The sequence below is a fragment of the Rhinopithecus roxellana genome, chromosome 4, assembly GCF_007565055.1.
Source record: "Rhinopithecus roxellana isolate Shanxi Qingling chromosome 4, ASM756505v1, whole genome shotgun sequence".
Classification (NCBI taxonomy): domain Eukaryota; kingdom Metazoa; phylum Chordata; class Mammalia; order Primates; family Cercopithecidae; genus Rhinopithecus; species Rhinopithecus roxellana.
In genome coordinates, this window is record NC_044552.1 from 118,663,263 (window position 1) to 118,951,620 (window position 288,358).

At 39.8% G+C, this 288,358-nt stretch overlaps 1 protein-coding gene and 1 pseudogene across 1 annotated transcript; both read left to right on the forward strand.

Moving 5' to 3' along the window:
- The first annotated feature begins 19,094 nt into the window (after nucleotides 1–19,094).
- LOC104675023 lies at nucleotides 19,095–19,723 on the forward strand (annotated as a pseudogene).
- Nucleotides 19,724–78,058: 58,335 nt separating this feature from the next.
- OLIG3 (oligodendrocyte transcription factor 3) lies at nucleotides 78,059–80,245 on the forward strand. The gene is made up of 2 exons (XM_030928201.1): nucleotides 78,059–78,121; nucleotides 78,317–80,245. Exon 2 carries the CDS (start codon nucleotides 78,333–78,335, stop codon nucleotides 79,104–79,106), a length of 774 nt encoding a protein of 257 aa, XP_030784061.1. The 5' UTR covers nucleotides 78,059–78,121; nucleotides 78,317–78,332; the 3' UTR covers nucleotides 79,107–80,245.
- The last annotated feature ends 208,113 nt before the right edge of the window (nucleotides 80,246–288,358 follow it).

A 288,358-nucleotide genomic window follows, 5' to 3' on the forward strand; every position in this document is an offset into this window, starting at 1 on the left:
GTGTGGTATTATTTCTGAGGACTCTGTTCTGTTTCATTGGTCTATATCTCTGTTTTGGTACCAGTACCATGCTGTTTTGGTTACTGTAGCCTTGTAGTATAGTTTGAAGTCAGGTAGCGTGATGCCTCCAGCTTTGTCCTTTTGACTTAGGATTGTCTTGGCAATGCGGGCTCTTTTTTGGTTCCATATGAACTTTAAAGCAGTTTTTTCCAATTCTGTGAAGAAACTCATTGGTAGCTTGATGGGGATGGCATTGAATCTATAAATAACCTTGGGCAGTATGGCCATTTTCACGATATTGATTCTTCCTATCCATGAGCATGGTATGTTCTTCCATTTGTTTGTGTCCTCTTTGATTTCACTGAGCAGTGGTTTGTAGTTCTCCTTGAAGAGGTCCTTGACATCCCTTGTAAGTTGGATTCCTAGGTATTTTATTCTCTTTGAAGCAATTGTGAATGGAAGTTCATTCCTGATTTGGCTCTCTGCTTGTCTGTTACTGGTGTATAAGAATGCTTGTGATTTTTGCACATTAATTTTGTATCCTGAGACTTTGCTGAAGTTGCTTATCAGCTTAAGGAGCTTTTGGGCTGAGACGATGGGGTTTTCTAAATATACAATCATGTCATCTGCAAACAGGGACAATTTGACTTCTTCTTTTCCTAACTGGATACCCTTTATTTCTTTCTCTTGCCTGATTGCCCTAGCCAGAACTTCCAACACTATGTTGAATAGGAGTGGTGAGAGAGGGCATCCCTGTCTTGTACCAGTTTTCAAAGGGAATTTTTCCAGTTTTTGCCCATTCAGTATGATATTAGCTGTGGGTTTGTCATAAATAGCTCTTATCATTTTGAGGTACGTTCCATCAATACCGAATTTATTGAGCGTTTTTAGCATGAAGGGCTGTTGAATTTTGTCAAAAGCCTTTTCTGCATCTATTGAGATAATCATGTGGTTCTTGACTTTGGTTCTGTTTATATGCTGGATTATGTTTATTGATTTGCGAATGAAGTCTCATTCACTGTTTTGCCCAAACTGGAGTGCAATGGTGCGATCTTGACTCACTGCAACCTCTGCCTCTCGTGTTCAAGAGATTCTCCTGCCTCAGCCTCCTGAGCAGTTGGGACTACAGGCGTGTGCCACTATGCCCAGCTAATTTTTGTATTTTTGTAAAGATGAGGTTTCACCATGTTGGCCAGGTTTCTCTCAAACATCTGACCTCAAGTGATCTGCCCGCCTCGGCATCCAAAAGTGCTGGGATTACAGGTGTGAGCCACTGCACCCTGGTTGATAAAAATTTACCTGCACACTATTGTCTCCACTTCATGTTAGCTGTGAGTCCTTGAGAGAATTACTCACTCCCCATCATGGTACTATTGTAGGAAAGAACCCTAAGTAATAACACATATTTAGTGGTTAGTTCAGGTTTGGCCCCATGATGAGCTTTTCATGTATATACTAGTTATCTCCTCCTGCCCAGCAACAATACTGCTGCCACTCTTTCTTTCTTAAATTTGCACTCAATTTTTGGAACAGATTATACATGCATATTGGGAAAATGCAAAAGGTAAAATATGGTACAGAGTGAGAAATCAAATCTTGCCACCAAATTGTCCCCAGATATCCAGTTCCCTTCTCTAAAGGAAAACACTGTTACATTTTGTTGTTTATCCTTCCAGAGACAGTCTATGAATTTAGAAAACATACATGCATGAATATATATTCTCTTTAAAACATACAGGATGGTATACTATATATACTATTTCCTATCTCGCTTTATTCATTTAATAAAGTATCTTGCCGAGCTTTCCAGAGCAATGTGGATAGTTCCATGCAGACTGGGCACAGTATGCTAATGAATAGACAGTGTCTGTGTAACTAGTTCCCTATTGTTGGACGTTTAGGTTGTTTCTAATCTTTTTCTTTAACAGTGCTGCACAAAGTACTCTTGTATGTGTCATTTTGCACTTATCTTTATTGGTTTTCTGATATTTTGTTTTAAAAAATATTTGTTGAAGGAGATAAGCTCACTGTGATACTTGCACATGATCACAGCTAGCTCAAAAAACTCACTAAAATATTTACTGAGTATTCTATTAACAACATCATTATTTTTTCTAGAAGTGTTAATATTAATCAAAGGCGTCACCATTTTATCTAGAACTGGTGAATATTAATTAAAGGTATTTATTGAGGGAGGGAAGAAGAGTGTTGATTTTACTTAAAAAGAGCATAAATAATCTGAGAGAGAAGATTTTTTTTTTAACTCTCATGGAACAAGAAAAAGAGACTACATGACAAAGTAAAATTAAGAAGCAGAAATAAGGAAATAAAAATTTCACTTGGACAATGACATGTGACATGGCTGGCTAGTATCTGCCTCTTAAAATTATCTTCCCTGGAACAGAGCAGCATGCGGAGGCTCGCATCACGAATTTTAGCTTCAGAAAGACTGCAGGCATCAGTTAGGAATCCCAAGAGGACCCACAGACCCTCTGAAGGAAGTGGACTGCTCCTGCAGGACCCAGGAGACACCCCAAATACTATGAGTGCTCAAATTGCAGAAGTGGGAAAGGGAGTTCCTCCCCATCACCGCCCCACGCGGAACACACACCCCCACTGGGGAAAATGAAGGTTTAGTTTGCGGGAGAAGACTCCGACCTTACCTGAAGCTGAGTCACTTTAGAGAGCCTCGTGAAACACAGAGGTAGAGGAAGCAACGGGAAAGGCCCTGGGAGCCCGCTGGGTCCCGAGGCAGGCCATTCCTGCCTGGCCTCACAGGGATCTTTCAGGAGGGCAGCCAGTGGTGGGAAGAAACACCACAGGGAGAAGGAAGTCTCCAGCTGAGCTTTGTAACAATTTGAACCCATGGAGGAGCCTCCTGGCCAGAACTCAGGGTGGAGGGTGTGAATCCTACCTACAGACTCCACAGGTGGGGGAAGAACTAAAGCCCTTTTCTTTTGCAGCTGGGAGGTGGGTAGTCTAGGGCAAGATCTCAGCCCTGATTGCCCACTGCCTGGACACAGACTCTGGGCTGTTAGGTGGGGCACAGTGGGAGTGAGATCAGCCCTTTGGATTGCATGGGAGCTGGGTGAGGCCTGTGACTGCTGGCTTTCTCCTGCTTCCCTGACAATCTGCGTTATTCAGCAGAGGCAGCCATAATCCTCCTAGGTACACAACTCCACTGACCTGGGAATCTCACCCCCATTCCCCACAGCAACAACAGCAAGACCTGCCCAAGGAGAGTCTAAGTTCAGACATGCCTACCTGCCACCACCTGATGTTCCTTCCCTACCCACCCTGGTAGCTGAAGACAAAGGGCATATACTCTTGGGAGTTCTAGGGCCCCGCGCACTGCCGGTTCCTCCCCATACTACCACAGCTGATGCTCTCTGAAAAGCGCCACCTCCTGGCAGGAGGTCAACCAGGGCATTAAATCCCCAAAACTAAGAACCCTCACAGAGTCCATTTCACCTCCTGCCACCTCCACTGGAATATGTGCTGGTATCAATGGCTGAGTGGCCCATAGACAGTTTACATCACAGGACTCTGTGCAGACAAACACCAGTACTAGCCTGGAGCCTGATAGACTTGCCGGGTGGCTAGACCCAGAAGAGAGATAACAATCTCTACAGCTTGGCTCTCAGGAAACCACACCCATAGGAAGAGGAGGAGAGGACTATATCAAGGGAACACCTTGTGGGACATAAGAACCTGAACAACAGCCTTCAGCCCTAGACCTTCCCTCTGACGGAGCCTACCCAAATGAAAAGGAACCAGAAAACCAACTCTGCTAATGTGACAAAACAAGACTCTTGAACACCCTCCAAAATCACACTACTTCACCAGCAGTGGATCCAAACCAAAAAGTAATCCCCGATTTACCTGAAAAAGAATTTAGGAGGTTAGTTATGAAGCTAATCAGGGAGGCAACAGAGAAAGGCGAAGCCCAATGCAAGCAAATCCAAAAAACAACACAAGAAGTGAAGAGAGAAATATTCAAGGAAACAGATAGCATAAAGAGAAAACAATCAAAACTTCAGGAAACATTGGACACACTTACAGAAATGCAAAATGCTCTGGGAAGTCTCAGGAATAGAATTGAACAAGTGGAAGAAAGAAACTCAGAGCTCAAAGATAAGATCTTCTAATTAAGCCAGTCTAACAAAGACAAACAAAACGAATAAGACAACATGAACAAAGCCTCCAAGAAGTCTGAGATTATGTTAAATGACCAAACCTAAGAATAATTGGTGTTCCTGAGGAAGAAGAGAAATCCAAAAGCTTGGAAAACGTATTTGGGAGAATAATTGAAAAAAATTTTCCTGGTCTTGCTAAAGACCTAAACTTCCAAATACAAGAAACACAAAGAACACCTGGAAAATTCATTGCAAAAAGATCATCACCTAGGCACATTGTCATCAGGTTATCTAAAGTTAAGATGAAGGAAAGAATCTTAAGAGCTGTAAGACAAAAGCACCAAGTAACCTATAAAGGAAAACCTATCAGATTAACAGCAAATTTCTCAGCAGAAACCCTACAATCTAGAAGGGATTGGGTCCCATCTTCAGCCTCCTCAAAAAGACAATTATCAGCCAAGAATTTTGTATCCAGTGAAACTAAACATCATGTATGAAGAAAAGATACAGTCTTTTTCAAACAAATGCTGAGAGAAATCGCCATTAGCAAGCTACCACTGTAAGAAATGCTAAAAGGAGCTCTAAATCTTGAAATAAATTGTGGAAACACATTAAAATAGATCCCCTTTAGAGCATAAATCTCACAGGACCTATAAAACAAAAATACAATTTAAAAGCAAAAACAAAAAACCAAGGTATACAGGCAACAAATAGCACAATGAGCGGAATGGTACCTCACATCTCAATACTAACATTGAATGTAAATGGTCTAAATGCTCCACTTAAAAGATACAGAACTGAAGAATGGATAAGAGTTCACCAACCAACTACCTCCTGCCTTCAAGAGACACACCTAATATATAAGGACTCACATAAAGGGGTGGAAAAAAAGGTACTCCATGCAAATGGACACGTAAGGCAAGCAGGGGTAGCTATTCTTATATCAAACAAAACAAACTTTAAAGCAACGGCAGTGAAAAAAGACAAAGATGGACATTATACAATAGTAAAAGGCCTTGTCCAACAGGAAAATATCACAATTCTCAACATATATGCACCTAACACTGGAGCCTTCAGATTTATAAAACAATTGCTAATGAACCTAAGAAATGAGATAGACAGTAACACAATAATAGTGGGGGACTTCAATACTCCACTAACAGCATTAAACAAATCATCAAGACAGAAAGTCAACAAAGAAACAATGGATTTAAACTACACCTTTGGAGCAAATGGACTTAACAGATATATATGGAACATTCCATCCATACAACAACCATAGAATACACATTCTATTCAACAGTGCATGGAACTTTCTCCAAGATAGACCATACAATAGGCCACAAAATGAGCCTCAATACATTTTGAGAAATTGAAATTACATCAAGCACTCTATCAGACCACAGTGGAATAAAACTGGAAATTGGCTGGGCGTGGTGATTCACGTCTGTAATCCCAGCATTTTGAGAGGTCGAGGCGGTTGGATCACCTGAGGTCAGGAGTTTGAGACCAACCTGGCCAAAACGGTGAAACCCCGTCTCTACTAAAAATACAAAATTTAGCCAGGTGTGGTGGCACATGCTTGTAATCTCAGCTACTCAGGAGGCTGAGGCAGGAGAATCACTTGAACCAGGGAGGCAGAGGTTGCAGTGAGCTGACATTGTGCCATTGCACTCCAGACTGGGCAACAAGAGAAAAACTCCATCTCAAAACAAAACAAAACAAAACAACTGGAAATCAACTCCAAAAGGAACCTTCAAAACCATGCAAATACATGGAAATTAAGTAACCTGCTCCTGAATGATCATTGGGTTAAAAACAAAATCAAGATGGAAATTAAAAAATTATTCTGAACAACAATAGTGACACAACTTATTAAAACCTCTGGGATACAGCAGAGGTGGTGCTAAGAGGAAAGTTCATAGCCCTAAACGCCTACATCAAAAAGATTGAAAGAGCACAAACTGACACTCTAAGGTCACACCTCAAAGAACTAGAGAAACAAGGACAAACCAAACCCAAACCCAGCAGAAGTAAGGAAATAACCAAGATCAGAGCAGAACTAAATGGAATTGAAACAAACAAACAAACACAAAAGATAAATGAAACAAAAACCTGGTTCTTTGAAAAGATAAATAAAATTGATAGACCGTTAGTAAGACTAACGAAGGAAAAAAGAGAAAATCCAAATAACCTCAATAGGAAATGAAATGGGAGATATTATAACTGACATCACAGAAATACACAAGATCATTCAAGGCTACTATAACACACCTTTATGCACATAAACTTGAAAACCTAGAAGAGGTGGATACATTCCTGGAAAAATACAGCCCTCCTAGCTTAAATCAGGAAGAATTAGATACCATAAACAGACCAATAACAAGCAACGAGATTGAAATGGTAATTTAAAAATTGCCAACAAGAAAGAAGTCCAGGACCAGAAGGAGTCACAGCAGAATTCTAGCAGACATTCAAAGAAGAATTGGTACCAATCCTATTGACACTATTCCACAAGACAGAGAAAGAGGGAATACTCCCTAATTCATTCTGTGAAGCCAGTATCACCCTAACACCAAAACCAGGAAAGGACATAACCAAAAAAGAAAACTACAGACTGATATTCCTGATGAACATAGATGCTAAAATCCTTAACAAAATACTAGCTAACCAAATCTAATGACATATCAAAAAGATAACCCACCATGATCAAGTGTGTTTCATATCCGGGATGCAGGGATGGCTTAACATATGCAAGTCAATAAATGTGATATACCACAGGAACATAATTAAAAATAAAAATCATATGATCATCTCAGTAGATGCAGAAAAAGCATTTGACAAAATTCAGCATCCCTTTATGATTAAAACTCTCAGAAAAATCAGCATCTAAGGACATACCTCAATGTAATAAAAGGCATCTAGGACAAACCCACAGTCCACATAATACTGAATGGGGAAATGTTGAAAGCATTCCCTCTGAGAGCTGGAACAAGACAAGGATGCCCACTCTCACTACTCCTCTTCAACATAGTACTGGAAGTCCTAGCCAGAGCTATCAGAAAAGAGAAAGAAATAAAGGGCATTGAAATCAGTAAAGAAGAAGTCAAACTATCAATTTTTGCTGATGATATAATCGTTTATCTCGAAAACCCTAAAAGCTCCTCCAAAAAGCTCCTAGAACTGATAAAAGAATCAGCAAAGTTTCTGGATACAAGATTAATGTACACAAATCAGTAACTCTCCTACTCTACACCAACAGCAACCAAGCAGAGAATCAAATCAAACTCAACCCTTTTTACAATAGCTGCAAAAAAATAAAGTACTTAGGAATATACCTAACCAAGGAATTGAAAGACCTCTACAAGGAAAACTACAAAACACTGCTAAAAGAAATCATAGATGACACAAACAAATGGAAACACATCCCATGCTCATGGGTAGAATCAATAGTGTGAAAATGTCCATACTGCCAAAAGCAATCTACAGATTCAATGTAATCCCCATCAAAATACCACCATCATTCTTCAAAGAATTAGAAAAAACAATTCTAAAATTCATATGGAAGCAAAAAAGAGCCCACATAGCCAAAGCAAGACTAACCAAAAAGAACGAATCTGGAGGCATCACACTACCTGATTTTAAACTATACTATAGGGCCATAGTCACCAAAAGAGCATGGTACTGGTACAAAAATAGGCACACAGACTAACGGAACAGCATAGAGAACTTAGGGCCGGGCACGACAGCTCATGCCTGTAATCCCAGCACCATGGGAGGCCGAGGCAGACAGATTACCTGAGGTCAGGGGTTCGAGACCTGCCTGTCCAATATGGCAAAAGCCTGTCTCTACTAAAAATACAAAAATTAGCCAGTCATCGTGGCACGTGCCTGTAATTCCAGCTACTTGGGAGGCTGAGGTAGGAGAACCACTTGAACCCAGGAGGCGGAGGTTGCAGTGAGCCGAGATTGTGCCACGGCACTCCAGCCTGGATGACAGAACAAGACTCCGTCTCAAAAAAAAAAAAAGAGAACCCAGAAGTAAACTCAAATACTTACAACCAACTGATCTTTGATAAAGCAAACAAAAACATAAAGTGGTGAAAGGACACCCTTTTCAACAAACAGTGCTGGGATAATTGGCAAGCCACATGTAGGAGAATGAAAGTGGATCCTCATCTCTCACCTTATATGAAAATCAACTCAAGAACAATTAAGGACTTACATCTAAGACCTGAAACTGCAAAAATTCTAGAAGGCAACATGGGAAAAACCCTTCTAGTCATTGGCTTAGGCATGGATTTCATGACCAAGAACCCAAAAGCAAACACAACAAAAACAAAGATAAATAGCTGGGACTTAATTATACTAAAGAGCTTTTGCACCTCAAAGGAACAGTCAGCAGATTAAACAGACAACCCAAAGAGTGGGAGAAAATCTTCACAATCTATACATCTGACAAAGGACTAATACCCAGAATCTACAACAAACTCAAACAAATCAGCAATATAAAACAAAAAAGACTCATGAAAAAGTGGACTAAGGACATGAATAGACAATTCTCAAAAGAAGATATGCAAATGGACAACAAATATGAAAAATTGCTCAACATCGCTAATGATCAGGGAAATGCCAATCAAAACCACGATGCAACACCATCTTATTCCGCAAGAGTGGCCATAATCAAAAAATCAAAAAACAGATGTTGGCGTGGATGCGGTGATCAGGGAAGACTTCTACACTGCTGGAGGGAATGTAAACTAGTACAGCCACTGTGGAAAACAATGTGGAGATTCCTCAAAGAGCTAAAAGTTGAACTATCATTTGATTCAGCAACCCCACTACTGGGTATCTACCCAGAGGAAAAGAAGTCATTATACGAAAAAGATACTTGCACACGCATGTTTATAGCAGCACAATTCGCAATTGCAAAAATGTGGAACCAACCCAAATACCCATCAATCATGAGTGGATAAAGAAGTATATATATATAAAGAAATATATATATTTATATGGAAATATATATATGATGGAATACTACTCAGTCATAAAAAGGAATGAATTAATGGTATTTGCAGTGACCTGGATGAGATTAGAGGCTATTATTCCAAGTGAAGTAACACTGATATGTGGGAGCTAAGCTATAAGGATGCAAAGGCATAAGAATGATACAATGGACTTTGGGGACTTGCGGGGAAGGGTGAAATGGGGTCATGGGATAAAAGACTACAAATAGGGTGCAGTGTATACTGCCTGGGTAATCAGTGCACCAAAATCTCACAAATCACCACTAAAGAACTTACTCATGTAACCAAACACCACCTCTACCCCAATAACCTACGGAAAAATTTAAAAAATACAAATAAAAAATTAAAATAAATAAATTTTCTGGTAGTCAAAAATTAAAATAAAATAAAATAAAATTATCTTCCCCACTTTGCTTCCAGGAAACCCCTCTTTCCAGACTTTCCTGGGGTTGTTCTCACTGTTCCTTCCGATTTTCTTTGTAGTCTCCTTCTTCACCTCTTACTCCTTCATCACCCATGTTGGACAGAGCTGTCCTCAGCCCTCGGTGCACCTCAGGCCACACACTTGCCTTCAGTGTCCCCATCCACTATGGCTTCCATCACCAGCATCCCAGACCAGGTCACTCTGCTCATATAGCAATTGATTTGCCGAATGGATTCACTTCCCTGTCCTTCATTGTCAGTATGGGCCAAAGGGAAGTAAGCGTCTTTCCTTTAAAATTTGTTCTGCTTCTTATAGTCTGGAGGCCTCCATCCATCTGCCCAGTTGCCCAAGACACTAACTTGGCAGTCACTTTAATGCTCTTTCTACCTTCTTCCTCCAGCATCCAGTCACCAAGGCCTGACAATTCCACAACTTTATATTGCTTTTTTTCTGTCCTCTTCTCCCACTTTTTTCAAAACTTGTCATCTGGAACTGGTACAAGGACTCAGCCTACAAATATGGCCTTGTTTCCTCCTCACCCTGCACACTGCTACCACTTCATTTCCCTCCAGGTCGCCATGTAGCTTACAAGGTCAAATTCCAGTGTGTGACTGGAACTTCCAATTCATTGCAGGAAGCCTTTCATGACTGACCCCTGGCAGCCTCTCTAGCCTCTACTGTCCTATGCGGGCTTCCCTTTCTACCACAGAATCCAAATGCATGCAGATCCTACAAAAGGTTAAATCTTTTCATTCGTGCTATATCGTCTGCTTGAAATTGTCTTCCCTTCTTTTTTTGTCCACATCAAATCCAGAACTTGACCCAAATTTTGCATTCTCCAGGAAGTCTTCCTTGACCTTCTGTCTGATCACATATTCCTCTCCTGTTTTCCTACAATGCCAGGTGTGGCATTGCTAATAGGCTTATATGTCTTTCCTGCCAATTTTTGAGAGACAATGATTTATCAAACCTGTATTTTCTCAAGTGTATTATTATCTGCCCTTAAGTTGATATATCCTATGTGCACACTCATGTATGCTCATGTGTATGCATGAATATGTGTGTGTGAGAGAGAGAGAGAAGGAGAAAAAGAGAGAGAGAAGAGAGGGAAGGGAGGAAAGAGAAGGGAGGAGAGAGGTGAGAAGGGAAGGGGAAGGGAGGGAAGAAGGGAAGGGAAGGGAGGGGAAGAGAAGGGAAGGGAAGGGGGAGGAGAAGGACAAGGAAAAAAGTCACCCTCTTTGCTAAGATGGAAGACCTAACATAAAGCTGGCTGTGGATATAGATAAGCTTGTTGATGTAGCTTGCAGCCAAAGGTTTGTAGAATTTATCTTTGGCACCCCATTTCCTCTATGAAATGCAAAATGAAGTTGTCTTCTGAGTAGGGTGCTAGAAGAAAGTGATAAAAGCTTGAAATCATTATGGTGAGGAATGGGGGAAGGTGTCAATTCAGAACATGAAGATAGACCTTCGGGCAGCATCAATGGCCTGGCTGAGGTTGCAGATCCTGAATTCAGAGTAGCTACAGCCACCAAGCTTTTCTATGGAATCTATGTTGGGTCTCCCCTGTGACCAAAATGCCCTTCTTCTTTATTGCTGTGAGAAACTCTATGGCACGTTGGGAAATCCAGACCTAACAGAAATCAGTCAGGAAACTTATCTGTAGGATTTTCTATAGCCTTTGCCCTTAAAGGCAGAGATACTCATAAAACTCAGTAGCCTCCAATGCCTGGCTTCCTTGCCTCCCTTAGGGCTTTCCCAGAAGGCAGTGCACCTGCACATACCCTAGAGAGAATGCCACAGCTTAGGACATTCCATTTGCTGGGTGACCAGAATATTACCTGCCTCACTTTGAGCCTCCTTTCCAAATGACTGTGACATCCATTCTAAAATTTATGTTGATACAAGAATAGAGATCGCCTAGCCTAAAAAAAATCATCCATTCAACAAAAATTGGCCATTAAAAAATGTAAGCAGCCTGGCCCATGTGTTCTCCATCTCTCTAAGAGCAGTCAGTGCTGGAGCATTTGGCACTTAGCCCCAAGTCCCTTTATGGTGGCTGTGTAAGGTCACAGAAAGCCATATACAAAAGGATCCCAGAGAAACCGAATCTGGTAATTTTGTACATCCACAGGGTTAAGAGCTGGAAAGAAATAACTCTCAATTTTATTGGCTTCCCTCATTGAGGGGATAGCCTCCTCTCTCAAATTGCATCCCATAGTTTCCCACTAAAATATTCATAAATCTTCTGGCAAGACATCGATTCCTCAACTGTGCCTAAAATTCCAACAATTTATAAAATGTACCGCTGGAAGAAGTACTGCTGGAGTATGATTCTTTATAGTCAGGAGTTAAGGTTGTTTTTGATCATTTAGGAGACAGAACTAGAAATATTATTCAGAGCTCTAAAATGGACCTCCGCTTCATAAATGAGGGTGGTTCCTGCAGGTTCTCCTAAAAATACATAGTGATTCCAACAGGCAAAGAAGTTGGGAAAAATGCTTATGAAAAATAACACTAACTACTACAGTGAAATAATGTACAGAGGGTGTTCTTAAAGGAGAAGGTATCAGGGATTTCAGCCATCTCTCTCTCTCTTCCCTAGTGTGGGATGGGTTGGCTATACAGAAGATTATTCAGAGAAAACTCTGAAGTCCAAAGGCTGCCTTTCCCAGCAGGTTCACCATGGACTTGGTGCTTACCCCAGAGCAGCATTTATGGCATCCCCACATTTACTGCAAATCTAGTTTGGAGCTGCCAGTAGGGGGTTAATATAAGCCCCAGTCGACACAATACCAGAGGCATTCACATATGAAGCCTACAGTTGCTGCATGGGCACATTTGGCCCACGTTTCCAAAGAGGCAGTAGCTGTTACTGCAGAGAGCACACTGCCTGCCACTGCTGGACCATTAGTATGGAAATGAGGCATGTGTGTGACAGGTGGCCTTACAACCAACACAATTAACTTTCTCCATTAGCTGACGCTCTGACAAAACAGATGCAGCATCAATAAGTACCCCCCTTCCCTACAGAAAAGGAACGACACATTGCAAACCCCTTATTTATAAGGAGGAGCAAGATAATTTCTTCTGTACACACAAAGTGGACGGCACTGGAGTTTGCTTTTGTCTTCTTGAGGTGGTTGTTTATTTTTTATATTTGCCTTATATTAATATTGCAGTGCCTCCATGGGTTAATTAGGGTTCCTGAAGTTTTCAAAAAGGAAGTCGTCATAGAAAAAGGAAGAGGAAAGTTGGAAAAGCCAAACTGGAATTCTTTGCTTTGGAAAGGAAATACACAGATGATTATCTGACGTAGCTGCCAAGGGAATGGAGCAGATTTCAGAGTTTTGCACTAGTTCTTACCAGACGCATCAATACTAATTAGCAGAATCTTAGAACCTAGAATGTTGAAGAACCATGTGGCTTAACAGGAAATGTTGAAAGTAAAATGGAGTACTATTATCTGGGTAGAGAAATTGCCTTCAGAAATTTTCTCTGTATTTTACAAAGGACAACAAAGAGAAATTTAAGACTTGGGACTTCTTGGATTCTTGACTCATGAAAATTACTTAGCAGTGATGTATATTTTTCTAATTTTGTTCCCATCTTTTATTTTATTTTATTTTATTTTATTTTATTTTATTTTATTTTATTTTATTTCATTTGAGATAGAGTCTCACTGTGTTGCCCAGGCTGGAGTGCAGTGGCACAATCTCAGTTCACTACAACCTTTGCCTCCCAGGTTCAAGCGATTCTCCTGCCTCAGACTCCCGAGTAGCTGGGATAATAGTCGCCCACCACCACGCCCGGGTACCATTTTTGTATTTTTTTAGTAGATACGGGGTTTCACCATGTTGGTCAGGCTGGTCTCGAACTCCTGACCTCAGGTTATCCGCCCACCTTGGCCTCGTCTAGTGTTTTGAAGTACCTTTGGATACAAAACTACATTTCAGCAGAAGCAATGAAACTCTAATAACTTTGTTGTCATTTCAAAAATAGAAATGTGAATATTTAATATTCATGGACCATTGCATATTACAAGGGAGAAATTCTTTCTCCAAAAAATAGCCCATAAAAGAGTTAAAATTTTCATTATAACATTCTTTTAGAATCTATAATATTTATTATCTCTCTCGTGTTACTGATGTCACATGTACTAGAGCAATCATCTAGAAAAAATCTTTTTTACCCACCTCAATGGAAGGTCATTAATGTTTTCTGCTGTGTGGTCTGAGGCTTCTTTGTCGAAGCTTGAATATGAAAAATGTATCAAATGTCTCCTGGTAGATGAGGAGCTCGGTCCTGCCCCTTGTTCTGATGTTGAGAAAGGTCAAAAAGTGAACTTTCCCTTCCTTTGTGAACTGCCGTAGGCTCTCAGAACAAACAGACATTGATGGTTAAAGGGAGAGTGATGGGGGTTGATTCAGGCTCTTAACCTCACTCAGTGAGTCTCTTCAAGCCTCAGTTCCATCACTTGTAAGATGAGAATAAAATCACACCTTATGGGATGGTTAAGAGGAGAAATTCTATGTGACGATGCATATAAACTGATTGGTTCATTTCAAATGTTCAATGACTAGATAATTTTGAAGGAGGGGTGGGAGAGTCTCAGACCCTAGACATTTCAAATAGCCACTCTTAGGCCAGGCTCCGTGGCTCATGCCTGTAATCCCAGCACTTTGGGAGGACGAGGCGGGCAGATCACCTGAGGTCAGGAGTTCCAGACCAGCCTGACCAACATGGAAAAACCCCGTCTCTACTAAAAATACAAAATTAGCAGGGTGTGGTGGCTCATACCTGTAATCCCAGCTACTCGGGAGGCTGAGGCAGGAGAATCTCTTGAACTCAGGAGGCAGAGGTTGTGGTGAGCCAAGATCACACCATTGTACTCCAGTCTGGTGACAGAGCAAGACTTCATCTCAAAAAAAAAAAAAAAAAAGCCACTCTTCCTCCACAGTTGAATCACCTGGGGAGCATTTTTAAATTGCCCTTATCTGGGTCCCTACAAATGGATGAAATCATGATGATCTTAGGAAGAGGGCTCAGATATCAGCATTAAAAACAAAGTCTTTCCCAGATGATTCTAATCTGCATTTAGTCTCGAGAAGCACTGCCTTAGGTGGTCGAAATTTCTCCCTCTCCTATCCTCAGTCCAACAGCAACCATTTCCTACTTGTTTTTCTCCTGCATCTCTTCATCTGCCTTATCCCAGCCAGCATCCCCACTTCAGGTCTCTCTCTCGTAGCTGAACTGCTGCAATCCATAGCCTCCTCACTGGTTTTGTTGATCCTAAGCATTCTCATAATAATTGCACACATTGTAAGATAAATATTCCTAAAAGACATCTTTGATCTTGTTACAACCCTGTTAACAAATGTCAGTGGCTCACTGTTGACTAACAACTATCGTCCAAACTAGAGATCCAAAAATATGATGGAAATATGCATGATACATAGAAATTAGACACTGATCAGCGGTCATGCTGTGTGGGCTGAGGAAATGCAGAGCTTAATGTCCTTTTTCTGATCTCTCCTTGACTTTAGAAATGCAGTCCATCCTTTACTGCCTCGCTCCTCCATGATGCCTTCCCTGCCATCATTGCTCTTGGCTGGAACAGGACCAGCCTTCCTGGTTTGCTCCAAACTGAAGGTTTTCGAAGGACATGAAACTTCCAATGCTAAAACCAAGAAAATTCCAGGCAAAGTGGCATGAGTTGGCTACTCCAGGCTAACACTCTATCAAACTAGTGCAATAACTTGTGAGTTGTGAACTCCTTGTCACAGAAGCATATAAGCATTTGCAAAATGGTCAACTGTCCTTATTAGAGCACATTCCTATATGAGAGACTAACAGGTCAGCCTGGTTGACTTCTAAGTGTTTTCCCATTCCAATGTTTCATATATTTAAAAGGTCTGAAATTGGAATTGAGAAATTATTCTGCAATACCCACTTAAATGACAAAGCTTAGAGTGAAAGGATTCAGTTATAATTTTTTTCAGAATTGTTCTGGACTTCCACATTTCCTTATCTATGACAGAAATTCCTTTTTCTGGGCCCTCCATGGTTTGCTAGGTGGGATCTACATAATGGCGCTATTTTTCCAATCTACTATGTTACATACAAGGTGGTGAAACCAGGAAATGGCATTGGTACCAAGGGAAGAAGGGGCCCTTGGCTTAGACAGTTTCACAAGCTACTGAGATTCACAATAAAATAACAAAAGTGCGTTGCTCATGACAAATATCTGCAAGTTAATGGCAAAAGTCACTCAAGGCAAAACTGAATTCTCCAAATCTGCCCCTTCTCCCGCAGTGTGTATTGTTACGGTGATAAGAAAGGCTCAGACTGGAAAAGGATTAGGACATGTTGCTTAGGGAAAGGGTATTCTTCTCATCCTTCATAAGTCCTGTTTAGAATGTCCACTTCTGAAATAGGCTGGAGGTCTCCTTTACTTTAGCTCCTGTGGTGTTCAGCAAGAAAAGTTTTACTTTCAATTTTTCAGTTTTTGCCTATGAAATACTTCAACATAGTTCACTTTTCAAAAATACAAAAAAAAAAAAAAAACTAAATAGTCTCAAAAATATGCTAAGTGAAAGAAACCAGATACAAATGGTCACATATAATAGTATTTATTTATATTAATTGTCTCGAACTGATACATCCGTAGAGACAGAATAAGAATGGGTGATGGCCAGAAGCTGGGGGAGAGGCAAATGGGTAGAAACCAATTAATGAATAAGGAGATTTATTTTGGTGTGATGAAAATGTTTTGGAACTAGATAGAGGTGGTGGTTGCACCTACCGTGAACATACTAAATGCCCCTGAATTGTTCACTTTAAAATGGTTAATTCTACATTATGTGGATTCCACTTCAATACATTACTTTTTAAATTAATAGAGTAAATGTCTCTTTCCTTCATCTATTTACTAGCCACTCAGCCTCTCCTCTCCAGAGGTAGTCAATGCACCCAATGTCTTGTGTTTTCTTTCAGAAATATTTTATGCGTAATCAAACAAATTCTGATACGTCTTCTCTGTCTTTCTTTTTACTCAAATAGTAGCATACAATGCATACTACTCTGCACTTGGTGATTTTATTTGTTTGCTTGCTTAACAATAAAACTTGGAGCTCAATATTTAATACAGTCCTCATTTTTTTAAGAGTTGCGGGATATTCTAGCATACATGCATATTAACTGATCCCCCACTGCTGAACATTTAGACTATTTCCAACATTTGCTATTCAAAATAACAAAGCAATGAGGAGCTTTGTGTATGTTGTTCTGCACGTGAGTGAGTATATCTGTAGGATAAGTTCTTAGAAACAAACATACTGTTTGAGGGGGATATGCACTTGTAATTTTGATATATAAAATAAAATTGCCTGGCTTAAAGTTTGTACCATTTGTTCTCCCAGCAGTAATTTATAAGAATGTCTGTTTTCTCACAATTACTGGTAAAACTGGCAATTCTCTTTAGGACCAGAAATTTGCTATAGCAATATAGAAGACTGTGCATCCTTTAGTTTTCACAAATCCAGGCTTAGCTTAGCTTCTCTTTGCTTTGCTTTACTTTGCTTTGCTCATAGACACACCCTAGGCTGGAACCTTCCTCTCTCTCTCTCTTTTATTTTTTTAAATGAATCCACTTCCTAAATGGTTATTGCTTTGCAATCCAGATGGTTTGGCCAACCTTCCTGAATATTAAATTTGTGAACAGTTTTTGCATGACTTTATTTTCTGGAAACAAAATTTTTAAGTACTGTTAGCCCTCTCTATAGATCGATTTCAGATATCCAAATTCAACCAACCTTGGATCAAAAACATTTCAAAAAATAAAAATAAAATAAAGAAGATGATATAATTTTTAAAAACAAGTATTTACATAGCATTCACATTATATTAAGTATTATAAGTTATCTAGAAATGACTTAAAGTACATGGGAGGATGTGTGTAGGTTTTACATAAATACCACACCATTTTCTATCAGGGACTTGAGCATCCATAGATTTTGGTATCCATGGGAGGTCCTGGAACCAGTTTCCCACGGACACCAAGTGACAACTGTAATTGTCAATAAAAATAATCACAGATGTGTTTTCAGTCTAGCAATGGGTTATGTAGTCTTATTAGTACAGCAAACAGTCAAAAATTTCAGTTCTACACACAAACTGAATCCAATAAATATATTTTAAGCATCTTATTTGCAAGTTTTTTGTCGTGTCCTATGGATGATACATGAGGAACATAAGACAGTACAAAGCAGGAATATGAAACAGAACATGGCAAACAATCTAGGAGGAAAAATGGTCTCAGAGGAAAATTGTTCCACATTCATGACAGGGAAAGATATCTGGGTGGAGTATTGAGTGTCATGACTCATGACACCCTCGGTGGGTGAAGATGGGGAATGAGTGAACGAGTGAATGACTTATCCCTAGAAAACATTTTATTGCCTTTTTGTTGACTTTATTTGTGGTGATGAATTTTACAATTTTTGTTTCTGATTATAATATCTAGGTTTTACCCAACATTCCTACTTGCTTCCTTCTCCTACCTGAGGGACTCTCAATATGTAGGTATTGATGAGATGACTTTAATTGAGCCTAGAAAAATTGATCTAGCCTTCCATTTATTACATTTATTAACGCGTGATTAGGTAGACTCTTTTTTTTTTAAGGTAGAATACTTATAATTTATTAATTTATAATTTATATACTAAATTTATTGATTTATCACAGTTGTGATAAAATAGTTGGATAAAATATTGTTATAAAATAATTGGATAAAGTATTGTGATAAAATAATTGAATATGTAAGTGAATTTTAAATATTCTGTGATAAAATAATTGAATACATGAAATGAATTATAAAATTATAGGTAGACTCTTAAAATCTAACAGTCAGCTGTGACATTAGAACATTTCTGCCAAGCATGATATGAAGGTCAACGTCTTAAAAACAGCCTTTAAAAATATTTTAGTTTAAAATATTTTAATCCTTGTGTTTCATGAAATCATTACATGCTTTCAGAAAATGTGCTAAAAAGCCTAATTAATTATTGTGTCAAACTTTTGAATGGACTAAAAATGAGTACAAAAGTTAAATAGCAAAGTTAATGGTGTTCTACAGGAAATTTTTGGAAATATAGAGTCATGACAGGAATTTAGTTAAAAATAAATGTAATTCTGGTTGGATTTAAGTAAAGTTTATTGAGTTTTAAAGCAAAATGCCAGTGTGCTCAGCATTGTGTTAGTTTCATTGTGTTAATTCAAAGCCATTCATATTAGAAGTTATGATAGTCTCTAAATTCAAGAAAACCCCTCTAAATTAAAAAAAAAAAACTAGAGACTTAATCTAAACTTATCAGACACCTTGTATAGATAGAAAAATTAATATTGCAGAAAATCACTCAAATGATTGTATGTGTTGTTCATAGTTTAAAAGAAAAGATGAGGCAGCCATCTTGCTCTTGCCATGTGCTGGTATTGGAGGACCCTCCCTGCTTCAGATTTACCAACAGCATGAATCAAGAAAAGTTAGCCAAACTTCAGGTTCAGGTCCGGATACGGGGCAAGGGTACAGCTCGCAAAAAGAAGGTGGTACATAGAACAGCTATAGCTAATGACAAAAAGCTTCAGAATTCTCTTAAAAAAAAAAAAAAAAAACCTGGCTGTGAATAATATAGCTCGTATTGAAGAAGTGAACATGATTAAAGATGATAGGACAGTTATTCATTTCAACAATCCCAAAGTCCAAGCTTCCCTTTCTGCTAACACCTTTGCAATTACTGGTCATGCAGAAGCCAAACCAATCACAGAAATACTTCCTGGAATATTAAGTCAGCTTGGTGCTGACAGCTTAACAATCCTTAGGAAGTTAGCTGAACAGTTCCCATGGCAAGTCTTGGACAGTAAAGCACCAAAACCAGAAGACATTGATGAGGAGGAGGAGGATGTTCTAGATCTTGTAGAAAATTTTGATGAGGCATCAAAGAATGAAGCTAACTAAAATTTTGGTTTTTGGAAGCTGGCATGGACTAGATTTAACAAATCAGCTATGTGATTCCAAAGTTTTACAAACACGGAGAACATCACCTGTTACTAGCTCAGTAATATAACTATTTTGTATATTAATAATGCTGTTTGTTCAGCATTTTTCAGTCATTTAATTTTGCATTTTGCACTTCCTCCCAGGATATTTTTTTGTTCAAAATATGAAATATTGGTGCAGTTTGAGGATATTTTGGGTTTTGATTATTGGTGTTTTTGTTTTTTGTTTGGGATATTTTTGGTGTATGTATGCTTATGTATGTGTGTGGGTATGTGTGTATACAGTGTGAGAGTAAACTGGAAAGCGGTTCTATTTATCTTCCTCCCTCCCCAGTAGAAATAAAAAAATCTTTACCAAAAAAAAGAAGAAAGAAAAAAAAGGGCACAAATGTTTTATCTGACCAAAGCTTTTTCAAAAACAATGATTAACTAGAGGATTAAGTCTCCTGCCTCCAGAACATGTGTGGGATTATATTTTAAATGTTCGTTTTTGCAGATGTGCAGGTGGTACGGCAGGGCAGCGACAGCAGGGGACCCGGGTTTGGTGCTTCCACCAGCAGGGTGTCCTCACCTGACAACAGGAAAAGCTAGCATTTTGCCAGACCTATTCTGCTTCCTTTCACATTTAGCAAATCTGGTCTATTTCTCTTTGGAGGTTGTATGCATGAATACCTTTCTTTTATTTTCTTCAAAGGGGGGCTATGCCTACCTTTCCTCTAAGTCTACCAGTTTTTTAAGTTGTGTTAAAATATACATAACAAAATTTACTATCTTAACAATTTTACATGTATGGTTTAATACTGTTCAGTACATCTACATTGGTATGCAACCAATCTGCAGTGTGTTTTATCTTGTAAAACTGAAACTCTATGCCCATTAAACAACTTCTCATCCCCTCCTCCTCCCAGCCTGTGACAGTCACTATACTACTTTTTGTTACTATGAATCTGCTACTTTTGATTTCTATCAGCTGGACTGCTTTAGGTACCTCATGTAGGTGAAATCATAAGGTATTAATCTTTGTGCGACTGGTTTATTTCACTCAACATAATGTCCTCAAGGTTCATCTATGTTGTAGCATGTTAGAATTTCCTTCCTTTTTAATGTTGAAAAATACTCCATTATATGTCTATACCACATTTTGTTTACCTGTCCATCCAATAATGAACACTTGGGTTGCATCCATCCTTAGGCTATTGTGACTAATGCTTCAGTGAACATGGGTATGTTGAATCTATTCTTGACTTCAGGTTTGGTTATCCTCTTGAACATATGTGTGTTTTGTCTTTTGGCTATAGTAAACTTAGGAGCTCCTCTCCTTTAGAAGGGGTAATGTTTTAGGGACTGGTGAGGACTAAACTCATATATCCATTTGGTCTCCTTTTGGCCCTGATCTGATCTGCCAGACTGTACTGGCAGCACAAGATGGCAGTCAGTGTCTTCTCTGTTTCAGGACAAGTTGCCTGGGAGTCTGTAGTCCCTTCCCTTTTGTCTCTGTCTTCTTTCTGCATTAAGGGAACATGGGTTTACACCTCCGAAAACAAACAGCTCTTCAGGAAAAATGTTCATCTTCATATTGCTATTACGCATTGTCCAAGTCTACAAAACATTTTGCATTTTGGCAACATTAACTTCTTTGGCCTCACAACCATGCTAATGAGGGATTCCTCTCAATGGGTTGGTTGGCATAACTCAACTCTACCATTTTAACATGCATGACTCAATTACATAAGAGTTAGCTAATGAGCAATGGGGAATAAGTTACAGGTTAAAACAAATGGTGCCTAAATGAATCAAGTACCGCCTTTCAGATGCCCACCACTCAACAAAGACCTGGCAAGACATTTTCTCCACTGGGCATGAATCATCCAGATAAAAAGGGCAAACCAGGGCCACCTACGTTCAGAGCTTGTACAGTATGACCTTGAGGCCCAACATCTACCAGAAGCTTCCTAGCAAAAGGCCAAGCTCCAAAGAATAAAAGGGCTTACACATCAGCATTAAATAATTCTCTTAGAGATGCAAATTTCTAATTAGTTACTGTGGCAACTGTAGAGGCCTAGAAGTAAGCCCCTTACACAATGAACCTGAGAGTTTACTTTTTTGATTTACTACAGGCCTGCAAGAAGCAAGGAGAAGGAAAATAAATATTGCTTTAACTGTGACAAGAGAATAAAGTGCAACAAGTGAAGGGATTTCATCCTTTTGTTGAAATTCCTACAGGTCTAAGAGGGACATTATACTTGACACACAATCTTGCTGCAAAGAGAAGCCAAATTATCGAAGGCTTTATAAAATCATCACTATTATAAACCTGACCCAGACCCAGACTATGTGTTAACTTACACTGACATTTTTACTTCTTTAAAGTGAATGCAGTTTAAGACTGTTTCAAAACAGCATGTTTTGATAGAATGTTTTTGGTTTGTTTGTTTTATTTTGTGTGATTGGTCCTTGTTCTTTTTAAATTTATATACGGTTCTTTAAATTTTTTATTTAATATGGAGAAAGCAAAATCTATATGTTGCTGGGATACTTATTGGAGACTAATTATTTCCTGCTTGTTAGAGGATAATCTATTCTCCAACTTTGAGTAATACATGAAAGAAAGGACAAAAGTGCCCACAAGACAGTATGAGAATCTGAATTCTATGAAGAGAGCTTATCTTCAGTTTGGAAAGAGAAAGTTTGTCCCAATACAATTGTTTTCTTAATTTTAGGACTAATTATTTAAATGAAAATTCACAGATAAACATGTAAATGTTTCCTCCATCTTTCCAGAAGCAAAAAAGAAAAGGATTATAGTTAACAAACTTGAGTAATATTTTCTGTGTGGAATATGTTACTTTCATCTATTTTCTTTCCTAAATATTGTAAATCAAATTTAGAGTCCTAATAATTGCTCAATAATTTAAATAAAATCCTGCAATCTTCTGGTTATGTTTGTTTAGATTGTGAACTCCTGCATTCAGTCAATAAGTAACTAACTGAAATGCTAAATGCACTGAGAGAGGGTCAGGTTTAGATCGGAAACAAAGGCAAGGGATCCTGCATGGCTTTTAAAAATCTCACTAACACTCGATGCTCCCCTCCTCTCCTTTCCTATACACAAAAGTTCACCCCTTCACCTTCTTAAGGGATCTTCCCAAGCTCCGAACCTGTCTCAGCCTCGAGAGTAGCTGGGACTACAGATGTGCGCCACCATGCCTGGTTAATTTTTGTATTTTTAGTAGAGATTTGTATTTTTAGTAGAGATGAGGTTTCACCATGTTGGCCAGCCAGGCTGGTCTCGTGATCCGCCCGCCTTGGCCTCCCAAGTGTTGGGATTACAGGCGTAAGCCACCGCTCTTGGCAGATGTATCTGATTTTTGAAGGGGACGGAGTGACTACCAGTATTCCTTGACTCGTAGCTGCCTCATTCCAATCTCTGCCTTTGTAATCACATTGCCTCTTCCTTTTATGTGTGTAATCTGAAGTGCTACCTAAAAGTGACTGGTAAACTGGAAAATACTAAGTACTATATAAATGAAAGTTTACTAGTATTACAAATATTTGATGCTCAGAATATAGCAGTTAAGCAGGCAGTCAAAAAGATCAGCCCTCTTGTTCACATTCTAGTAGGATAATGAGCAGATAAATAAGGAAATCTATACTGTAAAAGATTGGCTGGGGGCGGTGTCTCATGCCTGTAATCCCAGCACTTTGGGAGGCCGAGGCAGGTAGATCACTTGAGGTTAGGAGTTTGAGACTAGCCTGGCCAACATGGTGAAAGTCCATCTCTACTAAAAATATAAAAATTAGTTGGGGATGGTGGCGGATGCCTGTAATCTCAGCTACTCAGGAGGCTGAGGCATGAGAATTGCCTTGAATCTGAGAGGGCAAGGTTGCAGTGAGCCAAGACTGTGCCACTGTACTCCAGCCTGGGTGACAGAGTGAGGGAAAAAGTCAGAGACAGAGGGAAAAAGTCAGAGAAGGAAAATACAAAAATGTCCAAGAGGAATGTGTTAAAATGATAGATTTGATAGCCAGAGAAGCCCTCATAGACAAGACGAGTTTTGAATAAAAATCTGAAGGAAGTAAAGAAATCAACCATGCAGACATATGGGAGAAAAGAGCTCTGGGAGGAGAAACAGCAAGTACAATGGCCCTGATGCAGAAGTGTGCCTGATACAACTTAGGAATAGCAAGGAGGACAATGTGACTGGAGTTGAGTGAATAAGGGCACAGATAGGAAGAGGAGAGTTCAGAGATGTCATGTGGTAGAGTAGAGATAGGTCAGTTGTAGAGAAATTGTTTTTAATTCTGAATCAGATGGGAAGCTACTAAAAGGTTTTAAGAAATCTCTTTTTATTAAAATATAATCTATATAAAGAGAAACACACAAATCATGGTATGAGTTTTGGATGGAGAAAACTCATTACTTATGTTTTAACAGGTTCACTGTGATTGGTATGTTGACAATAACTAGTCCAGGGGGAAATGGTGTCTTGCACCAGGGCAGTAAGAGGGTAACAGTACAAAGGGGTCGCATTCTGGATGGACTGAAGCAGAGCTTACATGATTTGCTAATAAATTGGATGTGGGAGGAGAGAAATCAGAGACAATTCCAATTTATGACTTAAGTAACTAGAGGAATAAAATTTCTATTATTTACAAAATAGAAGTTTTTCCTTATTGAGAAGGGGACAAATGACAAGGAGCAGGATTTGAGTTGAAGTCAAGGGTTGCATTTGGGGCGTATTAAATTTGCAATGTCTATGACATATCCAGGGGAGATCTAAAATAGGCAGATGTACTTTCAGCTCTGCAGCTAAAGAACCTTGAAGCAGCTGAGGTGATGAAGGGAACAAGCTTGCTGGCCTAAACAAGTAATCCAAGAAATGCCTCCAGGATATTTGAAATTTTAGAGGGAGGAATGGTGAACAGGAACCAGGGAAATGATCTGAGAAGAACTAATGAGGTTGGAGAAAAACCCAGGAGAGGGTGGTATCCTGAAGCCAACTTTGAAATGCATTTCAGTGAAAGAGGGTGATCAGCTTGGTTAAAGGTTGGTTATGAGATCAGGAAAGGTTAAGATTAAGAATAGACCATGGATGTAGCAATGTAAAAGGCATTGTGATATTGATAACAGTACTTTTAGTGAAGTTGAAGGACAAAAACTTGACTGCAGTGTATTAAAGAGAAAAACTGATGTTGGGGAGAGAGGAGACAACAACGATACACCAATCTTTCAAGTATTTTTGCTGTAAGGAAAAGAAAAAATCAACAGGCAGTAACTGAAAGAGGGAATGGATCAAAGAGGGTTTTTTTCCTGAAAGAAAAGAGAAATAATAATGTGTTTGCTCCTCATGGAGCAATTCAGTAGAGAGAAAAACAAGGATGAAGAGGAAGGGGAGAAGATTGCAGGAGTAATATTCCAAGCAGATAAGAGCAGATGAGATCTTGTGCCCCTGTGGAAGGGTTAGTCTAAGACAGGAGGGAGCAGACAGAATCTATCTACCCTTAGTAACAGGAGGGATGGGAGGGCATGTGGGCCCACAGACATACGAATGAGTAGAGGTTATGGTGGGGGCTTTGCAGCCTTCTTTTCTGAATGTTTCGTTTTAGCTCAGTGAAGAAAGCTGGGAGTGAAGATGAGAAAAATGAAGATGTTGGAGATCTGAGGACAGTTGTGAAAATATGTGATAAAGGTCTAGGAAAGCTGAATAGACTAAAGAAAAATAGATTTATCAGGCTACATTAAAGGCTCCTGTGAGAATCACCATTACTTACTGCCTGAAAGAGTCCTCATTATGGCTGAGGCATCTTCGCCAGCCACTCTGAGCTTCATTGGTTCATTGCCAGAGATCAGGCAACACATTTTAGTCACTGCATAATATTTCTGATATTCATTCACAGTTTCTTTCCCAGTTAGGGGAAGTTAAAGGTTTTAACAGGCTGGGCACAATGGCTCATGCTTATAATCCCAGCACTTTGTGAGGCCAAGGTGGGAGGATAGCTTGAGCGCAGGAGATCAAGACCAGCCTGGGTAACATAGTGAGACCCATCTCTACTTAAAAAATATATATATTTTAACAGTCAGGTGTGGTGGTGTGTACCTGTAGTCCCAGCTATCTGGGAGACTGAGGTGGGAGGATATCTTGAGTTCAGGAGTTCAAGGCTGCAGTGAGCTATGATTATTGCACCACTGCACTCCAGCATGGGAGACAGAGCGAGACTCAGAAAAAGTCTCAACAAAAGCCCAAAACCAAAAATCCCTTTTAGCCAATTCTGTAAGCATTAGTTGGTCAGAATTTCTCTCTCATTCTCATTTCTGAAGTTCTCCTGACTGTCCTAAGTGTGTCTCTACAATTTTATCCCACTCTGACCTTCCTCAGCGTTGCATCTTCAGGTGATCCACAGACGGTAATGTACTAAGAAGGAAGACAGGAGAGGGACTCAGGGGAAAATGGCATAGTAAGTTTTGGAAATGGTAAATTTGAGATGCCTATGAAATATCCAGCTGGAGATGCCAATGAGATAACAGGATAGACGAATTCAAAATTCAGGAGAAACTACTGGGGTGGAGAGAAAAGTTAATAATATTTCCCTGGTACCTATTTGCAGTAGTTGAATCCATGAGCCTATACTCACAGTCACTGATGGCAATGTGTCTATGAGAAAAATAAAGAAGCCATGGCTGGGGATTTCCCTGTGGGGGTACTACTATGATAGGAGGAGATAAGCAAGCAGAAGAGCTTAAGGAGAAGAGATGAAATAATTAGAGCACAATGAGAAGAGTGGGGAAGGGTTTTGCAAAAGTGGGTGAAGTAAAGAGTTTCAAAGGGAGGGAGAAATCAACAGGTCAAGCATAGCAGAAGACCCATGCAAAAAGTAGAGAAATGTTCACAGCATTCAGCTTGATTTCTGCTTATAAGAGTAGCTTTCAGATTGGCCTGAGCTCAAAATGGCATCTTCTACTCAGGAGGCTAAAGTGGGAGGATCCTTTAAGCCCAGTAGTTCAAATCAAGTCTTTGCAATATAGTGAGTCCCTGTCTCTAAAAAACATTTAAAAATTTTTAAAAAGTAACCTCAGTTCTATGAAATATATCCGTTTTTTCATTCACTCATTCAACAAATATGTATTAAGTAATTAAGTGCATACTAAGTACCAAGCACTGGTCTAGATGTGTGTTTAATTATAATGAAACTTTATGTTCCATGAGAAGGGAACGCATCAGGGGTGTCATGGGAGTAGGGCCAGCACGCAAGGGTGGACTCCAGGGAAAAGCTGTGATTCGGAACGTGGAGCAGGTGAGAAGGGCTCTATGAGAGCAAGACCCTGGCGCAGAAGCAGACCCTGACGGTTTAAAGAGCAGCAGGAAGGGAGAGAGGGCCAGGTCACTTAGGATTGCATAGGCCTTTTCAAGGATGTAGACTTTTATTCCAAGTGGTGATTGCAAGCTTTTATATAGAAATTTTCTGGTTTTAGAAATGTCAGCTGGTGTGTTGAACATTCATCATTTTGCCCCTTTACAAGCTAGAAAAATGATCTTTCCTGATGGGCAATTTCCTCATGTACACCACTCTTTATTCCAAGTCTATTCTCACACATTTCCTAGTTTCTTTTGGGCATCTTCTTCCAGAGCCTGGTTGGCCCTGATGTCTCACTGCTCTGGAACTTGGTTCTTAGGCTCACCTTACTTAAACTTAGTGTCTCCCTTTTTGGCTCAGCGCAATGACAGCTCTACTTTTGCTCAGTCTTAAGACAGATGGGAAAACTATAAAATATTCAGATTCTCCAGAGTCTCTTGAGTGTTTAGTTTCTATAGACCTGTGTCACACAGAGATGCTATAGTAGCACATATTAGGTGAATGGCTTTCTTTCAGAAGTGCTTATGTTAATTTCCACATATAAAAATGTGCATTGTATGGTCATATAGCTCACATTTTATTACAACAATCTTATAGCAGTTTGCAAATATTGGCGCACCAAAGTTTCATTTGACTTACAACCTGTGCAAAGTTATGTACTGATTAAATACTCTCCCCTACATAAATATCCTCAGTAACTTCTCTATTTTTCATAAATATATAAATAGAATGCCCTATTCCCACATTTCTGGTGAACATTATTTAGACTTTCGGGAACTAAAATGGCAGAAAATATTGCTGATAACCTGTTTCTACCATGGCAGAAGACTGAAGTATGTTTTACTGGAAATACTCAGCTTGCAGGTCTGAAGCCTCACTTTTACATTCGTTCTCCTATATTTAAAAGTTACATTTAAGCAGTATTAGTAAAATGTAAAATAAAGTGTGAGTCAGTTAGGAAAAGAAGAAGTCAAATTGTCCCTGTTTGCAGATGACATGATTGTATATTTAGAAAACTCTATTGTCTCAGTCCAAAATCTCCTTAAGCTGATAAGCAACTTCGGCAAAGTCTCAGGATACAAAATCAATGTGCAAAAATCACAAGCATTCTTATACACCAGTAACAGACAGAGAGCCAAATCATGAATGACTCCCATTCACAATAGCTTCAAAGAGAATCAAATACCTAGGAATCCAACTTACAAGGGATGTAAAGGACCTCTTGAAGGAGAACTACAAACCACTGCTCAGTGAAATAAAAGAGGACACAAACAAACGGAAGAACATACCATGCTCACGGATAGGAAGAATCAATATTGTGAAAATGGCCATACTGCCCAAGGTAATTTATAGATTCAATGCCATCCCCATTAAGCTACCAATGACTTTCTTCACAGAATTGGAGAAAAACTGCTTTAAAGTTCATATGGAACCAAAAGAGACACCACATTGCAAAGACAATCCCAAGCCAAAAGAACAAAGCTGGAGGCATCACGCTACCTGACTTCAAACTATACTACAAGGCTACAGTAACCAAAACAGCATCATACTGGTACCAAAACAGAGATATAGACCAATGGAACAGAACAGAGCCCTCAGAAATAATACCACACATCTACAGTCATCTGATCTTTGACAAACCTGAGAAAAACAAGAAATGGGGAAAGGAGTCCCTATTTTAAAAATGGTGCTGGGAAAATTGGCTAGCCATAAGTAGAAAGCTGAAACTGGATCCTTTCCTTACTCTTTATATGAAAATTAATTCAAGATGGATTAGAGACTTAAGTGTTAGACCTAAAACCATAAAAACCCTAGAAGAAAACCTAGGTAATACCATTCAGGACATAGGCATGGGCAAGGACTTCATGTCTAAAACACCAAAAGCAACAGCAGCAGAAGCCAAATTGACAAATGGGATCTAATTAAACTAAAGAGCTTCTGCACAGCAAAAGAAACTACCATCAGAGTGGACAGGCAACCTACAGAATGGGAGAAAATTTTTGCTATCTACTCATCTGACAAAGGGCTAATTCCAGAACTCAATCAAATTTACAAGAAAAAAACAAACAACCCCATCAAAAAGTGGGCAGAGGATATGAACAGACACTTCTCAAAAGAAGACATTCATACAGCCAGCAGACACATGAGAAAATGCTCATCATCACTCGTCATCAGAGAAATGCAAATCAAAACCACAATGAGATACCATCTCACACCAGTTAGAATGGCAATCACTAAAAAATCAGGAAACCACAGGTGCTAGAGAGGATGTGGAGAAATAGGAACACTTTTACACTGTTAGTGGGACTGTAAACTAGTTCAACCATTGTGGAAAACAGTGTGGTGATTCCTCAAGGATCTAGAACTAGAAATACCATTCAACCCAGCCATCCCATTACTGGGGATATACCCAAAGGATTATAAGTCATGCTGCTATAAAGACACATGCACACATATGTTTATTGCGGCACTATTCACGATAGCAAAGACTTGGAATCAACCCAAATGTCCATCACTGACAGACTGGATTAAGAAAATGTGGCATATACACACCATGGAATACTATGCGGCCATAAAAAAGGATAAGTTCATGTCCTTTGTAGGGACATGGATGCAGCTGGAAACCATGATTCTCAGCAAGCTATCGCAAGAACAGAAAACCAAATACCACATGTTCTCACTCATAGGTGGGAATTGAACAATGAGATCACTTGGACACAGGAAAGGGAACATTACACACTGGGTCTTATTGTGGGGAGATAGTAGGGGGGAGGGATAGCATTAGGAGATATACCTAATGTAAATGACAAGTTAATGGGTGCAGCACACCAACATGGCACATGTATATGTATATAACAAACCTGTACACTGTGCACATGTACCCTAGAACTTAAAGTATAGTAAAATAAATAAATAAAAATAAAGTGTAGGTAATGTTATTCTTTTCTTTAAAGCAAAACACATGATAAGTTATAGCATCTTTCAACTATAAAATATTGGGACCCCACTATAGGTATATCTGTTTTTACATTAAATTGAAGACACAAATATTTGAACTATTGATTTATTCAGTAATTTTTTTTTTTTTTTTTTTTTTTTGAGACGGAGTCTGGCTCTGTCTCCCAGGCTGGAGTGCAGTGGCGTGGTCTTGGCTCACTGCAACCTCTGCCTCCCGGGTTCAAACGATTATCCTGCCTCAGCCTCCTGAGTAGCTGGGATTACAGGCACCTGCCATCACACCTGGCTAATTTTTTGTACTTTTAGTAGAGACGGGGTTTCACCATGTTGGCCAGGCTGCTCTCAAACTCCTGACCTCGTGATCAGCCCGCCTCGGCCTCCCAAAGTGCTGGGATTACAAGCGTGAGCCACCACACCTGGCCTCAATAAACTTTTTTTTTTTTTTTGAGGCGGAGTCTCGCTCTGTCGCCCGGACTGGAGTGCAGTGGCCAGATCTCAGCTCACTGCAAGCTCCGCCTCCCGGGTTTATGCCATTCTCCTGCCTCAGCCTCCCAAGTAGCTGGGATTACAGGCGCCCGCCACCTCGCCCAGCTAGTTTTTGTATTTTTAGTAGAGACAGGGTTTCACAGTGTTAGCCAGGATGGTCTCGATCTCCTGACCTCGTGATCTGCCCGTCTCGGCCTCCCAAAGCGCTGGGATTACAGGCTTGAGCCACCGCGCCCGGCCAATAAACATTTTCAAAGTAGCAACATGTCTAAAGCAATGTCTTGGATATCACAAGGGACATAAAGATAGATAAGATATAAGATTTTTCCCTCAGGAGCTTATAATACAGTAGATTCATGTACAAACACAAATAACATGCAAAAGTAAAAACAAAATAGACACATTGTAAATACTCAATTCAAGAAAACGCCCTAACTTGGGTTTAGGAAGTCAGTCAGATATCTCTCTCACACACACAATGTAATGATATGAACAACCACCACCACAACAAAAAATAGGTAAAGTCCATAGAAAAGTAGACCATCAGAGATCAAACCCTCGGAGAAGGTCCTGGTAACCAGCAAAATTGTGAGATAGAAGTTTCCAGAAATGCACCCTGCTAGGCTTGTTACTGTCTCATTAGCAACAAACTTCATCAATCACAGGATTGGGATTACAAGCTCTGATTTGTTGAAATCTAGAAAAATGTTACTAATAATGTACAACTTAGAGAAAGCTAGGAAAGAGGAAGTAGGCCACCAAAGAAGAAGGTTTAGAAACTGCTAGTAGATGTATAGGACCCTCTACCCAGCCACCTTTATAATTGCTCGGAGAGAGAAAAGAAAAGGAAAAACAAACAACACTGCAGCTTAACATTTTGTTACTTTTATGGAAGGAAGGCAGAGGGTTAATATTATTCACTGTTTGGGGCAATGAGTAGCAATTTAGTTTAAAAAAAAACAAAATTTGAGGGAACAGATGTCAGGAAAACTGTCCCTATCCTATCAAGTTCCTATTTATAGGATAACATCCATAGGATTGCTCCCCAATTGCGCAAATGGATAACATCACCATTATAAAACCTAAGGTTGGTGTTCGAGATATATTTTTCAGACTCTGCTTTCTGATAGACCAGCTAGTGCCACCCAGACCAGTAGATGAGCTCAGCTAGTTCTGTGATCCCACTCAGGAACTGAAGACAGCAAGAACTCACTTTCGCCCCCTGTGATTTCATCCCAGACAGAATCAATCCTCATTCCCCACTCCCTAGTCCCCTGTCCACCAAACTATCCTTGAAAAACTCTTAACCTCTGAGCCTTTAGGGAGATTGATTTCAGTGACAACCTCAGTTCTCCCACAGGGCCAGCCTTTTTCTTTACTGAAATACCACTTTCTCAGTGAATTGATTTTGCCTCTGCAGCAAGCGGGAAGAACCTGATCAAAGAAAGATCAAAGAAAACCCAGGCCTACCAACCAGATAAGGTGAAAAGAAATTCAAGCAGAAGTTCAGAACCGTGCTGTCAATATTAAGAACTGGCAAGTAAAGAAAAAAGACAGACGTGGCATCCTTGTATCCACGTATTCACTTTTTGCTTCTAGTAGCAGGAGACAGAGAATACACTGACAGATAAATATAATTCAAGTCAACCGGGAATAAATGAGATGGAGAAAAGTGAAGCAGACCCCCAGGAATATAAATCATTCCATTATAAAGATACATGCACACATATGTTCATTGCAGCACTAGTCACAATAGTAAAGACATGGAATCAACTCACATGCCCATCAGTGATAGACTGGATAAACAAAATGTGGTACATATACATTATGGAATACCATGCAGCCATAAAAAGGAATGGGACCATGTCCTTTGCAGGGGCATGGACAGAGCTAGAAGCCATTATCCTCGGGAAACTAACACAGGAACAGAAAACGAAACACCACATGTTCTCACTTATAAGTGGGAGCTGAATGATGAGAACGCATGGACACAGAGAGGGGGACAATACACACTGGACCCTGTCAGGGGACTGGGGGGTGGGAGAGCATCAGAATAAATTGCTAATGCATGCTGGGCTTAATATCTAGGTAATGGATTGATAGCAAACCACCATGGTGCAGGTTTACCTATGAAACAAACCTACATGTCCTGCACATGTACCCGGAACTTAAAATAAAATTAAATTTAATTGAAAAAAAAAAAAACAAGTGAAGCAGAGCAGATGGATAGAGAAGATGGAGGAAAGTGCTGCTTTGTGAAGAGTTTTCAGGGAAGGCCTCTCTGCAAGGTGACTTTGGAAGAGACTGGGCCATGCAGCCACCGGGAGGAAGAGCACTTCTGGTGGAGGAAACAGCAGGTGAAGAGGGAACATGCTAGACATGTTTCCAAGAACTGCCGTGGGGAGCAGAGTTAGCAAGAGGAGAGCGGGAGAGAATGAGCTGGGACGTATCAGGCAATCAGCTCTACTAGTGATGGGAGGGATGCTGGTTAAAGACCTTGCCTTTTACTCTGAGAAGCCACTGAGGGTTGCACAGAGGAATATCATGACCTGATTCCAGCTGCTCTATTAAAGGAGCAGGAGTGGAAGCAAGAAGACAAATTTATGAAGCCACTGCAATAGTCTAGGTCAGAGGTCAGCAAACCTTTTCTTTAAAGAGCCAGCTAGTAAATATTTTTGGCTTTGCAAACCATGTGGTTCCTGTGGCAAATACTCAACTCTTCCATTGTAGCATGAAAGCAGCCACAGACAATAAGTAAACAAATGGGTGTCACCAGACTTGTCTCTCCTATGGCCCTGGCTGTAGTTTGCAGGCTCCCAATCCAAATGATCGGGGATTAAAACAGAATGGTAGCTACACAGGTGTTAAGTTGTAGTTGGATCCTGGGTATTTTTGAAATAACAACAAACAGGATGTAACAATAGGTCCCATTTAGGACATGAAAGAATGAAAAATGTCATAGATGACTCCAAGATTTTTGCCCTAAGACAACAAACAAAGAATAGAACTGTCTTGGTACAGTTGTTCAGGTTGTACACTGCACAGAGCAACACATTAAAGAGGACCCTGATTGCATTATAGACATACTCATTTGTATATTTATTATTATATTTTTCTATTAAATAGCACTAAAGTGTTTTTTCTAACAAAATATGTATCACAATAATTTTCTAAAAGATGGAAATAAAGTACCTTAAGGTACACTACTACGGTGGCCAGAAAGTGTCAATACTCACTTTAGAAATGAGGATACTAAAAAGCGCATGTGCCATGGACTAATGTGGAACCAAACTTTTCACTTTAATACATTTTCTTTTCAAATTAAAATTTTAAAAAATGAGTTGTATCATTCTATAATTATGGAACTTAATTTCTGGGCGACCAGAGAAACCAAACCCTTTCTCTGCTTCTGTTTGCTGAGTTTTCTTTGTGTGTTTTTGTTTTTTGTTTCCTTTGTAGTATCAAGTCAACAAGGTTGTATCTTTAGGATAATGTACATCTTTTTTGAGTTTTATAAAATTATTTAGTACGTAGTACTACTAAAATCTGTTTCTATAGCCTCTTTTAAAGAAGAACACTTGTAAAAAAAATTTTTAAAGAAAGCATGTTATCTCATAAAAGGGAAAATGTGAGAGTGTAAACATATAAAGCATTATCAATAAACCAACAACAAAAATGCTTGACTGATTCATTTTTCATCTAATATTTAAATTTAGCAAGAGTTGGTATGACTAGGTTATGTCACTATCTACAAAACAGAAGAAAATGTCTTTCTGCAAAACACAGACACATCACACACAGCCTCTTATTCTGCATGTCATGAAATGCTCTGGTTTTCTTAAGAAGGGGAAATTGTTGCTTCAATGTGGTGTATGAAATCTATATAAATTATATGACACCCTCCCCCTAAAAAATCTAGAAAAAAGATGCCATTTATGTTACTAATAGCTTTCAAATGGAAGTATGACATCGGTGAGCTACTTATAATTATACTTACTTGCAAGTTATATTAGCATTCATTGAAATATTTGTATAGGTAAATTAGTTTTCTTCTAAAACATTACTTGGAAACTTCCTGACTTCAGAATGTTTCATTTTCAAGATTAATGGTGGATTTCTAACATATTAAATACTGTAAATAAAAACTGCTTTCTGACATAACAATGATATCTTAGTATTGCCATACTTGAAAATAATTCCAGGGCAAGGCACAGTGAGTGGCTCACACCTGTAACGGAGGCCAAGGTGGGTGAATCACTTAAGTCCAGCCTGGCCAACGTGGCAAAACCCTGTCTCTATGAAAAATACAAAAATTACCTGGACATGTGGTGCACACATGCCCGTAGTCTCAGCTACTTGGGAAAGTGGCTTAAACCTGGGAGGCAGAGGTTGCAGTAATCTGAGATTATGTGACTGCACTCCAGCCTGGGAGATAGCATGAAGCTCTGTTGAGAGAAAGAGAAGAGGAGAGAAGAGGAGAGGAGAGGAGAGCAGAGGAGAGGAGAGCAGAGGAGAGGAGAGGGAAAGAAAGAAAGAAAGAAAGAAAGAAAGAAAGAAAGAAAGAAAGAAAGAGAAAGAAAGAAAGAAAGAAGAAAGAAAGAAAGAAAGAAGAAGAAAGGAGAAGGAAGGAAGGAAGGAAGGAAGGAAGGAAGGAAGGAAGGAAAGGAAGGAAGGATAGGAAGGAAGGAAGGAAGGAAGGAAGGAAGGAAGGAAGAGGAGCGTAGCGGAGAGAGAGAGAGAGGGAGGGAAGGGGAGGGAGGGGGGAGGGAGGGAGGGAGGGAGAAAGAGAGAGAGAAAGAAGAAGGAAAGAGAAGAGAGGAGAAGGAGGAAGGAAGGAAGGAAGGAAGGAAGGAAGGAAGGAAGGAAGAAGGAAGGGAGGGAGGGGAGGGAGGGGGAAGAGAGAGAGAAGAAAGAAAGAAAGCGAGAGAGAGAAGGAAGGAAGGAAGGAGAAGGAAGGAAGGAAGGAAGGAAGGAAGGGAGGGAGGGAGGGAGGGAGGGAGGGAGGGAGGAAGGAAGGAAGGAAGGAAGGAAGGAAGGAAGGAAGGAAGGAAGGAAGGTGAGAAAGAAAGAAAGAAGATTCCATTGGACTTTATATTTCCACTAGTGGCTTCCTGCCAGGAAGAGCAGGGCATGACCTGAAATGCAGATAGCAGGATCTGCATTTCTAAGCTGGGAAAGCAGGAGTTGGGAAGTAGTTTCTGGTCAGCCTCTACACACTTTATTGTACCGATTGCTTTGGGATGAGATTCAGGTGGGAATTTGGTAAAAGTTCTATATTTTTCCTGATTAAAAACTAAATTAGATGAATATCCTAAAAGAGAGATTAAGAAAATTCCATTTATGTTAGTATAAAAAGAATTAAAAACTTAGGAATAAATTTAACAAAGAGGTGAGACTTGTGCAACTACAAAATACTGCTGAAAGAAAATAAAGATACTAATAAATGGAAAGACATTACCTGTTCACGGATTGGAAGAAATATTGTTGTTACTACTACCCAAAATGATCTACAGATTCAATGCAATCCTTATCAAAATCCCAATTATGTTTTCTGTAAAAGATGGAAAAATCAATCTAAAATTCATGTAGATGCACACGTATGTTTATTGCGGCACTATTCACAATAGCAAAGACTTGGAATCAACCCAAATGTCCATCTGTGACAGACTGGATTAAGAAAATGTGGCACATATACACCATGGAATACTACGCAGCCATAAAAAAGGATGAGTTTGCGTCCTTTGTAGGGACATGGATGCAGCTGGAAACCATCATTCTTAGCAAACTATCACAAGAAGAGAAAACCAAACACCGCATGTTCTCACTCATAGGTGGGAACTGAACAATGAGATCACTTGGACTCGGGAAGGGGAACATCACACACTGGGGCCTATCATGGGGAGGGGGGAGGAGGGAGGGATTGCATTGGGGAGTTATACATGATATAAATGATGAATTGATGGGTGCTGACGAGTTGATGGGTGCAGCACACCAACATGGCATAGGTATACATATGTAACAAACCTGCACGTTATGCACATGTACCCTAGAACTTAAAGTATAATAAAATAAATAAATAAATAAATAAATAAATAAATAAAATTCATGTAGAATCTCAAGGGACCTCAAATAGTCAAAACTAGAAAAAAAAATTCAGGGATTTCACACTTCCTGAGTTCAAAACTTACTACAAAGCTCTGATTATCAAAACAATGTGGTACTGGCATAAAGACAGGCATATAGAACAATGTAATATGATAGAAAACCCAGAAATAAACCCTTGTGTATATGGCTGAATAATTTTTGACAAGGGTGCCAAGGCCATTCAATAGAAAAAGAATAGTCTTCAAAACTGGTGTTGGGAAAACTGGATATCTACATGCCCCTATCCCCCTGCCAAAAAAAAAAAAAAAAAAAGAAGTTAGACTCTTACCTTATACCACATAGAAAAATTAACTCAAAATAAATCAAAGATCTAAATGTAAGAGCTAACACTATAAAACTCTTAAAAGAAAATATAGGGAGAAAGCTTTGTGACAGTGAATTTGGTAATTATTTCTTGGATATGACACGAAAAACAGAGACAATAAAATAAAACTAGATAAATTGGACTTCATCAAAATCAAAATATTTTGTGTATCAAAAGACAATATCAATAGAATGAAAAGGAAACCCATGAAATGGGAGAAGTCATTTGCAAATTATGTATCTAAGAAGGGGTTAATATTCAGAATATATAAGGAAACTCCTATAACTTAACAAAAGAAAAACAACCCAATTCAAAAATGGGCAAAGGACGTGAATAGATATTTCTCCAAAGAAGATACACAGATGGCCAATAAATACATGAAAAGATGCTCACCATCACAAATTATCTGGGAAACACATTTTTTTTTCTTTTTTTAATTTTACTTTAAGTTCTGGGATACATGCGCAGAACGTGCAGGTTTGTTACATTACATACATGTGCCATGGTGGTTTGCTGCACCTATCAACCAGTCATCTAGGTTTTTAAGCCCCACATGCATTAGGTATTTGACCTAATGCTCTTGCTCCCCTTGCCCCCCACCTCCCAACAGTCCCTGGTGTGTGATGTTCCCCTCCCTGTGTCCATGTGTTCTCATTGTTCAGCTCCCACTTATGAGTGAGAACATGTGGTGTTTGGTTTTCTGTTCCTGTATTAGTTTGCTGAGCATGATGGCTTCCAGCTTCATCCATGTCCCTGCAAAGGACATGCTTTTTTATGACTGCATAGTATTCCATAGCATGTATGTGCCACATTTTCTTTACGGGAAACGCATATTAAAATCACAATGAGATACCATTCACACCTATTAGGATGGCTAGCTTCAAAAAAGTGTCGGCAAGAATAAGGAGAAATGGGAATGCTTGTACATTGCTGGTCGGAACGTGAGACCACTGTGAAAAACAGTACTTTGGTACCACAAAAGATTAAACATAGAATTATTGTGTGATCTAGCAATGCCCCTCTGGAAATATACCCAAAAGAATAGAAAGTATGAACTCAAAGAGGTATTTGTGCATCCTTGTGTATAGCAGCATAATTCACAAGGATCAAAAGATGGAAGCAACCCTATTGTCCATTAACAAATCAATGAATAAACAAAATCTCGTACATAACTACTGTATTAGTCCATTATAATGCTGCTATAAAGAACTATCTGAGGCTGGGTAATTTATAAAGAAAAGAGGTTTAATTGGCTCACAGTTCTGCAGGCTGCACAGGAAGCATGACTGGGGAGGCCTCAGGAAATTTACAGTCAAGGTGTAATGTGAAGGGGAAGCAAGCATATCTTTAAATGACCAGTAGGAGAGAGAGAGCGAAGAAGGAGGTGCTACACACTTTTAAACAACCAGAACTTACACTCAAGAGGTCAGTAAGGGGAACTCAGCCCCCATGATCCAATCACCTTTCACCAGCTCCCTCCCACCAGGTCCTTCCCACAACATTAAAGATTACAATTCAATTTGAGATTTGGTGGGAGACACAGAGCCAAGCCATATCACATATAAGTAAATACTTTTGAACCTTAAAAGGGAAGGAAATTCTGTCATATACTACAACATGGATAAACCTTGAGGACATTGTGCTAAGTGAAATAAGTCAGTCAGAAAAGGATAAATATTGTATAATTCTACTTATTTAAGGTATCTAGAGCAGTCAAATTTATAATGTTGGGACTAGAGCATGATACCCCAAAGCATAGCACCTTGGCATGCTGAGTACTTTGAACTAAAGGAGATTGAAAGGTCTCAGAAGCAAGGTCTCTCTGACCCTCTGCCATCCTCCTGTTTCTCACCCCTCTTTCTCTCATAAATCGAGTCATAGAAATCAGAATTCCTCTTTCCCAAGGTGGGTCATAGAAACTAGAACCTCTTTTCCCCCAAGCAAGCCATAAACCTAGAACAGTCACTCTCTTAAAGACCTTCATTCCACAGGGGTCCTACCCAAGCCCAGGAGGAAGGAAGGCTACACAGAGAGACCAAGAAGAATCTGAACAGTCAGGCCTTGCTGGATTTCCCCCGCAGTCTGTCACTACTAGATCATACCCTTTAGTCCAATGACATTTCTACATGGCTGTCCATTCTTCATTGATCCTAAGCATAAAAATAGACAATTTTTCCTGGATCTTTGGGTCTTCATTTCTGCTGTTTCTCATGTCACATAAAACTTTGATTAAATAAATTTGTTGTACTTTTCTCTTGTTAACCTATCTTTTGTTACAGGAGTGTTGACTGTGACCCTTATGATGGGTAAGGAAAGGTACCACACTTTTCTGCCCCTTCAATAGATACAGAAGGTAGAACGGTGGTTGCCAGGAGCTGGAGGAAGGGGTGAACAAGATTTTTTTTTTTTTTTTTTAGATGGAGTTTTGCTCTTGTTGCCCAGGCTGGAGTATAATGGCATGATCTCAGCTCACTGCAACTTCCGCCTCCCTGGTTCAAGCAATTCTCCTGCCTCAGGCTCCCAAGTAGCTGGGGTTACAGGTGGCTGCCACCACACCCAGCTAATTTTTTGTATTTTTAGTAGAGATGGGTTTCACCATGTTGGCCAGGCTGGTCTTGAACTCCTGACCTCAGGTAATCCACTGGCCTTGGCCTTCCAGAGTGCTGGGATTACAGCGTGAGCCACCATGCCCAGCCAATAAATTGTTTAATGGAGATAGAGTTTCAGCTGAGGAAGATGAAAAAGTTCTGGAGATAAATAGTGGTGACAGTTCTACAATGATATGAATGTACTTAATGCTACTGAACTGCACATTTAAAAATGGCTAAAGTAGTAAGTTTCATGCCATGTAAATATGCCACTTAAAAATGGCTAAAATGGCTAAAATGCCCTGGCACGGTGGCTCATGCCTATAATCCCAGCACTTTGGGAGGCCAAGGTGGGTGGATCACCTGAGATCAGGAGGTAGAGACCAGCCTGATCAACATGGATAAACCCCGTCTCTACTAAAAGTTCAAAATTAGCCAGGTTTGGTGGCACATGCCTGTAATCCCAGCTACTCGGGAGGCTGAGACAGGAGAATCGCTTGGACCCAGGAGGCAGAAGTTGCGGTGAGCCGAGATTGCACCATTGCACTCCAGCCTGGGCAAGAGAGCAAGATGGTCTCAAAACAAAAGGCTAAAATGTAGATGGGCAGAAGGGCTCACACCTGTAATCCCAGCACTTTGAGACAGAAGTATCACCTGAGCCCAGGAGTTCAACCCATTCAGGCAACATGGTGAGACCTTGTCTCCACAAAATTTAAAAATTTAGCTGGGCATGGAGGTGTGCGCTTGTCCCCAGGAGTCAGAGGCTGTAGTAAGCCGTGATCACACCACTGCACTCCAGCCTGGATGACAGAGTGAGATCTTGTCTCTAAGAAAAAAATTAAAAATAAAAATAAGAAAATGGCAAAAGTTTCATGCCAATGTATATTTTACTACAATAAAAAGAAAATGAAAAAAGCTGTATTAAAAGATCGAGTGTTTCTCTTTCTTAACTGAAAACTGTAGGAGAAAAGAATGGTGGAACGTAGAAGTCACAGGAAATGTTCAGGAAAAAAATATGACTAAAAGCCTATGATTTTGAAGCCAGCCAAAATGCAGGCTCCTTTCCAAGACTGGAATTAGAGGTAATTTCTTCCATAACTCTTGCTTCCTGGCATAGACTGCATAGTTGGACCAAGGGCAGGAGATGGGGGCGGAGGGATGCAACTTCTTTCTTCTGCCAATGCTAATGGCTCTCCCACAGCTGTAGAAAAGTGATTAAGAATATAATACCATTTCCAATCAGCTTTCCTAAGTAACCTGCACTTAAAGAACAGTAAAAATTAAACGGAGCCAGTAAAACACTGGCTGAAAACAAAAGAGGGGAGCCAGCCGTCTGTAAAACACTAATGTTCATTCTGCCAGGACGTGTTTGGCTGGTAAGAAAGTGTTGCAGCCAAAAGCAATTGGAACAAACTAACCTGAGCCAGTCTTTTCTTTGGGATGCACTTTTGTTGTTACCTTCTGAATTCCACAGAGCTGTGAACCTGTCCCCTTCTTTCATTGCGCTGTCCCCATATAGCAAAGCCCTCCCTTTTTGCCAGGTTGGATGGCCTCATTGGTGTGGCCATGACAATGGATGTTCATTTCACCACTATAAAAGGGTTTAATGATTAAAAGGCTACACCATAGCACTGGACCACAAAACTCTCTGGATCCCATGAAACCCCTTTGATTCAAAATGTTCTTTTGACAGGATCAAGAGCAGTTCTCATTCTACTGGGCTGCAGAAACATCTGCATTTTTTATCTGCTACCTTCTACTCAGTGCACATAGTTAATGTGTAATTAATGAAACACCCTTTCTCCGAGTGACATACAATCAAGCCCGAGCTCCCACCAACCTCGCGCTGGCTCCAATAGAGCGGGCTGCTTTTGTATCCTTGTACCTTCATTCAGAGCTGGTAAGAAAACCGGTCACAGGCTTATCGAGCCAGCTTATGTCTTAATCTTTTTTTTTTTTTTTTTTTTTGTCTCTTTCTCCTTCCTCTTCTGTCTCCTGGTGGTGGTAAGGTGGGGGAGCGGGGGGTGGCACGGGAATGACCAAAAAAAGTGAGGTTGGGGGAACAGAAGAAAAATAACTCACACAAGAACAACTACTGACCTTTTCTTTCTCTGACATTATTGGGAGGGGGTGAACCAAAGGTACAAAAATATAAAAGTTGGATGAGGAGAGAGCTGAAACACAGCAGAGGAAAGACAGAAGGAGGAAGAGAAGGAGGGATGAAAGGTGGGAGGGGGAAAGAAGGAAGGAAGGAAAGAAGGAAGGAAGGAAAGAAGGAGGGAAGGAAGGAAGAAAGGAGGGAAGGAAGGAAGGAAGGAAGGAAGGAAGGAAGGAAGGAAGGAAGGAAGGAAGGAAGGAAGGAAGGAAGGAAGGGAGGATGGCAGGGAAGAAGGGAGGGAGGAGATAAGAAAGGAAGGAAGGGAAAGATGAAAAAGAAAAGGAAACCCATTCTTACATGTATTTGAAAAATAACCCATTCTTACATGTATTTGAAAAGAGTAGAATGAATTTTAAGTCGACATAGGCAGACAGCTAGTACAGGCAGCTAGTGTGGCTCAGGGTTATGCAACCACTGCAATATTTCTATTGTATTACCAAACCAGGGGTTCTAGCAGTGACTGGTGACTCAAGAGATATGATGATGTAATTATTTTAGAGCCTGTTTAAGCATTTGCACAGACTCGACAGTAGGCAGAATTGGAAAGGAGGTATTCCACTGAACGTCCTGAGAATACACCTGAATTAGTGCTTCCCTTGAGTGTGAGAGGTCTGTTACCTTAGCCCATGTGCACTGTGTCTCTTTTAAGCATCTTTAAATTTGGATTATTTGACAATATTCACAATTATCTCCTAGAAATTGTTAAATAACAGCCTTTGAAAGTTAAACGCTTTTCTAGATACATTCTGTAACCCTGTTTTGTGACAGGCTAGTCAAATGAACATGTTTTCATTTGGAAATGCTGAGGGAATTGTATGTGAAAATAAATGAGTTTATCTTTATTTCTAGGTCACATAGCAATTTAAAACCCAGCCCTTGCAACTGTAAAGAACTTTCTTTTTGACTCTTCTGACCTAGACTGAGACAATCTCATTAAGCACTGAGTATTTAGAATATTCAGTTGAACTAGAAAGAGTTGCAGTGTCTTGATATTCCATTTAATATTTAAATATTTCCTCCACTTAAATATTTTTATTTTGAAGTGAACCAACAATCAGAAAATAACATAAATGACCCATGTATATATTTGACTCTGCAGTAGGACTTAAGGGCTAACCATGCCTTCATTTTTTCTATAACTTAGCTGAGACTGTTTACTTGGGTGCCATTTGCTATTCCGTTGTCTGAGAAGCTTCCAGCAAGTCCCTATGCCAAGGGGCAACTGGGAATCCCTTAAGTTCTACGGTCCTTAAGTGGCTTTACAATACCAGCAAATGCCTCTACTAGAAACTGAAACTTAAAAAAAAAAAAAATCAGCAATCTCCCTTTAATCATAACTAAATATGATGGCAGATGCTGTGTTTGTTCTCTTTACCAGTTAAGAAAACTCGGTAAATATCTTTCTGAAATAAGGCTGTTTCACCTGCAAAGTGAGACAAATAGCATTCGTAAAGGATTTAGGGGGTATTATACAAATGCAAAATATTGTTGAGTCTTTTCCTTAGTAAAGAAAAGCTCCAAATAATACCCTGGAAGAATGGAGCGTTATCGCCATTTGATCTGAATATTTTTTAACACCGGGGCTCAGCAAAGGTTTATAAGAGTCTGGATTTAAGGGTCAGCGCTCTATTTGACTCTGGAATAGCGCTTAGTCTAAATTTCTTTTGTGACCAGGTGGGCACTTTTCTTTCTTTGAATCAAGTAACTTGCCTACATTTCCTGGGCTAGCGTTTCCTCATCTGAAACCTAGTTCATAAAAATTGGTTGACATCCATCGGAATATATCCACTGTGTTTTAACAATGGGTTCAAATTACTGCAATGGGGCTATGAAGACGTCAAAATCTACACACATTTATCCTACAGCTCAGACAATAAATGATTCTTTACTCCACAAATATACTTTACATATCCAGAGCCACAAAAGTTATTGTCAACTTCCTGTTTATGACTTGCAAAGAAAAAATGAATTGCTGGGGACCTTATATTATATTAATCCCTGAGCAATGTCATAAGTAAATTGTATTGATATATTGAAAAGCAAATTGCTTTGGGGATAAGGTACTTTTTTTTTAGTTGAAAGTGTGACTAGCTTTGGAAATCAGCAGAATTTATTGGTGTGCTTTAAGATAATTGATGACGGTCACTCCACAAGTAACAGGATTTCTTAAAATCCTGGGAAGCTTTTACTCCCATGGTTATAATCTAAGCACTGCCTGTGAGAAAATAAAAATAGACTCACTAATTTAATATTCTAGTATGCTTGACATGGAGAAACTCTGTCTCCACAAGTCACCTGTCAGACTATTATTTGTTTATTTAATATGTTAATTAATATAATTTGATATTATTTAGGCCTGATGTCAACCTTGTTTAAACCAGCCTTTTTTTTTTTCCAACCAAAACAAAAAAAAAAAAAAAAAAAGAAAAGAAAGGGAAAGAGTGGGGCGGGGATATACAATCCCAGATTTCAGGCTCTTGTAAACTCACACACAACTGACACCCTCATATTGTCTGGGGAGAGCCGATACTGAAACCTTCTTGAATCACAGAGCAACTTCCCAGTTGGCCAAACTGAAACTCCTCATTGCCAAGCCGAGGTTAGCCTACATTCTGAGGTGCACAAATAAAGAAGGAAAGGAAAGCTTCAAAAGAAATTTCTTACCCTTGATTCCAATGCATAGGAAGGTCAGGAGAGGATACAATGTTTGTAGAGGGGATTAACCCCCTGCTGGTTTCTCCACATCTGAGAACACTGAGCCCCATACCCCCACTCCCACCATGGCAGGGGCGGGGGATGGCGGGGGGCTGGGGTGAGCAGGACCCTTCCAGAGCTGAAATTTTGCCAGAATAATTCAGAATAATTTCCTGGCAGCAAATGCTGAAAGCACAAAAGTACCGTTGAGGTGTAATGTCTGTAAGCTCTACGTTCCTCCAAAGGTTTCTTCTCAGACAGAAAAATAAAAGCAGAGGTTGGGGTGGAGAGGGCAGGGGTGTTTCTCTGAGACAGTAAAAAGGTTGGGACCGTGCAGCCTTTAAAACAAAACTAATGACAAAACAATTTCACCCTTATATAAACCTTACAGTCATTGACTTATGGGTTCTTCTAGATAAAATGATAAAACAACTTCATCCTTATATAAATCTTACAGTCATTGACTTATGGGTTTGTTTAGATAAAACTGTGATTTCAGAGCCTAGGATCCCTGGAATTAACTAAATACCTGAATTCTTCAATTCTTCCTCTAGAAAAGGGGGTAGGGGTGCAGAAATATGCTTCTTTTTTTGTCTTTTTTTAAAAAACAAACCAAAAAACCCAACCAAACAAACAACAAAAAACAGAGGTAGAAACTGGCTTCAGGTGCTTACTGAATATTAAAAGTGCTTCTCCTGTATCTCTGTCTGCGAAGCACTGGAACTACAGTGAGCTAGTTTAACTCACTATATATACAGTTTAACTAGTAATATGTTTATCTCTGCTGCCCCTTCCTTTTAGGTTATAAAACCTCAGAAGGTCAAAGACTGTGTCTGTTTATCATGCCTGGTGTATTAAACACAGCACTATACACAGATGAATTCCTGGTAAGTGCTTGCACACAGTTGAGATGTGGCACTGATGGAGGTGGCTGAAGTTTGTTTTGTTCCAGTTGGCCACTCTTATGTTGAGGAGGCCATGCCTAAGCAACCACCAGCTTAAACCTCAAGCTGATCAACTTACAAGTTTCCCCTAAGGTGAGATAGTTACTTGCTTTTCAGGCCCCCAACGACATCATAGGTTTGGCTCTGGCATACAAAAGCCGGAGAGAGTCAATCATTAGCAAGTGTGAATGATGCCCAAATAACACCACCAGATTGTGTTTATCTAAAGTGCCAAAGTGAATTGTTCATTAGCATTTCTGAGAAATACCCGAATAACACCAACAAGAGGTGTTAAACCATTCCAGATTGCTGGTGAGTTTTTGCTTAAGGAGAAAAAAAAAGATTTCTTGTTCACTCTGATAGTAGTTTCTTTTGCTGTGCAGAAGCTCTTTAGTTTAATTAGATCCCATTTGTCAATTTTGGCTTCTGCTGCCGTTGCTTTTGGTGTTTTAGACATGAAGTCCTTGCCCTTGCCTATGTCCTGAATGGTACTACCTAGGTTTTCTTCTAGGGTTTTTATGGTATTAGGTCTAACATTTAAGTCTCTAATCCATCTTGAATTAATCTTCGTATAAGGAGTAAGGAAAGGATCCAGTTTCAGCTTTCTACTTATGGCTAGCCAATTTTCCCAGCACCATTTATTAAATAGGGAATCCTTTCCCCATTTCTTGTTTCTCTCAGGTTTGTCAAAGATCAGATGGCTGTAGATGTGTGGTATTATTTCTGAGGACTCTGTTCTGTTCCATTGGTCTATATCTCTGTTTTGGTACCAGTACAGAATGGGAGAAAATTTTTGCAATCTACTCATCTGACAAAGGGCTATTATCCAGAATCTACAAAGAACTCAAACAAATTTACAAGAAAAAAACAAACAACCCCATCAAAAAGTGGGCAAAGGATATGAACAGACATTTCTCAAAAGAAGACATTCATACAGCCAACAGACACATGAAAAAATGCTCATCATCACTCGCCATCAGAGAAATGCAAATCAAAACCACAATGAGATACCATCTCACACCAGTTAGAATGGCAATCATTAAAAAGTCAGGAAACAACAGGTGTTGGAGAGGATGTGGAGAAATAGGAACACTTTTACACTGTTGGTGGGAATGTAAACTAATTCAACAATTATGGAAAACAGTATGGCAATTCCTCAAGGATCTAGAACTAGATGTACCATATGACCCAGCCATCCCACTACTGGGTATATACCCAAAGGATTATAAATCATGCTGCTATAAAGACACATGCACACGTATGTTTATTGCAGCACTATTCACAATAGCAAATACTTGGAATCAACCCAAATGTCCATCTGTGACAGACTGGATTAAGAAAATGTGGTACATATACACCATGGAATACTATGCAGCCATAAAAAAGGATGGGTTTGCGTCCTTTGTAGGGACATGGATGCAGCTGGAAACCATCATTCTTAGCAAACTATCACAAGAAGAGAAAACCAAACACCGCATGTTCTCACTCATAGGTGGGAACTGAACAATGAGATCACTTGGACTCGGGAAGGGGAACATCACACACCGGGGCCTATCATGGGGAGGGGGGAGGGGGGAGGGATTGCATTGGGAGTTATACCTGATATAAATGATGAATTGATGGGTGCTGACGAGTTGATGGGTGCAGCACACCAACATGGCACAAGTATACATATGTAACAAACCTGCACGTTATGCACATGTACCCTAGAACTTAAAGTATAATAAAAAAAAAAAAAGATTTCTTGGATGATGGTAAATGTTTCCTCCATTCCTACAGGCACGACCACAAGAAAATGTTGGAAAGAGAGCAATGGGATTAGGAGAGCCTCAACTTCCCCGTGAGCTCATTTTCCTCTGTCTACATGTACGGAGCTTGGAGGAGGGAGAATGAATGCCCAGTGGCTTTTAATTTCATTTCCTTCTTTTTTTTTTTTTTTGAGAGGGAGTCTCGCTGTGTCGCCCGGGCTGGAGTGCAGTGGCGCCATCTCTGCTCACTGCAAGCTCCGCCTCCCAGGTTCACGCCATTCTCCTGCCTCAGCCTCCGAGTAGCTGGGACTACAGGCGCCCGCCACCACGCCCGGCTAGTTTTTTTTTTTTTTTTTGTAGTTTTAATAGAGACGGGGTTTCACCGTGTTAGCCAGGATGGTCTCGATCTCCTGACCTCGTGATCCGCCCGTCTCGGCCTCCCAAAGTGCTGGGATTACAGGCTTGAGCCGCCGCGCCCGGCCCTTCCTTCATTAAATGTGATACTTTTCTTCCTTTAGATGTATTTTTACGTAGGCAATGATGAGCTGAGTTTTCTGCTTTACGTTATTTGTAATAAGTCTCTTAATTTGCCAAAGAATTATGTTATCTAAATTGTACATTATTAATAATGTAAAACACAAAAAATGTACTTCCTTGATACATTCTGAAGGAAAAAAAGGCCAAGTATGTAGTATTAGAGCCACAAATTGGTACCTTATTTTGCTTCAAGATGCTTTGAAACATGTAATTATGAACATAACTCTGCTTGTGAACTTGTCCTCATTAATTCAGTAATTAGCAAGATCTTGTTTGATCTTGGAATTTATTAGCATTGCAGCTGGAAAACTGCTTCACTTTTAACACAACAACAATCACTTTTAACACAGCAGAATCAACAATTAAGGTGGTAACAAACAAATCAATATAACTTTCCTGCTTATTACATCTTTCCAAGGCTGCACTGTGCCCAGTTGAAGTGTTTTATATTAGAAATGCTTTTATTTTTAAGGTAGCGTTATTACATTTATTTTAACATAAAGGCGGAGTAAACTTCAGCTTAGAAAAAGGCTGTCACCACTTAAGTTATAGGGAGGGTTCCAGAGCTAAGGCCCTTTCCTCATCTACTCAACATGCAGTGCTGCTTGCAAAGTGCAAGGATGAGAAAAAGTTGGGAGCCAGCAGGTGGATTTCAGAGAGCTCCTTCCCGCTTTAAACTCTCAAAGCAACTTCTCCATATTCTAGAATTCCATTCAAAACACCATGTGCAGTCGGGTGCGTCTCAGTTCTAGTCTAGTACTCGGCAAATAACTTCAAGTCCAAAACTCCTCTCATTAATGGAACAACTTTGACGATTCCTGCCGCTTCCACTGTTTGTTGCAAGAGTGAATTTAGCTCATTCAGAAATTCATTTTCTCATTTTGTTTCATTTTAGAGAAAAAAACTCATTTTTTTCTCATTTTACCTCATTTTTGTTTGTCCGTTTCTGGCATTGTTAAAAATCTCATGTATGTTCTGTGAAAGAATGTTAGAACTCAGTCCAGATTTCCATCAGGAAAGCCGAGTTTTGAGTTAAAGCTACAATGTACTTTCTTCTGAAAGTCAAGTTCAGCCCATCAAAGGGTTCCCTCTGTGAGCTCACTGCCAAGAATTCTTTAGTTCTTTCTGATTGAGAAAACATGCTACCTGCCAACGCAATTTTCCTTTTTATTTTTTTAAGTTTTGAACTGTTAAATATTTCTTATAAAATTGACTTGATAAAGTTGTTTTTTTCCACCCATTGTACATAGAAAGATTATTCTAATATTTAATGATGTAAATATTAGATCTCTGATGAATATTAGATCACTCTCTGATGAATACTATTCTGCAGAATAATATCTGCTGGGTTCCATGATATAGCTTTCAGTTTTTCCAAATTCTGGAGGCTTCCTCCTGGGCCAGTTCTGCGTCTCAATGCCTTCTTCAGATGCGGTGGCAATGCTAAGTGTAGAGTTTTACCCTGGGGCTGACCAGCTTATGAAGGAAGTTACTATCCCCTCCCTAATTCTGAACACCATACATCTATTGACAGAGTCTGACCGCACTGTTTTAAGGAATGTCTTAGCCAAGATTGTCCTAGGAAACAGATCTGAGATAAGAGCTTGTATACAGATAAGAGATTGTGTGCAGATGGTGTATTTGGGGGAAGTAGAACCAAAACAAAATGGGAATAAGCAATGAAAAGAATAAAACAGAATAAAGAAAAGTCAATACAGGTGTAGGAGAGGAAAAAAATTGTTTCTTTCTACAATTCTAGGTTGTTTGGCTGATTCATGATTAAATTAATATGAGACAAGTTAACAGGAGAAAAACTCAAAATTAAGAGGCTGAAAGAAGTAGTTGGATGATAGAGGCTCAAATATTAACCTGAGCTACTGAAAGGAATTGGGGCTTGGGCTTCTAAGACGTGGTGGGGGCAATTTATGGGAGGATGAGGGAGGAAATACAGGATAAATAAAGGTTGTCTGATTTTAAAGATAAAATCTCTCAGATGATAAAAGTTGTCTTGGAGCAGCTCTCTTCCTGGTAGATATTTTTACTAACAAAAGTTTCCTTTATAGATGTGTTAAATCAAATTTAGCCTAAAGCTGCCTCCTTATATATTTTAAGCTTGACATAAAGGTTTCTCTGTACATCGTGAACTATAACAAGTGGAGGTGTAAACAGACCTTAGCCTACACTTGTGCCAATCACCAAATTTTGGCCAGTCAAATGTAGCCAACTGTTCTAACCATGTTCAAATAAGGCAAATGCTAAGCTATAACCAGCTGTTTCTGTACCTCACTTCCGTTTTCCGTTTGTCGTTTTCCTCTTTATGTTCATAAATCTTCTTCCACCACATGGCTGCACTGGAGTCTCTGAGCCTACTTGGGCTTGGTAGCTGCCCAATTCACGAATTGTTCATTGCTCAATTAAACTCTTTTGAACATAGTTCAGCTGAAGTTTTCTTTCATCAGATGTAAATTTCTCTTACACAAGGGTAACTTTTCAGTCACTCCTGTGTCTGCAGTTCCTCCAAATAGCCAGCTCAAAATAATCAATATGCCTAAGAGGTATCTTTTGGGGTAGCCTATTCTGGTCTTCTACAGTCATATTTTGGGGTGGTAAGTCCTGAGCTCCAACACAAGGATGCAAAGTCCAGCTGGCTACTACTGTGGATCCCTGGGGTTCTGTCTGGCCAGGATCCTCTGAAGAGTTGTATAGAATGTACCTCAAAATCCTGTGCCAGGGAACAGAAGAGGAGCACAGGTATCCACTGGCTCCCACATCTCATTGATCCAGAGTTAGCCCAGGGGGTGTCAAGTCCCTTCCATGTCCATGCATGAGCAAAACCATTTCTGCCATTACAGAAGCTTTGGTGCAAAACACAAGATATGAGAGGTATGGGATACCCCAGGTGTGAAGCTGCTTACCAACAGCAACAGCTTAAGGAAAAGATGGACCCAGAGGAGGTGAAGAAGGACAAAAGGTGTCAGGCTGAGGTAACTGAACCCCGAGGATAAGTCATATTTAATTTGTTGTATACACTAACCCCATGAACTCTTTATTTATGGACTACTTGGTTGATTGTTGCTGTTGTCTGAAATTACACAAGTTCTAGAATCACAAATATTTTTGGGATAGACTGGACCTTCACGATTATTTTAGACATCAGGAAACTGAGGCACAGACTGAGGAAACAGCTCTCCTAAGGTCACAAATCTATTCTAAATAACCACCTCAATTTTCTACTCTGCTTTGTGGAAATCTTTCATAATACTCATTGAGAAATATTCCTTAGGTCTCTCCGACATACAGCATTAAACGGGATTTGAATTTCATCAATCTTATTAGAAATTTCTTCTTAAGAGTTTTGCTCTGCCAAATCATGTAGAAAGTTTTCTAGCTCACTGAGTTTCATATTTGTGCTGGAATTTGCTGCCAGGAGATAGATGCAAGCCAATCATTGTCTTGATTCTGCTTTTCTTTATCTCACAACAAACTACCTTAAAAATGCATTTTATGTTTGTTTGGGTTTTTTTTTATTGCTGTAAATTTGAGATCTAGCAACCTAGAGAGCCATGTCTCCAGAGTAGGTGTGTCAAAAACAGAGGTAGCTGGGAGGGAGGCCAGGAGTGAGGCCTGGAGACGCTAGGATGCCTTCCAGTGTGGCTCAGGGGCCACGTGCCCGGGGCAAGTTACCAAGTCCCTTCCAGCCCCATTTTCCTCATCTGTAAATGGAGGCAATGACAGCACCCACCCTATAGGGCTATTATGATGCTTCAATATTTGTAAGTTCCTTACAATAGTGTCTGATACATAACTAGTTTCATTAAGTAAAATAATTAGGATCCTTAATATCTGTCTTTTTGAGGGAGGGTTGTTTGCTTGTTTTACATCATCAAAACAACTTTTTTCATTCAAAACTATTTCAACTTTGTTCTCTCAGGTGTGGAAGGAAGATACTTTTGTGGTTGCTTACTTATATATATTTAGATTGTATTATATTGCATACTCTATTTCATTTACATTTATGGCACCACTAACCTTCTATTTCAATATTAAGTACAGTCAGACTATTTTCCTAAGATGACCTGGGTTTTGAAAATAATGTTTGCCTAAAATTTTTTGCATAGTTTTAAATAGCAATTAATATTTTAAAAAAATAACAAATGAACAACGAACATGAGTTGAACAAAACAGAAGAAATAAATATGTTTGAATTGTATCACTTGATACAACTTTACGTTGTACTAACTACCTGGATGGGGTATTGTGTTGATGGTTCTTTTAAAATATGTCAGGCATATGTGGCTTGAAAAATGTATGCTTTCAGCTCAATGAACTTTATTTAATATAATTATGATATCTTTTCCATCCAATGGAGATTGAAGTATCTACGCATCTTTTTCACAGGGCTTGTAAAACTGGAAATGCTTTTTGAAAAATGCAACCCTTATATCGTTAATCAGCACTCAGTCCTTGTAACATGATTCAAAAACCAGTATTAAATATTCCACAAACTTTAAAATGCTCTGTTTGCAAAAGTTATTATTTGTGAATGGATGGATTCACGCATTCTTTACGAGGAGGAGAATGCGGCCACATTTCCTTTAGAAAGTTCAAAAGCTGCGGTGCCTCCTTACGGACAATTGCAACCAGGATGGTCAGAGTCTCACAAGTTGCCTCAGCAAAACGGAGTAATTTAGAAACTCACTGTGTATCTCCTCCTTCTATTTGAAAAGTCTTGACAAGGTAGAGTCTGTAGGATTATTTTATGTCTTGATTTTTCTACTGAAATTTCCGCCACTCTTCCCCTTCCCGTTTGAGAGGGAGCAATGGCTCAGAAATCTGTAAACAGGCCGGCTGTCTTAAAGGAAATTCTGTAGCATAATGAAGCCCTCACGTCGTCAGGCCCTGGCCTGCTGGGCTCAGGCCGCTGAAAGCAGCCGCTGGGTGAATTTCCCAGCCTTTGGAAACTGTCTCAGTTCTGTGAGTTTGCTTGAGTGTATCAAGGCTGTTTGCACGGGAGGACTCCAGCTGGGTGGGTTTGTTCTCCTCCCAGGAGCTCAGAAAAGGTGAGAGGGCTCCTTCATATGTTCCCTTGAGCCTCGGTCCCCCCTCTTTTTTCCTTGAACTGACACAATAGCTTCTTCAGCAGGTCCCTCTGCCAGGGAGCTCTCCCTCTCGCATCTCTCACACTGGGACATTTTTCCACATTTCCAGGATTATGGTCACTTTTACTTAGATCTATGTGTGCTGCCTCCACATACAAAGAAGCACTTGGGGACAGGATTAGTAGGATTAGAAGAGATTCACATATGTCCAGTTCAAGCAATTGGTATTCAAAGCTTTACACGTTCAAATGCCACCAAGAGAGAGAAAAGGAGCAGGGAGCTTGCTTTGCATTTCAGCACCTTCAAGAGAGGAACAGTGCTTTTTATTGGTGTTTAAAGCGGAGGGGATAAACAGATTCCTCTTCTGGTTTAATCCAGTCCAACATACCACGGCCTGTAATCTGGGTAACCAAATAGCAGTGCTCCCAAGCTCTAAAATCACAAACTTCTGCATTTTGGAGATTGCTATTGTTCCGAATGACATAAAACAGAGCACACGTCTCCAGCAAGTTTCTTTCCCAGTTGTGATTTACTATTTTGTATAAAGACATTCTTTCAGGATCTCCCTTGCAAAATATTCACAACTTGATTTGCATGGGTGTAACAATGAAACTCAGCTTCTTGGCATTGACTTAGAACAGAGGTTTGATTTGGTAGTGGTGGAGGGGGCGTGTTAAGGGGCTTAATGGGTAATAAAAAGTGAAGGAAAATATAGTAGCATTACACTTGAAATCTGAAAAACAGTTGCTAAAATAGTGAAATTGCTTTTTACACTTGATGTAGAGGCATAAATGTACACCTTCTCCTTACTCATGCAACATAATTATTTTTCTTATGAATCACTCTGTTCTCAGGTTATGAAGCAATCCATTTCTTTCTCCCTTAATCTCTCATTTCTATAAAGACCTATTTTCCTTCATCAAGCAACAGAGCTTCTATGGAAAACAATGACTGTATTTTTAGGTCATATTGTATTACCACTGATTCCATAACTCCCATTACCTAATACATAAGAAAAGTTTTGCTAGAGATGATAACAAATTTTTATTTTATTAGTATTTAGCAGTAGGAAACCTTGATTATAAAGTTATATTTTGATGTATTTTGATTGTTCTTTGTCATCTTTCCCAATGCTGTGGATTGTTTTGAAGTTAACTTCTCGTAAACTCCAGAATATTACCTTCAGTAAAAAGACGGTGCTCAAAATTTTATCCTGTTTCTTATGGTTAAGTGTCTCTTTTAAAATTCTTTTGATTAATGAAAAAATATTTACATGAGTTGTTATTGGACTGGAGGCCCAGTCCCAAGTCTATCATTAACTAGGTGTTAACCTTAAGTGAGTCACTTGTTTTCTCTTGGCCTGAAATTCCTCATGTATGAAATAAAGGGGTTGGACTAAAATATTAATAGCTTCCATTCCTAGCACTGTGCAATTTACAAACTGCTTTTACATACTTTTTAGAAGTATTTTAGAATCTAAACATTCTGTTTCACTTTGTAATCATTTTGAAAGAAAGACATGTATATTATGTCTTCCATAGAACAGTTACACCTTTACAAGAAAAAAAATTGTTACCTTTAAACATTGAACTGCAACAGCTCTGGAACAGGAATTATTTAGGAAGCGACATTTTATGATGAGGCACCATCCCTATAAGATGTGATCTCAAGTGTTTCGTGCCAAATTACATTTCACCCAGTGTAATCATTGTTTGCTCAGTCTGTTTCTCTCTTCGGTTCAGAGTGGGTAAATTCTATTGTTTTATCTTTAGGTTCACTGCTTCTTCCTTCTGTCTCCTCCGTTCTTCCATTGAGCCCCTCTAGTGAGATTTTTTATTTTCCATTCTTCTATTGAGCCCCTCTAGTGAGATTTTTATTTTGGTTACTGTATTTTTCATTTCTGAAATTTCCATTTGGCTGGGCATGATGGCTCATGCCTATAATCTCAGCATTTTGAGAGGCTGAGATGGGAGGATCGCTTGAGCCATGGAGTTTGAGGCCAGCCTGGGCAACCTAGGGAGACATTATCTCTACAATAAAACAAAAATGAGGCTGGAGGATTGTTTGAGTCCAGGAGGTCGAGGTTGCAGTGAGCCATAACTGTGCCACTGCACTCCCACCTGGGTGACAGAGTGAGATCCTGCCTCAAAAAAATAAAATACAAAATTAAAATTCCCATTTGGTTCTTTGGTTCTTTGCTGAGGTTTTCTATTTTTCTCATAAGCTTCAAATGTGTTCATAACTGCTCATTGAAAAACTTTTTAAAAATATTTTTAGAGATGGTATCTCACCCTGTTCTCCAGGTCAGAGTGCAGTAGAGTGATCAGAGCTCACTGCAGCCTCAAACTCCTGGGCTGAAGCAATCCATTCTCCTCAAACTCCCGAGTAGCTGGGACTACAGGCATGAGCCACCACACCCAGCCAATCGCTGTAGCATTTGTTTGATGGTTGCTTTAAAGTCCTTATCAGTTAATTCCAACATCTGTGACATGTTGGTGGTGTTGTCTATGGATTGCATTTTCTCATTCGAATTGAGGTTTTCCGGTTGTTGTTATGAAGAATCTTTTCTCATGTGTTCTGGGCATTTGAGGTATTATGTCATGAGACTCTGGATCTTACATAAATCTCCTGTATTAGCAGGTCTCTGTAGAAATCACTCTGGTAGGGGGAAGAAAGCCACTATCTCGGGGGCGGAGCAAGATGGCCGAATAGGAACAACTCCAGTCTCCAACTCCCAGCGCGAGCGACACAGAAGACCGGTGATTTCTGCATTTTCAACTGAGGTACTGGGGTCATCTCACTAGGGAGTGCCGGACAATCGGTGCTGGTCAGCTGCTGCAGCCTGACCAGCGAGAGCTGAAGCAGGGCGAGGCATCGCCTCACCTGGAAGCGCAAGGGGGAAGGGGATCCGTTTTCCTAGCCAGGGGAACTGAGACACACAACACCTGGAAAATCGGGTAACTCCCACCCCAATACTGCGCTGTAAGCATACAGGCATTCCAGGAGAATATATCCCACACCTGGCCGGGAGGGTCCCACGCCCACGGAGCCTCCCTCACTGCTAACACAGCAGTCTGCCGCGATCTATCCGCAAGGCAGCAGCGAGGCTGGGGGAGGGGCGCCCGCCATTGCTGAGGCTTAAGTAGGTAAACAAAGCCGCTGGGAAGCTCGAACTGGGTGGAGCTCACAGCAGCTCAAGGAAGCCTGCCTGTCTCTGTAGTCTCCACCTCTGGGGACAGCGCACAGCTGAAGACCAACAGGGGAAGTAGCGGGAGCCGGTGCAGACGCGAACGACTCTGTCTGACAGCTTTGGGGAGAGCCGCGGATCTCCCAACGCAGAGGTTGAGATCTGAGAACGGACAGACTGCCTGCTCAGGTGTGTCCCTGACCCCTGAGTAGCCTAGCTGGGAGAAATCCCCCACTAGGGGCAGTCTGACACCCCACACCTCACAGGGTGGAGTACACCCCTGAGAGGACACTTCCAAAGGAAGAATCAGACAGGTACACTCGCTGTTCAGCAATATTCTATCTTCGGCAACCTCTGCTGCTGATACCCAGGCAAACAGGGTCTGGAGTGGACCTTAAGCAATCTCCAACAGACCAACAGAGAGTCCTTCTGACTGTCAGAAGGAAAACTATCAAACAGGAAGGACACCTATACCAAAACCCCATCAGTTCGTCACCACCATCAAAGACCAGAGACAGATAAAACCACAAAGATGGGGAAGAAGCAGGGCAGAAAAGCTGGAAATTCAAAAAATAAGAGCGCATCTCCCCCTGCAAAGGAGCGCAGCCCATCACCAGCAACGGATCAAAGCTGGTCAGAGAATGACTTGGACGAGAGGAGAGAAGAAGGCTTCAGTCCATCAAACTTATCAGAGCTAAAGGAGGAATTACGTACCCAGCGCAAAGAAACTAAAAATCTTGAAAAAAGAGTGGAAGAATTGACAGCTAGACTCATTAATGCAGAGAAGATCATAAACGAAATGACAGAGATGAAAACCATGACACGAGAAATACGTGACAAATGCACAAGCTTCAGTAACCGACTCGATCAACTGGAAGAAAGAGTATCAGCGATTGAAGATCAAATGAATGAAATGAAGCGAGAAGAGAAACCAAAAGAAAAAAGAAGAAAAAGAAATGAGCAAAGCCTGCAAGAAGTATGGGATTACGTAAAAAGACCAAATCTACGTCTGATTGGGGTGCCTGAAAGTGAGGGGGAAAATGGAACCAAGTTGGAAAACACTCTTCAGGATATCATCCAGGAGAACTTCCCCAACCTAGTAGGGCAGGCCAACATTCAAATTCAGGAAATACAGAGAACGCCACAAAGATACTCCTCCAGAAGAGCAACTCCAAGACACATAATTGCCAGATTCACCAAAGTTGAAATGAAGGAAAAAATCTTAAGGGCAGCCAGAGAGAAAGGTCGGGTCACCCACAAAGGAAAGCCCATCAGACTAACAGCAGATCTCTCGGCAGAAACTCTACAAGCCAGAAGAGAGTGGGGGCCAATATTCAACGTTCTTAAAGAAAAGAATTTTAAACCCAGAATTTCATATCCAGCCAAACTAAGTTTCATAAGTGAAGGAGAAATAAAATCCTTTACAGATAAGCAAATGCTTAGAGATTTTGTCACCACCAGGCCTGCCTTACAAGAGACCCTGAAGGAAGCCCTAAACATGGAAAGGAACAACCGGTACCAGCCATCGCAAAAACTTGGCAAAATGTAAAGACCATCGAGGCTAGGAAGAAACTGCATCAACTAACGAGCAAAATAACCAGTTAATATCATAATGGCAGGATCAAGTTCACACATAACAATATTAACCTTAAATGTTAATGGACTAAATGCTCCAATTAAAAGACACAGACTGGCAAACTGGATAAAGAGTCAAGACCCATCAGTCTGCTGTATTCAGGAGACCCATCTCACATGCAGAGACATACATAGGCTCAAAATAAAGGGATGGAGGAAGATCTACCAAGCAAATGGAGAACAAAAAAAAGCAGGGGTTGCAATCCTAGTCTCTGATAAAACAGACTTTAAACCATCAAAGATCAAAAGAGACAAAGAAGGCCATTACATAATGGTAAAGGGATCAATTCAACAGGAAGAGCTAACTCTCCTAAATATATATGCACCCAATACAGGAGCACCCAGATTCATAAAGCAAGTCCTTAGAGACTTACAAAGAGACTTAGACTCCCATACAATAATAATGGGAGACTTCAACACTCCGCTGTCAACATTAGACAGATCAACGAGACAGAAAGTTAACAAGGATATCCAGGAATTGAACTCATCTCTGCACCAAGCGGACCTAATAGACATCTATAGAACTCTCCACCCCAAATCAACAGAATATACATTCTTCTCAGCACCACATAGCACTTATTCCAAAATTGACCACATAATTGGAAGTAAAGTACTCCTCAGCAAATGTAAAAGAACAGAAATTATAACAAACTGTCTCTCAGACCACAGTGCAATCAAACTAGAACTCAGGACTAAGAAACTCAATCAAAACCGCTCAACTACATGGAAACTGAACAACCTGCTCCTGAATGACTACTGGGTACATAACGAAATGAAAGCGGAAATAAAGATGTTCTTTGAAACCAATGAGAACAAAGATACAACATACCAGAATCTCTGGGACACATTTAAAGCAGTGTGTAGAGGGAAATTTATAGCACTAAATGCCCACAAGAGAAAGCAGGAAAGATCTAAAATTGACACTCTAACATCACAATTAAAAGAACTAGAGAGGCAAGAGCAATCACATTCAAAAGCTAGCAGAAGGCAAGAAATAACTAAGATCAGAGCAGAACTGAAGGAGATAGAGACACAAAAAACCCTCCAAAAAATCAATGAATCCAGGAGTTGGTTTTTTGAAAAGATCAACAAAATTGACAGACCGCTAGCAAGGCTAATAAAGAAAAAAAGAGAGAGGAATCAAATAGATGCAATAAAAAATGATAAAGGGGATATCACCACTGACCCCACAGAAATACAAACTACCATCAGAGAATACTATAAACGCCTCTACGCAAATCAACTAGAAAATCTAGAAGAAATGGATAATTTCCTGGACACTTACACTCTCCCAAGGCTAAACCAGGAAGAAGTTGAATCCCTGAATAGACCAATAGCAGGCTCTGAAATTGAGGCAACAATTAATAGCCTACCCACCAAAAAAAGTCCAGGACCAGATGGATTCACAGCTGAATTCTACCAGAGGTACAAGGAGGAGCTGGTACCATTCCTTCTGAAACTATTCCAATCAATAGAAAAAGAGGGAATCCTCCCTAACTCATTTTATGAGGCCAACATCATCCTGATACCAAAGCCTGGCAGAGACACAACAAAAAAAGAGAATTTTAGACCAATATCCCTGATGAACATCGATGCAAAAATCCTCAATAAAATATTGGCAAACCGGATTCAGCAGCACATCAAAAAGCTTATCCACCATGATCAAGTGGGCTTCATCCCTGGGATGCAAGGCTGGTTCAACATTCGCAAATCAATAAACGTAATCCAGCATATAAACAGAACCAAAGACAAGAACCACATGATTGTCTCAATAGATGCAGAAAAGGCTTTTGACAAAATTCAACAGCCCTTCATGCTAAAAACGCTCAATAAATTCGGTATTGATGGAACGTACCTCAAAATAATAAGAGCTATTTATGACAAACCCACAGCTAATATCATACTGAATGGGCAAAAACTGGAAAAATTCCCTTTGAAAACTGGCACAAGACAGGGATGCCCTCTCTCACCACTCCTATTCAACATAGTGTTGGAAGTTCTGGCTAGGGCAATCAGGCAAGAGAAAGAAATCAAGGGTATCCAGTTAGGAAAAGAAGAAGTCAAATTGTCCCTGTTTGCAGATGACATGATTGTATATTTAGAAAACCCCATCGTCTCAGCCCAAAATCTCCTTAAGCTGATAAGCAACTTCAGCAAAGTCTCAGGATACAAAATTAATGTGCAAAAATCACAAGCATTCTTATACACCAGCAACAGACAAGCAGAGAGCCAAATCAGGAATGAACTTCCATTCACAATTGCCTCAAAGAGAATAAAATACCTAGGAATCCAGCTTACAAGGGATGTAAAGGACCTCTTCAAGGAGAACTACAAACCACTGCTCAGTGAAATCAAAGAGGACACAAACAAATGGAAGAACATACCATGCTCATGGATAGGAAGAATCAATATCGTGAAAATGGCCATACTCCCCAAGGTTATTTATAGATTCAATGCCATCCCCATCAAGCTACCAATGACTTTCTTCACAGAATTGGAAAAAACTGCTTTAAAGTTCATATGGAACCAAAAAAGAGCCCGCATTGCCAAGACAATCCTAAGTCAAAAGGACAAAGCTGGAGGCGTCACGCTACCTGACTTCAAACTATACTACAAGGCTACAGTAACCAAAACAGCATGGTACTGGTACCAAAACAGAGATATAGACCAATGGAACAGAACAGAGTCCTCAGAAATAATACCGCACATCTACAGCCATCTGATCTTTGACAAACCTGAGAGAAACAAGAAATGGGGAAAGGATTCCCTATTTAATAAATGGTGCTGGGAAAATTGGCTAGCCATAAGTAGAAAGCTGAAACTGGATCCTTTCCTTACCCCTTATACGAAGATTAATTCAAGATGGATTAGAGACTTAAATGTTAGACCTAATACCATAAAAACCCTAGAAGAAAATCTAGGTAGTACCATTCAGGACATAGGCATGGGCAAGGACTTCATGTCTAAAACACCAAAAGCAACGGCAGCAAAAGCCAAAATTGACAAATGGGATCTAATTAAACTAAAGAGCTTTTGCACAGCAAAAGAAACTACCATCAGAGTGAACAGGCAACCTACAGAATGGGAGAAAATTTTTGCAACCTACTCATCTGACAAAGGGCTAATATCCAGAATCTACAAAGAACTCAAACAAATATACGAGAAAAAAAACAAACAACCCCATCAAAAAGTGGGGAAAGGATATGAACAGACATTTCTCAAAAGAAGATATTCATACAGCCAACAGACACATGAAAAAATGCTCATCATCACTGGCCATCAGAGAAATGCAAATCAAAACCACAATGAGATACCATCTCACACCAGTTAGAATGGCAATCATTAAGAAGTCAGGAAACAACAGGTGTTGGAGAGGATGTGGAGAAATAGGAACACTTTTACACTGTTGGTGGGATTGTAAACTAGTTCAACCATTATGGAAAACAGTATGGCAATTCCTCAAGGATCTAGAACTAGATGTACCATATGACCCAGCCATCCCACTACTGGGTATATACCCAAAGGATTATAAATTAGTCTACTACAAAGACACATGCACACGTATGTTTATTGCGGCACTATTCACAATAGCAAAGACTTGGAATCAACCCAAATGTCCATCTGTGACAGACTGGATTAAGAAAATGTGGCACATATACACCATGGAATACTATGCAGCCATAAAAAAGGATGAGTTTGCGTCCTTTGTAGGGACATGGATGCAGCTGGAAACCATCATTCTTAGCAAACTATCACAAGAAGAGAAAACCAAACACCGCATGTTCTCACTCATAGGTGGGAACTGAACAATGAGATCACTTGGACTCGGGAAGGGGAACATCACACACTGGGGTCTATCATGGGGAGGGGGGAGGAGGGAGGGATTGCATTGGGGAGTTATACATGATATAAATGATGAATTGATGGGTGCTGACGAGTTGATGGGTGCAGCACACCAACATGGCATAAGTATACATATGTAACAAACCTGCACGTTATGCACATGTACCCTAGAACTTAAAGTATAATTAAAAAAAAAAAAAAAAAAAAAAAAAAAAAAAAAAAAAAAAAAAAAAAAGAAAGCCACTATCTCTTTACTCCTGGGTGGGGGTATAAGTCCATGATCCTGGTTCCCATAATCATACTTTGATGACAATTATTCAGAATGGTGTGGGAGATAAGACATAGGTTTTGGAGTCACACAATGCCAAATTGAATCCTGGCTCCCATTTACTTACTGTGTGTCCTAGGATATGCTACATAAACTTGCTGAGCCTCAGTTTCCCCATCTCTAAAGTAGGGATAATAATACATTGGCAGGCTGTTTCTGGGATTAGCAGTACTACTTGTGAAGTACCTAGCACACAGTAGGTGTTCAACAAATATAAAGTGCCTCCAGTTATAAAGTAAGGATCAGTGTATTGAAAGTGGACAACCTGAAGAGACACCGCTCTGTGAGCCTCCTAATAGATAAAAATCTCAAAGCTCTATCTTCTCTCTCTCTTTTTTCCCAAGCAATCCTGTTTTCTAAAAATTGTGGGGTTATTTTGTTTGGTTTTGTTTCGTTTTTCGAGACAGGATCTTGCTCTGTCACCCATGTTGGAGTGCAGTGGCATCATCATGGTTCACTACAGCCTTGACCTCCTGAGCTCAAGTGATCCTCCTACCTTAGCAACAGGGATCACCAGCATATCCCACTATGACTGACTTTTTTATTTTTTCTAGAGATGAGGTCTTGCTAAGTAACCCAGGCTGGTCTCAAACTCCTGAGCTCAAACAATCCTCCCACTTTGGCCTCTCATAATGCTGGAATTACAGGTATGAGCCACTGTGCCCAGCCCTAAAAATGGTATTACATGTGGTACTAATATGATATTTGTAAAAACCTCCTCCTTGGCCGGGCGCGGTGGCTCAAGCCTGTAATCCCAGCACTTTGGGAGGCCGAGACGGGCGGATCACGAGGTCAGGAGATCGAGACCATCCTGGCTAACACGGTGAAACCCCGTCTCTACTAAAGAAATACAAAAACTTAGCCGGGCGATGTGGCGGGCGCCTGTAGTCCCAGCTACTTGGGAGGCTGAGGCGAGAGAATGGCGTAAACCCGGGAGGAGGAACTTGCAGTGAGCTGAGATCCGGCCACTGCACTCCAGCCTGGGAGACAGAGCAAGACTCCGTCTCAAAAAAAAAAAAAAAAAAAAAAAAAAAAAAAAAAAAAAAAAACCTCCTCCTTGTGTCAGTGGCAACACTCTGCAGGTCAATAGGCTTTCAGATTGACTTGTTCTTCCCTTTGCTTCCTTCTTGAAGTTCTCCAACTGTTTCACACAAATGAGTGATTGGAAGAAGGAAAAGACTTCCAATGAAAACTAGCCATAGTAAAAATCTCCCTATAGTGTGTTTGATTTTCATGGATGCTGTATTTCTTCGTAAGACTTATGGTTTTGTTTGTGAGTTAGACTTATCTTGTTTCTCAGTAGTATTTCTATTGTTACATTAATTGTACTAAAATACACATAACAAAAATTTCCCCTCTTAAGTGTACAGTTCATTAGTATTAAGTATATTCACATTGCTGTGCAACTAATATTCGGTACTTCTTTGTCGGGCAAAACTGAAACTCTTTAACCATTTAACAACTCCCCATTTCTCCCTCCTCTGAACTCCCAGCAGCCACCAGTCTACTTTCTATGAGTTTGAAAAGTCTAGATACCTGATTGATTGATTGATTGATTGATTTAGACAGTCTCTCACTTTGTCACCCAGGCTGGAGTGCAGTGGCAGGAACATGGCTCACTGCAGCCTCAACCTCCTGGCTCAAGTGATCTTCCCACCTCAGCCCCCTAAATAGCTGGGATTATGGGTGTACGCCACCACACCTGGCTAATTTTTGTGTTTTTTGTAGAGATGGTCTCAAACTCTCGAGTTCAAGCAATCCACCCACCTTGGTCTCCCAAACTACTGTGATTATAGGCATGAACCACTGTGACCAGCCTCTCTGAACACCTTATATAAGCAGAGTCATATAGCATCTGTCCTTTTGTGACTGGCTTATTTCACTTCTTTTGTGTCTTTCCCTGAATGGCTGATATGTATAGAAAAATGTTTATATTTTAATTTGGAGAGACATCTCAAACTTACCCTATGCAAAATATCTCCTCACTCAGTTTTTTCCCATCTCAGTTGATAAAAGATATGTGCAAAAATTAAAAAACAATGAAAACCATGACTCCAATACAGATATAAAATAAAATAAAATAAAAGATTTTATTTAGCTCATTAATTTATGAGAGAAACAAGTAGGATGTTACAACCAATTCAAAGAAGCACTCAAAGAGTAGAAACACACATAGAGAATGAAAAATTCTGAAACAAATTTACAAATAACATGCACAATGGTCTACCAATAAACTTTCATTAATTAAATTCTACTAAACACATTCAGTATGCTCTTCTATGGACAAGAGTAATTTTCTACAGTTTACAGAGCTGCAAAACACCTTCCAGACAATGAAAGCAAGATAATCTGAATGAGTGAGTTAGATAGGACACTCATTCATCTTTTAATCACTTCTTTTCCCATTTCAAAGTCCTCTACTATTTTTCTTGACACCGTTGATTGCATCTATATCCTTCTAGATATCAAGTCAAAAACTTTGAGGTCATCTTTAACCTCTTTTTCTCATACTCATATCCAATCTCAGCAAATCCTGTTGGCTCATCCTTCAAATTACATTCAGAATGTGACCATCTCTCACCACCTCCACCAAACAAGTGGTACAAGCCACCATCACTTATTTCCTGCCCTGTTGCTTGCAATAGCTTCCTAATTGATCTCCCTGACTTTAACCTTGCCCCTTTCTGTCTCTTCTCAATAAAACAGAATTATTTTTCTAAAGTATAAGTATGCTGAAGTCACTCTTCCGCTCTAAACCCTCTCAGAGGTGCCATACTTACTCAGAGAGGAAGCCAACGTGCTCACTGAAGAGCAGAACTTAAAATTTCCTGCAAAGCACTATACATTCTGCGCCTTCAGCTGCTGTCTCCAACCCAAGAGCAGTTTCTCTCTGACATTTTTTCCTCTTTCTTTCACTCTACTTCAGCCACATTGTCCTCGCTATTTCTCTAACATGTAGGATTGCACCTACTTCAGAGCCGCTTTGTATCCATTGACCTCTCTGCCAGGAACATTTTTTCTCTAGGTCTCTAAATTACTTGGTCTTTTGCCTCTGCAGGTTTTAATGAAAAATCGATTTCCTGGAGATCTTCCTCTACGTTATTTACTGTAGCCACTACCAGCATCCCATTTCTCCTCCCTCAGTACCCTCTACTTCCTTCCTTCCTTATTTTTTTCTGTAACAGTTGTCACCATCTGATATAATGTGCGTTTTGCTCATTTATGTGTTTCCCTTATAATTCAAGGGAAGGAATGTGAAGTTATTTTGTTCATTTTAAAACTCTCTGTGCCTATAATAATACCTGGCATGATGCAGTTGCCTGATAAATACTTTTTAGTAAATGAGTTATTTCTAGTCCTTATGAAATAATCTGTGAACAGTGTATCAAGATGATACTGGTAGTCCAGTAAGAAACTGGATCCAAAACCCTGATATTAGGTGCAAGATGAAACAATGCACATCACATCAATATCTTGAAGTTTCAAGGTGCTGTGGTCAAATGTATGAGACTAAGTAAACCTCTGCTTGGGGCTTAAAGACAAGACAAGGGCCCTTCCCTGTACAAGCTGAATATCATCACCACCAATCTTAGCATGTCACCTGTGAAGAAAAGAGGAGACAAAAGAAGCCATGTTCACCAAACATTCCTCAGCCTGCCTCTTTCTGCTAAGGTTTGTTGACAATATGTCACAAACTACTCATAGTAGGGTATATGTGCTACTCACATTTTATTCAGAGTGCTTATTGGTGCCAAGCCTTAAACCCAGTCATCTGCAGACTACTTCACACTCAGGACTAGAATGACCTTGCCAAACTTCTTGAAAGTATAACCATTTCCACATGTTATATCTTATAGTAGCACAACAGTGTGGCCTTTCTGCTGGCCTTAATAATGGTTATCAATTTTGTAATTTTTTTTTTTTTTTTTTTTTTTTTTGAGACGGAGTCTCGCTCTGTCGCCCGGGCTGGAGTGCAGTGGCTGGTTCTCAGCTCACTGCAAGCTCCGCCTCCTGGGTTTACACCATTCTCCTGCCTCAGCCTCCCAAGTAGCTGGGACTACAGGCGCCAGCCACCTCTCCCGGCTAGCTTTTTGTATTTTTTAGTAGAGACGGGGTTTCACCATGTTAGCCAGGATGGTCTCGAACTCCTGACCTCATGATCCACCCATCTCGGCCTCCCAAAGTGCTGGGATTACAGGCTTGAGCCACCGTGCCTAGCCAATTCTGTAATTTTTTTAATCCAACTAAGCAGAGAACACAGTTTACTTTCACCTGAAAAAGGCAGAAGTCCACATTTGTGGAAAAGGCGGAAGTTCACATTTGCCTAGATTCTTTAGCTCTCTGACATGATTTAGTCCATCTAGCATGTCTCATTATTATATTTAGTGACCCACTTGAAAAGGTTTGATGTATATCTACATAAGGTAAGATTACTTTTAAAAAAGCAAAAGAAAACAAGAAATAAAGTAGGATAAGATTGTTACATAGGCAAGGTTGCTGTAATGAAGAAAGGCAAAAATAAAATGACTTACAGAACAAAGAAATTTCATTCTTGTCTATGTGATAGTTTCAACAGTAAAAGTCCAAGTCTTTAAGACTCTACACTGTAAGTGGGGAGACTAGAATCTAAGTTATTGTTTTCCAAAGACCTAGAGTGTCTTCATTATCTTCATGGTTCAAGTGTGATCAGAAAGTAGACAGAAGGAAGAAAATGTGAAAGAGGCATGTCCTATGTCTTAACTCCTAGACTGCTTAGAACTTCCACTCACATCCATCACCAATAACTTAGTCACATGGCTACTTCTAAGAGTAAGAACATCTGGAAGCTAGGCAGGGGTGATAAGGTTTTGGTAGCCTGCTATCAGTCTCTGTCACACCATCCTCATTGCTAGTCTTCAGTACTAGTTTCCATTACTAGTTAACAGTCCTAGTTACCAAGGAAGAAATGCTTCCACAGGAAGACACACATTTACTTTTAATAAACTGGAAGTTGAGACTACCACCTGGCCATTTTGGGTTTTTCACACCATTCAACCAAAAGGAGAAAATAAAGTATATTATTACGCTGGCTGAAGTTATTTTTATACTGATTATCAAGAAAAAATAGTTTTTGCTACAGAAAAATGGGTAAAGAAGAGTACGCCTGCAATGCAGGAGCTCATCTGGGGACATGCTATTACTTTCATAATCTCTAGTAAAAGTTCCTGGACGATCATAGCAACATTTTACATGCAGGACTACCAAGCAATGTTAGCTTGACTCACCTCACCAAGAAGCCTGGTCAGTTGAGATGTTAGCAAAAGACAAAGGGAATAGGAAACAGTAAAACAAAAACATTTAAAACTATAATTCGTTAACAGTTGCCCACGATTTTTCATGCTCTGTTAAATATATATGATATATATGAATATATATTAATCCATTTCCTTTTTTCTCTTTTGTAGTTCATCCACTATTTCGCATAAGTTGTCTTTGTGTGCGTGTGTGTATTTTTAAAATTTCTTTTAGAGATGAAATCTGGCTTTGTGACTCAGGCTGGAGTGCCCTGTTGTGATCATACATAGTTCACTGCAGCCTCAAACTCCTGGACTCAAGGGATCCTCCCACCTTAGCTTCCCGACTAGCTGGGACTACAGGTGTGCGCTGCCATTCCTGGTTGTATTTAAATGAATAACTTAATCTACAGAATGCCTTATATGAAGTAGAATTGACTAAATTGGAAGAAGAATAAAAATTACCCAGTGATAGACTTAGTGAGTGGTAGAATATTAAGTTTCCCTGTAAGCAAATTTTTGTTACTGTTGTTTGTTTATTTTTATGAGTGGTAATTGAGTTATGTTGGATGCAAGTGTGTTTTTATTGTAATAATTGCTATTCAGAAGTTCAGCTATGGATAGGAGGTGTACACAGATATCAGATAACCAAAGGAGTAAACTGTGGTGGGTATGATGGATTAGCTTTTTCAACTTCTATCCTCTATCTAATTAGAGAGAATAAAGAGTTGTCTTCATTTCATTGATTATTTTACAAGTGGACACATATTAGACCCCCCCTCCTTTTTTTATTCATTCTGAGATGGAGTTTCGCTCTGTTGCCCAGGCTGGAGTGCAGTGATGCGATCTTGGCTCACTGCAACCTCCACCTCCCAGGTTCAAGCAATTCTCTTGCCTCAGACTCCTGAGCAGCTGAGATTACAGAAGGGCACCACCATGCTGGGCTAATTTTTGTATTTTTAATAGAGACGGGGTTTCACCATGTTGGCCAGACTGGTCTCGAACTCCTGACCTCGTGATCCGCCCACCTTGTCCTCCCAAAGTGCTGGAATTACAGGCATGAGTCAATGCACTTGGCCCTAGAAAGTACTTTTATCATTGGTCCATTCATGTTTGTGTCTATTTTGAATAATATAATGAACACCTGTGAACGCCCATCCCAATCCAGAAACTGAAGCACTGATTTTAACTTTTATAACTCTGTGTGGTTCTCTCCCATCCTATACCCCTCCTCCTTTACTTGAAGTAGCTCCTATCCTGAATCTGTGCCGATTCTTCTCTTCCTTGCTTGCCTTTTCCCTTTTTTAAATGTAGCTTTTCCACTTCTCTGTGTAATCTTAATGATTATGTTAAGTATATGCTTAATATGCATTATACAGTTTAACTGTGTGTCCCCACCCAAATCTCACCTTGAATTGTAATTCTCTCATAATCCTCATGTGTCAAGGGCGGGACCAGGTGGAGGCACTTGAATCATGGAGCCGGTTTCCCCCATGCTGTTCTTGTGATAATTAGTGAATCTCACAAGATCTGATCGTTTTATATGCGTCTGGCATTTCTCCTGCTTGCGCTCGTTCTCTCTCCTGCAGCCCTGTGAAGACATACCTTCCGCCATGATTGCAAGTTTCTTGAGGCCTCCCCAGCAGAACTGTGAATCAATTAAATCTCTTTATAAATTATCCAGCCTCAGTATATCTTCATAGCAGCATGAGAATGGGTTAATACAGTAAAATATTAATAAGTGTATTGCTTTGTTTTAGTTGCTTTTAACCTTACAAAATTTGTTATCATTCTCCATGTAACCTTTTGGGACTCTCATTATTTCTCTTAATTTTTTCTTAATAGGATTTATTCATATTTTTGCATGGAGCTATGGTTCATTCACTTAATCTGCTGAATAATTCTGTGCATGTACTTTAATTTACTTATGTGTTTCCCTGTCAACAACTATTTGTTATTGTGGATAGTGATACTATGAACATTCTATTGCAGTATATGTCTTTAGGCATATAGATTCAAGAGTTTGAGGTGGAGGCGTACAACCTAGGAGTAGAATTACTGGGTCATATAGTACATGAATGTTAAATTTTACAAGATAATATCAAGCTGTTTTCCAAACTGGCTATGACAGTTTATATTCCTACTGGAAAGGCATATGGAATACTGTTGTGCTACAAAGATCTTTTCCCGGTTTAAAAATAGCTATTCACTATTCACAGTCTTTCAGTGTGTTTTGATAAAGTATCATTATTTTATGTAGTCACACTCATCAATCTTTTTCTCTTATAGATAGTTCTGGTTTTGCCTAATTGAAGAAATCCATCTCTATTTCAAGATTACAAATAAATTTATTTTTTATTAAGTGTTTTAAAATTTTGCTCTTGAAATTTATGTCTGATCCCTCTAGGTGAATAGCTTACAAATACCTTGCAAAACTCTTTTATTTAATCCTCACAATGGTATATGTCACAAGTGTCGTTACTTTCATTGTGCAGATGACAAAGCAAAGATTCAGAAATGGCAAGAAACTCGTGAAAGTGTGCATATCTAGTAACTAGCAAATCCTATCTGGAAATTCTGATGCCTTGTGAAGTCTTTCTTTCTCTAATATCTGCCTCTGCCCTTCATACCATAGGGAGGGTACTCCTCCAGTGCGGAATTGACATCTTTATGTTTACAACATAGGAGTTATCAAAAAAAAATAGTTTATATCTCTCCAAGAGCTCATCTTTTCTATGATCCTAGGGTATTTGTAAGCTTTAGCCAGCAGACAACTTATTAAATAAACATATGCAATATTTTGGTGCTGATGTTAATTTTGTTCTCATTATTATTGGTGTCTTTCCCAAACAGGGACATGTGGGGCACCACAACCAGAGAGAGGAACTGTACCCTTGTTCCTATAGACCTATCTTTAAAAGGTTTACAACTCCAAGTTACATATGCCTATGCTCACTAGTTTTTAGTTTCTACAGCTACTTAAACTTTTTTTTTTTTTTTTTTTTTTTTTTTTTTTTGAGACAGAGTCTCGCTTTGCCGCCCAGGCTGGAGTGCAGTGGCCAGATCTCAGCTCACTGCAAGCTCCGCCTCCCGGGTTTACGCCATTCTCCTGTCTCAGCCTCCCAAGTAGCTGGGACTACAGGCGCCACCACCTCGCCCGGCTAGTTTTTTGTATTTTTAGTAGAGACGGGGTTTCACCGTGTTAGCCAGGATGGTCTCGATCTCCTGACCTCGTGATCCACCCATCTCGGCCTCCCAAAGTGCTGGGATTACAGGCTTGAGCCACCGCGCCCGGCCTACTTAAACTTTTGAGTTGAGTTGGTTATATGCTCTTGGCCCATAGCTTTCCTCCCATACATACCTTTGGCAACACTTTGCTATTGGGTGTCTGTTCTTGGTATTACCTTCCCAAAAGGCATTATTTCTCATTTAATGCAATTACTTCAATTAATAAGTCTAATGGGAGCAAAAGAGCTATTATCCCCTGCTTTACTTTCATGAGAGGTAAAATTTTGATGCAGATGAAGAGATAGAACAATTGTAGCGAGTATACTTGAAATTATACACATAACAGCATCTGATTTCCTCTCATGCAAATAAATCACATGTAAAAGCTTTCCCCAGAGAAAACAAGTTTTTCTCTGGAAATAATTAATAATAGGCTTAGAAATCTCTGTCAGTCAAATGAGAGTTGTCTTTTTCTGAATACAGATTTCTAGTATTGCATTCTTATTTAAGTAGATGCATTGTTACATGATGAACAACTATGGGGCCACTTGAATTGTCCCGCAATATAGAGGTGAAGCTTTCTTTTTTCTTTTTAGCAACAGAGGAAATTAAGAACTTATTTGAGAACACTGTTCAACAACACTAGGCTATCCACAGTATTCACTTTTAAAATTCTACTTCTATTCCATTCTATTTCTTCGATTTTATTTCTTTTATTCTGATTCTATTTCTAGCAGGGTTTCAGTCTGATGGTATTCTCAGTTTTTCACTTTGCCTCTGCAGCACAGTTTCTGAGTCATCCTTATACTCAGGAGTACCATCCCTGAAGGATTATTCAGTGTTTTCATTCTTCTCACAGCTTTATCTCAGGCAATTTGACTAGTTCAACATGTTGGAGAGTGTATGAATGGTGAATGACAGTGCCACAGAGTCCATAGAGTATTTAAACATGATTGACAAACTTGCTATACATTTATCTTTGGAAAACAGCCATAAATGGGTTCTTTATTAAAATGTTAGAATCAACATTACAATTTCCATGCATCTACAAAGTAAACATATATTTTGCAAGTACTTTCGCACAAACAACTCCATAAAACACACTTAAGGGTAGGATTAAGTTTATATAATACAAACTAAGGATACGTGCATAGTGTTTTCTATTCCCCCTTCTTTCTTTTCACCTTCATTATAAAGTTTTATATTTCTAAAAGTCTACTCAAATGTATTACACTTACCATAATAAAATGAAGAAAAAAACAAAGTTCTTTTAAGGTTATCTAATTGAAATATTCACTTCTGTGGACAAATGCTCCAGTATTCTGCTATTTATATTTCTTTATTATCAAGCATTATAGGGTAGAATGATCACAATTACTAGAAAAAAAAGACCTGGAAAATTATCAACTTTCTTTCATTAATACCTTAAATGATATCATGTTATGTATTAATTTCCATTATTATTTTGTTCTAAAAATGGACATATCTCAAACTTATAAGAAGCTTTTACTAACAGTTCTTGATACTACTGTTGAGAATATATTTCAATTGTTAAACAGGAGACTCAGCCTGGTCTGCAAGTAAAATATAAAATGATAAATATCTAGAAATGCTAAGTGACAATTTGTTTCCAGTCTGCTTCCTCTCTCCCTACCTTCCTCCTCCCCTTTGCCCTGCAAAATAAAAGAAAAACAGGACCTAAGACTTAAATTACCTGGGCAATTATTTAATTTTAGTTTATATTATAATATGATGTAAAAATGAAAATGAAAATTTAGCCAATATTGTAAACAGTGATAACTGGGTTTTACATCATTTACGTTCCGACTGTTGGTGTTATGCAAACAAAAACCATATCTATAGATGGAAAAATACAATGGACTAATGAGAGAGTACAATTTATTACATTTTCGTTTTCAGAAATGATGAAGCAAAATCCACCTGGTTCATACCACAGATGGTGATAAAATGAATCAGCCATTGAAAGACTGATTTTAGAAAATTGCCATTTTTATTTTTCAAGATTCAGCAGCAGAATCCTATCCATAATTTTCTCAAAATAACATTTGTAAATCTGTATTTGTTAGAAGTCAAGCCAATGTGAGAAGATTTTAAATCCAATGTTACTTATAAAAGGTATTTAACATGTTTTTCATTGTCTTCATTAGACAGCATCTGAAAATAATTTATTTTTATTTAGAACCCAAAGACTTCGAAGAAATATTTTAATGTATTTGACTCTATGCTAATAGACATATCAATTTCAGAACTTGCATGTATTGGTACCTATAATAAAAAGGCAGTGTAATAAATTGTTGTCAGAAGTGTAAACATTTCTTTAACCTGCTGTTCCTTTATAGTTAGATTCTATACCTATATTCTAATCTCTTTGTGGTATCTATTTACTTATATACTTTGTGTGTGTATAAATCTGAATATAACTGAAGTCAAAATGAGGATACATACGCTACATAAGGTAACTATCTCTAAAATAAAACTAAATTCCTTAAGCACTTCAGCAAATAATACAGCAATATGTGCTTAACTAGTTAATAGAATATAGCCAGGAGATGATCCAATAACCATAAGCAAAAAGTAGAATTAGCATTCTGTGCTTTTATGTTGAGAAATCAAATTGTATACGGTGACTGTAACTATCAATTCATAAAAGAAGTAAGTTAATAACAATAAAATACTGTTAAGAAATCATCTGCTTAGTAGTTCTTAAAGTGTTGGTATTAATGGAGCCACAAATCCAGACTGTCAGGGCACATGCCAAGAATGTGCGTATAAGTATGCAAATTTTAATATAACTCATCAGTTTATGTAATTGATCACCAGTGATATTTAAATCAACCCAAACATTTCAATCTTGAGGAAAAATAATGTTTTCCATTTATTGGCTTTCTACAGAAGGAAAACTCAGTTGAGGTTTTGGCAATTGAGCAGATGTTACCAGAAAGGAAAAAAAAAAAAAAAAAAAAAGAGTACTGAAGGATGCTCACTAATTGAGTAAAATCCTGTAAATGAAGCCCAGAACTTCATATCTCCTTTGACTTTCATGAGTCTTTAAATAATTATAATGAATTTGTAAGTTCTAGCCAGCCTTGCTGCTTATGCATCATTAAAATCAAACTTCTAGTTCTGCCAGTGTATTAACTTGTCTATATATTCACATAATTAGCACCTCATCATTTTGTGCTATTCTGGGACTGCCTGGCATCTTCCAGTCTCATATCCAATATTGTGAAAAGCAGTTACTACCAGCTCATAAAATTCCACTGCCCTTCCACTTCTGCTATTTTCCCTGTATGAAAACTGGATTTTAAAAAGATGAGGAGGAAGACTGGACAGATCAGTAAGTTTTTAAGATGTCATTTAAAATATAGGGAAACCCGGAAAATGGAATCGCTTTAGTCAATCTGTCCAGATCCATCTTCTCTGGCCCTTGTGTCACCTATTTAATTGTTGGAATTTTGATTTTGGCATCTCCCAATGCAGGGGCACAGGATTCTGTACCCTAAGCTATCACTCGGGATGCGCTGCTGCAGGAAGAGATTATTCCTGCTTGACTGTGATTTATGTTGATATTTAATTTATTTTTGGTCTTTTTTATGTATTTATTTTCCTTTTGGGTACCGGCTTCTTTGATCAACCTAACAGCCCTGGTGACCGGACCCCCACTTCTATTGTTGTGAAGTTATTGTTTTACTCTGCTAAAGAATGCACTTTTTGAGAAGTTTCTCCGCAGTCAACTAATTTTTAGGCTATTCCTTGCTTGCACATGAGGGATATAGTTAGAAATGTTTAGGCTTCCTTTTTGTGTTCTGTTTTGTCTTGGAGGGTGGTTGGGTTGAAAGGTGAAGCCCACAGGGCAGCCTCCCGCCTTTCGGTCTCGGCCAAAGTTTCTGCTGGTCAAGTTTGCGGCTTGATGAGCGAGAGAATCCCCTGGACGTTGCTGATTGACCTGCCTCTCATAGTAGCTCTTCGGCAGGTCAGCCGGCGACATTTGCTACTGGACTATTGCGGGGGTGGGGGTGGGGGTTCGCTCCTGAGCCAAAATCGCCGCGGCCTCAGGCAGAGTCCGCAGCTGCTGGAGAGGAACTCGGTGGCTAAGGCTGCAGAGCAGTGGGCGTCGGGCACCGAGCGGCGCTCACTGGGTGTCAGGTAAGAGACGATTCCTGGTGATCTGGGAGGCACAGCGGGGTGTTGAGCACAGCCGAACAACTTCCCAAGTGCGCGGTCCCCACGGAGCGCCCCGGACGCGCGGGGACAGCAGGACGGCTCTTCTGACCCGGTCCACGCGCCGACCCGCTGTTTTCATATGTTGTAGGAAGGCTGAGAAACTCCAGGCTCTTCTCAGAGCCAAGACAGGCTTAGAGGGAAGTAGCCTGCCTGCCTTGGGATGCACCTGTTGCCGGAGAACGACCCCCCCCCCCCGCCCACCTCCGCCGCGCAGCCCTCCCCAGCCGCAAGGGCGCGGGGTGTGGCCCGGGAGAGCGCAGCCCGCGCCGCCGTAGGGTCGCTCGCTCCGGCTCCCCGCCGGTCTGAGCCCTCTGAAAGGGGTCCCGGCCAGGGCCAAGGTCACGGTTGTCTCTGGCTGCAGCCTTGGCCGGGCGGCGACTCCTTTCCTCTCCCGTTCCGCAAAAGTTTCGGGTGGGCGATGGTACTCAGCCCTCAGAAAGAAATCTGTGTGCTCGCCCGCCTGAGCTCCGGGCCTGCTCCTTCTCGGGTTCAGGGCTCAATCCGAGGAACTGAGCTGCGGTGGCGGGGGTCGAAAAGAGACTCCACAAGGCAAGGCGCGCCGAGCGCCTCAGCCTTTTGGGCCCCGGCGAGTATTAACCCATTTTATGGGAAACAACGTTGTGGCACCTTTACTCACTCCCCTCGTCTAGTTGTCAATCCCCGCAACGGATGGGAAGTGGGGGAACTAGCCTCTAAAAGTACTTACTGGGCCGAGGCCCTGAACATTGAACCATCCCACACTCACACATTACGGACCTTCGGGAAAAAGAGGGTGACCGAGGAGCGGAGGGCGCGCCGTGTCCGGGCCTGGGAGAGAGGGAGTCCCGGCCTGGTCCCTGCAGATCTCCCATTTCAGGCACCTCTGTTCCTGGAGCTGAAAACCCTTAGGGAAGAAAGAAGGGAGGGTCTTGGTCTGTTCGGGCGAAGGCCCAGTCTCCCCTTCCCGGCCCAGCGCAGCCCTCGGAACCGGCTGCGGCCGGCGTCGGCCCCCTCTTGCTGAAAGGCTGTGCTGAAGGAGAGTGGCTTCTGGTTTGGACTCCCGGAACCCTGGCCCCAGTCTTCCAGCCCCGCAAGCTTGTATTTCGAGGGCGGCTCTACCCTCCTTTTTTTTTTTTTTTTTTCCCCCTTGCCACCTTCTTTGCCAATTTGGGGGAGATTTAAAACTGTATTTTACATTGTCCACTGAGAAAATTAAGACGTTTTCAAAAAGGTAAATTATCTTGTAGCAAGATGATTTTCCACTTCTTCATTTGCAACCCTTCTGCTCTGACCAGACTTTGCTAATTCCCCTAATCAAAACTCAGGTGCAGCGTTTTCAGTTTGGGTGTGAGAAAAACAGACGCCGACGGTGACCTAGGGTCAGGGAGGTGGCTCAGGAGGACTGCGGGGGGTCGGATCTGTCCACCGTCCGCAGGGCAGGGAAGTTGCCCTTCGTCCAGTCCAGTGCTCCCTCCCATTGTCCTCCCCCGTCCGCCTCTCTCTCCTCACCCCATTTGATCAGCAGGGGAGTCGCAGAAGGTTGGCGTTAGAACTAGCTACTAGCTCCCTCCCAGCACCTGGGACTGCAAAAGTTCTGGAACACTTCCCCCACCCCCAACCTTTTTTTAAATAACCAGGAAGACTTAGTGTATGGTGTATGTCACTATCTTACTGGCGAGTCTGTTGAATTAAGAAACATTCTTTATGCTTGGTATTAGGATTGCTTTTGGACATCAGTCTTTCTATATCCAATCTAATCCGTTTGAATTAAGAAACTTTCCTTCCACCGAGGTGGAGTGGTAGGAGAAGAGGCTCTTGTCCAATCTTCAAGAGCACTAACGTCCTGGCCTTGACGAAGCGCTATTGGCCATTTTTTCCCCATTACAGAAAAGCAAAATTCGGTGTAGCAAAAGCATCGATGCCAATGTTGCGTCTGCCCATCCTGCTGGTATTGCCAGAGCTGCCTTCGCAGCGTGACTGTCAGTGGGGCACAGCCTCAGAGCGTGCAAACTCCGGATCTGGGCGCGCATCCCTTTCCCACTAACCGCTCGGTTAGAGTCAAGGGAAAGGGGGGACTCCTGTTCTTCGAAGTGACTCAGCGGCTCAAGAGGCCCCAGGTGCCCGAGGTTCCGGGATTGATTCGATTTCACACTTCCACCGAGACTCTCAGTCACTAGCTAGCGTTTGTCTCTCATTTCTCCAAGCCCGGAGAGGGGCGGTGTCCGGGTTCTTCTAGAGACCACTCCTGGGGCGCTCTCCCTTCCCCGGATTTCTGCCTTCCCGCCCCTCGTGCTGCTGAGCTAAAGTCTTGATCGACAAAAACACAGCAAGGGGGAAGAAATATCTACGCCCACGTCCGCACTCGCACCGAAAGCTCCAAACTCCGGGCTCCTCTTTATTCCCAGAGACGACTCCGCACTGAACCACAGTGCCCAGGCAAGCACAAGGGGCTCTCTAGGTCCCTTCGTTGTTTCCTTTCCCCCGTGCTTCTTTGCCCACAGCCCCCTCACCCGGACATCAGTTTGTTTATTACGAGCTTCTGATTTCCCTGTCCGACGCCGTACGGCAGCCCCAGCCTGGTGGACCCACCAGCGCAGGCCGGGGTGCAGCTGAGTTCCTGGAGCTCGGGGAACGTCAGCACAGCGGCCAGAGGAGGCCCGGCGGAGCTTCTGGCCCGGACGGTCCCACCATTTTCCGCCAGCGCCAAGGTCCAGGAAGCCTGGAGCGGGAAAAATCTCTCTGGAGCTCTCAGGAACCTTTACAAGTCCTAACAATCTCTCTCTCTGCCTCCTTGGCTCCTTTTCCTTCCCATCCTCCCAAGTTGCTTTTCTTGTGACATTAACATTCTTTTTTTTCTCACTTTTTGGTCTAGGAAGTTAAAGAACTGTGCAAAACTGAAATTCTTTTAGTAATCCATGTTTTAAAACTAAAGAGAGGACAAAGTAAATAAGAGAACTCTCCGCCACAATACTGTCAGGGGGAAAGCCATCATCAAACATGGACATCCCGTTGAAACCACACCAGAAGGGCTCAATAAACAAAATTGACAGAATGGAAGTGTTTAGGAAAAGAGATCTAATGAAAAAAAAATCTTGAGACAGAGAACGTCGGCATGCAGTCTTCCCACCACCCCCAGGCCCCGCTGACAGCACCTGCCCTCCGACAGCACCTCTGTCCCTCAAACCTTTCCAACGGGACCTATTTTTGCGCATATTTCTCTAAACTTGGGAGCAGCTAGGAAAGGAAGGAGAGCGAATGTTTCAATTCCTCTCTCCAAACCCAGAGGAACCTCCACCAACCGCCTGGCCACGTTCTCTTCCCTTCCTTCCGTTCCCGATGTGTGATTTGGTTAGAGAAATTGGGAAAGGGGGTGGGGTGGAAGAAAGTTTAAAAAAAAAATCAGGAAGGCGTGAGCTGGAGCGGTAAGTGTGTCAATCAGAGGGTTTTGTGCCTGGGGGCTCCTAGCGGTTCGAAGCAGAGGTGTCCCAGGGCGGCCCTGCAATGAATATGAATAGGAATCCTTGCTAAATGGGACAGCAAAGCGCACCGCCCTGAATGATGGCACGTCATCCTAACCAGACCAGGATAGATAGGAGGGTTTCTTTTGTCTCTTTTCTCCGCCGCAGCTCTATAAAAGCCCCTCTTTTTCAGCGTGAGGTTAGTTCAAGCATACACCAACTAGCTGTCCAGGAAGCAGCCTAACCAGAGTGGGGCGTGGGAGGGAGAGAGGTGGGGAAAAGCAGCATCTCAGCTTTTCTTCTTACGTCTTGCTGCTGAGAAGTGGGTTCCTGGGCTGTGCAGATTTTTTTTTTTTTTTTTTTTTTAATTCAGGATTTTCTTTAATTTCCCGCCTAAAGCCTCCCCAAGGTAGGGCCGCATCCCCTCCAATAAAATGAATTCTGATTCGAGCTCTGTCTCTAGCAGAGCTTCATCTCCGGACATGGACGAGATGTACCTGAGGGACCACCACCACCGCCACCACCACCACCACCAGGAGAGCCGTCTCAACTCGGTCTCGTCCACGCAGGGCGATATGATGCAGAAGATGTCCGGGGAAAGCCTCTCGCGGGCTGGCGCCAAGGCCGCGGGAGAAAGCAGCAAGTACAAAATCAAGAAGCAGCTGTCGGAGCAGGACCTACAGCAGTTGCGGCTGAAGATCAACGGACGCGAACGCAAGCGGATGCACGACCTGAACCTCGCCATGGACGGGCTGCGCGAAGTCATGCCCTACGCACACGGGCCCTCGGTGCGCAAGCTCTCCAAGATCGCCACCCTCCTGCTTGCCAGAAACTACATTCTCATGCTCACCAGCTCCCTGGAGGAGATGAAGAGGCTGGTTGGCGAGATCTATGGGGGCCACCACTCGGCCTTTCACTGCGGGACCGTGGGCCACTCGGCCGGCCACCCCGCGCACGCGGCCAACACCGTGCACCCTGTGCACCCCATCCTGGGCGGCGCGCTCTCATCCGGCAACGCCTCGTCACCGCTGTCCGCCGCCTCACTTCCCGCCATCGGCACCATCCGGCCTCCCCACTCGCTGCTCAAGGCACCCTCCACGCCGCCCGCGCTGCAGCTGGGCAGCGGCTTCCAGCACTGGGCTGGTCTGCCTTGCCCCTGCACCATCTGCCAGATGCCGCCGCCTCCGCACCTGTCCGCTCTCTCCACAGCCAACATGGCCCGGCTGTCGGCCGAGTCCAAGGACTTGCTCAAGTGAGCAGCGGGCGGGCCCGGCTGCCGAGGAGAAGGGAAAGCAGCGGGAGGGGCCGCGGTGCCGGGCCGGGAGGGAAGAGGAAAGCTGCGAGCTTGGCCCACGGGAGGGCAGGCGCCGGGGCCCGCAGCCTCCCACGCTGTCTGAGAGATCTCAGACTCCACTTGACCCCGGGAGGGAAAGGACCAAAATCAAACTGCAATTTCCAGGTGGTAGCAAAGGGGGACTCGAACCGGACGTCGTGTGTTTTGCATGCATGCTTCTTTTCCCCATGCCGCGCCAGTATTTCTCACTGCCATACGCTCTTGTCAAAACTGCATTTGTTGTATAAAGATGGGATCGGTGTAGTTAAAAACTTGCGAAGGGACTTTTGAGTCGGCTTCCTCTGACTCTGTGTTCTCGCTTAGGAAAAAGACGGCCATCCCTTTTGTGCAAAACAAATGTAAATATTTTCTTGAGATTGATGCTATTATGATTGTCTCTGTCCTCGCCATAGTTTTTCTAGAGACAATGGAGAGAGAGAGAGAGAGAGAGAGAGATCAAGACCCAAGTTTTGAATCTCAACTCCAGTCCAGGGCATGACACCTCCTATGTGGGTTTTCCTTTGGACGCAGTGTAGGTCAAAAGAATGCATGCACGCTTCTAAATGAATCTTGTCTAAACATGTTGTGCAGGCCGTGGTGCCGTTTTCCTTGTAACAAGGATTTATTAGTGAATTATCCCAAGTACTCCATATATCTGTCTGTGGTCGTATGAAATGAAAAAAGGGGCAGAGTGCAAAGACCCACACTCACGCACACACGCTTCTTCTCCCATATGCACCCCTTCAAACTTTATTCGGAACCTTCCTCTGCTGTTCTGGGGCGGCCATTGTAAAAGCTTGGGCTCCCTTTAGTAGCTTGCCCCACCCACTCCCCCTCGCTCAGTTATTCTGCATGCGGGGTTGGCTCTCTCTATTACCAGCTTTGAAAACTTATCCTGGTTTTGGGAGGGTTGCCGTTTTTATTTTCCTGAACATTTGCTTGAAATATTTTGTTAGGGCCTCAAAGACGATACCTGTCTTTATTTTTTATATATTCTTGATAACTATGATATATTTATTAATAACCAGTGTTTCTGGATGAGATTTCAAATAAAAAAGAACCTTTAAATCGTGACTTTGCCTTTGCCTAAAATCTTAGCAGATGGGGGTAGTGGTATTGGAAACATGTGGACCAGGTAAGCTGTAACTGGGTGTGGGTGAGGGATTTGGATGGTGGGCAGATGTGAAGGTTTTCCCTGATTATGCACAAGTAAACAGGATGGGTAAATTGGTGCTAATTTTTGGAACTAAATGTCCTTCAAGCAGGGCATTGCCCACATTCATAGTCTTATGCTATTTGAGCTCCTTATTTCTCTGCAGTAATCGGACCCTCATAAACTCAAGAACTGAATTTTAAAAAGTAATCTAGAAACTTAAAGTGGCAGGAAATGAGAGGTGGAGTGTCACTATGAAGACTGTGTTGGCAACAAACAAGGATGAAGCACTTTAAATTGAATTCTTTTCACTTTAAATTGAACTTGTGTTTTTCCCCCCATGTTAAACTCTAGTATACATTTTAAAAGTCAACAAAGAGTGGTCCTAGAAAATAATAAAATACTCACCCTGCTTGCCTGCCCCCTCGGAAGCATGGCCTGCAGAGAAAGGGAAGGCTTCTCTGCTTTGTAAGGTGAGCTCCGAGTGAGTCAAACCATGGCCCAAGTCTCAGCAACCTGCAGATTTATAGCAAGAATCCTCCCTTCTTTCTTCCCTTAGAAGATCGCTGGTCTGGTTAGCCATATATATTGGGCATCTTCTACATAAAAGTCAGCCAAAACAGGAGTCATTTTAATAAACTACTTTTCTTTTCACCTCCGACCATAACACTTTTAAATGGTTTATATAAGCAGGAGTAATCCAGCAAGAAAGTTTTGTGTATTTGTTAAAAGAGAACAATAAATCGAGCTGTAGTGAGGATAGCCCCAACAACACAGGCCTCCATTTCCCTCTGAGGAAAACAGAACTCTGAAATGCAACACCCCAGAATTTGCTTCTGAATAAGTTGTAACATCCCCTGGATGCTGGTTGAAGCCCAAGCTCCTCTCCAATGGGGGGAGGCCCATGGTCTGTTTCCAGAATCCAGCAAGGAGAGCAAGTCTGAGAAGCATTTGCATTTGCCCTGTCTTTCCTGGGTCCCCGATGTCTGCCCAGTACTGCCTTTGCCAGGGAGAGCATCTCTGTGGGTTTCTCTTCTATCCAAATTGTGTCCCTCCATCCCTTTTTACCTTCTCATCGCTACCCCACTCTCAGCCCCGAGAAAGACCTAAGTTAGGGTCTACAGTGGAGGGTGCTTGTTTCCACTGGTTTTAGGCAGACAAATGGGGGAATAATCATCCGTTTCCCAAGGGTGATTCATTTCTCTGGGTGAGGAAAGAACCTATTGAAGATTTATTTGAAACCAACACAAGGCAGCCCTCCAGCCTTTCCCCAGAGTTTATTATTTAGAAAGGGGAGGGGAGGGAGAAGTTTCATCAATCAGGAAAACGACTTTCTCCTTAGCCGCGTTCTTTTGAGTCCTGTTTCCAAAGTCTTAGTTCTTTTGAGTCCTGTTTCCAAAGGCCTGGTTCTGGGGAAAGACTCAGGTGCTTACGGTTGGCCTAGTGGTGGGCCTCATGCCTTCTCTAAAGCTGAGGCTTAAATTGGGTTATGTAAAGGAATAAAGCCACACTCTTTACACTAGGACAGTAGTGGATTTTGTGATTGTCCTGCTGAGATAGAAAATCCTTGAGTTACAGCAGTGGTCAGTTTAAAGAGCTGTGACGTCCACTCACAAAAGCTAAAAGGAAGCTTGAGCACAGGGAACTCTATTGCAAAATTTGCAACTAAAATGGAAAATAGACACCACTTCCAACATTGAGAAGATCTCTTAAGTGAGCAGAGCTCTTTTCTGGGTTACAAAAATTCTTTTGGCTTCAAGACCAGAAGAGAGGATTTCTTTAAGAACAGGACAGGAACCCAGTGAAGAAGGTGATTTGGGAGCCAGGTCATCTGAGGTTTCTGGATTTATTGGGAAGAAACAATCTCCATTCACCCTCCAGGAAGGCCCTTCCCTTGATGCCTAGGCGGGTCTGCTGGGCGTGTGAGTTTGCAGGACGACTTTTACTGTCATTGCGCTTCCCTTTAAATACTCGAATTATCGACTCCAGAAACAAGATTTCATGACCGCAAAGGTGAAAATGGGTTTTGGCCGGATTTTTTTTCGTCGTAAATTTTCCACTTTCTCGAAATTTCGCAAGTTTACTTTTTCATTCAATCTGGAAACACCACGACGATCCTTTTATTCCAGATTAAACACCGCCTTACGTTTAAAAGGATGGCGAAATCCTCCTGGGCGGAGACACTTTGAGAAGCCCACACTGGAAACCTCTCGGCGCTTTCCCAGGCGATGATCTAATTTAGAGGGCGGAAGAAAGTGACCCTTAGAAAGGGAAAATGACAATGACACCTGCGTCGGCTGGGCACACCAGATCTTTGTTTCTGGGGCCGCTGAGGCTGACAGCCCGCAAACCGGCAAGGAGAAGCGGCCTGAGCTGGCCAAGCCCAGGGTTTCCTCGCTCCAGCAGTAGGGGGCCTTGTGTCCCCTCGAACTTCTTTCTTTCCCCAGCTGCTAGGTCAACCAAGGTTTTGTGCCTCCACTGACGCATTCAGCAGAAACTGCCAATGCCTCCTCCCTCCGGGAGGACGCTGGAACCCCCTCTGTCCCACGAGCACCTCGCTCAGACACCAACATTTAACTTCGCGCTTCAGTACCTTCCAGAGACTCCGGGGCCCTCTGTTCCCCTTTTCCCACCCGCCACTGGAGAGCGGGAGTGACTGCTAAGGGTGGGCTCCCAACTCCCCTCACCCAGACTAGAAATCTCCGAGACCTCTCTGTGATGCTTGCTCCCCCTCTGTGATGAAGATCCCCCTCGCGGCTCGGCCTCAGCCCGGGGAGGGGGGCTTTTCTGGGACTGACCTGCCCCAGGGAGTCCGTCTCTGGTTTGCAGGGGCCTCCCCTGGGCAACTCTCCCGAGCAGCCCCTCCGCGCCCGCAGGCCCGAGGCCACCCCAGGACCACCCCTCCTCGCACCGCTCTAGGCCGAAGCCGAGAAGGGGGAGCTGTGAAGAGAGGACACCGGGGCCAGGCGCCCTCCCGGCCGTGCGGCATCTGGGCCTGTCCTCCCAAATGCGGCCCCGCGGAGTCCAGGCTCCTCAGGTGTAGGAAGGAAGTGAGTGGAGGAGCAGCCGCCCGAGGGCTGGGAAGTGTCTTGGGAAAGAACTAGGCCAAGGGAGGGGCCGTGCGGGAAGGAGGTGGCCTGCATCTTCAGCTTGCCTCTAGGAAAACTTGCGAGACTTCCCGCCCCTGCAGAGAGTTGGGAGCGCCCTTCCCTCCCCGCCCCTGCAGACAGTTGGGGCCTCTCATGTACCCAGTGCCCGTTTAAGGGGCCCACAGAAATCAAACTGCGAAGGCTCGGGCGGTCGAGCGTGCGTTTTCAGTGAAACCTTCCCTGGGACTGCGGTCGCGGGGCTGCGAGGGGGCGGGAGAGAATGGGGGTGCATTGGGCGCCAAGGGAGTCCGCCAGCAGCCGGAGTCCACGCTCGCGATGGCCCCGGAGCCCCTGGGAGCGATCTCCGCCGAGCCGCGGGGTGCGCGACCCCTCCCGCCCTCCTGCATCCAGCTGCGGAGAGCGGAGAGCCGGAAGCCCAGACTCCAGCTCCGCGACGGGCTAGGGGTCCTCGGGTTGCCGATGGGTCCGGTGGCAAGCGTCAGTCTCCGCGCCCTGACCCCGAACTGTCTCGGGGTCCCCGCAGGACACAGTCAGATAAGCTGGGGCGCAGATGACAAAAGGATGTGTTGGGGGGCAGATTCCACCGAGGCCCATCATCGGCTGCGCCAACACCTGCAAAGTGCCTCCAAATACCTAAGCGTTTATGGAAACTGGGAGGGAAAACAAAAACGGTAACAACAAACAAATTCAAAGTCTGGCTGAGAGCGGAGGGCGCTCTTTCCTCTCCGGTCCCAGCGCCCCCACACGCAGCGCGGGGCTGACACTCTCAGGAGTTTGTTAACTTTGCTAACGAGAGGCCGGGTTAGGATGGCGCCGGGGGTCCGGGGGCGGCGCCTTCCCCAGCTGCGCCTCTTCCCTGGGGACCTCACAGACGACCCCGGCGCCTCGCTCTCCCTGGCCAAACCGGATCACAGCCCCTGGAAGGGAGTCGTTGCTTCTAATGCAAGCCGTTGCTTCTAATGCAAGCCCCTGGACTGCACGTGGCTCCCTAATCAAAGTACGGATATTTGTCCTCGCAGCCAGGCACCGGCAAAAGGAATTTAACTCGCCTCGGTAGTGGGTCCCTCGAGGGGTTGGTCCTGGACCTGCTAGGGCCAAGACCCCAGGGAGCCAGGAGGGAGGGGTGCACAGACCTGGGAGTTCAATGACGGGCCTTGATATTACTGCTGTGTCCTGGGATTTGAGTGGAAGCAGAGTGGTCGGGTTTCTCGCACCCCAGGAGGAGAGGGGCAAAGAGGGGGCAGCGCCTAAGGGTCTGTGAGGCAGCGTCTGATAGCTGCCCTCGAAAGTTTTGGATTGGTCGGGCGCGGTGGCTCATGCCTGTAATCCCAGCACTCTGGGAGGCCGAGGCGGGTGGATCATGAGGTCAGGAGTTCGAGACCAGCCTGGCCAAGATGGTGAAACTCCGTCTCTAATAAAAAAATACAAAAATTAGCCGGGCTCGGTGGTGGGTGTCTGTAATCCCAGCTACTCGGGAGGCTGAGGCAGGAGAATCGCTTGAATCCGGGAGACAGAGTCTGCAGTGAGCCGAGATCACTCCACTGCACTCTAGCCTGGGCGACAGAGCGAGACTCCGTCTCAAAAAAAAAAAAAAAAAAAAAAGGAAAAGAAAAGAAAAAGAAAGTTTTGGGGTTCTGTCCGGCCCTGACTTGAGTAAGACCCCTCTTTTCCTCGTGGTCTGCAACGGACATCTCCGAAAGTGCAGGAGCCAGGGCCTGATTCTGGGGGTTGCCACAGTTTACACACAAGCATCCCTCACCTCCATGCTTGGAAAATTGGGGAAGCCGGATACTGAGGGGGGCCCCCTCAGTGCGTGCTGCGGGACTGTGGTGCCAAGAACGCACTTTTGCCTCAGCAAGGTCCTTAATTCCACTGGGGAACATAGAGGGTGGCGCGGGCGCATTTTATGGCGACTCCTTTCTCCTCCTGGTTATTCAGTCCCCCCACCATCCCGCCTCCCTTCCGTCTACCCCGGGAAAGGACAAGGAAATTCACACCATCGTTTGAAACCAAATGTAAACATATGGCGCTCTAGTGCACTCCCAGAAACGCAAGCCTTATCATTACTTCCTTTGGAGTTTCTCTCAATCTTCCCCCACTTCAGCAAGAACATTTTCTGAATGCTTCCGATGTGCCAGGTGCTGGGAGCGGCAACAGAGGGAAAAAAAAAAAAAAGTAAAACAGCAAGAGAAATAAGGCATTCACATGCATAAGAAATAGCTCCTGTCGTCTGTGCCCTCAGAGCCTAGTGGGAAAACATCGGTCACCTAAGTCACCTAAGTCCGAGGGTAAAAATTCCACTGGCCTCACAAAACACAAGTGCTGCAAACACGTCCTTCCAGACGCTTTTTCAGATGCTAGAAAACTCACTGCCCATTCTCTCCACTGGAGAGGACAGGAGCAGATGCTTTTGATTAATATGGAAATAAAAAGAAGCAATGGTGGCAGTACTTCGTTTCGTGGCAGTTGTTTAGAGATTTATTGACACAGAGATAAACTTCAGTCTGGGGCATCTCGTATTTCATGTCCCCATTAGTTATTAGCAAATGAGCAAATCGTTTTTCTTTTAACTGTTTTTTAAAGAAAAAAATAAAAGATTGGGAGTTGGTGGAGATATTTTTTAATGGGATTACTGTCATTATCCTCCTGTCTCTGTAGCTCCCCCAGCTACAGAAATTTGCCTCTGGACTACAGAGTTCACCAGGCTGTGGTTCTAAACATAAAACAATCCTGTAATTTCCTTCAAGAACAAAAGTTTTCAAAGAAACGACCTGCACAGTATCCCCCTTCAATAAAGCAGAAGTGACTTAATGGTCTGTTAATTACTCCATCCCTGCAGGGGGGAGGGAAGCTTCCCAATGGATCGCTACAAACCCTCTGTTGACTGAAGCTGTGGTCTGTCCCCAAATGTACAGCTGGGGCCGGGCCATTGAAAACCCAGACAAAACAAAATCCCTGATAAATAATCCCACCTAGAACACAAAGATTCAGCACTCAATTGTTAGATCTGTGCTGGATCCTCAGAGAAGACCGGAGGGAGCTCCTTTGGGGCTTCCGGTAATCTTTAAAGCTTGAGGCCAGGGGTTCTTGCACAAAAGTTAAAAAAAGAGCTTGTTTGACTTCTCTGTCCCCTTATCCTTCTGTGTTGAATTTCTTTCTCTTTAATTTGAGGCTTTGGCTATAATTTTTTAATCCAATCTTCTTTTGTATTAATTAGTTTGTTCCATCATGTAATAAATTTTTGGTTTGGTTATTCTCCAGTTATTTCTCTATTAATAATTTTAATCTAAGAAGACAGGATTTGAGTGTCATAAGAAAGAACAAAGAAGAATAAACATATAGAAGGCAGGTTTGGATTGTGAGTCTCTGTGTCTTTTCACATCTGTAAGGTAAAAACTGCAAGTTGTAATTAAATATATTTCTAAAATAGAACAGTTAACCAGCTATATTGGAGCCCAAGCAAAACTAGCAGTCATTCAGTTAACTTTGCATCAGAGATGGTTAACTGGAAAAATTGAATCTTCAAAGCATCTCTTTAAGAAAAAAAAAGAAAAAAATATATATATATGTATGTGTATATATATATATATATATATATATATATATATATATATACATGTCCCATACTAATTAAAAAGATAATAGTTTCAATTTGGTATCCGTTTGGTCATTGTGGGTCCATTTAAACAAAACATTGCAGAGAGGTGAAATCTACCATCTATAGAGATGAGTATTATTAAAGTGATCAAGATGTGGATATTAACTGTTTTGGAAATTAGTTGTTTGCTTGAACTAGGTAATAGGAAGAGTCTATGGAGCCACACATCCACTGTCACTTCTTAAGGAAGTGATGCTGAAGGGTCAAGCACTGGTTAAAGCCATCCTTTGCCTTTCTTGACACAGCTGACTGGACCAGATAGTGGTATATGAGCTAGTCAATATAAGGTACAGACATGAGGGAGGCCAGTTCAAAGGCAATTGGCATTAAATGATGCTTCATGAAGAATGGTGGCACTTTTCTCTCACTGGGAAAATATAAAAATCTAGTGAATCGAAAGGGACTCATCATTTAAACTAAGTTTGACCCTAGTCAATGCTCGACTTTTGTTCTGGTTTTCTGTACAGCTAACTGTTCATTCCAGTCATGTGAAAAATGCGATCCAGACGGACAGACAGACATTGTGATCTGTGTAACGCAAATAGAGTTGCCCTTTTTGATACTAAAGGCTATTGTTGCAAATCTATGCAATGATGTTCTCAAAATCCGACTTCCCTACAGTGCTATACAGACACAAACATGAAAAATTAGAAGCCATTCCCTCTTGCTAAATAGTCCATGGAGGAAATAGAAGCAGAGGAAGCAATTTGTTTCCCATTTTTACTAAATTAGATTGTTAATAAATCAGAGTGAATTAAGTACAGTTTTAGAAATTCTACTGTCTGACCAGGTAAAGGTGGGTTAGTTTCTTTCTTTCTCCTTTGCAGAGAATAATGTGCTCAGTATCAATGTCTCTTCCCAAAGAGCATTTTGATATAGACATTTTTTTCATTTTTTACCCTTAGGTACTTGGTTCTCCAGCATTTCCTTCAACCTGTGGAGTGTTTGCCAGGCTCTTAATTGAAACATGTGATCTCTTCAGGGCCAGAGAGTATATTGACTTGACTAGTAACTTTACTTTTTTTTTTTTTCTATTTTTATTTTAGTTTCAGATGGTACATGTGCAGCCTTGTTGCATGGGTAAATTGCATGTTGCTGAGCTTTGGTGTACGAATGATCTTGTCACCCAGGTAGTGAGCATAGTACTTAATAGGTAGCTTTTTAACCCTCACCCCACTCCCACCCTCCTCTCACTGGTAATCCCCAATGTCTAATATTCCCATCTTTATTTGACTAGTAACTTTTTATCATTATTGCTATTGGCAGGTTTTTAAGTAGAAAATACTAACAAACATTTAGTGTACTTTTCACAGTAAATCCTAGATCTCAATACAAGAAATTACATTAAAAATGGAGAGACCTAATAATTTTTTAGAAACTATTTTATGTAAACCTCAGCCTAATGCTAATTTGGCCCTGAAGTGGCTGGTGCTGACAGTGCTGGAATAGCTGGAGGAAGGGGTAGAAGAGATCAGCAGGACAGTGTTAACTTTTCTAAATTTTGGTTCCTATGAACTCTCACAGCAGAGAACCTAGACTGCATCTAAGAGTACAGTGAGAGGTGAGATATTTTTCTTATAATTATTTACTTCGCCATTATAGATTATTTTCTTTTTCTAGAATTAACTTCCTTTGAAATTTTATAGAAAGGTTGCTCATCTAAAATATATACCATTATGGTATACAAGGATGTTTTAGTTTGTTGACTCTAGAATATTCAAAGAAACATTCCATGTTGCCCTACACTTTAGGCTTGAAAGAAAGAGGTCAGAAGTAAACAATGGCAAGGCAGAATCTGCAGGGCAGGGTTGAAAAGGATTAAGTGGGGCAGGTAAGGCAACGAACATGGTGGCCACTTTTTAAAAACGGAAAACATTTCTGGTGGTAACATGGCATCAAGAATTACTCTTATTGGTTTATTCCTCACCTATATAGGCTTTAGGTCATTATGATAGTACTTAGAAAAAGGACCATGCCTACATACTTCCAAGAGATGAAAGATTTATGGGAGATTTTCTCTTTCTCCTTGTTCTTCCTCCTCAATTTTCCTTTCTTCCTCTCTTCCTCTATCTTGCTTCTCAATTATCTAGTCATCTTTTGGCCATCTTCTCTACCTCTCTGCTTCCAGCCTTTATTTTCATTCCATGTGATCATGCCCTTCTATTTGCACACTTCCACTGGCTACTTCATTGCTTTCAGGAAACATAGGGTTTACATTCTCCTGGCCTTCTTGCCACGTCCTTGCACACGCAATCTGCCTGCTCTTCCAACTAGTTTTGGTTTCTAGGAAGCTCCCAACCCTCTTTTCATATCTTCATTTCCAGCCTGTATTGTTACAAAAAAACGAGCTACGCAGAAGTGTGTTCCAGAACCAAAGCCATTCAGAGGTGCTTTAACTTTCAAAAGCAGCATTGTCATAAGAGTGCTTTCCTAGGTGATAGGGGTATTGTGGTAGAGGCTATTTATGCTTTACCAGTTTGTGTCAACTTAAGGAACGTATTTATATAGATAGCCATAGAAAACACAAAGTGTTTAATATGTGCCAGTCATGGTTTTAAACACTTGACACATATTAGCTCATTTAATTCTCACTGCAAGCCTGATAAGTTGGTATCATTATTATTCTCATTTTTTCAGATGAAGAAACTGAGGCACAGAAAGTTAAGTAACTTCCCCAGGCCATACAGTTGGTATGACTGGACCGGTGGTTATCATGTTCTCTGGCCTAACAGCATCAATATCATTTGAGACCTTGTTAGAAATACAGATTCTGAGATTTTACCTTACTTGCAGGTTCAAAAGACGACTGCTATAGTTTCACAGATGCTGACAGAAGACATGAGACTCCTGGGTCAGAAATAAAGGACTTGATTTCTCATGGCACAGAACGTATCATGAGCTTCATGTTCACACTCTTCTTGTCCCTTAATTCCCAGGAAGGCAATGCAGAGGGAGATGCTGCACATGCAGTGGATTGAGTTACATTTGAGAAAGCTTGAGCTTAGAAAACCCCAAGCTTTATAATGGGCTTCCAACAAATCTGCCCAACTTTTGCTTTGGAATGAGACATTATCTTTATTATCCCATGTAGCAAACAAACATGCCTTCTAATCCAGAGGGAGACACTGTCTGCATCTTCTAAGGCTATTTTCTATACAAACACCTATGAGTAGACAGTCCAGAATGAAACTTGTCAGTGTCGCTGATCACAATATGCACAGAAATGCAAGAGACCTTTGGGAGGTTGTCTCCTGACAGAGGGCTAAGATAAGTGCATTCATCTCAGTGTTTGGCACACTGTCATCATCATTTAGGACAAGGCCACTGTCTTGTCCCATTGCCCTCTCCCCCACAGACATGCTTCAAATATGTTTAATATATATCCTTGAATATGTATGAAATGTAGGAACCTTTATAAAATCAGCAGTGTTGTTTTGTGTATGTACCATTTTCTTTTTTTCTTTCTTTCTTTCTTTCTTTCTTTCTTTCTTTCTTTCTTTCTTTTTTTTTTTTTTTTTTTTTTTTTTTTTTTGAGATGGAGTCTCACTCTCTCACCCAGGCTGGAGTGCAATGGCGCAATTTCGGCTCACTGCAACCTCTGTCCTGGGTGTAAGCCATTCTCCTACCTCAGCCTCCTGAGTAGCTGGGACTACAGGTGCCGCCACCATGCCTGGCTAATTTTTTGTATTTTTAGTAGAGACGGGGTTTCACTACATTGGCCAGGCTGGTCTCAAACTCTTGACCTCGTGATCTGCCCACCTCGGCCTTCCAAAGTGCTGGGATTACAGGCATGAGCCACTCCGCCTGGCATGTGTGTATCTATTTTTAATTTATACATGAGTTTTGCTATAGCCCTTTTTCTGTTTAATACTTTTTTTTCCACTCAGCATTATGTTTTAAGATCCATCCACTTTGCCATTCGTTAATCTTGTTCCTAACTCTTGACTTCTACTGAATGCTTCATACTGTGTGTCCATCACATTTCATTTACTATTTCCATAGGGATTAAACTTACCTTCCCTCTAGCATCCTGTAATGATAACACTGCAATGAACATCTTTATATATATATGCCTCCTCTTGTATCTGCCCAAGTTGCTCGTTTTTCTATCAGGTCACCCATCTTTATCTGTTGTTTTTTTCTCAGGAGTTTATTGTATAGTTCATATATTGAAAGTTTTAGATGTAACAACTGTTTTCTCCCAGCCTAATATCTGTACACCAATTTTCCCAACTATTGACTGCTACACAATATGTCACTTCCCTATTAATTTATGATGGCATCTTTATCCTATATCAAGTTCCTGTATTCATGGGTCATTTCTGAACTCTCTGTTCTGTATCACTGGTATATTAATCTATTTCTATGCCCCTATCAGCATATTTTATTGCTATGCCTTAGTATTATATCTTAATATCTGGTAAAGTGGGTCCAAGGAGGATACATCTTTACTTTTTAAAAATATGATTATATTTGTCTTCTAAGTGAATACATTCTAAGTTAACTAGAATAATTTTTTTAAATTGCATACTAATATTATTATAAGATTTTATTTTTCTTCTTCTTTTTTTTTGAAACGGAATCTTGCTGTGTCGTCCAGGCTGGAGTGCAGTGTCAAGATCTCGGCTCACGGCAAGCTCTGCCTCCCGGGTTCACGCCATTCTCCTGCCTCAGCCTCCTAAGTAGCTGGGACTATAGGCGCCGCCACCACACCCGGCTAATTTTTTGTATTTTTAGTAGAGATGGGGTTTCACCATGTTAGCCAGGATGGTCTCGATCTCCTGACCGCGTGATAGATGGCGTCTTGCTCTCTCATCCAGGTTGGAGTGCAGTGGCGCAATCTTGGCTCACCGCAGCGTCCACCTCCCAAGTTCAAGCAATTCTCCTGCTTCAGCCTTCTAAGTAGCTGAGATTACACGTGCCTGCCATCATGACTGGCTAATTTTTATATTTTTAGTAGAGACAGGGTTTCACCATTTTAGCCAGGCTGGTCTCAAACTCCTGACCTCAAGCAATTCACCCACCTTAGCCTCCCAAAGTGTCAGAATTACAGGTGTGAGCCACTGTGCCCGGCCTATTACAAATTTTCATCACCTTTCTCTTAGGTGGTAGAGTGTTCGTAGAAGAAGAGATACATGTATATGCAGGCCTCTTGGAGTTGCTATAATATTATTTTATCACTCTATTTCTTCAACCTTGAAGTTATTAACCATGAGTGGGAATTCCCATGCTTTCTGACTCCTGACTTGAAGCAATTTAGTGCTTCATTACTCTGGGCTTAGAAGCAAGTTACCCCCAATCATAATGCCCCAGAGATAGTGCTCATCATTACATTCTGTATTATATATTCTATAACATATATTACATTATATATTCTACAACATTGCATACCTACTGTTTAGAGTCTTAAACAATAGGTAGTAGGAAATTTCTTCAAGAAGCTTTCTGATCATCCTGAAAGAACATTTTGCAGATGGATTCAAATTTAAATGGAAGCCTTTCTGGCATCAGTACACTCTTCCAAACCTTCAGGCCTGTGCACATGCCATGCCCATGATGGAAAGTGTTTGTTCCCACCCCATGCCTCTCCCTTGCCCAGCCTATTCTTAGTCAGACTTCACTTCCCAGCTTACTCTCACTTCACTGGGAGGCCTGGGCCAGTGGCAGTTTCCCATCCTGTGTGTTCCCCTAGAATGATGTGCTTCCCCTCACAGCACTCACCACCTGGACCAATTTACGTGCTGCCCCTCTCCCACTGGAATGTAAATCCCTTAGAGCAGGACCAAGGTGGTAGAGTCTGGAACATGATAGGTGCATAAAGAGTATTTTGCAAATCAATGAATGAGAAGTGCTCTAGAGAAGAGTCAAACTCTGGATGGGTGGTTGCATAAGATGACCTGTAGTTAGCCTTCCAACTATGAGATTTCATAATCATGTAATACAAAAATCACAAAGTCTGTATACATTTATTTCTGTTTTTTTTTTTTTTTTTTTTTTTTTTTTAAATCCATAGCTACATTGAATAGGGACTTTTTACCACATATGACTCTAGACACTTTTTGGAGTGGAAAGTAACTTTGTAACTTAATCACATCATTAAGAGGAGTCACCTTATTATCCTGAATGCTCTATTTCCATGTGTTATGTTGTTTGAGAGTAGCTGCCATTAATGAGAAACACCCATTGTTATATCATTGGTTTCTTGCAATAGTTTGGCAAGATAGCATAAGTAGGTCCCTTCCATAGGTCATGAGGGTGAGGAGTAGGGAGGTTAAGTAACTTGGAAAGGATGTACAGCCAGTAAATGGTAGAGCTGAATTTGAACCCCGTGCTGTCTCACTCCAAATTTGTTGTTCCTAACAGATGTCCTAAATCTTCATGAATAGCCTTTTAATCTTTTTCCTTGACTTCTCCTTCTCCTTTCTCTAGCTGGCCATGTCCTGTTGCTGGTCACTTTCATAATGTTGTCCATCCTTCCCTGGCAGTGTCCACTGCCTCCATGGTGAGCTCTTGTTTCCAGAGGGTCATCAGATGTCCTAACAATTTTTTTCCTACAGTTGTTCATCCATTTGATGAACCTTGCCCTGCTCTGAGCACTGCATTAGATCCTGAGGGTGCAGTTGGGAATGAGGAAGACGTGATGTCAACACTCATAAAGCTAAGGTCCCACGGAGGGAAATAACCAAGCAAATGGCAAAGCAGTGTACTAAACTCTATGATGGAGGTTACAACATCAGCATCCATGGGTATTTAACTCTGTCTAGAGGGATTTCAGTGGAGCCATTAGTCAGGTGAGGAAGCAGGGGACCAGATAACAATACAGAAAAAGGCCAGAGGCAGAGAGAGCAGAGGGGATTCAAAAGGTGATTTAGTGCAATGGGAGTGTAGAATTCTCATGTGTGAGTGGAGTTCGAGTGGAGCAAAGCAAGATATGGTGATGCACTGGTTAGCCAGTTGCCAAGAGGCATTGCAATCCATTCACTTACCTTTTTCAACATATATTTATTAAGGTCCTACTATCATAGTAAGTAGATTGCTCATGTAGCACTCAACCTCAAGCCATGCCCTCTTCTATATCCCTCAATTCATTTAATCATTGCAACAACCCTCTGTGTTAAATACCATTATTATTCCAGGCTTTTTTTTTTGTTTTTGACAGGTTCTCACTCCTTCACCCAGGTTCAGATATAGTGGTGCAATCATGGCTCACTGCAGCCTCAACTTCTGGGGTTCAGGTGATCCTCCCACCTCAGCCTCCCAAGTAGCTGGGACTACAGTCATGCACCACCATGCCCAGCTAATTTTTTGTATTTTTTGTAGAGTTGGCATTTCACTATGTTGCCCAAGCTGGTCTCAAACTCCTGGGCTCAAACAATCCTCCCACCTTGACCTCCTAAAGTCCATGGATTATAGGAATGAGCCACCACACCTGGCACCCTATTCCAATTTTAAGGATGAGAACGCCAAAGCCCAGAGGTTGAGTAACTTTTGCAAAGTCTCATAGCTATTTTAAGGGGCAAGGCTAAGATTCACACTCATGCAGCCCATCTTCACCATCCATGCTGTTAACCACTAGAGTAAACTGCCTCTGGGGATAAAGTGATGAGTGAGACAAATAAGGCTCCCTGTCCTCATTCTAGGGAGGAGATAAGAAAGTGAGCAAGTGAACAATAAATAAACTGTAGAGGCAGCAGTAAGAGGTATGAACAAAGCCAAACAGCAAGACAACTTGAGTTTGACTTGGTTGACTAAATTTAGTGATGGAAGTCAGGGAGGGCTCCACTGAGGGGTGGCACTGAGCTATGACAAATGGAGGTCAGAGAAATCCAGGTTGTGGGAACCAGCATAGATGGGCTTGGATGCTGGAGATGTGTGATAGTTAATTTCATAGTGCTTAAACACTATATTGAGGTCGCTGTGAAAATATTTTGCAGAAGTGATTAACATTTGCAATCAGCTGACTTTAAGGAGATGATTACGCCCAACAACACAGGTGTATCCCATCCAATCAGTTGAAGGCCTTCAGAGCAAAATCTGATGGTTCCTAGAGAAGAAGGAATTCTACCTCAAGACTGTAACATAGAAATCCAGTCAGTTGGCCCTGCAGATTTCAGACCTACCAGTCCCCACAATCGCATGAGCCAATTTCTTAAAATAAATGTCTCTCTCTTGTTCTTTCTCCTTATATATACTGACTGATATGGGGTGATCAGTCAAGAAAGACTCAACCCCTGCCCTCACAAAGCTTCATTATAGGGAAGGTAATAAGTGTTGAAACAACTGATTACATAACACAGAATTTAATTCCAAAGGCAGAGACTGTCTCTTTATTCTTCTTATATGTCCTTAAGTGCTGGGATCAGAGCCCTAAGTAATAGAGACACAAGGAAAACGTTCGCTGACTGAGGGAATGATATTTGCTGTCAGGAGAACAAGTTTCCTGTGCTAGTTCTGCCCCAACACAGCTATGTGACCTGGGTTGACACATTTAATTCTTCTGAACCTGTTTCCTTCTCTGTGCAATGACGGCATTGAAATAAATGTTCTTAAGGTTCTGCTTTCTAATCGCCTGTGATTCTTTGAAAGTAAGCTGAAGACAGATAAGGATAAATGGGTAGCTACTGAACTACTGATGAAAGCAGCAAATGTCAGAAATACAACTCCAGAAGATGATTTTTGTTAGTCACGCAGCACGTGAAAGATTGCTAGGATTTGTTTCTTGCCCCCATTCCCTTGAGACCCACTGCGCTAATTTCTGTACTAGTACTAGTACTAGCTGTTGTAACAAAGTGTCACACACTGGGTGGCTTTACAAATCCATACATTTATTTTCTCATGGCTCTGGAAACTAGAAATCTGAAACCAAGATACGGGCAGGGCAGTGCTTCCTCCCAAGGCTTCAGGGAGGAATCGGAATCCTTGCTTGTTTTGTCCGGTTTGTGGTGGACCCAGGTATTCCATGCTTAATGGCAGGGCGACTTCAATCTCTGTCTCCATCTTCACATGGCTTTCTTGTCTCTGTGTGTCTCTGTGTGCAAATTTCCCTCTTGTTTTAAGGACACCAGTCACTGATTTAGGGCTCACTCTAATGCAGTGTGACCTCATCTTAACTTGATTACATCTGCAAATACCCTATTTCCAAATAAAATCACATTCACAGGATCTAGGTGGAAATAAATTCCGAAGGACACTGTTTGTCTAATCCTTTTGTACTGTTACAACAAATATTTGAGTCTAGTTAGTTTATAAAGAACGGAAATTTATTTCTCAATTCTGGAGGATGGGAAGTCCAAGATCAAGGTATCAGTATTTGGTGTATGGAGAGGGCCCGGTCTCTGCTTTCAAGATGGTGCCTTGTTGTTGTGTTCTGTAGAGGAGATTAACACTGTGTCTTCACATGGCAGAAAGGACGAGAGGGCAAAAAGGTACCTAAGCCAGTTCCCTCCAGTCCTTTTATAAGGCACTAATCCATTCACAACGGACAGCCCTCATACCTTAATCACTTCCCAAAAGGCCCCATTCATAATACTACCACAATGGGGATCAAATTTAAACACCAGTTTTGGAGGGGACCCTTTAAACCATAGCACTACTCAACTCAGTACACCTACACTGCCATCATTTCGCCTTCTGGGCAGGCCCAGGCTTGCTCCACTAACTGCTCAGGAAGGAAGGATCTGGAAGAGAGCTTGAATGGAGAACCATTGCTGCGTGAGAACACAGAACATCATTCCATTCTGTCCTGGTCATAAGTCCTTTAATATTTTTATGGACCAGTCTGCCTCATTTTCTGTGAACTGATTTCTATATACTCTTGCTTGTTCCAGATAAAAACTTGCTTACTTGCTTATTTATTTGTTGTGGGGAGTATTGGGTGAGTGGGAAAGAGTGATGGAAAAGATGAGGAGGGAGGTAAACAAGGGAGGGAAAAATGTTAATACTCCTTAGGATTATAAAAAAAAAAGTTGACTATTAAGTGCCTGACTGACATCTCTTTAGTTTCACTCTAAATCTAATTCTTATGAAAATAGCCAAGCTGCACAATATAGAGTGTTTTACACCTTTAGGTTTATAAAAGTTCAAACAGAATGTGTAAAATTATATTTTTTGGATCTCTCTTTAAAATAAATGTTAGGTGGCTCACACCTATAATCCCAGCATTATGAGAGGAGGTCAGGAGATCGAGACCATCCTGGCTAACACAGTGAAACCCCGTCTCTACTAAAAATACAAAAAAATCCCCCAAAAATTAGCTGGGCATGGTGGCGGGTGCCTGTAGTCCCAGCTACTCGGGAGGCTGAGGCAGGAGAATAGCGTGAACCTGGGAGGCAGAGGTTGCAGTGAGCTGAGATCGCACCACTGCACTCCAGCCTGGGCGACAGAGCGAGACTCCGACTCAAAAATAATACATAAATTAATTAATAAATTAAATAAATAAATAAATGTTAGAGAAAAATTCTAATGTTTCTTCCCATAACAAGATGAAAACTTGCCATTTGTCTATATTTGTATATTTTAATCTTTCTCAGAGTTTCACTATTATAAATCAGCTAGAATAAACAATTGTGTGTATGTAGATTTTTAAAAATAACTATTTATTAAATAACTATTAAATAACTAGTTACTTATTAAATAACTATTTTCTTATCTACTTTTTTACAACTGTATTCCTTTCACAGCAAAGAGGAATGATTTTGAGGGGTATGTTGCTATGCAATAGATCTTGTCCTAGATTCCACAGTAAAAAATATTGACAGAATTCCTGTGCCATGTAGAAGTTAGACTCTGGTGTTATGATGATCAAAAACAGATATTTCCTTTTGTGGGAATTACAGATTTATGTTTTTATTGGATTATTGGTTGGAACCTTAGTATTTTACTAATTAATTTGTAAGATGTCCATGTAAAAAGTGGCAAATCTTAAAAATATCTTTTTAAGTTTGTTCTTGTCTTTTAATTTTGGTTACTTTGTTTAATGCATAGAGGACTTACAGTTATATATAGTTATATAAGTTATATATAGTTATAGTTATATGTACTTATATCCGTAAATTCCTTTCATTCTGATTACTTTCATGCTTTTAGCGAGGGTTCCTATATCCAGATAAATGATATTCATTAATCTTCTATATTAGTAATTATAGAATGTGACTCCATTATAAATACTATTAGTAACCAAGGGCCAAACTTACTTTAAAAAAATTATATTTCAACTTTAAAACACTCTCTTTCTGTAACTAAAGCACTCGTCCCCATTTTTGTGAATGAGGAACAGAACAAATGATGCTTAGAAGAAGCAAATCATCTTGCCCAAATTTAAACAGCGTCAGATCAGATTCAAGCTACAGCGCCTCCACCTGGGGAATTATTAAAGAGGATGGTGCAGGATGGGAATCGAAACTGACTTTTTCCCTACATAGCTCACTGCATTCCCCAAAATGATGTATTGATTTTCCCTTCCCACTCCCATTGATTGAGGATGTCTCTATAACCTATTAAACACTTACATGTAGTAAGAACTTTCTTGTATGTAGTTAAGGGTATTTTACTTCTAAGCACAATGTGTGCCTTCTGTTTTGTTTTGTTTTGCTTTGTTTGGGGGTGTGGGTAATAAATATATTTAAAAATGTAAATTTCCTACTTTCTTGGTTAACCCCCTCTTTTAGGGAGCGTTAAACTTATTTTAGGTCTAGTAGGTGCATTCAGACTTAACGTTTTAGGAAGAAAACAAATAAACATTTACATTAATTTTGTTGCCTCCTTCCTTCAGAGATGGTTTCTGACTAAAAAGATACTGTTGGGCTCTTTAATTTTAATCCGATTTCTGACCTAACCTAGAAAAATCTAGAAAGTTTGGTGTTTGATGGAAGGCATTTTGCCAGGGTCTGAGACAAGAGTTAAGACTCACTCTGATTTCTGCCCTTTCTCAAAGAGACTTTGGTGAACTTGAGGCAGCTTTATGCAGATGAATAGTGTAAATGACTCAATTGTGTCCCCTGGTTCAAGCCCCACCTTTTTTTTAGCCCCATTAATCTTCAGCCAAAACAAAATGACTGCCACAGAGGAGGGGGGAGACCGCTTGTGATAGATTTGAAAAGAGGCAGCTGAGAGTGCATTTTCCCCCCAGATAAACATAACGGTGTTTCTGAAACTAATAGAAAGAAATAATCTGGCTCCCAAGGAGAACTTCTGTAATGTCTTAGTTTTTCTGGTACTGGAGTTTGGAAAAGGAGAACGTTTTCAACTGCATGTATGCCTATCACCTTCTGCTGGCATGTTGCCGTTTCCGGAAGTTAGAAACCTTTCAGAGTTTCAGGTGTAACTGGTTGGCTATTGGCAGACCATGGGCTTTTCTGTGCACGTGCAGTGGCCTCTCACACCTCTGGTGTGCACTGAACTTTGACCCTAATTCCATACGAACCTGCATACAAATATATTTAACACTTGATTTGATTAAAAACAAAACAAAGCAAAAACAAACATGTCTCTTAAATCTCTCACTCAAAAAGGTTGCTTGTTGGAGTAAACCCAAGGAAGTCAAGACATTAAATCTCACTTTCTTGTTTTAAAAGTGCTTTACATGTATCACCACCAACCAGCTTGTAAATTTTGGTCAATCCTCAAACCAGTCTTTTAAAGGAGCTGAAAAATGTTCCTGTGCCCTCAAAGGATACACCTGTTATCTGAAACAGTTTTTAACCAGCTTGTTAAGCAGCTTTGACAGATCAAAGACCCTAGACAATGGACACAAACTTTAACAATAGTGTAGCCTTGAGCAAAAGGTCCTATCAAAGCCAGGCTTGTGCCCATGGCATTATGGCCGGCAATTGAAAATAAATTTTACTTGAATAAGTACCTCAGCCTGATCAGAGGCACTGCCGCTGCTGAAACAAAAGCAGTTGGGGATAAGTTATTGACTCCACTGACAGTTTGAATGAACTTCATTATGCCAGCCCACTCTTGGTAAATGTGTCAGGTTTTAAACTGAATTAGGTGGCAGGTGCATGGACTATTTCCCTGCTCCCCCTGAGACAGCCGACAACCAATCATCACCTGATTCTACAGACAAATGTTTAGATTTGTTTTTCATATTGCACGGCCATAAGTGAAAGCACATTTAAATCTTTTTTCCTTATCCTCCATCACTGATGTGTTATGTTCCCATGAGCAGGTCCTACCCACGCTTCGGTGTAATGGGATTCATAGAGGCCTGGCCTGCCACCTCTGCCCCTCCCCTCCCTGCCAGGCACAGATTTCAGGGACAATCTGGGATCTTCACTGGAAGGTTATTGGATTTTAGCTTTAGAACAGCAGCTCCTCTTCTGTTGTAGGAAATTGAAATGCAAGGACAGACATTCACCATCTCTTTCATCTTAAAAACTTCGAAAAGACCTAAGAATGAACATTACAATAGGTTTTAACCTATTACATTTTTAGCTGGGACTGAATTTTTAGTTGGGAACCAGGTTACAGAAAGCAGATATTTTAATCTGTGTTAAGTATTTCCCTCCAACAAACCTTGTAACCCCCACCAGGTCCCCTGAGTTCAAGTAAAGAGTCAGGGCCGGGTGCAGTGGCTCAAGCCTGTAATCCCAGAACTTTGGGAGGCCGAGACGGGCGGATCACGAGGTCAGGAGATCGAGACTATCCTGGCTAACACGGTGAAACCTCGTCTCTACTAAAAATACAAAAAAACTAGCCGGGCAAGGAGGCAGGCGCCTGTAGTCCCAGCTACTCGGGAGGCTGAGGCAGGAGAATGGCGTAAATCCGGGAGGCAGAGCTTGCAGTGAGCTGAGATCCGGCCACTGCACTCCAGCCCGGGCGACAGAGTGAGACTCCGCCTCAAAAAAAAAAAAAAAAAAAAAAAAAAAGAGTCGGTAACTCTGGCATTTTTCTGCTGTGAAAACATGTATATATGTATGTATGTATGTATCTATCCAATCATCTATCTACCATCTATCTAATTTGCTTGTATATTTGACTTTAAAACATTTGTTTTATGATCTTCCCTAGGCCTATAAGGATAAATGCAAGAGCAGCTAAACTTCAGATACATTGATGCCAGCTCTCATTACTTAATCATGAGACAGGACTATTAAGACTCCTAAAAGTGAAAGTCCGGACTTCCACCCAGAGAGAGAGAGGGTTGGCATACACTTTTGGCTGTATGCCTTATTAAAGTTAATGAGCAAGAAGATTATTTTTTCCTAAGCATCTTGAAGACCTTAAACCCTTCCAGCAAAGTGTCTTTTTGCTTCTGAATAATGTTTCCATTGTTCGTGATGAAGCACCATACATTTCTTGACATATATCTTGAATTGTAAAGTAGAACTCTTTCCAGCTCCATCCCCAGTGAGGGAATAATATAATTTTTTAAAATCCCACATTGAAACATCAAAGACCTATCAATCCAGCCTTTGTTGTTCTTTTAATGATGTCTAAGCACAGTTTTGTTCAAATCTCCGATGGAACTTTATTCAGTTCTGGACTGTATTTACTTCCAGATAATATTGTTTTACTGGATGCAGTGGATTCATGTGTGCCTTTTAATGTAAAGATGGACTTGAATCTTTGCACTTCTAGAAACAAGTCAACATTCTAAAATTTATATATGTACAAATCTGGATGATCTATGCTATTGAGGAGTACAAAATTGCTTTTCATTTAGGACTACCTAAAGTCTGCCCTGATTTAACACAGGAAAAAGGCTCTACAATGCCTTTCACTTGCTGGAGCTGTTCCTCCCCCCAGCCACAGCAGATGGTGTTTCATAGTTGGTCACAAATGGCTGTCAGTGAGTGTTTGTCTGCCTGCCAGTAACCTGTGGCTCAGGGACTCCCTCAGAGAGTGTACCAGCTCTGACTCTGCTGATAACAGCATCTGAGAAAATGATCCGTCCTTTCTTGTCATGAGCAAAATTAGCCATCTCACTTTCAAACTGTTGACAAGGGGGATATGAAAGAAATCAGAACTGTGCCAGCCCAGCTGATGTTTCCTCAGGTCTGGTTCTACAGGCCTCATGCAGACGAATCCAGAAGCAGACTTGATGAGAATGGTGTTGTCACCAAATAGATGGTCTTGGAGCAACCCCAGTTCTGGTACCAGCATTTCCTGCAGGGACTTGCTTGAACTCTCCATTGGACTAGTACTGATCTTTAGAGCGACAGCTATTTTCTCACCCCAGGACCTCAATCACACTTCATGCTGAAATGACCTTTAGCGGCATTGCCTTGGATGAAGGAAGCAATGGGAAAGAGCTGAGTGTGGCAAAGACTGAGCACTGTTCTCGCAGTTCTTGGCACCACCCCCAGCTGGAAGGCAGGGTGCCAGCCCTGATGCTTTTGTGGATGCAAATGGCCCCAGAGCTCATGAGGCAGCCACTAATGAACCAGAGCGGGGTAGGATGAGAGAAGAGAAAGCAAGAATGACAGAGAAAGGACAGGGAGAAACAAGAGGGGAAACAGCAAGGAATTTGGAAGGAACTGGCATTTGCTGAGAACCCATTATGGGGGAGGCAGAAATAGCTGTAATTCTTGCAGCAATTTCATAAGTTTTGTATCATCATCCCTGTCTTACAGATTAGAAAAATATGGCTCTGAAAAAGTAAGTAATGTCTTTTGGGTCACGAAATTAGAAAGTGGCAGAAACAGGATTCCAACTCTGGCCAATACATCCAAGATGAAGGGGCTGGGCTCTCATGCTAGGCTCCTGGCTTTAAGTCTGGCTTCACGACCTACTGGCTGGGTAAACTTAGGCACATTGCTTCACCCCTCAATGCCTCAGTGTCCCTATTTGTAAGATGGGTCTATTAATAATACCTCTCTCATGGAGTCATTGAGAAGGATGAAATAAGTTAACATATAAGTACTTTAAAGAGTCCTGGACAATAGTTAACATTCTACTAGAGTACTTTTTTATTCTTTATCATTCTTGTGTTTTTCAAGTATTTATTTCACTGTTAGATCACTATCTCCTTACTGGTAAATAACCCTTTAAGAACTCTTATTATAGCAAAATATTTTTCCTCCAGAACTCTTACATTTCTATTTTATTGTTTATTTCCTTGTTTGACTTTTCAAAGCAGGTGACATCTATTCCTATATTATCAATTTAGTGTATAGATGTGAACAAGGTAGCAACTTTGGCATCATGAAGTGGTTGAATCCTATCTACACTGTTTCCTAACTGTGTCATCCTGGTCAGCCTGCTAAATCTTTCTCAGCCTCAGTTTTCCCATCTATATAATAAAAAATATTTAACAATTTATAGAACTACTCCAATGATTAAATGAAAAAAAGTATACAGAGTGCCTATCACACGATAGACATTCTGTCATTTGTAGTTGTTCTCTAGTTTCCTAAACAACTAAAACTGGTTTGCATTTTGCAGCTACACGTGTCAACTCAAATATGGGTCACAGATGTTGTACCGGAATGTCTGGGTATGTGCGTAGATAGATGAAGCTGATGACTGAAGCTGACCTAAACATATCTCTTTCTCCTTCTATGACATTGCTCACATTTAATTCCCCTGAAGCAATATTCTGGGTAATAATCACCAACTGCCAAAACTGTTTTATCTGGCAAAAGAATTTCATTTCTCCACCATAGACTACACTCCTGCTGCTCAGAGCAAAGGGGTGCTTGGGCATCAGGGAGCTAAGGGGGCTTCCTTCCAGATAGCATGAGCCTGTCAGGTGAGGTCAGCATGACAATTAAAGGAAACATCTTTCAAACCCTTCTCTCCAGGAGAAATGAGAGGAGGCTCCTGCCAATTGTTAATGATAATGGTCTTATAATTCGAACACCACATTTTACCCAGGAGGATCTCAAATGCTTTATAGATCTACAAACAGCTTCACCCACTCTGCCCAGTAAGCATTAGGTGGACTAAGCTTGGAATGCAGCCACTGTGGGGAGGATTCCCCTCATATTAAAAAAAATCTGCAAAACCAAAATGCATCATAGTACCTATAAAGCATATGCATGTAAATGCTGTTTTACTTGGTAGATAAAATGAGTGAGGACAAGAGAGAAGAAGATTTGTATATTACTTTTAATAAAAAAAATTCATTTTGTTGCTTTTTTAGAGTGAAACTCCCAAATGATCATAAGCTTATGTTTCCAGCTCATCAGTTCCTTAACAGAGGGGCTTAAGGGACAGCAATTCTTAAGGTTAAAGTACTCACCAAAAAGAACAGAAGGCAGCTCTAAAATCATGAAGCAAATTAAGGAGAAATTACGACAGACTTATAAAATTAGTATTTATCGTCAGCTTTTTAGCCATACTTCTTATTCTGATGATCTATGGCTGTGTAACAAACTATCCTAAAATTTGGTGGCTTAAAACTACAACTATATAATTATAGTCTTGCATCACTTAACAATGGGGATATGTTCTGAAAAATACGTCATTAGCTGATTTCATTGTTGTGCAGAGATCATGGAGTGTACTTACATACACCTAGATTGTGTAGCCTACCACACACCTAGGCTCTCACTTATAGCCTATTGCTCCTAGGCTACTTACCTGCCCAGCAAGCACAGAATACTGTAGGCAGTTGTAATGCAATGGTAAGTATTTGTGTATCTAAATGGAGAAAACGTACGATAAGAATATGGTATAAAAGATTTAAAATGATATACCTCTAGAGAGTACTTATCATGAATGAAGTTTGCAGGACTGGAAGTTGCTCTGGGTGAGTGACTGAGTGAGTGAATGGTGAGTGAGGGAGAAGGCCTAGGACTTTACTATACACTACTGCAGACTTTATAAGCACTGCATGCTTTAGCTATACTACATTTATTTTTTAAATTTTTCTTTCTTAATAATAAATTAACCTTAGCTTACTGTAACTTTTTTATTTTATACACTTTTCAACTTTTTAAACTATTTGACTTTTGTAGTAACGCTTAGCTTACCACACAAACACAGTGTACAGCTGCACAAAAAATATTTTTTCTTTTTATCCTTGTTCTATAAGTTTCTTCCATTTTTAAAATGACTTGTTTATTTATTTATTTTTGAGACGGAGCCTCACTCTGTCACCCAGGCTGGAGTGCAGTGGTGCGATCTCAGCTCACCGCAACCTTCACCTCCCGGGTTCAAGGGATTCTCCTGCCTCAGTCTCCCGAGCAGCTGGGACTACAGCACGTGCCATCATGCCCAGCTAATTTTCGTATTTTTAGTAGAGATGGGGTTCACCATATTGACCAGGCTAGTCTCAAACTCCTGACTTTGTGATCCACCCACCTTGGCCTCCCAAAGTACTGGGGTAACAGGCATGAGCTACCGAGCCTGGCCTAAAATGATTTCTTTATTTCACTTTATAAGGTTTTTTGTGAAAAACCAAGACACAAACACACACATTAGCTTAGGCCTACCCAGGATCAGGATCATCAAGGTCACTGTCTTCCACTCCCATATACTGTCCCACTGGAAAGTCCTCGGGGGCAATAACACTCACCCTCTGCTATGATAGCAATGCCTTCTTCTGGATACCTCCTGCAGGACCTGCCTGAGATTCTTCTTCAGAAGATGTCATTCCTTCCAGAAATATGTCCATGTGGTTTGTTTGGTTTGTTCCATTTTTTAGATTGGTGTGAGTAACGCCTTGTGCTGTATTATGACAGCTACAGTATCACTAGGTGATAGGAATTTTTCAGCTCCATTATAATTTTATGAGACCACCATTGTATACGTGGTCTGTCATTGAAGCACCGATGTGGTGCGTGATAGCATATCCATAATTTTGTGTTTCAGGCATTTGAGCAGAACATGGTTGGTTAGTCATTTGCTTGTGGCACTAACTGGGGGTCATTCAGTGGTACTCAGCTAATGGCTTGGTCTGGTCTGGAGAGTCAAAGACAGCCTCATATATATACCTGGAGTCTTGGAAGGAAAGGCTGGGAAACTGGGCCCACCTGGGCCTCCCTCCTTGTAGTGGCAGTGCAGAGTAGTTCTCCGGGGGGCTTTAGATGGACCCGGTTCTCCCCCATTCTTGCTTGCAGTGCTAGAGAATAACTGCAGAATGTGCTGGGAATGCAGCATCCTAGGATGGGGAGGAACTGCCTGAAACAGCCCAGTTCCTGTTCGTGTCCCTCCTAAAACAGGTAACATCTTGAGTTAGCAAGGATCTGCCTGGGCAAGCCTGGGCTTTGTTCCTCTTTCCCCTGAAAGCCGAATGTTCTTCCCAACTTTAGCCCAGTGAGTGACATTGCCCCCGAGGGAGATAACCTGGGCTGGGCTGCCTTTCCCGAGGGTCCCTCAGCTGTGATGCAAGTTGGGTGCTCACAGTTGAGACTTTATCTATTTTGGGGAGCTTTCTTGAGCACTGCCTCACAATGAATCCTAAGCTTCTACGTTTCTTGCTACCTGTCTGTCCATTAAAAACCTGCTTTATGTAACTTGTTGCATGTGAGTGTGTTCTGATTCACCAAACTCAGATAAGTAGGTAAGCAGAGCACAGTAAGTCTGCCTCATGGTCAGGGCCTCACCATGTGGTTTCTCTAGTAGAATATTTGAACTTCTTATACGGAGTTTCAGGTGGCCAAGAGCAGCCAAGACCAAGTGATCCAAGAAAGAGGAATGGAAGCTTCTTAAGGCCTGGACCTAGAACTGCCACTTTCACTGTATTCTATTGGTCAAAGCAGTGACACAACTCACTTAGATATCCTAGCTCTCCTTGGGAAAAGTGTCTTTAAAAAAATTGGCCACGTTTTTGTTGAATTAAAGCAGTTTGGGGAAGAAATAAATTAAGACAATCTTTGTACTTTGCTCTGATCTTATTCTAGGATGGCATTCTGTTAACCTAAACACCATTGTGCTTCAACCGTTATACAATGCCATGCTCCATGTGAACTGCACACAAACTGGGAGCATGAATTCTCAGGGGCTTTTCTAGGAATCCACTAGCTGAAGCCAGCTACTGCAAAGGACATGTCCTCTCTCTGCAGTCTTTGGTCAATTTAAATTTCAATGTGTAAAAGGAGGAGAAAACGATGGGCAAAAGTTTCCCTCAGAAATGATAAAAGAGATAGTTTCAAAATGAGAAAGGAAAAGGAACATTTTGCCATTGAATTTCTTTTCATTCCCAGGGCTGACCTGGCCCTGAGTGTGTGACTTTCGGGTCCCATTGGCCATAAGAGCAAAGAAGTGGACAAGAGATGGTAGGTTAATCATCAAAACTGGGGTGTCATCAAAACAAACTTTGTGCAGCATTTGTATTTCTGTGTATGTGTGTCTCTTGTTTTATATTTTTTCCCTCTCACGGTGTTTGCTTATCTTTCTAAGCTTTCTTTTAGCCCTCTCCATTCCATTTCTTTCTAGACCATAGGTTTATCTTATAACCTGTAAATAAATAATTTAAATTGCTTTGTTAGAGCCCTAGACTTATTTTCTTACTGACTTTCTGCCATGTCTATCTCATTAATCTGCAGCTTAGAGTAATCCCCATCGTATGAATCAATAGTGTGAATTTCAAACAAGGGATCACTGAGATGATTCTACATCCAAAGAAATGGGGTTTCATTCTTTAGCATGGCTCTGACAATTATATCAGTTTTACTGATATGGACAGGCAGCAAGGAAATACCGGGTAGAAGAGAGTGTTTCCCAGGGAAAGGCCCTACTCTCAAGCCTGGAAACCTGAAGTCTAAATGGGAACGGGCATTCCTGTTTTTCCACCCAAATGTTGCCTTTTGGCCTGCCATGTCCCGCTATCTTGTAACCATATAAATCCCAAATCCCAGGCTCCGTGAGCAGAAGAGCAGAGGAGCAAAAGACCAGCATAGCAGAGAAAGAGAGAAGAGGAGTGTCTGAACATTGAGAGGAGTTCGGCTGGGGACGGTCAGAGAGGAGATCGCTGCAGGATGACTGAGCTCCAGGGAAAGATCATCTTCTCACTCTATCCCCTTTCCAGCTCCCCATCCATCTTGCTGAGAGCCATCTCTATCCAGCAATAAAATTCCCTGAATTCACCACCCTTCAATCTGTCCATGTGACCTGATTCTTTCTGGATGCCGGACAAGGACTTGGGTACAAAGAGGGCAATGAGCTGGTTAACACTTAAGCTGTCTGTGGATGGCAGAGCAAAAAGAGCACTGTAACAAAAAGAGCACTGTAGCAAAAAGAGCACTGGGGCTTCAGGAGTCACAGGCACCCACCGCTAGATGCTACTGTGGAGCAGGAACCCAGAAGCACTCACCCTGGTTCCCACACCTGCCAGTCTGAGTACTCCCAGTCCCATAAGGGGTTTGAGTGTGTGGTGGCTGAATAGACGAGCCACACCCCTGTCACACATCCTGCAAGGGGAGTCAGGGAAATCTCCTGTTTCATTACTGCTTGTAATTTACAGTATTTTCCCTTACCACATAAGTTGTTTGAATTTTGTTTTCTCTCCTCTAACCTCCTTGTTTCTTGATGCATCATCACCTTCTCGGTGGAAGCCAGTCACCTGTCTACTCTCAAGTGCTTGGAAAGTGTCATTTTAGTGTATCACCTGAAAAAGGCAGGATTTACAATAACTGGAAAAGCAAATGATTTTTAGACATATATATATATACACACACACACACACACACACACACACACACACACACATATATATATATATATATATATACACACACACATATATGTATGACTGATGTCCAGGGTAGTCCACTTATGGACTGTCCAACATTTACTCTTCTTCCATATTCAGTCTTCCAAGTTTAACAGCATCAACTCCACACACCAGTATAACATAACACAACTATGCCTCCTAAATGAGAACACCTCACATTCTCTCCAAATGGACAGACTTGGTCTCTTCTACTGGCTGAGTCAAGTATTTCTGGATAATGTTTATTCCTTCTCCATTACAGTAACAATTCCATCTTGATTTTCGGTAATTTTTTTATACTACATTATAAATGTAACCACTGCCAATACACTTTATTTATTGAATTTGAAAAAATGTAAGACTCCATCATTTGTAAGATGCATCATTATCAATGCTATTACACATAAAAAAATAAAAAACACTATCTCTAAACCATAACATGCTGTTAGTTGTAAGATGCATTTACAACTGTGAGATCCAATTTCTGAGAGGTCAATGTGAAAAAAAATACATACACATGTTTCATGGATGTTAACATGTGAAGCATTAATATATAGTAAAAAGTGAACAAAAAGGAAAAATAAAAGCAAATGAATATAAAAATATATTCTTGAATAATGGGTTCCTTAAATTAATGAATATACATACATAACATAGCAAGAAAGAAAGCAAATACTGTTGGATGTCACCGTCCTCATTTCTGTAAAAGATCAAAGGCCATGGTTAGTATCTATAGTTACTTCTTCTGTTTCTCATTCCATGATTTTTGTACATAGTAAATACCTTACCTGGGAAAGATTTTTTACCTAGTGTGATGATGCAAATCTTCATTCTTGAGGCGTCTTAACTCAGAATGGTTCTACCTGTATGGCATTAGAGTTTTCTATTAATTTTTATCACTGGGAGCATCTATCAGTTGCAGATATTCTCCTCCCTGCATGCACTATTGAGCACCGATTTTATTTACTCCTGAGGGCCTGAATTATTACCATAACCAACTTAGAATCTTCTTTTTTTTCCTATTTGTCCTAAGGTGTGAAGATTCAAAAGGCCCAACTTCTAATTTAATGGGACTGTTGCAAGTGAAAATACTCTTTCTTTAGAAACTAAGATTTATTAACATGAAGTGCCCAGAGATGGAGGAAGGGTTGCAAGAAGGGAATCACTGGGTGTCATGGTGAGGAAGTTAGTCCTATTTTCACATTTTGGTGAATTTTTCGCCATCCACAATTGAGGAATTCTGGTAGTTGAGAAACAGCACTGTATATTGTTCATTCATTCGGAGCATACATTGTACCCTGTAAGTGAGTACCTCAACTTTGCTAAATGCTGTCTCACAGATGATGCTAATACTGAATCTTCAATAGGACATTCCATTGTTACATAAAGCTAGCTACTTCTAAGAAACGGGTACATGTTATTATTAGTAAATTTCATGGGAATTAACCCATTCCCCCTTATTTTTTTCTTTAAGAGTATTTTCTTTTTCAGAGCAATATTGAGTGAGACACAGTTGTAGTTTTAAATGGGCAATTTATTAATTCCCACAGATGGTGTTTTTGGGAAGGAAATTGGATATTCATACTAAGTATTCCAGGAAGAAAAACATCATTGACCTCTCCATGCTGGAAGGGGTCCAATATATTCAGTCTGTCCTCAGATTGAGGCTATTATGTCTGAAGCATGGTGCTATGTATGGGGCTCAGTGTAGGCTTCTGCTGGCCATTTAGGTACACAGCATAGTCTTATCCAGGTCAGCCTTCATGAGGCAAAGTCTTTGTATTGAGTAGATGTGTGGTCTCCATCCCTGACACCATAAGAATTTTATTCAGGAGCCCATTGAGTCCATTCTGGAATAGCTGAAGAAGAGACTGATTGATAGCCACAGAACAGGTCATCTGTTTATTATTGAGAGCCTTTCTCAATAAGTAGTTTGGGTGAGCATTCCAATGGCGAATAAACATAGTTGCACACTGGTCGAATTCTGAGAGGCTCATACTCTACCCCTTCCTCAAATGTTGTCATAAATGATCTAATCTTTTCTTTCCAAGTTCCAAGAGATTGGCCAAATCATAAGCCAGGAGTCAAACAAATGAGTATTATTGCTTATTTTTAGTGGTCTTCTAGAGAAACAGTTTCAATTCCTTCCAGTGAGGATTTTCCTCCCCACCGTCCTTAAAGAACAACTCTTAAAAAAATTGTGGTGCCCTGGCAGCCTACTTTGAGTAGCAGTCAGTAAAAGTTGCAGATCCTTCTGTAATCTACTCTAAAACCATTTTCTCTTTAGTCAGTTCATCTAAACAGAACTTCTCCATGAAGTTACACATATGTTTTATGGTTCAGAATATGCTCCATGGTGAATGTTCTGTGTACACTTGAAAAGATAGTGAATTTTGCTGTTAGTGGGTGGAAAGTTCTATAAAATTTAATTAGGTCAAATTGGTTGATAATGTTGTCCAAGTATTTTAAACTTTCATTTGTTTTCTATTTGTTCTATTAATTATTGAAAGGTGATGTCCAACCACAGCTGTGTATTTGTCCTTTTATTTTTGTAGTCCTATAAAAGTTTTTTTTTTTTTTTGTATTTTGAAATTTTGTTTTTAGGAGCATAAATATTTGGGTTTGTTATGCCTTCTTCATTAAATGGTCCCTTTGTCATGAAATGAACCTCTTTAACCTTGAACGTTTTGTTTGCTCTGAAATATATTTTTATATTTATATAATCACACTAGGTTTCTTTTGATTAGTATTATCGTGGTATATATTCTTCAACTGTCTACTATCAACCTACTTATGATGTGTTATTAAAAGTGAGCTTTTTATAAGCAGCATAAAGTGGGGTCTTGCCTGTTTTGAACAATAGCAGTTGACAATTTCTGCCTCTTAATAGGGGTGTGTAGGCCATTCATATTTAATGTCATTTCTAATATGGTTTGATTTATGTGTACCACCTTGCTTGTTTTATTTATTTATTTATTTATTTATTTATTTATTCATTCATTCATTTATTTATTTTGAGATGGAGTCTTGCTCTGTCACCCAGGCTGGAGTACAGTGGTGCAATCTTGGCTCACTGCAAACTCTGTCTCCTGGGTTCAAGCAATTCTCCTGCCTCAGTCTCTTGAGTAGCTGGGACTACAGGCATGTGCCACCATGTCTGATTAATTTTTGTATTTTTAGTAGAGGTGGAGTTTCACCATGTTGGCCAAGCTGGTCTTGAATCCCTGATCTCAAGTGATCCACCCACCTTGGTCTCCCAAAGTACTAGGATTACAGGCATGAGCCACTGTGCCCAACCTCGCTTAGCTATTTGTTTTTATTTGTACTATGTGTTCTTTGTTCCATTTGTGTGTGTGCCTTCTTTGGATTGAATTTTTTAATGATTATTTTTTATCTTCTTTCTTTTCTTGTTAGTTACAACTTTGCTGTGTTCTTTTAGTGGTTGTTTTAGAGTTTACGGCATTTTTTTCTTATTATTTAAATCTATTAAATCGTGCTGTGATTTGGATATTTGACCCCTCCCAATCTCATGTTGAAGTTTTGATCTCCAATGTTAGAGGTGGGGCCTAACGGGAGGTGTTTGGGTCATGCAGGCAGATCCCTCATGAACGGTTTGATCTTGCTACCCTGTTTTCAGGGTAAGGAGTGAGTTTTTGCTCTATTAGTTCCAAGGAAAGCTGGTTGTTAAAAAGAACCTGGTACCTCCTTTCCCTCTGTCTCTTGCTTCCTCTCTCACCACCATGTGATCTCAGCTCAGACTGCTCCCCTTCATTTTGTGCTATGAATGAAGTAGCCTGAAGCCCTCCCCAGAATCAGACGTTGGTGCCATGTCTCTTGTACAGCCTGCAGAACTGTCACCCAAAACAAATCTCTTTTTGTTATAAGTCACCCTGCCTTAGGTATTACTTTATAGCAACAAGAATAGACTAAGACAAATAATTAAATATTTAAAGTAAAAATAATAACAGTGAATTGCAAATATTTAAACAGAAATAAAATATGAAACAATAACATGATAGCCGAGGGAAAAGAAATAGAACTACTAGAAGTGAAGTAGCGTATTATCACTGACTGGGGTTGCTGGCCACTTCAATCGGCAACTTAGTTGAATCAAGACTGAATTTCAGCTCTAGAAAGGCTCAGTTTATATCTGGTTCACCCCTATCCTTCCTAAGTTCCAATTAGAAGACTGGTGTATTCTATGTGGCCCCTTATCCTGGTGAACCAAATTCTAATCTTTGTCTTATAAGATACAGAATAATCTTGTTTTGAATTTAGTAAGTTTGTTACTAAAGCTTTTAGAACCCTTCGGATGTGTTTTTGTTTTGTTTTGTTTTGTTTTGTTTTTTGAGACAGAGTCTTGCTCTGTCCCCAGACTGGAGTGCAGTGGTGCGATCTCAGTTCACTGCAACCTACCTCCAGGTTCTAGCAATTCTCCTGCCTCAGCTTCCTGAGTAGCTGGGATTACAGGCATGCACCACCATGCCAAGCTAATTTTTATATTTTTGGTAGAGACAGGGTTTCACCATGTTGGCCAGACTGGTCTTGAACTCCTGACCTCGAGTGATCCAACTGCCTCGGCCTCCCAAAGTGCTGGAATTACAGGCGTGAATCACCACACCTGCCCAGAACCCTTCTTAATGCAGCTTCGGTATTCAGCAAATGTCTTCAGGAAAAAACAAAAAACAAACAAACAAAAAAACAACCATGGGCCTGGGGCCTTATTATGAATCTGTGTTAAGGCCCTGGCATAAGGCCCCCAAAATTCATATGTTGGAGTGCTATTCCACAGTACTTTTTAATATGACCCTATTTGGAAATAAGAATATTGCAGATGTAGTTAGTTAAAGTGAGACCACACTACAGTCACGTGGGCCCCTAATCCAGTATGACTTGTGTCCATGTAAAAAGTAGAAATTTGGAGACAGACATGCACACATGGAGAAAGCCATGTGAATATGAAGGCAGGAATTTGGGCGAAGCCTTCTACAAAGCAAGAAATGCTACAGATAATAAGCAAATCACCAAAAGCTAAAGGAGAGGCATGAAATGGTTTCTCCCTAAAAGCCATCAGAAGGACCCAATTCTGCTAACACTTTGATCTTGGACTTTAGTCTCCAGAACCTTTAGACAACAAATTTCTGCCTTAAAGCCATGCAGTTTGTAGTACTTTGTTGCAGTAGCTCTAGCAAACTAATACAGGCCTTAATATGGTTTGGCTGTGTCCTCACCCAAATCTCATCATGAATTGTAGCTCCCATAATCCCCATGTGTCATGGGAGCAGCCTGGTGGGGGCTAATTGAATCATGAGGGCAGTTACCTCCATGCTATCCCCATGACAGTGAATTCTCATAAGATCTGATGCTTTTACAAGGAGCTTTCCCCCTCTTTTGCTCCACACTTCTCCTTGCTGCCACTATGTGAAGAAAAACATGTTTGCTTCTCCTTCTGTCGTGATTGTAAGTTTCCTGAGGCCTCCCCAACTATGCTGAACTGTGAGTCAATTAAACCTCTTTCCTTTATAAATTACCCAGTGTTGGGTATGTCTTTATTAGCAGCATGAGGATGAACAGGCCCTCAATCTCTAAAATCTCAATTTGTTTTTTTGATCCCCTCAGGTGGATACCCATCAGGTTTTTCTTTTGATTCTTATTCTTCTGCATGTGCCCAGAATCACCAAATGGTCCAAGGACAGGAGCAGCTCCAGAGGCCCAGCTTACCACCCTGATTCTTCTCCCACTGGAATCTTAACCTCTTCATTTCTTTTGGCTTCAGAAGGTCTTAGCTTTCTCAAGAAAGTTGATTGTTATATTTTCTTTGGTTTTTCTACTTGTTCTAAATCAGAGTGCTTCCCTACTTACAGTTACTCCATCAGACCCACAGAAGTAGTTCTCCTGCCTTCATTTTATAAAACACAATTTCCCCATATCTTTCTCAGTCCTTGAGATTGTGAACCGCTGATCTAAATTATAGCAACAGATTTCTGGCATCTCAAATCATTTTAGCATACACTACAATAATCTTAAGTTTCAAACAACTGAGCATATACTTAGAATCACTTCCAGCTACCTTGAGCCAGTTTTCTGAATATAAATCACTGGTAAATACATTCAGGCAATGTGTACTATGTGCAACGATCTGTGATAGGAACTGTTGGTGGGAAATTTTAAACTCTTCTTTCAGTAATTGTTATAACATGGGAAAACAAATTATTGAAAAACCGAATTAACAACTTCTGAACATGGCACAATTAAATTGGAAAATAATGACTAAAAATAGCTAAAAATGCCCCCTAAACACTTTGGATTATAAGATATTCCTTTATATATTTCAAGGAACAAAAAAAATCATGATGTAAATTTTTAAAAATGAACACTAAATTTTTATAAAAATAACATATATCTTAAAATGCTGCCAAAGCAGTATATTTATAGCAAAATTATAGACTTTAGTGCCCAAATTGAAAAAAGAGACATAAACCGAGAAGAATAAAAAGTGAATTCCAAGAAGGAAAAAAATGCAAAAATTAATGAATTAGAAAACATATAAACAATAGGAGATCAAGAACAAAAACAAAAACTCTGGTTCTTTAAAAATACTAATTAAACAGGCAATTTTTTATGAAGACTGCAGAAAAAGAGAGAATGCAAAAAATTATTTTAAAATGTTCTAAAAGAGAATATAATAGAGTATGAGATTAAAACATAATATGAGGGGGGCGGAGCAAGATGGCCGAATAGGAACAGCTCCAGGCTCTAACTCCCAGCGCGAGCGACACAGAAGACCGGTGATTTCTGCATTTTCAACTGAGGTACTGGGGTCATCTCACTAGGGAGTGCCGGACAATTGGTGCTGGTCAGCTGCTGCAGCCTGACCAGCGAGAGCTGAAGCAGGGCGAGGCATCGCCTCACCTGGAAGCCAAGGGGGAAGGGAATCCGTTTTCCTAGCCAGGGGAACTGAGACACACAACACCTGGAAAATCGGGTAACTCCCACCCCAATACTGCGCTTTAAGCAGACAGGCACACCAGGAGAATATATCCCACACCTGGTCGGGAGGGTCCCACGCCCACGGAGCCTCCCTCACTGCTAACACAGCAGTCTGCCGCGATCTATCCACAAGGCAGCAGCGAGGCTGGGGGAGGGGCGCCCGCCATTGCTGAGGCTTAAGTAGGTAAACAAAGCCGCTGGGAAGCTCGAACTGGGTGGAGCTCACAGCAGCTCAAGGAAACCTGCCTGTCTCTGTAGTCTCCACCTCTGGGGACAGCGCACAGCTGAAGACCAACAAGGGAAGCAGCGGGGGCCGGTGCAGATGCGAACGACTCTGTCTGACAGCTTTGGGGAGAGCCGTGGATCTCCCAACGCGGAGGTTGAGATCTGAGAATGGACAGACTGCCTGCTCACGTGGGTCCCTGACCCCTGAGTAGCCTAGCTGGGAGACATCCCTCACTAGGGGCAGTCTGACACCCCACACCTCACAGGGTGGAGTACACCCCTGAGAGGAAACTTCCAAAGGAAGAATCAGACAGGTACACTCGCTGTGCAACAATATTCTATCTTCGGCAACCTCTGCTGCTGATACCCAGGCAAACAGGGTCTGGAGTGGACCTTAAGCAATCTCCAACAGACCAACAGACAGTCCTTCTGACTGTCAGAAGGAAAACTATCAAACAGGAAGGACACCTATACCAAAACCCCATCAATACGTCACCATCATCAAAGACCAGAGACAGATAAAACCACAAAGATGGGGAAGAAGCAGGGCAGAAAAGCTGGAAATTCAAAAAATAAGAGCGCATCTCCCCCTGCAAAGGAGCACAGCCCATCGCCAGCAACGGATCAAAGCTGGTCAGAGAATGACTTGACGAGGTGAGAGAAGAGGGCTTCAGTCCATCAAACTTCTCAGAGCTAAAGGAGGAATTACATACCCAGCACAAAGAAACTAAAAATCTTGAAAAAAGAGTGGAAGAATTGACAGCTAGACTAATTAATGCAGAGAAGATCATAAACGAAATGACAGAGATGAAAACCATGACACGAGAAATACGTGACAAATGCACAAGCTTCAGTAACCGACTCGATCAACTCGAAGAAAGAGTATCAGCGATTGAGGATCAAATGAATGAAATGAAGCGAGAAGAGAAACCAAAAGAAAAAAGAAGAAAAAGAAATGAACAAAGCCTGCAAGAAGTATGGGATTATGTAAAAAGACCAAATATACGTCTGATTGGGGTGCCTGAAAGTGAGGGGGAAAATGGAACCAAGTTGGAAAACACTCTTCAGGATATCATCCAGGAGAACTTCCCTAACCTAGTAGGGCAGGCCAACATTCAAATTCAGGAAATACAGAGAACGCCACAAAGATACTCCTCCAGAAGAGCAACTCCAAGACACATAATTGCCAGATTCACCAAAGTTGAAATGAAGGAAAAAATCTTAAGGGCAGCCAGAGAGAAAGGTCGGGTTACCCACAAAGGGAAGCCCATCAGACTAACAGCAGATCTCTCGGCAGAAACTCTACAAGCCAGAAGAGAGTGGGGGCCAATATTCAACGTTCTTAAAGAAAAGAATTTTCAACCCAGAATTTCATATCCAGCCAAACTAAGTTTCATCAGTGAAGGAGAAATAAAATCCTTTACAGATAAGCAAATGCTTAGAGATTTTGTCACCACCAGGCCTGCCTTACAAGAGACCCTGAAGGAAGCCCTAAACATGGAAAGGAACAACCGGTACCAGCCATTGCAAAAACATGCCAAAATGTAAAAAGTCCATCGAGGCTAGGAAGAAACTGCATCAACTAACGAGCAAAATAACCAGTTAATATCATAATGACAGGATCAAGTTCACACATAACAATATCAACCTTAAATGTAAATGGACTAAATGCTCCAATTAAAAGACACAGACTGGCAAATTGGATAAAGAGTCAAGACCCATCAGTCTGCTGTATTCAGGAGACCCATCTCACATGCAGAGACACAGATAGGCTCAAAATAAAGGGATGGAGGAAGATCTACCAAGCAAATGGAGAACAAAAAAAAGCAGGGGTTGAAATCCTAGTCTCTGATAAAACAGACTTTAAACCATCAAAGATCAAAAGAGACAAAGAAGGCCATTACATAATGGTAAAGGGATCAATTCAACAGGAAGAGCTAACCCTCCTAAATATATATGCACCCAATACAGGAGCGCCCAGATTCATAAAGCAAGTCCTTAGAGACTTACAAAGAGACTTAGACTCCCATACAATAATAATGGGAGACTTCAACACTCCACTGTCAACATTAGACGGATCAACGAGACAGAAAGTTAACAAGGATATCCAGGAATTGAACTCATCTCTGCACCAAGCGGACCTAATAGACATCTATAGAACTCTCCACCCCAAATCAACAGAATATACATTCTTCTCAGCACCACATCGCACTTATTCCAAAATTGACCACATAATTGGAAGTAAAGCACTCCTCAGCAAATGTAAAAGAACAGAAATTATAACAAACTGTCTCTCAGACCACAGTGCAATCAAACTAGAACTCAGGACTAAGAAACTCAATCAAAACCGCTCAACTACATGGAAACTGAACAACCTGCTCCTGAATGACTACTGGGTACATAACGAAATGAAAGCAGAAATAAAGATGTTCTTTGAAACCAATGAGAACAAAGATACAACATACCAGAATCTCTGGGACACATTTAAAGCAGTGTGTAGAGGGAAATTTATAGCACTAAATGCCCACAAGAGAAAGCAGGAAAGATCTAAAATGGACACTCTAACATCACAATTAAAAGAACTAGAGAGGCAAGAGCAAACACATTCAAAAGCTAGCAGAAGGCAAGAAATACCTAAGATCAGAGCAGAACTGAAGGAGATAGAGACACAAAAAACCCTCCAAAAAATCAATGAATCCAGGAGTTGGTTTTTTGAAAAGATCAACAAAATTGACAGACCGCTAGCAAGACTAATAAAGAAGAAAAGAGAGAGGAATCAAATAGACGTAATAAAAAATGATAAAGGGTATATCACCACCGACCCCACAGAAATACAAACTACCATCAGAGAATACTATAAACGCCTTTACGCAAATCAACTAGAAAATCTAGAAGAAATGGATAATTTCCTGGACACTTACACTCTCCCAAGACTAAACCAGGAAGAAGTGGAATCCCTGAATAGACCAATAGCAGGCTCTGAAATTGAGGCAACAATTAATAGCCTACCCACCAAAAAAAGTCCAGGACCAGATGGATTCACAGCTGAATTCTACCAGAGGTACAAGGAGGAGCTGGTACCATTCCTTCTGAAACTATTCCAATCAATTGAAAAAGAGGGAATCCTCCCTAACTCATTTTATGAGGCCAACATCATCCTGATACCAAAGCCTGGCAGAGACACAACAAAAAAAGAGAATTTTAGACCAATATCCCTGATGAACATCGATGCAAAAATCCTCAATAAAATACTGGCAAACTGGATTCAGCAGCACATCAAAAAGCTTATCCACCATGATCAAGTGGGCTTCATCCCTGGGATGCAAGGCTGGTTCAACATTCGCAAATCAATAAACGTAATCCAGCATATAAACAGGACTAAAGACAAGAACCACATGATTATCTCAATAGATGCAGAAAAGGCTTTTGACAAAATTCAACAGCTCTTCATGCTAAAAACGCTCAATAAATTCGGTATTGATGGAATGTACCTCAAAATAATAAGAGCTATTTATGACAAACCCACAGCTAATATCATTCTGAATGGGCAAAAACTGGAAAAATTCCCTTTGAAAACTGGCACAAGACAGGGATGCCCTCTCTCACCACTCCTATTCAACATAGTGTTGGAAGTTCTGGCTAGGGCAATCAGGCAAGAGAAAGAAATAAAGGGTATCCAGTTAGGAAAAGAAGAAGTCAAATTGTCCCTGTTTGCACATGACATGATTGTATATTTAGAAAACCCCATTGTCTCAGCCCAAAATCTCCTTAAGCTGATTAGCAACTTCAGCAAAGTCTCAGGATACAAAATTAATGTGCAAAAATCACAAGCATTCTTATACACCAGTAACAGACAAGCAGAGAGCCAAATCAGGAATGAACTTCCATTCACAATTGCTTCCAAGAGAATAAAATACCTAGGAATCCAGCTTACAAGGGATGTAAAGGACCTCTTCAAGGAGAACTACAAACCACTGCTCAGTGAAATCAAAGAGGACACAAACAAATGGAAGAACATACCATGCTCATGGATAGGAAGAATCAATATCGTGAAAATGGCCATACTGCCCAAGGTTATTTATAGATTCAATGCCATCCCCATCAAGCTACCAATGAGTTTCTTCACAGAATTGGAAAAAACTGCTTTAAAGTTCATATGGAACCAAAAAAGAGCCCGCATTGCCAAGACAATCCTAAGTCAAAAGGACAAAGCTGGAGGCATCACGCTACCTGACTTCAAACTATACTACAAGGCTACAGTAACCAAAACAGCATGGTACTGGTACCAAAACAGAGATATAGACCAATGGAACAGAACAGAGTCCTCAGAAATAATACCGCACATCTACAGCCATCTGATCTTTGACAAACCTGAGAGAAACAAGAAATGGGGAAAGGATTCCCTATTTAATAAATGGTGCTGGGAAAATTGGCTAGCCATAAGTAGAAAGCTGAAACTGGATCCTTTCCTTACCCCTTATACGAAGATTAATTCAAGATGGATTAGAGACTTAAATGTTAGACCTAATACCATAAAAACCCTAGAAGAAAATCTAGGTAGTACCATTCAGGACATAGGCATGGGCAAGGACTTCATGTCTAAAACACCAAAAGCAACGGCAGCAAAAGCCAAAATTGACAAATGGGATCTAATTAAACTAAAGAGCTTCTGCACAGCAAAAGAAACTACCATCAGAGTGAACAGGCAACCTACAGAATGGGAGAAAATTTTGCAACCTACTCATCTGACAAAGGGCTAATATCCAGAATCCACAAAGAACTCAAACAAATATACAAGAAAAAAACAAACAACCCCATCAAAAAGTGGGCAAAGGATATGAACAGACATTTCTCAAAAGAAGACATTCATACAGCCAACAGACACATGAAAAAATGCTCATCATCACTCGCCATCAGAGAAATGCAAATCAAAACCACAATGAGATACCATCTCACACCAGTTAGAATGGTAATCATTAAGAAGTCAGGAAACAACAGGTGTTGGAGAGGATGTGGAGAAATAGGAACACTTTTACACTGTTGGTGGGATTGTAAACTAGTTCAACCATTCTGGAAAACAGTATGGCAATTCCTCAAGGATCTAGAACTAGATGTACCATATGACCCAGCCATCCCACTACTGGGTATATACCCAAAGGATTATAAATTATTCTACTACAAAGACACATGCACACGTATGTTTATTGCGGCACTATTCACAATAGCAAAGACTTGGAATCAACCCAAATGTCCATCTGTGACAGACTGGATTAAGAAAATGTGGCACATATACACCATGGAATACTATGCAGCCATAAAAAAGGATGAGTTTGAGTCCTTTGTAGGGACATGAATGCAGCTGGAAACCATCATTCTTAGCAAACTATCACAAGAAGAGAAAACCAAACACCGCATGTTCTCACTCATAGGTGGGAACTGAACAATGAGATCACTTGGACTCGGGAAGGGGAACATCACACACTGAGGCCTATCATGGGGAGGGGGGAGGAGGGAGGGATTGCACTGGGGAGTTATACATGATATAAATGATGAATTGATGGGTGCTGACGAGTTGATGGGTGCAGCACACCAACATGGCATAAGTATGCATATGTAACAAACCTGCACGTTATGCACATGTACCCTAGAACTTAAAGTATAATAAAAAAAATAAATAATAATATGAGATTAATATAAAAATTTCATGGCAATAAACCTGACAACTTGGGCAAATGGTTAATTTTGTAGAAAATATAATTTACCAAAGCTTATTCAGAAAGTATAAATGACTAGCCTTATAATCACTATTTCAATCAATAGTTAAAATATACTCATAAAATAATTCAATCATAATGCTTTTACTGGAAAATTGCTCCAAATATTCAAATAACATATATTTTTAGTTGTACAATTCTTTCACAAACTAAAGTAAAATGTAATGCTCCCCCATTAATTCTATGATGGAGATAAGTCTTGATGGCAAAGCTAGATAATAACAGTCTTAGAAAGAAAAAGTGTAGATTTATTTCACTTATGAATTTAGATGTAAAATACCAAATAAAATACTAGCAAGCTGAATTTACTGATAAATATACATATATATCTATTATATGTAAAACACATATTTGTTATACATGTATTTTATATATATATATTTATGGATACATATACATACATATATTTATATATAAGACTGGTGTATTCTGTGGCTTCATATCCTGGTGAGGGCCAAATTCTAATCTTTGTCTTACAAGATACAGAAGAATCTTGTTTTGAATTTAATAAGTGTGTTACTAAAGTTTTTAGAACACTTCTTAATGCAACCTCAGTATTCAGCAAATGTTTTGAGGAAAAAAAAAATACAACCATGGGCTTGAGGCCCAGTTATGAATCCATGTTAAGGCCCTGGCATAAGGCCCCCAAAATTCACATGTCGGAGTGCTTGTCCACGGTACCTTTGAATGTGACCCTATTTGGAAATAAGGATATTGCAGATGTAGTTAGTTAACATGAGGCCATACTGGAGTCATGTGGGCCCCTAATCTAGTACGACTTGTGTCATGTAAAAAGTAGAAATTTGTAGACAGACATGCACACATGGAGAACGCCATGTGAATATGAAGGCAGGATACATATGTATATGTATCAGTAAATATAGATTATATATAAATATCACTGAACTGGCTAGCTTCCTAGATTCTCATGCTCTCTTTCAATTCAGTCACAGATATATAAATTCTGGAAATAAATAAATATTTATTTATATTTAATCTAAAACAAAACAATTCAAGTTCTTCCCAGGCATACAAGAATGGTTTAACCTAGTAAGTACTCAGTTGACTGACAGCAGCTCTACCTCTCCCTTGGAACCAGTGAAAGGCCAGATATTAACCAATCTTGCCCTGTAAACCTTGCTTAAAAGAGGGTTGTGACAGCTCTGATCTGGGGTATTTGGGGTGATTTTTTTGCTTGACCCGCCTCTACCTGGCTCTCTTGGTCACTCAGCAAAAGCTGATTTGGCAATCACAGTCAGCCAGTCCTGTCTCCCTCCTTTGGGAGCCACTCTTGTTCTCCCCTTATTTGTCCTCTAGCTCTTTCCTGATGAACTACTGCATCATATGCTATTTCACGTTATTTTCACTGCCTTCAAATCTGGTGATTTAGTTATTAACATTTTAATCAGCTCAAATATGAATATTCTCAGTTTGTGATATTGAACATCAAAAGCCATATCAATTATAGTATTCAAAATCTTCTAGATTATATCTACATGTTGTATGTCATTTTAATAAAATGATGCATAAATGAAGCTTGTTTCCTAAGACTTCATTTTTACTTCACTGCCAATGTTCAAAAAAGATGAAGAATTTCAAGTGTTTATCTTCGTATATCCTATTGACATACCAATTTAGCAAGTCTAAATCTCAGGCTTCTCTCCCTCTTGCTGTCAGCCTTACCTCTTCTGCATTTCTGCATAAATGGGTAACACACCATTTAACCAGTCCAGAATGCCACAACTCATCCTAGGCCATCCCCTCTTCCTCAGCCTCCGATATCAAATTAGTCACCAAATCCTATACATTCTATCTACTAAATATCACTGAAATTCCTTTCTCTCTTCTTTAGTACCACTGCCACTATTTCAGATAGGGGCAACTGTAGTCATAAGCCAAATCTGGCCTACTGCTCATTTTTATATGGCCTGAAAGCTTAAATTTTACATTTTAAGTGGTTGAAAACAAATTTTTTGAATAAATTTTGTGACACATAAAATTACATAAAATTCAAATTTCAGGGTCTGTAAATACAGTTTTATTGAAACATATCCATGCTCATTCATTTATGTGTTTCTGTGGCTATGTTCACATTACAGTGGTAGAATTGGCAGCAGAGACTCTATGATCTGCAAAATCTAGAATATTTACTATCTGCCTCTTTACGGAAAAGTACGCCAACTCTGCTTTTGGGTGATGATCCAAGCATTTCTTGTCCGGGCAGTCTTTAAGAATCACCTAATTGCTTTCTTTCTCTCTAGAACTGGCCTTTCAATGCTCCATCTCCCACTTTGAAGAGCAATTTTCTTAAGGTATATATTTGGAGAGACTATTCCCTTTTATATAATTCTTCAATCACTTTCCAACATCTGTGTGAGAATTAATCTAATTAAATGATAATTTACTCTATCTTTTCCATCAGGTTATTATGAAAAATAAGATGTACTCAGTGTCCGATGTCCTTCTAAACAGCTTTCTATTGGAAAGCTTAGATATTTGCTAATGTCAAGGTACTATTGTACCTTGATAGATAACTATTGTTATCTATCTGTCATGGTTAATTTTATGTGTCGACTTGACTGAGCCATGCGGTGCCTAGCTATTTGGCTAAACATTATTTCTGGGTGTCTCTAGATGAGATTAACATTCAAATTGGTAGACAGTAAAGCAGCTTACCCTCCTCAGTGTGGGTAGGCGCTATCCAATCCCTTAAGGGCTAGAACACAACAAAAAGGCAGAGGAAGGCACAATTTGCTCTCTCTGCTTGATAGTGTAAGCTGGGACATTGAGCTTCTTCTGCCATTGAACTGGGACTTTTATCATCTGTGCCCCTTGTTCTCGGGCCTTTGGGCTTGGACTGGAACTATACCACTGGCTTTCCTGGGTCTTCATCTTACATATGGTAGACTTCTCAACCTTCATAATTGTATGAACCAATACCTTAAAATAAATCCCTTTCCTTCTCTCTCTCCACACACACACACACGCACACACGTGCATGCACATATTTAGATAGATAGATAGATAGATAGATAGATAGATAGATAGATAGATAGATAGATAGACAGATAGATAGATAGATATCCTATTGGTTCTGTCTCTCTGGAGAACGTTGACCAATACATTACTGATCTTAAACTATTCTTCAGAAAGTAAAACTCTTCAGTCAGCCAAATCTGACGGCATGTTTATTAGTTGGCTGAATGTTTGAGACAGAACCATGGAGTACCTCCATGAAGATAGTAATGAATACCTCAGCATGATGGCCATGGTTATTCATGATTTCTCTACCAATATTTTAATATGAAAATTGGGAAGGTTCACGCAGACTGACTCTACAGTATAACTCACTAGCTAGCAAGACCCTTGACAAATATGACTACATTTTAGAAATATAACATGAATGATGAGTGGAACAAACTATTGTAGTATCAGTCTTGTATTAGTTGGCTCTTTAGAATGTTCCTGAATTATTGTCTTTGGTTTACTCTATGGTTCGAAGTACACCACTGGGTGTCCAATTGAGTGACATAGATTTTCTTAGGCTTATTTTCAAATTAAGAAGTATTTATCAAAATGGAATGCCCTTGATGCCAAATATACTAAAAATTGATCTCGACGTTTCAAAATCATAGCAAAAGAAAAAAGGAAATGAGAGAGAACAAAGCCAGAGATGGCAACAATAATGTTCTTGGATGATGTTTTTGAATACTTTATTGGATCATGGCTGGATTACTCTCCTGCTAAAAGAACTGTCAATGTAGTCTTCCAATTAATATTCCAGCATACCATTTATATGTTTTGTCATAGCCTGAAATGTAATAAATTATGCACAGAAGCAGGCACATATAATACAGCAATACAAACCTGTTGTGACATGGTTACCCTTAAGGTAAGGGATATCCCTTCTGCCTCCTCACACCTGTACCGTGACGAAGAAGTTCCACTCTTTAAAGAAAATGTGGTCCATATACACCATGGAATATTATGCAGCCATAAAAAAAGAACAAAATAAAATCATGTCCTTCCCAGGGACATGGATGGAGCTGGAGGCCATTATCCTTAGCAAACTAACACAGGAACAGAAAATCAAATACCACATGTTCTCACTTATAAGTGGAAGCTAAAGGATGAGAACACATGGACACACAGAGGGGAGCAGCACACACTGGGGCTTTTTGGAGGGTGGCTGGTGGGAGGAGGGAGGGGATCAAGAAAAGTAACCAATGGGTACTAGGCTTAATAGCTGAGTGATTAAAGAACCTGTCCAACAAACCCCCATGACACAAGTTTATCTATGTAACAAACTTGCATTTGTACCTCTGAACTTAATATAAAAATTAAAAAAAAAAAAAAGAAATTCCACTCTATCAGGAAGCCAAAACCTTCAATAGCTTAAGCTTGTTCCCTGGCAAATAATTTTTTATTTGCTCATTTAAATCATAGAGAGGATTGAGGCACTTACCTCATTAACTCAAGAATAAAGAAATTAAAGAAATACACAACTCAGTAGAAAAAAGGTGATGAAAAATTCTCACATAAAACACATCCATGCATATTGGTAAACACAGAGATGAATTCATGTGGGAAATACAACATGAGAATGATTAATAATTACAGTGAAATATTGATAAAGCTTACAATGTAGAGAGAAGATTAAAAATAGCTTTGAAAGTTTGAATTACTCTTTTACTGAATACTAAGCTCTATGTCAGTCTACATTACTTAACACATGTCATTATTGCTAATATTTATTAAGCACTTACAACGTGACAGACTGACACTGACAGGCTATGGCAGACTAAGCACTTAACATTATGAACTCATGGATAATGTACTATTATTTCCCCATTATTAATTTTCAAGCCATCCTCACTCTACAGATGAGGACATCGAGACACAACGCTATTAAGTGGTAGAGGCAGAATGTAAACCCAGATTGTCTGATTCAATGGTGCATGTTCTTAGCCATTTGAAAATACTATATATCTAGTAAATATTCATTATATATTTATTCAACAAATGAATGAATGAATCAATCTCTGTCCTTTTTGTAAGATTACTGCCCTTACAAAAGGACAGAGAAACTAGCTGCCTCCCAATGCTTGCTTCTGTTTGCAAGATGAATTTGTAGTCTTACAGTTATTCATAATTATTTGTCATTCTTGAGCCAAATGCTATAAAGGGGAATAATATTTTTGTCTTTGAGACTTGATACCCTTTATAATTAACATGACTACATATAGGAATACTAATTAGATTGCTATAAAACTGACAGCAATGCCAATAAACGTAAGTATTGATACTTAATAGCATGGAATGACAGAAACTAATGAGTCAGAATGATTCCCAATGCAGAGAATATAGAGCTATTACAAAACTTAATCAAGTAAATGACGAACTGATTAAGCCATTGTTATAAAGTTTGGAATGATTCGTTTACATTAACGTAACTTCTCATTTTCTTGTAATACATTTGTGTTTAGTTTTTTAAAAATAATTTTCTTTTTTACCTGTGATTTTTTCATTGTTTACAAGTGGGGTGGAAAGAAGACCCTTGTGAAAATAAATTTTCTTGGGCATTCAATAAAAAAACTGTAAAACTTAAGGTTTATTTTGTTAAGACTGGGAGCCAGATGTTCTTGGTTGCTCATGAGCGTTCCAAGTTATGTTTATTCACAGAAGTTTAATACCAGGAAGAGCAATCAAGTAACTCATGAGGTGGGAATTTTGAGTTAGCAATATTCTTAAATGTAAATTAGGCAGTTTATTTATTGGAAAATAAGAAATCTTAAAATACTTAAATTAAAAATTAAAACATAGGCCAGGTGCAGTGGCTCACGCCTATAATCCTAGCACTTTGGGAGGCTGAGGTGGACAGATCACTTGAGGTCAGGAGTTCGAGACCAGCCTGGCCAACATGTTGAATCCCTGTCCCTACTAAAAATACAAAAATTAGCCAGGTGGTGGCACACACCTATAATCCTAGCGACTCTGGAGGCTGAGGCAGGAGAATTGCTTGAGCCTGTGAGGCAGAAGTTAGAGTGAACCGAGATTGCGCTACTGCACTCCAGCCTGGGCAACAGAGCAAGAGTTTGTTTAAAAAAAAAAAATTATACAAGTAGACATTAGGCAAACACTGAAAGTAAAGTAAATATGGAAATAACATTTCACTTGGTGCTTTTATCTCAAAGTATACCTTTGAAATAACTACTAGCTTAAATCCTTTACTGAACTTGTCTTTTCTTTAATCATTTCCACCAATAAATAAAAAGTCTACTTTTATTTAAGTTATTTAGATTTTCAACAAATGATTTTTGAGTAATTGGATGATTCTGTAATCTTCAAAAAGTTTCAAAAGCTACTCAAAATTAAATATTAATGAATGAAACAGTAGTTTGAGTTTATAACATCTAGTAATTATCCTGACAGATTTTTTTTTTTTGTCACTAATTAGAAGCTTGTGTAGTAGACACTAACATTAACTTGTAGGTACATGTTTGTATTTTACTCTCTGTCCGCTTTAAACAGTTTAAGTAAAAGTATAATTTTTTAAAAAGATCATATAAAGTGTTTTTAAAGTTCTGAATTTAAAATTAATCTATATATTTAGAAAAGTAAATGATACAGAAATATTTTTATTTATTCAATTTTGTTTTAGAGACAAGGTCTCACTCTTTCACCCACGCTGGAGTGCAGTGGTACAAACACAGCTCCCTGCAGCCTCAACCTCCTGGGCTCAAACGATCCTCCCACCTCAGCCTCCCAAGTACCTGGGACTACAGGTGCACACCACAACATCCAGCTAATTTTTGTATCTTTGTGGAGATGGGGTTTTGCCGTGTTGGTCTTGAACTCCTGGGCCTCAGCCTCACAAAGTGCTGGGATTACAGGTGAGAATGACAGTCTCACTGTGTGAAAGAAACAAGAGCAGAATTCAGGGTTGCCAAGGCTGTTAGGATTTAAGGCAGAGTCCCTTATAGAAAGGAGCTGCACATAAGGAGTCTCAAGTACGCATTCAGCTGCATGTGCCCAGAGTTAGATTCTGGCAGAACTAGCAGGGTATAGCTACAGGAGGTTGGAGTGCTTGACAGAGATTTCAGGAGCCTCAAAGTTGCAGGAGATTTTGGAGTTTGGGCTCAGTTAGAAGGGAGAGATCTAGGTAAACACCTTGTATAAGAGTAATACTCCTAAGAAAGACAGCAAAACTAAAATAGAAGCTTCCTAGTAAAGGCTGATAACAATATAACAATATCTGACAGATGAAGATAATAAAACAATAATTTCATTGCCTGTCAAATTTTAAAAATTCTAATACTCCTTATAGGATGGTGAAAGAATCTAGAATCTCTACAATGTATCATTCAAATTCCCTAGTGTACAATTTTAAAAATAGAAAAATTCAAAGAAACAGGAAAATTTACTAATAATGAAGACATAAAATAGAAGTAGACACAGAGATGACCAAGATATTGGAGTTAACAGAGAAGGACTGGAAAATATTTGTGATTAATACGTTAAAGAAAATAGAGTAAAGTATGCACAAAGTGAATAAATTGGAGGATTTCAAGATAAAATTAGAATATATTAAAAACTAGGCTGGGTGTTGTGGCTCACACCTGTGATCCCAGCACTTTGGGAGGCCAAAGCAGGCAGATTGCCTGAGGTCAGGAGCTTGAGACCAGCCTGACCAAAATGGCAAAATCTCATTTCTACTAAAAATACAAAAATTAGGCCGGCAAGGTAGCGGGCACCTGCAATCCCAGCTACTAGGGAGGCTGAGGCAGGAGAATTGCTTGAACCCAGGAGGCGGAGGTTGTAGTGAGCCACGACCGGGCCATTGTACTCCGGTCTGGGCAACAAGAGCAAAACTCCATCTCCAAAAAACAAACAAACAATTTTTTTTGTTTGTTTTAAATATCCCAAAACTTAAAATGCAGTATCTTTAATTAAGACCTTATTATTTGGGTTTTAACAGTAGACTGGAGAAAGCTGAGGACAGAAAGAATGAGAAGGTATCAACAGAAATTATTTAACTAAAGTATTGAAAGGAGAAAGGAAAGAAACTGACAAAACACAACAAACAGAATGTAAGAAACATGAGAGATGCTAAAAATGTCTAACATGTCATTAGAGTCCCAATAGAAAAGAAGACAGAAAAGGGAATCAAAGCAATAGTTGAAAAATGAGAATGGTGAAATAATTGAATGGACAGATGTAAAAAAAATGTTTAACAACTGCCAAGTAGGATGAATTCAAAGAGAACCATACCCAGGCATATTATAGCCAAAGAAAAACCCTTAAAATAGCTACAGAATAAAAATGATGTATTACCTTCAAAACTACAAGATAAGATTGATAGCAGACTCCTCATCAGGAACTCTGGAAGCCATAAGACAAAGGAAAGACTTCTTCAAAGTGCTGAAAGAGAAAAACCTCCAATCCTAGAAAAGGATTTTTTCTTCCAAGAAAGAAAGATCTTTTTAGATCACTTGCTTAGGGGAAAGCTATGTGCCATATCATGAGTATGCTCCAACTTTCTTATGAAGAGGCCCATGTGGAAAAGAATGGAAGCCTCTGGCCAACAGCCAGTAAGGAACTGAGGCCTTTTTGCTGCAGTCACGTAGAATGAGCTTAGAAGATCCTCCAGCTCCAGCAAAGGATTCAGATGACGACTGCTTTGGCTGAAAGCTTGGTTGCAACGTATAAGAGACCCTGAGCCAGATCACTGAAATTTCAAATTTCTTACTCACAGAAAATGTGAGATAATAAATGCTCATAATTTTTAAACCAAAAAGCATAATACACACATGCACAAAATCAATGTTTTTTAGAAAAAAAGTGATAAAATTGCTCATCAGTAGACCTGTACTTCAAGAAATATTCAAAGAGTTTTTCTGGGTGAAGAAAAATGAGCATTATATATTCTTGACCTAAAAATGCCTCTATACTTTATTTGGGAAGATTAAATTTATAAATTAAGCCTAAAGTTTCAAGATGTTGGTATGTCTAGGCAGAAAATTCCAAATCAATACTACTGGCCAGTGAAGTGACAGATATTACAGTCACATCAATCTTGTTTTCCATCTGAATACTGTATCCCTAACATCTGGACTGCTGTCTTTGTCATAACTATTTTTTATGTGCCCTGCAATTAAGCACATATATCCGACTAGAAGGTTATAGTCAACTCTTGATTACTCTCATGTTAATTGACCTAATTTGATTTACTCATGTTAAATCTTTCTTTAACATTCTTTGACACAGAAATGTGTCATGATTGTAACCTACAGTCCTTGAGTAGGGGATATGTTTACTTACTTTAAAAAAATTGTGAGTGTTCATGAGAATGTGAGCCAGAGGGAAATAAGTTTTACAGGAAGATAGCTCTCTAGTCTTTTGCCTGCAGCAAGTATCCAGGAAAAAGAGAGCAAAATACATTGCTGAAAACTATACAACACGTTGTTATCTAAGATCTCACCATGTTACTTCATTATTTGGTATTAAATATTAATCCCAAGAACAGTAAAACTATTCACAATTTTAATTTAATATTATAAATGTTTCTGTTTTTCCACATGTTGATGAATAACTGAATGTGATCATGTACACACATCACCTTTCTTTGTCTCTTCGTATTTCTGGTCTCCAGATATTCAGGGATCAAAGAAATAACCTACAATTTAATGAGCTGAGTCTATTCCAATAATAAGAATCAATAAGACAATTTTACATTTATTTTGTAGATGTGTCCATGCAGAAAAGCCAGAGTTATCCTTTCCTCCTCTTTCCCCTCAGCTGCCTACTTTGTTTATTTGTTCCTCCATCAAGCACTCAGAACAGATTTACTGTGCTGATTTCTCAAGATTCTTCACTGTGGTGTCTCACTTGGGTCTGTTCCTCCCTCATAAGTTCCCCTATACTATACTTATCCTTCAATCATCTGATTGAAGAACTATTTCTGTTATCTATAGACTAATTTGGCCCTGAAAAAAAAAATCACTTATGTGTTGCTTCTCCCAACTAAAATATAAATTAGCAAAGACTTTCTTTAGATAATTTATTAGCCCTCAGTAATAGAGGGACTTTCCAAAGATAATATAGTAATGAGAAAGGTATTAGGGAACAAATGAGTGTTTGGGGGCTTTGAATCACACAGGTTAATGACATTTTTTCTAAGTGAATGGAATGTCTGGAAATTTTTGTATTACCAGTAACAAATAGAAATTAAAATTAAGAAAATAATATTTTACATCCAAAAATATGAAATATATGTAAGTAAACTAAACAAAATATGTTCAAGAGCTGCACCTAAAACTATATAATTATAAAATATCACTGAAAACAAATAAAATAAATGGAGAGCTATGTAAAGTTTATGAATTAGAAGACTCATTGTTATGATGTCAGTTCTATCCAAATGGATTTACAGGTTCAATGTCATCCTAATCAATATCTGTACAGAATTTCTTTGTAAAAATTGACAAGCTCGTTCTAAAATGTATATGGAAATGCAAAGGACTTAGAATAACCAAAACAAATTTGAAAGAGAATGAAGCGCGAGGCTAATACTATCTGATTTCAAGAATTATTCTAAACCTAGAGTAATAAGAACAGTTTGAAGTGCCAAGGCAATTTGTTGGTAAAAGGATGGACTTTTTCTACATGAAAAAAATAAATTTCAACGGTCACCTCACATCATACACAAAAACGAACTCTAATGTATTATATACCTGAATGTAAGAGCTAAAACCAAAGAACTGCTTGAAGAAAACACAGGAGAAAATCTTTGTGCCCTTGAATTAAATATCAATTTTTATTTTTGAAAAATCAGCTGACATTTCAAATTGGACTGCACTGAATCTGTAGATCAATTAGGCAGAATTGGCATCTTAATAATGTTTACTCTTCTATGATCTCACTATATGTCTTCACTTCACTTCTTCGTTAGGACACAGAAATTACAGATCATTTAGATAAATGGATAAATTAAACTGCATCAAAATTTAGAACATCTGTTATTCTAAAAACACAATTAAGAACATGCAAAGACAAACCAAATACTAGGAGAAAATATTGGCAGAATACATACATGCTAAAGAACTTCTCTCCATAATATATAAAGAATTATTACTACTCAATTATGAGAAGACAAACAACTGAAATTTTTAAATGGGCAAAAATTTGAATAGACATTTCACCAAAAAAGATATATAGTTGACCACATGAAAAAATGTTCCACATAAGTAGTCTTCAGGCAAATTTAAATTAAAACCATCATGAGACACTAATACACACATACACTACAATGGCTGAAATAAAAAATCCTGACAATAAGTAACAAGTGTTGGCGAGGATGTGAAACAACTGGAACTCTGATAACATTTCTTGTGGAAAGGTACAATAGTACAACCAATGGAAAACAGTCTGACACTTTCTTATCATGTTGAATATATGCTTGTCATATGACCTAGCAATTCTACTCCTAGATATTTACCCAATCTAAACAGGAACACACGTCCACACAAAGATTAGTATGCACATGCTCATAGTAGCTTTATTCATAATATCTCCAAACTGGAAACACCAAGTGTCCATCATGTGGTGATTGTATAAATTGTGATATATCCAAATAATGGAGTATTATTCTGTAGTAAAAGAAATCTGAAGAGCATTATGTTAAATAAAAGAAGTAAGACATAAAGACTACATGCTCTATTATTCATTTGTGTGAATTTCTAGAACAGACAAAACTATAAAAAATAGAAAACAGATCAGTGGCTGACAGGGAGTGGGGGTGAAAAGATGGGATACACTGAAAAGGGGTATGAAGAAATGTTCGGGGGGATGGGAGTGTTCTAGATCTTGATAACTATTTGCAAAAAGACATTAAGTGACATTAAATGTAAAAGACATTTGATGTTTGTTTGTTTTGACACAGAATCTCACTGCTACCCAGGCTGGAGTGCAGTAGTGCCATCTTGGCTCACAGCAACCTCCGCCTCCTGGGTTAAAGTGATTCTCTTGCCTCAGCCTACCAAGTATATGGGATTACAGGTGTAAGCCACCACACCTAGCTAATTGTTGTATTTTTAGTAGAGATGGCTGGTCTCGACCTCCTGACCTCAGGTGATCCACTAGCCTCAGCCTCCCAAAGGGCTGAGATTATAGGCATGAGCCACTGCATAGGGCCATAAAAGACATTAAATATTAGAAGACATTAAATACCCACTTAAATGGAGGTAAATTTTACTGTATATAAATTATCTCAATAAACAAAAGACTTTACAGACAGAATAAACTATTGGGAAAAGTATGTATAACTGAAGCATCTTTGAGGACTAGAGAGTGTGTTTAAGGTGTGGAATGTAATGGCTAGGATGGCCTGGAGAGGATGGTTAGGGTCAGGTTGCAAAGATGTTTGAACTTTTCTCTGTAGTAGCCGGTGAGAAACCAATGGTAATTATGAAAGAGTATTATAAGCCTAAGAATGACATGATCATATATATTTGATTGTGGTTAGACTATATCTAATGTAAAATTTATCATTTCAACCCTTTTTAAGTGACAGTAAATAAATTCACATTATTCTGCAACCATCACCACCATCTATCTCCAGAACTTATTCATCTTCCCCATGTGAAACTTCTATACCTGTTTTGTTTGCTGTTTGTTTGTTTTTGTTTTTGTAATGAAGTTTGATGGTAGTATAGGGATTGTGTGAAGTAGGGGAATCATAGATACAGATCAGTTTGGAGGCTTATATGAGAGCTGGGACGATGAATAATAAGCATTGGTACAGGGTAACAAATAATCAGATAAGAAGAAGAGCATGAGACATATTTGTGAGGTAGAATTGACATGATGTTGCTACTGACAGTGGTGAATAAAGAAGCAGCAGTGGTCAAAGATATCTATGATATTTTTAATCATAGGTTGGACAACTGGGTAGAAGGCAGAGTCGTTAAGTCAGATACTCAAAGTGCAAAAAGATAGGTAATAGGATAAAAATAATGAGTATAGGATACACTGAATTTCTGGGGCCTTAAGGCCATCAAGGTAGAGAGGTAAAGGATGATGATGGATTTAAGAGTCATTACCATAAATACGATGGATTGGATCTTCTGGAGGATTTTATCATTATTAAAATATGGAAATGGATATAAATTAAGAAAAATAACAACAAAATAAGAAATATAACAAGGGAGGGGCTTTAAGGTGGCTGACTAGATGCATATAGTCCTCACCTCTTTCACAAACAAGAACCAAAATAGTCAGTAGATAATCACACTTCAAATAGATCATCTAAGAGAAAGCATGTAATTCAACAGGAAAGTGACAGGAAATACCAAAATCAGGGAAGGACAGAGATGTAAGGCAGTCTCCTCAGCCTGGAGCAGTTGGGAGCTTGGAAAGGCTCCCTAATGTGAGGGAAAGGTAAGTGGGTGACTCCCAGTAGTCCACATTTCCACCATAGACTCCTGAGATTCTAGCCATGGGAGAGCCTCTTGACTCACATTGACCCTAAGGCTAACACAGCCACCACCACAACCAGTGAAAACTGCTTAGGTCCCAGGGAGTTGTTCAGCCACTGCTACTGCCATTACTCATGCCACAGCTGCTGAACAGGGACCTGAGAACCTGCCCATCTTCCCAGCCCACCACTGCCATTCCCAGCACACAAGTCAGCCACTTGGAGGCCCAAGAATTGGCCTATCTAGACCAGCTAACACTGGTGCCAGCATATGGGACCCTGGGGCCCAAGAACAGACATTCTCAGCCTGCTGCTGCCACCACTGAGGCCCAAAGACTGGGCCACCTGGCATTCCAGTCACTAGCAAAATATTATCACAGCCTCCACTAACAACAACACCCCAAAACACCAAGGAAATCATAGACATCACTGATGCAGTTTATGGCTGAATAAATTATGCAGAGACTACAATACTACAGGCAACCAGAATAAAAGCCAAAGTGCCCTACCCAGCCATACCATAGATACATCTTCAGGGAAAAGTCCTCCCCTGTAAAAGCAAATTCAAAAAATTAGAAACAACTGTTACACCAGATATGCAGATATCAACATCAGAACACAGGAAACATGAAAAAGCAAGAAAATATGATACCTCCAAAGAAACAAAATAATTCTCCAGTAACAGATATCTATCAAAAAGAAATTTATAAAATTCCAGAAAGAATTCAAAATAATATTAAAGAAGCTCAGTGAGATACAAGAGAATTCCAAAAAACAGTACAAAGAAATCAGAAAAACAATTCAGGGTATGAATGAGAAATTTATCTAAGAGATAAATATCATTAACAAACAAACAAAGAGAAATTCTGGACCTGACGAATTCATTGAATGAAATACAAAATACATTCTGTAGTTACAACAATGGACTAGATCAAGTGAAGAAAGACTCTCAGAACTTGAAGATGGGTCTTTTGAAATAAACCGTTCAGACAAAAAAAATTTGAAGAACAAAAAACAATGAGCAAAGCCTATGTGACATAGGGGTACCACAAAGTGACCCAATTTTCAAATTCTCTGTGTCTCAGAAGATAAAGAGAAAACAAAAGAGTTGGAAAACTTATTTAATGAAATAATAGATGAAAATGTCCCCAAGTCTAGCAAGATATTTATACATTCAGATACAGGAGGCTCAGAGATCCCCAGATAGATACAATTAAAAAATATCTTTTCTATGGCACATTACAGTAAAACTGTTAAAAACAAAAAACAAAAAGAATTATCAAAACAGCTAGAAAAAAAAGGTCTAGTCACTTGTAAAGAAACCTCCATCAGACTAACAGTAAATTTCTCAGCAGAAAACTCACTCACTAGGACAAGAGAGAATGGGATGATATATTTAAAGTGTTAAAAGGAAAATCTGTCAGCCAAGGATACCATACACAGTAAAATGAAGAATTAATAAAGTCTTTCCCAGACAAGGAAAAGCTGAGGCAATTTATCATTTCTAGAATGGCCCTAATGGTATCTATCATCATGAAAATGCATGAAAATATAAAAACCACTGGTGGAGCAGACACAGAAACAAGGAATAGATTCAAATGTTACCACTACGAAAAGCCACCAAACCACAATAATGAACAATCAGAGAGTAAAAAATGAACAATACAAACCCAAAATCAAATAATAGAATGACAGGATAAGCCCTCACATATCAATAATACCTTGAATATAACTGGATTAAACTTTTCACTTAAAAGATATAGACTGGTTGAGTGGACTTTAAACTATGTGCTACCTACAAGCTAGTCATCTCACCTGCAAAGACACACATAGACTGAAAGTAAAGAGATGGAAAAAGATATTCCATTCCACGCAAATAAAAACCAAAAGTTAGCAGGAGTATCTATACCCATATCAGACAAAGCAAACTTTATGTCAAAAACAGTAAAAAGAGACAAGGTTATTTTATAATGATAAAGGGATCAATTCAACAAGAGTTGAACATACATGCACCCAACACCAGAGCACCCAGATATATAAAGCAAATATTATTAGATCTAAAGACAGAGATCAACTCCAATACAATAATAATTGGACTTTAACACCCCACTCTCAGTATTATACAGATCATTTAGGCAGAAAATCAACAAAGAAACATTGAATTTAAACTGTGCACTACACCAAATGGACCTAACAGACATTTACATAACACATTGTCCAGTAGCTACAGAGTAGGCATTCTTCTAATCAGTACATGAAACATTCTCCAGAATCGATCATGTGTTACAACACAAAGTTAGTCTCAATAAATATTTTAAAAATCAAAATCCTATTAAGTATCTTCTCAGACCACAATAGAATAAAACTAGAAATCAGTAACAAGAGGAACATTGAAAAGTGTACAAATGCATAAAAATTAAGCAACATGCCTCTGAATGAATGAACACTGGACCAAGGAAGAAATTAAGCAGGAAATAAAAAAATTTACTGAAATGAGAAAATTGAAGCACCATATACCAAAACCTAAGCAATGCAGCCAAAACAGTGCTAAAGGGAAATTTATAGCAATAAATGCCTACATCAAAAATGTGAAAAGATTTCAAATAAACAATCTAACAATGCACCTCAGGGCACTAGAAAGGCAAGAACGTACCAAATCCAAAATTAGTAGAAATAAAAAAATAATAAAGATCAGAGCAGAACTAAATGATATAAAGACTGAAAAACTATAAACATTCAACAAAAGAAACAGTTGATTTTTAGAAAAGATTAACAAAATCAATAAACCACTTACTGGATTAACCAAGAAACAAGAAAATAGACCAAAATAAATAAAATCAGAAATGAAAAAGAAGACATTACAGTTGATAGCACAGACATATGAAAGATAATCAGACTATTAAGAAGAACTATACACTAAATGCATTGAAAATCCTAGAGGAAGTGGATAAATTCTTGAATATCTACAGCCTACCAAGATTGAATCAAGAAGAAAGAGAAATAGAAAACTTGAACAGACAAATAATGAGTAATGAGATTGAATTATTACTAAAAAGTATCCCAAGGAAAAGAGTCCAAATTATTTCACTGCCAAATTCTACCAGGGTTACAAACAAGCACTAACACCAATTCTCCTCAAACTATTCCAAAAAACTGAAGAAGGAGGAATGTTCCATAGCTCATTCTATGAGGCCAGCATTACTCTGATGCCAAAACCAGATAGAGACACAACAAACAACAAAACTAGAGATCAATGTCCCTGATGAACATAGATGCAAAAATTCTCAACAAAATGCTAACAAAACAAATCCAGCAGCACATCAAAATATTGATGTCATGTTCAAGTGGGATTTATTCCAGGGTCACAAGGATGGTTTAACATATTGAAATCAATAGACCGGGTGCAATGGCTCACACCTGTAATCCCAATACTTTGGGAGGCCAAGGTGGGTGGATCATCTGAGGTCAGGAGTTTGAGACCAGCCTGGTCAACATGGTGAAACCCCATCTCTACTAAAAGTACAAAATTAGCAGGGTGTGGAGGCTCACGCCTGTAGTCTCAGCTACTCAGGAGGCTGAGGCAGAAGAATTGCTTGAAGCCTGGGAGGCAGAGGCTGCAGTAAGCCAAGATCACACCACTGCACTCCATCCTGGGCAAGACAGAATGAGACTCCATCTAACAACAACAACAAAAAAATCAATAAATAAGATATATTGCATCAACAGAATGAAGGACAAAAATCATGTAATCATCTCAATAGACACCTGAAAAGCTTTGATAAAATTCAATATCTTCATGATAAAAACTCTTAACAAACTAGACACAGAAGGAACATACATCAAAATAATAAAGTCCAAATATGGCCTTTATATGACAAACCCACAGGCAGCATCATACCATATGGGGAAAAACTGAAAGCCTTTCCTTTAAAAACTGGAACAAGACAAGGATGCCCACATTTACCACTCCTATTCAGCATAGTAATGGAAGCCCTAGCCTAAGCAATCAGGCAAGAAAAAGAAATAAAAGGCATCTAAAGTGGAAAAGAGAAAGTCAAATTATCCTTCTTTGCTATATGATCTTATAACTACAAAAACCTAAAGATTCTCTCAAAAAACTCTTAGATCCCATAAATAAATTCAGTAAATTTATAGGATACACAATCAACATACAAAAATAGTACACTGTTATTGGTGTACTTTTTCTATGCATCGATAATGAACTAGCTGAGGAAGAAATCAAGAAGGCAATCCCACTTACAATAGCTACAAAAAATACTTAGGAATAAATTTCACCAAGGAAGTAAAAGATCTATACAATAAAAACTATTAAACACTGAAGAGAGAAATAGGAGAGGACACATACAAAATGGAAAGATGAGAGGATGTTGTAAGGCTGTGACCCCTAGTTCAGGACACAATAAAGAGAAGAGAAGAGTGAGGTGTATGGGGGGTTGTGGAAAGGAATGCGTGGAGATGCGAAGCTGCTGGAAGGCAAGGTAGGCCTAGGGCAGGGCAGGGTGGGTAAGGCTGTGAAAGTTGCTTTCTGAGAGCAAATAACCAGAGTAGAATGCCAGCTTCTGAGCGGGCACCTGGGGAAAGTGCACTGACACACACACTGCATTTGGGAGGCAGCCTTTCCTTAGGCCTGATCCCTATGGCCTGTGCCCAGTGAAATTTTGGCACAAAGACAGGATGGGCTACCCCAGTGATTGCCTGTGGGAGGCATAAGAGATGACTTGAGTTTGGAGGCCAGGTGACTGAAATTTAAGTTGCATTCCACTAGAAGTAGGACAGTGAGATCTAGGGGAGAGATGATGACGAATTTTGTCTTGTATCTATTGGTTTTAGGTACAAAATCGAGGCATTATTGCAGTGCAGTAAAGATTAAGTGCAGCAGTTCTGGGCAAAAATGCCTAGGCTCAAGCGTTGGTTCCCTTTCTGACTAAATGTGTGACTTTGGGCTACTTTTTTAACTTTCATATATAAGATGGAGATAATAGTAGTGCCATCCTCAGAGGTTTAAGATAGAATGAGTTAATACACAAAATTAAAGTGCTTAGAACTGTTGGGCTCAGTAAAACTTAAGTTGGATTATTTGTAGATAGTAGAACATCAGATGGCATTATCCAGTCAACAGCTGGCAATATGGCACTGGAGTTTAGTGTAGAAATTAATGATGGAAATATGAACTGTTTTCATATAGCAGTAGTAGTAGCCACACATTAGAAGAAATGACCAGTAAAATCAAAATGACAAAAAGGAGAAGCAAACCAAGGCTAGAACTTGGAAGAGAGAACTTAAGTTTCCATTTTCAGTGTCATCTCAGTTTAATACTATTTTTTTCTTCACAAATCAATAGGTCCATCAATTGCCATGTTTGTCTCTAAAAAGTGATTTAATTATGAGTTATTTTGTATCATAAAAGATGTTTACCTTGTCCAATAATTCAATTTTACCTTTTACCTTTTACAACGTCATGTATTTTTATTTCAATGTGAAAATTTATCCTGTATGTATTTTATATAAGCCAATAATTAAGAAATTTGACTGGGTAGAAACTTGGGTTGGTTGGTGATTGTGATAACAAGAGAGTCTGTTATGTAACACTAGAGCTGACTTTTTCCATTTTAGGCTGTTCATAGGAGAAAACACACAAAGGAAAGACATTCCATGTTCACTGACTGGAATAATTTGTATTGTTAAAATGACCCTACTACTCAAAGTGATCTACACATCCAATGAAATTTCTATCAAAATTCCAATAACATTCTTCACAGAAATAGAAAAAAAAATCCTAAAATTTGCATGAAACCACAAAAGATAACAAAAAATAGCCAATCAATCCTGAGCAAAAAAGAACAAAGCTGGAGGCATCACACTACCTGACTTCAAAATATACCACAAAGCTATAATAACCAGAACAGCATAGCACTGGAATAAAAAACAGACATATTAACCAATGAAACAACATAGAAAACCCAGAAACAAATCCATGTATTTACAACAAACTGATTTTTGACAAAGGCATTGAGAACATACATTGGGAAAGAACAGTCTCTTCAGTAAATGGTGCTGGGAAAACTGGATGTTCATATGCAGAAGAATAAAACTAGACCCCTGTGAAACACTTCAAGACATTGGCCTGAGCACAGATTTTTTGAATAAGTCCTCAAAAACATAGACAACAAAAGCAGAAATAGACAAATGGGATTATATCAAGCTAAAAGGCTTCTGCATAGCAAAGGAAATAATCAACCAAGTGAAAAGACCACCTGCAGAATTTGGGAAAATATGTGCAAACTATTCATTTGATAAGGGATTAATATCTAGAATATATAAGGAACTCAACAACAGCGAAAAAAATTTTTAAATGGGCAAAAGATTTGAATAGACATTTATCAAAAGAAGACATATGAATGATCAACAGGTATATGAAAAAGAAGTTCAACATCACTATCAGGGAAATGAAAATCAAAACCAGAGTGAGATATCACCTTACTTTAGTTAGAATGGCTATTATCAAAAAGATAGAAATAACAAATGTTCACAAGGATGCAGTGAAAGGGGAATTCTTATGAACTGTTGGTAGGAATGTGAATTAGTCTAGCCATTATGAAAAACAGTATGGAGTTTCCTCAGAAAACTAAAAACAGAACTACCATATGATCCAGCAATCCTATTACTGGGTATATACCCAAAGGAAAGAAAATCAGTATGTGGAAAGACATCTGCACCCCCATATTTATTGCAACACTGTTCATAATCACCAGGTTATGGAACCAACCTAAGTGCCCATCAAAAAATGAATGGATAAAGAAAATGTAGTTTACATACACAAGGGAATGCTATTCAGCCACACAAAGAATGAAATCCTGTCATTCACAGCAACGTGAATGAGCCTCGAGGACATTATGTTAAATGAAATAAGACAGGCACAGAAAGCTAAATGCCGTATGTTCTCTTATGTGGGAGCTAAAAAAGGTGATCGCATGAAAGTAGAGAGTATAGTGGTTATTAGAAACTGGAAAGGGGAGAAGGGGGTGGGGTATAGAAAGAGGCAGGGTATAGAAAGAGGCTGGTTAATGGATACAAAATTACACTGAGATCAGAGGAATAAGCTCTAGTATTCTATAGCAATGTGCAGTGACTATAGTTACCAATAATTTTTTGCTGCATGTTCCAATAGCTAGAAGACAGGATTGTAAATGTTCTCAACACAAAGAAATGATAAATGTTTGAGATAATGGATATGCTAAACACCTTGATTTGATTATTATATATTATATACATGTATTGAAATGTCACACTCTACCCTATAAATATGTACAATTATTATGTGTCAATTAAAAATAATAACAAAAATTTATTCTCTTGGCAGTTTTCAAATATATAATATGCTATTATTAACTATACTCACCCTGCTGCGCAATAGATCTCAAAAATTATTCTTTCTAAGTGGAACTTTGTACACTTTGAGTAGAAGAAACCAAATAGAAAAATGCACAAAGAAGTGAAATGGCATTTTACAGAATAGGAAACTAAAATGGTTAACAAGTATTTGAACAGATGCTCAAATTCACTAATAACGAGGTAAGTTCATGTTGCTACAGTAATGAGAAGTGACATCACATTCATTAAAAGTTTTTAAGTGCCAAATGGAGTACACAGAAAAACAGAAATCTTGTCTTGCTAGTGGGACCACTGAGTAATCATCTATGTCCTAGAACCTTCACTCCCAGTCTAAAACCCAGAGAAATTCTCATTCGAGATGAATAGGCTCATGTACTAGAATGTTTTAGGGCCTTCCTGTTTCTTTTTTTAACATTTAAAAAATCTCATTAAAGAACTATTATTATACAACATGAAAATATTTAAAATACACAAAAACATATTATTAACATTTTGGGTTATCTCCTTTTAGAGTTCTCTGGTTACTTTCATACTATTTTAATTTTTAAAAGCAAATTTGCTATCAAAATTTGAAGACTGTTCTATATTCTACTATTTTTACTTTACTTTTCCTATAGTAAAGTATATTTGGTATCTATATTTCTAGAATGAGATTTTTAATCACTACATATATCTTCATATTTTATTTTAATCATTAGATTATATTTCCATACATTGTAATTATATTTCTTCTTTTTATTTTTTCCAGCTTTACTGAAGTATAATTGACAAATAAAAATTACATATATTTAAAGCATACAATGTGAATTTTTTTTCTTTTTTGAGATGGAGTCTCGCTCTGTCATCCAGGCTGGAGTGCAGTGGCGCAATCTCGGCTCACTGCAACCTCCACCTCCGGGTTCATGTGATTCTCCTGTCTCAGCCTTCCAACTCGCTGGGACTACATGTGCCCACCACCACGCCTGGCTAATTTTTGTGTTTTTAGTAGAGACAGGGCTTCACCATGTTATGTTGGTCAGGCTGGCCTCGAACTCCTGACCTCAAGTGATCTGCCCGCCTTGGCATCCCAAAGTTCGGGAATTACTGGCCTGAGTCACAGCGCCAGGCCACAGTGTGATGTTTTGATGTGTGTGTACATTGTGAGATGATCACCACACTCAAGCTAATTAACATGTTCATCCCCTCTTATAGTCACCTTTTTGTGTGTATATGAGTGTGTATGGTGAGAACTCTTATACCTACTTTGCAAATTTCAAGTATACAATACGGTATTATTAACTACAGTCATAGTCACCTGGTTGTCTATTAGATCTGCAGAAATTATCATCCTTCCCCCAAAAAAATCTTTGTACGCTTCAACCAACATCTTCCCATTTTTCCCACCCCCAGTTGCTGGCAACCACCATTCTACTCTCTGATTCTATGAATTCAACTTTTTTAGATTCCACATATGAGTGAGATCAGGCACTATGTCTTTCTATCTGTTTTGTTTCACTTAGCGTAATGACCTATAAGTTCACCTTGGCATTGTTCGTGATAGCAGAGAGGAGGAGGTAATCGAGCTCTCCATCACTGGAGGAATGGACAAAATAAGATGTGGTGGATGTACATCAGAGACTACCATGCAGCCATTAGAGGCAATGAGCTAGATGTAAGCAGGACTAAGGTTTTTACCTTAGTACTCTGGAAAAAGAAGAAAACACAGAAAGAAGCCCATAGCCCAATCAATTTTATACAAATAAATACATCCAAATCAATAACACTACACATTTCCCAAGGATATATACAAATCCAAGGTTGCAGACCACACACATTAGAAAAATTTTCTGTGATGGGAGAAGAATGGAAATGGAAAGGATGATCAAAAGAATAAATAAATAAATCATGAAAGGAACCCAACAATGGTGATAGTGTGACTTTCATAGAGGGATGTGGTTAATTCAACCTTTATCACCCTAGGGGGATGTGTCGTATGCTAACAAACATGAGTGAGATGATGAAGGTTCAGGAAATCTTACTCTACATTTCTGTCATTGTTGTTGCCTATGGTCTGATCCCTTTTTCTTAGTGATGCAGTAAAGAGGTAGAAAATACAGCAAAGTGCTTCATAAGTCAAGCTTAGGCCTTAGTCAGTCCTTGGTTAAAATTCTAACTCTGATAATTATTAACTATCTTATTCCGGGCAGTTATTTTCTTAGGCACCTATCCCCAGTTGTCTCATTTATAATCTGGTGTTAATGATACTGAGTGAGAGTTTTGTGAGTACTGAATGGAAGAAGACATATAAAGCATTCATTCACTGTAGTCTCTGGCATCAATAATTGTCCAACACGTGTTGGTACTAGTTGTTTTTTCATTCTAGAAACCTCGGTGACTTCTGGTTACCCATTTTTATTCTTCTCTCTTTTAGCATTTTGATCAATGACTGATAAAGACGGTCATGCCATCCCTGTCGAATTGGGAGACAACACAAAATTGAAATGGCAGAATTAGATTTCAAGCCACAAACTAAAATGACTGAACTGACATCAATAAGATAATACATAATAGGGATTAGCATAAAGTTGAGTATTAGGTCTAATCCAGAGTGACGAGACCTGAATAAACGCAACATGCAAAAAAATAAGTACTCAAGGGTTTTAGAACAACATGAATCCACAGAGCAATGAGGTTGTTGTTGAAAGAGTCCACATGTGCTTAGATTGCATCCATAGGGTCACGTAGAGTCCTGCTTTAATTTCCACATGTGAGGAATTTGTTTCAGGGATCACACTTTGAGAGGAATGGTAACCAACCAAAGAATATTTGGAAGAAAGGGAGAAGGGAGGGTGGGAGGACTGGAAACCCCGACATGAAGAACTGCTGAAAGAATTAAGGGTGCTGTGCTTGGTGAAGGAAAGCTGAGGTTGAGCACCAGAGGCATCTTCAAAATTACTAAGACGGGATCAGACTTACTGCATGGATCCACTTACTGGAGTCCGCAAATGGAGTTTTACAGGGGCAGATTTCAGCTCAGCATAACGATTACATTTTCACTTGCCAGCACTGACAGACTTGAGGGGGCAACTCAGCAGAACAGTGAAACCATTCACGAAGGCACCCATACAGAATCTGAAAATTCCCTTACCTAGGAATGTCATCCAGGAGATTCCCAGAAAAAGTAGAGGATAGCACTGGATAACTTCTAAGGCCCTCCACTTTCAACGCTGAAGTTCCAATATTCATTCCCAAGTGTTTATCACCTGCCAGGACCTAAGAACCTTCTAGCCTGATTGCTAGAGCAATATCCTGACTTGTGGAAATTGGAGCAGGACTCTGCCTGACTCTATGGATGCAATCTAAACACACGTTGACTTTTTTGACAATCTCATTGCTCTGTGGATTCATGTTGTCCTAAAACCTTTGGGTTTTTTCTTCACATGTTGCTTTTATTCGGGTCTCCTCACTCTGTATTTGCCCTGATACCCATGGAGAATATGTTTCTGAGATTGCAATCTAATCAGCATAAGGTTTTGACATTGATTTTTACGAACGCAAGTATTTCACAAGCCAAGAATACCTGTATATTTTTCAACTATTCCCATTTTCAGATTAGTTTTATACTTTCATCTAAATTAAACCAATTATTTTTTCTCTCAACATTTTTATTTGTGCTCTACTACTGTTTAATAGTCTCTCTGTCAATGTACTGAAGATATCAGGTTGAATACAATTAGTTTGATTAAATTAAGGAATAACTTCAATCATGCATGAGATGCATTGAAATTTCAGAACTGTGAAAGATGAAGTAATTTGTTGATTCCAGTTCCTAAAACTCCTTCTTCCCATCGCCAATCATTTTCCAAGTTGGGAGTGGGAAGGGAGATTATTTCATGAAGCCATGACCACTTGCTTTAATGCCTTTATCTAAAAGCTTTCTTCAGAGAGTTGTTTGGTAGCCCAGCCGAACAGGCCATGTGTGACAGATATTAGGTAAACTGGCCTCAGGGAAGGAGTGTGCTTTGCACGCTAGTTGACGGTTTCCATAGTACTCTCCAAGGCTGAGATAATAAGCAATCCAAGAGCAGGAACCTGATCTTGTGCACTTTGCATCCCTCCCAGCTCCCACCACAGCCCCTGGTGCATAGTAGGCAGACAATATGTTTACTGCTAGAATGAGTGAATGAGTGAATATGAATAAACAAATGGATGGATGACGGCGGACAGATGGCACTGAGGAAGAATCTGCTCTCTGTTTTAAGTTAAGCATGTCAGGGTTCAGCTTCAGTTCCTGGGCTCCATTTTTGCCCCTCACCAGACCAACTCCCCTCTGCTGAGCTTGACGAGCATGGTGCCTGTGGGTAGAATGTGTTCTGAGGGAGATGATAGCTGCCTGATATGAGAGATGATATCAGAGATTAGTTAACCGTATGGGCTGAGTCCCAGGGGAGGTGTGTGAAATGAATCAGATTAAACAAAATTGATAATGTGAATGCTTAATCAAACAGACAAAGGTAGTCTGTGCAGCTAATTAGGGGCAAATAGAGCGTCCCTCTTGTACCTCATTTAACTGACAAATTGTGCAGACAGTTTTAATGGGAGTCTGTTTAGCAAAGAGAAGGCTGTATAGTTGACAGCTTGGCAAAATGTGGTTTCTGTAACACCACATGATGCTTATGGAAATTAGCTTGGTGCAGCTGAGCTCTGAGCAGTCCTGGGTTGTGCAAATCACAGCAAAATGGACCTTTCACAGCCTGCTGGTCATTGCACTCTTAAAGGAAAAGAACTCACTTTTTAGTATTTTGAAAGGTTGAAGGGTATAGACTCCAAACATTAAATGAAATCTGCTATTACCACAACCAACGCAGAAGTCAAGAAGTAATATGAGAGAGATGTCCTGATGAGAGAAGTGGAATCACCATTCAGATGGACGCGAAGTGGTGGCATTTGCAGCTAGGTGCACTGACAGACCAAGCAAGGCAACTTCGGAAGAACAACATAGGCTCCTGAAGCTTCAAAAGGTTTAGACACACTGTACTGGAATCCTTTGGCATTTTCACCATTCTCTCACCAACATCTCAGCCTTTTGCTTCCTTTCTGCCTTCCAAACCTCAGTAGGCCCTATTCCTTCTCCTTTCGCAAATGTAAGCACCTTCCTCTCTGATATTGTCATGTGTTTGAACTTCTGCTGTTGGAGATTGTGAGCGAATTCCTGGGAGCAAATGCTCTTTCAAGAGGAGACAGCACACGCAGCTTGTATTGGTTTCGTAGATTCACAGGCAACAGGGCTCTCACGGGCCTGGTCAGAGGAGGAAAACTTGAAGCTCCATTGGCCATACCTGTCATGGACAGCACCATTTGCTGCTCCATGGGGAACTAAGGGAAAAGAAAACTGGCATTGGTGTGGAGACTTGGGCTCCGAGGGCCTTTCCTGTGGATTTGGATTCCCTAATGTTGTGTGTAGTGCTCAGTTGCACGGAATTGGGCATTCCAGGGACAAATGGAGTTGCAACGTTTGCATTAGCCTGTGTGCCAGCGACAGGATGTCATTGTCTGAACGCAGGGACTGGAACTTGGGGTTGGATTCACACTGTGGAGATGAGCTTCCCCTTTCTTGGGTACCCATGCATGGCTCACAGTTTCTGCCCCACTGAAGGGAGTAAGGCCATGCATGAAGTGTATTCGTTTAATGAAGTGATTTTTGTGAATCACTCCACCAGTCAAACATGGTCTCTTCCGGAAAATGAACAGTTTTGCATAAAACGGTCCATTAGTGTCAATGGAGAGGGTCTGACCTCTCACAGAGGAGAAGGCTCCTCTGTAAGCCTAGTCAAGTGGAACTTCTGGGTTTGTGCTTAGACTTGAAGACTAGGCCTGCCTCTCTACTCCAGGAGATTTTACCCTATGTTATTATGCATTAAATGCAAAAGCAGGAGTAATTCTACTTTCGGTTGGGATGAATATATTTAGCAAAGTTGAATAAGTACTTTAACACACCCAAATGCTTATGATTTTAAAAAATTGTTGTAAGTAGTCTATTTATTAATTTTCAATATTTTAAACCAGAATGACCATGTTTTTAATCTTTTAAAACACATACTCAAAACTGTATTGGCATTAACACAAACCAAATTTATTCTTCACTTTTTGTCCTGAAGTTTAGTCTTTGCTTTCTTGATCAGTAGAGGCAATTGAAAAGGCAAAACACATTTACTGGAAAAATGGGTGATATTATTTGGAGTCATTGAGAAAACAACATGTAGGTTTTTAAATTTTTTACTATGCTTAAATTTACTAAATTAATTGTTCTAAGGGAAAACTATGGGTAATAAAAGGAAAATATTAAAGAAAAGGAAAGAGATTTTGCAGAGCAAAAAGCTTAACTACTTATAATATCCACAAGGAATTCATTCATCTCTAAGAAATTAGCATTGCCTTTTACTTTTGGTGGTTTGACCATTACCAGACTTTGTTTTATGTTTATAAAAACTTACCAAATTTCTGACTCCTAGACTTTTAACCTCTGCAGGGATCATCAATCTTGTATGATGGATGAACTCTATTATTAAAAGACATAAATGTGACTATACCTGCATAGAAAATCTGAAATGCAATATTGAAGCAGTAGTTATCAACTTTAGAAAAACATAAAGGAAATAAAATGAAGCATTTTCATTACATTATTACTGATATCATTTATATAGTTCTATAGACCAGTTTTAATCATGACTTTGATTTACCCATGTCAGTAGCAAACCCTTTTTTCCCAGATAATTTCTCTTTGAAGGAAATGATTAATTAATATGTAATTCAAAAACAATAGAAGAAGGCTCATGATTGAGAGAAGACTTTTGGGCTTCCATTATCCAAAGTCGTGGCCCAAGGTTGTATACTTACTGGACTTCAGCTTTGACCTAGATGGAGTCACAGTCTGTCTTCTTAGATCTACCTGGGGGGCAAATTCATTAATGACTGATTTTTCGTTCCATTTTCTTCAGTGACTTGCCTGTAGGATACCTCTTGGTTAAGATACCAGAGTTCAAAGTGAAGTGACGAAGAGCTCATTACTGAGGGAATGTTGCTTGCACACAACTAATTGATAGCATTCAGGCCTTTCCAAATCCAGCTGGAGCCTAAATTATTAGGTACTACACTTCAGAGAATAACAGCTTCATCACTAGCTTGGTTGTCCTCTCCAGGTAAACCTGGTCCTTGTATGAGAAGGGATCTCTGAGCCCTGGAGACAGGCCAGAGGCTGGGAGTGGAGAAGCAGAGCACAGCTGGAAGTGGAACTAGGGGAGTGAGTGTCTACTAAAGCCAGGCCAGCATTCCATGGTTAAAGGTTCTCTGGACAGTCGGAGCAAGATTAACATGGGATTAATATAAACAAGAAAAAGTAAAAAGGCTATTTCGACTCAGGCAGTGTAAGATTGGAAGACTGTTTGCATTTTTGCCTTAAATCAACATTTCCATTTTTTTTCTCTTAACAGAAAAAAAAAGGCAGACAAAATTACTTGATAATTCAGGCCAAACCATTTCTTCTATCTTTCCACCGCTATTTTGTTTCACCCATATTTACATTCGCCGGAATGATTCTGGCTGTACAAATCTGACCTTTGCTTACAAAATTCAGCATCTGGATTTTGGCTATTTGGCTATCTGTTGCTTCTAACATCTTTGACTTTAGTCACAAAATAACCTGTCTCCATTCCGGATCTCAGGTCCATGTTTGCACAACAGCAATGCATCTAGGTAACAGAAGAGAAATTCAGGTATCCATCACACAATCTTCTCACATAGTAACTTCTCACATAGTTAATAGTTAATTTTACTTCCTTTATGCAGATTTAAGTGGCAAGTGAACTTAAGTTATTTATGACAACTTTTAGTCATAACACTCAACATGTGATTAGTAGGAAATTATAGGTTCAATTGAATAAGTGATAAATTATCATATATTTTAAATTCTGAATTATTTGCTGAAATTATTTTCCAAAGTATCAAAACAAGTACATGTTTCTAAGACTGTTTTTGAACCAAATATTTTTAATTATTTATTAAAATCACAAAAAACATATAGAAAGCATGAACTTGCTCTCTATCCTTTCAAATATCAATTTGGTAAAATGTCCCACATTTCATCTTCAGAAATTATTTAGTGACAAAATGCACATTCATTTCAGTGAAAAGCGTATTCAATGAATATCAGTTCTTAAAATTATGATTGTTTGATTGGCTGCATTTTTTTTTTTTTTTTTTTTTTTTTTTTTACTTTTTGCAGTCAGTGTGTTGGTTGTTCCAAGTAAATTTGAAGAACTCTCATAAAAGTACACTCTAGGTCAGTTTTTAAAGGAACATATAATATCCAGCTCCAATATTAATGAGTCCTATCAGATAGTGCAACTGCACTTTTTAGGGGCTTGAATCTTTTTCTACCATCTGAAATGACAAGCCATTCTGCCACCTGGATGAGTTCCAACTATTATCCTCATGTATCATAGCTTGAGAGGGAGGGGGAAGAAGGGAGAGGGAAAAAGCATCTGGAAGGCCAGAAAATTCACTTTAGTCAAATAGTGAAGAGTTTCTAAACCTTTTTTTTTCTTCTAACTTTCAGATGCTTCACTGTTTCTGTCATCAGCAAATCTGAAGTTTTCCTGGACCATTTCATCAATATGACACAACGGAAGAGGGAGTGGACTGCTGGTCACTGTCCACACAGCGCTGCTTGAGTTAATTGATAAACCTCGCCTCTTTATTATCAGTGCTAGCCTTCTGTCCACAGCCACACAGCCTATTGCCCCTCCAAGGCACTGAGATTTCCTTGTGGAATTCTAGCAGATATTGGAAATTGTGGTGGCAAATTAGCAGGGGCCACAAACCAGAAGTGACAGCTCCAGTACCCTGATGGGGGGGATGTAACAATCCCTTGCCCACAGCAATTGGCCAGGCTTATCATATGGACTAATCACAACAGATCTGGGGAAATAATGGGCACCAGATGTTATCGCTTTGTACGCTGGAGCTCTCCAGAGATGACAACCATGATAGGAAAGCTCCCTCAAAACAGGAACATGATTCTGTTGCTTATTAATCAAGCCAGGAGGCTGGGTGTGATCATCTACTCTTTCCTCAACACCATGGTTTCCTTCTGCTCTGTTAATGAATAGGGAAACAGTTTCTGTGTGTGTATGTGCACGCGCGCAAATCTGGATATGTCTATCACACATGTACACATAAAATTCAATTTACTAACTATAAGCATACTTCCCAGAATTAAATTTTTTTCTTGATTCATTTATATTCAGCATTGGTATACCGATGACTTTCTTAACTAAATATTTATTTTATTTATCCTAATTACCCTCAACTTTAAGAAGATTGTATATTTTTAACACATTATGTGAAACAAATGGAAAAAAGGACCAGCCTGGGCAACATGGCGAAATCCTGTCTCTACCAAATAAATACATATATTCAAATTGGCCAGGCATGGTAACATGTGTCTATAGTCCCAGCTACTCAGGAGACTGAGGTGTGAGGATTGCTGGAGCCTCAGAGGCTTGAGGTTGCAGTGAGCTGAGCTCACACCATTGCACTACTGCACTCCATCCTGGTTGACAGTAGAAGGCCCTGTCTCAAACAAAAATAAATAAATAAATAAATAAATAGGAGAAAAAAGAAAAAGAAAAGAAAAAAGAAGGTCCCAGTGATGAACCAAATTCTCATTTCCATCGGCCTTCTTGACTTCTCCATGGATATTCTGGCACTACAAATTTAGCCTATTAGGAAAACTAAACCCATCTTTTCCCTTCAAGCCCTCCCAATTTCACTTATGGTCCTACCTAAGTGAAAGCCATCACCCCCCACCCCCCGCCCCCATTTATCTAGACCTAAACTTGGAAGTCATCTTGTACTGCCCTTCACTGAGTCTGTCTCCAAAAGGTAGAGTCCTTTTCCTTCTCACAGCCACTGTCCAAGTTCAGTTTCTCATCATCTCATTTGTAGAGTGTTACTGTAACCTCCAAAATGGTCTTGATTCTGGTCTCTCTTCTGTCCTTGATTTTTGGATTTCTCATTAGCTTCGCATCCCTACATACCTCCTCAGCTCCAGCCACAGCCAATCCCATGAAAATGTCTACCTCATGGTGTTCTCTCAAGCCCGGTGCCTTGCATGTTCTGTCCTGCCCTGGCTGCATTAAAAGGGGTGCAATACAGGAGGCAGGGAAACAGTTTGGAAGTTAAGTAACTTGTTTGAGGTCACATAGAAAGTAACTGGTAGAGCTCAGATTTGAAACCATGGCTTGTTGCTGGTAGCTTTCTGAGTTTGTGCTTTTATGCTAATACAGCAATTGGCATTTCTCCCCTTCTCTTGGATTGCACCAAGGGTCTCTATATGCTGTAGATCTAGATGGGCCAAGCCAGGGAGACCCTCAGCAACCAACAACCACTGAAATAAAGGATGATTTCTAAGGGGTTCCTTTCTTCAGGTTGTAAAATAAGAAAAGCCTTGAGTTCCTCCTTCTTACTCATGTCACATCCTTTCTGTGCCTTCTATTCTCATCTTCTACAATGACACCTGGGCATAATGAGTATTTATAGCTGAAAGAAATCGAGAAAACCACAGAAGCAGAAGAGTACTCTCTGACTCTCTTTCTTTCTTTATCTCTGACCTTATTCCACCTTTCTCCCCTGAGGAAGGTCACAAAAAATTCTCTGGCCTATTCCCCTGAAAGTAGGTCATAAGATCCTCCTTCCAGAGCAGTCCTGGAGGTCAAGAACAGTCTGAACAAACAGTCCTTGCCAAGTTCCCCCACGTTTATTGCCATTAAATCATACCCCTTTGTCTTCCAATCACACTTCTGCAAGATTGTTCATAAAAATAGTTTTCCCTGGGTCTTTGGGTCCTCATTTCTAAAGACTCCAAGTCACATAAAACTTATATGAATTAAATTTGGTTATGCTTTTGTCTTGTTAATTTGTCATTTGCTCTAACTGTATCAGCCATGAACGTTGTGATGAGTAAGGAAAATACGTTACTTTTTCTCTCCTACAACCAACAGGAAAGGGTTTAAAATCACCCCTCAAGGATCACAAGAAGTCTGTTAAAGTTGTCACTTCTTCCCTATCTGATGGCCCAATTAGACAATGGTTTTCTGCTCTGGGTGTTCCGTGTTTCTTTCAGAGACTCCTAATAACTTGGTGGAGTGAGCTGGAGGTGAGGACTAGGGAGAAAAACCTCTATGGTCCAATGAAGAGTGGGCGTCTGATACTCAGACAAAAAGCCAGGTTGCTAGGTAGCCTCTCAGAACACAGCCAGTTGGTGGTGCTTTGCCAGTTACTCTGAAAGTGTAGCCCACATCCTATGTTATATAGAGAAACAACTCAAATATGACTGTCAAGTAGATCATAATCAAGATGTTTAAAGGTATAGTACTGGTTCTTTTGAAATGTTTGTAACACGTGGTTCCATTTACTTCTCAGTAATTTAGAGCTGAGAAAGAAGTTACAGATGTTTTCAACCAATGTTTCTGGTACACAAGTATTTGTACTGAAAGTTATTTAAAGATTGTAAAGTCTGGCTGGCTGCAGTGGCTCATACCTGTAATCTCAACATTTTGAGAGGCCTAGTGGGAGGATCGCTTGAGACCAAGAGTTTGAGACCAACCTGGGCAACATGGCAAAACCTGTTTCTACAAAAAACTTTTTCAAAAAATTAGCTGGGCATTGTGGGTGTGGTCCCAGATATTCAAGAGGCTGAAGTGGGAAGATCACCGCAGCCTGGGATGTCAAGCCTGCAGTGGAACGGTGATTGTACCCCTTACTCCAGCCTGGGCGAGAGAGTGAGATCCTGTCTCAAAAATAACAACAACAACAAAAAAGTTTGAAAAGACTTATGAATATGGGCCTCACAAAATTAGAGTTTATGTTTGTTTGAAACAGTACCTGGGATAAAGCTTAACCTGACATTTCTCTGAAAGGAAAGTTTGCCAAATGCATTACTAGTGTCAGCAAAATTGAAAGAAGCGTTTTTTCAGTTAATTATGAAAGTAAACCGTTCTCAAACAATTTTATCAGAAATGCTAATTTATATACAATTGGTATGTCACAATCAGATTTCATCTATTGTTAACATATTACTCCCCAGCCAATAAAAGTAGTTTCTTAGACGCTACCAGTAGAAAAGCCTCTAGTTCTTTTACTGTGTATATTTGAGAGTAATAAAGGCATATTTCTTTAGAAGTGCTTTCTTATTCAGACTTTTCCTTAGTTTAGCCAGAACTTCACAGAAAATTAGTCTTTTGTTAGAGAGGCTTCCTGTTACATGAGGTTTTCCATTTGAGCACATGGGTGTTAGTGCAAGAAACGTCCTATCTTTCATGTCATTCAAGTGACTGATGAATGTGAAGGGGTTTCTTCCTCAGGTCTCCTAGGTGGACAGCAGAAAGCACAATATGGAGTAGCTAATCCTTTCTCCTCTCATTTCTCGAGGTGGCTTTTAAGGTTGCAAAAAATCCTTCCTTAATTTTCCTTGTTCTTTTATTCTCCAAATTTTCTGATTTTTATTTCCAGATACACAGTTCCCCTGAAATCGTTACAAAAATGACACCAAAATAATAAAAAAAGAAAAAAAAAACTCATGTGAGGGGATTAAGAAATAGGAAGAGAGGAGTAGAAGAGAGGAGAAGAGAAGAGAAGCAAGGGAAGAAAAGAATAATGGAGGAGGGAAGGGAGAGAAAAAATGCACCGAAGAGGCAAAGAGAATTCAGCTCACATAAAAGGAAGAGGAGATAGTGAAAACACACATACTCAAAACAAGGTGGGTTGGGGTGAGAAGAGGAAGTAGAAAAGTAAAGAAATGATGTTTCAGTAAACTCCTATCAACATCTGACAGGGCAACTGTTTTGCATTTCCTGAAAACTATTTTCTTTTTTCAGCAGAATCATTACCAGTTGTATGGCTTCCCTCTACATGTCTTTACTCCAACAATTCAAAAGTCAGAAAAGAAAATTATTTTCACATTAGCAACTCATTAAATGCCTCCATATTTGTAGCTGGCTCTGAATGCATTGTTTTTACACATCTACATGCCTACTCGGAGGCATTGTCAGCCAGGGCATCCAGGCTGGGAGCCCTTCTGTCATGCATATGGGTAAGTGGATAGGGTGGGGCTATGTCAGAGTCATCCATCATCTTCCATCAATGTCACCACCACCTGCAGGGACCCAGCCAATGGGCAGTCAGTCACTCAGGCCTGACAGCTGGCCATCAGCCCCAGGTGGGGGATATGTCTGAGCTTTCAAGGTATTAGCTACTGGGGTGGCTCTTTTTGCTAAGACCTGTAGGTTCTAGGAAGGTCTCCACCTCCAGAATTATTAAACATATTTGTGATTTTACTCGCCTCTGTGACAACTGGTCAGAGTCAGGCCAATCAATGGGAAGATTTGCTCTGTATTTACCTAAAATTATGGTGGATCATCACTTAGAATCAAATCATATTGGGCAGTTAAGGCAAGAACAGTAGGCACTTTCACACATGGCAAACCATAATGTTTACTGTAGTGTTAGATTTTCATATTAAGCAAGTCTAGACTAAATCATGGCTTCCTAATTAGACGAGGTACTAATGAGTTAAGGCTTTCTCTTTGTCACAAACTGTCTCTTCCTCTGAACCCCTAATTAGTGCTTCTTTTTTTTAAGTTGAGGTATATCAATTATACCTCAATATAAAATAAAGTTTGTAATCTCAAGTGTACAGTGCCATGACTTTTTGCACATGCACACATCACTATAACCATCTCCCAGGTCATAATATAGATTATATGCTTCTTTTCCAATCACATAACTCATAACACCTCACATTCCAGTAACTTACATATATTTTTATCTCTTTCATTGAATTATAAACAAAAGACAAGGTCCTAGTCTTTTTCATACTTGTAGTTCTTGCAGTACCTGGCATGACATATGGCCTATAGCAGGTGTTTCACTTTTTTTAAATTAATGAAAAATTATCTATGTAATTTTGAAGTCAGAACAGGTCTTTAAACAAAATCTTATGTACCTAGTATGGCCTTAACAAACAGGAGGCCAATGAAAGAAGAAAATATAAGAAAATGGAATAAAAGAAACTTCCCAATTCCCAATTGCCAACATTCAGTTTCCCTCTGCAAATATTTTTTGAGGAAGTGCTACATGCTAAGTACAGGCTCCATGTTCTCACAATCATCAGTGAACAAATCTCTGCCCTCATGGAATTTATATTCTAATGGAGAAATGATTGTCCAGTCTTACAGAGAGAGGAGTGTAAGAATTTATATGAGAGATTACTACAGGACAGCAAAAAATCCTAGACATATCTGAATTGTGTGTTAGCAAAATTTTAATGGAGTCTGATTTACTCTCCTATTCCATAGAGGGGTCACTGCAATACAAATACTGCTAGCCCAACACTGAAGGAAAGGCAGAAGTAGGAAATCTACATATTAATTTTAATTTTATATATGGAACACTTTGGTCATGGCATATCAAAACTTAGTCCCTGTATAGAAACTAGTAAATTTAAAATCCTTGCCAGTATCAAGACGGATCCAAATACCATAAAGGGTACGTGGTTGATTGCCAAATGTCCTTATTAGCTGATTTTTAGGAAAGCTTTATATTTCTCCAGCAGGATAGTTCTTTTCTATCTCTGCTTTCATTTCTTCTTCCTTGGTCTTAACTAAGTTCCATTAAATGGTATCTACCCTCATAATGCCCAGGCGGAAGGAGGCCCGTCTTATTTTTCAAGCTAGTCTTGAAAGATATTGTTAAAAAAAAAAAAAAAAAGACTTCAGATAAGTTAACTTTGAAGGACTTCAATTGAGCAAAAAAAAAAAAAAAAAAAAAAAAAAAAAAAGAAGGAGAAGAAGAAGAAGAAATGATTCGCAAATCAGGTAGCCTCCAGAATCAAAGCAGATTCAGAGAGACTCCACGGGAACTTTGTGGGCAGAACAAATTTATAGATAAAAAAAAGTAAAATGATTAAGGAAATCAGCAGTGAAGTACAGAAACAGTGGGACTAGTTACAGCTCCACGTTTGCCTTATTTGAACACTCAGCAGCCTATGAGTGGTCAAAGTATGGCTGCTGGGATTGGCCAACACTCAGCTATTGTTACAGAGGCATACTCTTAAGTTAGGTTTTCAATCTTGTCTGCCTATTAAGCTAGGTTACGGTTCCTCCACAAGAACTCAACTATAGAAGTATGGAGTCCTTCTCAGGCCATATTTAGTTCACTTTAACAACATCGCAGCACATGCAGCAGCCTTCACTCCAGAGTCCACAGGAGTCTGAATCAAGTTATATTTACCAGGTCCAATATTATAGATTCAAGTAGATCTGAGACACCTTCAGCACCAACTGGGCAATCCAATTTCCTAGAGATGAGGCCTAGGACCCAGCTGTTCCCAAACTGCCTTACTCCCAGTTCCTGGGTGGGTCCAGTCCTCGTGTCTGGGCTTCTCTTTTGGGGGCCCAATTCAGTGTCCTGCTCAGTCTCACTACAGGTCTGATTGCCCTACCTTGAACTACAATGTATCTGTTTGAGATCTGGTTTTTGTCTTCATCTTTCCTAGGTCAGACCCTGTCTGCTGGTTGAAGTTAGGTCATATCTCTGCTGAACTGTCACAGCATCTTGACTTCTGAATGTGTCTTTTGTCTTATTTTTCCTCTGCTGTTCTGAACCAGTCAACTAGACATCCTGGTAGGGACTAAATCATGTTGAACAACTGCACCTGGACATACCCAATTGTCTCCCCAGGACAAGGTTTTGATCTGGCTCACAACCAGTGCTTCATCACCTCCAGTGATAGGTAGCTTACTACCTCACAAAACAACAAATTCCAATTGTGATCTAATTTTAAGTCACTGTTTTCTTTGTATGAGTGGAAATAAACTTTGTTGTTTCTTTCATGCTTTAGTAAAAAATAACAAATATGTTAGATGTTGAGTATTTATATTGTAGTCATTCTGCTAGGCTAAAATTTATGGCAAAAATAGACGTGTTCTTTGACCTCAAGTTACTCACAATCAGTAGGCCTTCTGAGGAGTGTGTACTCTTCTTAACAATTTTTTTTCTTTCTTTCTTTCTTTTTTTTTTTTTTTTTTTTTTTTTTTTTTGACATAGAGTCTTACTCTCTCACCCAGGCTGGAGGGCAGTGGTGCAGTCTTGGCTCACTCCAATCTCTACTGGGTTCAAGCAATTCGCCTGCCTCAGCCTCCCCAGTAGCTGGGATCACAGGCATGCACCACCATACTCAGCTAATTTTTGCATTTTTGTAAAGATATGGTTTCACCATGTTGGCCTGACTGTTCTCAAACTCCTGACCTCAAGTGATCTGCCTGCCTTGGTCTCCCAAAGTGCTGGAATTACAGGCATGAGCCACTGTGCCTGGCTTCTTTTTTAACAATTATTATTTTTAATTGACACATAATAATTGCACATAATTACGGGGTACAGTGTGATATTTTGATACACTATACAATGATCAAATCAGGGTAATTAGCAAATCCACCACCTCAAACATTTATCATTTGTTTGTATTGAGAACACTCAGAAGTCTCTCTTTCGGCTATTTGAAAATATACATGATCTACTATTACCACATGTAACAAAAATGATAAAATCTATGCAAAGCATTTTAAGATCACTGAAAGAACAGCTAACTCTGGCTGAGGGATATGAGGTTGGCAGAACCATGCAAGGTTTTACAGGGAAGGTGAGAGATTACCTAACACTTGAAGAATGAATAAGAGTTTTGCTGACATGGAAGAGTATTAAAAACAAATTGCTCCAAGGGAAGATCATCTCCAAAGCATGTTAGAATTCTTTATGTTGAAGGTGACAGACTCACCAACTCAAATTGGTTGAAGTAAAAATATGAGTAGGTTTGTCTTATATATAGTTTGACTTAAGTTTCAAACCATCTTACCAGGAGTCTGGCTCCATCTTTCCGTGTCTTTGTCAGTTCTACATTCCTTCATCTTCAGGCAGGGTCTGCTCGTGGTAACCAAATGACCATTGCAGTTCCAGATCTCACATCTGCATCCACCACTCTCCAGGGGAAATGTGACAAAAGTCTTAGGATTAATTTTTGCTCATGAGATCTAATTGGGTTATGTACACATCTCTGAATTTATCACTGTAGTTAATGGGGAAGTATAAGGTCATAGCTAACACTCCTCTAATAAAAGACAGGTTAGCAAGAGAAAAAAATAACAAATTTACTTGACAGAGTTTTATGTGACATGACAGCCTTCAGAAACAAAGACGCAAAGACTCAGGGAAAACTATTTTTGTACTTAGGCTTGATGAACAACGTACAGCCATGTAGAAATGTGATTGGACCAAAAGGGCATGATCTAATGGTAAATAATTGAGGGGGAAACCCAGCAAGGCCTGTTTGTCCAGCTTCTTCTCAACCTCTCTGTGTAGCAATTTCTTCCTTTGGGTATAGGCAGGAAACCTGTCGCATGAGGGTCAGGGTCTTCAGGGAGAAGGTCAGAGAGTGACATTTCTAGGTTTTATGGCTTGCTTTGAGGGAGAGGAGTTTTAGTTTCTATGCCCTGTTTTGGGGAAGAAATGGGGGAAGGAAAAAAGAGGTGAGAAAAGGTCAGAGAGGATTTCCTGCTTCTGAGGCCCTTCCAATCTCCTTGAGTTCAAAGTACTCACTTGCCAAAATGCTGTCCTTTGGAGCATTGTCTTCTGAGCCTCCACAGGAAAAAGCTATTTCAGTGGCTTCAGCCAATCAAGAACTATCCCTGGAACTGGAAGGGGTTCAGTCCCATCCCAATCACATGGCAAAGAATGAGAGAGAGGTAAGTTCCTCCAGGGGATATCAAAATATTGTTGCCAGGAAGAGGGAGAATGAATGGCGAGGAGGCAGTTACCAACACCATCTGTAAAAAGGCAGGAAACTGTTTTTATGTGTGGTCTTACTACACAATTGGAAGATTTATAATTTATATTTGGAGGATAGGTAGTATTTGGAGGTGTGACCACTGATAAGATTGAAAGGGAGGCAGGAATCCTAATGAGAAGGATGATGTCACATCAGTTTAGGTAAACTCTAAGCTGTTAGAACAAAGAGCCCCCGAACTGGAGTGGCTTAAAGAAGACAGAGATGATCTCTGATTTAAGTAGTAGCCCTAAATAACAACGTGGCTTTGCTCCACATGATAGTTTAATCAATTCCTTCCTTCCTGTTGCTCCGGCATCCCCTGGGCCATTGACATTGCATGGTTGGTTGAAGTTGGGTCATGGACATATCCACGTTTTAGTCCATGGGAAGAAGAAAGAGAGGAAGTCCAGAGTAGCAATTTCTTTTTAAATAAGAGTACATATTACATCATCTCATTCCATGGGTGAGAACTTAGTTAATGGCCACCTAGCCACAAAGGAGGCTGAGAAATGTAGTCTCTAGCTGGGGGTGGAATGGGTATGTCCAGGACGAAGGGAAGAACAGATTTTAGGGCAAAGAGCAATTTGCCATGGATGATAAAACTAGGGTAGAATTATTCAGTAAACAAAGGAGTAGAATGAGATGATCCCATTTGAGTTTAAGAGATTTTCCTTGAGTGTGAAAAGAAGCTAAAGTGAGACAGAATCACCACTTAAGAATCATTCAAATGTGAAATGTTGAAGGCCTGAACTAAGGTCTCCTTGGAGATAAAAGAGTTGAAATACATGCCCTCTAAGACCTTTTTTCTCCTTTTTATATCAGACTTCTATGTAGCTGCTCACTTCCATGGGTCACCAATTCTGGAGAGGTCTATACATGTTTTTAAAATGAGCCTATCCACACACATGGACTCAGTGGATGTTAATAATACACCAAATGCTGTCAGGAGCAGACACTGAGCTGTTTCTATCATACGACAGGGTAGAGAGCAACCCATTTCTGCTTATTACAATGCAATACATTATTAAACAGTATGTCAGGGAGGGCAAAGCCAGAGCTCAGTCACTTGCTAACTGTGTAGTTTTGGGGAGGATATTTGGTCCCTCTGCCCTTCAGTTTCATAGTATATAAACATGGAACTAATACTCTCTGAATGTACTGTGAGAATTAATGAAATCATCTATGTGACAGGCAGGTGCTCAGCAAGGGGCATTGGTGCTTGCCTCTTCCTGTCCAACACGTGCTTATAAATTTGTCTTTGTTCTTAAGAATATCTTCATGCCAATATCAGAGGGAAACAAAAAAAAAAATTTTTTTTTAACCTAGAGATGCTGTTCCCTGTCCTGGTCTTCCACCCTGATTCAGGCCGATTCCCCTTGGGGAGTCTAGTGACTGAAGATCCACAAGCTCCTTGCAGCTGGTAGAGGTAGCACATTAGAAATTCATTTTTTCCTGTCATAATAACAAAGTGCAGGGTGGTAGGCTGGGCATAGTTTCGTATGGGAAAACCCACAGAAGGGGACAGCTGAAGGGAGCTGTGCTTTTCTCCGGTATTTCTTGTCAGGGAGAACCATCCTCAAAAGGACAAAAAAAAAAAAAAAAAAAAAATCCCTAATGAATTTGGATGTCTCATTTCTAAGGGCAAAATAGTTCTGTGCTCACAGCCTCTTAGCCTGCTTTTGCTGAATCATCCAGGCTCTTGGGAGTGCAATCACTTACAGACTTTCCCTTCAACCATTATCATCCCTCCTCCTAGAACATCAGTAGCTCAGGGAACTAGACAGGCTGCGTTCTTGATTTGCCTCTGGAAAAATTTACCAAGAAATTAAATTCCTGGGTTTGTTTCTTAAGTCCTAGAAGTGGCAGTTTAATTGGAGGAAATTTTAAAAAGATAAACTAGGTGTTTTTTTTTCTGAACAGATGAATAGATGAATGTAAGTGGGTGATGTATGGGCATTGGGTGTGAGTGTGCAAGTTGTGTCTGCAGCTTTGTCCAGATGTCTCCAGGTATGGTGAAATGCACGCAGGAAATTAAGCCAAAGTCTTCAAGAGGCAAGACGAAACCCAGCTGTGCACAAACGAACAACTAGCCTCTCAGTGGCTTCTTTGTCAGTAAGCAATGTTTTGTTCAAAAACCATATGGTACGGTATATCAGAAAATAGATGTAAAGATACCTTAGGACCAGTATCTTAGCTAATGAGTAAAGCAGAACTAAAACGTCTTCAAACTCAAAGGTAACGTGAAGAAGAGAAGTATTCCAGGCCCCTTAGGGGAACGTTTAAGAGAGCAGAGCTGCCTTCTCCACTGGGCTCCAAGACATGGTGCCTGCGATACTTTTAAGGGCCCACAACAATCTATTACATCTTATCTAAAAGAGGAAAAAATGTTGACATATTTAAAATTATGTAATAATATGTTGTTATCTTTATGGTGGGAGGGGCCTACGAAGGCAAAAGTGCCCACGGTCCACCAAAGTAATAATGTGGCCCTGAAGAGAAGCCAAAGTTTAAAAACAGAAAGAATATACAAATGAAGGAAGAGAAAATTAACAAACTTTAAATATTCAGTAGTCTGTCATCAATATTGAAATCTGATGACTTCTATGGAATACAGTATAGATTTCCACATATTGATAGACTATTATTTTCATCACTCTAAATATTGATATGAATAAAATGCGACCCTACTTTTCTTGCTAATTTAGGATAAGCCGATACGAAATCACCAACCTGTTCAGGTGCTACCTGCTCTCCCTCAACCTGACATCTTTTACTTCCCTCCAAGGTTGGGGTGAACTAACGCCTCTGGGTCAATTTCTGGCATTTATTGTCAACCAGCAGGGGTTGCTAGAGAACAATCCCCTCCTCTCTTCTGCAGGGACAGCCCTCAGAGAAAACCAAAGCCTTGGTTGGTAGTCTGGGCTTCTGGGCACCAAAGTAGGCAAAAAGTCTAATTTACTGTAGAGAAACGGGCCACTTTGAGCTTAGAGATGAAGAAGCAAACACGTTGAAGTGACGTTTCTTGTTGGAGAAGGCTCTGAGTCTTTGTGAACCTTGGATGTGAGATCTCCTGTCGGTGGATAGCCAGGGGAACTCTGAATGAGGAGCGTGAGGAGTTAGGCTGATCCTCACTCTCACCTTGGTGAGTGCTCGCTCTCTCAGGCTGCTCTCACCAGCGAGGTGCGTGTTTCCTGTGCGCTTGCTTTTGAGTTGGGCAAGATTTAAATTTGAACTCCTGTCTGGCATAGAAAAGAACTCCCCGATATAACTCCAGTAACAACAAACAAACTGAAACTTCAGATGAGTTGCGAGTTTTCTTGTTGAGGATTTAGTAAAATGCTGCCAGCGCTGCTGCCTGGTAACAATGTTAGTAAGCCGCCCGCCCCCGCAAGGATGGCCACTCTCAGCTAAAGAGCTAGTTTCAGAAATTCAGTCTTGAAGTGGCGTTTGCTGTCTTGCTGCTGCCTATTGTGTTAAAGAAGGGTTTTTTTTTTTTTTTTTTTTTTTTTTTTTTTTTTTTTGCCTGATTGTAAATGTTTTGAATGTAAAAGACACCCAAATTCATTAAATGTGTGAAATGATGGGAAAAAAAGTGTGAAATTGTAACAGTCGGTTTGTAGTTGATTAATAGAAATCTCTTCTAACAATCCCCAGAACCTTCCGGGGGTCATTGGAACAGAGCAGCTGTAGAGACAGCAGGAGCGATTTTGACACTGCCCAGTGAGGGCCGTGCAGCATTCCCAACAAGTGGGCAGAGTCCCATGCACTCTGCTCTCTCCTGGCCTCTCCCACACGATTGGCTGCAAGGTCAAATGAACATGCAGATTAACCAGCAAGGTGCTGCTCTGCTCTTGGTCTTGAACGGGTTTGTCTTTAAGAGACATTATGATTTCAAATGGATGAATCGCTTGGAGTTAAAAGGGCCACTTTGGCCACGGGTAACTGCTTGCTCCTGGACAGTCTGATTTCTTAGCTTGACCATCTGTGCCACAAGCAGAATAATTTGCATAATTTGGTGTGTGGCAGAAACTTTGGGGTGTCCTGGAAGGGGCTACTGAATGAGCATAAGACTTGGCAATTGGTTGGCATCTCCAGCTCCCCATTTGCCACACCTCCTCAGATATAGACAAGCCTTGACAAGGGCAAGTAAAAAATGGTCCTTCTTTGAGGGAGCACATTTTTCCATATTTTTTGGCCTCTGCCCACCCCAAACCTGTAGTGTCTTTTCTTTCTGAAACTCTGCTGCAGTTCTGAAGTTAAAGGATTTTGCCTTCGAAGAGGTACAAAGGAAACATCAAAGTAAATGTCCTCACAGTGACATAAGGATAGAATAATGGTGACCTAGCAGCTAGAGACTTGGCCAAATGCTGAAAGTAATTCACGCCACTCACTAACAATGGGGGATGTGTGACAATGATATATACCAGGAGACAAGGACAACCACTTTGCAGGGCTTCGATGCCCCACAAACCCAATTGTAGGCAGATCAATACTGTCATAAGACAATTATCAAAGACCATCAGCACATCATATTTTCATACCATAAACAGCTCAAGGCGCCAGAGATGGCTTTCCTACAGAAAGCACATAGCATAAATTTGAAGGGTGTGAAATTGACATGATTAATAATTATAGTTATTAGCACATGTGCCAGCTGCTCATGTATGGTTTATCCCTTGATTTATGGTGCCATAAATGCCCATCTCTCTCTCTGATGCCGAATCAAGGGGGCACACAACCATGGGCAGAATGAGTCTCTCATTGCCAGAAGTTTCATCACAAATAAAAGAAAAAAGTAGGCTGAAAATCACCCTGGATCAGGAGACACCTCGGTGAGAGGGGAGCTGCCTTTTGTTTGCCTGGCTGCTTTATCGGCTGCTGAAACCTGTCTGCTCAGTGTTCTCAAAGCCTTTGAAGTTTGGACTGCAGCTAACAAGGGGCTATAGTTTTCTAGCCCCCCTCACTCCTTGGAGCTGTTGCCAGGTTGCAAACAGTCAGTATACATATTACAGAAGAAACCACTAGGGCCAACAATGGAAGAAGCAAAAACTAATGTTTGGGGTGCCAAAAGTTAAAGTTTTTGTTGTCAGATGCAATTTGAGAGAGGTTTCTTGGAGTTTAACAATAAATGTTTTGTTTCATATGATTATCAACAGATCTGAACATGGACAGTATATCAAAATACATTTTAGAATCCAATTCCTTAGCAATCATCATCCTTAGGACAGGAGACAACTCAGTATAAGACCCAAGTCTAAACACATGATTTATCTCACCTTTTACCTCCTCAAGTACGAGTAGATAATATAATTTGCTGTTCATGACTATGTAATGTCAAATTACATGTTTAGAAGAAAAATAATAAAGGATGGTAACAAACATGAGACCTGTTTTAGTAATTTGGAGAATGGCTTTCTTTACATTTTGAGACCTGTTAAAAAAAAAAGAACAAACCAGGTAGAGGATGCAGAAAAGTTTTTTTTTTTTTTTTCATGTTAGGGTTATCATTATTCAAGTATGTTTACAAACATTGGAAAGGTAAACAAATATATTAGAAGGGAATGCTTTTATAAAAGGCAAAACTTAAAACATGCATTCCAAATATTGATGTTATAGGACACATTAAACTTAGCTAAAAATGAATGAAAAGGTCCTTTGTAGATCACCCCAACAGGCACCAGAAAATCTTGAAGACTCTTCCTCACCTGCCATGTTCCTCTGGTTCTGTTTCATTGCCTCCTTTTCTGAGCCAGCAAGTCCCAGCCAGCCTGGAAGCCTGGCTTCAAGGCATTAGTCCAGTGGAAGTGAGGTCTGAGCAAGGGAGCCTGCGACATTTTCCGAAATCCACCTTCAGCAGCTTCCACTCCTGAACCAAGACCAAGATATGGGAATCATCGACACTGCTAAGAGATCAGCTTTGACAGAACATGCACGGACTTATAGGCCTTCAAAACAATGCATACTGACTTTTTAATAACCCTGGAGATAATTCACATTCCCGAGTATTACTCAGACAATGATTCTCCTCCATAGAAAACAGAACTAATGTAAAAGACCAGCAGACACTTCTCCAGGCTTTTTGAAAACAACAGAATTCTCAGTAATATATTTGGAAATAATTCAGGAAAGACTGTCACACTTTAGGCCTCTTAAGGCAAATACCACAAACCAGTGAAGCCTAGGAAGCTTGAAAAAAGATGTTTAAAGCAAGCAGTGTTTCCAAAAACATCCACTTTTTCTGACTAATGAATATAGATAAAAATTTAAAAGTTCTTAATCCAAAACTCAGTAAGCATAATGTAAGTGAAGTGCTTAGTATTTTAATTGAAAGTAAATTTACCATAGGAGTGCTTTCTGAACGAGTTACTTGTTTTAAATGTAACACTGTTATATAGATTAAAATAACATTATTGATAATGCTTTTGAAGCAAAGCATCATAGACAGATTACAGAATTACACATTATTGCTAACTTGAAGAAAAAAGAGAAATTTAAAAGTAAAAGATGATTTTTTAAAAGTTGGAATGAATAGTGGATTAAATAATGAAAACTTAGGTAACTCATGTTCTGAAAGAACCAGAGGTTTTTGAGTTTTTAAAGAGGTATTTCTAAATAATGACAGTGGAGTTGCATGTTTGAATTGTATGTTTAACAACTGATTTTAGCAATAGTAAAGAAAACTTTAAGAGAACTAAGTTAATAGATAATTTCTCATGTGGCATATAGCATAATTTTAATGCAGGAGGAGGAAATTTTAGGACTAAGACCAACAAAATAATCTACAAAATACTATGCACATAGACTCCTTAAAGCATTATTGGTCAATTATTGAAATGGCTCAAGCGCCCATTTCATATCTTGCCAAAATGCTTTACTCGGCAAACATAAGAACTAGAAGATACTTAATAAGTGCTTTAGAAAGAGTAGATGAATGAAGTAATAATCACATATTAAGAAAATAAAAAAATTTTGATAAATTTGAAGAAAAATATATTTTTTCCCAAAGATTAAATTATGAGTGACTTTGCTTGGCAACATCTACAAGAAAATAAAGGAATATGTACCCCTAAGGAGATCAGAGAAAGAACTAGGATCCAAATGAATCTCTAAATTTGAGTATTGCACAGTAGAAAAAGAAGGGATATGAACAGAGAACTGGAAATATATAAGATGACAAAGTCAATATGTGGATCCACATTGACTAAGTACCTTTAATAATTTCCTTTTCAAGCATGAATACATAGAATGGCGGCACCCAAGATGACCTAATAGGAACAGCTCCAGCCTCCAGCTCCCAGTGTGAGTGACACAGAAGACGGGTGATTTCTGCATTTTCTTTTCTTTTCTTTTTTTTTTTTGAGACAGAGTCTCACTCTGTCGTCTGGGCTGGAGTGCAGTGGCCAGATCTCAGCTCACTGCAAGCTCCGCCTCCCGGGTTTATGCCATTCTCCTGCCTCAGCCTCCAGGTAGCTGGGACTACAGGCGCCCGCCACCGCGCCCGGCTAGGTTTTTGTATTTTTTTAGTAGAGACGGGGTTTCACCGTGTTAGCCAGGATAGTCTCGATCTCGTGACCTCGTGATCCGCCCGTCTCGGCCTCCCAAAGTGCTGGGATTACAGGCTTGAGCCACCGCGCCCAGCAGATTTCTGCATTTTCAACTGAAGTACTGGGTTCATCTCACTGGGGCGTGTTGCACAGTTGGTGCTGGTCAGCGGGTGCAGCCCGACCAGCGAGAGCTGAAGCAGGGTGAGGCATCGCCTCACCTGGGAAGCACAAGGGGGAAGGGAATTCCTTTTCCTAGCCAAAGGACAGTGAGACACACAACACCTGGAAAATCGGGTAACTCCTACCCTAATACTGCGCTTTACCAAGGGTCTTAGCAAACGGCACACCAGGAGATTATATCCCACACCAGGGTCCCATGTCCACGGGGCCTCCCTCATTACTAGCACAGCAGTCTGAGATCTAACTGCAAGTTGGCAGTGAGGCTGGGGGAGGGACGCCCGCCATTGCTGAGGCTTAAGTAAGTAAACAAAACCACCGGGAAGCTCGAATTGGGTGGAGTCCACCACAGCTCAAGGAGGCCTGCCTGCCTCTGTAGACTCCACTTCTGGGGACAGGGCATAGCTAAACAAAAAGCAGCAGAAACCTCAGCAGAGGTAAATGTCCCTGTCTGACAGCTTTGAAGATAGCAGTGGATCTCCCAGCATGGAGACTGAGATCTCAGAACAGACAGACTGCCTGCTGAAGTGGGTGCCCAATCCCTGACTAGCCTAACTGGGAGACATTCCCCACTAGGTGCACACCAACACCTCACACCTCACATGGCTGGGTACACCCCTGAGATGAAGCTTCCAGAGCAAGAATCAGACAGCAACACTCGCTGTTTAGCAATATTCTATCTTCTGCAGCCTCCGCTGCTGATACTCAGGCAAACAGGGTCTGCAGTGGACCTCAAGCAAACTCCAACAGACCTGCAGCTGAGGGTCCTGACTGGTAGAAGGAAAACTAACAAACAGAGAGGACACCCACACCAAAACTCCATCAGTACGTCACCATCATCAAAGACCAAAGGCAGATAAAACCACAAAGATGGGGAAAAATCAGTGCAGAAAAGCTGGAAATTCAAAAAATCAGAGCGCATCTCTCCTTCCAAAGGAACGCAACTCATTACCGGCAGCAGAAGAAAGCTGGATGGAGAATGACTTTGACGAGTTGAGAGAAGAAGGCTTCAGTCAATCAAGCTTCTCAGAGCTAAAGGAGGAACTACATAACCAGCACAAAGAAATTAAAAACATTGAAAAAAGATTTGATGAATGGCTAACTAGAATAACCAATGTAGAGAAGTCCTTAAAAGAACTGATAGAGATGAAAACCATAACATGGGAACTATGTGACAAATGCACAAGCTTCAGTAACTGACTCGATCAACTGGAAGAAAGAGTATCAGAGATTGAAGATCAAATGAACGAAATGAAGTGAGAAGAGAAGTGAAGAGAAAAAAGAGTAAAAAGAAATGAACAGAGCCTCCAAGAAATATGGGATTATATGAGGAGACCAAAATCTACATCTGATTCATGTGCCTGAAAGTGATGGGGAAAATGGAACCAAGTTGGAAAACACTCTGCAGGATATCATCCAGGAGAACTTCCCCAACCTAGTAAGGCAGGACAACATTCAAATTCAGGAAATGCAGAGAACACCACAAAGATACTCTTCGAGAAGAGCAACTCCAAGACACATAATTGTCAGATTCACCAAAGTTGGAATGAAGGAAAAAATGTTAAGGGCAGCCAGAGGGAAAGGTCGGGTTACCCACAAAAGGAAGCCCATAAGACTAATAGCAGATCTCTCGGCAGAAACTCTACAAGCCAGAAGAGAGTGGGGGCCAATATTCAACATTCTTAAAGAAAAGAATTTTCAACCCAGAATTTCATATCCAGCCAAACTAAGTTTCATAAGTGAAGGAAAAACAAAATCCTTTACAGACAAGCAAATGCTTAGAGATTTTGTTACCACCAGACCTGCCCTATAAGAGATCCTGAAGGAAGCACTAAACATGGAAAGGAACAACCAGTACCAGCCACTGCAAAAACATGCCAAAATGTAAAAAGTCCATCGAGGCTAGGAAGAAACTGCATCAACTAATGAGCAAAATAACCAGCTAATATCATAATGACAGGATCAAATTCACACATAACAACATTAACTTTAAATGCAAATAGACTAAATGGTCCAATTAAAAGACACAGACTGGCAAATTGGATAAAGACTCAAGACCCATGAGTTTGCTGTATTCAGGAGACCCATCTCACATGCAGAGACACACATAGGCTCAAAATAAAGGGATGGAGGAAGATCTACCAAGCAAATGGAAAACAAAAAAAAGCAGGGGTTGCAATACTAGTCTCTGATGAAACAGACTTTAAACCGTCAAAGATCAAAAGAGACAAAGAAGGTCATTACATGATGGTAAAGGGATCAATTCATCAGGAAGAGATAACTATCCTAAATATATATGCACCCAATACAGGAGCACCCAGATTCACAAAGCATGTCCTTAGAGACTTACAAAGAGACTTAGACTCCCATACAATAATAATGGGAGACTTTAACACCCCACTGTCAACATTAGACAGATCAACAAGACAGAAAATTAACAAGGATCTCCAGGAATTGAACTCAACTCTGCACCAAGCAGACCTAATAGATATCTACAGAACTCTCCACCCCAAAGTAACAGAATATACATTCTTCTCAGCACCACATCGCACTTATTCCAAAATTGACCACATAGTTGGAAGTAAAGCACTCCTCAGCAAATGTAAAAGAACAGAAATTATAACAAACTGTCTCTCAGACCACAGTGCAATCAAACTAGAACTCAGGACTAAGAAACTCAATCAAAACCGCTCAACTACATGAAACTGACCAACCTGCTCCTGAATGACTACAGGGTACATAATGAAATGAAGGCAGAAATAAAGATGTTCTTTGAAACCAATGAGAACAAAGATACAACATACCAGAATCTCTGGGACACATTTAAAGCAGTGTGTAGAGGGAAATTTATAGCACTAAATGCCCACAAGAGAAAGCTGGAAAGATCTAAAATTGACACCCTAACATCACAATTAAAAGAACTAGAGAAGCAAGAGCAAACACATTCAAAAGCTAGCAGAAGGCAAGAAATAACTAAGATCAGAGCAGAACTGAAGGAGATAGAGACACAAACATCCCTACAAAAAATCAATGAATCCAGGAGCTGGTTTTTTGAAAAGATCAACAAAATTGATAGACCATTAGCAAGACTAATAAAGAAGAAAAGAGAGAAGAATCAAATAGACGCAATAAAAAATGATAAAGGGGATATCACCACCGACCCCACAGAAATACAAACTACCATCAGAGAATACTATAAACACCTCTACGCAAATCAACTAGAAAATCTAGAAAAAATGGATAATTTCCTGGACACTTACACTCTCCCAAGATTAAACCAGGAAGAAATTGAATACCTGAATAGACCAATAACAGGCTCTGAAATTGAGGTAATAATTAATAGCCTACCAACCAAAAAAAGTCCAGGACCAGGCAGATTCACAGCCGAATGCTACCAGAAGTACAAGGAGGAGTTGGTACCATTCCTTCTGAAACTATTCCAATCAATGGAAAAAGAGGGAATCCTCCCTACCTCATTTCATGAGGCCAACATCATCCTGATACCAAAGCCTGGCAGAGACACAACAAAAAAAGAGAATTTTAGATCAATATCCCTGATGAACATCGACGCAAAAATCTTCAAGAAAATACTGGCAAACCGAATCCAGCAGCACATCAAAAAGCTTATCCACCATGATCAAGTGGGCTTCATCCCTGGGATGCAAGGCTGGTTCAACATATGCAAATCAATAAATGTAATCCAGCATATAAACTGAACCAAAGACAAAAACCACATGATTATCTCAATAGATGCAGAAAAGGTCTTTGACAAAATTCAACAGCCCTTCATGCTAAAAACTCTCAATAAATTTTGTATTGATGGAACATATCTCAAAATAATAAGAGCTATTTATGACAAACCCACAGCCAATATCATACTGAATGGGCAAAAACTGGAAAAATTCCCTTTGAAAACTGGCACAAGACAGGGATGCCCTCTCTCACCACTCCTATTCAACATAGTGTTGGAAGTTCTGGCTAGGGCAATCAGGCAAGAGAAAGAAATCAAGGGTATTCAGTCAGGAAAAGAAGAAGTCAAATTGTCCCTGTTTGCAGATGACATGATTGTATATTTAGAAAACCCCATTGTCTCAGCCCAAAATCTCCTTAAGCTAATAAGCAACTTCAGCAAAGTCTCAGGACACAAAATCGATGTGCAAAAATCACAAGCATTCTTATATACCAGTAACAGACAAGCAGAGAGCCAAATCATGAATGAACTCCCATTCACAATAGCTTCAAAGAGAATAAAATACCTAGGAATCCAACTTACAAGGGATGTCAAGGAACTCTTCAAGGAGAACTACAAACCACTGCTCAGTGAAATAAAAGAAGACACAAACAAATGGAAGAACATACCATGCTCACGGATAGGAATAATCAATATTGTGAAAACGACCATACTGCCCAAGGTAATTTATAGATTCAATGCCATCCCCATTAAGCTACCAATGAGTTTCTTCACAGAATTGGAAAAAACTGCACTAAAATTCATATGGAACCAAAAAAGACCCCGCATTGCCAAGACATCCTAAGCCAAAAGAACAGAGCTGGAGGCATCACGCTACCTGACTTCAAACTATACTACAAGGCTACAGTAACCAAAACAGCATCATACTGGTACCAAAATAGAGATATAGACCAATGGAACAGAACAAAGCCCTCAGAAATAATACCACACATCTACAGCCATCTGATCTTTGACAAACCTGACAAAAATAAGAAATAGGGAAAGGATTCCCTATTTAATAGATGGTGCTGGGAAAATTGGCTAGCCATAAGTAGAAAGCTGAAACTGGATCCTTTCCTTACTCCTTATACGAAAATTAATTCAAGATGGATTAGAGACTTAAATGTTAGACCTAAAACCATAAAAACCCTAAAAGAAAACCTAGGTAATACCATTCAGGACATAGGCATGGGCAAGGACTTCATGTCTAAAACATCAAAAGCAATGGCAACAAAAACCAAAATTGACAAATGGGATCTAATTACACTAAAGAGCTTCTGCACAGCAAAAGAAACTACCATCAGAGTGAAGAGGCAACCTACAGAATGGGAGAAAATTTTTGCTATCTACTCATCTGACAAAGGGCTAATATCCAGAACCTATAAAGAACTCAATCAAATTTACAAGAAAAAAAAACAACTCCATCAAAAAGTGGGCAAAGGATATGAACAGACACTTCTCAAAAGAGGACATGCATACAGCCAACACACACATGAAAAAATGCTCATCATCACTCGTCATCAGAGAAATGCAAATCAAAGACATAATGAGATACCATCTCACACCAGTTAGAATGGCAATCATTAAAAAATCAGGAAACAACAGGTGCCGGAGAGGATGTGGATAAATAGGAACACTTTTACACTGTTAGTGGGACTGTAAACTAGTTCAACCATTGTGGAAAACAGTGTGGCAATTCCTCAAGGATCTAGAACTAGAAGTACCATTTGACCCAGCCATCCCATTACTGGGGATATACCCAAAGGATTATAAGTCATGCTGCTATAAATACACATGCACACGTATGTTTATTGCGGCACTATTCACGATAGCAAAGACTTGGAATCAACCCAATTGTCCATCTGTGACAAACTGGATTAAGAAAATGTGGCACATATACACCATGGAATACTATGCAGCCATTAAAAGGATGAGTTTGTGTCCTTCGTAGGGACATGGATGCAGCTGGAAACCATGATTCTCAGCAAACTATCGCAAGAACAGAAAACCAAATACTGCATGTTCTCACTCATAGGTGGGAATTGAACAATGAGATCACTTGGACACAGGAAGGGGAACATCACACACCGGGTCCTATTGTGGGGAGGGGGTAGAAGGGAGGGATAGCATTAGGAGATATACCTAATGTAAATGATGAGTTAATGGGTGCAGCACACCAACATGGCACATGTATACATATGTAACAAACCTGCACATTGTGCACATGTACACTAGAACTTAAAGTATAATAATAAAAAAAACAGTGTTTGGGTCTACATTCTAGAGTCTCAGGGAATGGCTTCAAGCCCACTGCTACCCACTCATCAATACCTGCTTGCTTTCCCCAATCCCCAGTTTCATTTTTGAATTTGATCTTTCCAAATCCACTTGACTCCACTATTCAACCTTAGAACCAGCAGTGTTTTAATGCTGAAAACTGGCTGGTGGCTGCTTGCTCAAGAGGAGAACTTAGATCTTGTGTGGTTGTCAAAATCTTACAAAGTTTGTCCTTTGTAATAAGGTTGCTGGAAAAATGTGTGCTAAAAGGTCCTCCCTATTTGCCCTCTCCTCACTTGGGGGCCCCAGAAAATACTTTCTTGGGTTTCCTGCTATTACCTAGACACATTTAGGTTAGCAGCCATCACTTGAGTGTTGGTAAATTATATTCTTTGCCCTTTACATTGCAAGTTTCAGTCATGCATGACATTTTGGTAGATCTAAGATGTGGTCTCCACAATAGAAAGAGGCCACTGCCTTTGTTTGTTATGTTTTTTGTTCAGTCTATTGCTTGCTGTTCTATTTTTGTGTAGGTGTGAAAGAACTCCCTCCTTCACCTCTTGATATTTGATATTTGAGTTTGAGAAATAGACTGACAATAGATTGATTAACAAGAGAAAAAGTATATAAATTTATTTACACACCTGGGTGTATCATAAGAAAGTGAGTGCCCAATAACCCCATGAGATCTAGAAGTTTATATACCCTTCTTCATAGGAGAGAAGGAAATGGAGGTGTAGGCAATTTTAGAGTGGTAGTAAATGATTTTTAGGGGAAATGAATGGGTCCATAGAACAGACAATGGCCTGGGGTAATGTTTGTCTGGGCTCTAAGTATGGCATTTGATTTTTCAGTTCCTTCCTCTGTGATATAAATTTAATCTTCCCTGGTTAATGAAATTTCAGTTAGAAGACTGAAGTCTATTGTGTTCCACTTTAGTGGATCTAATCTTTACATAGGTGAAGAAACTTTAGAGAAGACTCTCCCTGTGCTTTGGAAGAGACAGAGGACTGAGAGACAGAGGTTGGGAGAAAGTCAGAGAGAGACCTTGCTTGTAAGGCTGCTTCTTGGTTCAAAACACTCAACATGTAAATCTCCATGCTTTGGGGTATTGCTTTCTGAGCCCTAACAATTGCTTTGGCACTTGACCAAACCAAATGACCTTACTCCGAATTCTGTTTCTTACTTCTTGGTTGATATTGGCTTCATTTGGCAAAGTACTGCCAAAGTAACAGGTTTAGTTCACTATTCCAAAGGTGAAACTTTTATTGAATAAAGGTTTCCCTAATTGCAGGCTAATTTATTCAGGTGAATCACCAGCTCATAATAGTTCTGGGTTTGAAACTTCTCTGTGATCTCTAACATGACTTATTGACTGGATCTTTAGAGAGTCCAGGAACTTTCCTGGAGGAGTTCAATACCAGCTTCCAGCTTCCGGCTTCCTTGTTGCATCCTAGAGCCAGGCTTTGTAAAACAGATTTAATAAAACTGAATCTAATCCATAGCCCAGAAGTAATTTTTGGTGACAGAGAATGAATTAAATAGAACATCAATTCTGACACAATTGGCACGTCATCGGAGGAACAGGCTTAGGCTCTGTGTCAATCTCCTTGGGCTGCCAAATTTCCTTAAAAGCTGCCAGAGACCAACCTACTAATGTTATTAAATGCTTTTGGAAGTTGAGCTATACACATGTGGCCATAGAAAATGCCAATCAACATGTAGTTTGAACTTTGCCTAGGGTGGAAGTTCTGTAGCAAGAGATAATCATTGTTCACGGAAAAAAGATACAGTAGATTTAGTCTCGACCTCAAAAAATTTACCATATTGTTGAGAAGAATAAGCACAAAACATATAGCACTCTAGAAACCATAAATCATAAAAATGGTCAAAGGGTGTATGATAGGCGTCAAATGGCAGCACAGAAACATGTTATGAGTTCTGAAAGGTGAGAGGTCTAGTTAGAGAGGCCAAGGAAGTCTTCACAGAATAGATGAGGTATCAGTTGGGTCCTGAATGGTGGAAGGGATTTGGTAGGTAGAGGAAAATAGAGGGCCCTGCTGGTGAAAGAATAGAGCTGTTTGGAAGATGATAGGCAAGATGTAGAGAGAAGGGCAGAGAACTAAGGATTAAGCAACTAAGGACTTGCCAACTCCAAAGCAGATCCACTGCTATCTACCTACATGGGATGCTAATCGGCAAAAATAACCTAGTTTTGGTTGCTCTCTGGCTTTAAGTGACCCAGCCATTCCATTACTGGGTATATACCCAAAGGATTATAAATCATGCTGTTATAAAGACACATGCACACGTATGTTTATTGCGGCACTATTCACAATAGCAAAGACTTGGAACGAATCCAAAATGTCCATCAATGATAGACTGGATGAGGAAATGTGGCACATATACACCATGGAATGCTATGCAACCAAAAAAAAGATGAGTTCATGTCCTTTGTAGGCACACGGATGAAGCTGGAAATCATCATTCTGAGCAAACTATCGCAAGGACAGAAAACCAAATACCGCATGTTCTCATTCATAGGTGGGAATTGAACAATGAGATCACTTGGACACAGGGTGGGGAACATCACACATTGGGGCCTGTCGTGGGTTGGGGGCAGGGGGAAGGGATAGCATTAGGAGATATACCTAATGTAAATGAAGAGTTAATGGGTGCAGCAAACCAACATGGCACATGTATACATATGTAACAAACCTGCACATTGTGCACATGTACCCTAGAACTTAAAGTATAATAATAATAATAATAATAATAATAATAATAATAAAAGAACTGTGTGAATCAGACTCCATACATCTTTTAATTGAACAAGTCTTGCTGGTTTTTATTGTAGATCCTTTCCAGCTGTCAAGATACTAGGGTTATTTCTCTGCAATACCCTAGGTACCCATGAATAATAAAGCTTGTGCCTGTACCATGTTCCTTGTCTTGGGATTTGGAAGCAGACTCTTGGATGGGTTGAACTGCTGCCCTTCATACAAGAGTCCGATTATTTTGAGGTAACTATGTTCAGTCCTCTATTATTCTTCTGGGAAAGAAAATGATCCTGATGTCTTTAAAATAGAGTGGTGGTAAGCATGACAGGACTATTCCATCATCAAGGAAGCAGTATTGATATAAGTTATAATGAATTAAACATTTATCTTACTCCAGGCAAAAGAAAGAAATAAAGGGCATTCAAATAGGAAGAGAGGAAGTTAAATTATCCCTGTTTGCAGATGACATGATTCTATATCTAGAAAACCCCATAGCCTTGATTCAAATGCTCCTTCAGCTGATAAACAACTTAAGCAAAGTTTCAGGATACAAAATCAATGTGCAAAAATTATTAGCATTCCTATACAACAAAAACAGCCAAGCCAAGAACCAAATCAGGAAGGCAATCCCCTTTACAATTGCCACAGAAAGAATAAATTACCTAGGAATACTGCTAACCAGGGAGGTGAAAGGTCTCTACAATGAGAATTACAAAATACTGCTCAAAGAAATCAGAGAAGACATAAACAATTGGAAAAACAGCCCATGCTCATGGATAGAAAGAATCAATATTATTAAAATGGTCATTCTGCCCAAAGCAATCTACAGATTCAATGCTATTCCTATCAAACTACCAACAACTTTCTTCACAGAACTAGAAAAGGCTATTTTGAAATTCATACAAAACCAAAAAAAGAGCTCAGTCAAGGCAATCCTAAGCAAAAAGAAAAAAGCTGGAGGCATCACATTACCTGACTTCAAACTATACTACAGAGCTATAGTAACCAAAAGAGTATGGTACAAAAACAGGCACATAGACCGATGGAACAGAAGAGAGAGCCCAGAAATAAGGTCACACACCTACAATAATCTGCTCTTTGACAAAGCTGACAAAAACAAAAAATGGGGAAAAGGCTCCCTATTCAATAGATGGTGCTGAGATAACTGGCTAGCCATATGTGGAAGATTGAAGTTGGGCCCCTTCTTTATACCATATACAAAAATCAACTCATGATGGATTAAGACTTAAATGTAAAACCCCAAACTATAAAAATCCTGGAAGATAACCTAGGCAATACCATCCTGGACATAGGAATGAGCAAAAATTTCATGACAAAGACACCAACAGCAATAGCAACAAAAGCAAAAAATTGACAAATAGGATGTAATTAAACTTAAGAGCTTCTGCTCAACAAAAGGAGCTATCAACAGAGTGAACAGATAAGCTACAGAATGGGAGAAAATATTTGCCAGCTATGCATCTGACAAAGGTCCAATACCTAGCATCTATAAGGAACTTAAACAAATTTTCAAGAGAAAAAGAACCCCAGTAAAAAATGGGCAAAGAACATGAACAGACACTTCTCAAAAGAAGACATACATGTGGCTAACAATCATATGAAAAAAAGCTCAGTATCACTGATCATTAGAGAAATGCAGATCAAAACCACCATCTCAAACCAGTCGCAATGGCTATTACTAAAAATGTCAAAAAATAACAGATGCTGCCGAGGTTGCAGAGAAAAGGGAACACTTATACAGTGTTGGCAGGAGTGTAAATTAGTTCAACCATTGTGAAAAGCAGTATGGCAATTCCTCAAAGAGCTAAAAGCAGAACTACCATTTGATTCAGCAATCTCATTACTGGGTATATACCCAGAGGAATATAAATCATTCTACCATAAATGCAAATGTTCATTGCAGCACTATTCACAGTAGCAAAGACATGGAATCGACCTAAATGCCCATAAATGATGGATTGAATAAAGAAAATGTGGTATACATACACGACAGAATACTATACAGCTCTAAAAAAGAATGAGATCATGTCTTCTACAGGAACGTAGATGGAGCTGGGGCCATTATCCTTAGCAAACTAATTCAGGAACAGAAAACCAAATACAGCATGTTCTCACTTATAAGTGGGAGTTAATGGATGAGAACTCATGAACACAAAGAAGGGAACAACAGACACTGGGGTCTACTTGAGGTTGGGGGGTGGGAGGAGGGAGAGGAGCAGAAAAAAATAACTATTAGGTACCAGGCTTAATATCTGGGTGATGAAATAATCTGTACAACAAACTCCCGTGACATGAGCGTACCTGCATAAAAAACCTTCACATGTACCCCCAAACCTAAAATAAAAGTTTAAAAAAATTTCTTACTCCAGTTACTTTCACTTAGATTTCCTTACTGAGTGGTCACAGGTATGGATGAACTACCAAAAGTATGAAGAACTAAAGGAAACATCACCTCTTAGAGGCTATGAACTCTCCATTTCCTCCTTGATAAGGGAAATTTCCTCTTCTTTGTCCTCTAATCTTAGGCCATGATGGTGTCATATTTGCTCTGTCATCACAAACCCTCTCACACGTGCTTGAGAGATTGCAAGATGCTATTTGCTTCTCTTAGGGGCCAGAGAGCCCCTTTGTCACCTTTATGTTCCTGTAGACTAGACACCCATCTTTAAGATGATTGCTGATTATTCTTCAAGGAAATCCTGGGAGTCTTGCTGAGTTGGTTTATTTTTCAGGTCATTATTAGATTAGCTTTATCACATTTGCACAGCACCTGCAGACACAGCTATTCACTAATTCCAAAAACTTCACTGAGGTAGCTACACTATAAAGTGTTGAGGAACTGCCACTGTTAGAGATTAATCTGATGTCTCACTTAAGCTAAGGCAGTGGTAAATATTGGATTACATCATTAAAGGCATAATGCATGAGAGTCCGTTATTTAATCCATTATTTACCATTGCCTTAGCTTAAGTGAGACATCAGATTACAACAGTGACAGTCCCTTTATACTTCATAGTGTAGCTATCTCATTAGAGTGTTTGGAACCGGTGAATGTATCAGAAGATGGCAAGGTTTTCTCATTTTTGCTTGGTACTGACTCTTGCCCAACTTCCCTTAGAATAATTGATCTAAAGTCAGTTTTTATGATGTCTTGACAGATTGTTCCACTGCACTACAGATTTTAAGAAGAAGAATTCAGGAGGCCAAGCAGAGCGCCTGAAGTCGGGAGTTTGAGACCAGCCTGGCCAACATGGTGAAACCCGTCTCTACTAAAAATACAAAAAATTAAAAAGAAAAAAAAATAGCTGGGCATGGTGGTGCATGCCTGTAATCCCAGTTACTTGTGAGACTGAGGTAGGAGAACGGCTTGAACCTGGGAGGCAGAGGTTGCAGTGAGCAGAGATTGGGCCACTGCACTCCAGCCTGGGGGACAAGAGTGAAACTCCATCTCAGAGAAAAAAAAAAGAAGAAGAATTCAATTTGATGTCCAGGTGAGATGAAAATGTGGCATATTATTTTAACCCTGATGATGGTATCTTTTGATGAAACATACTGAATTAATCACATATATTATACGTTATGACTTTCATCCCTTTATTTAAAAAGGAAGCAGCAGTTTCTTCATAACCCACTGATTCCTAACCTACTAACTCTTCTAGTGTGATTTTTTCCATAGGTTATTAGAGCTCTTACTTGTAACCATAGTACTTTAAATAAATGGACTTCTAAAATGAAAAGAAATTTTTCACTTCAGTTTTCAATTTATTCTCACTGGGTCTACTTTATTTATGCCTTCTGTATAATTTAAGAGAAACAAAACTGGAAAATGCGTTATCAATTTCAGGCCACTAAGATATCAGTTAGTAAACTATTGTTCAGTTGTTTTAATAGATTTATTCTAATCATGAAGCATCGGGAACTCTGAGTCAAATCAGCGAGTTCCTATTAAGGCATAGTAAAGGGATTTGCAGGGTGAGACACTGAAGCCACAGTTCCCATCCTAGAGTTGTTACCTGGTTCATGGTATGAAAGCAAGCCTGTAAGACAAGCACTTCCCTGGTCCACTTTGCAGCACTGCTCTCAGCTTGTGAAGCATTATCAGCTTATACCCCACAGGGAGGCCAGAGAGGTAGGTGCAGGCAAGGGCAGTCTATAAAAAGTGGGTTTTGACCATATCATGCAATGTAAAGAACACATGTTAATATTGGATCACATCCCTCACTTCCCCAGAATTTCCAACTGTTTGACTGAATGAATTGAGACCTTCAAGTTTGTTTAGGGGAAAGGAGAGCTGAGGGATGGAATATCCTTTCTTGCCTTTCTTACCTGGAGAACTCCTACTCACTCTCCACCCAAAGGTACCTGCCCCAGGAAAAGTACCTTGACTGCCAAAGAGAGCTGAATTTGTTTTTTTTTTCCCTTCCCCTAGCACCTGACACACAACTCCAGTACAACACTGACCCCATGACAATATTTGCTTGCTTGTTGAGTTTCCTTCCAGCATGAAATTCTGGTAGGACAGAAACTGTGTCGTGTTTCTTTTTAAATCCCCAGTCCATAGCATGGTGCCTAATGCTTGGTTATTAGTTAAACGGATGACTAAATGACTGCGTGAACACGAGGCTGAAGATGTATTTGTAAGGATCCTCAGGAAACCAGAATAGGCTCCACTTGATAAATGACCAAGTTCTTAAATCAGGGCCAGGTCATCCTGGAGAAGAACTTTTGGTTCTGGACCAATAAGGCACTAGAAGATGTCCCCAAACCAGATCGACCACCCGAGGCAGTCATGAAAGTCTTAGAGGCTCTTGAGTGACCATGAGCAAGGACTGTGTCACACCCCATTCTAGGATATCAACACCCTAAGGGATCTTTGACATGCCAACAGTCGCTACTGTCAGTGATGTGGACCCTGGATCTCCACCCACTGGAGACTTTACCTTGTGCATCAAATGTGTTATCCTTTGGAGAATTACCCCAAAACACTCATTGAGCATCTACTGTGGTCCACTACTGTACGTGGATACACAAGAGATACAGGCCCATTGTCATAGAGCCATCCAAATGCGCCATCCAAATCATGGAGGTGCCAAAGGCACCAATCTTCCAGAATTTTTGAAGAACTTGCTAATAACTTTAATAAATGAGAAAAAAGGAAAACGTCATGATTCATAGTATATAGTAAATACAGGTTGTCATAGTATGCTGACATGTTTCTTTCTGATGCACTCTGGCTGACTGTTAAGTCACTCATAATCCTCTAACCAACTCTTGAGGCTTCAATGCTCACAATATTGAATCAGCACTGCTTCTCAGAGAGAAGGCTCAGCAGATGGCAAAGACACAACTTAGTCAGATGCCTTCCTTAAAAATTTAGAGGAAAAATGGTAACTGTATGTAAGAATCAGATTTTAAACTCCTTTTCATTTAGGTTTCTCCTATGCATGCCTTAAGTTTCGCTAAGCTTTTTGTAAAGCTTCCAGTTGTGTTAACAACACACACAGATAAAACCATTTTTGTATTAGTAAATTTATGTGGTAACAACTAAAAATTAAAAAAAAAAAAATCAAGAAAATAAAAGAACAACCAGTCAGCAGAGATGCCAGCCTTAGATAAAGATAATTTACTAGACAGCTGGGATCATATTGACTTAAGTGAAGGGAGGATTACAATAAATTAATAGGTTCAAACATCCACCAGAGTAGATTGGGTCTAGTCTGGAGTCTTCCTATTAAATGAGGAATTGAATTTCAGTATTTAGCCCTATTAGAAAATGACCTTAGATTTTTCTCATAAGAGTGAAAGGATGTCTTTAACATTTTTGTTTGTGTGAAAAGAAACCATTCATCTTTATGTCCATTTAGGCATTTTTACAATAGTGCTTGTCTATTCAAGCCTTTTTTTCTGAACTGTTTATGCTGAAATGGGCATCTGCTCAGTTCAACCAATTCAAAACAAAAATTTGCATAATCTGTATTTGCATAGCAGCAAGTGGGTGGAGTTTAGGCAAGTGCACAGATGAACATAAAAATCAAATATGGGCAGGAGGAAACTCAATTTCATTATAAAAAATCCATGTTTGTTTAAACATAAAAAAAGCTGTGTAAACAATCCAAATGTGTTTACCATAGTTTAGCCTACAAGGCTCCCATTTTGTCCTCATCCTTTTAGCAGCCCTGTTGAATGAATGCAAATAAATGTGTGCTGCTCATAAGAGATTTCAATTAAAAATTTACTCTTGGAAAAGTCTAAGAAATAGGATAGAACAGCCATGAATGGAATGATGTACACAGTCTGGAAGAAAAAAATAAAGATAAAGATTATAAGAAGATATAATTAGAGATTTTTTTGAAAATTATTGAAGCAGTCAAATAAATGAAAAATTTAAGAAAAAACAGAAAAATCTTTGTATACAGCAAAGATGTCAAGAATTTAGAGGTGGAAGCAAGTAAGACTAGGACTGAAAAGACTATGAATGAAACATAGTGCTAACAAGAATAATTTAAGGCAACAACCTTCCTATAACAAAAAAAAGGATCATGAAAGCAACTTTAACTTAAAACAAAGTTTTGGCATAAATAGAGTATTCACTGTGGTTGGGTCTAAATATGCATACACTAGGACCAAGGAAGTAAAAATCTAACACTAGATGTACAGCTAATACTTTGCAGACCTGAATCTTACCAAGTGTATTGTCATCTGTGGTCAGCAAACAAGACTATAATATTAGGTCTATCATAACACAAACTGTGTATTAATGGAGCCATTAATCACCATCAAAACTGTATTAGGAGTGAAGATAGCCAAAGAGAGCTTAACTGACAGCAAGTGGCCATAAACCTGTCCAAAAACTAATTTGATTACCATCATACCAGCATCTGTGCCACTTATGAGGGTTCATTTTTTGATGAAATTAAGTAGACAAGTCATTCATGCGTATAATAGACATCTAAATCATGGTAAACATGTTGCTGGCAACAGAAGTAGTTAAAGAAAGTGTGAGATTATTTTGGTGTCTGGATACAGAAGCAACTCAATGGAAAGCATCTTTTGCACAACAGTTGGGAGCAAAATGCCATCAAAGAAGCTTCAGATAAAGCCAAATGCCAAGTGAGAAATAGATGGATTCAAAGTCAGCTGGTGAGATTCAGGGAATGTTGGTTGTTTGCGAGAAGAAATGTTTCGCCAGGACAAACTCTCACTCTTTATGGGTCACAAATGTTCCCAGCAAACAATCTGTTTTATTTGGAGACAGTTGGATCTGCTAGGTTTTAGTCCTGACAGACGGAACTGTGGGATGTCATCGTTAATGGCAGCCTAGAGAGAAAGCCTAGAATGTGCATCTTGAATAAGGGAAGAAATGGACTTTGCTATGAAGAATGACCTGGTTCCTCGTTGTTTTTGTTTTTGTTGTTGTTTTCAGCTAGGTATTTTAAAAGAACATGGAATCCCTTATCCAATTTGTGCTTATATAATTTTATCTTAGACATTGGCATTCTATTCTGTGTATTTTAAATGTTCTATTCCTTTAGCGAAAGGCTATCCTTTTCCAAAGATTTCAAATTATTAGAAGATCTATATTACTCATTGACCTGGTATTTAAAAAAAAAAGTATGCCATATTTCCAATATTTAATTTACAGAAGAGAGGATTCATTTTAACATATATTTGATGCATGGAAATACCAGATACATTTGAATATACAAACAGCAGTTTAGGCACTGGAAATAAAAATGATCATATAGGTTCATGTACAGAGTCAAAACAGACCATGGTGTTATGAATCTACTTCCTGCTTGCTCAGTGATCTCGTCCTTTGAGACAAAGCCATGTCTCTGTGTACATGTGCCTGTCTATTTGCTTGTTTTGGCACACATATGTGTGAAAGCTTTGAAGACAGTAAATAAGCTTGAGGAACAGAAAATGTATCTTTTAATACCAAGATGGAGAGCACCTCCCCCATGAACATCTCAGGGAAAAAACAGCAGGAGTGACACTTGTCTCCAGTGCCTCCTGAAACATTATCCTGCTAATTCTGAACACCTTGCCTTTGCAGTGAGGGAGCCTCGAGCTGCAGGAAGCTGCCTGCCATCACAAGCTGATGCCTTGTAGGACTCTGCGTCTTACCTGAGTTTGCAGATGGGCCATTTCCCAGGTGGGCCTGGCCAAGCACTCCTCATTAATCATGGCTTAAACCTCTCTCAGTGGGGAGACCTCAGGTTAGACATCATTTGGAAACAAATTGGGTGAAAAATAGCTCTGACAATAAGGAGCCCACACGGAATTCCCCTGTGAGAGCTTCAGCAGTGTGAAAACAGGCTCTTCCAAGACACTAAATGATCTGTCATTTAGTGAATGACATTATAATCCAGTTTTGTGTCATACGCAGCTTTAAGCAATGACTGCCAGCCCCAGCCTTTTGCTGCTGTTGTGTTTCCAACTCTCTAGGCTCACTTAATTTACAAAGAGGGTTTGGATTTAGAACTGAAGAGATGAGCATGTACGTGCACACGTGTGTATTACGTATAGCAAACACACATATGCATAGGTGCACAACAGCGAACTAAGTGCCTGGCCATATGCTGCCTCACTAAAAATGATACTTGCTTAAATATCCTGGTGGAACCAGAAAAATCACCAGGGTGTAAGCCCTAAACAGAACGATCCTGTGTGATATAAAAAACAAAACAAAGCACAAACCTGGCATCATGACAACGTGATTTATTTTCTGGGTGAGAAAAACTCATCCACTTTTCTTCAAATGCATTCCAAGCTCAAGAGCCTTGGGATAAATTTACTCTTCCTGAGCTTCTTTTCTTAAAAGTAACTATATTTTTGCCTTAAAGTGACAGATGGCTTTTCCACCACATTGTAGCCATTATTTATACTAACAGATTGCATCTGAATTGACTGTAAACCAATGTATTTGGTCTTTCATTTTTTATAATTCTCATCTTAGGATTATCTGCTGGGACAAATTAGAAGACAAATGCTCACCTATGTACTCTTGGCACCAGGATTCCATTTGTAGTACTTACCAGGGCACAAACCTGGGTCACTCTAGTGTCCCAAGTAAGTCCAGGAAGGTGGTATTGCTTCTTTTAGAAAGGGGCAGGGTCATATGACCTGGAAAAGGCCATGATGGCTTTGTCTGAGGACCCAGTTTGTTATGGTCCAGAGACTCTTAGGCCACCCATCATGTATGCATGTTTCTTAGTTTATGCACAACCAGCCCATTTCTTTGACCTACAGGTTTCAACAGAGTGGGACAGTTTTTGATCTTCTGCTGTGGGCTCTCGGGAAGATTTTTCTGAGTTTAACTCTTGAGGGGAGCCAGGCCCTGGGGGTTTAGAGGTTCCCTCCATTTTCTTATCACCTTTACCTTCAGAGAACATGTGTGGAGGATAATTCCTGATTTACCCCTTTGAAGAGGGCCTAGCATAATAGACTTCAGTAATTTGGCATTTAAAAATTATAGCAATCTTTATGTTATTTGATTTGAGTGTCAGAGTATACGTTGACAACACCAGCGACTGACTGCCCTCTGCCAGTTTTTGCACTCTGTATGTCTTTGGAATTTACAGACAGCCCAGGGGAAAAGGAGAGTTTAAAACCTCAGTTGACTGAGATAAATCTGTTACCTAGCAGAAATCTAGGCTCACAGTAAAAATTAAATTGAATTGTAAAAACTACAGTTATATCCTTGCATACTGAAACTTGTGGAATGAGGTTTATATTTACTACAAGAGCAACTTTGGGCTGTGGGGAGGGAGGAATACTTCCATTCCATGCTAAGCTAGGAGGTCCACTGTGGGAAAAATCAAGAGAGAAGGTGGGAAAGAAACAAACATTTATTGAACAGTTGTTATGTGTTAAACACTGTTCTAGATATTATAGCCATTTTCTTCTTTCATTTGTATAATATCACCATGAAGTCAGTGCTATTTCTCCTTGTTTTACCAATGAGGAAACTGAAGAAGCTTAAGCAACCTGCCCAGGGTTTTATTCATTCATTCTTTTGTTAGTTTACCCACAAGTATTGATCCAGAGCCTGCTCCCTGTTGGGTGGTTTTACCAAGCACTGGGGATAGAGAGGTGGACAAAGCTGACCAAGGCTCTGACCCCAGATAACATATTATAAAGGCAGAACCCAGACAATGCAGCTTATACATAAACATACATATGAAGTCATTTCAGAAAAGCAATGCTGTGAAGAGAGTGTAGAAAGCTAACGAGATTGCCAGGAAGGGGTTGAAGGGGACCAGATACTTTACATAGGTTGTTAGGTAAGGCCTCCCTGAGAGATATCGGAATGGTGAAGAAGAAGCAACCATGTGACAATCTTGGGGCATAGTGTCCCAAGCAGAGGGAAGAGCAGATGCAAAAGCTGTGGGTAGCACAAGTGCAGCATGTTAAGTGAACTAAGGAAGACCAACATGACTGAAGTACCCTGAGTGATGGACACTGTGATGCAAGATGAGGTCAGACGTTAAAAATATCTTACAGTCGACTGGGCGCGGTGGCTCACACCTGTAATCCCACCACTTTGGGAGGCCAAGGCAGGTGGATCACAAGGTCAGGAGATCAAGACCATCCTGGCTAATGAAGTGAACCCTGTCTCTACTAAAAATACAAAAAATTAGCTGGGTGTGGTGGCGGGCACCTGTAGTTCCAGCTACTCGGGAGGCTGAGGTAGGAGAATTGTTTGAACCCAGGAGACAGAGGTTGCAGTGATCTGAGATTGCGCCACTGCACTCCAGCCTGGGCGACAGAGACTCTGTCTCAAAAAAAAAAAAAAAAAAAAAAAAAAAAAATCTTACAGTCACCTTCAGTGGCAGAACCTAGGGAAATAGGTCATATTTTTAAATAACATTAAATAATAGCCAAAACTCATATTTGGTGAATTTTCTCTTAATGGAAAAGGGGATGTCTTAGTTTCCCATTATTTACTTTCACAAATTATTATTCACTTTTACAAACAATTGACAGAGCTATGCATTACTCTTTCTAGACTTCTGGAATCTGAAATTATTTTAAAAATTTAATATTATGAGCTTGCCCATGGAATTTTAACAAGAAATTATAGATAATTATTTGTGAAATGTCCTCTCCTGGTAGTGCCTGAACTCTGTGCTCCCCTTCCATTTATTTACTTTCCCCTCCATTATTTACTTTCACGAATAATGATTAGATGAATTCTCTTATTCCAGTTGCCTTTTTTTTTTTTTTTTGAGACAGAGTCTCTCTCTGTCGCCCAGGCTGGAGTGCAGTGGCCAGATCTCAGCTCACTGCAAGCTCCGCCTCCCGGGTTCACGCCACTCTCCTGCCTCAGCCTCCCGAGTAGCTGGGACTACAGGTGCCCGCCACCTCGCCCGGCTAGTTTGTGTATTTTTTAGTAGAGACAGGGTTTCACCGTGTTAGCCAGGATGGTCTTGATCTCCTGACCTCGTGATCCACCCATCTCGGCCTCCCAAAGTGCTGGGATTACAGGCTTGAGCCACTGCGCCCGGCCTCCAGTTGCCTTTTAAGGTCGGGGATACTAAGAAAAGACTAGAATTAAGCAAACCAGTTTTGCTGTATTTAGACTTAGTAATAGACTTAAAGGGAAAGAAGGTTATGAACACTGGTTGCAATCAGAATTTGTAAAAATAATTGCTGTTGTGTCTTAATGTCTGCAGCAGCATGGAGAGATGGCTTTCTCCATTTAAGCTTGCCACTTCTTGAGAGCATATCTTCCTTTTACTTCTGATTTTCTCCAAAGACAAAAAAAGGACACAATGTGGAACAAAAGAGAGTCCATAAAGTTATACGAGTCTGGGCAAGCCATCAAGGATGAACTGGAACCAGAATTTGAAATGAAGAGACCTGTGGATTGTTGCATCGTTCCAAGTTAAAGTTCCAAAGGAATGACATTGAATATAGAGAGATTTTAAATAAGAGAACTGTGCGTTATTCTTTGTGGACTCTTAGGCTCTGAAAATCTTTTTTTTAATTTAATATTATAAACTTGTCCATGGAATTTCACAAGGAATTGTAGATCAACAGGACTCTGGTCTCTACAAGTTTGCTGAAAGCTGAATTGAAATATAAAAATGTACATATCAACCAAAATCTGATCTTTCTTTAAAGAAAATTCCCATTGACTTTATTGTATATCACCAGTGAGTGCGAATTCACCATGCCACAATGCTGGGATCGCTTGTCATCTCACATCATGAAGTGGTGGAGCACTCTTGTGCGGCAGGGAAAAAAAGACAAAAAAACAAGAAATTTTGGCCAGACACATTGACTCACACCTGTAATCCCAACACTTTGGGAGGCAGAGGCGGGTGTATTGCTTGAACTCAGGAGTTTGAGACCAGCCTGGGCAACATGGTGAAACCCCATCTCTACCAAAAATACAAAAATTAGTTGGGCGTGGTGGCACACACCTGTAGTCCCAGCTACTTGGGAGGCTGAGGCGGGAGGATTGCTGGAGCCTGGGAAGTCAAGGCTGCAGTGACCTATGATCCCACCATTCACTGCACTCCAATCTGGGTGACAGAACAAGACCCTGTCTCTAAAAAAAAAAAAAAAGAAAGAAAGAAAAGGAATTTTACCTCTGTGAAGAGTGGAGCAGTAGATATCCTTTAACTGGGTCTGGATTTTAAAATGGAAATTGTTGAGATAATGACTACAACTTATGCTCACTTGAGTCTGGGTTTCTTCATCATCCCCTGAATCCTGAACTTGTTCTGAATTCCAGAATTAGAGGAAAATACTGTTACACCATTAACTCTTTAAAAAGTAGAATGGAAGAAGGGCTGCAGAGAATTGCAAACCATTTGCTGGGAATGTCCCTCTGAAGGCATGAATGCTACTGGGAGAATGTAGCCAGGCCTCATAGATGCTGTGGATCATGAAAAGAGGAAAACTCAAGCCAGAGCCCAAGAGGGATGATGTCAAGCTAAAACTAGGTGGCTTAATTTATTTTTTTTAAATATATGGTCTGAGTGTTTGCTATGGCCTCTGGCAATATGAGAATGAAGCAAACAATCTTCACCCTCGAGAAACTTAAAATCAAGAACAAACAACAAAAGCCAGCCAGACTAGGCTCAGGATAATAACATGGGTCAGGTGGTTTAGTGGACTGACACTGGCTGATGTTTGCTCCTTCCCTTCAGTTCTAAGACTCATCAATTGTGTCTGCTAGTTTCTCTATCAGTTTTAAGTTATAAGAGTAACAGTGTTGGTGAGACTGATGTATAATTGGGGCACACTCCCACCAAGCCAATATTGGTCATGTCCTCATGGACTGCACAGCTCAGTTATTCATAGACACAATTAATTGTCATAGTGTTGGACAGTTTGTTCCAGGAATAGAAATCTTTAATCACCTCTGTTTAAAGTTGTACTAATCACCAATTAATGTATTCTAAAAAGTGACACATGATTTAGAATAAAATTTTAAAATATGTAGAAGTTCCTAAATACCATTTTTTCTTGAATTTTGAGGGGAAAAAATCCCTTCTTAAGTAGAATATATAACAATAATTCCTTGTAAAACTTTTCTTTTTTTTTTTTTTAAACAGAGACAGGGTCTCACTATGTTGCCCAGGCTGGTCTCGAACTCCTGGACTCAAGCGATCTGCTCACTTATTTTTGGCCTCAGAGCTTAAGTTAGCTCTGCACAAGGTGGTTTTGAAACTGACACTTCTCTGGCTTTTAATTGTCTCTTTGATCCAAAGGTGGTCAATGTTTTTCCAATGTCACTCTGTCCCCTACCTCTGATAGTCTAAAAAGCAAAATGTAGAAGTTAAGCAGGTCTGGTCTGTGAGGAAATGTAACAATTATCTTTTTCTAATTCATGTTCTTTACAAGTGGCTTGCAAATTGATCTGCTTATATGGGTGACTGATTTCCTTGGACTTATTCTCCAGGAATTATCTTACTACTGGTCCAGTAGAGCTCTGTGGGAATGGGGAATGTGGAGTCCTAGAGAATGGGAATTTCTGTGGTCCTGGAGTTAGGAGTGCTGCCCTAGAAGGACAAGTACAGGAAGGTCTACAATGGCAAGGAAGAGCTCTGGTGATATCTAGAGGTGATGCTGAGGGTCAAAAACAAAAACAAAATAACAAATGTGTCTTCATTTGAAAATGGCAACCCCCAGGAGAAAAGCCAAGAGCTGAGAATTGAGAGGGATGGAAAGAACAAGAGTGAAAGCAAAGCAAATGTTCCCATCCAGCTGCTGTGAAACCAGCTGTCCATCACATGGGATGAGGCAAGGAATGAGTGTTTCTGGCATAGCCATATCCTTATCATGGACTTAAAGATCCACCTGAAATTTAAATGTCTAAAACAGGATTAAACAGAATATAATAGCTTTAAGCAGAAATAGGGCATTATTTCAATCTCTAAAACAAATCTTTAAAAATAACCTAAAAACTATTATAAAAATTATTTCTTTTACTTCAAGTCCTTAGTTTGTACATTTATTTGCACATCAAACCTTTTCTTTAAATAAACTAGATATATCAGCAAGGCCTGATTAATCACAGTCTCTATGACAGTCCTTCCTCCCTCTCCAGTGGTATCCAGTCTCCTGAAGTTGGGGAATGCCCTTCCTTGGGTGTTTTCATACTTTTACTACGTCCATCAAAGTGTGGATTTTCTCTTTACTGCATAATTATGCATCCATAAGTAATACACAACCTTCTCTTTTTTAACCTTCATATGAACTATAGTTTTCTTTACCTAGTATTATGCAACTTGCTCTATTCACTTAACATATCTCTGAATGATACACATAGATCTAGTTCATTTTTTTTTTTTAGACAGAGTTTTCACTCTTGTTGCCCAGGCTAGAGTACAATGGTGCAATCTTGGCTCACTGCAACCTCTCTCTCCCGGGTCCAAGCGATTCTCTTTCCTCTGCCTCCCAAGTAGCTGGGATTACACGCATGTACCACCACACCTGGCTAATTTTGTTTTGTATTTAGTAGAGACGGGATTTCACCACGTTGGCCAGGCTGATCTCAAACTCCTGACCTCAAGTGATCCACTTACCTCAGCCTACCAAAGTGCTGGGATTACAGGCATGAGCCACCATGCCCGGCCTTAGTTCGTTCACTTTTAATTGCTCTGTATTATTACACTGGATTACCAACCATAATTTATTTTTTCATTCTTTTTTGCTGGTGGACATCCATGTTGCTTCTGATATTTTGTTGCTATCTTAAGATTCTGGTTTTGAGACAAGAAGTAAACTCATTAAGAAGTCCCTCTCTTCAAAAAAGTAGCTTCTAAAGATTTGGGGATCCTGACCTTGAAGAAAGGTATGTTGCTAAATGAAACATTTATGTTTTCTAATGCCTTTTCACCCTGATCAAATATGTTTAAGCCAGGGTCCCTACTCAACACAAACCTTGTAACCTCATGAAATAAGCGATCTATACATGCTTACTTGAATGCTGAATAATTGCACGAATGAATGAATGAATTGCTTACAAGTAAGTCATTGCCTTGGTGTAACTTTTTCTGTCTCCAAAGTAACTACGGTTCATGGAGTGATAACCCTCATAATAGCTATCATTATTGAACTACTACCACATGCCCAGAAGAGATTCATATTCGATCAGCTTATCACCATATTTTCATCACCTTCTCATTTCACAGAGGTGGAAACTGAGATTCAGAGTGTTTAAGTGATCTCCTAGAGACACACAGCAATAAGTAAAAGAGTCAAAACTCTTTCCTGTTACTATTTCAGGCCTCCTCTAGAAGTCACACTGGTTGCCCTTTTGGTTAAGAATTCCATAATTCTATAGGCAGAAGCCACCCACAGACAAGCACCAGCACTGGCTTCCCCTTGGCATACAGTGAAAATGTAGCCTGAGTTAATGCATCATTTTGAAAAATTACTTTAACGTAGGCTGTCATGATAGAACATCAGAAGGTAGGAGAGAATAGGCTTTCAAGAAAAACACAAAGTACATGATGTCTTTGGGATTTTGCATTTGAAATGGAAATTCTCAGGTTCCATTGAATAGTCAGTTCATTATGGAACCTACAGGAGGCATATCTTGGACTGTTAACTATAGAGGAGCTTCTAGGGGCAAATAAAATTTGGCATGGAGCAAGAAGTCTATGCTTTCAGAAGCAGCATATTTAATAGTTGAGCGAGGGAGGGTGATATGTTGGTTATCTAACAGTTTCTATGTGAAAACCCAGAATATATAAGTAGGGATATAAGTAGGGATCCTTAGAAATGGCATTACTATGCTAATATTTATGTCCTCTAGTAAGATACAGGTTTCTGTGTAGGTAAGGAATAGAACATCCAAGTATAGACTTTCTAATCATGGATTTTGCAATTTATTTGTGTCCCACAGAAGCTACTACAAATAGCAAAATATATATATATTACTAGAGGACAACTTTTAAGACTTTTACCTAAAGAGGACAAATTCTGGACCCAAGTACGTAGTGAATGAATCACAAGAGATTGGCCAGAAAGTCAAACTGGGAAGATTAAAACACATTTTGTGCCTCTAATCCCCACACATTGGGAGGCCAAGGTGGGCGAATCACTTGAGCCTGGGATTTTGAGACTAGCCTGGTCAAACATGCAGAAACCTGGTCTCTACAAAAAATACAAAAATTAGCTGGGCGTAATGGTACTGTGCCTGTGATCCCAGCCACTTGGGAGGCTGAGATGGGAAGACTGCTTGAGCCTGGGAGATTGAGGCTGCCGTGAGTTGTGATCAGGCCACTGCACTCCAGCCTGGGTGACAGAGGGAGCTCCTATAGCAAAAAATATATATATATACCTATAGCAAAAAATATATATATATTTTGCTATTTGTAGTAGCTTCTGTGGGACACAAATAAATTGCAAAATCCATGATTAGAAAGTCTATACTTGGATGTTCTATTCCTTACCTACACAGAAACCTGTATCTTACTAGAGGACATAAATATTAGCATAGTAATGCCATTTCTAAGGATCCCTACTTATATATTCTTCCTGTGATATGTGTCTCTTCTTCTAGAAGCTGAAGAAAAAACAAAATATCAAATATACTGTAAGGGTATAAAGGAATTTCTTCATACTTGCATCCAGCTAAATGATACCCAGACAAGTTGAATGTTAAAATCATTCAGTTTCTCCAAAAGAGCACGATCAAATCCCAACTTTACATCGCACAATTCTGATAGAAACACTGATTTTACATAACACTCCCCCTCCCACATACACACACAGAGAAGTAGTAAATGATTGTTAATGGTAGAAGAAGTTGTAATGCAACAGTTAGCATTACACACTGAAATCCTGATCATCAATGTTATTATACTAATAATTCCAATCACATCCCAAACACTTATTGTATGCCAGACTTGGTACTAAACACTTTACATGCATTATGTCATTTGATACATGATTTGGCTTTGTGTAGTAAGAACTAATGTTATGCCATGGAAACTGAGGTTCAGAGTGCCTCTTGTAGGAATTCCTCCCCAAGAATGCATTTTCCATGAGGAAGACACAGCATAGCAGAGGCAGGATTCAAACCACAGCAGTCTATCTAGAATTCCTTGCTCTTAGTCATTGATTGGGAGACATTACAGTCTTAGGGATGTTCACACAGGGCTCCAAGTATTTCTGACAGCACAGATATGCACAGAATTCTGTCACCATGGTGGCCATAATCACTTAGTGGCAAATATGGCAAATGATGACTTAGGCTTCTCCTTGCTGGAGACAGTCTCACCTAGGAAAATGCAACTGTATATTAACAAAAGGTCTGTGAAGCTAGGAATGTATTTGTCTGGATCCCATGAATCCATTTTACTCCATTCCCTAGACCTTATGAAAACCAACTCAATGCTTTCTCTCCAGAGGATTGGCTAAGGGATCAAACCTAGTAGGAGAGAAGAGGATTCCCAGTGTTCTGAATCGTGTCTCCCTAAGGGAGAGATACCAAAGAAAAGCTCCACTTCTTATCACTTAATAAAGAAAAATAAAGGAATCCCTGCAATAGAAAACAACCTCACACAACAATCCAAACCAGCAGTTTGCCCAGACTGGGTTATTCTCTGAAAAGGTTGTCAGACTCTCAGGAAGGATAGAGATTCCAAAGAGGCATCCAGCCAACATAATTAACAGAGCTTACATGACAGGCTGCCTTTGGATTTCTAGTCATGAACTGAGGGACTGGGAAAGCAGGATGGATCCAGAAATCATCCCATCTCAATATGTTTGCACCTTGATACCAGTCCCTGGAGGACACAGGGCTGCCGCCAGCCTCACTCATCACACAGAATTAGTGGGTATGTGAGTGCTGTGGCATAGCAGCTCTGTACAGCAGTCACTGAGCAAGATTTATTGCTCTATTTGACAGTCTGTTATTCACTAACTGAGCATGACACATCTGGGATTTAGAATCATCAACTTGACATCTAACAGGAGAACAAACCTTTGGGAGAGGACTGAGTGCGGGGAGACAGCAGGGAAAAGAGGCAGTTTGCAGAATAGATCTTCCACTTCCCTGCTGACCCCGATTATGGGTCCAGGCTGGAGGTCATTGCCAGATGGAAGGGAAGAGGCAGAGGCGCAGAGGGTCTTGGCCTGGAAGGATATAAAAAGCTGTAGATTCAGAGCAAGAAAAGGCACTTTGGGCCCTTACAGGGGATGCACATCTTTCCTGGTCACATTGGGCAGGCCTTTATTCTTCTTGTCTTGTAGGAATACATATTCCATGAGGAACACACAACAGCCTCCCTCCATGTCTCCCTCCCTTTGCATTGAAGCAGAGCCTTACTGCTAGAGGAGAATAAGCATTACTGCTTGAAGTCACTCTTTCAGTGATCAGACCCCAGCTGGCAAGATGGCCCCTCATCCCCTTTTCCATGCCTTGGCCCTGCCCCACCAGCTGGGTGGGCTAGGGTTGGGCCTATGCACCTTTTTATCCTCTGCATAGCCCCCTTGCATTAAAACAGGGGTAGAGACAAAACCTTTTCTTGCTCAACATAAAGCTAAGGTTCTGTCCACAGAATTACCGCAGGCTCCACCTTTGCCATGAAAAAGACAGTGGGCTCACTAATGATCAGAAAGATAATTTATTTAATCTTCATGTATCCACTGGGAGCCATGGCTCAGAGGCCCATGAATAAAAATGGCAAGTTTGCTCAGAGCATTCAAGGCAGTTCAGACAATTTGTTTAGCCTGCCGCTAAGTGCTCCAAGGACTTATACTATCCCTGCTGAAAATAGCATGCATCTGCGTGCACGTGCACAAACACACACACCCATTAAACCATCTAATCTCTATGCTTATATTCTAGCAAGTAAATACAAGATGACATAAAAGTGTTAATGCCTAATTTCTGCCTATTTTGGTTCTCATTTGTTACTCCCTTATAATATGTGTCCCTCTCCATTTGTCTGCTCTCTTTTTCTGTGTTTCTTTCTGTTTCTCCTCTTCACACCTCTTTTGTCTTCTCCACCTAACCCCTCCCTGGATTTCCCCTTCTGTCTCAGCAAGTCGAAGAGATAAATAAGACAGTGAAACCACAAACGGGGACTCTGATTCACACTTCCTCCTAATCTCTACTGCAAAACCCTGTAAAGAAATAGCACTAGCAATGAAGAAGAAGTGAATTCTCTCATCAGGGAGAATTGTTCCATTTTACTCTAAACATTTCTTAAAATTTTACCTTGCAACTCCAGCTCAAAGGACAAACATTTTTAAAGTTGAAGACAAATCTGAGCCTCCATTTTTTTTTTTTTTTTTTTGAGACAGGGTCTCACTCTGTTGCCCAGGCTAGAGTGCAGTGGCACAGTCTTGGCTCCCTACATCTTCAATCTCCCAGGCTCAAGCGATGCTCCCACCTCAGCCTCCTGATTAGCTGGGGACCATAGGCATTAGCCATGCCTGGCTAATTTTTAAAATTTTTGTAGAGATGGGATCTCACCACGTTGGTCAAGCTGGTCTTGAACTCCTGGACTCAGGCAATCCATCATCTGCCTTGGTGTCCCAACATGCTGGGATTACAGGCGTGAGCCACCACGCCTAGCCTGACCCTCTTTTTTGCTGATTTGCTGATTTGTTAGAAGTACTGGAAAGATTACAAGCATATTAATTAGTATATAAACTCAGATATTATACACAGTACTGATGAGGAAGGTTTAAAACAATTTAACCAAAGTAAGAACAAAAAAAGCTGAAGTGGGGAAAAATCCAAGAGTTTTTCAACCGGGAGCCAAGAGTACATGACAATGAGACAATTGCCAGAAGAAAAATACTTTAAAAACCCACTTAGAATAAGTCATGGATCAATACTGAAAAACACAGAGACCTAGACATTCCTGACATTAGAAAATCTCTCATGTACCTCCCTTTCCTCTTCTGGGATTGAGCTTTTATAATGATATGGATACCCTGAGTGTGACACTTACAAGACTGTCATCATTGGTAATTATATTTCCTCTATTAATTAAACCCCATTCAATACCTTTTATGTCAGGGCGATTGAAAAGGAGGAAAACCAAGGAGTTTCTGCTTAACATGCTATGTATTTGTAGGAGTGCTGGCAAGGGGTCACCAAGTGAGGGCAGTGACCCATCCAGTGCAAGTCTTCTGGGTTAGGTTCTTATGAAGATGGCATGTAGTAAGTGCTCCTCCTCCCTGCTGGGATATAGGTCACCATGGGTCAGGGTCCTGGACCAGGCTTGGGGCCTTTAGGGTCAGGTTAGCATGGGTGCTCAGGGGCATTTCAGGTCATGGTTTAGAGCAGCAGTCCCTATCGTTTTGGCACCAGGGATCAGGGACCAGTTTCATGGAAGACAATTTTTCCATGGACCAGGGTGAAGGGGATGGTTTCAGGATGATCCAAGCACATTACATTTATTGTGCACTTCATTTCCATTATTATTGCATTGTAATATATAATGAAATGACTATATAACTTACCATAATCTAGAATCTGTGGGAGCCATAAGCTTGTTTTCTTCAAACTAGACAGTCCCATCTGGGGGTGATGGGAGACAGTGACAGACCATCAAGTATTAGATTCTCATAAAAAGCCTGCAACCTAGATCCCTCACATGTGCAGTTCATAATAGGGTTCATGCTCCTATGATAATCTAATGCCTCCACCGATCTGACAGGGGCGGAGCTCAGACAGTAATGTGAACAATGGGGAGTGGCTGTAAATACAGATGAAGCTTCTCTTGCTCGCTCGCTGCTCACCTCCCCCTGTGTAGTCTGTTAGGAACCCTGCTGCACAGCAGGGGGTAATGGTGGCTGTGGCCCAGGGGGGTCAGAGACCCCTGGTTTAGAGCTCAAAGTCTACCATCAGGCAATTCCATGTTGGCAAGACTGCAGGCAAGCAGGAACTACAAGAACCACCACAGCTTTGGCAAGAACCCTTAAGTCTCCTGAATCAGAGAGGCTTTTATCCTCACTGGTTAGTCTTCCCATTTGGACCAAACATCTGACTCTGAGTCTCATAAAGTTTTGTAAATTATGCAATCCTGTGTCTCCCGAGAATTAGGATATTTCTCTAAATACTCAGAAGTGCCACCCAAGGAACCAACCTTCTGTTCCTCGGAGCAGTGCCTACGGTGGAGCAGCTCAGTCCTGCTTGGCCTCATCCTCCCACAGAGCATGCTCCCTTTACAAAAGGACATAGAGAAGTCTGGCCTGGGACTATCAGTCCACCTGGTGGCTTTTTGTGTGGGGCTGCCCTCCATGAGATGGATTTTACATCCTTCATTCCTTCTGTCCTAGCCAAACTCCCCATCCTTGGTTAACTCTATCTATGTTTATTTTTGTACAAACACTGCCATAACAAAATACCAGACTGGTGGTTTAAACAACAGAAATTTATTTTCACACTGATATGATTTGGCTGTGTCCCCACCCAAATCTCATCTTGAATTGTAGCTCCCACAATTCCCATGTGTTGTGGGAGGGACCTGGTGGGATGTAATTGAATCATGCGGGCGGGTCTTTCCTGTGCCATTCTCGTGATAGTGAATAAGTCTCATGAGATCTGATGGTTTTATAAAGGGGAGTTTCCTTGCACAACCTCTCTTCCCTTGTTTGCCACCTTGTGAGACGTGCCTTTTGCCTACCGCCATGATTGTGAGGCCTCCCCAGCCGTGTGGAACTGTGAGTCCATTAAACCTCTTTTTCTTTATAAATTACCCAGTCTTGGGTGTGTCTTTATCAGCAGCATGAAAACAGACTGATGCACTTACAAATCTGGATGCTAAAAGTCCAAGATCAAGACATCAATAGGTTTTGTTTCTTCTGAAGACTGCCCTTGACTTGCAGACGGCCACCTTCTCACTATATCCTCCCTCACATGGTCATCCCTCTGTCTGTGTCTTACTCGACCCTTAATGAATACATTTTAACTTAATCATCTTCTTATGGCCTGATCTCCGAATATAGGAGAGGTACTGGGGAGTTAGGGCATCAAAATATGGATTTTGGAGGACACAGTTCAGCCCATAACATCATGTCTACTCACTTGGACCAACTGCACTGCTGCCTCTGCTATGCCAGCTGGACGGAGCTCTGAGGCTTTTCCTCAAGAACCTGCAACTGGAAGTGTAAACTCTGCTACTTCAGGTCACTGTTCCTTTATTTTTATGCAAAAATTCTTTCTCTTTCGCAGATCTTTTCAGCTGGTTGGACCACTGGTGTCCTGGCTATTTTCACATATTCTTCAGGACTTTGGCTTGTTTTTATCACCCAGGGTTAGTTCAACTTCCACGTACGCAGCCCATTTAAAATCACAGTTTCCCAATTCCTCTTCTCCTCAACTGCGAGGACCTAATCTCCCCTCTCCTCAACTGTGAGGACCTAATCTCCCCTTCCTTCACAGCTCACTTCTTGAATAAGGATTCTGTCTATGCTGTTTCCACAAACTTCCCTCCCATTTAGCCCTCAACACAAAACAACCTGGCATATGCTCCTTCACTATCACCCCAGTAAAACTACTCTTGCAAATAAAATCTCCACAAACCTCCATATTTCTGAACTATTAGCATTTTAGAGTTAAAGAAGTCCCGTGACTGGCCCAACCCTAGTCACTTGCTCATCCCCGGACCATGACTCTAAATTGTGTCCACCCTGACCCACAGTCTCTCCCTTCTTCTTTTAGAGACCTGGATCTCTTCTGGTCATGTGGCTTTCATGAGAGCTGCCAATTTGGGCAGACACAATTGATAGTTTGGAAGGATACATTAGAGTTTAACAAGCAAAGAAAGCAGGAAAGAAAGGGAGGTTGTTATAAGAGAAATCACAAAATAATAACACTACTAATAATAATCCTAACCATCGTTATTTTTGCCAACACATAAGGTATTTATTCCGGGTCAGGCATTTTTCTAAGTTTTTAGATTCATTTATTTAATCCTTCCATAGGAGATAGGTGCTGTTATCTTTCCCATTATGATTTTTTAAAAAGCCAGGGCACAGAGAGGTAAAGAATGTTTTCTAACATTCCCCAGCTAGTACAAGGCAAGGCTAGGAATTGGACCAGATAGATTGACTCCACACTGATTCTTTTAATCATCACACTACACAGCCTATTATTACTTGTGTAACCCGAGTCAGCAGGAGTCCCAAGGTAGTGCCTGCATAGTAATAACATAAGATGCATAGTGAGAAGAGATCACCCTGGGCCTTGTCCATGAGACTTTTCCAGGTCAACCAGCCCTCATCAGCTACTTCAGCCTCCTCTCAGAGGTACATAGGGATCTTTTCAATGCCCTCAGTGGGGCTGTCTCAGGCTCTGTCTATCCAGAAATAGCTTCTCTACCTTCCTGTTATAGCACCGTGGCAATGTGGAGGGACTCTGCTATGCTTACCAGCTTGGCTTCTTCTGATTTCAGAAATGGAGGCTCAGTTTAGCTTCACCATGGTACTTGACTTGTCCAGAGTTGAGTTCAAGGCATTATATGAAGGATGTTCACAATGGTCTCAATCTTGCTTTACCACTCTGCTTCTCTCTCTCCTCCAGCCCTGAGGGTCTTCATCTCTTCTACCAACGGAAGACTCATAATCACATCATTTACATTTGTCTGACCCGTTACTGATGGAAAAAATTTAAGTATTGGCTCTTTATGGCCTTGGTTTTGTGTCTCCAAATCCTTTTCTCTCTTATTCTTGCCTCTGCTATGAGTTTCAAAAGTTCATACTGAAACTCAAAAGCTGACAGTTGGCCAGGTACAGTGGCTCACACCTATAATCCCAATATTTGGGGAGGCTAAGGCAGGAAGATTGCTTGCAACCAGGAGTTCAAGACCAGCCTGGGCAAAATAGCAAGACCTCATCGCTACAAGAAATAAAAATAAACAAAATAAAAATTAAACAAATTAGCCTGGTGTGGTGGCATGCACCTGTGGTCTCAGCTACTCAGAAGGCTGAGGCAGGATAATCACTTGAGCCCAGGAATTTGAGGCTGTGGTAAACTATGATCACATCACTGCACTCCAGTGTGAGCAACAGAGTAAAATGCTGTCTACAGAAAAAAAAAAAAAAAAAAAAAAAAAAAAAAGAGAGAGAGAGAGAGAGCTGAATCTACTTTCTCTCTCCATTTTGGCACGATATTTCCCTAAAAGAAGTAAGTAAGAAACATCATCAGGGCTGATAGGTGCTGGAGAGGGGAGGGCATTTTCTTCCAAAGACAGCATAGTTGTTTTATTTCTGTGGTTTGATGGAAATTTTAAAAAATGTATGTGACACATACTAATCATAACAAGATTTTTAAAAATATAATATAATATTAAAAAGAAAAAAGAAGAAATACATGCAGCCAACAATCATATGAAAAAAGCTCAACATCACTGACCATTAGAGAAATGCATATCAAACCACCATGAGATACTATCGCACATCAGTCAGAAAGGTTATTACTGAGAAGTCAAAAAATTACAGATGCTGGTGAGATTGCAGAGAAAAAGGAACGCTACACACTGCTGGTTGGAGTGTAAATTAGTTCAACCATTGTGAAAGACAGGGTGGTGATCCCTCAAAGACCTAAAACCAGAAATATCATTTGAGCCAGCAATCTCATTACTGAGTATATAACCAAAGGAATATACATTGTTCTGTCATAAGGACACATGCATGTGAATGTTCATTACAGCACTATTCACACTAGCAAAGACATGGAATCAAGATAAATGCCCATCAATGGTAGTCTGCATAAAGAAATATGGTACATATACACCATGGAATACTATGCAGCCATTAAAAAGAATGAGATCATGTCTTTTGCGGGAATATGGATGGAGTTGGAGGCCATTATCTTTAGAAAACTAATGTAGGAACAGAAAATCAGATGCTGTGTGTTCTCATTTATAAAAGGGAGCTAAATGATGAGAACACATGGACACATAGAGGGGAACAACACACACTGGAGCCTATCAGAGGACAGACGGTGAGAAGAGGAAGAGGATCAGGAAAACTAACTAGTGGATGTTAGGCTTAATGCCTGGATGACAAAATAATCTGTACAACAACCCCCCATGACACAAGTTTACCTATACAACAAATCCACACATGTAACCCTGAACTTAAAAGTTAAATTTAAAAACAACTAGGGTTTTAAAAAATGACTAATATTTAATAATATTTAAGTATAATGTATGCCTGTCTAGTTTTTCCTATGATTGTGTAATTATTTACTTACTCATTTTTGCACATGCCATTTTAACATGTTGTTTTTCTTGTTTAACATTTTATAAAGATGTTTCTATGTCATTTGAGCTGCTCCAGAAACATTTTACTGACTGCATGGTATTTCACTACGTACATATGCCGTAATTGTTTTTTCAAAACTTGTCCCCCAGTCCCCGGTAATCACCATTCTACTCTCTATTGCTATGAGTTTGATTGTTTTTGATTCCTCATATATGTGGGAGCATGCAGTATTTTTTCTTCTGTTTTTGGCTTATTTCACTTAGCATAATGTCCTCCAGGTTAATTTATTTTGTTACAAATGGTAGAATCTCCTTTTTTTTTTTTTAAGGTTGAATAATCTTTTTTGGATGTATATCCCATGTTTTTTTCGTCCATTCATCAGTCGATGGACATTTAGGTTGCTCCCATGTCATGACTATTGCAAACAATGATGCAATTAAATGAGAGTGCAGATATCTCTTCAAGATTCTGATTTTATTTCCTTTGGATATATACCCAGAAGTGAGATTGCTGGGTCATAAAGTAGTTCTGTATTTAATGTTTTGGGAAATCTCAATACTATTCTGCATAGTGGCTGCACCAATTTACCTTCTTACCAGTAATGTACAAGAGTTCCATTTTCTTCACATTCTTGCCAACATTTATATTTTAAAGAATACATATATACATATATGTAAGAATACATATACACATATATGTATTCTTGGTACTCTTGTGAAGATCAGTTGATGGAGTATGCATGGGTTTATTTCTGGGCTCTCTATTCTGTTCTACTGGTCTATATGTCTATTTTATATAGTACCATACTGTTTTTATTACTGTAGTTTTATAGTATACTTTTAAAACCAGGAAATGCTTTTGTCCAGTTTTTTTCTTCTTGCTCAAAATTGCTTTGACTATTTAGGGACTTTTGTGATTCCAGCCATAATTTATTTAATCATAAAAGTGTTTATTTTTTTTCACCTTACAAATAATATCATGATGAATATCTCTTTCACATACATTTTCTGAACTTATGATTATCTTAAATTAGATTTTTTTTAGAGTAGAATAAGTGACCAAATGAAATGAACCATACATAGTGTTTGAGATTTAAATTCTCATAGTGTACTCTAGATTAGAAGGATGAACCAATCTAATCACAACTGCTAATAAGTTGCTTTTACAAAACTGATCTCCCTGGCCAAAAATCAGAGTTTTCTTCTATTGAGGTAAAGTAATAGAATTGGAGAGTGTGTGGGTTTAGCGAGTACATGGGTTTAGTGCACTGGTATTATAAGATAATATCAGTGTTTGTATCTATACATATGGAAGTCCTCCATATATACAGAACATAGCAGAGACTATAAAACCAGGAAGGCAAAAAAGCCTGCTCACGTACCTTTGCTCCCTGACCAATCTAGACCTCTACAGTGACTGGGCTTTCTCTCTGTCTTTACTTTTAATTTTATATACATTCCACATATTATAGTTAACAAGTATCTTCAAATTCTCCAGCCTCCACTGAACAGATCCCTTTAATATGACTCACTTTTTTCTTTTTTTCTTTTTTCTTTTTTTTTTGAGACAGAGTCTCGCTCTGTCGCCCAGGCTAGAGTACAGTGGCTAGATCTCAGCTCACTGCAAGCTCCGCCTCCCGGGTTTATGCCATTCTCCTGCCTCAGCCTCCGGAGTAGCTGGGACTATAGGCACCCGCCACCTCGCCCGGCTAGTTTTTTTTTTTTTTTTTTTTTTTTTTTTTTTAGTAGAGATGGGGTTTCACCATGTTAGCCAGGATGGTCTCGATCTCCTGACCTCGTGATCCACCCATCTCGGCCTCCCAAAGTGCTGGGATTACAGGCTTGAGCCACCGCGCCCAGCACTTTTTTCTTAAACTATGGAACTTGTTCCATTGTTTCTTTTATATTTGTTTCTGTTCTTCCTTATAATGCATTCCAGGTAGAGTTTCTGGATCCATTCTCCAAGTATCTCAGTATTTCTCTCATATAATTCATTCCTTTATCTTTTTATAGAGTATTCAGCAAGAATCCTTTATCTCAATGTTCACTCAGTAGTTCTTCAGCTATTTTCATTGTGCTCTTTAGTCCTTCTGTTGGCTGTTAATTTCAACAATCAAATATTTAATTTCCCAAATATCTAGCTTATAGTTTTGTTTTTGTTTTGTTGTCATTGTTTTAAATTTTGTTAATCTGTACTAAATGTTCTCACATTAACTTTGGGGTTGAAATTATACTTATTCTAATATCTTGTTTGGTTTGCCTTACTCTTTACTGAGTGTGATGCCTCTCTCACTTGGTGTAAGTTTTATTCAAGTACTTGGTGAGTCTTGGTTAAATAACCATCTTTGCATTTAGGAGTTTTTCATGAGCAGTCAGACTTCTTGATATGGAGGTTTCTTACCCATCTTGATTTTTACTAGTCACTTTGGGGTGCTACCCTGTCTCACTCCTCCAGCTCAGGGAGCCACAATCACTGAGGGCACTTACAGAAAGTTTCTCTCCTGCTTGCTGCTTGAAACAAGCAAGGAGGAAAAAAGAGGCCAGTGTTAAATTCAGTTCAGTCTAAAGCTGTCTTTTTACATATTTTAGAGGTTTACCAAACATAGTGAACTGTAACCTAGCTGAATGTGTAAACAAAGTGTAACCTACTCTTGTGATAATCATTGTGTTTCGGTCGATCAAAGGCAGCCAACTGTTGACACTGGGTTCAAGTAAGGCAAGTGCTGAGCTGTAACCAACTCGGCTGTTTCCATATCTCCCTTCCATTTTCTGTACATAACTTTTCTTTTTCTGTCCGTAAGTCTTCTTCCACCATGTGACTGTGTTGGAACCTCTCTGAATCTGTTCAGGTTTGGGAGCTATCCAATTCACAAATCATTATTTGCTCAATTAAATTATGTTAAATTTAATTTGTCTAAAATTTTTCTTTTAGCAGATGGTATCAGAAGTGGGATCCAAAGTAGAGCTTCTAGTGACCCCAAGGAGCACAAGGTGACCAGGCGAGAGTGTTCATTGCTTTCTTGTAGCAACTGGGGATTGTTGGTAAGTTCTGTCCCAGATTCCAAAGGTCTACTGATTTGTGTTTTGAGCTATTGCACAATTTTCGGATCCAAAATGGGTTTGGAAGTGACGACAGAAACTGGACTGGGTGCGGGGTTGAATTGGATCTGATAATTAACTGGCTTGGATTCATTAGAGGCATCAGATATCTGACTGGATCAGGCAGAAACTGGTAGTAAATGGCAATACTGCAGGGGATACAAGCTGCAACTTTCAAATATTTGCAGAGATTTTTGTGTTCTACTCATCTTGTCTCTTTTTATTGCATGCCCAGGTAGGGAAAAATCATTGGCTAGTTGATCAAGGGGATCTGAGAGCTAAAGCCAGACTCGAGGTAAAAATGGGATCCTTAATTTCTGAAGACCTGAGTACTCTGCCTTCCAGTTTATACATGCATAAATATTAGGCCCCAGAAGCAGCAAACACCCACAAAAATGATAAAATCTTACTAAAGGTAAGTTAAAATTACAATGAAACATTCAAGCAAACAACACTGCCCTTTAAGAAGGGCTTTTGGAAATGAGGCCTCCTGAATTAGTAACAGCCAGGGATGCCTCTTGATTTGCAGATTCTTCTAAAAAGATTTCAATAATTTTATTGCTTTTTTACTTTAAAGACTGTTTATAAATGGCAAATAAAAAGCTTGAATGACTAATTGATAAGAAAAAATAAATCTGCTAACCTTTAAGCTTAGTTACTATCCCATCTCAAAGGTAAAAAGAAAGCTCTTCTAGATAAAGTAATTCTAAAAGGTAGGCCCTAAGGTAAAGTAGGCTTGCTTTTTTTTCAGACCTAACTATGCTGAGTCAAGGCATACAGAATGCTTTTTTGTCCTGTTCCTTAATAGGATTCACCCTAAACTCAACAATTTCAGCTAATTTAAAAAGATCACCTATTGAACTAAAATATGCCTTTCTGGCATTTGACTGGTGTATTAGTCCATTTTCATGCTGCTGATAAAGACATACCCAAGACTGGGAAGAAAAACAGGTTTAATGGACTCACAGTTCCATGTGGCTGGGGAGGCCTCACAATCATGGCAGAAGGCAAAAGGCACTTCTTACATGGTGGCAGCAAAAGAAAAGAGTGACAGCCAAGTGAAAGAGGTTTCCCCTTATAAAACCATCAGATCTCGTGAGATTTATTCACTACCAGTAAGAACAGTATGGGGGAAACCACCCCCATGATTCAATTATCTCCCAGTGGGTCCCTCCCACAACACAAGGGAATTATGGGAGCTACAGTTCAAGATGAGATTTGGGTGGAGACACAGTCAAACCACATCAACTGGCTATCTTAAAATCCTTTTGTAAAAGAAATTTATATCTATAAAGGAAATCTGTATTTGTAAGTATGACTATGTACATTAGAAATGCTTACCATTGTTCTAAAATTTGCATAATAAGTCATCCCTTTGTTTAAAATGCTTTCCTGGCCATCTTGTCTCAACTGAACTTTTACTTACACCATTTTTTCCTTGATTTGAGCAAATTGTGCAATATTTTGGACTAAAGTCTTAAGTTCTGTGCTTTTCAAATATAAATATTCTTATTTCACCTAACAATTTTCCTTCTAGAAATGCAAATTTGTTGCCTAGTTAACAATTGCTTAGGGCAATGAAACAGGTAATTAGAAGACTGATAGTCTGAATGCAGAAAGGAAAAACTATTTAAAAGCTGGCCAATAAGAATCCTTTACCGAAGCTGTAAGATCTGCTTCTGTCCATTTGTATGTCTATATGCATATATGATAATATTTGATAAATATGACTAGTTTTCAAATTGTTGGTAACATGGGAGTGACTTCAAAATTGTCAGTTAAATATAATTCAATACTTGCTTGAATTGACTGCGAGCTTATGTTTTTGGTTCTGAGCCTCTAGATTCAGGAGTCCAGATAGGTTGCTATGATAAGACCTAGCCCAATAGCTACAAGGTAAAATCAAGCCCAATATGGCCCCTTCTTCCCTGCCTTAGCTTTGCCTCTTGGCTATTCTGGGAGGGATTGAATCCTCCAGGCATCCTCTTCAAAGCTCTGTCTTCTGCCCTGAGCTCTCCTGCAGTGTACATTCACGACTTAGACCCTGTCTTTCACAGTCCTCCCGGATGCCATTTGGCTACTTGAGACCCAGGACAACTGGAGAAGACCATTAGGGAGGGAACCTGTCTCATAGCTTCAAAATTGTTTTCAGCAATTTAAAATCTTTAAATTTATGTTACATTAAGTAATACATAATCATAAAATGTCTGAGTCATTTGTAAATTAAAATATGGAAATATTAATTATTAAACATGAGTTTAAGTTATATAACTTGACATGTCATTTTTATATGGTATAGAAAAGCTAAATGTATTTAGGCCTTTTAATAAACAATAATTTAAGAAACATCTTTCTAAAAATTTATAAATGGTTTTTATCTGCAAATACTGATATAAAACAAAATTTATTTCAGGGACTCTACAGAATTTCTGATCCACCTCGGACATCACTTCTTGTTTCTCAGATTTGTTTAAAAAAATTTTTTTAATCTGTTATTTTTAGGGTTTTAGGAAGGAAAGAGTGTCTGGAGCTTGTGCTTAGCTTATGATTTTGATCCAATCACAAAAGATATTTATCGAATAATTTGACAAAATCTAGTGTCTCTAAAGATTTTTCCAAAAACAGTACATTGCCGTTAACATAATAGTCCCATAAACTAGCTAATGCAGGTGGGTCTGACCCTCATTGTATGAAAGGAAAATTGGAGGTTCAGAGTGATGACTGCTGTAATGGTAATAATACTGACCAGGCTTTTTCCTGGGCCTTACAGATGACCCTCACGACAATCCTTTTAAGCATGTGTTATTAGTTACAAAATTGAGGTGACAGAGACTCAGAGGATGGGTAACTTGCCCTGTGGTTACAAAGAGGGCAAATGGCACAGCAGTGTCTCAAATTGGTCTCTTCTGGCTCCAGATCTGTGGCCTCCACCCCAAACAGTTGCTTCCTACACAAAATACCGTGGCCAAACTCTGGGCTGCCCACCCAAAGCTCACCTGTTCCTTGCTTCGGACACTCAGTGGGTATCCACAGCAAAAGACAATCAGATGCTTTGCATAAATCCTTTCTCTAAATACATGTCTTCCAGGCAGGTGGCTGTATTTGCATTGACTCCCTCTCTCTCTTCCAGTTAACATCTAGGAGGCATCAAGCTTTAAATCTTCCTCTTGTTTTTAATCTCCTCTGGCCACACTTAGGAGAGATATGATCCCACCAGCTTAGCCCCAATTGTGAATGAGCATAAAACCTTTTCCCAGCTTTTGTACTCATCACTGCAAACTGCTAGGCTTATTGAAAAGGAGAGTGTTTTGTGTTTTGTTTCTGAATTCAGTTCATCCATAGGCCTGTGAGTGTGTCCATCTCCATCCTCCCCATTCCTTTTTGACGGTGTTGGATTACATCATAATATTTTGTGTGGATGTCATAACTTACAGTGCTGCTACTAACAAGGTTACATGAAAAAAGCTAAGGCTTGCAGTGAAAATTTATACTGATGTTTCTCCCTGCATGCTAGTGGTTTTTTCAGTTTTAGCTGGTGCTACAGTTTGGATATGGTTTGTCCCTGCCAAAACTTAGCTGAAATTGAATTTCCAGTGTGGCAGTATCAGGAGATGGAGCCTAGTGAGAGGTGTTTGAGTCACAGGGGAGGATCCTTCATGAATATGTTAATACCTTCCTGGTGGAGTGAGTGAGTTTTGGCTCCCTCATTCCAGGAATGAATTCATTCTCAAGAGAGTAGGTTGTTTGAAAGAATCTGGCTTCCTCAGTTTCCCTCTCTTGCTTCCTCTCTTTTTGCACACACCTGCTCCCCCAGCCCTCTGCCCTCTGCTGTGAGTGGAAGCAGCATGAAGCCCTCACCAGATGCAGCTGCACAATCTTGGATTTTTTAGCCACCAGAATTGTGAGTCAAATAAACCTATTTTCTTTCTCAATTACCCAGCCTTAGGTCTTTTGTTACAGCAATACAAAATGGACTAAGACAGTTGGCCATTGGAACAGAGCTTTAAATCACAGAGATGCCTGGTTTCACTCTGTTATACATGGAATTGTGTCCCTCCCCCCAAATTCCTATGTTGAAGCCCTAACCCTCAAGGTGCCTGTATTTGGAGATAGGGTCTTAAGGAGGTAATGCATTTAAATGAAGTCATAAGGGTGGGGCCTTGATCCAATAAGACTTGGGTCCTTATAAAAAGAGAGCCACCAGAGCTTGTTCTCTATTGCTGTCTATGTGAGTGCAGAGAAGAGGCTGTGTGAGGACACAGTGAGACAATGGCTATCTACAAGCTAAGGAGATAGGCCTCACCAGAAACCAGACCTAATGGTACATTTGATCCTGGATTTCTAGCCTCCAAAACTATGAGAAGCTACATTTTTGTGTTTAAGCAACCCAATCTGTAGTATTTTGTTCTGGCAGCATGAGTAGACTAATACACATCCTCTCTGATGTATTAATAATTCTTTTGGGGTTTGGTCTGTGCATTGAGATTTCTAAAAAGTTTCATAGGTGATTCTACTGTAAAACCAAGGCTTCTAGAATATGTCAGGGCCTTAGGTAGTGAACAAAAATATAGTTCCTACTCTTTTGGAAAAAACAACTTACTAAATAAGTTTAGATAGCTGAAATAGATGAGATGAATAGAAAGAAAGGTAGATAGATAAATAGATAGATAGATGGATAGATAGATACATACGTACATACATAGATGGGAGTTTTTGTGGTAAATGTTGTAAAGAGAAAGAACAGGAAGCTATGAGATAAAATAGTAAGAATGTTGACAATTTACTTCAAATCAGGCAATATGGAAGTGTCTTTGAGGAGCTGATATTTCAGCAAAGAAAAATAAGAAAAATGAGACAAGAGCAAATCTGAGAGGAGAAAGGAAGAGGATTCCAGGTGTTAGATATCCCAGTAGTCATATTTTGACTTACAGAGGAATATGCTATTTAGGAAAAACATTGAATAAGAGACTCAATAATATCTTTACCTTATCTTCATGAAATAAATATATTTAGAGAAGTATTCTTTGCCTATGAAACTCCACTTGTATTAAATCTCTGACTTATTATACATTTTAATTACCAATGATATTAGGAGTAATAGTTTTTTGAGGAGGCGAGGTAGCCACGATAGAATTCTAAAAATGGATAAGTCCTCAGATATATGTGTAATTTAACTTATTTTTAGATGGACTTAACTGAAACTCTTCTCTGTTGATATTATGTTTTATTTTTACTTTCCAAAAAGATATATATCATCATCCCTAGATAATCCATTCTAGAAATTCACAATCCTGTCTCCATACAGGACTCTAATCTTTGTCATCATTTCTCTAATAAAGAAACTAAGGCACAAGTAGATTAAGAAACTAGTCCAAAAGTGGCAAATAGACGGTGTTCCTACATGGCAGCTTGATTACATAGTGGTGATTCCTCAGAGTATTATTGAGATGGATTCTGAGTTGTAGCCAGCTACAAAATGTCAGGATTGATTATGATGCCTGTCATGAATGTGGGAGGTAGTACATGTATTCTATGCTTTTTATTTCTAAATTCATCCACTATTACTTAATTTCATTCAGGAGCTCAACTGAGATTCATTTACCACTGTCTTAAGTGCTCTTTTCTTACTAGAGTTGTTTGTTCTCCAAGAAAGAAAAAAAATCTCCACAAAACCACTATACTGCTGTGTTAATGTCAGGATCATACACACATGTGGATGGGCATGTAGGCTAATCCATAGTGAAAGTGTTATTTGTGTTTTCACTTTAGAACAAGGAAGCGTTGATTCTCTTTGAAGAATTAATTTATTTCTAAATGGTGAGTTGTTGACTCCTCTTAAGAAATATCTGCATAAAATGGCAGACCAGTAGTACTACCAGAAGTATCAGAAACTTGTATGATCATCCTACATTTAAAAATATAATACCTATGTGTCCTGCTTCATCAGAATATTAGTTAGACTTGTATGTAATAAGGCAATATATATGATTGCCACGTAACACTATAAAAATACTTCTTACACATTCTGGCCTATATCAAATTTACTAATATTATCTGAGCTTTAGTTCTAATTTTCTTTTATGTCAATGTGGGCTGAAGGCATAAGGAGCACTGAGGCACTCAACACGGAAATTCCAGGAACTTTCATTGACACAGATTTTAGCCATGGTTTGACCTCAACAAAAGAGTTCACACAATTACTACTTATCTTAGAATCCTGGTAATGAGGTTATCATTCTTTGTTATTTATTTATTTATTTGTCATATGACTAGACTGCACAACATTGATTTTACCTCACAAAAAGGTAATATAAACAAACAAACAAACAAAAAATCACTGTAAACCGTATTGCAGTATTTTTAAAGCAAATAGGAAAAGGGGAGGTGGGCCATCCTTAACAGTGAAATACACAATTTTGTTACATTACATTAAAAGTAGTTGCATACTTTTTGCCTAAGTCCTTTCAAATGCCTTCACCACCTACTTTCACATTTGTGGAAAACATCTAGTGTTATGAAAACTTTTCATTGGTACTTTATGAGCTCACTTCTGAGCCTTGCTCCCAAAACCCAGGACAGTGATACCCTGATGGGACAGCAACCCCATGGCACTCCCGCAGAGGAAATCGTTCTCTGAAACTTTTTAAAATCCCTTCATTTACCTTTCCCATCCAGAAAAGACAGAAGATGGACTTGCAGATGGGGTAAAGAACAGCTCGCTGTCCCCCAGGCAGGAAAAGGAGGAACCTTTGCCCAGAACAGCATCTGGAGGCCCTGCCCTCCAAGGAACAACGCTTCCAGGGGGAAGCCAGCTTTCCACATTCATTGCTGTTTCCTAAGGAAGGACAGAAAGCGAACAAGGGAGGAGAGAAAAGGAGCAGGGGACTCCCTTTGTATCTGTGTCCAATATGGTTTCTTTTGATTTTTCATCCTCCATAGTCAAGGGCTCCCCAGGGGTTCTCATCTGTTACTAGGCTGGCTGTACCTGCCTGCCTGTGTGAAAGTTGCTCAGCTGCTGCCCGGGATGAGGCGAGCACATCACATCTATCTCCCTGGCATCTACTGAGCTCTGGGCCGCAAAGATCAAGCCCCACACGGAGCACAAAGGCAGGTCTGTATAGAAAGAGACGACCTTCTTTATTGTCCAAGGTTCTTTGTGTGACGCTGGGGTCAGCACTCCCTCCGCATTCCTGACTAGACTATGGGAGAGAAGAGGTTCGAAGCTAAGTACAGTAAACAATCCCTGGACCCTCATGTGGGTAAAAATGTAGGATTATTAGTGGGCCCCCCATTTTCCCACCCCTTATGTCTCAATATAAAACCCGGCACATCAGTAGAACTGACATTTTTTGAGACCTGTTTTTTCTGTTCTGAGGCCAGATAGAACATTGGAATTTGTGACGGAGGGAATGAATGGCAGACATTTAGAGTTTGTTTCAGATTTGAGCCAGCATCCACCGACCTCAGAAAACAAGATACTAGATATCCTATCATCTTCTTCGGCCCTGTTTTTATTATCATCATCATTTAAAAATCAATTTTTAAAAAAAAACATGCTGATTATTGGCTGAAGGTCAGAAAGGAGATGCACAGAGGAGAAAGGACTTTCCTATTCTGACAAAATCCTGGTCAATAACAAGGAAGAAGTCAGAACAATTTAATACCAGATAAGGAACGTTTAATATTTTATGATGCCATTTTTATTTAATAAAAGAAAGGAAAAAATTTCAATCAAAAGCGTGTACTAAGCAATGAGTAATTAGAGCCAGGTATGAAGCTCATTCCTAAACCTCTCACAATGGGTGAATAAAAAACACAGATTCACATAATCAAACATTCCTGGGAAACGCTGGATAAAATACAGAGTTGATCAATGCAGTTCTTTGTTGTCACATTGATCTAGATCTTTATTAAGGTATTTAAATCTTTATCAGGCATTTAATGCATGGTGACACTTCAAAAATAGAATATAGAATGTAACAATTTCATTTTCATACCTTTTTTAACTATGTAACATTATATAGGATTCAGATTTTTTTGGAACAACTTTGAGAAACTATGTGCTATATATGACAAGTATTTTAAATAATAAAGTAATTTTATAATGCTAAAATAAATAAATAAATCTTTCACAATGCCTTGTGTACCCTTTTGGATAAAATTTTAGTCAACACAAAGAATATGGTCTACTGGATCCTGATTTTTGATCTTATCATGCTTGTGGGCAAAGATTTTTCTTTTTTCTTCAAAATGTTGTTTTATGGTTTAAAGAGCAAAATTTCCTATAATGAGAACCTCTTTTTTCCAAAACCCATGTGATGTATACTTCCTGAAAAGTATTTGCCATTGCAGAGTTAAAAATGATAAAATATTGCTTCAGTCTGCTTTGTGTACAAGATACCATACGCTACTGATTCATTTGCACTTTTCTCCTTCAATTAAAACACTGCAAATTTCAATTTCAGAAAAACATTTATCAATCACTATGTCCTACCCTATATCTTGATCACCAGTATCAGAGGCCTACCTTTTCTCCTTGTGCCATATCTTTCATAAGTACATTTCCAATATTTGCTTTCCTATTTCTATTTCCTGTCTTCCTGATTCCCCTGTCAGTGTTTTTCTGAGAAGATTTGGAAAATGGGCAATCTTAAAAAAAAAAAGGCGCTGCTGTTCCATTCGTTCCGCCCTGCCCCCATAAAAAGCTAATATTTTCAGGTTGACTGAAAGTTTAACTTTGTTATTTTTTTTATTTTTCAAGAAAATCTAGCGTGACATGGCACGTGTTAGTGCCCTCTTACTTAACAAATTACAAGTTTTTTTGACCTAAGTTAAAAGCTGTGCAAAGCTCCCGTGTCTGTGTTTTCATTGTGCATGGATTTTCCTGGTCCAGCCACAGATCTGGACATCGTGGTAGAACTCTGGAATTTAACCTCTGTCTTTCTGCCTAGAGCTCCTCCTTGTCCCTCAAAACTTCAGAGAAGGCACCATCCCCCAAGAATATTGTATTTTGTGATGGTGAAATTTTCCTGCTAGTCATCAAAAAGCAGAGATGACTTGAAGGAAGTAAACCACGTTCATGCAGGAACCACATCAAAGAGGCCATCATTATCCTTTTTTTTTAAATAGCCAATCTTTTTTAGTAGTTAAAAGACTAATCAGGGTTTTCAAGATTCTAAGCAATTTCTTCAAGATTGGAAGAATCAAAATGACTGCCAAAGACACAAAAACTTGTTCTCTCTTTATTGGGAGGATATTTTAAAATGGTATATAGAGTTCTTTTCCCAATTTTAGTATATGGTAGAATAGACTATAACATGTGATTTCTGGCCTGTGGTAGTGATGGCCCCCAGGCAAAGACCATCTTCTGGGAAAAAATCATATGGAATAAGGCATTTAAAAAATGGATCAAAGAAGTCTTGAGCGAGCCTCTTCTCGTCTGTTATTAAACACACCAATGCTTTCTTTCCTCTGCAGACTGGCCTGGACCGACCCAAGCTTTTGCACCGGGTAATGAAGGTTGAACTGATCATGCCTGGGGATAGGCCCTTTCAGCCAAGCCCCTCTCCCCTGCTAATGTGCCATTTCATTTTCAAAAGGAAGAGATATTCTAGAGCTATAAATCTCTTCTCTTTCTTTGCCAGCTTGCAGCCCCTGCCCTTATGTGGGGACTACCTCTCGGAAGTTATTCACATTGGGTGGGAGAGGTCAGCCTGGCGCACAGTTCCTGGCAGGTGGTCCAACATGGAAGCCCAGGGCCGTGCAGAGCTTCGGCCCCAAGGTGCTTTAAAGGCTCTCTCTGGAAAATAATAGTCCAGCGTCTTTGTCTGCATCTCCAGGGCTGTCTATGACAGGCTTTGCTTCATGACAGATTGCTGTCCAGACACTGACCCCGTTGTATCTCCAATCAGCCTGCCTTCCAATCCCAGTGTAGAGCAACCTGACATCCTTCCAGAAAATCAGCTCTTTTTACTCTCAAAGAAAAAAAGAAATAGAACACTCATTGTTGGAGATAACTTCTGAGAGGGTCCTTTAGGAACATCCACCGAGAAAGGAGAGGGAAAACAGTGGGCAATATTTGAATATTTGAATGTGGGCAGCCGTGGATAATGCCACTGGTCATTCTTACGTTTTCTCCACATATTACTTAGATTCCATCTCACTCTGCCTTACCTTTCAATTTCCTGCCCAGTCTATCAAATTAGTGTATTATCCTTCTTTTCTTTCAAAACGCTTTTTCCTTCTGATTCCTCTGGTTTCGCCTTGATTTCATTTCTTTGTTTTCCTTCCTTTATTTTCCTTTTTACTCATCTCCATACAAGGCTTTATGTTAACTTTGTAGTGGATAAAAACATAAGCAAAGTTGATGACTCTTTCCTTTGCCCTATTTCAGCTCTTCATATAGTATAACACCTATTGTATTCAGTGACCATATTTGGTGATGTTTGACGTCTTTATTTCTAAAGCACTAACATAGTACCTGGCAGTATTTGAAACTTCACTGATATTTGTTGAGTGAGAGAAAGAAAGCTTTCACAAAAAATGCAATATAATTTCTCATTAGCTCATTCAATTCTCTAGAGTAGGATTTCTTAACCTCAGCACTATTGACATTTGGGGCCAATTTTTCATTCTTATGGGGGCCATCCTATGCATCACAACTTCTTAGGATGTCTAGAAGCCACATCCCTGGCTTCTACCCACTAGATGCCACTAGTAGTCTCCCCCTCAACTGTGACAATCAAAAATCTCTCCAGACATTGCCAAATGTTTCCTAGGATGAAGAAATCACCCCCAGTTAAGAACCATTATTTTAAATCAAAGTTGCCCAATAGAACATTCTGAAATGATGGATGTGTTCTATCTGTAATATCTGATAGCCACTAACTACTGAGCACTTCAAATGTGACTAGTTCCAATTAATATAAGTTTTAAGTATAAAATACACACCAGATTTTGATTACTTAGTCCAAAAAGGAACATAAAATATCATATTAATAGTTTTTAATATTGATTACATATTGAAATAATAATTTGAATATGCTGAGTTAAATAAATTATTTAAATTAATTTTATGGTTATTTTTACTGCTTTTGGCCACTAGAAATTTATAATTACATCATGTGGCTTGCATTTTGTAGCTCACATATATTTCAATTAGAAAGCACTGCTCTAGACAGGCATTGCTTGGTGTTGGTTTTACTTTCCCAATTTGTCTTTTTATTTATGTTCTTCTCACCTGTTCCCTAAAATGCCACTGTGAGTATTTTCTGCACTAAGTTATTTTTGTGCAGTTCCCTGTCTAGTTTATTATCTGTGTGATCTTGAGTATCTCCCTCTCTGACCCTTATTTCCTTCAAATGTAAAATCAATGAATTATACTCAATGATTTTTAAAAGTCTCCTATGAGTCCAAAACCTTAAGTTGAATCAGCTGTGTTTAATCAAACATAGCTGCTCAACACAGGCGCTCTGAGGAGGATAAGCCAGGCACCCCACTCCTCAGAAAGGCAACTACAGGTTCCAGCACAAGAGCTTTGTAATCAGACCTGGCTGGCCTTAGATCACCCAGTGAACTCTAGCATGTCCGAGAGGATGCTGGCTTGGGGGATGCTGATTGGAATTATTAATACTAGAAGGAAAAAATTCCATAGTTAAATACATTTGAGATATAATGGGTTAAGCAAAACTAGAGAAGCCTATATAACTGCAGGTCATCTCAGAACATTTAATATACTAAAATGTAGTGTAAATCAAAGGAGGTATATAGAATGCAATATTTTCACTTTTATATGTTCATGGAATTTGTATACAGCTTTGGATTTTAACCTGATAGTAATGAGTATCCACTGAAGCCAGGAGTGACAAGAGCAAACTGATGTTTTAGAGAGCTTCCTCTGGGCACTATAGATGTCAGATTAGAAGTCAGAGATCGGGGCGGGGTGGGGGAGTGTCCAGAGAAGCAGCAAGTGAGGAAGCTGTAGTAATTGCCTGGATGAACATTTATGGAACCTGAAAAGGGATGATTTGAAAGACGTTTGCAAAATTCGATCAACATGATTAGGTAGGCCCAGGAAGGCCCAGTTTCTGTCTTGGTAACTCAACGGATAGTGGTGGATCTATTAATGAGTGTACAGCCTCGTTAAGGAGACAGGCCTATAAGTAATTACACTGCATTTTGTTGCACAAAATTTAGAAGTAGGAGCTGGGCACGGTGGCTCATGCCTGTAATCCCAGCACTTCGGGAGGCTGAGGCGGGTGGATCACCAGAGGTTAGGAGTTCGAAACCAGCCTGGCCAAGATGGTGAAACCCCAACTCTACTAAAACTACAAAAATTAACTGGGCTTGGTGGCAGGTGCCTGTAATCCCAGCTACTCAAGAGGCTGAGGCAGGAGAATTGCTTGAACCTGGAAGGCGGAGGTTGTAGTGAGCCAAGATCATGCCACTGCACTCCAGCCTGGGTGACAGAGCAAGACTCCCTCTCAAAACAAATAAGAAAAAAAAATCAGAAGTAGGTTTAAAGGCAGAAACCATTAGCTTATACATATACATAGACATAAACATATTTTTATTAATAAAAGATGTAAGATGCATGATCTTTCCAACTGGTAGCATTATTTACAAATATTCCATTTGTGCACATTTTTTAAAAGTTTGGATCAGGGTTCAAGATTCAATTTTGTATTCAAAAAATAAAAAAGTTATTGGGTAGGAGGATTATGAAGTTATAGGAAGACACATCTGGTAGGAATAAAAGTCAATGCAGTCTGAAATCTCAATGAAGGCAAGGATTATGTGTGTATTGTTCATCCTATATTCCTGGCCCCTAGCTAAATGGCCTGCCATATAAAGGTCTATTCAATTATCTTAATTTCAAAGCGTTCTGCATCTGCCTCTGAAAATTAAATACAATATTAAGAAATGATATAATATGATTATTTCATTTAACCAAAAGCATTGCTCTTCATAGCGGCAATGGGAACTCTTGCTTCTTTGGAAATTGTTTTTCATGTTAAATGTTCTCAATATTTTAAGAAATATTTACTGTTGTTAGTGAAAAGCTCTTCCACTCTTGGCAGGGGGTGGTTTGCTAACTTGGCCTGTGTGGTCTTAAAAGGAGGCCTTTCAAGGGTGCAATGAAAGTCCCATAGCTGTACTTAGTTTCTTGATGACTTTGGTCCCAACATGGTTTGTATTCATTCACAATTCCATTCTGAATTCTGTTAAGCGAACAATTATTTTTAAGAGAACACTCTAGTACCTCATTCACAAATTACACTTTTGGAAATTATCTGTATCTTACAAACTAAGAAAAACAAAAATCAAAATTAAGTTCACATTTAATTTAATTTATTCTGATAGTCTATTGATTTTAAATTAATAAGAATTCCTAAAATATAATTGGAATTCCAGTAGTATAACTTGTATTTCTACCAGATATTTATAAATTGTCAGAAGAATCTGAATTATATTACCTTTGTCATATCTGTCCCCTCTAGATCTTTGCTCTCCCAGTCCTGTAAAGTAACATGCAGGTCCCTGCTACCCAAAGTGTGGTCCATGGATCAACAGCATCAGCATCATCAGGAGATGTCTTAGAAATGCAGAATTTCAGCCCTGACCCTAGATAAATTGAATTAAAAATACTCAGGAAATTCATATACACATTTAAGGTATTGATAACTCTTGATTGGCCATGTTAATAGGAATGAAAATAGGAGAGACAAAATGCTTCATTTTTGACATAAAGTTTGATGTCATCTTGTTAATATGTTTAAGAACTGCTAATAAGTTACTACCCAGTGTGGCTGGCTTTTAGTTCCACTTCTCTCACTCACTAGTGACAATCAGTGGTATTTCTCAAAGGACAAGAAATGGCCAATGCATAAATTATATGGCTAGAGTGAATGTCTCAGGATGCTACAATGACTTGACCAAATTGCCTGCATGGCGAAGATGCCAACTGAGAGGCCGTGGAATGCACATGTGAGATCTAGGAGGAATGGCCCTGAGAGTGGCAGCTGCAGAAGACTCAGAGAAGAATTTCAGCCTGGCTAGTAGGTGTGATATCAGAAGCCAGGAACAAGGGCTGACAGCTCACAATCCAAGTAAGCAGTGGGTTAGAGGGGTTGGGAAGGTGGTGCCTAAGAAGTGTGTTCTTTGAGGCAGAGGCCAGTAATTGGAAGAGGGGAAAGCAAAATCATGCCCAGTCAGGCTAGCGGTGCCAGGAAGCAAGGCAACAGCAGTACTACCAAATTATTAAACAAACAAACAAATAAATGACAGGAAGGGATGAGGCCGTTAGTAAAGATGAAGTTACCAGGAGTTTTGTTGATTACAAAAAGAAGCTCGAATTCCTGGCTTACTGAAACTATTTGATATATTGAGTAGATATGGGCTCTGCATCCTGCCCTCTAAATATAGGAAGATATGGCATTTTAAGAAAAAAAATTATGGTTAAATTTCAGATAAAAGGAATGTTTATAAAAACTAACAGCCAGTCTTAGGAATAAACACCAAAAATATGATGTCTACCTGAATTACGCCATTTGTCTGCAAAGGTGGAGAGAGGCGCCAGAAAGGACTGTTTGTGCATAAACACATGATGGGCAAAGTCCAAAGATGACATTTCCTTTTCCAGATTCAGGACCCCTAGTTGGAGGGTGATTTACACGTCAGTTGCAGCGTGTTGGTCAATGTTCCAGGCTGTCAGCTCGGCACCGCCCTCAGGGCTCAAGCTACACAGGGCATTGAAAGGTTAGTCAAAGACCACATTGTGTTCCCCTTGCTGCAGGAGCGGCTGCACTAATTTGGATTGTGACTTGGCTTGTCTCCCCCTACTCTTCCTGAGGTCTGAGCTGGGTTTGTGTCAATCAGTGGTGTCACATCATTCACGCGTTGGAGGGTGGTAGCCCTTAACCCATGGAATCATTTTTAGGATACATTTTAGAAAGGCATCCAGGATGCTGTGATTCAGCTCTGCACATTCCATACCAATGACAGTCACCATTACATCTTTCTGCAGATTTATGGAAGGCATGTATCACATTCAGTGCATTTAATTTGTGCACTAGTTGGTGGGGAAACTATTAGATTTGGAGTCAGAAAGCCTGGTTTTGACTATCTTTGTCACTTATTTTTGTGCCTCGGTTTACTTATCTATAAAATCAGTATATTACCTCTCATTGTAAAAATAGCACATGTGAGATCACTTTGTAAACTATAAAGAAGTATTATACAAATTAAGATGGATTATGATGATTGTTACACTATCAGAGGGAAGCCACATCAGAACCAAAGATCAAATCAAATATAATCAGCACTGCACATTAGGGGATGGAGGTCACAGTCAAATGTTTTCAGTTCAAACATGATCTTACAAAGCCAGAATTGTCAAGAATCATTGGAATCAGAGATTACTTTATTATAATGTTTGTTTTAGCAGCAAATATTAATTAGGTTTCCATTAAGCATGAATGGTTGCCAGTTAGTATAAATAGTGACTGTGATTGCCAAATACAACCCTAATACAAATATTATCTGAACTAATGAAACAGATGAACAAAAGTAAACAAAATGGCTTTTTCATTTTTTATAGATAAAGGCTGGAACAAGTCACCACTGTGAGGTGGCCCTACCTGGCAGGGTACTCTCTCCTCTCTCCTCCTCCTGAAGAGACTTTCCCCCCTTTTTTTTTGGTTTTAGGTGATGACAGCAAGCCTCGTATTTCAAAAAATCTCTCTTCTCATTCCCCTTTCTTGTCTTCCTGAGAACCAGTTACTCCTTTAGGTCTCTTTCTTCGGATCCTTGCTTCGCCAGCCTTTTTCTCTAAACGTTCTGCTTTCATGAACTTACCCCACTCTAGTCTCTGCCAAATCAAGAGTAGAGTTTCCTGAAATCTTCACCTCAACAGTAAAAGGTGTAAAGAATGTCTTCTTCTGATTGTCTTTCCCTTTCCTTCTGAACTCTTAATGGCAACTTAGAATATTTCGCTTTTTTTCTTAAGAAAAAGAAAAGAAGTATCAAGGTAGCAGAAGAAAGTAGATCCTTGTTAACATTCAGAAGTACGGAGATTAAAAATAAAAGTATTCTTCCCATTTTTAATGAATCAAAAGCTTTCTAATAGGGTTTTGTGAATTACAGTGTTTTTAATTCTGTAGAGGAAAGACTTACGTTTAGCAGGAGGACAGTGTTAGGGCCCAAGATAATTAGTCTTTGACACGTTCCACATTCACATGCTTGAAGGTATGCATTGGTTGGGATTAATTAGGACAAACTGATAAGCTGAAAGGTAGGGAAGAGATCCTAGCAGCACTCATGGCATACACATGCCATCATGGCTTCACTTGGCATATTATTCCCAGAAAAAAGTCTCAGGTCTCCTAAGTTTTCTCACCCTTCACAAATTCAATGTAAGAGTGCAGCTATTAACCCTTTCATCTAGGTCTCAGGACTTTAGTCATCTCTTCTGCTAGCTCACACTTCGGTAGACTGAGAAGGACCAAAGCTTCAGCATCTAGATGAGAAGTACACATACACATCTATAAATCTATAAATAAAATTTATAAATAAATCTATAAAAAAAATCTATATAGGCCGGGCGCGGTGGCTCAAGCCTGTAATCCCAGCACTTTGGGAGGCCGAGGCGGGCGGATCACAAGGTCAGGAGATTGAGACCATCCTGGCTAACACGGTGAAACCCCGTCTCTACTAAAAACTACAAAAAACTAGCCGGGCGTGGTGGCGGGCACCTGTAGTCCCAGCTACTCAGGAGGCTAAGGCAGGAGAATGGCGTGAACCCGGGAGGCGGAGCTTGCAGTGAGCTGAGATCTGGCCAGTGCACTCCAGCTTGGGTGACAGAGCGAGACTCCGTCTCAAAAAAAAAAAAAAAAAAAAAAAAAAAAAATCTATATAAATAAAATCTATTTAAAAAATCTATAAATAAAAATTGCCATACACATCTATAAATCTTTTTCAGTAGCTATAGGGTTATTTATAGTAATAATCCTGTGGGGCCCTCAGAGTCTCCTAGAGATTACTAAGCAATAAATCTGTTTTCTCACAATGTGGACAAATCTTTCCATGTTTAGATAATACAATTTGCTGGCGACTGAAGATTTGTTCTTCTTGGACATCCGTTAAAAGCACCAGAGTCTAAGCCAGAAATGGCACCACAGGAGTAGTCCGTAGGCCTGAAGAGTATTATGAATTGTAGATATCTACAGCACAGAAAAAGAGACTTTTCCCATACTGGCTAGAAATTTCCTTTTCCTTCTAGATCAAACTAGGTAACAATTTAAACATTCTTGTTAGAATGGGATATGTTTGTTCTTATTGTACTTGAAGTCAATAATTATGTAGTCCTGCTCTTTTCATATCCCTTTTAAATTACTGTTCTAAAAAATTCATCATCATCATTGATAGTACAAATTACCAATCCTAAGAAAAATTAATTTAAAAACCATTTATGCACGTTTGCATTTATGATAAAAAATTCCATGAAAACTGGAACTATCACATAAAATATAATGTTGCCTCAGGACAAAATAGCACCAGTCTAAACTAACTGATCTTACAAAGCCAGAATTATCAAGAATCATTGGAATCAGAGATTACTGATGAAATCAGAGCTGATGAAATCAGAAAATCAGCAAATAGAAATGCAGTAAATTAACACTACCATTTTTGAACATCTAACTGCATAGCTTATCATTCACTTTTTAAAATCTCTAATCTTCGTAGCAACTAAGTAAGAGGTACTATGTTCCCAATCTTTATATGCTGAGATTAAGGTTTAAAAGTGGGGCAACTGACCTAGGTCACTTATTAATTTTTTGTCTGACCCTAAAGCCTATCTTTCCACTATGCCAACTATACTTCTGATCTCAAATATTTCCTTTCGTTTGGCTTCCAGAGTTAATCTATGTTTGTTTGAGAATGAAAAGCTAATTCCACAGTGTGTAGCAGTAGGCAGTGAAGGAGAGCGTAAAGTAAGGAGAAAAATAAGTCACAAAACGTGAATGAGACAGATGCACATTTTATAGTTACTTGAAACACAAAAAGCAAAAGACATGGGCTCTTGAATTATTTTTATTCATCTGATGAGGTGAAGGTAGGCAGAAATCCTAGTCTTTCCAAAAATTATTTTTTTTCTACTTATTCCAAAAGATGTTTGCATTCTGGGAAGCCTACCAAATTTAAATATTTGTTAATTTTAACATTTTTAATATAATCAAGCAGAATTTAGTGAACTGCATTTGATTTTATGTGGTTCCTGAAATTTTGGGACATTAATTTTTTGTTTTATTCATAAACATAGATAAATTGTGCCTTTGAAAATACATAAAGTGTATGTTTTTTAAAAAAGAAAGGTGTTTTGTGCTTACTAAAGAGCACTATGAAAGAGTCTAATATTAATTTAATTCACAGCTTATCTGTAGGGATACGAAGTCTTATGGTATATTTTCTTTACTTAAAACAAAACCCCCTTCCATGCAAACCTCCCTGCATAGTAAGTTTCTAACTTGTTTTTCCAAGGTTAAAACTGCTCTGTGTATGGATATCACCTGGGGCTCTCTCTGGCTGTGGAGCACAGGCTGAGTGTCCATATTGGAACTGCCAATTCTTTTGATGGCCCTGCCCATTTCACTACTATTGGGCCACAACTCTTAATCAAAGTCACTTCAAAGACCCCAAACAGATTGATTCACATGTGAATGCTACCCAAACTGTCTTCAAAAGGAGGAGGGACTCTAGTTTTATGTTCCTTTGAACCTACTGTTGCTCATTTACTAGTATTTACTTTGCATGGCCTACAGCTGAACCATGGAAATTGGAAAACAAACTCCTATTCAGCAAGTCATGTCAAAGGTGACTGCAGAGCCAGAGAGTTGACTGTGGGACAGACATTCTTTCTGATCAGGAGGCCTCTTCTGCAGCGCTGCTGTCTCCACAGTTACATACCTGTCCATGGAAGCCTTTCGTTTATCTTGTCTACGTGGGAAGTCCTAGACGATGCCATCGATCTGAGAGATGAGAGAGATGCCATATGACACTCCAACAATAGTTGTGGGGCAGGAAAAAAAGAAAAAGAAAAAGAAAATTAACTAGACCCTGAACAAAGTTCTTTTGAGCTGTACTATGATCGTAGAGAAGATCCAAGAGGCACTCTGTTCAGAAACATACTTCGTACACTTTCAGACACACAGTGAAGCCAGCATTTTCACTTAGGAACATAAAATGGGTACTGTCCAAGGATTCAGTGAAGAGGAAGACAGGAAATAACTACATCTCTGAGTTTTTTTATGGTGGAAACTCAGACTCCCCCAGAAGAATGAAGCTGCAGCATGCATCACTGCCTCACAGTCATTTACGGTGAACGTATTTCCTGTTGACTATTCTTATGGTAGAATCAGGAAAGGGATATGAACCGTACCAGATGTGAACGGTTTGTGAGTTCTGTGATCCCCAAACCAGAGTTGCTGATATTATTGTTAGCCTAGGTTGAACACTGAAAAATGTTAAGATTGTATTCCTCAGAGATGTATCCAAGTATATTTTAAAGTTCATTTAGATGTGAAAAATTTAAGAACCCAGATTGAATTACATGTATTTTCTTTTCCTGGAAAAAAAAATGCTTTGGATATATACATTTCTTATCTGATGGTGTTTTAAGGTTAAATGGTGAGAACTTTTCATAAGGCATGTGAAAGAGCCTCAGAAAAAGTATAAAGGGCTTTGCACCAATTCAACCATCATCGTCATCATGGCTAGTAGAATCCTCTGGAAGCCTCACTGACTGCCATGTCTGTGATGGAAGCCAAGTCCTACTCATGTCACGAGAACTGAAATAAAGACGAAGGTTTTCTTATGGGAAGGTCTTTCTTTGACTAAGGATTTGCTGCCAAACTCAGTGCTGTCGTCAGCTGACCTTTAGGGCAAGGTGTAAAGTCCATCTGTTTACACAGACTTTTACTCCATAAGGGCTAATCTGAGATTAAATTTCTCAGACATGATAGAGAAGCAATGTGAATGTGAATGTTTATTTAGTGCTGGCTTTTCTGTCTAACATCCTACTTTATAGATATTCCAAATGCCTCATAAAAATAGACCAATATATTCACTTAAAACACCATAAAAATGTTATTTACAAGTCTAATTGAATAAATTATGTTAAATAAAAGGATAATAACTTTAAATATATACTGAGAATACAAATTCAAAAACATTGTGGCGGCAATAGCACATTGTGTTTTAAATGATTGCGTTTTAACCACCATTTAGATCTCAATATAGCTGAAATAAAAGCAGGTGAAGAGAAAAATATAGGAAAGTGTCTATTAAAAAGTCTTGTGGAGACCAGGCATGGTGGCTCACGCCTGCAATCCCAGCACTTTGAGAGGCCAAGGCAGGTGGACTGCTTGAGCCCAGGAGTTTGAGACTAGCCCAGGCAACATAGCAAAACCCCATCTCTACAAAAAATACAAAACATTAGCCGTGTATCATGATGTATGCCTGTAGTCCCAGCTACTTGGGAGGCTGAAGTGGGAGGATCACCTGAGCCTGGGAGGCAGAGGTTGCAGTGAACCATGATCATGCCACTGTACTTCAGCCTGGGTGACAGAGTGAGACCTTGTCTCAAGAAAACCATAAACAAAACAAAAAGTCCTATAGAGAGGCCAATGCTAATAACAGTGATTTCATGTGTCTACTGCACAGAATACTTCTCTACCCTTGGAGTTATTGCTATTGCAGAAGTCCTCTGCAAGGCTATCTCCATACGCGGCATCCTTAGATTCCACAATTCCGGTTAAAATCGCAAATACATCACATCCTGGTCTCATCAACCTTGGTTATGTCACTCTGGGGTGGTGATTGCGGACACAAGGAAAGGAGAAGCAAGAAGCAAGCAGCTAGAGACGTACCCGATGGAGGAGCTGGGTATCTCAGCCTCCATTAATTGCCTGTTTTCCATCCTGTCCTTCCCCTCAAAGATCTGCTTTCTAGAATTTTCTCAGTATACTATGAGTGAGAGACACTGGATTTGATGTATTTCCTTGTTATCATATCATTATCTAAAAATGTAAGTAAGCAGTAGTGACATGTATATTTTTACAGAATTAGTGGGAAACCTAGCCAAGAACACAACTTTCCTCTGTCAACCTGGTTTTTAATTCACCAGATCTCATCAGCCCGTGGACATATATATACCTGGCGGTGGGGGGGACAGGTAATGGAAGTGATAAAGTGACTACTGTTATATAGAACTGAGGTAAATAACATTATAGCCTATATAATATTATAGGTCTTTAATTAGGTCTATTCAGACTCAGGTTTAATTTTTAATCTACATTTTTCTCCTTTTCTTTTTTTTTTTTTTTTTTTTTTTGAGATGGAGTTTTGCTCTTGTTGCCCAGGCTGGAGTGCAATGGCATGATCTCAGCTCACCGCAACCTCCACCTCCAGGGTTCAAGTGATTCTCCTGCCTCAGCCTCCTGAGTAGCTAGGATTACAGGCATGCACCACCATGCCCGGCTAATTGTATATTTTCAGTACAGATGGGGTTTCTCCATGCTGGTCAGGCTGGTCTCGAACTCCCAACCTCAGGTGATCCGCCTGCCTTGGCCTCCCAAAGTGCTGAGATTACAGGCGTGAGTAATCTCGCCTGGCCCATTTTTCTCCTTTTTAAGACAAATCTGTGCACTGAACTGCAGTTGATATTTGCTGGAGATTGCTTGTTCAGTAATAATGAATAAAAATATCTGACATTTGGCCGGACATGGTAGCTCATAACTATAATCCTAGCACTTTGGGAGGTTGAGGCAGGAGGATTGCTTGAGGCAAGGAGTTCAAGACCAGCCTGAGCAACATAGCAAGACTCTATCTCTACAAAAAATTTAAAAATACGCTGATTGTGGTGGCACATGTCTGTAACCTTAGCTGCTGGGGAGGCTGAGGCAGTATTGCCTGTGTCTGGGAGTTCCTGGGAGTTCGAGGCTGCAGTGAGCTATGACCATGCCACTGCATTCCAGCCTGGGCAACAGAGCAAGATCCTCTCTCAGAAAAGAAATCTGACGTTGATAGGCATTTTCACTTTGCCAAGTACAGCACTAAGCACCTGATAAACTTGCTTCATTTAACTAGCACAAGAACCCCGTGAGGTGGTGCCACTGTTATCGCTACCTTACAGATGAGGAAACTGAGGCCTAAAGAACTGAGTAACTAGCAAGTAAACAAGGAGCTGGGATGACTCCAGAGACTGCATTATTAATCTCTGTGCCCTGCTGCTTCTTCAACGTAATTTGTATCCACTGAAAACCCAATGGACTGGGTGGAACATCAGTACCCACTAAACTGGGGAGACTGTTAATTAGTGAGGAGACAAATCAAGGAACAGCTTGGGACCTAGCTACACACAAGCTAAGGACTGACCCATTGTGAGATAACCAAGGGAACATCTGCCAAAAACAGCCTGTTCTGATATACAAAGATCATTTGTTATTTGCACAATGGACATTTGTATACAAATAGAGGCTGACATGAACCTAAACATTTTGCCCTGTGTATTTTTGCCACGTGTTAAAGCCAGTATTTAACGAGTTAAATGCTATCTTTGAAATCTGGTTCACAGTGTTTGTTTCTAAAATCTACACCAACCAGAAGTCTACTGTCTCAGTCAGAATCGCGAGGAGCTCGGGAGAGGTGGTTTAGAGAATGGTGAAGTCTCAGTGTATCTGCTTTCAGTCTGTATTTGAGTCCTGAGTGTGGCTCTCTCATACTGCTGATGCGTTTGTCTCTAAGTGAAATCGACTGGAGCCTTGAATTTCTCTCCCTAGAACCCTTTTGGCATTACGTGTGATGTAATGGAAGTCTATCCCTGCTAGCAACAGGTGCAGCTTTGGGAAGAACATCGTTCCACAGATAACAGGCATGCATATGTCTAGTGGATTTAATTAGACACAGTGCCCATTAGCAATTTCTGCAGATGTTCACATCAAATCACCTGAGCTAATTTTCTCACACTCTTCTGTTTAGCCTATTTTCTTGCTCCCAAGTGTATGTACTCTCTCCTTAATCTTATGATGCCTACGTGCAAACACACTCCTTCTGCTCCTAGAATCCAGATACTTGATTCATTGTGTGATACTGAAGAGATTCCAATGCTGGTGGATGTTTAGTCTTCATTGAGAAATGCATATGATTCACAGTGAAGGGCTCTATCTGGAGGGTAGGGAAACAGTGGCTGTGTCTAGCTCGAAGGTCCAGTCTCTGACACAGAGAATGTGCACACTGGGTTCTCTGAGACATAGTCAGAAAGAACAGTTGCTGCATTTAACTGTCCTGCAGAAGGACTTTGCTCAATCCAGTGCTTGTGGTCCCAGAAGTAAAGGCTTTTGCTAAAGAATGAAACTTATTTCCCAAGGGTGTTTTACAGTATATGTACGTAGCTAAATCTACTGGATTTTTAAAAAATAAGCATTTTCTAACAGAGTGAAGGAAGACTTGAACTAGTAAAGAGGCGATTTGGGAGCTTATCTCATGCTCATCCCTGTGTAGCTGGGTAATCTTCCTCTCTCTTGGCCTTAGTTTCTTTAGCTACAAAACTGTAAAGTAAAATGTTTTATTTTTAAGATTCCTTCTAACTTAAAAGCTGTGTTTTAAATAGAGCCAACTTACATCATTTCTCTCTTCCCTACAAGTGCAGCTCATGGCCCCATAATAACATTAGAGTAACAGACAGGTACTGAGCTTTACAGAAATCCTTTAACTCACAGTAGCTTTGTCAGACAGATAGAGTTATTATCCCCATTTTACAAAGATTGTTCCCATGGGAAGATTTAAAATTAATATCTCTAAAATAGTAAAGAGAACTACAAGAAATCAGTAATGACACAAGCAGAGAAAAGGCCTAAAATGTGATGTGCGCCCATTCTGCTTTCCCTTTGCTTTGTCTCCCTGAGCCTCAACTAAATCCATAAAATGGGTATATATGACCTCTCTGAGCAAAAAGTGGAAGCTGAAAACAGATGAATTCCTCGGAGTGCCTCCAGATCTAAAATAAATACTCATGCCCATATGGTCTCTTTAATGTTGTGGAGGGATTGGTTATTAGGAAGTCTAGGTTATTAGGAAGAATGCTCTTCTTTAAGGAGCATTCGTAAACCAACTAAAAATAAGATTACAGCTGCACAGAAAATATCTGACCCTGAGTACAGTTGTCCCTTGGTATACGTGGGGAATTGGGTCTATCTTTGCCCTCCCCATACATACCAAAATCTGAGGCTGCTCAAGTCCCTGATATAAAACGGTGTGCTATTTGCATATAACCTACGTACATTCTCTTGTATATTTTTAATCATCTGTAGATTACTTATAATACCTAATGCAGGAAGGGGTGGAGCAAGATGGCCGAATAGGAAGAGCTCCAGTCCCCAACTCCCAGCGCGAGCGACACAGAAGACCGGTGATTTCTGCATTTTCAACTGAGGTACTGGGGTCATCTCACTAGGGAGTGCCCGACAATCGGTGCTGGTCAGCTGCTACAGCCCGACCAGCGAGAGCTGAAGCAGGGCGAGGCATCGCCTCACCTGGGAAGCGCAAGGCGGAAGGGAATCCCTTTTCCTAGCCAGGGGAACTGAGACACACAACACCTGGGAAATCGGGTAACTCCCACCCCAATACTGCGCTTTAAGCAAACGGGCACACCAGAAAAATATATCCCACACCTGGCCGGGAGGGTCCCACGCCCACGGAGCCTCCCTCATTGCTAACACAGCAGTCTGTGATCTAACCGCAAGGCAGCAGCGAGCCTGGGGGAGGGGCGCCCGCCATTGCTGAGGCTTAAATAGGTAAACAAAGCCACTGGGAAGCTCGAACTGGGTGGAGCTCACAGCAGCTCAAGGAAACCTGCCTGTCTCTGTAGAATCCACCTCTGGGGACAGGGCACAGCTCAACAACAACAACAAAAAACCAGCAGAACCCCTGCAGACGCAAATGACTCTGTCTGACAGCTTTGAAGAGAGCAGTGGATCTCCCAACATGGAGGTTGAGATCTGAGAAGGGACAGACTGCCTGCTCAAGTGGGTCCCTGACCCCTGAGTAGCCTAACTGGGAGACATCCCCCACTATGGGCAGTCTAACATCCCACACCTCACAGGGTGGAGTACACCCCTGAGAGGAAGCTTCCAAAGTAAGAATCAGACAGGTACACTTGCTGTTCAGCAATATTCTATCTTCGGCAACCTCTGCTGCTGATACTCAGGCAAACAGGGTCTGGAGTGGACCTCAAGCAATCTCCAACAGACCTACAGCTGAGGGTCCTGACTGTCAGAAGGAAAACTATTAAACAGGAAGGACACCTATACCAAAACCCCATCAGTACGTCACCATCATCAAAGACCAGAGACAGATAAAACCACAAAGATGGGGAAAAAGCAGGGCAGAAAAGCTGGAAATTCAAAAAATAAGAGCGCATCTCCCCCTGCAAAGGAGCACAGCCCATCGCCAGCAACGGATCAAAGCTGGTCAGAGAATAACTTTGACGAGATGAGAGAAGAAGGCTTCAGTCCATCAAACTTCTCAGAGCTGAAGGAGGAATTATGTACCCAGCACAAAGAAACTAAAAATCTTGAAAAAAGAGCGGAAGAATTGACAGCTAGACTAATTAATGCAGAGAAGGTCATAAACGAAATGACAGAGATGAAAACCATGACACGAGAAATACGTGACAAATGCACAAGCTTCAGTAACCGACTCGACTAACTGGAAGAAAGAGTATCAGCGATTGAGGATCAAATGAATAAAATGAAGTGAGAAGAGAAACCAAAAGAAAAAAGAAGAAAAAGAAATGAACAAAGCCTGCAAGAAGTATGGGATTATGTAAAAAGACCAAATCTACGTCTGATTGGGGTGCCTGAAAGTGAGGGGGAAAATGGAACCAAGTTGGAAAACACTCTTCAGGATATCATCCAGGAGAACTTCGCCAACCTAGTAGGGCAGGCCAACATTCAAATCCAGGAAATACAGAGAACACCACAAAGATACTCCTCGAGAAGAGCAACTGCAAGACACATAATTGCCAGATTCACCAAAGTTGAAATGAAGGAAAAAATCTTAAGGGCAGCCAGAGAGAAAGGTCGGGTTACCCACAAAGGGAAGCCCATCAGACTAACAGCAGATCTCTCGGCAGAAACTCTACAAGCCAGAAGAGAGTGGGGGCCAATATTCAACGTTCTTAAAGAAAAGAATTTTCAACGCAGAATTTCATATCCAGCCAAACTAAGTTTCATCAGTGAAGGAGAAATAAAATCCTTTACAGATAAGCAAATGCTTAGAGATTTTGTCACCACCAGGCCTGCCTTACAAGAGACCCTGAAGGAAGCCCTAAACATGGAAAGGAACAACCGGTACCAGCCATTGCAAAAACATGCCAAAATGTAAAGACCATCGAGGCTAGGAAGAAACTGCATCAACTAACGAGCAAAATAACCAGTTAATATCATAATGGCAGGATCAAGTTCACACATAACAATATTAACCTTAAATGTAAATGGACTAAATGCTCCAATTAAAAGACACAGACTGGCAAACTGGATAAAGAGTCAAGACCCATCAGTCTGCTGTATTCAGGAGACCCATCTCACATGCAGAGACATACATAGGCTCAAAATAAAGGGATGGAGGAAGATCTACCAAGCAAATGGAGAACAAAAAAAAGCAGGGGTTGCAATCCTAGTCTCTGATAAAACAGACTTTAAACCATCAAAGATCAAAAGAGACAAAGAAGGCCATTACATAATGGTAAAGGGATCAATTCAACAGGAAGAGCTAACTCTCCTAAATATATATGCACCCAATACAGGAGCACCCAGATTCATAAAGCAAGTCCTTAGAGACTTACAAAGAGACTTAGACTCCCATACAATAATTATGGGAGACTTCAACACTCCACTGTCAACATTAGATAGATCAACGAGACAGAAAGTTAACAAGGATATCCAGGAATTGAATTCATCTCTGCACCAAGCGGACCTAATACACATCTATAGAACTCCCCACCCCAAATCAACAGAATATGCATTCTTCTCAGCACCACATTGCACTTATTCCAAAATTGACCACATAGTTGGAAGTAAAGCACTCCTCAGCAAATGTAAAAGAACAGAAATTATAACAAACTGTCTCTCAGACCACAGTGCAATCAAACTAGAACTCAGGACTAAGAAACTCAATCAAAACTGCTCAACTACATGGAAACTGAACAACCTGCTCCTGAATGACTACTGGGTACATAACGAAACGAAGGCAGAAATAAAGATGTTCTTTGAAACCAATGAGAACAAAGATACAACATACCAGAATCTCTGGGACACATTTAAAGCAGTGTGTAGAGGGAAATTTATAGCACTAAATGCCCACAAGAGAAAGCAGGAAAGATCTAAAAATGACACTCTAACATCACAATTAAAAGAACTAGAGTGGCAAGAGCAAACACATTCAAAAGCTACCAGAAGGCAAGAAATAACTAAGATCAGAGCGGAACTGAAGGAGATAGAGACACAAAAAACCCTCCAAAAAATGAATCCAGGAGTTGGTTTTTTGAAAAGATCAACAAAATTGACAGACCGCTAGCAAGACTAATAAAGAAGAAAAGAGAGAGGAATCAAATAGACACAACAAAAATGATAAAGGGTATATCACCACCGACCCCACAGAAATACAAACTACCATCAGAGAATACTATAAACACCTCTACGCAAATCAACTAGAAAATCTAGAAGAAATGGATAATTTCCTGGACACTTACACTCTTCCAAGACTAAACCAGGAAGTTGAATCCCTGAATAGACCAATAGCAGGCTCTGAAATTGAGGCAATAATTCATAGCCTACCCACCAAAAAAAGTCCAGGACCAGATGGATTCACAGCTGAATTCTACCAGAGGTACAAGGAGGAGCTGGTACCATTCCTTCTGAAACTATTCCAATCAATAGAAAAAGAGGGAATCCTCCCTAACTCATTTTATGAGGCCAGCGTCATCCTGATACCAAAGCCTGGCAGAGACACAACAAAAAAAGAAAATTTTAGACCAATATCCCTAATGAACATCGATGCAAAAATCCTCAATAAAATACTGGCAAACTGGATTCAGCAGCACATCAAAAAGCTTATCCACCATGATCAAGTGGGCTTCATCCCTGGGATGCAAGGCTGGTTCAACATTCGCAAATCAATAAACGTAATCCAGCATATAAACAGAACCAAAGACAAGAACCACATGATTATCTCAATAGATGCAGAAAAGGTCTTTGACAAAATTCAACAGCCCTTCATGCTAAAAACGCTCAATAAATTCGGTATTGATGGAACGTACCTCAAAGTAATAAGAGCTATTTATGACAAACCCACAGCTAAAATCATACTGAATGGACAAAAACTGGAAAAATTCCCTTTGAAAACTGGCACAAGACAGGGATGCCCTCTCTATTCAACATAGTGTTGGAAGTTCTGGCTAGGGCAATCAGGGAAGAGAAAGAAATCAAGGGTATTCAGTTAGGAAAAGAAGAAGTCAAATTGTCCCTGTTTGCAGATGACATGATTGTATATTTAGAAAACCCCATTGTCTCAGCCCAAAATCTCCTTAAGCTGATAAGCAACTTCGGCAAAGTCTCAGGATACAAGGATACAAAATTTTTTTTTTTTTTTTGAGACAGAGTCTTGCTCTGTCACCCAGGCTGGAGTGCAGTGGCCGGATCTCAGCTCACTGCAAGCTCCGCCTCCCGGGTTTATGCCATTCTCCTGCCTCAGCCTCCCGAGTAGCTGGGACTACAGGCGCCCGCCACCTCGCCTGGCTAGTTTTTTGTATTTTTTAGTAGAGACGGGGTTTCACGGTGTTAGCCAGCATGGTCTCGATCTCCTGACCTCGTGATCCGCCCGTCTCGGCCTCCCAAAGTGCTGGGATTACAGGCTTGAGCCACTGCGCCCGGCCCTCAGGATACAAAATTAATGTGCAAAAATCACAAGCATTCTTGTACACCAGTAACAGACAAACAGAGAGCCAAATCATGAATGAACTTCCATTCACAATTGCTTCAAAGAGAATAAAATACCTAGGAATCCAACTTACAAGGGATGTCAAGGAACTCTTCAAGGAGAACTACAAACCACTGCTCCGTGAAATCAAAGAGGACACAAACAAATGGAAGAACATACCATGCTCATGGATAGGAAGAATCAATATCATGAAAATGGCCATACTGCCCAAGGTTATTTATACATTCAATGCCATCCCCATTAAGCTACCAATGAGTTTCTTCACAGAATTGGAAAAAACTGCTTTAAAGTTCATATGGAACCAAAAAAGAGCCCACATTGCCAAGACAATCCTAAGTCAAAAGGACAAAGCTGGAGGCGTCACGCTACCTGACTTCAAACTATACTACAATGCTACAGTAACCAAAACAGCATGGTACTGGTACCAAAACAGAAATATAGACCAATGGAACAGAACAGAGTCCTCAGAAATAATACCACACATCTACAGCCATCTGATCTTTGACAAACCTGAGAGAAACAAGAAATGGGGAAAGGATTCTCTATTTAATAAATGGTACTGGGAAAATTGGCTAGCCATAAGTAGGAAGCTGAAACTGGATCCTTTCCTTACTCCTTATACGAAAATTAATTCAAGATGGATTAGAGACTTAAATGTTAGACCTAATACCATAAAAACCCTAGAAGAAAATCTAGGTAGTACCATTCAGGACATAGGCATGGGCAAGGACTTCATGTCTAAAACACCAAAAGCAACGACAGCAAAAGCCAAAATTGACAAATGGGATCTCATTAAACTAAAGAGCTTCTGCACAGCAAAAGAAACTACCATCAGAGTGAACAGGCAACCTACAGAATGGGAGAAAATTTTTGCAATCTACTCATCTGACAAAGGGCTAGTATCCAGAATCTACAAAGAACTCAAACAAATATGCAAGGAAAAAACAAACAACCCCATCAAAAAGTGGGCAAAGGATGTGAACAGACATTTCTCAAAAGAAGACATTCAGACAGCCAACAGACACATGAAAAAATGCTCATCATCACTCGCCATCAGAGAAATGCAAATCAAAACCACAATGAGATACCATCTCACACCAGTTAGAATGGCAATCATTAAAAAGTCAGGAAACAACAGGTGTTGGAAGGGATGTGGAGAAATGGGAACACTTTTACACTGTTGGTGGGATTGTAAACTAGTTCAACCATTATGGAAAACAGTATGGCGATTCCTCAAGGATCTAGAACTAGATGTACCATATGACCCAGCCATCCCACTACTGGGTATATACCCAAAGGATTATAAATCCTGCTGCTATAAAGACACATGCACACGTATGTTTATTGCGGCACTCTTCACAATAGCAAAGACTTGGAATCAACCCAAATGTCCATCTGTGACAGACTGGATTAAGAAAATGTGGTACATATACACCGTGGAATACTATGCAGCCATAAAAAAGGATGAGTTTGCGTCCTTTGTAGGGACATGGATGCAGCTGGAAACCATCATTCTTAGCAAACTATCACAAGAAGAGAAAACCAAACACCGCATGTTCTCACTCATAGGTGGGAACTGAACAATGAGATCACTTGGACTCGGGAAGGGGAACATCACACACTGGGGCCTATCATGGGGGTGGGGAGGGATTGCATTGGGAGTTATACATGATATAAATGATGAATTGATGGGTGCTGACAAGTTGATGGGTGCAGCACACCAACATGGCACAAGTATACATGTGTAACAAACCTGCACGTTATGCACATGTACCCTAGAACTTAAAGTATAATAAAAAATAAATAAATGAAATAAATAAATAAATAAATGTAATGAAATACAAAAAAAAAAACCTAATGCAATGTAAATGCTATGTAAATAGTTCTTGTGCTGTATTGATTTTTAAATTTATATTACTTTTATTTTTGTACTGTTTATTTATTTATTTATTTATTATTTATTGAGATGAAATCTTGCTCTGTCACCCAGGCTAGAGTGCAGTGGCATCATCTCAGCTCACTCCAACCTCCGCCTCCTGAATTTAAGTGATCCTCCTGCCTCAGCCTCTCAAAACGCTGTGATTACAGGTGCACACCACCATGCCTGGCATATCTTTGTATTTTTAGTAGAGATAGAGTTTCGCCATGTTGGCCAGGCTGGTCTCAAACTCGTGGAGTCAAGTGACCCACCTGCTTCAGCCTCTCAAAATGCTGAGATTACAGGTGCATGCCACCACGCCTGGCCAATTTTTGTATTTTTAGTAGTGACAGCATTTCGCCATGTTGGCCAGGCTGGTCTCAAACTCATGGAGTCAAGTGATCCACCTGCCTCCGCCTCTCAAAATGCTAGGATTACAAGCATGAGCCACCACGCTCAGCCCTTATTTTTTTTCCAAGTATTTTTGATCTGAGGTTGGTTCAGTTCATGGATGCAGAATCCTCAAATACAGAGGAACTGTACCACACAGGTAATGAGAAAGTCTTAGGACCTGCCTTGATGACTGACATGAAGCAGAAGAGAATGAGGGAAGACCTGATAAAGATGCAAACCAATAAGGTAACTTACATGGATTTGAAGCAAACCTAAGGATTTGATATGGTCTCCGTGTTAAATACCATGTAGATTTATATTTTAGTTTATTCCTTAACTTTACCTGCTTGTTTATATGCTAGCTTGTCACTTTCATGCTGCTACTATTTTCAAGATGATATGTTCTAGTTACTATAAGTGAGAGTGTTTCATGTCTGAAATTTAGGTCACTCCTAGATGCAACTGATGCCCTCCTTTCCCTATACATTGTCTAGGATCATGCACGACAACCAGACTTCACATTTCAAACCAAGGGCTGGAATCAGTGGATGATTTTGACAGACGTAACACACTGACAGGACAAATGTGTCTTTATTTTGTGTGACTAAATATGCACATTGCACATGCAGTTCAGTAAACAGATTCCCAAAGTCCCATGGAAATTATCAGAATTAGAAGAGTAAATGTATGTCAAATGAGCCCACATAGGTAGGTAAACAGTACAAGGTAAACAGTAAATAGGTAGGTATTTACGCAGTACAAGAACTTCCATGTCCGCCGGGCGCGGTGGCTCACGCCTGTAATCCCAGCACTTTGGGAGGCTGAGGCGGGCAGATCATGAGGTCAGTGGTCAAGAGATCTATGAAGGAATTTCATCTTCCTTTCATACACATTAGCCACTGCTGATAACAAGATTAACAGAATAGTGATTTATATCAACATCTATTTCTCTAACCATTTTATTTTAAAATAGTGTACTTTGAATTGTCTTTTTCAAATTTTGAGAACTAAAAATTGAAATTAGCCTTGGTTGAGAGGGGGAGCCTTTCATCCTGGAAGCCTTTCTTTTTGAGGCAGGATTGGTACAGGGGCTCCCACAGGCTCTTCAATGAGTAGGAAAGCCAAGCTCACTGTCACCCCCAGAAGACAAGCATTTGCTCTCACAGGAGGGGATAGATTCTCTCTGCTGTCTCATAAGAGCAGAGTTATCTATACACTGCTTAGTAGGCTGATGACTACCATTTTTAGTAACTTTATATATAATTTACTAAATTTACTATTTACTATAATTTAGTGACATTATGTAATTCATTCTGAAAATAAGTAAACATAATAAGCAATAAAAATTTCCAAGTATATACACCCAAGTCCAATGTTTTATTATCCATCTTTAGAGATGTATATATTCTACACAAGCATACTGTACAATAATGTAAATTTCACCACTGCTGCAAAAAGCTGTTTTTCCCCTTTTTCATGGAAGTTTGCTTTAAATATACATTCTACATTCCTGCCTTCTTAAGCAGAGGATATTGGACATAGTGATATTATTTAAACTTATTCTGGTGACTTGGAAACTTGTGTTTTTTAATGCAGGATTATAATTCTGTCCTGAATTTCCCCTTCTTTTGAAAAGAATGTCAGTTGTCACATCACTTGTCCTTCAATAGTTTTCCTTACCCTTCAGGTCTCTTTCTTTGGTGTTGCTCGTGACCAGGAAAATGCATCCAACCTAACAGGCAGTAAGGCTTGGGTGTAGTTTTTATGAAATGACATAGCTCTAGTGCATAGCTCTGGGGCAAGGGATTTGTAAAAATCACTTTGGGAACAAGCGGTCTCTTACTTTGATGCCGTCCTGGAGCACAAGGTTTCCTAAAATCTGACCCCAGAAGAGTGACATATTAATGTCATGGTTTGCATGTTCCTTAAGGATTAGAATCCAGTGTATGCCAAATGGCTGACATATAAAAGGCCGCAATAGAGATGTGCAATCTGTGTGGCCCAAGGATCCCGTTCATGGGATGCATAAAGAAGGCATCCTTTATCTCATACTCCTCCAGTAGGAATCCTAATTCCCATCAACACTGTACCAGAGAGGAAGCCTGTCTTTTCCAGGCTTCTCAATGATTTGACAGTCTCTGCCCCAGCCTCCACTCTCCAGTCATTTGTGTTTTTATGCTCCGCAGTATGATGCTACAGAGCAAGCCACAAAATGGGGCTTGGAAAGCTTTTGGCAAAGAATACCCTTCTTCTGCGGGATATCCCAGAGGTGTCCCAGAATGAGACCACAGGCGTCCTTAGGATGCTGACCCGACCCTGGGAACTCTAGAGGTTGACAGAGGGGTCGAAAACCGATGTCCCTTGGATGCCTGCAGTGCTGTTATATGACCCCATCCCACTGGGCAGCTGTCAGCATCACAGCGGACAAACGTTTTGACTAGAAATCCTGCCTCATTGTGAGAGGTTGCACTGGTATGAAAGGAACATTTTCATAAAAAGAGCCAATAGAGGACAGCTTGGAAAATCATAGACTTGCTTAATTAGTATGCTCCAGGTTATTCTCATCAAATTTATTTTTCCTACCTTTCTATAAATTGGAATAAAAAGATAATAAATCACTTTCTCTTTCTGCTGCAGACAAGGAACATCACAGGTGATTCATCTTCTGTTCCTTCTTCCCCTGTATATAATACAGAAGGCATTTATAAGGACATTTTGGCACCGCTAGTGTTCACCTCCACACTACAAAAGCAGAATCGCTTCCTCTTTGCTTTTGGGCCAGAAATTATGCCTTAGGCTCATGTACACCACAGAGTCACATATCTAAGAGGGAAGAAATTGAACCTTGGAAGTTCCTTTGGCAGCTTTCTTTTCTACCCTACCAGACTCTTTTATCTGTCTCCTGTTGACTTTCAGTCTATCAAATGTTTTATGTACGGGCATCCTCAAAGTAGGTACTTCCAGCCTTCCTTAGCAATTCAGAAGAGAAACGGCATGTGCCCGAAAGGAAAGAGAGGAGTCTCCTGACATGTGATTGGTTTCTGGCTGTATTCTTGGGTTGGCCCAGTTACCCACCACCTGTGCAATCCCATCCCACGGAGAATACATGGGAATGTAAGTACGGATCTCCTGTTGAAACTCCAAGAAGGATCCCAGGGAAGTAAGTTTCCTTCCTGCAAGATGCAAGGAGATTCAGCCTGCTATATGGGGCACTGTGGGAGAGGATGCTCAGGAAGGACTAATCAAGAAAAGCAAGGGTGCTCACCCTGCACCTAAGCTACCTTGATTCTAATCTTGGACCACCAACCCCAGACACACCAGGAAGAAGACTGCCCAGCCTCCCAGTTTCTGAGCGTTCCACAGAGCTGACCTGGATACTGACATGACCACTGCGGCACAACCAACATATCCCCAACCCCACTGAGTTCTGCTACCCCAAGCCCTGATCCCTACATTCAGCAAACCTCAGCCGCGCTGTTGGCGTCTGTTCTCTGCCTAGCCTGCTCAGTGGAAAGGTTTCTGTCCTTGTCGTATATGTGTGGGCTTTGTCAGAGGTTTGAGAAATCTCAAGAAATCTGGAGAATACAAGTTGTAGTAAACATAAGCAGCAAAGACAATAAAATAGGAATTTGATTTCCTTTATTTAAGCTAAGATTAAATAAGTATATATCCAAATATGTATCTTTTATTGGTAATAAGGAGATAGTAAAAAGAAAACTATTTTTATACACACTTAAGTAGGTTGCCCTGCACTTTCATGATTCTCGTGGCTTTAGATTTAGTCTTTTAATGTTTCAATTTATTCACTTATACATATTTTATACAAATTATTACCAGCTCAGATGTAACAAAAAGTATAAATAGTTTAATATCATTCTTTGACAAGTTAAAAGCATAATATTTTAGGTCATATATATTAATCTGCATAGAGATGTGTTGAAAAAATCTAATGTACCTACTACTGTATTTCTTACAGCTAAGACTTTGCCAGTGAAAATGTGAGCATAAATGCATTTAACGGTGATCTCAATTTAACAAAATTAACAACTGGCTAATACTGTCCTTTTTATAATTTTTTTCTTGATACTTATTAGATGTACCTATCTTCAGGGTAAAATTCTCTTTTAAAATAGCTTTAAAAATACAATCATTCCTTCAATGACTTCATACGTTTGTGTTCTTCAGCTAAGACTGAGTTTTCTGAGCTTCTTTTGGGATGAACATCTCTCTGCATGTACAGCCATCTTAGTAAAAATAATGTAATAATAATACCAATAAAAATTATGTGCACATTTATCCTTCCCACCACCATTTCCACCACAATTTTCTTAATAATTTCTTTAATTTTTCTCTGTAATTATCCATAAGAAACCTGGGTAAAGGTAATGAAAAGAGGACCCATTGGCAATGAGGATATAGAAGTTTTAAATTATTAAAAAGATCTAGAGACCATTTTTTGGTCATGTTATTATTACTCAAAGTATATAACAAAGCATCTTTAAGCAAATATCATATTAACTTCAGAAATGTTTAACTTTGTTATCTGAAAAGATAGTCCACCAGAAAGTAATTCTCCAGTTTGAAAGCAGCATGAAAAACATTTTATGGGTACATGAGAGACTCAGAGACAGTATATCATGTGGCATAAATACACTTCTTAGTAAAATACCTATTTTACATCAGCGTTGGAGTCATGTTCTTGACCTTAAGAGAGATTTGAATATATGGACACTAGAAGCATGTTCTCGCCCTATTGTCTTTCCCAACTCTTTATGTTTTTGGAGAGACGAAAATAAGAGTAGAGGGGAGCGGAGTTAAATAAAATAGTAAAATATGAGGGGAGCTTTCAAAAATAGTAGATCTTTTTTATTCTCTTTATTTTCTTCCCTTCTTGAATGATGTCATGGCACAAAGGCTTGGTGGGCTTCCTGCAGTGGACGCTCAGCCAGAGTTCACACCTGCTCTGCTAGGAGTGCTCCACACTTTCCCCACTCCCCTCAACCCCCACCCGCACCCATCCCCCAGGCTCCTTCCCAAAGGCAGTGTGCTCACAAGTGTGACCCAGTGTGCCTGCCTCCAGAGCTGGGCAAATGTGTGACGTGGCCAGCTTCAGTTAAGACCAAGCCGCTCCATAAAGCAGATATGTGCATCTTTAAATGCAAGATGACATAGAACTATAAACCTAAAACACGATGTCAGTTATCAAAATGAAAGTGACCTGTAGCAAAGGATTTTGTTCACTTTAGGGTACTTTAATAAGGAACTGTTTTCTAGAGGACTATACTTATATCCTGTATCTGCATAACTCAGTGAGGCTGATCTTACCTAACCCAAAGAAAGTTTCACAGGTAAGGTGAAACTATCATTGTTTAATGGAAAGGGAATTGATCAGAGTCCAAAAAGCAAGAAACCAATCATGAATAGACTCTTGCACTTGAATTACACTCTTCCCAAGCCTGCACTGATGCAAAAGGCTCTAGTACCTTATTTCTCTGCATTGTTAAACATAGAGACGATGTTCTGTAGCTTTTTACAAATGGAAAAATGTATGTTATTATTCCAGTTCCCCGTTCAGAACTTGCAGATGCAGAATCTGAGCTCAGCCTAGAACCCAAGAAGTGCATCACTCTGTTAATTGCAACAGTTTACAATCACAATCATTTATTAGAGGTGTGTTCCATGACAGATGGGTGTCCAGTGTCTACTATTATTAATTCATAGCCAGTTCTGTCCAAGGCACTTGGCCTTTGGCTTCTTGCCTGACAGCACAATAGCCAGTGAGAAAGCAATGCTATTTGCCATGCTCCTCACTGCTGTTTATGTGTCTTAAAAGAATCAACTTCATTCAGGTGTGAATTATTTCATGCAAATGATTTTTCTGTCTTCACCCTGATCCACCCCCACAGCACATCTCCTCCAAAGATGAACTAGCCCAGGGCCTCCGTGTGAAGTTGGCACCAATGATGCCACCTTGTGGGCATGAACCCCTCTCCTGAAAATACTAGCTCCTTCCAGCGGGCTGCATGCCAGCCTTTCAGTGGCTCTGGAAAACCTGCTCCCCCGTGCTTTGAAAGGTTATTGTTATCTACCCACCCTACAGCCACATCATACTCCCCCTGCACCACCCGGCCTGTTGGCCTTCGGAAGGTGGCACGCAGCTCGATGTGGTAGCTTGGAGTTGAGCAATGCAGTCTCTTTCCAGGCTCTCCCCCGCTTCAGCCCGGAGAGGCACAAATCGCTTCCAGGGGGCCTCGCATATGATTAGCGGGAGCCAATGAGTATCCTCGAAAAAGGCAGCAGTTGCCAAAACAGCAGATGTGTCTGAAGGCTGCATTGGTTCATCTGGTGACCTCCAGAAATCAGTGCAAGATTTATACTCCTAATTATAGACTTTTCCCCTAATTTAGTCATCCTTCTCTCCATTAAAAAAAATGAAGTTACGATTGCAATTTAAAATCCAATGTTGCTTTACAAAGGGTGTCATCATTTTTGAGTTTTTGCAAACCACAATTTAGACGTTCTCGAGATAGGTTGGCAACACACACACACACACACAATTTTACAGAGATATCCCAAATTATGGAGCTCAGAGCAATTTTTTAAAATGTACTTTGGTTGAAATTTGATGCTCATTGTAACTTAGAAGTTGTGAAAAAAAAAAAAACCTAGAGTTGACTGGAAATTTATGTGCTCATTGGATAATCAGCATCGAGACAAGAGACTATGGAAGAAATTGGATGAGTAGGCAGGCCATATTGCAGTGGTTAATTGTTGGAAGTATTTGGTTTTTACAGTTGGATATTGTTTTGGGCATGGGGATTTTCTTCTGTGACTTAAAAAAAAATCCACAAAGCTTTCTGAAATGCTGCAGTAAAGAGATAGGTTGTTCTCTCTTTTCCTTAACAACTCCCTGGCTTGCCTGTGGCACCCCTTTACATGGGTTCAAGATGTCTGTAGATGCTTTCATCAGCCCCATCAAAATGAAAACAATTCTTGTCAATTTGCCTTGACAAATGAAAACACAGGTTTCCTGTGTCTCTCCGATGGGTTTAGCCACAGCAATCCCTGCAAAAAAGAACAACAACTATCATTCACTCTCAGCCTAGGTATTTGCTCTTGCATTTAAACAACTTAAGATGGGCCCTAAATATATCTTCCCATGTTCCTGCCAGGCTCTACGTCCAGAGATAGCAGGTGGTATGCATGCATTTGTGCAAGGGATCCATGTTGAATTAGGAATATTTTGAAGTATTATGACAAAGGTTTTCTTGACGTGTCATGCCAGGAATTAAATCTGAGTTGTTTCTTTGGAACTTTAAAAAAAAAAAAGTTTAATGAGAAGCAAATGAACTAAGTGGAATGAGATTGTTTTTGATGTTAGCACTTAAGTTACTTTGATATTACTGACATGACTACAAAGTTCAGTAGATTTTCATCAGAAAGCCTACATAGCCCTTATACAAAGAAAGCATTATCTCCTTGCTAGGTAAAGGAAATAAACTCAAATGCATTTGGCAAGAATTCCCCTAGTAATGCCATATACGACTGTGGGTTGCAACACAAACCTAAATGTATAGAACATTAACCAAATGTCCGCACAGAGAGAACTCCAAACCAGATTTTTCCGATCCAGAAAAAAATTGTTGTCAGGGACTTGATTGTGTATGAAAGGAATGTTGTTTTGTTTCAGAACCAAAAATTTCCGACAAGATAGAGCATGAGCTTTCTGAAAAGAGAGAGCTTTTTGTTTTTTGCTCACAAACATGCTCAGACATAGCTTTCCTTTCAGCTAATTAAGCTGTTTTAAAGCAAACTGGTCAAACAGTGACATCTTAGTGGGGAGCCTTGGAGTCAATTGCATGATATAGAAGGCAGGACACTTAAAGGGTGACTTCTGCTATTGTGTTCTCTAGCTGAATATTTTCTACTTGGTCAGTGCTGCCAGAGTGACCTCATACAATTGGGAGAATTCAAAGCCACTGACCTCAAGAGATGCCATTAAGAAGGCAACCACAGAATGAAATTTCATGGTCAGAAGTCAAACTTACTCTCTCCTACCATGTCCTGATGCTTACAATATTTTATATGTATGTTTTCTTCCTGTCATTAGCATACTGTTAAAACAGCTAAATAAAAAGACAACATAGCCATGAGGAATTGCTACAAATAATTATTCTTGTTTTAATGTAAAACTCTCAGCCTTTTTCATAAGAATCCTGTTCAGAAAAAAAAGCCAACATCTAGGTTAATGATGGTTGCTTTAAGAGAATGTAGTGGAATACCTAGAACACATTTCTCTTAGCTAAATACACAGTAAGGAGGATAGACTCCCTCTGCTGTCAAATGTTACTTAAATGATATATGACACCCATTGTCTTTTGAAACCAATGGACATAAAGTTAGTGTTTTTGACATCTGTCATTTTCTCATGCTGAAATGAAAAAAAAATTTTTCTATAAATAATTGCAAAATTATTGAAAATGCCTGTCCTTCATATTTCTTATATGAAGCCCCAGCACATTGAATCAGTCAGTAGGCTAAAAACAGGTATTTTTAAATCCTCATGATGTTAAAGGAGGTTTTATTTTCCCCATTAATAGCAAAAGGCTCATTCTTTTTTACCACATAGCATGGTGTTTTGACTTTAGTAAAACTAATTGCAATTAAAATGTGTTAAGATAAGTATCTTCCCATAGAGATCAGATGCTACTTGTTTATATAGGAGACTTGTGCAAAAGGAATTAAAGAAAATTGTTGAGAACGGAAGGAGGAATGATTAAGTAATTACTTTTCAAGTCTTCTTCATAAGAGATGTCACACTGAAGTCAATATTTTTTTAAAGGAAGTTCTGTGTTTTTCTTTGACTTTTAAACATCAACTCTACCAAAACTGAGTTCTCCACAGAAACAGATCATCTGGCTAATAAGGAAAAGGGGTGGTGAATACCAACACTCACCAGGTGTCTATGGCTGAGAGGAATATTACTGAGAACAGTATCCTTGAGAGCATTGTTGCATTGTGATTAAGGGAGAAGCTTCAAGAGCCAAATTGCCTCCATTCTGTTTCCACTCCACCACCTCTTGCTGCTTAGGCAACACAAGTGACCTCTTAGCTCCTTGGTTTCCAAACCTGAGAGAGGAGGCTGACAAGGATTCCCTATAAGACAGGGACTCTTATCAGTGAGCACTGAATGAGTTAAGTGTCTGGTACATAGGAATCACTCTGTAAATATTGGCAATTATGATTAGTGTGTGCCAGGCATTATGCTAAGAACTTTAAATACATTTTTACTCTCAGTCTTCACAAAAATCCTATAAGCACTAGATCATTCTCTTCTTTTTAAAGCTGAGAAAGCTGAAGTTCATATAATCTAATGAATTGCTCTACTGTCACGGAGCTCAGATTTTAACCCAATTTGCCTGACTAAAGTGTGTATTATTCCATTATATTTTACTACTTCTCAAATATATATCAAAATAGATATTTTTGTGTGATTGTGAAAATATAAAAAAGCAGAAAGAAGAAACACCCAAAATTCTTTCTTCATTGAGCAGCACTGAACATTCTGATAGATTGTCTTTTATATAAATAAAAAGTACATCATTTATGTACAACACAACCATCTTTTATGTATACCGGAATAACTTGACCACAATTATACAGCTATGCTGTGGAAAGACGGAACCCAGTGATGAGACTACTGTACAACTGACATAAAGTTCAAGAAAATGAAGGCCTTTGACTAACTATTGACACTTCCCAGTGGTTTGAGTAAAAATCGGGTCCAGAAGGAGACAGCTCTGCTTAAATGCACTGCCTCACCCACATTGTGCACTGGCTCCAGATTTCCATCTCCGTCCTGGGCTCACAGTGCAGATCCAATGGCATACAGCAAAGGAGAACCCTACCAGACCCTCATACTACCCAGAAACGGTGACAACACATCACTCTGGCAGAAGGGGTGCTCAGATGAGGTGAACAGAGGAAAGAGTACAGTCCTTGGAAACAGGCAGACCCAAAGACAGGCTCCAGTTCTAGCCATGCATGTGACTTGCTTGTCGAGTCGGTTTTCCTCTCAAAAAATGGAAATAATTTATATCTTATAGGACGGTTAGGAGGATCAGCAAAAAAATTACACAGAGTTGGCCCCAGGGAAACTGCTCTATAAGTAGCAATCAATAACAACAATTTGTAACAACCATTTAAAACATGTGTTGAGTGCCTACTTCCTGCCTACACTATTCCAGGTGTTCCAGATGTTCTCACCCACTGTTCAGATAACCACCGTGATCTGTCTCTAGAGAATGGTGTCATCTCCAAGTTTAGAGGCAAAGTCTTTTTTAAAAAAAAAAAAAAATTTAAGTTCTGGGATACAAGTGCAGAACGTGCAGGTTTGTTACATAGGGATACATGTGCCATGGTGGTTTGCTGCAACTATCATCCCATCATCTAGGTTTTAAGCTAGGGGAAAAGTCTCTTATTCCTTCTATAGATGTCCCACACTGACAAGTAATTCAAGTACATAGAGATGGTTAAAATGAAAAATACAGGCCGGGCGCGGTGGCTCAAGCCTGTAATCCCAGCACTTTGGGAGGCCGAGACGGGCGGATCACGAGGTCAGGAGATCGAGACCATCCTGGCTAACCTGGTGAAACCCCGTCTCTACTACAAAATACAAAAAACTAGCCGGGCGAGGTGGCGGGCGCCTGTAGTCCCAGCTACTCGGGAGGCTGAGGCAGGAGAATGGCGTAAACCCGGGAGGCGGAGCTTGCAGTGAACAGAGATCCAGCCACTGCACTCCAGCCTGGGCGACAGAGCGAGACTCCGTCTCAAAAAAAAAAAAAATGAAAAATACAAAATTAAAATATAAAAAAATAGCTGCTAAGATAACGATGTGTGGGCCAAACAGTGGGACAAAGGAAACTGTGGCTTTAGGAAATTAAACACAGAAGACTTGCACACATAGAAGCTACCAAATCACTCAAGGAATCAGGGATTTGTTATTGTACTTTTATATGCTTGAGTCAGGGCAGACAGAAGTAAGAAGAATCTCACTATGAAAGTTAGGAAGGTTGAAGATTTCACAATAATTTTTCCATATGCCCAAGAATATTTAAGTCTGACGTAAGGCATATGGTTGGTAAAATGTGGAAGACATGTTCATTCATATGCAAATTTCCCCAAATTTTAATGCCCCGAACACAATCAAGGGCAAACTTCCTCACAATTTGTTTTATCAGTATTTGAAAATCTTAAGAATAAAGCTGAGAATCTGATGGAAGCAACGTTTTTTAGTGCAAGGACTGGTTGGTTAAGTCCCTATGGTTTTCACTATGTTAAACAATTTGTGCCTGAATGTTGATAGCAGCTTTATGTATAAATGCCAAAACATATTTGAAGGGCGTCAACCAAGATGTCCTTCAAGTGGTAAATAGATAAACTGTGGTACATCCGGACAATGAAATGAACCATGGCAGCACAAAAACACACGGAAATACATATTACTGAACAACAGAAGTCAATCTGAAAAGGCCACATACTGTATGATTCCAATCACCACATATGATATTCTAAAAAAGGTAAACTATGGAAGCAGTAAAAAGATCAGTGGGCCAGGCACAGTGGCTCACCTTGGGAGGGCGAGGCGGGTGGATCATGAGGTCAGGAGTTCAAGACCAGTCTAGCCAAGATGGTGAAACCAAACCCCATCTCTACTAAAAATACAAAAATTAACTGGTTGTGGTGGTGGGCACCTGTAATCCCAACTATTCAGGAAGCTGAGGCAGAAAATTGCTTAAACCCAGGAGGCAGAGGTTGCAGTGAGACAAGATAGCCTGGGTGACTAAGGGAGATGCCATCTCAAAAAAAAAGAAAGAAAAAATCATTGGTTGCCAGGGGTTCGTGGAGGATGAGGGATGAACAGGTTTAGCACAGGGGATTTTTAGGGCAGTGAAACTATTTTTCTTTATGATCCTGTAATGGTATACATGTCATCATGCATTTGTCAAAATTCATAGAATGTACAGCACAAAGAGTGAGCCTTAATGTAAACCATGGACTTCATAAAATGCATCATGAAAAATTTCTTAAACAAATCTACATTTCAAAAAACTATCTGGGAAGCTGACAGTACAAATGAAGAAACTATGAAGAATTTCCATCTGTGTTAAAAAAAAAAATGTTGGTTCATGAGGAAATATCCAACTTGGGTCAGATTATTAATTTTGATGAGGTATTTCAAAGGAAGAAGCAGCAGCCTAGAGTGTAAGGCCACAGAAGATCAGCTGACTGTGACAGTGTGGCCAGTGGACATTTAATTCTATTGGTTTTCTTGTTAGAGTTGTTATTGTGCTTGCCAATGCTCTGATTACAAATTCTATGGGTTTTGAGAAATGTGCCCCACACCTGTTTTTCCCATTAGCTCTGTTTCTTTTTTTTTTTTTTTCACATGTGTCTTGTAATTTTATAGCACATGAGGCTCTTCAGGAACACATACATTGCATTTGAGCAGAAATCATTGTATTTCTTTGCTACAGTTTCAATGATAGACTCTTTCCTTCTTGTCCACTGACTACATTTCTTTCTCTACTGTCTAATCTTCTGGATAGCTTAATGTTCTGAAAATATTAAACTGATGTATTTTTACCTTCTTTCTCATCATTCTCTAGCAGGAATTCTGTTGTTATAGCCCCCAGGAAAATAGAAGAAGAGAAAAATGAAAAAAAAAAAAGAAGAAAGGGATATGATGGGCAAAATCTCAGCAAAATCAGACATAGGAAGGAAACCAGCCCTTTTGCCCAGTAAAATTATGGGGGAAAAGGAGAGGCAAATGGTGAGATACTTGAATGCCAAGCTCCCCTCTTGAAGTGGAAGCCCTAGAGAAAGGAGGCATATCAGATTGAAGAAAGATGGTGAGGTTCCCAGAGACTAGCCACTTCAGGAAGCCCTTCTTACCCTTTGGGATAAAGGGAGCAGAGAAGGAAAAAGCAGAGTCCATGGAATCATGGGGACACACAGCAATGCCAGAGACTTGGTGCCAAAGCAGGGAGTGAGCAAGGAAGAAAAGCTCCCACCTCTCACCTTCCAAACGTCAGGCTCCTGCTGGTGTCTCCCATTAACCAAAACCACAGACACCAACCAGCAAGGAAGCCAGGGACCTAGAGTCTGTAGGGGTAGATAGAGCCTTTCAGGATGCAGAGAATGGCAGGCAAAGGCAGAGATGGGTGCAGACAGGGGCAGCAAGGGGAGAATAATCAGGCACCTCCTTCCATTCCAACATGAGGGCCTGGAAGCCACTCTTTCTTGCACATGCACATGCCATGCTAGGGAGGGGCAATGGGAGTTCCGAAATACTGAACATTTGCCTAGAGACTGAGTCACCTAAAGCAACTGTTTAAATTATTGAAACATACTGAGTTTTCTAATCTAGACTAAAATATAGTATATTTTTATCTGTATCCATCAGTTCATTGTAATGAAAATTTAATCAATTACTTAAGGCAATAAAAGAAACTACATTTTTATTGTACAACTTACTGAAGTGTGAGGAAATGGGTGGATCCTTCCCACTTTGTTCCCTCTCTACTGTTCTCTACTTCCAAGGTAACTGAGGTGATTTAGCAAAGAAACAAGACAGAAATGTTCTGATAGAGACCAAAGGAAGACAATATTTCAGACTCCTCTGGTGAGTACATACATCTTAAGGAATAATTGGGCACTAAATTATTTGACATCTAAAATGGCAATAAAAGACATTGTGTTAAACCCTTATTTATTTAAAATAAAAGAGATTTATTTAAAGAAATGAACTATTTCTGAAACTCAATATATATAATAGTTTATTACAAGGGTGCTTCCATAAAGTACATTGAGTGATACACAGAAAAATCCATCAGATTTTCTGAGATAGTGAAATGGTGTTTAAGTGTGACCTAAAGCCTGTGTCGCTTCACATTTCCTAGCTTTCTGCTTCTATCTCCTCTGAAATGCTGTACACTACAGCCTCATCTTGTGCCACACACCACTCATCAGTTTTTTTATTGCTTCTGGACAGAACGATTATTTTTAGCAATGACCTGCAAGCTTTTTCGAGAATGCTTAGATCAGCTTGCCAGGATATCTTACTTCATGCACAGACCCACATTCTAGTCTCACCAGGCTTCTCTCTGAATATTTAGAACTTTCAAATGCAACTTTAGATTTGTGTCCAACTCTTCCTTTCCTAAATTGAACTCTCCTGACAAGAATTCTTCCACAAAGATGGTGTCAAACATTTTCCAATCTATCATGATAATCTTGAACTAAACTCTTCAGCAAATCTACTTGACATCTGTCATTTTTTCTATATGTGTATATCCATATAACATTTATTTTTGTCCATTAATTCCCTATGTCATTAAAAATCAAAATATATGAGGATAGAGATTGTGTCTAATTTTCACTGTATATTTCTAAGACAGTAAAAGTTAACCATTCAGGAGATGACCAAAAACTTTATTAAAATGGGGAAGAAAGTAACACTAACAAATCTATTTAGAAGAGAATGTGTATCTTCTTATCACATTAAAACCATTTTTTTATTCAAAAAAAATCTGAATTTCAGTGAGTCATCTAATTAAGGCATGATTTTGTACCTATGCCTCTTTCTTTCATTTTAAATTTTTTTTCCCAAGTCTCAATTAAGTAGTAAATATTGTGATGTTAACACATACTCTTTCCCTAACACACACACACTGTATCTCTCTCCCTCAATCTCTCTCTCTCTCCCTCACAACAACAGCTTTTCTTGAGAAGTTACCTTAAACCAGTGGGCTTGGGAACCTGACTTAAATGAGCTTTTAGTGAGAAGTGGCATTTTTGGAAACTTTAGGCTTAATCGTTTTTGACTTGACAAAAGAACTTCTAGGGGTGGCTCCTGGTACTGTTTCTTGGCCACTTGCTTCTTTTCCTATGTAGTTGCATGTTAAACATGATGACTTGCTGTATAGAAGCCATGTGTTGTCATAATGTAACATCATTAAACAAAGTGTTTAGAGCAGTTTTAGCTGAGCCAGAACATGAACAACAAAACCCGCCAATTACAGTGTCATTTTGTGTAGTTGTTAAGGTTTCAAATGTCTCCAACTTTTTCTGGTAGGCCATATTGAGCATGTCACAGTGAACATCTGAGATAACGATTTGCTAGGCAATGTGCAATTCTCGCTCCTTTTTTTAATATCAGAGAAGAAAGAGTTCTTTATAATAATTTGGCTCAAATGTCTACACACATTGCTCCAGCGTCTGTAGCAGCATGTGTTTCTAGGATTGTTCTGGAAGAGAAAATGCAGAAACAGCAGGGAGCAGAAGATAAACAGGCAATCCGTGACTCATTAAAACAAGCATTGGTCGCCAACATTGTGGAGTGTGTGAAGACCCCAGATCCAACTCGCCTATAAACTTTTTTACCAGCTGGACTTAGCATCTGTCAGAGTTTGGAAAGAGAGATAATCTGGTACAAATGATTTCAGTGTGTCGCATTTATTAACCTGCCACCTTACATAACTCTGCTGATTGGGAACTCGGGGAAATGTTTGAGCAATGACACAGCTTATTGTTGGAATGTTACAACTTTACTAATAAAGATGCAAGTTACTGTTTAAAAAAAATACAAAGACCACAGAGCAATTGGAAAATAAAAATGAAGCAAAGCTAAAAAGCATCACAGTCTTGAGAAATGTACGTGCCAGAAGAATAATTGAAATTCAGTTTGAATTTTGATCATTTTCAGTGCTTTACATCAATTAGACAGGAAAAGTATTTTATTTTTAAATAGTTGTCACATTAGTTTGCCTTAACAGCTTTGATGTAAATAAATGCTAAACTGGGAGCATTATCATGTCCTTTCCAAACTACTTACTGTTCTAAATGAATGATTTGCTTCTGTTGTTAAATCGCTGACAATTGCTAAAAGGGCATTTTCACAGTAGAACTGAAGGAAAAGTAAAATAGTGCCCTTTTTTATTTTTATGCAAAACCGGGTCCATTTTTGTCTTAAACAGCTTGCCTGGCTTAACAGTTTATTGAAGACAAACAACATTACCCTAGAAATAAAAACAGTACCGATAACCTGCACATTTTTCATTCCTGGGCTCTGATTTACTTCCTTTTTGCCTCAGAGTTTGCTTGGGATTATTTGATCAAGAGGTGGAAACACCACAGAGCAATTTTCTTTTTTCTATTTCTTATCCTAGATCACATGCCAGTAATTTCAAATTAATGAGGATGTTTACTCTCTGGTACAAAATTTGCACATACTAGCTTATAAAATATGGATAAGCTGGTTTCCTATAACAAAATATAGCCCTACCATTTCAAAAATGAAAATTGCAGAGACTTTGGAAAAAAATCAGCTGAAGGAATGCTTCACGTTTCACAATGGTTCGCCTATTATTTGTAGTTTTGAAACTTTATTGGTCCCCAATCTAATCTTTTCTGAGTATAAAAACATTAGCATATGGTTTAACACAGCACAGGGCTGGAAAGTCCATATCCCAAATGCACATTGTATGCAGGGTGACATTCACACTAAATACCATCCCTCAGGGTCTGTACTCCATTTTACCTGGGATTGGAGAGCCATGAAATCCCTGGAAAAGTTGTTCATGAGTCTGAACCAAATGGTGCACAGTGTGCTGAGATACTAACAGTCTATGCTTCTGCCAAAGGTTGTGGCTCAAATGTCTCTCTAAGTAACATTAAAAATCTGCTGCTTCATGCCTATGAATTTCAATATTTATAGCATTCAATAAAACGGTCCACTGTCAGAGAGAGATGTGCCACTGTGCACTCTCTGAGCAGATGGGCGGCAATATGGCACATTTACATGGACCAGCTGTGGAGCGCAGAAATGGATGCTGGTCAGAAGCAAGGTGCAGGCCCCACATCTGGAATTCTAACCGACTGGCCTCAGTACCCATTGTAAACTTTCCTTCCACAGGGCGAGCTCTGATTTAGAGCTGCTCACTAGTGTGCCTTAAACTGCATCAAGAGTCCTCATTAACACAAGAGACTAGAGGGAGGTTAGGGCCTGGAACCCCTCTGTTGGGCATCTGTTAGAGTCTGTGGATGGCATTCTGTAGTCGTTATAGATGCACCCAGGGGAAGATTCTCTCATGCATGACGCAATGTTCTTTATTTAACTGATTTTATACCCCCTAAAAAGAGTTTTTTATTATAAACAGAGCTACTTTTTCTACATCCCCTTTTCTAAATGGATCAGAATACACCCTCAGAGAAAGGACAATTTCTAGAATATTTAAAAATTTGGTAGAAATGTCGAATTCCTTTTTCAAGTCTCAAATGGAACGTTGTCTTATTTTGGATAGAATCAGAATGGTTCAAATGCAGTTAGAAATTTCTAAAATATATGCAATTTTTAGACTAGCTGTTTTCATTATAGTGTCACTATTCAGACAATCAAAACAGCTTAATTTTGTGTGATTTAAATAATTCAACTGACTTGATAGAAAGGTAAGCTGCTTTTGACATTTTAAATATGAACAAGAAAGGGTTTTTACATTCAAATATACATCAGAAATAACATTCCTGTTTCATTTTTAATAAACACTTTTAAGAAAATTCTACTCATTGTTTTGCTTTGTAAAATAATCTTTCCCACATTTTCCAGTTATTGACTAAGATGTATTTGGTCTTCAATGGTCCCATCTCTTGAAAAGTTGTTTATATCCTTACGTTACTGAGTATTCATTTTCTATGACAATCTCTCAATATCTATTCCAATCTCCCTTCACCCCCAAGAGAAACACAGGTATTTTAAGCAAGTGAGACAATACAACTCGTTATCAATTGGGTTATGGTGACTCAATAATGTAATATATGGATATTTTAGGGTCTTATCATTCAATACTCAACTTTAAAAACTACTCCAAAATCTTAACATAAATATGTATTTATGCTATTTGGTCTCAATCTTTAAAAAGGAAAATTTCGGCCACGCCCATTGGCTCATGCCTGTAATTCCAGCAATTTGGGAGGCCAAGAGGGGTGGATCACCTGAGGTTGGGAGTTTGAGACCAGCCTGGCCAACATGGAGAAACCCTGTCTCTACCAAAAATACAAAACTAGCCAGGCGTGGTGGCGCATGCCTATAATCTCAGCCACTCAGGAGGCTGAGGCAGGAGAATCACTTGAACCCAGGAGGCGGAGGTTGCGGTGAGCGGAGGTCATGCCATTTCACTCCAGCCTGAGCAACAAGAGCAAAACTCTGTCTCCAAAAAAAGGGAAAATTTTGGTTAGAACTACAAAGAAGGCTTAAGGTGTGGATAATTTCTACCTAATGAAAAGGAAAAAGGTGGCTGGCATGGTGGCTCATGCCTGTAATCCTGGCACTTTGGTAGGCCAAGGCAGCGGACTGCCTGAGCTCAGGAATTTGAGATCAACCTGTGCAACATGGAGAAACCCCGTCTCTACTAAAAATACAACAAAAAAATAGCCAGGCAAAGTAGCGCATGCCTATAGTCCCAGCTACCTAGGAGGCTGAGGCATGAGAATCGCTTGAACCTGGCAGGCAGAGGTTGCAGTCAATGGAGAGTGTACCACTTCGATCCAGCATGGGCAACAGAGTGAGACTCTGTCTCAAAAAAAAAAAAAAAAGAAGAGCTGAAAGTTTAAAAGTGCTCAAATTGATAAATTAATAGACTGATTGATTGAATGGGACAGTAGGTTAGTAATTAATGCATGACTGAATGCCCAGCCAGTACATGGTGGCTAAAGCAATACTTCTTTACGTAAGATAGTATTGACTATGAATTACCCATGTGGCATCAACTGTCCTTAAGGAAAGAGAGTGAAGGGGGAAGACAGAAATGGACTACACTGGACATTTAGAATTGTTGCACTAAATGGTATGGAATTATTAAAGGTAAAGAGTGTTTAGGTAAGAAGAATAAACCAAAATTTGCAATCCAGGAAAATACGCATGATTGTAACAGTTTCAAAGAATTCCATGAAAGAGAATTTTATTTTCAACCACGATTGTACTTTTCACTAGCAGTTCAGTATTCCAAAGATAGCATGTACTTACATCCACAGAAAAGGTCAATATTTAGATCACCCTAGACTGCCTTATAACTGTATAGATCATGAATATATTGTGAATAAAATATGTGATACCTCTGGATGGAAATACAGTCTTCTGGCCAAAAGGAAGATTGAAAACAGGAAGGACAAGTGAAGCAAAGTGCAACTAACATGATATAAACCTTTCCAAATGGCTCTCATGATCCACAGCAGCCACCTCCTCTCAATTGTGACCAATACAAGCTTTACCAACACAACCAATACCATCTTTGGTGTCCATCAGGCAAGCAGTGCTCCAGCACAACGTTGTCTGGCTCAATACGTGCTCATCACGGATTGCTGAATGTACAACTCTTCCCATCTTGTTGAGGGACTTCTACTCCCCCGATCCTGACACAAGACAAATCTATTTACATATCTTGTTTCAGGTTTTAAAATGCAGAAAGAGCATTATTCCTATGATATTTTAAAAAATGTCTCTATTAAGGCAATACCTTAATTGTATATAGATGGCCCTGAAGGATGACACAGTGCCATAAGCCTGTATAAAAGCAATATTAAAATGTCTTAGCTTTCAAAAGGTGTGTAGGCGACAGTTCGTGCACATGTGTACATTTTTAAAGAATCTTAAGATGACAGAGCTTCAAAAAACAGAGGCATCTCATTTAATAATTTTGTGATTTTTTTTTTTTAGCTTAGAGAGTGATGAAAGTGAAGAAAATCTCCAGAGGATTTTTCTTGTTGGTGTTGGTTTCAAATTCCAAAACTCCTAAGGATGAGAAGAAGTTATAAATATTGAAAAAGAGAAAATTAGAGTAATCATTGCAGTATTATATTGGGATTGGAATTAGTGTGAACCCATGGTTTCAAAAATATATAGTAACAAACATGAATATAAAAGTGATGTATACACATATCAATATTCACATATTCCTTAAACCTATCCACTGAGAGGGCCTAGAAGTCATGATAACCCGACAGTGATGAACACATCTAGTATGTGCTTCCCTTCACATACTATTCTTGGTGGGAGCCAGGGACACTTGGAGAGATCGCCAATTCCAGGATTGGGGCAGGGAAAGTACCAGAGGATCCTGGGATATCTTGTGGTGCTAGAAAGCAGGATGTACTCAAAGGATGATGGGGACATGTGAGAAGGATACAGGAGCTAGCCTGATGGGATTCCCTCTGGCCAAACTGGGCCAAACTGGGCACAATTTGAGCACCAAAATGCATAATGATAGTAATGGAATAAAACTCACTGAATAACATGGAAAATCATGAAAACATACAGATATAAAGAAATTAACACATTTGACAGTTTGATAAGGCACAAAATATTACACAGTTTCCAAGTATCTTCCCATAAGATATTGATTAATTGCAAAGAGGGAAAAGATTATCTTTCCAGTTGAGAAGGCTGGCAGACACTGCCCTTGTCAAGTCATCAAAGTGAACCCTATCAGTAATGGAACAAAATTCCTGGATAGGAAGAGCTAGCATCACCTCTGTAATATTTTTGTCAATCATGGAACCTGAATGTAAGTATGAGGAGGCACCAGACAAACCCAAAATGAAGGACATTCTACAAAATAAATGACCAGTAATTTTCAAAAGCATGAAGGTCATGAAAACTGAAGACACACTGAGGAACCATCTAGTCTAAAGGAGGCAAGAGAAATATGACAACTAAACATAAGGTGCGATTCTGAAGAGATTCTGTTTCCAAGAGACAATTGGTGAGACCTGAATAGGATTTGGGGCAATGGGTGAAACCTGAATAGGGTCTTGAATGTATCTATGTTAATCATCTGATTTTGATGGTTATATTGTATATCTATAGGATAATGTCCTTGTTTATAGGAAATTCAGACTAAAGTATTCAGGGTAATATGTTACTAGGTGGGCAACTTACTATAACTGGTTCAGAAAAAAAGTCTTTGTTTTGTATTTCCAACTTTTCTGTAAGTTTGTAGTTGCTTCAAGATTAAAAACAAAGAATTTTAATACTGAGGCAAGAGCCTCACTATCAGAGAATCTGGATGGGTTTGAAGTGGGACTCAGGCATGTGCCTTTTTTTAAAAGCTCCCTTGGTGTTTCCAATGTGCAACCAGGGTTGAGACCCATTGTTTAAACTCTGGACAAACCCTCTCATTTTACAAAAGCTGAGTATTATTCAGATGCCAGGCCAAAGGTCATACAGCTGACAGAACAGACACCAGAACTCAGGTCTTCACATTCCTACTTGGTTCATGCATTCATTTTATTGATAGCATATTTAGGGCACTGTGCTGGGTGTTTTAGAAGAAACAGTAAAACATATGTGCTTGTAACAGAGCTAATGCCTCCTCCTCTATAGCATTTTATTGCTTGTAAAGTGTTTTAACATTTCTTTTGGTTGTCAAAGCAGACCACTTGAGTATTATTACTTCGGTTTTACAGACAAGGAAACGAAGGTTACAGTGAGTGAGTGATATCCTGCTGTCAGGCCCAGGACTCATGTCTGCTGACACCTAGGTTAGAGTTTTTCTACCACACTCTACTAGTTTAATAGAAGACAGCAAATGTGAAATGTCGAATGAGCAATAAAGAGAATAAGCATCCTGGGGACACACAGGAACTTGAGGTCATTCCAGGTGCCGTACTGGGGAGAACTTATTAAAGGAAGAAAGATGTGAGTTACAAATTGAAGGACAGTTCAGAAAGATTATTTAAGCAGAGAGAGATGTAGTCATTCTAAACAGACAGGGTATATGAGCAAAAGACAAGTAGAGAATGAAAGCTCAATGTCTTGTGGGAGATGGTGGATACAGGAAGGCTTCACATCAATAAAACAATTCCTATCAGAAAGATTATATGAGTATACGCAATCCTTGAGTCTCCCATGGAACCCCAAGCTGGCTGAATAGCGTGGGTTAGAAATCAGGGAAAACTGGACTGTGAATGTGAGTCTTATATTTTCATTATTATTGATTACATAATGAAAAAGAATGGAAGCTTCTAGTACTCAGTGCTTCCCACAATGAAATGAGAAGGCCAAAGATAACCAGTCTTAAAGATTCTACTGAGCGAGAATCATTAATTAATCTGGCAGGAAGTAGGAAGTAGTATGCATTTATCTCATATTAACTGCCTGTCCCTTTGCAGGGCAGCTAACTTAGGGCATCTAATTTACACCACCTGGCAACATCATGAGTTAGGAATCACTGTCCCTCTTTCACAGATAAGGAAGCTGAGGATAGGAAAGATTCATTGAACACTTCAAGGTCACCCACTCACCTGGGTATGTTGCAGGACAGAGGTTTGAACTTAGAGCGACCACCACTCAAGTCCATTCTCTCTCCTTATGTCCCTGCCCAAGACCAGCAGACAAGGCCACTGTGTGGCCAGCTCTGAGGAGGGTGAACTAGAACTAGGCCTCTCTAAACCCTAAAGTAATATTTTGTCACAAAATTCACCCCTAAACTTGATAACATTTGTTTAATTGATATGTACTTATTTTTCTAAATTGACTGGTTAAGTAGAGCAAACATCTATTTCTTTTGACTTTTATCAAAACAGTAGTTTATTGCTATGAAAAAGTTGATAGTGTAAAACTAGAAACATTATGTCAATGAAAAGATCTGACATCAAGAAAAAACTCTGACTCTGCTGGAGCTAGGGGGATTGCAGAGTCTAAGAATGAACTTAAAGACAGCAGTTTGAAAGGAGGAAGAAATTCCAGAACGAATGAGTTGTCTTAACTTCTGGTTCTGAATATTGAAAACAAAACATTACATCATGTCCTGTGGTCATCACATCATTTTGACATGGGAAAAGGGCTCTAATTGATGCCTTTGTTGAAGATCAGTGGAAATGAAGCATTAGTTGACACTACTAATGACTGAGGAAGGGAATGAAAAAATGTTTTATCTGGGGAAAGAGATGGGGCTGGGATCAGAAAAGAAGGTGTATCCTATGCCAGACCATCAAGGACAGTGGCATCAAAACTGGGCAATGCTTTTTCTGCTCAGACTCATACCCATACTTAAGTCCATACAGTCAACTGATGCAGTGGTCAAATGCCATCATTACTTACACACATCAATTACCTACCTCACATCATTTGTTGAACGTCTTCAAAGGAGCAAAGATGTTTACTGCTTAGACACTGGGTACAGTGGGGTCATGGAGTTTGTGGGGAGGAGATAGATGTGACATCACCTCAAGGGCCTTGAGTCTGGGGAGATGCTTGTAGTCATGATTACAGTCATAGGTCTTGATTTATTATCATGTGCACAACCTTTAAAAAGTCTGCCATTTCAACTGGCCAATATCCATTAGACTCCTCATTGCTTACCCTTTGCCACCTAAAATTAACCTTAGAAAAGACAATGAACTTGTCGGGATTCAAGGCATAAGAAAAGTGAGAAGAAACAAAATTGTGTCTAAAATGATTGGTTTTATCCTCTTGATTCCTGAATGACTGGGTAGAAAACAAAAGCAGTTTCTGTTGTGGCCAGAAAAAAAACATTGTGGGGCATTTCTTCAACTTTTTGCCAGAGAAAAAAGCTAGTTACTAAAAACAGCTGAGTGAATATGCTAAGTTTCTATTTGACAGAATCCTATGGAGAAATATTTTAAATAAGTGATTCATTTTTACTAAACATAAAAAGATAGACATTATTACATTATAAATGTTATGAGAAAACAAATTATAAATCATATTTGACAAACATTAGTTTAGACTCTGCATTTTGCAACAGATAGTTGCCCACTTTCAGGATTTTGTCTTGTATGATAATGAAGGGGAACTGTGGTATAGATTAGCCACACATTATTTCTAATTTGGCTTTTAAATATATTTTTATAATTTTCTTTAAAAGAGATGTATTTGAATGTATTCCTTGGAGTAATGCTAAGCTACTGTAACAAAAAGATTCCCAAGACAGTGACTTCAGAAATGCAGACGTTTATTTTTCTCAACCCAGTCTGCAGTGGGCAGTCCAGGTCTTGGGACAGTCCTGCTCCACACAGGCTGCAGACACTCAGGATTCTTTCACTGCCAGGGCATTGTCATCATGGTCAAAGGCGGGTTAACACTGTGTCTAAGTTCAGCCAGTAGGAAAAAGAAAGAATATCTAGATGAACCAGTTCAGTGCCCAAAGCTCCATGCCCGGGATACACACATTAGATCTTCTCACATTCTACCAGAAAGGACTTGATAGCATCTAATTGCAAGGAATGCTGGGAAATGTAGTCTCTAGCTCCACAGTCATGAACCCAGGGATAAGCAGAAAAGAGATTTAGAGGATTACCAGCAGTCTGTATCCTGGTGATGTAGGAGAGGAAAAGATTTCCCTTTTTCCCCCATCACTAGGTTCATAATGAAGGTCCGTATAACAAAAGAATACAACCAACCTACTCCAACCTGGTGTTTATCTTTAATCATGATGACTGTTGTAGGGAAGGGAAGTTTATTAACTGTGAATTTCTTCATTTAATTTTTCTACCTTTTAACTTTACTTTCTCTATTTTTTAGCTTTTTATACTCTTTACTGATATTACCTCTACTAAGTAGTGAGTTGTCAATCTAAAACCTAGATTGGTTAAAACTGGTACTTCTCATCAATATTCAAGGTGATAGCTGTACCCGTTGTACTGCAACATCAAGTAAAATGTCAGGACAAGAAACAAATTTGGGAAATTTGCTAAGTAGAATACTACTTGAGCAAAAATGCACTCTAAAGCCAGAAGCAAATAATTCGTGGCATTTAAGTCTTGTTGGCCTCTCCATTGTTGATTGGAATCAATTAGAAAAAAAAAACCCATAATCATCATGTTCCTGTAAGAATAGATATGTATCCCAAATAATCACTATGGGTGTTATTACGGGAAAACTAGAAATAAGGTTTTTCAGATGATTCAAACTCAGCATAATTAGGAGAGCTGGTAAGAATAAATTATGTAACTGGTTAATTCAGTGTCATTAACTTGAAGAAATCTTCAGGAGCATGGGTAAAACATTGAGAATTATAGAAGGATAACACGTATTACCCGAAAACACATTTTAAAATCTTTTTACTGTTAGAAAAATCCAAGAAAGTTTTCTAAAAAATAAATCCACTGAAAAATTAATGACAAATTCGGAAATTCCTGATGAAACTTTGATAGAAAAAGAATTGGAAATCTAGCAATAAGAATAAATATTGGACAGGAGAGAACCAGACTGCATGCCTTAGAAGATAAGCTTTTTCTTTTCTTTTCTTTGCTGTCATTTTCTGTGAATAGTTTCTTTATCTAATTTTCTTCTGAGTGAAGTGACAGGCTGGACTGTAACCTGAATAAATCAGCTGGTCAAAAAGTAGCTTTAGAGGCCAAATCCTTGGAAAATGTACCATACGCATTAATTCTCCAGAGCTCAGTTCAGATCTCATTGGTTAGAAATTATGTTAGGGCATTGGCTGTTTGGTCTCCCTAGACTATCAGAACCCATGCTTTGTCCTTATAAATTTGAGCTGGTGTCTGGTTTTGTTTGGAAAGAGAAATAAATAATATAACAAAACACACACGGGGGAAATCCAACAAGACCATCATTAATGTGCTAAATTATTTCTAATATCTATCACCCTCCTAACTCCATGACTGCAAATATTTTGCATAGCAGTAAGGCTCTCTTTCTTTACCAAAATGGAGAAGAAGGAGGAACATTTGCATTTGACTTCTGCTGATAAAAATGAAACATTAAAATGCTATTTGGCAAGTAAGCAAAAGCACAGAGGAGGAAAGCCTGATTCTTTTTTAGACATAGTTCTTTGCAGAGTCCCCTCAAGAGTGCTCAGTAGGGTGTGACCATATTGCTCCCTGTGGTCATCATATGGTTTGCCCACGCAGACACTGAATTGTTTTGTGGATGTGAAATATTGTATGTTACCCCGAGAGCTGTGGAGCCAGCAGATCCAGGAGCTGTTGTTGAGACTGACAGTTACATTGTGTTACTGAATAGTGAAACGGCAGAATCAAAAACACAAATGGGCCCAGACAGAATGTCCTGACCTTTCAGAAAAAGGCTGATTGGATATGGTGTAAGCTTGCCTTCATTTCCCTCCACAATCCATTACACCTTTCTCAGACCACTTTCTCAGATTAGGCAGCTCATATATGAGCTTCTCTTAAATTCTTATATGAAAATATTTATGGGGAAAAAAAAAAAAACCCCAGAAGCACTGCAGCAAACAGCCATCTTCCCCCATATAATTTATTCTTGATAGTTATTTTATATTAACACAGCCCAAAGATGACATTAATAACAAATAGCGTTATCTTTGTTGATCTAAGCATATTGGTATTAATGCTTGTATTTAAATAAAAAAATGAAGACAGATGACCAGATATGGGAATGATTGTGTAATCAATGCTTGCAAACAAATGCCATTTAAATGTCTTTAAACTCATAAATTACTGTTTGCAATTACTATTCACCATATTGCTAATTTCTTCAAGCAACCTATATATAAAATACGGAATGCACAGAAAGGTAGAAGTAATTAGTGTCTCATTTCTCTTTATAGATTTTTCTATTAAAGAAGATTTTTTATAAAGTAATGGTTTTATTTATAATAATATTCATTCATTGGTAAGTTTATAATTAAAATATAGCATATATTTTCATATGCTTATATTGATATAGCATATATTTTCATAAGTTTATATTATGTTTCTTTCACTTTATATGTGAGACTATTAAATATCACCATTTTAAAGATTGATGCTATTCATGTATGAAGATATATGTGATATATTATTAAATCCAGTGTCCTACAATTGTCTGACACAAGCACCATTATGGTAAGTTAGAACAAGATGATAAAATAACAACTAAGATCATTAACATGACATAAAATTATAGCTTAAACTACATATTTATTTCTGTGACATTAGAGGTGGATAGTGAAGTGAGATTTTGACTGCCAGGAAAACTTGAATTCTAATATTCAAATAAAATAGTCAAGATGCATGTTTGTGGTAAAAAAAATACATATATATATATACATACATATATATATATCGCTCCTCTTTATCCTTACTAAGATAGATTTCTCTTTCAATTTCATTTCTAGTAATTTTTTCCCCATAGAACAAACCTGTGGACACACAGAAGCCTTTTTAAAGAGTTCTGTCTTTCTCTGCCTCTCCTTCCTGTTTAGGATTTCTAGGCTGCCCTTCTACCTGACAAAATCTCCTTCATAAGTTAATACATTTGATTTCAACAGCTTCTTATTCTACAAACATCTACTACCACTAGACTTGTGATATGTGACTTAAAAATATTTATAAGATTATTTTTACTTGAATATTTAATTTGTCTAATCAGATAGAGGGACTTAACTTCCCATCAGATTTTTAAACTCTGAACTTCTGCTCCAAAAGTCTGATGATTCTACTGGTATTTTTTGCATCTCTGTTACAGGAGAGGAAAACATCTTCTGGCTCAATTAGCATGCTAAAGAATGGGTTTGGTTTTGAGCTCCATTAAAGTCAACTAAATAGATGCGCTGCATGTCTTTATTTCAAAAATAAAGCTGAACAATTAAATCCCGTGTCTCTTTGCTCAGCTTTTGATCCCACACAAAGCTTTCCCACTTGCTGCCTTTGGATGTAATGTTAACAAAGTCAGTTAACATCAAGCGCTGCAGTAACAGGCATGGCAGAATTCCTTGTTTTTGCTCAATCAGTCTGTGTTCAAACTATCAGTTTGATTTATTTGTCCACATTGACCCTTATTCACCACTTAATTATCCTCGTATAATGTTTCGAGAGGCTCCTGACACAAGGAGAAAGACAATTGCCGATGTTCTGTAAAACAACGGTTGACCTGATGGGCCCAGATGAAGACCGTGGGTCGAAGGTTGTTTGCTTTTGGAAGAACCCACTTCTCCTGTCCGAGAGCTGTGGCCAGAGCCACTCGCTGTGGGTGCCACAGGCTGGCCGGTCAAGCTGTTAATCAGGTTCTCAAACTGTGAGCTGACCATCACCACTGGATACTCATGGCATTTTGCTCTATCGGCCTCTCCAAATCCCCTGGTATGTTGGGTGCATTAGAGTTCAGAAAAAAACAAAACCCATCCACCCACTAACACACACACACACACACACACACACACACACACACACACACACAGAGCACCTCAATTTCAGCAATGTCTTTATTAGTATATGGTTACTGGTGTGATTAGAAACACATTTTCTCACTTTGTGTATGAACAGGAAAGGTTTTAGAATCACAGGTATGAAATGAGAAATAATATTTAAACATTGAGCTGCTTCATATTGTAGTTGATCTCTAAGCTCCTGCTCATAAATCAGATGAATTATAATTTTATTGGAAAACAAACCAATGTCTTTTATACCTAGCCAGAAATACTATTTATTGCAATAGGTTTCATGTGAAATTAAGGCATTTATTTTAGAACTGTTGAAATCTGACAACTATTCTACATTCATAGCCCTTAACATTCAAATATAAATAACTGATAGTTAAAAGCAGATAACAAACGTCAACATTTCTAGAAAAACAGCCCATATAAATATAAAATTATAATTTTATATTTTGAAGGGATTTTCTATAAAAATTTAAAATATTTTCTGGCAAGTTGAGCCCATATTTCATTTGGCTCCATCTTGGTATGCATAAATGGTTTTTGCAACACCCTACTAACCTTGGTTTGTCATTTTAATTTTTTATACATTTTCCTCTCTTGTTTAGTAGAGTTTCCATTCCATCTTATTAAATTTTGCTCTGCACAGTTACCAATGCAAATGACAGCATAACTGTTTTTCATACATTAAAAGTGTTCATTGCCAGGCGCGGTGGCTCAAGCCTGTAATCCCAGCACTTTGGGAGGCCGAGACGGGCGGATCACAAGGTCAGGAGATCGAGGCCATCCTGGCTAACATGGTGAAACTCCGTCTCCATTAAAAAATACAAAAAACTAGCCGGGCGAGGTGGCGGGCGCCTGTGATCCCAGCTACTCGGGAGGCTAAGGCAGGAGAATGGCGCAAACCAGGGAGGCGGAGCTTGCAGTGAGCTGAGATCCGGCCACTGCACTCCAGCCCGGGCAACAGAGCAAGACTCCGTCTCAAAAAAAAAAAAAAAACAAAATGTTCATCAATGTTGTTTGAACCGAAAATTAGAAAATCATACTCCGAAATGGCCTCTATGTGTTGGCGGTGTTTATTCTTTTGTGTCTTAGCCTTTCTCTGTGATGGGCATATGATCACAAATGTTGCTGCACCAAAACAATATCACAAGAATTAGATAAATGACAGGTGGCAATTTCTTTTTTTTTTTTTTTTTTTTTTTTGAGACGGAGTCTCGCTCTGTCGCCCAAGCTGGAGTGCAGTGGCCAGATCTCAGCTCACTGCAGGCTCCACCTCCCGGGTTCACCAGGTGGCAATTTCAAAATGAAAAATAGGAAATATTTCTAAAAGCTACTTGGCAGGATTTTTTTTGCTGCTGTAACTGTAACCAAAATCCTGGGAAGCATTTTTGGAAGCCCCAGTTACCAGTATGAAAGTCACCAGAATAGAGTCTTATACAAGCCACAATCCCGAACTCTCATTCCGTCACCCTGGGGAGGTCTGAAATCCCAGCAGAGATGGTCTGGTGGCCAGTGACCTTCTATATAATTTAGTGCAGAGGGACTGAGCATCGGAGGCCAACCACATGGTCTGGGCATCCCACTCAAACTTGCTATTTCCTCATCATCGAGGGCCTTCTATCTTCTGAGGTTGGATACAGAGTCCCCAGGAGCCCCGGTGGTGTTCAAGATGACACATGTCTGAGAGGACATGAGCTGAGCCAGGCACACCAGCAACCTGTAACCCTGCATACCCAGCTTTGACCAGGGTGGATCCACTTTTTTCAGCTCTTTTCCATATGAGATTTTTTTTCCAGAATGAAGTGTCCTGTGGCCTTTAAAGAGTTTTGTTTTGTTTTGTTTTGTTTTAAGCCCTGAATATACAGTCCTTCCAGCTCTGGGATTATGTAACTCCAGGAATAAAATCATAGTTCTTACCGCTGAAAGAAGACAATAAGACTAAGTAGAATAGGCAAAAAACCTCAGGTGACATGGCCTCCATGTTGTCCCTTAAACAGGCCCACCATCCTTCCAGTGGGTTCAATTATTTGCTAATGGAGAAACCATTCCATATGTTCCCCTATCTGCAAACACATGGGCCTGAGATCCCCTAAGTAAGAACACCAGTGGCGAGGTGAAGACATCAGGGCCTTGTTCCAACATGGACTCCCGCTCTAAGAAAGCCCACAGAGCTGTTCTCTCTGCTCTGGCCATGTTCTCTAATACCAAGGAATTTTCATGACATGTTCCAATAGAAATGATCAAAATGAAAATCTCTCTGAGAAAAATGCAGCCCTCTTCTAAACGTTACTGGTGTTGTTGCTTTATCTCATTTTTCTGCTCAATGTTTCTTTCCACCTGAAAAATTTTTTATTTTATTTATTATTATTTATTATTATTATTTTGAGACGGAGTCCCGCTCCGTCGCCCAGGCTAGAGTGCAGTAGCACCATCTGGGCTCACTGCAAGCTCCGCCTCCTGGGTTCACGCCATTCTCCTGCCTCAGCCTCCCGAGTAGCTGGGACTACAGGCCCCCGCCACCACGCCCGGCTCACTTTTTTGTATTTTTACTAGAGACAGGGTTTCACTGTGTTGGCCAGGATGGTCTCGATCTCCTGACCTCGTGATCTGCCCGCCTCAGCCTCCCCAAGTGCTAGGATTACAGGAGTGAGCCACCACGCCCAGCCGAAAAAAAATTTTTTAATCTGAAAAAATAACTTACTTTCAACTCTTTTTGCTACCTATGTCTGTTTCCTTGCAGATCAGGTCTTTGTCAAAAGTTCATTACCAGCAGCCCAAAGAACCATAGGATTCTCTCACAGATTCACTTTTGCGTCTGCCAGTGATTAAAAACAAAGCACAGACGTAAAAGCAATCCAGGTGAGAAGGGGTTACCAGGAGCCACAGAAATAAGCACATTTTAGCAAATATGCTTAACTAACTCTCATCACTGTAAACCTCACAACTAATTGAATTAAGGTTAACATGAATCTTAACAAGAAGATAAAAAAGAATTGGACTCTGAATAAAATTCTTAATTTACCAGAGTATTTTGGATTATTATCCAAATGAATAGAATGGGCAGGGTTAATACATTGCTAGATTTGATTTTTGATGGAGTAAAACTTCAACAAACCAGACCTTGGTCCTCCTAAAGACAAGTGGTTGAATAATACTTGAGAACTTCCCATGTTTCAGGAACTGTGAGAGTCTTTAGGTACCTTGAAAGCACAGATGACTTCTCTATTTGACACCAGTATGCCCTTGAAAAAGTTCTTCTGTCTTTCAGCATCACAATTTCTCTCTATGTAAAATGTTGGGAGAATGTAGTATAGCGAGGTAACCTAAATACATCGCCTACCTCATGCCTGTCACAAAGAAAATGATCTAGAATTTAGTTTTCCTTCAATTCAGTTCCTTATGTAATCCCACAGCACCTATGAAACAGGTGTGATCATCCTTCTAGGGATGCACTGGCTGGGCCTGGTGGTTCATGCCTGTAATCCAGCACTTCAGGAGCCCGAGGCGGGTGGATCACCTGAGGTTAGGAGTTCAACACCTGTAATCCCAGCTACTATGGAAGCTCAGGCAGGAGATTCACTTGAATCTGGGGGGCGGAGGTTGCAGTGAGCCAAGATCGTGCCACTTCACTCCAGCCTGGGCAAAAGATCAAGACTCCATCTCAAAAAAAAAAAAAAAAAAAAAAGTGGCAGGTTGGGGGTGCACTAACTTCGGCTTGGGAGAGTGATCACAATGCAAACGTAGGTGTCCTGGAGTCTCCAGCCTTTGATGGCCAACATAATGCAAATTTAACCTCATCATGTACATATTTGTGGGGAAGCATGCTATAGGTTGAAGGGAGGGAGATAGAAAAGAAGTAGAAAACTACGGAGACATATAGCTACATATATGTGACCATATATCCTACATCTGAGCTTGGAAGCCATGCAAAATGGCCAAGTCCTGACTGGAGATGTTGCAAGAGAAGCAATGAGGTACACAGTTTTTTGGTTTAAAACAGTAGTTCTGGCAGGAGGTAAGAATTCAGTTCCTCAGAGGACATTGGGCAATGTCTGAAAACATTTTGGTTATTACAATGCGGGAGGGAGTGTTACTGGCATCTGGTGGGTAGAGACCAGGGACGCTGCCAAATATCGTAGAAGGCCCAAGGCAGCCCCCTACAGCAAAAAATTATGCAGCCAAAAATGTCAGTAGCACTAAGATTGAGACACTGGTTTCAAATGAAAAGTTCAATAAGAACAATAAAATAGTCTTTTCATGTATTTATTCCTTTTCATTAATAGTCCTTAAATATTCTGGCAATAATGTCAAATGGAGGTTTGCTCGATACACTAATTTTGTGAGAAGGTTACAATGGTTCTGGGGTAAGAAAATTATGTGTTTAAATAAATGCATTGTTTCTAATACTGGAATGAAGATAGCTCTCAGATAGTTGATATTTAAAGTATTTATTGGTTTTAAATCACAACAGGTACTAAAAAACATATTTATAGACTTTAAATCACAAAAGGTACTAAAAGGTACTGGTCATTAAATGTTGGTCTAAAATAAAAGTATAAAATGTTCTCATGAAATTTTCTTCTGAGAAAATGTGAATTCCTTGCCTTCAATTATTTGAATTCTGGGGATTTGGAACAAACAACATCCAAAATTGATCGTGCATCACAGAAAAAGATGTAGGAAAGATAAAGACACAAGTTTAAGATCATTTTAAACATGTGTACTGCTTTAAATGTCTATATTTTGCTCAAACTGGTACCTTCCCTATAAAACTGACACTGAATCCAAACAAGATGACACAATAATATTCTTCAAAGAACGAAGAGTAGATGCAATATATAGTTTACCTGTGTGTCAAAAAACAAAACTAGCTTGCTCATTGAAAACCAGCTACTTGTGGAGGAAAAAAATAAAGGCAATTCATTTTCTTATTTTACATGAGTCTTTCTAACACAAAAAAGCATGAAGACTGAGTGTTCAGTAGAGTCTACAATGTTGACCCCAAAGTTCAGGATTGCATTGTTATGTTTGACTCTGTCTGATGGCAGAAGGGCTTCTGTCTCCCAGCATCTAATAAGGAAAATCAAGTTGTCTTTTCCATGCGGTGACTCCTATCAGCAGAATTTTAAATATGCTTTTAAAAAAAGCACATGAACATGTGAAACTTTATGGTTGGTATGGGTAGATGGAAAACCATTAAAAATGTTTTTAATATGGAAAATTTAAGACCACAAAATCAGTATATATCAAAGACTTTGGCCAAGGCATACCAATGAAGCATTCACCTACTGCGTAATGTTAACACAGGGCAAGATAAAAGTAAAGCTGGTTCATTTCTTCCCATCACAACAAAAAGGTTGATAAAGAACATACTTGATATCAAACAGAGCTTCCTGCTGGCTTCAGTTACCTGGGAGTTTGGAGCCTGTGGTTTGAATAATGTTCCGCCTACAATAGGAAAGACAGCAGAAGTGTGGAGAGACTGATGGGGCTTCCTGCAGGCTGAGCTTTCAGAGTTCAAACTCATTCTTTATTCTCGAGTAGAAACGATAACGAATGTGTAAATAAATAGTCACGGATCTTCTGAAGTTCCTCTTTTGGTGCTGGGAATTGCATAATGGTGCACCCAGTGGAGATGAGCTGCCTTCCTCAAACTGTACTCCAGAGTTACGTAAGTTATCAAAAGAATTGGCAAAGAAAATTTTTTTCACAAATTCACCTGAAAATAAATCTCTGTGTATGAGATTCCTGAAGAGACAGGGTTTAGACAGCTGGGGCATTGACTAAAGAAAATTTGATCATGAAAAACATAAAATCTGTAATATTAATAGACTTCCTACACATGCATAAGTTATCACTTTAATGACTATAAGTTTTGTCTCTTTAATTCTGGGAAATATGTTGCCAAACTAATAAAATCTTAATATAAAAACCTAAATTTTAAGATGAAATATACCTACACCTGCTAGAGGTCATAATTTTTTTTCCTAAAAGGAATGCCTACATTACTATCAAAGAGACCTCCTCTTGATCCTCATGAACTTAGACATTATTTGTCTCATTTTCAAACATATCAACAAAAACACTTAAGAAAATACATTTTGTAATTTCATACATCATGTTCTAATCATTTCTAACCATTCAAATAACAATTATATTTGTCATTCAAATTTTTGAAATCCACCTTGGTTTCTGTTATTAGCAGATATGCTTTGAGTAATGCACAGACGGAAATACTTTAACTTTTAACAAATGAGCCTTTAAGTTAAAGGAAGGTGGAGACAAAGAAAATTTTGATACAATTCAAACTGGCTGAGCTATACAAGCAGTTCCGAGTGACCACGAGAGGGCAGCATCCTCAAATAGTTGTGAGGGGGAGGGGCGGGGGGACAGGGTCGCAATTTATGGTGGTTAGCGGAACCTATTTAGAACTTCAAAGTCTTGTACTGTTTTCTGATTCCTCCAATCGAAACCCAGAAGAGTGAGAACAAGCATTTTTTTTTCACCAACTTAAAAAACAAGTGGAAAAAATTCTAAAGCAGAAATAATAACACTTTACAGTGCTTAACCATGTGTCCAGCACTGTTCTAAGGGCTTTACAAATATTAACTCCCTTAGTTCTCCTAAGAACCCTGTGATGTGTACATCATTATTATTCCCAATCTTACAGAAAAGGAAACAGAGGCACGGGGAGTTTATCACTTGCTCCAGTCACATAGCTGCCAAGCGGTGGAGTTGGGATGCAGACCACAGCGGCTGGCTCCGAGTCCAGGCATAAGGCTTCCCCAACGGAACTGAGAATTCCCAACGGGTCCTCTGTTCTAGTGAGTCATTAAGCCTCTCCGATGAACCGGAAGTCAGACAGTAACTTCCTTCTCTCACTCAATTTTCTTAGAAGATACAGTGTGGGGTTTTTTTGTCTTATTTTCCATAATAATAACCATCTGCACTTAAAAAGAAATCCATCCTGTATTAAATGCACACTATTACAGGCATATGTGTCATATTAAGACTCGTCAAAGAGAATAATGACTATTTTTAGGCTTTGAGTCTTAAGACAGTGGAAACCTAAATGTACACAAAAATAAGTAAAGACTCGAGCCTCAGCCAGCACCGGGCTTATAAATTGGTTAAACCAACAGCCTACATATGGGGAAAAATGAAGAATATCTACAAAATAATATATTATTATATCCTCATCATGATATTGAAAAAATTGACTCAAGAATTACTTGAAGGGGATCCCAAGCTAGAATAAGAAAAAGACAAATCAAATTAATTAATCAGTCAGGAGTATCAAATCAAAACAAGTTTTAAAAACAGACTTATAGGAGAGAGGTAGTAAATTCATGTGGAACAAATCTGAACTGTCAAGTAAACCATTCATTCATTCATTCATTCATTCATTCATCTGGAAATTACGGAGAGTTAGAGACAGAAGTAGTGACGTCTTCATAAAGTAGAGGCTGAAAGAGAAGTAGGATTTTGCTAAAAGAGGCAAAGAAGGGGAGTGCTTTCTAGCAAAGGGATCAACAAAAAACAAGTTCAGAGATGTGGAAGAGCAGAATGTGTTTGAAGAATGGCAAAAAGCCATAATTAGCTAAAATCTGTGATCTTTGGAGAAAGGTGGGGAAAAGGAGCCAGGAAATATACGGGATGGAGAGGAGGAAAAATATCTTTCTTTCCTTCTACTCATCCTAGGTTCGTGGCTGAGGCCCTATAACAAAATTAAGATTAACAAAAGGGGCTGGGCACAGTGGCTCACACTTGTAATACCAACATTTTGGGAGACCAAAGTGGGAGGATTGCTTCAGCCAAGGAGTTTGAGACCAGCCTAGGCAACATGGGAAGACACTATCTCTACAAAAAATTAGCTGAGTATGATGGCATATGCCTGTAGTCCCAGCTACTCAGGAGGTTGAGGTGGGAGGATTGATTGATCCTGGGAGGTAAAGGCTGCAGTAAGCCATGATTGCACCACTGCACTCCAGCCTAGGTGATAGAGCAAGACATTGTCTCAAAAAAAAAAAAAAAAAAAGTAATGAAAGAAAAGCATAGAAATGTGTTTAATATAAATTTTATATGATACCAGAGCCTTCATAAGGAAATGAAGACCTGAAGAAACAGTTCAACCTGAATGTTTTTTGTTTTGTTTTGTTTTGTTTTGAGACAGAGTCTCGCTCTGTGGCCCAGGCTGGAGTGCAGTGGCGGGATCCCAGCTCACTGCAAGCTCCACCTCCCAGGTTCACACCATTCTCCTGCCTCAACCTCCCGAGTAGCTGGAACTACAGGTGACCGTCACCACACCTGGCTAATTTTTCATATTTTTAGTAGAGATGGGGTTTCACTGTGTTAGCCAGGATGGTCTCAATCTCCTGACCTCGTGATCTGGCCGCCTCAGCCTCCCAAAATGCTGGGATTACAGGCGTGAGCCACTGTGCCCGACTCCTTCTCAGAGTCCCAGGTAGCTGGGATTACAGACAGGAGCCATCACGCACAGCGATGTTCAGGTTATTGTTTTTATAGTAGGTTTGATGAAGAGTGGACAGTCTGAGGAAATATGACAGGGCAAAAAGAGTATCATCTAATGGTAATAAACTTCTTCCAGTTTACCATTAACTGGGAAAAGGCCTGTTTGTTCAGATTCTTCTCTGTGACCCTTCATCTTCAGAGAGAAGGATATTCCTGTCCTCTGGGTATAAGGAAAGCATCTCTCATATGAGAGTCTTATGACCTTCTTCAGGGGAGGGTCAGAATATCCTCCCAGGTTTTATGACAGGAAGAAGGCCAGTGGCAGGAGCGGGAAAGCATGTGAGAGTGACTTTCCCATTTATTCAGTTTTCTCAAATTACTTCAGCTTAAAATATCCAATATGCCAAGGTTCCATATTTTGGGATAGTGAGTCCTGAACCCCATCAAGGGCAATGGGATCTGAAGTCTCTGAAGTGAAAATCTTGGTAAGGGACTTGACTTTTATACTGTAGGAAATAGAGAAAATAAGAATAAATTCTGGTGCACATCCAGTGTGCAAGTAAAAGGTTATCTTCAAATGTGTTATGAAGTATTCATATGAAGGATTGAATCATGAGTTCCTTTAGGGTCACAGAAGCTGCCCAACCAGGAAAGCAAGCCCACAATTTCAAATGGCTTAATGAATAGGAGCAGCAACAAATAAAAAAGAAGTACGGAAAGAGAGGTGAAAAGAGGAAGTGAGTAAGGGCAAGTAAAGAACACGTAATAGAGGTAGTGTCTCCAGAACACGCAAGAGAGGAGATTTAAGCAATGATGGTCTGTTTATCAGTTAATGTCCATCAGCCTCAGACCAGCAAAATGATCAAGAGGACCTAATTACCTAAATCAGACATTTTAAAACATAGGCATGTGCCTCTCAAGCATTTTGAGTTCCTACTATGTTCAAGGCACTGTGCTAGGTGCTAGGTAATCCAAGATGAAAGAGAGATGATTTCTGCTGCCCAGAAATTTATAGTCTGTATAGGAGCAGGGTGAAGGTGGCCAATAATAAAAATCATTGTACTATAGTCAAGACCTCACGAAGAGCTGTCTGCATAGTTCTGTGATATTAGAGAAATAAGAAACATCCTTCATTCAGAAGGATGTTTAGGGTGTTTTATTATTATTATTATTATTATTATTATTATTATTATTTTAGAGACAGGCCTTCACTATGTTGCTCAGGCTGGACTCAAAATCCTGGACTTAAGGCATCCTCCTTCTCAGAGTCCCAGGTAGCTGGGATTATAGACAGGAGCCATCACGCACAGCGATGTTCAGGTTATTGTTTTCCAGGACTGTCCTGGCCAAGGATGTTGTTCTTTCCTCTTCTCTTCTAGAAGATTCTATTTCTCTCTCAAGGTGTATTTCTCTGAAGAGGTTACTAAATCTTCTTTCACCCCAGCTCTTAATAAAGGCCTAATCAATGAATAAATGAGGAAATTGAATGTTTATTTGACAATTCAGGCCCCAAAAGTTCGCATAATCAAATATAAGAAAAAATCCTGCCTTGCAAAGAAAGAACCTGTGTGTCTCTTCCCCCGCATCAAAAAAATAAATAAATAAAAGTTTAACAATGTACTTTTGTTTTACAAATAGTAAATTTAGACATTTCCTTGAAAGAAAACTGAGTGATGTCTACGCAGGCAAAAAAAAAAAAAAAAAACATAGAGAGAGAGAGAGAGACAGATAAAAGTGGATACTACACTGAATAGGAAATTGAAAGATAGTTTTTATCCTAGCTTGCTACCATCTAACTGGATAAACTTAGACAATTTGAACTAGTATTTCCTCCCTGTTTCAACTAGTAGAAACTGTATTTACTAGCAACTTTTTTTTTCCTTGGGGCATGGTAGAGAGAAAAAAAGTTAAAAGTCAATTCACAATGATCAGAAATGAAAGAAATAATGAAACTTTAAAAAATATGTTTTTAGGCACTTTATTACATGTTTGGATTTAGTGTACCTAGTGTATGCAATATTACTTCATGTTCAAAATTATTCCAACATGCATTGTTCTTGTACTGCAGATGAAGAGTCTGAAATCCAAAGTTGTTACATATTCCCCCAAAGTGGCCAAACTAATAAAGTAGAGCTATGCCGTATATATGAGATACATTCCATAAGCATAAAATGCAAAATCCCTAAATGCAATTTTCTCATTGCATAGGAAAATGATTTGAAAGTTTTTGAGAAAGTACTATAATCAGGTTAACTTTACATATACAGTAGTAACATGATGCAGAAAAAAATTATTTTCTCATGAATTTAACAAACAATTGCTAAGTAAGTTATTGTGCCAAGGACTGGGGTGCAATACAATAGAAATTGTGTCCATCCCAGAGAGTTTTCAGTGTAATGAGAGATGTAAATACGTAATCAGCCAATTACAATTCAGTGGGGTAAGTATTGATAGAGGGGCAGAGGATACTCTGGGAAAACATAAAATGAGTTCTGAAGTCTGTTTGAAGAGTCAGGAGAGCGCTGATGGACCAGCAGAAGTGAGCCAGGTGAAATGTGTGTAGAAGTGTTCCTGAGAGGGGAAAGAAAATGAGCAGAGACCCTAACAATAGAGAGATATGACTTTTGGCTTATTCTGGGGAACTAATACAGGTTTCCTATGCTTAGAGGATAGGGTTTCAGATGGGGAATGGAGAGGGATGAAAGTAACATTAGGTATAAAGGAGCCAGATTAACATGAGCCTTGAAGCTGTGGTTAGGAGACTGGACTTAATTCTAACCCTGCTGAGTATCACCTGATCCTGTTTGTGAGTTAGTGAGGAGGCTGAATTGGAGAGAAACACAACTGTAAGCAGGCTACCAAGTGTGATAGACTCCATTATTTGTTTGCGATTGTTTGCTCCCTCCTGACTCTGAGCATACTCTCCTGTGGGTATAGCATACTGCCCTATCCTAACAACTATGAACTTGGCCACAGGACTCACTTTTGCCAACAAAATCTTGGTGGACTTGACATATGCCACCTCTGAGCAGAAGTTTTAAGTGTATGTGATGTGGTTCTGTCCTTCCTGAGCTTCTTCCCTTGGCCATGAGACTAGTTAGCCTCAAACCGGAACTTCTGCCTCAGCCTGAGTCCCAGAATGACAATAAGACATGGAGCCCAGCCAAAGTCAGGCAAGCCTGGCTAGACTCAGGCAAGCCCCACCCAGCCCAGTCAAGCCTGCGTTTAACCTACTGTCTTCATGTAACACAAACAAGAAATAAGTGTTTGTTTGCTCATTAAACAACCAAAATTTTAGAATTGCCTGTTGTCACAATAATTGCTGACTAATCAACCAACAATTATCACAGGTGAAATGTGATAATGTGAGAAACGTGAGAAATGATCGTGGTATAAATTAAAGTTGTGACATTGAGGTTGGGAGATTTGAGGGCTACCAAAGAAACAAAACCAAACAGGCCTTAGTAATTTATTAGAGGTAAAAGCGAAAAATATAGAGAAGCAAATCATGATATCAAGATTTCTGTCTCAGTAACTGGGGATGGGAAGCAAAGACTTACGTTAGAAAATTTTAAATGTTGAATTCTTTAGTAAGTACAAAGAAAATAATGGAGCATAACACTGACAAATATTTTAATACACATGTGTGTGATTATAATTACTAGTGACTATCATCCATCTCTATTAAGCATCTAACAAGTGGAAATAGGCTTAATTTGCATGAAAAGAGGTTATTACACTCAAGAATGACACTTCTGACTAAAAACGTTGTTAGATATTAGAATGCATTATCCATGGTATTCAAGGAATTTTCTTTTACAGGGTATATTTAGTTCCAGATTAGACATGGAATTTTCAAAATTAATTATGAAGGAAGTTTTTTTTTTCTAGCAGTGTGATTTTACACCACTCTTTCCTATTCTTCAATGACTTTGCTTAGGTTAATTTTATCTCTCTGGGCCTTCATTTCACCATCTGTAAAAACAAGAAATGGGACTGGATGGTTTTCAAACCTCCTCACAGTTTGGAAACTGCGAAACAGACCCCACCAGGACTGTAGAACATTATGGAGTAAACCCATAGTCTGGGTTATGAAAGGGACCTTGGGAGCCTTGGGAAAGGTACCCATATATAGTGTCCTTTATATATATCAATATTGATATTGCCAGAGATAGAGAGAAGACACTCTTTTCTGATAAGGAAAAATAGTTAGTTAAAATTACGTTCTGCATAATTAAAATGTGCAAAAAAAGGGTCGAGAAATGTAATTTTCTGTGACTTTTTAAATATGAATAGAAATCCCAAATATTTTATGCCTTATTCCTTACTCTATGTGTCAACATAATTAAACTTCACAGTTTGACCTAATAGCTACATTTTGCCTTGGAAAAAAATATTAGGATATGCAGTATCTACATATGCCTTTAGACCTAGCCCAGCATAAAATATGATAAGTAATACTCATAATTATTGGATTTGACAAGTGGGCTGTTTTTACAGCTATGTGACTCCTAAATAACTAGATGTTTTAAGTACAGTTTAGCATTACTAAATGAGATTTTGCTTACAAAATGTCTGGCACATAATAAACATTCAAAAAACAGTATGTCATTAGCACTGTCAGGCCAGGCCTATCGTGGAGCATCTGTAAATGCAGGTGGTGCTAAGTCTGATCACAAGATAACTGAAATCACAGATTACCAATCAGTTAACAATATTTATTTGGTATAGAGTCCTGCAAATTCAGACACTGTTATGCAGAAAGAAAGGAAGTTCATGTTAGAAAATAGACTAAGCTATATGAGACCCAAGAGGAAGTTAGGCTGTAAAATGAAAAAAGAAAAAAGAAAACACACACACACACACACACACAAGAAGGTTTCTGATCACAGAGTTCCTCAAATTCTAAGAACAAATAAGAACATGCTGACTTTTCATCTACCCACTAAAAATAAAGCTAAAACAGATAAAGACAGGTAGTCTAAAATGCAAGGGTCACAGGACAAAAGGCCTATACCCATGAAGTGTGGAAAAATTACTTAAACTACCAACCCAACCCAACTACCAATCATTGGTAATCCATGATTTCAGTTATTTTGTGGTCAGACTTAGCACCACCTGCATTTACAGACACTCCACAATAGGCCTGGCCTGATAGTGCTAATGACACATTGTTTTTTTTTTTTTTTTTTTTTTTGAATGTTTATTACGTGCCAGATACTTTGTAAGCAACAGACCTCTTTATGCACTTGTAGGGGCAGAATGATATGACACTTTTCCTCACACAGCACAGTTGACATTTCTGTAACAAAAGACCGGTTAGCAAGAGAAAAGCATAACAAATGTACTTAACCAAAGTTTTATGTGATGTGGGAAACTTCAGAGATGAAGACCCAAAGACCCCAGAAAACCCGTCTATCTGTGTGCTTAGGATCAATGAAGAATGGGTAGCCATGTAGAAGTGTGATTGAACCAAAAGGTGATAGACTGAGGGCAGAACCCAATGAAGTCTGACTGATCAGATTATTTTTGGCCTCCCTGGGTAGCCTTCTTTCCTCCTGGGTATGGGGCAGGACCCCTCTGGAATGAGAGTTTACAAGGAAGAAGGGAGAGAGTGACCTTTATAGGTTTTATGACTTGCTTTGGAAGAAAGAGATTCTAGTTTTCATGACCCACCTTGGGAAAGAGGAATTCCGGTTTCGATGACTCGCTTTGTGGTAGAAAGAGGGGCAACAGATAGGAGGACGGGAGAGGAGCGGAGAGACTGTGCTTCTCAGTCTTTCAATCTCCTTTAGTTCACAGTACTCAGCATGCCAAGGTGCCGTGCTTTGGAGTATTATATTGTCAGCCCCAATACCCTCATGATTAACAAAGAGTTTTACAGAGGACTTTTACTAGTCTCAGAATTAGTAGGGAACAATCTTTTTGAGCTAAAAGATGGCCAACATGTAACTTTGCACATAGTAGCCACTCAGATGTTTTGAATGATAAATTGTTAGGGTTAAGAATCATTAACTCTGTAAAGGAAAATTAAGTATTTGCTGTAACTATTTGGCCCAACATATCCTCCATGAACTAATTAGAGTAATGACTATTTGCAGAGGATTCCACACAGGTAATTATTTGTAAGCAAGTTAACATTATTTTAGAGGGAAGGGAAAAATTCAAATAATAGTTATTTCAGATATTATTCTCAGTTTTATGGTATGAAATACTGGTCTTAGTTTATTTACCAATAATATATATGTATAATACCAAACACTTACAGTACATATATGTGCCAGATACCATTCTAAGCACAACTATACATGTGTATGCATTCATTTAATTTTCACAAAAACCCTAAAACCCTATCAGGTAAGTCCTATTATCCCCATCTTACAAAAGAGAACACTGAGGCTTAGAAAGGTTAAGTAACTTACTTCAGATCACACAGCTAGTAAATGATAAAGACAGAATTCAGATGAGATCAGGCACACTCAGGGTGGTATGGCTGTAGACATAAAGCCAGAATTCAAACCTGGACAGTGTATCTTCATTATCTGTGCTCTTAACCAAATTGTGGTGGTGTTCCTCCAGTAAACTTACTGAGACGTATTTCATTTCGGTAACTTTCACAAGACTGGAATTTCCCCCAAGGCAAAGTGTAGCAACTCAAGTCACGTCTCATAAGTGCCAGTGTTGCATATTCTCCTTGGTATATTTAAAATGACTGCTGATGATAAAGGAAAATCTGCTTTCGACAAATCTCAAGCTCAGGCTCAGTTCAGTCTATCATGTCACTTTATAATATGAAAAATAAAATGGAAAATTTATGTATACATTAATGATCACCTTATTTATCTTTTCCATCATCCAGACTTTGAATGGAAGTGGATGAAAAGTGGTCCAAAAGGAATTAAAACAGAATTTAATTAGACATTGTATTTATGTCCCTATGTTTTTCAACTTTTACATACTGTAAATAAAATTATAGTCCCCCATATAATCATTTCCATTAACACTGATTTCCTGAGTGATTTGTGTGATAGAAACTTGTCAAATTCGTTATCAATATGGATCAAGCAGAAACTATTAGCTCTGTTCTACCTGAATAATGCCTAACTTCAAGTGTGTTGTTCAAAGCCACCCTTATCATGATCCTGCTGCAGTTTGGAGTCTTGCCCCAGTGTCCTGCCTGTCAAGAACTGTGAAGACCTAAGCTATTTACCAACATGCAAGCTAACAATTTATCCTGCCACAATTTCATGGATAATTGCAAAAGCCACGAGACTCTGGATTAGACACAAAGGACTTTCTTATTTCCAACACAACAGGTAGCATGAGTTTTCCTGTTCACATCAATCCCTTGTTCTGCTAAGACTCACTGGGGTAATGAAGGTGGGCTGGGTCAACATATGAAGGAGGTTTGCATCATAATGTAACTAGTATAGCCAATTTGCTAGCTTACTCTACAAGTAACCCCTCCCTCCCTTTGTTCCTTGTTCCACATAACTGCTTGCTAGAGAATTCCAGATGCCAATATTGAAATAATCTAGGCATAAAGTGGAGATAGCAGTTGTAATTTTCTCCCTTCTGAGAAGAAATTGGTTGTGCAGTTAATCCATAACCCAACCCCCACTGAGATGATGCCAGCGAGGCCTCTGGTTGGTCCATTACTGAAAAAAGTCACCAGAAAATTACAAGCAGACTTGCACCCTGCACCATGCTGGTGCATAGTTTCCATGCCACCTTTACCCTTTAAACCTCTTTAGACAAACTGAGAATTTGAGATGGTTTTTTGAGAGTTGAGTCAGGCCATTTCCTCAAGCTTCTAGCACTTGAAGAAATCTGCTTTCCTCCCACCAATCCTCACTTTTCATGTCTGACTTTTCAAGCAGTGAGCAACTGAATATGAATTTGGTTACAATAGCCAAGGAATCCCAAGTTTAGGAAAACTCTATTTTCCTTTAATGGGCTATAAACAAACCTGCCCATTAAAGAAAATAATATCTCTCTATCTTTGCCCTAGAGAGAGATATTATTATACTGGACAGCAAACAAACCTGCCCTCTGTTCTGGAGAGAGATCTTACCTCTGTTTTCCAAGACTGTTTACTATACAAACATCTTTGAAAAGAAAAATAGCTCTATTAGTTCTGCTCACAAGATGTAAGAAGTGAAAGAGATCCATGGAGAACTGCCTTTCAACATACCTTTACTGCCAGAGCCATGTGACTACAGCCATTTGTCTGCAACATACTCTTTCATAGCCAGGTGGCTCGAGTCAAGGATCAGGATCAGTTTGCAGGAACTCTGATTCCTATCCAAAAATAAAATCCTTATCATAAACCTCCAAACCACAGAAGCCTGGAAATCTACAAATACTACTCACCCAGATGCTGACCAGCCCACTAAAAGTGAAAATAGACTTTTGCTGTAACTATTCAGAACACAGAAGGAATCTCTGAGGATTTGGACCTACTGTTTTTCTCTTTACCTTTTAGCACCCCCACTCCTACCCAGAAAGAATACATATCATCTACCATTCTGTTTAATCTATTTAGGTCATGTCTTTGGCAATTTATGGACTTTGCAAAATTTGTCTCTACACTATATTCCTTCTACTATCATCATTCCTCATGCCCTCATCCCACAACCTTGTCCCCACACTAACATGGTACATTCATCAAGGCCAAAGAGTTTACTCTTCCTGCCCAGTCCTAGTCTTGCTCTCTTAACTAATGGTTTCATTTCTCAGACAGGTGTTATCTCTAAGAAGGCTTCTGTGTACATTCCCTCAGTGTATTAGTCTATTCTCATGATGCTAATAAAGATAAAACTGAGAATGGGTAATTTATAAAGGAAAGAGGTTTAATTGACTCAGTTCGGCATGGCTGGGGAGGCCTCAGGAAACTTACAATCATGGCAGAAGGGGAAGCAAACACGTCCTTCTTCACATGGCAGCAGCAAGGAGAAGTGCTGAGCAAAAGGGGGAAAAGCCCCTTATAAAATCAGCAGATCTCGTGGGAACTCACTCACTCTCATGGGAACAGCATGAAGGTAACCGCCCCCGTGATTAAATCACCTTCCACTCAGTCCTTCCCATGAATCGTGGGGATTATAGAAACTACAGTTCAAGATGAGATTTGGGTGGGAACACAACCAAACCATATCACTCAGTATTAGAATAGAATAATCCTTTGCCCTTCCACGCACCCTGTGCAAACTCCTGTCACTGGCTGAATTTATCGCTTTGTATTGCTATTATCAGCTGACATGTTGGTCTCTGTGCCTGACTTATGAGGGACTCGAGGTCAAAAAGTTTGTCTTTATTTACAAATAACCAACAGCTTGTTAAAAGATAAACTTACGCGCACTAAAATTTTAAAGAGTTTATTTGAGCAAACAGTGATTCATGAATCAAGCAGCTGAAGATCACAGGAGATTTGGAACTTCACCGAAGGATCATGGGGGGAAAACTTTAATAAGCTGTTCTCAGCAGCAAGACAAAAAAATGTGTGACTGGTTACAGTGGAATACTAGCCTTAAAGTTTCTAGTTAAAGGTGAGTTAGCCATTCCTAATTGGTGAAGTCCCGAGTTAGAGGTAAGTTGGTAATTCCTGATTGTAAAGACCTAGTTAGAGGTTAGCTGGCAGTTCCTGATTGGTAAAGTCCCTAGTTAGGAGTTAGTTGGCAGTTCCTGATTGGTAAAGTTTAAGTTTCCTTTTACCATTTACATTGCATTAGGTTTCGGTTTGCTTACGTAGAAACCCAAGGTGCTAAAGTTAGGCCATCTCAGACAAATGGCCTCCCAGTAAATTCTTTTTAACAAGCCTAATGCAATGCCTGGCACATAGTGAGCATTCAAAAAGCTGTCTGCAGAAGGAAAGAGTGAATGAATAGTGCAGTCGCACTGAGCTCGTTCACAATTGAACAGAAGGCTCCGAGGAGCCAAGGCTTTATGGCTAAGAAACAAACCTCTAGTGGGAAATAGCAAGTCCTGTTTCAGGTAGGGCATACTTGCTTCCAATATGGAAAAAAGTGAACAAATGTTACCAGTAGAATAGGATTTATTACACCCATGTATCAATAAAGCCCTTTAAAATACGCAATATGAGCAAAAGCTTACAAATGGATAGACATCTTTCATAAATCCCTGAAGAAAATGAGTCATGTTAATTACATGATAATAGTATTTCTTTTAAAATGAATATTTTAGCATGAGAAAGATACATAATCAAGAAAAGCATTCATCATATTGTTACAGTAGGTAGCTAGTCAGACATGAGAAAGGTAGGAGAGGCCACCCCACCAAACCACCAGGAAAGTCAGGCAACCATCAGGGGATGGTCAGCTGGTTGTTGATTGTCTCTATAAAATAATAATTGGCCACAGCCAGCACCAGGGAAAGGCCCCCGTCTCCCAACAAACAGAAACACCTGAAATCAGCAGCTTCCTGATAAGCTATCAGGAGCTGGGCAAGTGGGCTCAAGCACGCACGTTAAGAGGCAAAATGGTGGAGTTTAACTGGTATATGACCTTCGAGAGACATTCGACTGGTAAGGGAAGAATGCCTCAAGTGAGTATGTGTAAACTCCAGTAAACACACTGCACATGCTCCCCTCCCAAGGCTAGCAGACCACAGTGCATGCAGACAGCACGCCCCAAGAAAAGAATCAGGGAAGAAGGGACGCAAGCCCCCCAAAGCGTGCCAACATGTAAAATCCCATGTGAGAGGTCAAACCGCGCACTTGATCTCTCAAGCCACCGGCCTGGCCTTCTTCCAAGTGTAATTTCCTTCCTTTCATTCCTGCTCTAAAGCTTTTTAATAAACATTCGCTCCTGCTCTAAAACTTGCCTCAGTCTCTTCTTCTGCCTTATGTCCCCCAGTCAAATTCTTTCTCCTGCGGAAGCAAGGAATGAGGCAGCTACAGACCCATACAGATTCGCCACCACTAGCAATATTATCACTAAGAACTTTTTAAAACATCTGGTGATAGGTTTCAGGACACACTACCCCAAAACATGGCAGCTTGGCACTGGAGAGAACAGCAGAAGCAGAAACGTGAGTCTCACTATCCCTTTGTCCTTCTTCCTTGAAGCAGGTCGTAAAACCATCATTCCAGAGGTACCCTTCCTTTCCCCAGAGGATACGAACATTCTTATTCTCGAAGACATGGGGACTCCAAGAAGAAGCTGAAGAAGCAAGCCTTGCTAAATTCCCCCAGTGGGTTACCATTCAATCATATTCCTTTTGTGCAATCCGACTCTTGCACTACTAACTGTCCACTCCAGCAAGCCTAAGCATAAACATACACAGGTTTCCCTGGTTCTTTGAGTCCTCGTTTCTGAAGGCTCTCATGTAATGTAAAACTTACATGAAATAAATTTGTATGCTAATCTAGTCTTTTACTATAGGAGTCTCAATCATGAACCTAAAAATGGGTGGAGAAAAGATATTTCTTTTCCTTTACACAAACAATACATTGCAGAGGCTTAAACTAACCAAGGTTTATTTTGTGCCTCATGGAGTCTATAGCCCAGGAGGTTGTCTAGGATCTCTGTGAACTCAGTGATGGCTCAGTATCTACATAACAATAGGTGCTGCCATGATCATTTCCAGGGAGAGAGGGCTCAGAGAGTCTTGCCCTAGCAATGAAAGACTTTTGAAGAGATTAACATTACTTTAAACTAACAACATGTGAACAGTCATCAGTCACAGAAAGAAACATTATCTAAACTTAAGCAGATACACCCAAGAAAGTACAGCTGAAATAGGAGAAAACAGCCACTCCTGTCCATCTCCCTCGGATGGAATCACTTTTAAGTATTAGGAAGTATGAATTCAGCTTCCCATGAGCATGAAAAAGCCCAATAGAACTTTCCATACTTTCTCACTGAGGTCCTAAACTCCCCCTCTCCTTTTCTTGCTATTAAATAAATTGGTGTATAACCCTTTACCTTTGGACAGACATCTTTCATAAATCCCTGAAGAAAATGAGTCATGTTATTTGTATGATAATAACATTTCTTTCAAAAATTGAATATTTTAGCGTGAGAGATATATAATCAAGAAAAACATTTATCATATTTACCTATTACTAAAGGGGATTTACTTGTTACTAAAGCACTCCCCAGTATACATGGACATGGTTAATAAACCTCGTCATTTCTCCTGTTAATTTACCTATTGTCTGTTAACTCACAGGGCTCCAACAGCCCAAGCCTGATATGGTAGAGGAAAAGTTTCCTCCCAACACTTTCTACACAGGTCACTTCCATTCACATTTCATTGGCCCAAGAAAACTAAGTGGCCAAGCCTAAATTCAAGGGGGTGGGAAAGTGTGTCACTCCATACACCCAGAATTAGAAAATAGCCAGAGATTGATGAACATTTGTAATGTCTACCTCAGTGGGGCTTGGAAAAGAAATGAGCTTCACTCACAACTAAGTTAAAAACAAACTAGATATAGAATGAGCACAAAAAATTACTCTTCTGGGGGTCGTCTGTGTTGTAGAAGATGTATCCTCCAGCATGACGGGAGATAGGTTTATCTCTTTTCCATAGGCGTACTTCCTAAGCTTTTAGGAAAAGAGGCAAGTACATATATGAAAACAATTGATAGGAAAAGTCTATAATTCTTAGTCATTCTGAATATGAGTAAAAAGAATAGTATAGGCCGGGCACGGTGGCTCAAGCCTGTAATCCCAGCACTTTGGGAGACCGAGGCGGGTGGATCATGAGGTCAGGAGATCGAGATCATCCTGGCTAACAGGGTGAGACCCCGTCTCTACTAAAAATACAAAAAAGCCGGGCGTGGTGGCGGGCACCTATAGTCCCAGCTACTCGGGAGGCTGAGACAGGAGAATGGCGTGAACCAGGGAGGCGGAGCTTGCAGTGAGCCAAGATCGTGCCACTGCACTCCAGCCTGGGTGACATAGCGAGACTCCATCTTAAAAAATAAAATAAAAAATAAAAATAATAATAAAAGAATAGTATAGGGCAAAAGAAATATCTTTTCTTCCTATCTTAGGTTCATGGCTGAGGCCCCTGTAACAAAAGAGATTAATAAGAGAAAAGCATATAAATGTATTTAATGAAGCTTTACATGACATAGAAGCCTTTGGATATGAAGATTAAAGAAACAGGTAAACTTGTGTATTTTTATGCTTAGGCTTAATGAAAAGCGAACAGTCATGGGGAAGTATGATTAGAGGACAAAGTGGGTATGATCTAATGGTAATCATAGCAAGGCCTATTGTTGAGATTGTTCTCAGTGTCCCTGTGTCTTCGCGGATAAAGATGCTCCTTTCCTCTAGGTACAGAAAAAAAAAAAAAAAAAAAAAAAAAAAAGATGAGGGTCTTACAACCTGCTTCAGGGGATGGTAAGAAAATTCTTTCTACTTTCCTAGTCTGCTTCAGAAAAGAAGGTGGGAGAAGTTTCAGGAGGCCTTCCTGCTTCTGGTGTGTTCTCAGTTTCCCTCAGCTTAAAACACTCAGTATTCCAAGGTGCCCCTATTTGGGGGTAGCATGTCCTGAACCCTCTCATTAGTTTTGATTTGATGGCTTTCCATTAGGGGTTTAAAGAAAACCAGGAAATAGAAATAAAAGTTGGATAGTAACAGTGAGGGAGGTAGAAAAATTAGAAATTCTTATTCATTCCCTGCAAAAACTCAGGCTTCAAACCTAGTGGAAGATCTGTGCTTTCACTTGACTGTTTAAACAGTGGGTTTGTAGGAAAGCATGTAGAACAAGTTATTATTTGCATCTGGAGAAAGAATTGGTTAAACACTGAATGTTCATGTTTGATATTGTCTGAAAAGTTACTCATCATGTTCCTGTTTGGAAGCTGGGGTAGTCAGGGATGACACACTCCGGCTTCCCTATCAGGCTTCCTGTGGTTCAAGAACAAAGGGAACTGCAGGCTTCCCACCAAGCACATACATTTGCAAACTGCCGCCAGTCAGTTCCCAAGGCCGGGGGCTGGCCCTTGACAAAGGCAGCTGAGCTGCAGACTTAGTCTATTTCACTCTCCCTGCCGAGCAGACCCTGCATCTCAGGAAAAGCTACGGGATTCCTTCCTTAGAGAGTTACAGAGCTCATAGTTAGGGTGAATTGACAGGAATAACTCAATATATTTCCTTTCCATGATAAAAGAAACACTTTCATTAAAGAAATACCTTCATCAGAGCTTCTCACCCCTGTCTCTCAGAAAGCAAGGAAAATGGAAAAAGAGCTGTTTCTCACAAACTGGACTTTAAAAACATACTTGTTTCTTGATGAGTTTGGTTGGTTCCACAGGGATTACAAGCTTGTGGGCAAGGCTTTTGAATACGTTCAATTCTCAAATCTATTCACAATAAAGTATGATTTTATCAAGGACTTAGTGCCTAATTAATTCCATCACTGCACTTCTGAAGCTTCCAGCTAGACCTGTTAAAATCTGCCTAGATCAATGAATTTACCCCCATGTGAAATGGTAAAATACATACCCTGAA

What these genes read in the sequence shown, in the direction of transcription:
- OLIG3 (XM_030928201.1), top strand. Translation starts at nt 78,333, where the DNA reads ATGGACGAGATGTACCTGAGGGACCACCACCACCGCCACCACCACCAC.